Below are 219,824 nucleotides of genomic sequence, written 5' to 3'. Positions count from 1 at the left end.
AAGCATGTAGAAGAAAGAGCTCACAATTCTAAAGCTACTTCATTATCATACGGGGGACATTAACAACAACAACAATAAAAAACCCAATAAGGTTAAAAACTGAGAGTGTAATGCCAGCCTAATTCTAACCGGTACACTTGGAAGCATACCCTAAGCTAACGTTACTAAAACCAGTGAGCTGAGATGAGCAATTTCATGAGGCACAGCCCACCGTTAATTAGCAACTACTACTGGGAATAGACTCTATGCATGACCCATGTCTGTCTGTCCTACACAGATATCCTGCAAAGACTGACTCAAATAATGAAACTTGCGGATTCAAAGACCCTCACAGAGGAAGGATCAGGTGTCAAAGTCTAACATTAAAATAAAAAAAAAACATTAAAAACCCACTAAACATACACCTCCCCATATTATCACCACACAGTATTGTATTCGGCTAACACATTAAATCAGTCTAACTCTTGAACTAAATGTATACTGTCATATGGTCAAAATTTAGCGGTGATGAAATAGACATTTTTTAATGACTAACTTGTGAAAGTTAAAACGTGCCTACCTTTGTCATATACTATTTTGAAGCTTCAAGAGGCTTTTATGTTTATGATAAATAACATTGAACATTTATTTATAGGTGTCTCTAGAGCACCCACACACACATTAATCTCATTTAAGACAACAAACACAACAATAAAATGAAGCACAACGTTAGTAAGAACTAGATGTAGTATTTTTGTGTGTGCCATTTCAAAACATGTCGAACATTAAAATCCCATGTCACCAAATCTCTGTTCTAACACAGAAAAAGGAACCCACGGTAGGCGACGGTTAGGCATCGCCACCCACAGCGGGTGGACCAAAGGCTTCTCTAGTGCGCATGAGCTGGACATCCTTGTCAGCCATGCACGTATCGCAGCCCCACACTGCCGAGGCCTCAGCCGTCAGGAGCCCGTAGGCTGTCTCCGTCATTCCAGTGCAGATGCGATGAAACCATTTCTGACAAGAGGCCTCACACAGGATGGCGTCCTGATCGTCATTCACTTCATTAGTACAAATCCCACACGGGTACACCGGTCGGAAGAACGAATGGCCATGGCGGCTTGGTGGTGCAGCGAGAACTTGCGGCTTTTGTCGGTTGGTGCACAGGTCGCCTGAGCCCCTGGGCTTGCCGAGGCTTGTCTGGTCCCATTTGGCGTGCTGTTGTTGCCCTCTGCACTACCCGAACGGCTGTTCTCTTGCACGGCATTGTTTCTCTGTTGACATTTTTTAATTATCAGCGTTACTCTGATTGACTGTATCCCTCCATATTTAAGTGAGGTGGGTGAGCGGAGGAATTTTGATTCGTGGTTTTAGTCCGCCCCTTGGGGAAAGGTCTTGTTTGGGAGGTGGCGCTTTCGCTTGACCAAACGCGTTTGGGGGTGGAATAAAAGAATGATTAGGTTCTAACGGAGAGGTAAAATTTGAATTATTTCCAGGGACAAAATTAGATGCCAGGTCAGGGTTAGATACTTGGCCAGGATTCTGGGGGGGAATCTGACTGAAGTTCTCGGCAGAGCTCTGTCTAAAATGCTGACCAGGCATGTTCATGTCCTGAGTCAGCACAGTTATTGTAAGGTGGGTTTCCGAAACTCCGGATTATCATGTGGCCCGAAGTTAAAGCATGCGGCCGTTAAAGCCCATGCCAAGGGATTCTGAGGAAATGGATGTGGTTGATTCCTGAGTGAGTAAGGACCACAGGTAGGGGGAAGACATTCTTGGGGGGACCGTGGGGAGGCATTCTGAATGTGCTGTAGCCTCCAAAGCCGGGATAACCAGGGGTTAAGGTAGGGATTGGACGAAGGCAGTGGTTTATAGGAAATGGTGTTATAGTTGTCATCGAAGGGGTTGGCGGCCACTAGATGGTCGGAGTTTGGATTGGGTGGTGGTGCATACTCAGACAATGGAGGAAAGGAAGGTCCCTGGAAAGAGAAGGCAAAGGAAAATAGTCTTGATGCAAGAGGTCAGGTTAACAGGTTGCTCTCAGCACCCAGAACCTGGCTAAGAAAATTTAGTATTTTTCAAATGCCCTTCCAATGTTTATACTTAATTACATGTGAATACACACACACACACACACACACACACACACACACACACACACGTGGTGCACATATACATATATGGGGCTGGAGAGATGAGTGAGTGGTTAAAAGCAACCGACTGCTCTTCTAAGAGGACCCAAAGTTGGTTGCCCAGCATGTGACTCACAACTATCACACACAAAGTCCAGCTTCAGGGGATCTGACGGGCCCTCTTCAGGCCTCTACCAGCAACTGCATACCCACAATATCACACACAGATCGAAAATCAAGTTAAATCAGTTAAAAAATACATGTTAGGAATGGAATGATGCATGCGTCTCTACCACTCAAACCCACTATTTCAAATTCCTTTAACTCTCAAAAAAAAAAAAAAAGCCTATCATTGGCTGGAGAGAGTGCTCATCTGTTAAGAGCACTGGCTGCTCTTCCAGAAGACTGCGGTTCCATTCCCAGCACTCAGGTGGTGGCTCACAACTGCCTGCAACTCCAGATCCAGGGGATCTGATGTCTCTTCTGGTCTCACAGGCACCCAGACATGCATGTGGTACACAGACATATATGTAAACCATCACTCATACACATGAAATAAAAACATCATTTTAAAAATTTTTTATTTTATGTGCATCGATGTAAAGGTGGTCAGATCCTGAGTTACAGACAGTTTGTGGGCTGCCATGTGGGTTGCTGGGAAGTGAACCTGTATCCAAAAACCATCATTTTAAAAAAGCCTACCACAGCTTTCATGTATCGCTTGTCTAAAGCTAAATTCTCTCTTAAAACACAAGTGTTCTAATCACAAACTCTTCTTACCCCCAGCCAGAAAGCTGGATAATAGTAAACAGAGTCCAAGGGGCCCCTTTTTTTTTTTTTAAATGTCAAGGGAGCCATAATTAAAGCATTCTCAAAGCCCTAATCTCTACCTCTCTTAATAGAAAAATCTAATTGTTACGGCTTTCAGATTATACAGACAGTGGTCAAAGGGAAACAAAATATAATAGATTCAAAGTAACTCCTACTCATTATCCACCAGAAGAGTACTTCAGTTGATAGCAACTGAAAACCATAAGGCAGGGCCGTAGAGAGGGCTCCTGTGCTCCGTGCTGCTAGGCGAGGACTGGGGTTTAGCTCCAACCACCCACACGGCACGGCACTCACAAACATGTGTAATCAGTTCCAGGTGATTCAGGTGCCCTCTGCTGGCTTTCCAAGGGCACTGCACACACATGGTACACGACCATGTACATGTTGCATGGTACATGCAAACACTCATACACATATAAATAAAACCATGAACAGTCAAATAAATAAATTGAAAAGCATAAAGGGCTACATGTAAATTTTTTATACAACCACAAGTTACAACAAAGGAGACTTTCTCTATGATTAATTACTTCATGATAGCCACACAATATTGATTACTACACATAGCAGAGAGCCAGTACTACTTCAAGTTAAAAATTATTTAAAGATCTTTACATAGAAGTACAAAGGTTAGACTGACAAGCAGCACATGGAGTGCAGAACCCTTCATTAGGGCTCTGAAGTAGACAGGAAGCAAAGGACCTGGCCAAATGGTAAAATTTGCTTATCCGTCTGACCAGACCAACAAGAGAACTGTCACTAAGGAGAACATTGGGCCTGCAGAGACGGCTCGGGTTAAGAGCATTCACTCTCTTCCAGAGGACCCAAGTTCAGTTCCCCACACACATTTGGGTGGCTCCCTCCTGCCTGTGACTTAGATAGGGCGCCCTCTTCTGGTCTCCCTTGGGGTACCTGCCCTCACAATGCACACAGACACAAACAAACAGACCTTAGACATAAATAAACAAATATTTTAAAAGAAAAAAGAAAAAATCAATTTAACCTGTGCACTGCCCTTGCGTTTTTTTCTTATCTGGGCTTCCTAGTTGTATATTTGGGTCCTCCTAACCCAGTCCATGTCCACTGTCACCACCGTACAAAATTGAAAAGAAAAGAAAAAAAAATACTGATAATATTCCCACTTGGAAGTGAACTGTTTCATATATCTCATGGCAATTTCTTTTTCAAGATAGGGTTCTTCTCTGTGTCACAGCCCTGACTCTCCCCGGAACTTGCTTTGTAGATTAGGCTAGCTTCAGACTCACAGATCTCTGCCTGCCTCTGCCCCCCCCAAGTGGTGGATTAAAGGCGTGGCACCACCACTGCCCGGCACATCTCATAGTAATATTATTAAGGGCTGGATACAAAGACGGAAAATTAGGGACAGGAAACTGGGAAGGAGCCCCGCACGTCATCAGCGGCTGCAGGCAGTCTTCCCTTCCAAGCTCTCAAGCCCTTTGCTGCTCTATTGGCTCCTGGTTTTCCCGTCATCAGAGTATAATTTCACATAAGGCATCTCTGGAGCAGCCTACAGTATTCACTTACAAAAGACAGAGGCAAAAGGATGAACAAAAGGACCGTAGTCAACCTTGTGAGACAGAACGAGGGCCACTAATGGCTTACGTAACTAAGGCAAAGATAATTGATTGTACTCTTCCCCCCGAGGAGCCCATGCCCACCCTTGGGTGAGCCAGCAATTTTTTATGAGCTCCTCTTTTCTCTAACTTTTACACTTCATGTCTACTTTAAAATAGCTTTAATAAAAATCTCCAACTTTAGCCAAGCCATGGTAGTGCATGCCTTAGTCCCAGACTTCCTGAAGCAGAGGCAGGTTTGAGGCAGCCTGGTCTAGAGAACAAGTTCCAGGATAGTCATGTCTACACAGAGAAACCCTGTCTCAAAAAACAAACAAACAACAAAAAACGAAAAAGGAAAAAAAGGTTCCACTACTTCATGCTGGCTAACCCTGAAATCCTTTCAGCACCAAAGCCCCCATCCCAGTTTGGCCAAAGTTGAGCTCCCTAAGAGATTAAAGAAAGGAAAAATCCCTAGACTATTTTATTTATGTATCTATTTTGTTTATCATTTTTTTGTTTGTTCTATTACTGATGGGAAACCCTTGTTATCCAATCATCTTTAAGAGGGGGGTCTTAGTTAAGGCGTGGCTTCGCTGGGACCCAGGGTTAAACCGTGTGCACCTCTCTCTGCGGCCTTTTCCAGCCAAACACTGCAGTGCTTGGGTTCTTGTTTCCTGTTTCGTTGAGTGTTTCCCCCTTACAATAAATAAAATTGTTTTATTCCTTAGCTAGCCTGATTATGTCAACACTTGGCACCCCAATGATAGGCTATAGAATTCCTGGCTGGACCCTGCGTGCCTGCGCACGTTCCATCGCATTCGGCCACACACCGCCTCTCTCCGCCCACTTTAGCCGCAGCTTGTGCACACAGCCAGTAGTTCATTTGGGCATAGAATTCTCATGCAGCAGCACTAGGGAATGGCGGTTCTTTACATTTCCTCTTTAAACGCCTCAGAGCCGTACAGCCACAGAAGGCCAGGGTGCCTGAGGGCTTGGAGCCAGTTCTGGCTCCAGTTTTTCTGCGTTATGGAAAACTTAGGCAAATCGCAGGCTTCTCGGGTCCGAGCCAGCTGTTTCGCAGCTTCTAACAATTTGTCTGCATTTGCTATTTCTACTGCTCGGTCGACTGCTGACCAATCAGGGACCACCGCGGCGCACACAGTCTGTGATTAATACTAATAACTGTTTTTAATCTGAGCATATCTTTCAGCATTTAACTGTAAAATCAGATTCAGTCTAGTCACGTGGCTCCAACTGCACTGCGACACCTACTGGCAGGTAACGGTTATTGCATCTACTCCAGCTAACTAAGGTAAGATTTAATATCAAAAATATTAATTACAAATTTATAATTTAGAAGGGCAATATTGCAGACAATCTAACTGTCCAGGGTTTTTGACAGCCTTTTCATCACTCATACCATGCACGAGACTTATATGATTTCCCGCCTACATCATCAATATTTGATTTTGGGGGTTAGTTTTGCCCTTCATATTTTTCTCCTTAAAACATAGTTTGATAATAGGGGCCAAGAATGAGGCACTTTTAGAAATAACTCAGTCTTTACAGACGGGCATTGCTCAATTAAAAAGAAAAATTCAAACACTCTGGAGAAGGATACAAATGATTTGACTAACAAGACCCAGTCAAATGAGGTACTTTTAGAAATGGTACAATTTAATAGTAATTTATTAAAAGGAAATTCAACATTCTAGAGAAGGATACAGCCAATTTGTCAAACAAAGCTCAGTCTATGACAGAGAGTGCTGAGACATTGTCTGAGAGAATTCGTACTGTTGGATGTATTAATTGGACTCTGTCAAAAGATTATGATAGATTGACTGATAGAATGTCTCTCCAGGAAGGTAATATTCATGCTATAAAGATTATGTCCAGGATGAGACATTATCTCTACTGGACAGACTTCACACCTTGCAATTCTCAATGAGGGCATTAGAACAGAACACTGGACAGGTGATCTAGACTTTAGAAAAGGCAGTGGGTAAATAAATTGAAAAAAAATTTAAAAAATTTATCAAATTTGATGACCAGGGACAGAAGGGTACAAAGACAAAATTTAGCCTCATCAGTATGTACCAATCTCTGGGATAGCTTACCCAGAGTTCTACCTGCCTTTCTGGTGGTATCATCAGAAAGAGTTTCTGGAACAAAATACCCTAAGGCAATTAAGGAATATATATGGGGAGCCCATACGTATGACTGATCTAAAAGGAAACTAAACAAGCAACTGTATCTTATGGAATATATTCATCCTTTGTCAGGGAAATGGTCAAAAAAAAAAGTGGGCTTCCAGTAACAAAGCAATGCCACAAGACTGACTCTGTTAATCTCAGCAGTCCCTAAGAAGTGGATTGCAGTTGCTTTGGCACTACTATTTGAGGGAAAGGCTAAAATTTTAGAGCAACAGGAAAAAACAAAAGGGACTTGAGATTTCCCTAGATCAAATTCTGGGTGAGAGTCTTTACTCTGACCCCCAGGATCAGGCTCTTTATGATGACACACCTGTCCCTATGTAGCACAAAGCAGCTTTAAATACTTGGGACAGGATTCAGAGACAGGAAAGAGAGTTGAACCGTAGCTTCGGGTTAAACAGGGTCAGAGAGAACCTTTTAAGTGTACTTTTTTACAAAGATTAACTAAGTCTTGTACAAATAGGGATAGCTGCCCCAGAAGCTAGACATATACTACAGACATATAATAGAATAATAATAAACATTAATAGAATCTTTAGTTTATGAGAATGCCAACTTAAAAATGCAAAAGGATTCTTGGGTCTTTAAAGATCAGATCAGCACTCATGAATAAATGGGGTCTTGCATACAATGAATGTTGAGACACTTGACTATGGTATTGAATCTGTGGTAGGAGGAAACAATTTCCAATGGTAAAAGGAGACAATCAAAATACCAAATGTTTTAATTGTGGTAGATGGGACATCATATAGAAGGGGATTGTAGACAAGGAAATTCCTAGGAATTAGTGTCCTCCTTCTGGGAATGGCAAGAATAGGAGGACTCAGCCTTCAGGTATATGTAGAAAGTGTGGCAAAGGCCAACATTGGAACAATGAATGTAGGTCAACTAAAGACAGTCAAGGCAACCCAATACCATCATGAGGGGCCTCTTGCAGGTCCCCATGACAAACATGGTCCAGTCATTCCCAGTTACTGTGGAGAATGTGTCTCACCAAAAAACATTTAAAAATCCACAGCCTACTGTAAAAAACAATACTGGTCTGGATGATGGAATAAATGTGGAGGATGAGTCAAAAACTTATAGGACATAAGAAACCTATATTCTGGCAGACTTCTATAAACGATCAAAGACCAAAGCTAAGAGTGTGTATAAATGGCATTTTTATTGAAAGCCTACTAGACATGGGTGAGGATGTAAGTATCATTACTCCAGAATCTTGGCATCCAAATTGGCCTCTTCAATAGGTAGATGTTCAGTTCCTAGGAATTGGAGCCCTATCTCAGGTGAAACAAAGCATGAGATGGCTAGACTGCATTTTGCGGACTCTTAATGACTTCCAAAGATTATTGGGAAACATTTCCAGTCTACAACCAGCTGTTGGGATAACAGCTGACATAATAGTTCATTTAAATAAAACCTTAGATGGGTGATACAGACTTAAAATAGTCCCAGAAAATTAACAGCTGAAGTGGAAAAGAATTGACAATTGTTGAGGAGAGGAGATTACAGGAGGCACATGTGGATAGGGTGAATCCAATCTTGTATTCTAGACATATTGCCTTTCAGAATTTCTCCTACAGGAATTCTAATTCAGAGGGACAATATTATCTTAGAATGGATCTTTTTACTACACAAACCAAGTAAAAAAACTAAAAAGTTATGTGGGAAAAGTCTCTGAATTAATTATAAAATGTAAATTGAGACTTCATCAATTAGCAGGTATAGACCCAGCAGAGATTATAGTGCATTTCACTACTGATGAAATAAAAAAAAAAAAAAAAAAGCTATGGGAAGAACAATGAACCATGGGCAAGGGAGCTTGTGCTAATTTTTTGGGAGAAATTAATAGCAATTATCCCAAAAGTGATAGACTTAACCTTATAACGAGAACTTCTTGGATTCTTCCCTAAATTGCACATGATGCACCAATAAATGGAGCCCGTACATTCTATACTGATGCAAGTAATCAGGGAAGGCAGGTTACAAATCAGAAAGAACTAAGTATGGTATGTCTATGTGTTGCTTTTATTGGTTATTGAATAAAGAACTGGCTTGGCCTATAGCATGGGAGGAGGAAGGCAGAGTCAGAGAGAAGCCATGGAGCTGCGGGAGACAGACACTGGGAACTTTACTCAGTAAGCCACATGCATGTGGCGATACACAGATAATAGAAATGGGTAAAATAAATATGTAAGAGTTTAGCCAATAAGAAGCTAGAGCTAATGGCCAAGCAGTTTCTGTGTGGTTATTTTGGGTCTAAGCTAAGCCAGGCAGCTGAAAACCTACAAGCAGTTCTCCTCCAACAAGTAAGGTGGAACCTTATAATTCTGTCCAGAAGGGCAGAATTTAATGCTTTTTTATGGCACTCAGGGATTTTAACTCAATATTGTTACTGATTCACAATATGCAGAAAGAGTTGTCTTGCATATTGAAACTAGCTAAATTTATACCAGATAATATAAAATTGACTTCCATTATTCATTCAGGGTGCAAAACATAATCAGGAATAGGCTTTATACTATTACATAATACACATCCGATTCCATAACAGGTCTGCCAGATCCTCTAGCACAAAGTAATGCAGAAATTGATCAATATTGATTTAAAGAATATTGCAGGCCTCAAAATTTCATTAAAAACATCATGTCAATAGCAAGGTTTAAAGGAAAGAGTTTCCTATTAGATGGCAACAAGCTAAGGAGATTATAAAGAGATGTCCTACCTGCTCTTTCTATACCAAACACTGTTGCTTGCAGGGAGTAACCCAAAGGGTACTCAAGGAATGAAATCTGGCTGATGGATGTGTTCCACTTTGCAGAATTTGGTAAATTAAACATGTGCACCACACCATAGACACGTATTCAGGTTTTCAATGGGCAAGTGCCTTGAGCTCGGAAAAGGCTGATTTAGTAATCACATATTTATAGAACCTATGGCCACCATGGGTATCCTGCACAAGTAAAGGACAGACAGTGGTCCAGTTTATGTATCTAAAAAAAATAAAATGTGTTTGCCTATTATAATATAAGCACATTACAGATACACCAATATCCTACAGGTCAGGCAATTATAAGAAAGATCAAATCAAACTATATAGGATATGCTAAACAAACAGAAAGGGATGGAAAATACCCCCAGAAATATATTGCATATGTTTTATAACCTTAAATTTCTTAACGCTAATGAGAAAGTAACAACACAGCAGAGAGGCATTGGATAAGGGAAAACTTCTAAATTAAATCAACCAGTGTATTTCAAGGATATGTTGACCCCAAAATGGAAACCAGGAGATATGCTACATTGTGGAAGGGGGTTTCACTCTTAGATATATTTGCTCAATATATATATTGAGCTGGTTTGGAGTTGAACACTGGCTCTGTACCTCTCTCCTAAATCCAAGCTTGTTGTTAAAGGAACATTCAGAGTTTTCTGTTTCATATCGGGAGCCATCTGGTACGGGGACAGAAGAAAGACTTTACGAAAATTTTACTTTCTCCATGTCTATTTTGTCTATATCGTATTCTTTATTGAATGTATGTCTCTAGAATAATGTTTTAAGTTTCCATGATGAACAAAGACTTTCCTACAGATCCTTTCCTGCAGTAATCTTTGAAGTTTTCAGGAAGAAGATGGGGCCCCATAGCAACCACTCCACCTGGTTGAGATGACATTGTGATGCTGATAGTGTAACTATAAGACCAGTTTTTGGGTACAGCTGCTAAAATGGTGCACCTCATGATGTTCTGGCCAGAACTCCAAATAAAACTTTGGAAAAAAAAAAAAAAAAAAAAAAACCCTACCGACTGCTTGGAAATTGTTTGCAATTATACTAGACAGTAATTTTAAAACTTAATCATCACTTTAACTTTTGCAGGATCCCATAAAGAAAACATCGCCCCCTGATAGTGGGAAGCCATTCTAGAGGACAATTGCCCCCTCCTCCCAAACCTCAGGGTTGGGAATATCGTTTAGGGGTTGTTGATTGTTACTTTTATCAGGTAGAGGGTTGGGGTGGAAACTATGTTTTATTTTAAAAAAAGGGGGGAAATAATAATAGTGGGTAATAGGGGTGAATACTTGTGAGGTATTATGGATAATTTACACTGGTATAAGCTTTTTGTATATTGATACAAGAAACTGTATTTGTTATTTCTGTTTACAATATTTGTACACCTATACAAAGTATTTGGTCAGATTGTATACATGCATGTTCTCTCCGACCTCTGTTTAGGACATTTTGTATATTGATACAACTTTAGGATATATTTTTGTATTGTATTATATATTATTCTTACCGTCCGAACAAGATACTTATACATTGTTTACATTTTGAGGTCATTGTCCTCATTTTCTGCACATTTGTTTCAAAAGATTATTTAATATTCTAACATGAAGCCTTAGTCTTTAAGTTTATACAGGTATTAAATATTTAGGTCATAGTTTTGTTCATGTTATACATACAGTCAGATTAATTAGGTTCTTTAGATACATAGAGATTGGTAGTCTGCCTAGATAGGTAATCTTCACCACTTCAAGGATCTGTAGAATATGGCATTTAAATAACTTAAGGTTCTGTTGACATGAGACATTATTGCTCCTGACAGCACCAATCTATTCCTGAGAGAATGTTGGAGGCACCAAAGACACCCCACTTGGAGCTTTTCTTCTTGGCACAATTGGCCTTTGAGCAGGAACTGCCCATGCCTCAACCACTGACAAAGTACTTGGTATCCGGAAATGGATACACAGACACAGGAAAAAAAGTGTCAAAATCTTGCCAAGACAGGGTAAGACAGTTGTGAAAATTTTCCTGCCTCTGAAAATGGTTTGTCAGTTAAGCTAGGCCTTAGCCAAAGTTTGTTGCTTCAATGTTGCAAATGAGACTTCAGGTGATTGCTCAGGTAGTCTAATTGTCTCTGTCATAGTCTGTTCACTTGGAAGCTGCTTGGATTGCACTTCCTGTCTACTCTAGTATATTAGTTTCCTCTCAGAGCTTCTGAGGGGGTTGAAGATTAGATAGTTATAGTTTACCTTCCTCTCATTATTTAGCCAGCTTATGTCTGATGCAAATTTAAACTCCTTAAAATAAATGGTTTATTAAAACATTTGTCATGTGTTTCCTTGCTTAATTTGCTTATGTTGTCCTATAATTTTATTACTGGATATCTGTTCCTAGTGTATATAATTTTGTATTGCTCTTGTTCAGACAAAAGAGGGAGATGATGGGGAACCTTGTTAGCCAACCATCTTTAAGAGGTGGTCTTAGTTATGAGTGGCTTCGATGGGACCAGGGTAAAATGTGTGCACCTCCAGGTGCTCTCTCTCTCTCTCTCCATCGAACTCATCCCCTCTCTCAATCTCTCTCTCTCTCTCTCTCTGTGCCTTTTCCCGTGGACATTGCTGTGCTTGGATTTCTCGCTCCTGTCTCATGAGTTTTCCCCTTATAATAAATAAAATTGTTTTATCCTTAGCTAGCCTGGTTATTTCAACATATTACTATTTTATGTGTACATTATATATTTATATTTGGGAGAGGTCTGAAGGCATACCACAGGGTGTGTGTGGAGGTCAAAGGACAACTTGGGAGTTGGTTCTCTCCACCGTGGAATCAGGGGCTCAAACTCAGGTTGCGAGGCTAGGCAGTGCCTTTTCACCAACGGCCAGGATCTATTACCTTTAACCTGCTGTGGTCATTCTCTCGCTGTGAGAAAGGGCTTGCTAGAACAGAGAGGGGCGAGGCTGACTATTCAGCTCAGTTCCAAGAGGCCTCAGTCACAGCTGCTTGGCCCACATACTCTGTCACCATAGTGGTGGATGGAGAAAAATGCTATACCTCCAGGTAAACGCGATGCCGAGAGCAATTAAGAAACAGAGGCTCGGATACTGCTCTCAAAGGCGTGGCCCCTCTAGGCCCCACCCCAAGCAGCACTCCCCCTGGTGACCAAGAGTTCAACACATGAGCCTAGCCGTGTAGCTTTAAACCTCATGGTGTCGGAGGGTTCAACTCTACAACGATGGCTCCTGCAATCCTCTAGGTTCCAGTGACCCTGGCTTCTCTTGATTTGTTCACTAAATCCTGAGTGTGGAAGTGTTTCCTGCAGGTGTCTCTATGTCTCCAGGTTTCCTTTTTGGTTAGCACCTCTTTCTGTCTTCCTTTAAAAAAATTTACCTATTTATTTTTCTCTTTTATTTTTTTATTACTTTATAAATAATATCAATCAAATTAATTTTATTTTAATGTCTCAGACCACCTTAAACTTACAATCCTAAACCTTCCATGTGCCATCACACCTGGAGCTTCAGATGAACATTCCTTTAGTCAGTTCCTTACACAAAATTATACTGTAATTTAAGTATAGTTCAGGAAGATGGTTCAACAGCTAAAGGATTCCCGGGACCTACATTATGAAACATATGAGAACCAGTTCTCTGTTAAGTTGTCCCCTGATCTCCACATAGGTGCCTTCATTCACACATACCATATACCACACACATCACACACATCTGATGGAGGAGAGTTATCTGTCTAGGTTTCCTTTCATTGGTTAATTAATAAAGAAAACTGCCCTGGCCCTTTAAGAACAGAAATTAGGTAGGTGGAGTAGACAGAACAGAATTGTGGGAACAAGGAAGTAGAGTTGGAGAGACACTTCAGGCAGTCGCCATAGGAGTCTCCATGCTGCTGCTCTCCGAGATGGATGCAGGTTAAGATCTCTCCTGGTAAGCCACAACTCGTGGTGCTACCCAAATTACTAAATATGGGTTAAAGGAAGATGTGAGAGTTAACCCAATAAGAGGGCTGAAACTATGGGCCAGGCAGTGTTTTAAAAAGATACAGTTTCCGTGTAATTATTTTCGGATAAGTTAGCCGGTTGCCTGGGAACTTGGGCGGCGGGAACGCAGCCCGCCGTTCAACACTACAGATTGGCGCTCCCAACGTGGTCACTAAATCCACTTAAAAACCTTGCCCGCTTGGTATCCGGAAAGAAAGTACTCTGATACCATGCCAATGGCTCACTGCTCTCCCCCCTGCACCTGGGCAGATGGCGGAATCAGGCTTAGGCGAGCGGGACAAGCGTTTGCGGATTACCTGCCGCCATAGAGAGAGGAGGTGTTTTCAAACTGCGCGTGCCTCTGCGCCTCAAATTCGGCTGTGACTTGATTAAAAGAGTTTCTGTGCTGCACGCTCAGTATCAAAATTAAACTGGCTGAGTGCAGCTCCAATGTGGACTACTGTGTACCTGTAGACTGTGTGCAGCTCAGGGACACCAAATGACTGAGGCAGTAGCGGCTTTGGCTCTGCTCCGCCATGTTGAATTGTGCTGACCTCAGGCAGGAACTATCGTAATTACCATGATAACAGCGCAGTTAAGTTTAGACTTGGCTATAACACAGGCAGTACCGTATTATTTTAAGAAGTGCTTACAATTTTTAAGAAATGCTCCTGATAGTAAAAAATTAACAGATTCACATAGGACAGATTCAGACATATAAGACCCCCATATGGTCACAATGTTGGATGACTGTACGTAGGCTTGAAGAGAGAGAAAAAATAAATATATAGAGAATAAAGTTAATGCCTTAAAAAAAAAAAAAGGTTAAAGTCTTTAAAGAGACAGAGTAAGATAGTTAGGATTAAAAGAAGTAAAGTGATAAAGTAAAAATAAGCCACGTAAATGGAAAATTCACAGAGAGTCTGGATTATGTATTTTGTTGTGTTTTCTTTGATTTTTTGACTGTAAAGGAGCTAAGTACAGAGAGACCATTTCATTATATGGGCTGCCAGGCTAGAACCAGAATGGACATCTTAATGGTATGACTTCAGGATTGTGGATCTAAGAACATGATGCTTTGTGGAAAAGAGGTTTCTTCTTTTGTTTTCACAGAGGACGAGACTCTGTGGATTGCTTCTATCCCAATATGGTATGATAGACCACGCCCTCCTGAAAGGTTGCTGTGAACAGTCTTCAAGAAATTACTTCACTCAACTGCCAACTGAGAGGAACCTAGCACACAGGTTATACCATAAAAGACCTAAATAACAGCGCCCCCATTCAGCAGGAAGCAGTTTGGAGAGAAATAAAACTGCGCCCATTTTCCCAAATATTGCTTATAAATGTTCTTTTACATTTAAAGGGGAGATGATATAGATATGAATTTGCATTGGTATAGATTTTAAGGTCAATTTTGTTATATGTATATGTATTTCTGATCTTGATTAAGCTATTGTGATTATAGTTCATTTAAAAACTGTAATGTATAATTAGGAAATATAGGTTGTTAATGGATAATCATTGATAATAGTTAAGCTTGTAGTCATGTTATTAGATTTTCTAGATATGTAGAGATATATTTCAGTTAGATAGACATTCTTCATATCTTTCAAAGACTGCAGAATATGGCATTTAATGTTTTAATAACTTAGGGTTTTTCATGACAATGAGACACGATCTGCTCCTGGCAGCACCAATCTACTTCAAGAGGAAGATGGGCATCGAAGAGGCTACTTATGGAGTTTGTTAGCCATTTGGGCAAGAAACTGCTCTTGGCTGGACTGTTCCATAAACTGGACACAAAGAACCCGCAGAGAGAGGACTGCTGAACTTGCCTAAAGGTGAGATGGTCTCTCAGGGTTCCTGATTCGTGAAGGAGTCTGCGAGACGTTCTGGCAGGACACAGCAGAAAGTGACTGAACTGTCTTTGGAATTTTCTGCTTCATGGAAATGTCTGCTGGATACTGTGGGCCTGAAGCCCAAGGATGGATGCCCAACGGTACAGGGGAACTTTGGGTGACTGTCCAGGCAGCGAGTTGTCTCTGTCATTTCTAGAGTTTTATAAGTTTACTTATTTCTTGTTTACTTAGGTAGTATTATATCCTTCTGGAGTCCTTTGATGGAGTTGAGAATAAATAGATAGTTATAGCTTTTCCTTAGTTATGATAAAGATAAAATATATTTAATATTGTAACTAATTCTTGCTTGATAACTGTTTTGTTACATGTAATTTTCACTATGTTAAGCCTTTCTTTTTGTTTAAACAGAAAAAGGGGGAAATGATGGAGGAGAGTTATCTGTCTATGTTTCTTTCATTGGTTAATTATAAAGAAAACTGCCCTGGCCCTTTAAGAACAAAAATTAGGTAGGTGGAGTAGACAGAACAGAATTGTGGGAACAAGGAAGTAGAGTTTGGAGAGACACTTCAGGCAGTCGCCATAGGAGTCTCCATGCTGCTGCTCTCCGAGATGGATGCAGGTTAAGATCTCTCCTGGTAGCCACAACTCGTGGTGCTACCCAAATTACTAAATATGGGTTAAAGGAGATGTGAGAGTTAACCAATAAGAGGGCTGAAACTATGGGCCAGGCAGTGTTTTAAAAGAATACAGTTTCCGTGTAATTATTTCGGATAAAGTTAGCCGGTTGCTGGGAACTGGGCGGCGGGAACGCAGCCCGCCGCTTCCCACTACACACATCACACACACACACACACACACACAAATGTAATGAATTGAAGTATATGTCTGACAAATGTTTCCCTGCCTGGAAGGTGTGAGGGTACCCCAGATTTCACAGGCTGTTTTTGTTTCCTGTAAACTGGAAGAAAAGGTGCTTGTTCATATTAAATTCCTGCTTTTACAAGTTTGTCAAACACAATGTGACTTATTCTTCCACCAGCAGGCAAGGTATTTCTTTTTTTTTTCTTTTTCTTTTTTTTGGCAGGGTAGTTCTGTTGGCTTTTTTAAACATGTGTGAGCACACGTACACATGTCACAGCTAATGTGTGGCGGTCAAAGTCGGGGTTCCCTACTGCTGCCTTAGGGGAGCTTGGGCCAAACTTGGGTCCTTAGCCCTGTTCATAAGCACCTGGACCTGCTGGCCACCTCGCTGGCCCTGGATGTTTTTCCTTTATGCTCGCTATAATTTTATACAGTGCAAATTATCAGGTTTGACTATTTAAAACAATGACCACTTAGCACATGCAAACACATTGACTTAGATCACGATGAATCTCTTTTAAATGGGGAGAATACGTCCTGATTCATTCCATTAGGGCTGAGATTGCCTTGATAACCAAAAACAGAAAAAGTACAAGATAAAGCAAAGCAACAAAATCTACATACCAACATCTATTAGAATTATTAACGCAAGCCAGGTGGTGGTGCTCAAGCCTTTAGTCTTAGCACTGGAGAAGCAGAGGCAGGAGGATCTCTGTGAATTCAAGGCCAGCATGGTCTACACAGTGAGTTTCAGGACAGCCAGGGGCTGTGGAGAGAAACTCATCTCAAAAAGAAAAAAAAGAAAAAGAGAAAGAAAGAAAGAAAGAAAGAAAAGAAAGAAGAAAGAAAGAAAGAAAGAAAGAAAGAGAGAAAGAGAGAGAGAGAAAGAAGCTACCACTTTCAATATACATAGTAATGAGGAGCAAAGTCAGGACTTAATGCTTTGCTATGCAAGCACTCTACTGAGTTACGCCCCCAACTCCATGGTATTTTGCTGTCCTTTTTAAAGAGATTTATTTGAATTTTACTGCTGTTGGGATGTCTTTCTGTACACTGTGGAATATTGTTACTCTCATTGGTTGACAAATAAATTGCTTTGGCCTATGGCAAGGCAGGATAGAGCCAGGTAGGAAATCCAAGAAGAGATATGGGAGAAGGGAGGAGTCTGGCTTGTGTGGTGGTGGCATAAGCCTTTAATCCCAGCACTCGGGAGGCAGAGGCAGGCGGGATCTCTGTGAGTTTGAGGCCAGCCTGATCTACAGAGTGAGTTTTAGGACAGGCTCCAAAGGTACACAGAGAAGTCTGGGACAGGTCAGCCAGCTGCTGAGGAAATAGACACGTAAAAAATGATGTAACAAACCATGAACCACGTGGCAAAGTATAGATAGAAAATATGGGTTAATTTAAATGTTTAATTTATTAGAGCTAGCTAACAATAAGCCTGAGCCATTGGTCAAGCATTTATAAGTAATATTAAGCCTCTGAGTGGTTATCAGGAACTGGCAGGTGGGATTAAAAAAAAGAAAACCCTGACTACATTTTATTTATTGTGGCATGAGTGTTTGCTTGTATATATGTCTATCAAACATATGTGTTGCCTACATGGCCAGAAGAGAGAATTGGATCTCCTAAAACTCAGTTACAGATGGTTTTTAGCCATGTTAAGAATTGACCCAGGTCTTCTGGCAGAGCAGCCAGTGCTTCTTACCCTTGACCCATCTCTCTAGCCTGCTGTTTTAAAAGTTGGAGTCTCACTCTGTAGCCCTGGCAGACCACCAACTCATGGCAACCATGAGCCCGCTTTAGTCCTCCAAAATGTCCTAAGGCCTGCACCACCACACAGGCTCTTATTACCAATCTGAGTTGTTCACCACTAATTTCCCTTCCTTGAAATGTGTGATAGTTTGAACGGCCCCTGAAGGCTCACAGGGAGTGGCACTACTAAGAGGTGTGGCCTTGGAGTGGGTGTGGCGTTGGAGGAAGTATGTCACTGGAGGTGAGCTTTGAGGTTTCAGATGCTCAAACCCAGTGGCAAACCCAGTGTTAATCTCTCTTACTGTTGCCTGTGGATCCAGACGTAGAACTCTCAGCTACCCTCTCCAGCACCTTGTCTGCCTGCCTGCCCTGTTGTCAAGCTTCTGGCCACGCTGATAATAGACTAAACCTCTGAACCTGTAACCCAGCCCCAATATATATTTTCTTTTGTAAGAGTTGCTGTGGTACCGGACAGTAGTGGCACACGCCTTTAATCCCAACACTTGGGAGGCAGAGGCTGGCGGGTCTCTGTAAATTTAAGGCCAGCCTAGCCTGGTCTTAGAGCGAGTTCCAGGACTGGCTTCAACAGCTTCTGGGAAACCCTGTCTCTTGTGTGGGGGAAGGATATGCTGTGGCCACGGTATTTCTTCACAATGATAAGATAAAAACAGGGTTGCTGTGGTCATGGTACCTCTTCACAGCCATAAGATTAAAATGCTTTCCTGTTTTATGACTCATTTAGTTCTATCTTCTGTCACATTAATTTTAGCAACATGATCTAATATTAAGAATTATTGGGGAGTGCTAGAGGGATGACTCAGTAATTAAGAGTGTTTGTTTACTCCTGTAGAGGACCTAAGTTTAGTTCCCAACACCTACACTGGGAAACTCACAGCCATGTGTTAACTCAGCTCCAGGAGATCCGAGGCCCAATATGGTCTCCTAAGACTCCTGTACATACACAGAAATAAAAATTAAAATCTGTAAAAAAAAATAATTATAGGGCCAGCAAGATGGCTCAATGGGCAAAGATGCTCTCTATCAAACCTGGTCATCTGAGCTCCATCCCCCAAACCTACATGGTAGATGAGGAGAACCAAATCCTGAAAGTTGTCCTCTGCCCTCTGCACGTGTCATGGCAAACCCTCCCCTCTGACCCCGTAAAGAAACATTTTTAAACAAATCTCAGAGAGTTTAGGCTACAGGAGGGCACTTGCCTAGCAGGTGCCCTGCACCCAGGGCCTTGCACCTGGATTTGACCCTCAGAATGTCAACCCTCTCCTCCAAGCAGAGACGTAAGTTTTCCCTACGCAGTAACCTTTTCTCAGAAACCTGTGACACTCCACATGCTTCCCGCTTGGAGTTCATGAAGTTTAGCAATTCCAGCTTCTTTTGTTTTGAAAGCCTCAGGGACGGTGGCTGTTTCCTATAGCTGCCACCTCCAAGAAAACTTGAATATCCTACTGTGGTCACTTCCATTTGCCATCTGCTAATGACTTGGTTTAATCGTGTGGTTTCTGTCTCCAGATCAGATACCAACTGAAAAGCCTCTCAAGTCCCACCAGGCAGACACAGCCATGACGTTCACTTGCCTCAGATGTCTGGCTCGCTGTCAGGGGATCAGATGAGCACACAGTGGCACTTACACAATCGAGACACTATTGTTTAACCTTTCTTTATTCTTTGTTTTTTTTTTTCCCCCTGAGACAGGGTTTCTCTGTGTAGTTTTGTAGCCTGTGCTGGCACTCACTCTGTAGACCAGGCTGGCCTCAAACTCACAGAGATCCTCCTGCCTCTGCTTCCCAAGTGCTGAGATTAAAGGCATACGACACCATGGCCCGGCCCAATGTACATAAAATAAAAAGAATGTTTTCTTGTGTACAGGTCTTTGCTCACATGAATACCTGCACCGCATGCATGCAGTGCACACGGAGGACAGAAGAGGCATCAGATCCAGTTGGAGCCCTCATGTGGTTGCTGGGAATCCAACCTGGTCCTCTAGAAGAGCAGCTAGTGCTCTGAACTCCCGAGCATCTCCCCAGCCTCACAAGGCACTATATTTGAAGCGACAGCATTAACATTTGAAACTCACTAGCATTCCACAGAACTAAAAGCAAACTGAAGAGTACTGTTTTCTTCATTAAGGGGGATTTTTTCTTTCTCTCTTTTATGTTTTACTTCCCTGTTCTTTTTTTTTTGAAACATGGTTTTGTGTAGCCCAGATCGGCTATCTAGATGAGGATGACCTTGAACTTCTGATCTTCCAGCCTTCTCCTCTCAGTGCTGGGATTATGGGCACATAACTGAAATTATACAACCCTGGGAACAGAATCCAGGACTTCCTCATGCTGAGCAAATACTCTGTTAACTAAGCCAGAGTCCAGCACAAGAGCGTTTCTAAAAGGTCCTCTAGGGCTTGAGAAAGACACCCTTAAAAACACTAAGTTGGAAAAGTTATATTTTGTTCTTATATTTTATTTATTTATATTTATTTAAGTGGCGCTGGGATTGAACTCAGGGCCTTTCACAGGTGAGGCAAATACTCTACTTCTGGGTTATTCCCAGTGTTTTCTTTCATTTTTAGATACATTCAGTGACTCTGTTTTGGAAGATGAGGATATTATTTCATAGCTCCTCCTACTTTTGTCTGTCTTTTTTTGTTTTCATTACATTTATTTATGTATTGTGTGTGTGTGTGTATGTGTGTGTGTGTGAGAGAGAGAGAGAGAGAGAGAGAGAGAGAGAGAGAGAGAAAGAGAGAGAGAACTCACACAAGAGCATATACTTATGCTCCATGGTGGAGGCAGGCAGACCTCTGTGAGTTCAAGATCAGCCTGGTCTACACATTGAGTTCCAGGCTAATCAGGACTACACAGTGAGAACCTTACTTATAAAAGGGTTGGAGAGTTGGCTAAGTGGTTTCGAACACTTGTTTTTGTAGCGAACACAGGTTCAATTACTAGCACCCACACTCTGGGTCACAAGCATTTGTAATCCAAGGGATTCGATGCCGCCTTCTGTTTCTGGGGACACTGGACATCCATGTAGCATACATACATCCAGGAAAAACATTCACGCACATACAATTTTTTAAAAAATCCAATCAGCAATCTGTATACTTTGCCCTGAGTATATTAAGAGACACTTGAGCCAGGTGCCATGCCAGGCACACAGGAGGAGCCCAAACAGTATTCCTTGAGACTGAACTACACCGGAAGCTCATCCCATTTTAGCTTGTATCTATGACACATACCTATAACCTCAACCAAGAAGTAAAGCACATAACTTCCATTCAACACGTTAAGGACACAGTTGTGGGCTGGAGAGATGGCTCCACAGTTGACAGCAGTATCTGCTGTAAGAGCACAGGAGGTGTGCCCAGTATTCACAGTAGGTGGCTAGAAATGCCGGTAACTCAACCTCCAAGGTAGACAATGTTCCCTTCTGGCCGTGTGGGCACCTGCGTGCATGCACACGCCACACACAGGGTTGGGGTGGATAAGGGTAGGGGGTGGGGACACACACACAGAGAGACAGAAAGAAAATAAATCTTTTTAAAAATTATGCCAGCTGGGCAAAATGGCACACACCTTGGATCGCAACACTTCAGAAGGTGGGAGGCAGATATCTGTGAGTTCTAAGGCAGTCTGATCTACATAGTGGATTCCAGGCTAGCCAAGGTTATATGGTAAGACTCTACGAGCTGGGTGGTCGCCGTGCTCACCTTTATCCCAGCAATCGGAAGGAAGAGCCAGGAGATCTGTGGGAGTTCAAGCTAGCCTGGTCTACAGAGCTAGTTTCAGGACAGCCAGGACTACACAGTGAAACCCTGTCTTGAAAAAACAACAACAAAACCACACAGGGGGCTGGAAAGATGGCTCAGCAGTTAAGAGCCATGGCTGCACTGTGTGGTGGTGGTGCATGCCTTTAATTCCAGCACTCAGGAGGCAAAGACAGATGGATCTCTGTGAGTTCGAGGTCAGCCTGGTCTACAGAGTGAGTTCCAGGACAGCCAGGACTTCAAAGAGAAACCCTGTCTCGAAAAACAAAACAAAACAAAGAGCACCGGCTGCTCTTCCAGAGCGCCGGGTTTCAGTTCTCAGCACCCACGGCTGCCTGTAACCCCAGTGCCAGGGGACCAATGCCTTTTTCTTGCCTCTGCAGCCTTCTACATACATGTGGTGCACATACATCCGTTCAGGTATGCACACTTGCACATAATAATGAACCAAATTAAAACACCCAAATTCGCCCATGAATCCCTTACAAATCCACCCTTCTTTTTACGCATGTGACATGCTCTCTTAGCGTTCCTCCTTCTCTGGCGGCCCTCTCCCTCTGCCTTTCTGAGCCTTCTCCATCTGTCTCCCAAATGTTAGTGTTTTCCACGCTTGTGACCTCAAGGCTCATCTCACTGTTCGTTCTCCCGGGGGAGCCTGCGTGTTCCCAAGACGTTAATTAGTAGTCACCTGTTTACCTCCGACTTCCAGATTTCTATTTCTGGCTTCAGTCACAAGCCATGACAGGCACATTCAGAGCACACGCTAGAATACCCTGGGGGTGGAGGGAGTGAGGTGGGGTTGGGGATAGAGTCAACAGACTTAGAGCCAAGCTCAGATCCCTGATGATTTACTGTGCTGTACACAGTCCAATGTTCTACACGGAAACCTTTACCTCCCCTGTTCTCCCACTAGCGCTTCTGGCACTTCTACCCCATTTCTCTATCCTCAACCCTAACCCTCCATGCCCTTCCTAGTGGGGCATTTCCTAGATACTGTCTATTAGTGATGTCAGCGGTTAGTATATTTATGGCATTTCTCTTTCTTTTATTCTCTTTAACATCACCCTTGCCCCTTATGTTACTGCTAAATGTGAAAGCTCGCAATTCCTTCTTCACTTCTGAATTTCTGTTTCTTTCCTTCTATTCTTAGGGTCTCCCCCCCTGCCCAGATGACTCCTCCATAGGAATTGGTTTTTTTATGTTCTTGTCTCTGCAGAGACAGTGTCTCAGGTACTACAGGTGGATACCTAACTCACTATGTAGCCACGAATGACTTTGAACTTGTCCCCTACCATGTTTTTTTTTTTTTTTTGCTGTTGTTTCGTTCTTTTATTTCTAGTTTGTTTTGTTGAGACAGGCTCTCTCTATTAATAGCCCTGGCTCCTGGAACTCACTCTGTAGACCAGGCTGTCATCAAACTCACAGAGATCCACCTGCCTCTGCCTCCCAAGTGCTGAAGTTAAAGACATGTGCCTTCTCATCCAGTTTATCTGGACCTGGGATCAAATCCAGGGCTTCCTAAATGCTAGGCAAGCATTCGTATCTCTGACTCCTCCATAAGCATTTTGTTGTTGTTGTTGTCGTTATTGTTTTAGGTAGAGTCGGTTTTGGAGATATTTGAGACAGGGTTTCTCTGGGTAATCCACCTGCCTCTGACTCTTGAGTTCAGGGATTAAAGGTGTGCGCCATCAGCACCCAGTGAGCTATGATACTTTGGATCTACAGAGCATGGTACAGTGAAGTCCTCAGTCAATGACATCTCATTTGTCACATCTAAGTTTTATCTCTATTAGTTTCTTATTCATTCATTCGTTCATTGTGTGTGGAGGAATATATGTGCCACAACACACAGGTGTCTGCCAGTCAAAGGATAAGTTTTTGAATCAGTTTTTTTTCCTTCTATCTACCTGTGGGTTCCATGAACCCAACTCAGGTCACCAGGCATTTACATAGCAAATGCCTTCACCTGCGACTCATTTTGAGTTTTTGTAAGATTTATTTTTATTATTATTTTAAATTGTGTGTGTTTGAGTGTGAGTGCAGGTGCCCTTGGAAAGAAAAAAGCATTGGTCCCCCGGAACTTAAATTTCAGGCCCTTGTAAGCTATCCTTGTAAGTGACTGTGTGCTGGGAATTCAGCTCGCGTCCTCTGCAAGAGCAGTGAGCACTTGTAACTGAGTCACCTCTCCAGTCCCCATATTCCCATATTCTATATTACTTTTTTTTTAAAGTCAGACTCATTTACAGATGAAGTTAATCTTTGTAAAATATAAAATAAAAAGGAACAGAGAAGGCTTCTTTCAAAACAAGGGTCTTTCTGCAGAGCCCTGGCTGTTCTGGAACTCACTATGTAGACCAGGCTGGCCTCAAACTCACAAGAGATCCACCGACTCTGCCTCCTGAGTGACGGGATTAAAGGTGTGCTCCACAATATCCAGTTTAATATTATTTTCCTAACAACTCATTTAAGGTTCTGGAGCGATAGCTCAGGGGTTTAAAGTACATGCTGCTCTCGCAGAGGACAGGAGTTCGGTTCCTGTCACCCATATAAGGTTGTTCACAAGTGTAATTCCAGCTCCAGGTCATCACATGCCCTCTGCTTTCAAGATCACTGGTGCTCATGTGCACATACACCTCCAACTATACATAAACTGAAATAAATCTCTTTAAAAAACAATTCATTTCAATTGAAATAAATGTACACATATGTGACAGCTACATACATATATGTATGTAAACCTTTTCCTAAACCAGGAATTTAATGAAATTTTTATGACATACATGAAGTAAACACATGACCATTACGAAGGTCTGTCCGTAAAGAGCAGGTAGTTGGGACACTCTGAAAAGCGCTACTCAAGAGTCTATGCCCTATCAAAACCACAGCTTGCAGTCTCAAAAAACTGTATAGTTACAACCACAACCCAGAGCAGCTAATTTCAAAAGAACTGTGCTTCATACAAGCTCAGATAGTAGCTGCATGTGCTCATGTATGCCTGCAGTCCTCACACTCAGGAGACTGAGGCAGGGGGATGCCTGAAGTTTGAACCAGGTTGGACCACATAACATGAACCTTTTTTTTAAAAAAAACAAACAAACAAAAAACAAGAACAACAAAGGAACACAAAACCTTTATAGACTATGAACCAGTCCCAAGATGTCTGTTAAAACTATGTATTTAGAAATAAGTTATTATAAAAACACTCATCATGAAGTAAAAATATTGGCTGTATGTTTTAAAAAGTGATTCTTGTAGTTTGGGATTCAACTCTTAGACTATTCTTGAGCTGAGAATCAAGCCCATTCCCTACTGCTGATGTGGGACTTAATGCTGCAAGAGCAAGAAATACCGCAACAATGCAAAGGATTACTGTGTTCTTGCCCACACGATGAGATACCGACGGATTCTACTTAGCCTTACATTTGGTTAGGACTGACAGCTAAGATCACAGGCATAAACCTGAGAGCTCTTTCCTTTCCTTTAATCCCATAGCAATTTATAATAATAGACGAGATTGTATTGCACAAAATCTCAGGGGAAAAGTACATCTCGGAAAGGCGTAAGCCTTAAAGGCTGTGGCACCTCATAATCACAAACAAAACAGGGGTATGGTATTTCTCCAACTGGGGTATTGGGGCACACAGAGCTCCCTGAAAAGGCAGGTGGATCTCTATGAGTTCCAATCACACAGATAGTCAGTTCCAGGAGAACCAGGGCTACACAGTAAGACACTGTCTCAAAAAACTAAACAAAACAAAACACAAACAAACAAACAAAAACCCCACCACCAACACCACAACAAAACTGACCAAATGGAAGGCTGTCTGGACACCAAGCCTTTAAAAGCAATGCCGTGCTGTAAGTTAAAACTTCTGCTTAGATGATTGAAAAGTCCATTTCTCGTTTTCTGCATGTCTCTGTGCACGTGGAGGTCAGGGGCTGATCCCTCCACCCCACCCGCTTTTTGAGACAGGGTTTTTCTGTGTAACAGCCCTGGCTGTCTTGGGACTGTTTTGTAGACCAGGCTGGCCTCGAACTCACTGAGATCTGCCTGCCTCTGCCTCCCAAGTGCTGCGATCAAGTGTGCGATACCACTTCTGGGCCAAGAACTGACTCTTGATTGTTTTCCAACTTACGTATCTTGGCAGGGTCTCTCACCTGAAACCCAAAGCTCACTGAGTCAGCTGGTCTACCCTGCTCTGGGGATTGCCTGTCTTCCCTTCCACCAGCTTGAATGACAGGAAAGTTGCCACACTCGCCTGGCTTTTACCTGGGTGCTGGGGACCTCACACTTGTTATGCAAGCGCTTTGTCCCCAAGCTCCAGAAAGAGGAATTCTACCTAAAAAGCTGAGAAAACATCTTTTGGATCCCACAGCGCTGGCATTGTGAAGCGGTTCAGTTATGTTTCCTCCAGTCACACTAACCAAAACATCAATGGATGCCTAAGTCAGTTAGGTCAAGCGGGAATTTATCTTACTAGTTACTGATGTATGGCACCTTTGTTTGAGTGAAAGGATTGCTGCAGTAGGCTCCACGCTCCAGTCCCTCCCCCCAGTCTTACTTTCTATATAACGCTCAGATAAACCCTATTAGAAACACGGCCACTTCTCTGTTCACAAAGCTGTTCAGTCCTTTCTCAGATACCTCAGAGAAAAAGCGTCTCTCTCTTGGACAGAATCTCAGTATGCAGCCCCAGTTGGCCTGGAACTCACTTTTGTAGACCAGGCTAGCTTCGAACTCACAGCAATCCACATGCCTCTGCCTCTGGAGAGCTGGAACTAAAGGCCTACCAACCTCTCTGGCAAAAGTCAAAGTCTTAATGACTCTCAAGGCACACTCCCCTAACCTTAGCCACCAGACCTGAAGTTCTGGCTGTCCTGGCTCACCTTGCCACAGTTACCACAGCTTCCTTTCCAGTGCCTTTGGTTCCTTTTGCCTGGAGTGCCCTTCCTTCCCCCAGGTCTGACTGGGATTGTGCGATCATCTTCCAGGTGAGCCTTTCATCACCCTGCCTCCCCTCCCACTGGTCTTTTCTACCCCCACTTCATGGTTTCATATTTTGCACAGCACCTGACCATGTATGTTGTTTACTGAGTGTGCACTCCTGCATGAAGAACATCTATCTACATTCTTTATTCAGTGTTTTAACCTGTGCCAAGGGCAGTACCTAGCACATAGTACATGTTCAACAAATATTTGCACAATGAACAAACTTGGAGACTCTCAGACTTAGAAACCCATCCGGAGCTGGGAATAAGAGCTGGCGGGCAGCCACACATTCCCAGATGGTATTTGGTGGTGTGTGTGTGTGTGTTTTAAACTTACATGCAGTACCTTTTGTTCAGTACATCTTTCTTTCTGATTTTTTCGAGACAGTAAGACACATTCAAATTCCTTACTAGTTTGCAAGGAAGAAAACCAATGGTGCAGAAAGCTGATTTCTGGATGATTCGATTCTTAATCTTATTGGTTAATAAAGAAAACGCCTTCTGAATGTATCTAGTTTCTCTCCCTAAACTAAAGAAAAATATAGCGAATATGTGTTGCCTTTTGGAGGGAGGTGCTTCCTCAAAGCGCCTCAACTCTCTAGCAGTACAACTTAGTTTTCTGGGGGGGTGGGTATTGTTCGCGGGTGTCTCTTTTTAGCCCGGAGGTGTCTATTGTGCTGTGTGGTGGGAAGCAGGAGAAGAGTCTGGTAGGAAGGGATGCTGAGCGCCGCACGTCTGCACACAAAGTGGGGACCCCGCGCGCCTGGGGCCGCGCACTTAGGCCCGGGCCGCCCCGGTGGCCTCCCCGTGGCCCCGCACTCCCCCGGTCCTCCCGACCCTGCTCCGTTACCTCGAACTCTCTTTAGCGCGATGGGCTCCTTGTCCTGTTCCGCTGACATTACCGACCGCCGTGCATGGCTCGCCCCCGGGCCGCGGGAAGCCGGCGTCTTTGATGCGGTGGCCCCTCCTCCTCCGGGTCCTCCTTCTGGTCCTCCGGGTCCTCCTCCTGGTCCCCGGGGTCCTCCCGGCCGAGCTCGGAGCCCAGGCCGGCCGGGCCGCGGACCGACTTTGAAAAGTTTGGGAGGCGGCCGAGGCCTCGGGGCTCCGCACACACGCGGGGCTCAGCCGGGCTCAGGGCCGCGGCCTGGGGGCGGCGCCCGCGCCCGGCCCGCAGAATACGCGCGCCCTGGGCCGCGTTGCGCTGCGCTCCGCCCGCGCGCGGGGGAGACGCGGCCTCCGCGGACACAAAAGCCCCCGGCTTGCAGTGGCCGCTCGGGGGACGTGGCGCGGTCCCGCGGCCTCCCCGCCCCGCCTGTGCTCCACAACCCAGCACGGGGCCGGCCTCGGGGGCGGGGACCCAGGGCGCGTGGAGCCCCGCACCCTCACCCGCACGGAGCTCCGGGGCCGCGGCCTCGCTTGCGGGCTGCGCTGCGCTCCGGGGCCGTGCGCGCCAGGCCCTGTGTTAACCCCGCACCTCTATGCGCCGGGGTCCCTGCGCCCTCCAAGGCCCAGTACCCCCAGCTCTGCGTCTCCCGTCTGCGCCCCGCAGCACGGGCTCCACGCTCTCCGCTGCCCTCCAAGGCCCAAGACTCCCTGGTTCCGCGCACCCCGTGCAGGGCGCAAGGGCGCAACGTCCTGCTCTGCGCTCCCCGTCGCCCTCCAAGGCCCCAAACCCTCCAATTCTGCGCCCAGCTCCTCAGCGCCCCGGGCTGCTCTCTGCCCTCCAGTCCCCAAGATCCCAGGCTCCACGCCTCTCTGCACGCCCAGCCCCAGCCTCCCCAAGGAAACAGCAGCTCCCAACTTCATCCTAGCCCCAGCAGGCATCTTGGCCTCGCAGTCGGATTTCAGGAAAACTTTGTCAGAGAAAGTGGCATAGTTCTTAGGTGGGTGTGTGGACGCCCCACATTCCCCGTGCCCGTGGTTCGAACTCGTGTTTCTGCAACGCCCCCTGCCTTGGATATGTAGTAACTGGGCTCTTCAAAACAGGGTATTAACAGTAGAAGAGCACTGGGAAAAGGGACCTTACATGGGCAAGTTGTAGGGAGATTCCCCCCATGCCAAACCAAGGAGACTGTAAATTAGATTTGACTGGGAGTTCACATTTTTTCCCTTGGGCTATGTGACCTGGGACAAATGAGGCACGCACTCTTGACGTTCAGTTTCTGATTTATCAAGTGAGTGGTACTTCATCTCTAAGATGTCTTCTAACTCTGACATTCTTTGATGAACTTTTATGAGGTTTCCTGGTTTGTTGTTAGGTTTTCTAGTTACTGTACTAAGAGCAACCAGGTGCGGACTACTCTTCTGTTAGGTAAAACGCGGTTTGTTTCTATATCTAACGGTAGACAAGTACTCCTTAAGCCCAAGAGGACCTATAACTAACCAAATGGGAGTCTCATCTTTCTATAGACAAGACTTACAGACCTTACAGACAAGGCATTCAAGTGCCCAGGCAATGCCTGAGGTAAAACCCTACATTAGTGGAAGCTACTTTAGGAAAAGAATAGCCTAGCTGTAGCCCGTGGTGGTGCACGCCATTAATCCTAGCACTCTGGAGACAGAGGCAGGTGGATATCTGTGCTCCAAGCCAGCCAAAGCTCCATACTGAAACCTTGTTTCAAAAAGCAGAATACTGAAGATGGCCTGCCAGATAAGCACGAGGACCTGAGTTAGGACATGGTGCTTTTACACAGATATACGCATGCTCTCCACACTTCCGTGTCATGGTCTTCCACTCCTGTCGCCCCTGGGAGATGCGAGTGCTTATGACAAGTTGTCACTTGGCCTCAGCACACTGATCAAGCATCATGGATACAAACCTTTAAGTGTCAAAGGAAAGCTGACCTAGCATCATATTGACACAGTCATGCAGACATGGAGAAAACCGTCAGTTTGTTAGGATCTAGGATCAGTTAGGCGACCAGCATCAGGGCACGCTTATGAGGAATGAGTTAGATTATGTTAACTAAGGTGGAAGACCTTAGCCATGGGCACCATCCTACTTTCTGGGGTCTTGGATTGAATAAAAAGAAAGGAAGCCGATCTTTCTGCTTCCTGACTGGGGATGTGATGTGATTGCTCCAGCCTCGTGACACCCATCATGATAGATGGTGCGCTCAGCCTGTGAGCCACAAGCCCCGCCTTTCTTACACCGCTTTGGTTAAGCATTTTGCTACAGCATAGACAAGTCACTACTAATACACACTTTTTGCACCCAACTCTTATCTCCCCAGTGTAATTTCTCTCAAAAACGTTCCTTCACTTTGCTGTAGTCAAATCCATGAGACCTGAGTTCCAGAGCTGATCTTCACTGTACCTCTCAACCAGGCTCCACTATTCAGAGTGACGGTCTCAGTGCTCGGCCAGACCCAGGCTTCAGACACAAAGAGGAGTCATTCAGAACCAATGGGGACAGCCAAGAACAGAATTCAGACCAACATGCATTTCCAAGGTTAGATGGAGCTAGAGAAACCTCTGGCAGTGAAGGGGAAATGGAAGATGGCAAAGCAAATGGTTCAGGGCATCCAGAAAAGGAGACGTCTGTATGACCACACTCCAGGGCAGGCCCATGCTCAGCGTCACTGGCAACACGGACGCCATGTTTTTTTTTTGTGTGTGTGTGCTTTTTTGTTGTTACTGTCATCATTATAGTTTGATGTTTTGTCTTCCTTCCTTTCTCTATTTCATTCTTTTGGAGAGAGAGAGACAGAGAGAGAGAGATAGAGAGAGACAGAAAGAGAGAAAACATGAAGTTGGGTGGCTGAGCTGGGGCGATTGTGAGGTCCTGAGAGGACTTGGGGGAGGAGAAAGAATATAATCAAAATATAATACATGAAACAATGTAAAAAATTAAAAAGAAAAAGAAAACACATCCCCTATATGTGACCACCGAGGACGTCAATGTGGCAGTGAAGTAGGGTTCTTGCTTTGCTCTGCTCTGAGATTTACAGCAACAGGAAGACAGTGTTCTTGTTTATTTGTTTGTTTGTTTTCAGGGCACAAATACTGCCAGCATTGCAGCTTGAGAAAATGTTTTAAGAACAAGTCAGCAAGATGTATGAGTATTTTTGTGAATAAGCACAGCAAGGTGGAACTAGGTAAGAAACTCGGTAAGGTCAAGGCTTAATGTAAAAAGGAAATACTCTAAATATGGAGGGGTAGGCATTTCATGAAATCTTTTTGTTTGAGAAAGGGTTTCTCTGTGTAGCCCTGGTTGTCCTGGAACTCGCTCTGCAGACCAGGCTGTCCTTGAACACATAAAGATCCTCCTGTCTCTGCCTCCCAACTGCTGGGATTAAAGGTGTACGCCACCATCACCAGCTTATGAAATCTCTTTTTAAAAAAGATTTATTTATTAATTATGTATACAGTGTTTTCCATGTATCCCTGCAGGCTAAAAGAGGGCACCAATAGCTCATTACAGTGGCTCCTGGGAATTGAATGCAGGTCCTTTGGGAGAGCAGCTAGAGCCCTTAACCGCCAAGCCACCTCTCCAGCCCATGAAATTTCTTTTAAGAGACAGGAAATATGCCAAGTTTAACCCTTGAAAAGCCTGTTTTCATGGTTCATCAATGTTGTATTCTTATGGGGCCCTCTTGGAGCCAACACAATTTATACATGTCAATGCAGAAAAGAAAAATGTATCGAAATCAAGCCACTCCTGATGATCAGGGCCACAGAACAGACCCGGGAGCGCAACTGTGACCTGGGCCAGAATGTCACAGAGCCTTTAAGCTTGAAAATCACAAACATGTGTGTCAAGTGACAGTCCCACTTTTCACCAATCAGGATTCAAAGATTAGGGACTTTCCAAGGAACGTCTTCTGTTCTTTTTGGTTGGGTTACTCAAGTGTGGAGAGGTGGCTTGCCCACTGTTCTTGTTTCATCTTGCCAACCAGATGTCAGTGATGTCAGCTACCTGAAACTTTATTTGACTCTTATTCAAAATCGAAGTTGTATCCAAAATGGCTATTTTGTTCCTTCTTACAGTACATGTATCAACATTTCATTTCTTTGGAAGCTGAGTAATATCTCATTTTATATACAGACCAATACATTTCACTTTTTTATTTATTTAGAGACAGATTTTCATGTAGTCCAGATTGTCCTTGAACTTGCTATGTAGCCCAGGATGACCCTGAATTCCTGAACCTCCACCTCCTTAGTGCTGGGATTATAGGTGTCGGAGTGTCAATTGGTTCTCCAACCTTTTTTCTTTGATGCTTACTTCATTGATTTTTCTAGGTTCTTTCTAAAACATTTTTTGTATATTTATTTATTTCGTGTATGTGTGGGCACAAAGTACACATATGTGGAGACCAGAGGACAAATTTTAGAAGTCAGTTCTCTCCCTTCCACTGTGTGGTTCTGGGGATTGAACTCAGGTCGTTAGGATGGCAGCAATCGCCTTTACCCGCTAAGCCATCTCTCCAGGCCCTGTATGTCTTCCTAATGTAAGTGTTTAAGTTCTATGCCCAGGCACTATTGTGCTGTACCCATGAGTGCTTGTTCCTTCTTTTTGTTTTTGCACATGCTCAGTCACTGCTCTGCTGACGTAGCCCCTGGTGCTTCAGTTTCATCGAATTCTATTTTATTTTCATCGCGATGTTGAAGTTCATACATTATTTAGAAGTGCTTAAAAATTTCAAAATGTCCAGCATTTTTCTTTTCATAATTAACTTTTCATCTCATTACCTTGGGGTTGAAGAACATGGCCTGTAGGATTTTCACTCGGTAACGATCAGGCTTCCAGCAAGGGCAATCCTGTGTACTCAAAAGTATTCGGACTAGAGAGATGACTCCATGGTTAAGGGTGTATACTATCCTTACAGAAGACCCAGCTTTCTTTCCCAGCACCTACACTGTGCAGCCCACAGCTACTTATAACTTTAACTCTAGGGGATCCAACGTCTCTGAGCTACATCGGCACCTGCACGTAAGAGCATGTGCATGTACACACACACACACACACACACACACACACACACACACACACACACACTGAAAAATAATAAAACAGGGGCTGGTGTGATTGCTCAGTAGTTAAGAGCACTTGCTGCTCTTGCAGAGGACCCAGGTTCAGTTCCCAGCACCCACATGGTAGCTAACAACTAACCGTAACTCGTTACAGTGGATCCGACTCTCTCTTCTTATCTCAGAGGATACTAGGCACATACATGCAGCAAAATACTCATACATATAAAATAAAAAACATGTATCCTTAAAAAATAAAATAAAGGATATACTTTCTCTTTGCTTCAGGGTTTTATGTTTATTAATTCAAGCTTGTTAAAATTTCTATATACTTAAATTTTAGAAGAAATCAAAGTTTTGGTGGGAAGTCGGTGGCACACGCCTTTAAATCCCAGTGGTTGGGAGGTAAAGGCAGGTGGATCTCTGAGTTCAAGGCCAGCCTGGTCTACAGAGTGAGTTCCAGGACAGTCAGGGCTACAAAGAGAAACCCTGTCTTGAAAAACAAAAACTTATTGTTACTATTGTGTGTTTAAGGTGTGTGTGAATGCAGTGCCAGCACACACTGACAGTCAGAGCACAATCTCATCCAGTCACCTCTCCTTTTTCACCAACTCTGGTCATCTGACTCGCCCACTTCTAACCACTGAGTCACCTCTCCAGTTCCAACTCTAGATGTTCTGAAAGAGAGGGTTTCCAGGCTCCTCTTGTCATCCCAAACCCTCATTCTAGCATCTTCTTCATGGATTCGATGCCTTGTGGACCTGAACGTGCCCACAGCCTTTGGGTCACCTCATGTTTGCTTCCTGAACGTACACCAATCAACAGGAATGGGAAAGGCGTGTGTTCTTGCCATATACAGTACACGCCACGTGGCTACAATTCTTAAAGGGAGGCTGGACACAGGAATACACACCTAATAAGTCATCCCCTCCAACTGTTCTGATGTTCACTCTCTAGTCTCCAAAGAAGGAAAACGCATGCCATTTGCTTTTTAACTAAGGAAAAGTTTTATTTAAACTGTGCAATCAATCAGTATGTAGACAGCAGTTTTCATAAACATTTTGGCATTTAAACTTTTATTCACTTTTTGGCATGACCTGTAGGGTAGAATACAAACTACCCGGGATAGTGATCGGATACTAGGAAATATTTGCTATCATGCTAGGAACAGAAAACAAACCCACATCGTTAAACAACATATGTTTTAAGAAGACATTTAAAAAATACATTCAAAAATCAAGACAAACATTCACCCTCTTCATGCGATGGAGTCTGCAGAGCTGGTCCCCTGAGTCAAGTAGAAATCGAATGTAGCTCAACTCCACAGTCCACGCTGAAGCTGGCAAATGCTGCCCTTACAAGGAAGCAGAGAGTGGCAGGACCCAGAACACCCACTACAGAAAATAACTTAACTGGTTCCCACACTTCATTAAATTCACATCTTTGAAATAGAAAAAAAAAATCCTACACGTACAGACATCAACTTTTGTTCAATGACAGTAACAGACAGACAGATTTTCTTAACACCTGTCCCACACGGGCTAAGGCAACGTCTGTGTCCAGGCTTACCACCAGGAAAGGGTTTTAGTTCAGGAAAGGAACAGATAACACAGAATGTGGCAAATAAGAAATTCTATGACAGCAGGAAGAGTAGCTTTGTTTTTGTTTTGTTTTGAAGAGAGTTCAATAGGAAAAGTAACATTCTTTCTAAAGTTTAAGTCAAGAATGTATTTATCAGAAACTTTAGGAAACCTGTAAAACTCTGCAGGTCATCGAAGGAGCGAAGCCTGCTGATGCAAACAAGGAAAGAGTGCATTTGTTAAAAATGGAAGATGAGGTTGGGGGGGTACACCTTTAATCTCGGCTCAGAAGTTATGTTTAAGACACCTAGCTTTTCTGTATTGAACATCTCCTCCTGGCTAGCATCCTGTGAATGGAAACAGCTTTGTCTGCTAAAGAAATCCTGAATATCAGTCAGGGTAGAATTCGAAGTCATCCTTCAAAACTGAAAGGAGGCCAGCTTAAGATAATCAGAAATTAGAACGAACTAGAGCTTTGGGGTCTAAAACATCCAGGAAAAGAACAACTAGAAGACGAAGCAGGTGGGAAAGTTCAGCACATCCTAGGAGCTACACGTGCTGACGGAGCGAGGCGAGGCAAGGACCACGGGAAGCTTCAGAGCTGACCAATTAGAAGGTGGAATATCCGTCACTGTTTAAGTGAAGGCAGAAACCAGGCTGCAAGGCAGTACATACCAGTGTGTTTTGGAAAGAAAGCAAAGGATGACTCTGCCCTGTCTTGCTCATCTCTCCAGGATCCCTTATGTGTTGAGTCCTTTCCTCCGCCCTGCTCCAGTATTATCATTTGAAGAGAGAAAAAAAGGTTTCCAAACTTTCTGATGAATCCAACATAGTTGGAGGCAAATATTTAAGAGATTTTTTTCCCTCTGAAAACATAGATAAGATCTGGAGTGGAGTTAGGAGCCAGGCGATGGTAGCACACGCCTTTAATCCCAGCATTTGGGAGGTAGAGGCAGGTGAATCTCTGAGTTCAAGGCCAGCCTGGTCTACAGAGCGAGTACCAGGACAACCAGGGCTACACAAAGAAATCCTGCCTCAAATCCCCCACTTCAAAAAAAAACAGTAAAAGAAAAAAAAGTTGAATTGGCTTTGAAGGGGTTTTAGAGACAGATTTTAATGCACTTTGAACAAACTAGAGGGCCTATTTTTTCCAGTCTTTGACATTTTAAAGGTGCTTCCAGGGGAAAGGGAACATCAGATTTGCTATATCTTGATAACCTAGTTCCATGCTACGGAGAGGAATTCCGCAGAGTGGACAGATCTGTAGTAGGAGAACAATGACCACCCAGAAGTCTACAGAGGAACCCTCAGAACCTGTGAGAATCCTACAATACACGACAGAAGAAACTAAGGACATCATCTTGGACGAAGAAGGCCAGAATAATCTAACCAAATGAATACTCAGAACCAAAGAACCTTTCTTTCTTGGGGTCAGAAAAAGAGAAGGAGAGGGGCTATGCTGCTGGTTTTGAAGAAAAATGAGTTCACAGTCTTTAAAAGCTGAAGAAGACAAGGGACCGGCTTCTTCTCTCGGCTCCCAGGGGGAGTGCAGCCCCCTTGGCACCTTCATCTTCTCCTATAGCTGGGGTGATGGATGGCACACACCTGTCATCTCGGGAGTATGAGGCAGGAGGAGCACCACCAGTTCAATGCCAGTCTGGTTTCCATAGCAAGTTCCAGGATGGCAGAATTCCAAAGCAAAAACACTTCCTCAAAAAGAAAAAGTTCTGACCTGCAGAGTTGTAAGACAATTAGGTGCCGCTGCTTACAGACACTAAACTAGTGATGGTTTGCCGGGAAAGCAGCACAGAACCCACCTGGTAGAAAAGCCTGTAACACACACTGTATTAGCCTGGGAACTCACATCCTGAGCATAAGCAACCCAGCACAGAACCTACGGCTGCCTTCTAAACATCAATAAAATCCACAATTAGATGAACGGCTGTGCATGGCGGTCTCCAGAACCCGCCGCTCTGCGCTCACAGATCGCAGGGGTGACTTCTGACTTCAACCCAAGCAGTTTTATCAGAGACGCACGTAGTAAATGTTCAGGCAGGAATTATGCAAAACATATTTTCTGGTTGGCCTCAGAAAAATGACAGCTTTTGACAATACAGTTCAAACTTTTGTCCCCCCACATCTGGTATTCCAAATGGACATCTGCTATGCAAGTGTACAGAAGCGAATCGATCACAACAGCCACTGACCGACCCATGGGCGGTAACGTTTCCTGAAATGACACCCCTCGCCTTGTTTGGGTATGCACAGCAGGCAGGACTGGACCTCAGATATCTGCCTACTGCGATTAATCAAAGGAGTGCACCATGCTACCATGATCGCTTTTGAGGACACAAAGAACTCTTTCCAATGGTGTCTTCCTAAGGTCGTCAACAGTGCTCCTGAGTCGTCGGCCATGAGCCTTTTCAAAAATTATTTTTAAAAATTTTTTTTCCAGAAGCCCTCCAGAAAGCACAGACATGATGCACACACAGTCACTGCCACATGGCTTGCGTGGCTTGAGTTTGAGGTAATGGCAAAAAAGCCTGAAACATGTCACCGGCATCTAAACTCTTGGTACTTTTCAAAACATCATTTAATAGATAAATATGTCCTTTATAAATATCTAGATTCTACATAAAAAAAAGTCATTCTCTTCACCCAGGTTTCCATTTGAGATTAAAGCTCAGCTCCTTTGGTGCAATGAAAACCTTACAATTTAGGAACCCCATTTTAACTCAAAGCGCCGCCCACCCAAACAGTGGCTCATTTCATTTGCCTTCCTCCAGCTGCCTGAATAACCAGAGAATGACTTTATGTAGGAATGCAGACTATACAGGCAGATTTAGGGGCTCCCACGTACCCAGGGACAGAGGAGCCTGATGTTCTATCTGGTGACCGTCACACTCATGGGGCCTTATGGAAGAAGCACAGCATCATTTAGCAAAAATATCCCTGTGGCTGAACCAGTGGATTTCACTGAAAACCTGGACACAGAGGAGAGGGTCTGGAGAGATGTTTCATTAACATAAAAAACAACAAATAACAGTTCAATGTACAGCTAAATTTCCATATATTCAGAGGTAACCTTAAATATCTTTGGTTTTAAATTTCTTTTTAATTTGCTGATATAAAGTACTCGAATAAAAACACTGATAAATACCAATATAACTGTATTGCCTTTAACTATGTAAACTTAGCTTTTCGTCTTTTCTTTTTGCCACTAAAGCTAGATTCCCTATCTGCTTCTAAATAAATTTATTTTAAATCTGCTCATCTTTACTTACAGGCTAAATTATATATTTTAATGGTCTTTGGTATGAAAATACTGATGAGCAGTATACTGTAATATCTGACATTAAAAATGACAGGCAGGTTATCAGTACTTCTAGCAAATATGTCTTTAGGAAATGAAAGTTACCAATTTGCATACCAGCTTATCTGGAGTTGAAATATGATGAAGTAATGGTACCATAAGAAAGAAATGATAACCTTAATATTTTAGTTAGAATTTCGTACTTCAGACTTCAAAGAAGCTTGCTTTCGCCAAGCCAAAAGCCTCTGTTGAACATTAAATACCTTATTCCATGAGATCAAAATATTTATTCTTAGTGATAAGATTTGTTTTTTTCCCCTCCAACAAGCAATTTCAAAAATTTGAAAAAACATTAATACTATAAGAGTTAAAGATTTCTTCACTTGCTGAAGGGGAAAAAAGCTACAGTGGAAATACTTTGTAACCATCTGTTGGCAAGGAAACTACAACTTATTTTAAACACTCTGGAGACAGTAAGGTAGTTAATATCATTAGTCTAATTATCTGTAACTATCAATATAAACCCTATAGTTTAGGGTTAGAAATTACTTGAAATTGAGGCTATTTATAGCTGCGTCTAGTGAACTTGATTATAATAGAAATTTCATTTTTCTACTGGAAATTCTTTGGTAACAGGATTGTGACAGAAATGTCTGCATAACAATAGAATGAAAAGGCTAAAAAATGAACTAGCAAATAGCTATAAGCTAAAAGTCTACTGTAACTAAGGGCCGATTCATCAAAACACAGGGCACGTTCTTCTGGGACAGCATCCCCTCAGACCCTTTCAGAGGACCCAGGCAGAGAACACAGTTCAAATGCGCATGGCCCTAAACCTGAAGTGTCACCTTTACATTTTGTTTGCTTTTGAAGATTGAAAACAACCGATCCCATTATACCTCTTCATTTTAGATACTGATAGACATTGGCCCACATACGTAACTACGAACCAAACAACACCATACCCTGTCAGTGCGCCCGCCCATGCGTCATGAGCTCAAGAGAAACAAAAACAAAACAAAACAAAATTCCCTGAGTACAGGAAAGAACAATAACACTAGAATAACTTTAAAGAGAGGTAGTATAAACAGGAGTGCGAAGGCAGGGGAAGCCCTTTTTCTAGACTCCCATCATTTACCTAAAGCTCTGCTTTTTCTTTTCTTTCTCTTTTTTTTTTCTTTTCCCCCCATTTTGCTGAAAAGCCCACAGTGAAAGGAACAGAACTGCGCTCAGAAGTGGCAGCCGTGGGTCAGGTTCTAAGCATGCCCGAGTTGGTACAAACCTTAGAATCACACAGTAGGGCCATCAAGGGAGACGAGAGCATGGTGATTATCCAGCAGGTCCCTTGATTTTAGGGCTCCATTTGGCAGGACCTGTCCCATCTGTGCAGGGAGGGTTTCAAGGGGAAAACCCACAGAGGGGCCTTCTTTTAAAATGCAACTCAAAATCCGTTTCCAAAAACTTGGGGGAGGGTAAACCCCATGATTCTAAAAGGCTATGGACACGCCTCTCTTTCAGGCATCTTTTTTTTTTTTTTGTCCCTCCCATGTAGCTCAGCACAGGACTTGTTGCCTCATGGCTGAGAAGGCCTGCTCTAAGGGCTTGCTGACTTTAAACCAGGCAGAGGATGAACTCACTCCTGGAGTTAGTGGGACAGTAAGCCAAGAGGTTAGCCACCGGGTTGGTGGGGTACAACATCCCCGGGGCCAACCAGCGCTTCCAAAGGAGAACAACGCTAACAAGGTGCCAGACAACGTTAGAGCTATTGGTGAGAGCCAAACTTTGTTAAGGCAAATTTTTGGTACCCTTTTTCCTAAACATCTTCATGAATATTAAAAAGGTATAAGGCAAAATTTTTCATAAAATATCCTGGAAGGCACTGCTATTACAAAAACCTCAAGTTCGTCTTACTTTCTATTGCTTTGTGTATCTTCATTCTCAATACTTCATGACATTTCTTCGTCCCATTTGAAGCCAAACTGGGACTTTTTTTTTTTCGAGACTGGGTTTCTCTGTAGCTTTTGGAGCCTGTCCTGGAACTAGCCCTTGTAGACCAGGCTGGCCTCGAACTTACAGAGATCCGCCTACCTCTGCCTCCCGAGTGCTGGGATTAAAGGCATGCGCCACCGCCCGGCTGAACCATTCAAAAAAAAAAAAAAAATCCACTTTTCTATATTGTGTTTTGCAGCTAGCTCGGAAACTCTGAAGTTGTTCTGCAAAAGAGACAGCGCAGCCCTTGACCGACTGTGGGGCCAAAGAGAAGGTGGCTGAAGGCAGGCTGGTGTGGGCTGGAGCAAAGGATTCCTGCTCTGGCGCTCCAATCCCAACAGCCTGGCAAGGATATGATCTCTATGTGCTACGGAATAGTTTGCTTCTCCAAAGAGAAATCTTTGTTTCATTCATTCAAATAAATATAGTCCCGCATTTTCTCCTCACAGCCAGAGGTCACAACATTATTCAAATCATGCAGGTGTTACAGCTCTAAAGAAAAAAAAAAAGAAAAAAAAAAAAAACAGAGCTTCAGATCAACATTCTTCCTCGTCTTGCCATCGGACTCCTCAGTCACACACGTCACACACACAACGGACACACGGCGGCGTCACTAGGAAGTCCTGCTGGCTACGCCGCCGCCGCGAGAAGCCAGCACAAAAGGAGGCAGCACAGTTCTTCCGAGTCCGCCAAAGCAAACTGAGGTAGCTATTCAGCAGAGGGCTCGGGCAGTCTTCCCTCCGCTCCAGTGATGCATCTTAGAGCCCAGTCAAGCATCTTGACTGCCCTTTTTCACATTGTTGACAATTGAAACATTCAAAATTCGTGCGCTTAAAAATAATTAAAAAAATGTTTTTAAAAGATGAAAAAAAAAATAAACGGTAAGACATCACGATTTTAACAAAAGGCTTTGGCTCCCTGTTCATTGTCCTTCGAACAGATGCTTGTTGTGAATCCCTGAGCATGGCTGTCTAGATGGGAAACCCCTCGGCTGCAAAGCACGGCCCCGCGGATTCTGGTGGCTGTGGGGCCAAGGTGGAGGTCTGCTCCGCTGGCAAGGGCTCTGCAGGGTCTCCGTGCTTCTTCATGGCACCATCTCCATCAGAATCGCCACCGGCGAGAGAATTCGAGGTGGGGGGTGTGCCACTGATGACCGAGGACAGGTGGATCTCATCATTGGACTCGTGGGAGAACCTTCCAGAATCCCCCGTCTCGTGGCTGCCCACACTGTTGGCCGAATGCTCAGCATCAAGGGCAGCACCAAAGGGTCTTGGGAAGCTGGTGGTCTGGCCTGGGGAGCTGGGGGAGTCTTCCTCGCTGATCAGCACAGTGGTGCCTGGCTGGTAAAAGCACACGGGCTGAGTGAATCTTCTTGGAGTCTGGGCAAAAACAGATGAGGGAGCAATGAGGCCGCAGCTAGTTCACGTGAGGGCACGGATAAAGAGGTTGCCATTGTGAACAACTGTTTGCGTCCCTGGTTCCCACCGACAGCGGGGAGGATTTCTGAACTACTATACCAACTGAAAAGCTACAACCTTCCTCGGTGGGGCTGGAGAGACGGCTCAGTGGTCAAGACCACATCCTGCTCCGGCAGAGGACCCGAGTGTAGTGCCTAGCACCCAACATCAGGTAATTGACATGTCTGTAACTCGAGCTCCAGGTGATCCAACACCCTCTTCTGGCCTATGTACGCATGTGCATATCTCTACTTAGGTATACACACGCATAATTAAAAATAAAAATCTAAAACAAACAAACAAACAACCAAAAAACCTTGGTTATTTTGATATAAGCTCATGTCCCTCTCTTTTCTTATGGTCCTCACACTCTACTGAAAACCACATCTCTGATGACTGTCTCAACTGTCCTTTTGGCTGTCACTCAACATGGCTCTTCACTGTCAGAATTGAACCACGTCGGTCAAAGATTATTGACTTTCATGTTCTCATTTTGCTCTTACTTCTAATTATAATTTTTATGTCATAGACAGCAAATGATTCTCACATGGGTGAATTACCTGCTCAACTTTCATTTTCTTAGTGTCTTGGAAAAAAAGCCACTTTTTCTTGGTGTTGTTTTTAACTATAGGACCATAGCTATTGATGATCAGGTCAGTTCCTCCCTGAAGAAACAAAGAGAAAATATCTCAGAATTAGAGATTTGATTTCATTGCAGGAAGCACACAGAGATTTTAAATGTCTAAAGGAAACAAAGGTCACGTACGGCACCTCTTGTACACAGGAGCAAACACATTCAGGACATTTGTTTGCCATCAAAATCACATCAGGGCTGGAGAGACGGTTCAATGTCTAAGAGAACTGGCTGTTCTTCCAGAGGACCCAGGTTTAATTCCCAGCACCCACATGGTGGCTCACAACCATCCGTAACTCCAGCTTCAGGAGGTCCTATGCCCTCTTCTGGCTTACACACATACCGGGCACATACATGGTGCTCAGACATATGTGAAGAAAAAATAGCCATACACATCACAAGAAAAACATACATCAGGCTTATTTATTCTTTGTAAGACCAGGTCTCACTGTGAAGCTCGTGCTAGCCTGAAGCTCACTGGCTTCCTCTCCAGACTCCTGTGTACTAAGGCATGACAGGAATGCACTCCAACGCCTAGCCTGGTTCACTCTGTACCTACCTCCTAACCCTCTCTCTGACATGTTTTTGTTATAGCAAGCAAAAGTATGGAATTATGACAAGATATCAATGATCATTTGTGCATTTGTTCATTATATTCTCCATTCAACTTTCTTTGCATGACTGAAATAGTTTAAAAGCAGTCGAGAGGAACAATATCCTGGACTCAACATTCACCCAAAAGTAAGGTGTCATTTGCAGGCCAACCAAGGGGACCGGCCAGGCCTCCAGCTGTTCTCCGCTTCTTTGACTTTAGATTCTGCCTCTTTCTCCCCATCTTCTCCTTCATTTTGTTTCTCCCCTACCTTTTCTTGTATCTGCTGCCAAACTGGTAATAACAGAACCACAATATATACTAGTATTTGCCAATTTTGGACTCTAGGGCCAAGGACAAAGTCCACTTGTATGAGGGCTGGTATGAAGGAAGCCCTGGCTTTGATCCCCAAGAGACAGAAGCTGATGAATTAGTTCAAGGCTAGCTTTGTCTGAGTAGTAAGTTGCAGTCAGTATGGATTACATGCCTTCAGGAAACACATGCATGTGCATGCGCACACACAACCTTTTAGATTTTATGTCCTATATTAATTGAAATAAGTTGAATAGGGCTTGGTTTTTTACTTATAAATTAAGAGCTAAAAGAGGCTGCAAACAACACAAATGCAACAGCAAAAATCAAATACCTTTTAAATGACTATGTAAAATTAACAGAAACTTGCGGGCAGGAGAAATGACTCAGCAGGAGAAAGGCACCTGCCACAGGTCTGATGACCTGAATTCAAGTCCCAAACCCCACCCAGCAGGAGAGAACTTACTCCCACAATCCTCTGGCCTCCACGTGATCACCATGACATACAAACACCCACATACATCAGAAACACAAAATAAAGAAATGCAAGAATTAATATCCATGCTCCTAAAACTTGAAAATGTTTTCGTCATTGTTGACTTCAGGAAAGGGTCTGTGAAGGAAGGCTGATCACAGGGAGAAACCTCTTCCACATGGGGTTGGCTCTGCAGGATACGTGTGTGTGTGTGTGTGTGTGTGTGTGTGTGTGTGTGTGTGTGCTATGTCATCGTCTTTTCTAAGAATCCTTTAACAATCTACAAAGCCTTCTTTGCTGAGGCAGTGGACACACACTCCTAGCTGTGGGTGTCTGCAGTTAATGGTTCGGAGAAGCTATAGGAAGAATGTGACGAAGCAAGACAGAGCCACAGTGTGGTGTGCACCTTTTACCCTAGCACTAAGGAGACAGAGGCAGGTGGATCTCTGTGAGTTTGAGGCAATTTGGTCTACAGGGAGAGTTCTAGGACAGCTAGAGCTATATAAAGAAACCCTGTCACCGAAAAAACAAAGCAAAGGAATGTGACCAGACACAGTTCTAGCTGGTGTCCATAGTGATTTAACAAGCCTTGACAAAGACATGAAGTAGCGCCCTCTATTGACACTTCATTGTAATATCTACTTCCTCAGACCATCTAGAAAAGGCTCTTTGGTGTCTATGCAGATCTTTTTGCTTGTTTGTTTGCTTGCTACTTATTATTTTTTAAATTTTATGTGTACAAGTGTTTTGCCTGTGTGTATGTATGTGCACCATGTACCTGAGGGGGTCAGAAGAGGGAGTCAGATCCTTTGGAAGTAGAGTTACACAGGAGGTTGTGAGCCACCATGTGGGTGCCGGGAATGGAACCTGGGTCCTCTAGAAGAGCAAAAAATGCTCCTAACTTCTGAGTCATCTCTCCAGCCCATGTCTTTCTTATTTATTAAAAAAAAATATTCTTTTGAGGTGACACAGATGGTTCAATGGTTAAGCACACAGACTGCTTTTTCAGAGAACCAGGGACAAATTCCCTAGACCCATATGTTAGCTCATAACTATCTGTGACTCCAGTTCCAGAGGATTTGATGCTCTCTTCTGCCATCCTTGGCACTGAGCACACACATGATGCAAAGACAGACATGCAGGCAAAACACTCACACACATAAAAGATTTATATAAAAGTAGATTCTAAAACCTTCTTTATAACTGGTGTGCGCTAAGGATCAATACAGGCAACCATCAAACTCAAGGTAAAATCATTTAATAAAAGTGCTGGTGCTGGGCTGGAGAGATGGCTCAGTGGTTAAGAGCACCGCCTGCTCTTCCAAAGGTCCTGAGTTCAATTCCCAGCAACCACATGGTGGTTCACAACCACCTGTAATGAGATCTGATGCCCTCTTCTGGCCTGCAGGGATACACGCAGACAGAACACTATACATAATAAATAAGTAAATCTTAAAAGAAAAAGTAGAGGTGTGTGCAAGGAAGCCCGAATTATGACAATAACTAATGATGGGGATCCCAGCTCCCCCAAGCCCTGTCTAGTGTGTGTCTGTCCCCACTCCTCCTGTATAGTCCATCCTGTTCTTTCATGTGTCAACTTCTCCCCCAAACCATGGGTGGATTATATAATTATGATCAACAGGATCATAGGTTCCTATGATTTGATTGATCGTATGATACGATCAACAACACACCCAACACACATTCCTGGTAAGTTAACTTCACACGAGGAGAGAAGCATTATGCAGTGTACCTTCGCATCAATGAAGCTGCTCGGCATCATGGGTACCAGGGACTCTTCATTCTCTGACACTCTCTCCAGGTTCTTCCCCACGTCACTCCCCACGGCTACAGAGGCGCTGGCTCGGGTTAAGGGCTGGGTTCCATTCTGTGTTGTCTTGGAGGCAGATGACTTCCTGAAATATTAGTAAGGAAAGAAAGCCTTCTCATCTCATGGAAGATATGGGCAAGTGTACCAAATGTGGCATTTAATCATAACCTTACTTTATTTTCTTTTATTTGAGACAGTAACTTGTGTATCCCAGACTGGCCTCAAACTTGTAGAAGAGAATGACTTTGAATTTACTTTTTTTTGTTTTTTAAAGATTTTACATTTATTGCCAGGCGGTAGTGGAGCATGCCTTTAATCCCAGCATTTGGGAGGTAGAGGCAGATGAACCTCTGGGGGTTCAAGGCCAGCCTTGAACAAATTCCAAGACAGGCTCCAAAGCTACACAGAAAAACCCTGTCTTGGAAAAAAATTTACATTTATTTATTTACTCTCTGTGTGTGTGTGTGTGTTTGTGTGCATACGTGCATATGGACATGCACATGGTCACGTGAAGGTAAGGGAACGACTTTCAAGACTCAGTTCACTCCTACCATGTGGGACTGAACTCTGGTAGTCAGGTTGTGGACAAGCACCTGTATTCACCGAGCCATCCTGAACCATCCACTGACCCTCTTGACCTTGATCTTTGTGCATCCGCCTCCTGCGCACTACCAGTACTACCGCGAGAGCCACTGCTGACTATCTGCAGTGCTGGGAATGAGCCCAGAGCTGCACGATCCGAGCTGAGCCCTCTGATAACTAGAGCTGGCTCCTCAGCCCACAGGTTTGGAAGCAAGGGGCTTCTTCAATGCCTATGTCTCAGATATCCTTGGAATACACATCCTAGATCTTTAGCATTGCTCACTGCTGTAGTGTTTGTGACTCGCCTGACAGCTGATGGCTAACATGTCTCTATTTACTGCATTAGCCTGTGATTCCGGGCGCTTGTTCCGTGCCTCCTTGGTGACTAACGCATGTCTGCTGCCACTTGAACATGAGATCATGAGGAATCCTCTGGGGAAGGCATGTGCCGGATCAAGTGTGCCATTAAAATAGACACAAAAGCAAAAACCAACGGCTTAAGGAGACTTCTCATTTTCTCAAAATGACTCAGAAACGCAGAAACCAAGTTCTCATTTAGGGATTTTTATTGGCACAGCAGTTTTTTGTCCAAATGGCAGGAAAATGATGTCAGTGTAAATTCAGCACATTCTGAGCTATAAAAACCCCATAACATTACACTCCTTTTAAGGAGGAAAATAACCCAGTTGATTCTACAAGGCCTTGATTTCAATGCGTTTCCTGCAGCTGCTGTCATTTAAATGTCTTTAACCATTATAGCATCTCTTTCTTTGCATACACACGTGTGTGCGTGTGGCATGCATGTGTGTTCACATATGTATGCATGTGGAGAGCTGAGGTTGACCCAGGTGTCAATCACTTCCCACCTTACATTTGCGGCTGAACCTGGAGCTCACCATTTCCACCAGACTGGCTGTTGAGCTGCAGCCGTTTTCCTGTCTTTGCCTCTTGAAAGCTGAGATGATAGGAAGGCACCACTCCAGGATGGCATTTGTGGGTTCTGGGATCTTTGGTTCTCACACTTGGCACTTTACCTGTGAGCCTACATCAGCAGGGTTTCTCTGTGTTGCTTTGGAGCCTGTCCTGGAACTAGCTCTTGTAGACCAGGCTGGCCTCGAACTCACAGACATTAGCCTGCCTCTGCCTTCCAAGTGCTGGGAGGCCTGCGCCACCACCACCCCGCTTACATCAGCATCTTTACAAGGGAAACATACCTGGCTTTGCTTCGGTATATCAAGATGAGAACGCAGATGAGGATGCAGGTCAAGGCTATGCCAACGCCCACTGCGATACCCGTCATTGACTTCTGGTCCAGATGGTAATAACCTGCATAAACTAGAAACATGGCACGTTTACTCAATCAGAAGATGTTGTAGGAGGCCACTTGTTTGCTCCTGGCTACTCAGTCCCAAAATAACCACAAAGAAACTGTATTAATTAAATCACGGCTTGGTCTATTAGCTCTAGTTTCTTATTGGCTAGCTCTTACATCTTAATTTAACCCATTTCTATTAATCTGTGTATTGCCATGTGGCTGTGGCTTACTGGCAAGGTTCTGTCCAGCATCTGTCCCTGGCAGGGCTACATGGCTTCTCCCTGACTCTGCCTTCTTGCTCCCAGCATTCAGTTTAGTTTTCCCTGCCTAGCTCTGTTCTGCCCTGCTATAGGCTCAAAGCAGTTTATTCATTATTCATTCGTTAATGAACCAATAAAAATGACACCTATACAGAAGGACTTCCCACATCAGGAAGAAACAACCACATTTCACATATATGGTTGCTTTTCTGTGATTTGTCTTTATCTCACAGGGAAAGTTTTGGCTCTCCTTCTAAACAGAAAAGTCATGAACTGATTTTTGTCAGTGATTACAGAAGTCAATTTATTTTCTAGTACTGAAGATCGAGACCATATTTAGACAGCATACTATTATATCAAACAATGAACACCAATCTAGAATTTTATTTATTTGGTTTTTCTTGAGATAGGGTTTCTCTGTGTAGCAGCCCTGGCTGTTCAGGAACTAGATTTGTAGACCAGGCTGGCCTCAAATTCACAGAGATTTGCCTGTCTCTGCCTTTTGAGTGCTGGATTAAAGGTGTGTATCACCACCACATGGCAAACTTATTTATTTTTAAATATTATTTTTATTTTTTTAATTTACGTATGTGTCTGTATGTATGTACACACATGGGCAGTGCTCACAGAGACCAGAATACAATCTCAGATCTCCCAGAAGCTGGGACCCAAACTCTGATTTGGTTTTACTAAATTGACTACCTCCTTCCTGTTCTTTTTTAAATTTCTGTATTGTATTGTTTCTCAAGACAGGGTTTCTCTGTGTAGCCCTAGCTGTCCTAGAACTCACTGTGTAGATCAGCTTACATACATCTGCCTGCCTCTGCCTCTGGAGTGCTGGGACTAAAGATGTGTGTCACCACACCTGACCCCTTTCTCTTCTTAATTCTGCTCTTCTTGCTTTCTTCACACCAGCCACCGAGCGAGTGCTCCGTGGTTCCAGAGTCCCTAACCTGTGTTCAGCTGGTGGCTTCTCTCCTGAAAGCTGCCCTCTATTTCTCCATAGGAAAGCAGAGGGATGCATTCAGTCTGGACCCCAGGGGGCACTGGCTCCCTTTAGACTGAGTAGACATTAAGAGTCCTGAGTGAGGGTGGCTGCTTAGCCACATTTCCCTCCTCCCAACTGTTTTTCTGGGTAAAAACAACCTTCTGTCCGGGAGAGTTGTTTTTCTTAATAAAAGCCAGGCTCCTCCCAGCCTTGGAACCACAACCACCTCTGCTGTGGTTTCCTCAGAAACTCCCAGGATGCTCACGCCCACCAGTGGGCAGCTCATCCAGCTGGGAGCACAGAGGTCTGGGAGCACAGTGGTCTGGGAGCACAGAGGTCTGGGAGCACAGTGGTCTGGGAGCACAGAGGTCTGGGAGCACAGTGGTCTGGGAGCACAGAGGTCTGGGAGCACAGTGGTCTGGGAGCACAGAGGTCTGGGAGCACAGAGGTCTGGGAGCACAGAGGTCTGGGAGCACAGTGGTCTGGAAGCACAGTGGTCTGGGAGCACAGAGGTCTGGGAGCAGAGGTCTGGGAGCACAGTGGTCTGGGAGCAGAGGTCTGGGAGCACAGTGGTCTGGGAGGACAGTGGTCTGGGAGCACAGAGGTCTGGGAGCACAGTGGTCTGGGAGCACAGAGGTCTGGGAGCACAGAGGTCTGGGAGCACAGAGGTCTGGGAGCACAGTGGTCTGGGAGCATAGAGGTCTGGGAGCACAGAGGTCTGGGAGCACAGAGGTCTGGGAGCTCAGTGATCTGGGACCTGAAAGTTCATTCGGAGGTGATTTCCCCTCTGCCTTCCAGGACCACAGAAGAGAGCCACGCAACCCAGAATCCCCAGAACCCCACCAGCAACAATCAGCAAACCAAGTGCAGCTAAGGGGTGCGGCCACCGTGGGAGCTGACATCAAGGATTAGGGAATGGAAACAAAGTGACAGTGGCAGCATCCAGACCTTTGGCATCAGAAGAATCCAAACGCTTGGGCCTCTGGTTCGACGCTGAAGTGTCCTTGGGAAGGACAACCAGCTCCACAGAATTCGAGAAGGGCCCTTCTCCCACCTCATTGGATGCAGATATCTTGACAATGTACACGTTCCCTGCCACCAGGTTTTCCAGGAGAGCCATGGTTATTGCCCCTAGAAACATACAAGTTAAGTAAACATTTAAAGTTACACAAACATGGACCAACATTCAAGAAGTATTTTTCTGAGGATACATTTAAAAAACATATTTTTTTTTTCTCCTGGGGGTCTGGAGAGATGACAGCTCAGCCATGAAGAATCTTCACTGATCTTTCAGAAGACCTGAGTTCAATTCCCTGCACCCACATCGTGCAGCTGGCAACAACCTGTAACTCCAGCTCCAAGGGATGTGATGCCCTCTTCTGAACTTCACAGACACCACACACATGTGGCATGCACACAAACATAAATAAAAATAGAAATAAATCTTTTTAAAAAAATCTTTTTCCGGACTGGAGAGATGGCTCAGTGGTTAAGAGCACTGACTGCTCTTCCAGAGGTTCTGAGTTCAATTCCCAGCAACCATGTGGTGGCTCACAGCCATCTGTAATGAGATCTAGTACCCTCTTCTGGCATGCAAGCATACATGGAAGGAATGTTGTATATATAATAAATAAATAAATCTTTAAAAAAATCTTTTTCCTACTGGGCAGTGGTGGCACACGCCTTTAATCCCAGCACTCGGGAGGCAGAGGCAGGCGGATCTCTGTAAATTTGAGACCAACCTGGTCTACAAAGAGCTAGTTCCAGGACAGGCGCCAAAGCTACAGAGAAACCCAGTCTCGAAAAAACAAACAAAAACCAAAAAACAAAGAAAAAAAATATTTTCCCTGATTATGAGTGACTTTCTATTATGGGTCATTTGGAAAACACATTCAAATACAGATACACTGATAATTCCATTTGTTGACATTTTAATTATTTGCATGTGTGTACAAATGTATGAACACACAGTTTTTCTCTGTTTGCTTTTTCATAAGCAATTTGTTTGGTTTGGTAAGGGGCTAGGATTGAACCCAGGTTCCTGTGCATGTAAGCAAGCACTCCACTATGGAGCTACATCCACACCATATTCACCTGTGCACTTGCTTAATGTCTCCACTTAACACTGTGCTGTGCACATATAGACATCCCATAAAGACCTCTAAACGGTGTTTTAGGTGAAGGTTTTTGTTTGTTTGTTTTTTTAAGATTTGTTTTAGTTTTAATGATTGTATAAGTGTATGGGGGTGGGGTAAGCACATGTGAGCGCAGTGCCCACAGATGCCACAAGGGGCATCAGAACACGCCTCCCCCCCCCCCCCCCCCGTCCTCGCCTCCCCCCCACCCCACCTTCCCAGAGCTGGCGTTATAGGCAGTTACCAGCAGCCCTGATGCAGGTTCAGGACACTGACCTTGGGCTGTCTGAAGATCAGTTTATTTTCATAGCCACTGAGCCATCTCTCTAATCCCTTAGAAGGAATTCTTTAAACACCACACATAGTTTCGTTTCACTTGAATGAGTACTTAAAATGTAAGTAAGTTTATTTTATACTGTTTGTTTATATTGTGTATGCCTATATAACGTTTTACTCCTTATATACACATGACATGTAGAACATTTAATTATGGCCATTTCAACACATAAAGAAAGAAAAGCACATGTAATGAGCCTGGATCAACAGTTATAATTAGACTTGAGAAACCCAGTGTAAGAAAAATGTTCCAGTGTAAGACCAATCTTTCTTTCCTAATTATAATTGTTTAAACTACTTAGGGAAACAGCTGTTTTAGATGATCCTATTCTTCCTTCTTAAACAGGAGCAGGGGCTGGAGAAATGGTTCAGCAGTTAAGATTAGGTTTTGCTCAAGCAGAACACTTAAATCGCCAGCACCCACAGGAAGAGGCTCACGACTGCTTACAACACCAGTTCCAGGGGATCAGAGCCTCTGGTCTCTGCAGGCACCTGCACTCACAAGCGCATATCCCACAAAGGCACACATACATGCACATAAATAAAATAATTTTAGCTGGGCATAGTGGTGCAGGCCTTTAGTTCCAGAACCCTGGAGGCAGAGGCGGAGGCAGGCAGATTTATGTGAGTTTGGGGCCAGCCTGGTCTACATAATGCCAGTTCCAGGACAGTCAGGGGTACACAGAGAAACCTTGTCTCAAAAAAAAAACCCAAAAAACAAAAACAAAAAACAAACAAACATTTTTTAAAAATGTGGCTGGAGAGATAGCTCAGTGGTTAAGAGCACTGGCTGCTCTGCCAGAGGATCTGGGCTCAATTCCCAGCACCCACATGGCGGCTCACAACTCTGTGTAAGTCCAGTTCCAGGGGCTCCAATGACCTCTTCGGCTTCTGCAGACAGGCACCAGGCATGCAAATAATATACAGATATATGTACAGGCAAAACATCCACACACATCTAAATAAAAGTAAAAAAACATTAAATAATAAAAAATATTTAAGTGCGAAAGAACACAAATGTTTTCCAAATGTTGAATGACCATGTTTCTAAAACAAAACACAGGTTTCCATGGGAACCACAGAGGCTGACGACCCCTCACAGGTTAACCCTTCTTAAAACATTTTGTCACAGGCCGGGCGGTGGTGGCGCACGCCTTTAATCCCAGCACTCGGGAGGCAGAGGCAGGCGGATTTCTGAGCCTGAGGCCAGCCTGGGCTACAAGAGCTAGTTCCAGGACAGGCCCTAGAAACTACAGGGAAACCCTGTCTCGAAAAACCAAAACCAAAACAAACAAACAAACAAAAACCATTTTGTCGCATTTCTGTTGCCTATGTGTGTGATGGCATGTATGTGGAGCCCAGCAGGCAGCATACAGCAGTCAGTTCTCCCACCAGGTGGGTCCCAGGGACTGAACTCGGGGCTTGGAATTGCCTACAGGGGCTTTACCCACTGAGCCATGCTGATCTGCCTGAGAGCTGCTTCTCTCCAAAGGTCTTCATTGTCGGAATTCACAGAAGATGCTAAACTTTTCCCCTGTGAGGGCCACTAAGGGTTTCTATTTGAACCCTGTGATTTATCTCTGCATTTAAAGTATTTCTCTTTAAGAAAGCCAACCATAAAGCTGTCCCAACACCGCCCAGTACACAGAGACACCTGGCTTTCCTGGAGTGGGGAGGGAGTGTTCTCCTCTTCCCCTGATGCAGAGGGACCTACAACAGCCTCATAAGGCTTACAAGGGCTCACTTCAGTCAACTGCAAAGCCAGGGCTGGCTTTTCTGGAACTCTTACAAGGGTGTACCTCGGAAGCAAGGGAAGTGAGGGCGTTCCTATAGCTGAAGCCCTGATCTGCGGCCACTCTGCAGGTCACACACAGTGAGGAGCCCAGCCACTAGTGGCAGTGCCAGGAGCCCAGCGGTGCTTGTTTTTATGGTCTCTGGTTTCAACTTGGCCTGAAAAGAGTGTGAGTTACTTGAATAACCCAATTGCTAAATAAACACACAAAGCCCTGTTTAGAAGCAGGAAGACACTGTACTGTGTACCTTGGATGCAGGCAGAGAGGCATTACAAAACAAAGATGGACCATGACAAGTTAAAACTTGCTGGAGGGCCATTCCAATTTCTTCCCAAGAAGAAATGAAAATCATGCTCCCATCCTATCATTAAATATATTTAATTTTGCAAAATGCTTGGCAAAAACCTAACATTATCAAAAGCAAATTTTTCATTTAATTAAAAAAAAAAGTTTGTCCGGGAGTGGTGTCACACGCCTTTAATCCCAGCACCTAGTAGGCAGAGGCAGATGAATTTCTGTGAGTTCTAGGACAGCCAGGGATACACACAGAGAAATCCTGTCTCAGAAAAAAAGATTTTTTTTTTGTTGTTCTATAATAAAAACTCTCATGTACCCCAGGTTAGCCTCAAACTCCCTATGTAGGCAAGGATGACCCTGAGCTCCTGACCCCCTTGCCTCCACATCCCAAGGCATGCACTACCATGACCAGTTTTAGCCAGTGCTGGGGATTGAACTCAGGACTTCATGTAAGCTAGGCAAGCATCCTACCAGCTGAGCTACAACCCCAGCCCAAGTAATTTAAATTTTGTAAGTGAATCAGTAGTATATGTAAACACATTCTTTCCACCCATCGAAAATGATTTCAGTTACCAAAAAGAAAGAAAGAAAGGAAGGAAGAAAGAAAGAGAAAGAAAATGTTATAAAATTCTGTTTCCTCATGAGCATATGAAGCTTGTGTGTGGAGGTCAGAGGTCAACTTGTAGATGTCTGTTTTCTCCTTCCACCATGTGGGTTCCAGGCATCAAACCCAGGAAATCAAGCCTTAAAGGCAAGCATCTTCATCTTGCCAGCCCATTACCACAATTATTTTGATTCGGGGAAAAAAATTAAATTCTTGGTCTATTTGGTATACGAATATACATTATGTGTAAATTTACACATATTAAAGATTGTCAGCCAGGCAGTGGTGATGCACACCAATCTCAGCTCTGGGGGTGAGGGGGTGGGGAGGGGTAGAGACAGGCAGATCTGCAATTTCAGGGCCAGTCTTGTCTACAGAGTGACTTCCAGGACAGCCAGGGCTACATAGAGAAACCCTGTTTCAAAAAATGGAAAAAAAAAATACCAGATATGACAAAAATCCTTATTTCCCCATTGTTTCCTATGCTCTTTTCTTTCTAAGACTGCTGTGTTCAGACACAAAAGACAGTTTTCCATTTTAAGGCTTTCTTTATTCCAAGCTGTGTCCCTTGCTTTTTAAGTAATTGTAGGTTGACTCCTTTGTATTTTCTCTTTCAAAACCAGGCCTCAATTGCTTTTTTCTTATATTATTTACTTGTTCTTTCTGAGCCGCAGCATTAACGCTAAAGAAAAAGAAAGCTCTCCACATGTAATGAACGACAAAAGCTTTTCACAAGAACGTTCCTGGAAATCTCACCAAGCGGCGAGCGGATCATGTTTTCCTGCACACAATTATGTAGTTAGAAAGGTTTGTAGAGATGCAAAAGCCTGCAATTACTGTCCGCGTCTCCATGGAGCCAGAAATGAGGTAGGATATTCATTTCTGAGCTCTTTCTCAAACTCTCGAATGGGTCAATTTGAAAACAGGCAGAGGAAATTATTGTCTCCTTTTAGAAAGGTGAGAACGAAGAATTCAAAGCTACGTGCTCAAGCGGCTCCTTATTAATATTTATGTCACCTCATTAAATCAGGTCTGTCATTTGGTCAAGTGTTGTGTCAATAAACCATCTTGGAAACGACAGACAGAAACTGAACTGCTGTGGTGGGGGGAGGCGGAGTGATGGCGTGGTAGGGGGAGGAGCAAAGGTGCACTGAGGGGTGGAGCAATGGCGTTGTAGGGGGAGGAGCGATGATGCAGTGGGGGTGGAGCAAGGGCTCATAGGTTAAAAATGTTGCTCTTCTAGAGGACCCAAGTTCAGCTTCCAGCACGCATGTCTGGTAGCTGTGTCAGTCCAGCTCCAGAGGACTCAACACTGTCCTCTGGCACTGCACACATGTGACAGGCAAACCTAAAACAAGACACATGGTAGGCCCCAAAAGAGGCAAAGAGGTTAAAGGGGCTTGCCACCAAGTATGACAAACCAAGTCTGATTCCCAAGGCTCCACCTAGCGGAGAGAAGCAACCCCTCCATGCTGTCCTCTGACCTCTCTACCCCTGCTGCCACCCCCAATGTTTATTTTTATTTTTTAAAGAACATAAGCTTGACTGATATTAAAGAGCCCCCAGCGGGTTTCCACCTTTCGCATCCCTGAGCAGCCCGAACTGTCACGCTCACGCGCGTGGCCATGTAATTTACTGTATCTAATGGGACAGCAGTAAATGTGACACTGCCAAGGTTGGTGACACTTTGTTTCCAAAGGTTTATCTTTCCTTCCAGACTCCAAACCCCCCTCCTCACTGCTCCTAGACTCCTTACCCCTATCAGAATCGAGATTCATGGAATCAATAAGACAATGTAACAATTGCTTGAAGCTCTAGAGGGGTCTGTGAAGTCGCAAGAGACACTGATAACATAATGACACCTAACTGTCCCATCTTTAGTACCTTCAAGTCTCCTCAGAAGCCAGTTACTACCTAGTGGGCCTGTGAGAACAGAAAATATGGACCTGAAATCACTGAGACTTCAGCATACAGGGCTGGAGAGAAGGCTCCACAGTTAAGGGCACTAGCTGCCCTGGCAGGGAACCCATGTTTACATCCCTGCACCCACACGGTGGCTCCAAGTGCCTAGTCTAAGAAATCTGATGCCCTCTTTTGACCAAATGAGGAACTGCATTCATATGAACAAACCCGCAGTCACACCTAATTAAAAATAAATTTTAAATGTTTTTTAAAAAGAAAATTTGCCAGCTGGTGGCAGTGCACACCATTAATTCCAAGACTCAGGAGGCAGAGGCAGGTGGATCCTGTTTTTTGTTTGTTTGCTTTTGTTTTCTTGGTTTTTCGAGACAGGGTTTCTCTGTGTAGCTTTGGAGCCTGTCCTGGAACTTGCTCTTATAGACCAGGCTGGCCTCGAACTCACAGAGATTCACCTGCCTCTGCCTCCCAAGTGCTGGGATTAAAGGCATGTGCTACCACCACCCAGCTGATCTCTGTGAATTCGAAGCCAGAGCGAGTTCCTGAACAGCAGGACTGTCTTGAAAAAAAAATATTAGTTTTGTTTGTTTGTTTTTCTTCCATGAGATAGGCTTGGGCTTGGGCTGGCCTAAGATTAGAATTTTTTTCCATCTCAAAAGTACCAGGATTACAGATCACCACTTCCTTCTTAAACTTTTAATTGCTTGGCAAACCCTCCTTTTTTCTGCATGTGTGAATAGAGGGCATGCCAGAATAACACTTAGATTCCTTACTAAACTCTGCCATATGGAACCTGTCCAAATGGAAGACTGAAGATTTTAAAAAGAACACAATGTTAAAAGCATGCAGTGAGAATATTAAGGATTTGGCAATTTATCATTTCTTAGCTAAAAACAGACTAATGTTTAAAAAATCTTAAGCAGTGCTCTTAAGTCCTAATCAGGTTTTCTCTGAAGAAGAAAAAAAAGGGGGGCCAGTAAAATGGCCCAGAAGGCAACGGGCTTGCTGAGCAACCCTGCCAAGCCAAGCTTGATTCCTGGAGCCTATGCCAAAGGCTGGATGTTGCGGCGTGTCTGTAATCCCAGCACTCCTACGGGGAGGTGGGAGGTGGAAAGAGGACCGACCGGAAGCTCTTGGGTCAGCTGTCCTGAAGCTAACAAGACCCTGCCTAAACGAGGTGGAAGGCAAGAACTAAGCCTGAAAGCCATCCTCTGACGACCATACATATGTGCAGAGACACATGCATGCCTGTTCTCACACACAAATGATTGATGGATCGATCGATCAACTTAATTGACAGATGGCTTGCCAATGTTCTTTGAACAAAACCAAAAACCTTTAGTAATCGGTTTCTTTCTAGAGAAGAATGTGAATCCAACGCGGGCGCCGCATCACCTCCCTCGGTCTGCCTGTGACATTGATAACTCGCTGTCATTGCCCTTGATAATCTGGTCACACTCACCTTCTCGGTGCAGGACCTGCCACTCGCCCGCAACCCAGGCCTTCCTGGAAGCGTACAAGATGGTGTAGCGGGTCACAACGGTCTCTGGGCCAGCTGGGGGTTTCCAGGAAACAAGGGCAGTGTCACCTTCTATTAGTGTCACCTTCACCCCCACCGGGGGGCCCGCGGGTGCTGTGGGGACATGAGAACGACAGCAGCATTAGAAGGGTTACAAGCACTCCAATGCTGGTTGACAAACGGAGAACCAGGGACGAGCCAGCACAACCGGAAACTATTGTAAACCAGGCAGCGGTAGTGCACACCTTTAATCCCAGCACTGGAAAGGCAGAGACAGGCAGATCTCTGTGAGTTTGAGGCCAGCCTGGTCTACAGAGGGAGTTCTGGAACAGGCTCCAAAGCTACAGAGAAATCCTGTTTTTAAAAAAACCAAACAGAAAAGGAAAAAAAAAAGGCAAAAAAAACATCATAGCTTTTGAGGTTTGTTGTAGTAACAGGAAATAGATGAGCCTGGCCTTTTAACACCTGACCCTTCCGCTTCCACCTCCCAAAAGCCAGGAACAGGCAGACATCACCATATCTGGTGTATGTGGTACCGGGTAAAACCAAGGGCTTCACACATGCTAGGCAATCACCCAGCACTCTATCTACTGAGTTATGTCCCCAATCTTAATTTTACTCTCAGGTTGAAACACTTTTTAAAAACTATAAAGAATAGGGTAGGGCTGGAGAGATGGCTCAGCAGTTAAGAGTACCAGCTGCTCTTCCAGAGGTCCTGAGTTCAATTCCTAGCAACCACACGGTGGCTCACAGTCATCTATAATGAGATCTGGTGCCCTCTTCTGGTGTGCAGGCATGTATATGTATATATGTGTGTGTATGTATGTGTGTATGTATGTATGTATGTATGTATGTATGTATGTATGTATGTATATGGGGTGTAGACTCTAGATGGAAATGTCCTAGGTCTAAGGGACAGAATTTTTCAGGACTTTCGAAACATGGTTGTTAAACTACTAATTGTAATGGCTTATGGCAGTAGGGACTTGCTGAGCATGAGGTCATAGGAACGCTTCCTAGCACAGGGAGGGAAGGGGGCATACAGTTATACAGTTTATTTTTTCGTCTGTTCACCAGAGAAAGTTCCCACTGGTACCGACGCTAAGTTGTAGCTCCTACTAAAATGTTTAGAACAATAGCCTGATCCAAAAGGCTTGAAGCAGGGGCTGGAGAGATGGCTCAGAGGTTAAGAGCATTGCCTGCTCTTCCAAAGGTCCTGAGTTCAATTCCCAGCAACCACATGGTGGCTCACAACCATCTGTAATGGGGTCTGGTGCCCTCTTCTGGCCTGCAGGCATACACACAGACAGAATATTGTATACATAATAAATAAATAAATAAATAAATAAATAAATAAATAGATAGATATTTTAAAAAAAAAAAAAAAGGCTTGAAGCAAATGCTCCTGAGACCAAAGCGTTTAGCTATTTCCCAAGTCAGTCAGGGAATCAGTGTGTTTACAGAGCAGACTCAAATAATGACTTCTGTGTGAACAGCAGTGACGTCCTGGAGCATCAGCTGACTCCATGTAACGACAGCTCCCAGTATGAAGAGAGGGGCTTTGGTGCTGTGTTCTTATGGGATATCATCAAAACCGCAGCAGCGTTAGGGGCACGAAACACTATAACCACAGCCACAGACACCATAGCTGCCCACAGCCAGGTATTCACCCGGCTCTGGACGCAGCACAGGCTGCCACTCACAGGAAAATGGGGTCTGAGCTGGGCTCCTAAGAGCATTAATAAGCTGTTTTCAGTGAGCTGAGAACTAAGGTCTGAACATCATGACTGACTGGGAAAAAAGATTAAAAGGGATAGAAATTAAGGCTCATTGGCCTGTGATTTTTTTTTTTCCTAGAAGGTAAAAAAACCACTTAAATATAATAGAAAAGATTCAAAAGGTAAGAAAATGAAGAAGCACCTATCAGCTGGTAGGAGTCAGGGGCAGGGCTCTCTCAAAGTGGCATAGATATTTCCACTTTTCTTCTTCTGATCTCGGCTTGCCCTTGAACTCACGACGTACCTAAGGTTAGCCATCAATGTCTAAGCCTTCTGACTACCCCACAAGTGGTGGTGCTCATCTTTAATCCCAGCACATAAACCCCAGGGGAAGCAGAGCCAGGTAGACCTCTTTAACTTTGAGGCCAGCCTGTGCTACAGAGTGAGTCCCAGGACAGCCAAGACTACACAGAGCAGCCCTATTTAAAAATAAAATTTAAAAAAAGGTCCTCAAAATTTTTTTGGGTTTGTTTTGTTTTAAAGAGAGGTGTGGTGGCCACACCTTTAATCCTAGCACTCAGGAGGCAGAGGCAGGAGGATCTCTGTGAGTTTGAGGTCATTCTGGTTTACCAACTGAGTTCTATAATAGCCAGGGCTAGACAGCGAGACCCTGTCTCAAAACAAACAAACAAACAACAACAAAAACCAGCTTAAAAAAATATAGTCAGAGGCAGGCAGATTTCTGTGACTTCGGCCTACACAGCAAATTTCAGGACAGCCAGGACTGTTACACAGAGAAACCTTTTCTTGAAAAACAAAACAAACAAACTAAACCTACATGAAGCCCATCATGGAACAGGGGAGATTGCTCAGTGGTTAGAGCACCAGCCGCTATTCTAGAGGACCAGAGTTCAAGTCCCAGCACATCGATGGTAGCTCACAGCCATCTGTAACTCCATCTTCGCCCTCTTCTAGCTTCTGTAGACACTAAGCATGTGCTACGCAGACATAATGCAGCCAAAACACCCATTCACATAATAAAAGAATGAACGCCTGAATAAATAAAGTTTAAGAGACGAACTCCACTGGGAAGCTGTGGCTCCTACCTTCTGGAAGTGTGGAATGGTAGACCACGGGGCTCCAGGGGCTGGAGCTCTGGTCCACATGCAGCCGGACAGCAAATTCATACTTGGTGTTTGGTTCCAGTCCCTGAACCAGCATGTGGGTCTCTGATCTGTTAAAGAGTAAAGGGGGTCGTTAGCGCCAGCGACAGTTTCCGAGAGTCAGCGTATCAATTCATGCCAAAGAAGCATAGTTTCCAGAACTGAGTGAACAATGGGAACCGAAACTTTCAGATGTCTGAGATCATCGGCTCTGAAACGAGCGCTCCCAGATGAAGCCCAAGCCGAGCCCGAGTCAGTAAGAAGCGTGAGCAGCCAGGCGCGCCAAGGAGACAACTGGGAAGACAAGCTACATACGTTTGCAGGTAGAGAACCAGAGAGGCGTTCTGCAGGCCGACAGGGTTACAGCGGATGGTGTAGTTAATGACTTGGGCCGTGGTGAAGGCAGGCCTCCTCCAGTGCAGGAAGATGGAAGAAGAGGTGTTAGCCTTTGCGTAGAGATGGTGGGGTGGCGGCGGCGGAGGGACCATGCGGTCGCGAACAGCTATTGGGAAAGGCAACACGAATTTACGGCAAGGGCTGGCGTTGTAGAGCAGTATAAGGGGAAAGGAGAAGACCCCACTGTAGGCGGATCTGAGGCCTTTCTCCCACCAGTCTCCTAGTGTTCCATCCCTGACTCGCTCAGGCTAACAGACTTTTCTGTGAGTTAGACACGCAGTCAATTGCTTAACTAACGGAAAAACCATAGCTCCAGACAGTCTTAGTGTGCATGTCTTTAACCCCAGCATTCAGAGGACTGCAGATCTGAGATCGAGGCCAGTCTGGTCTGCATAGTGGGGAAAAAAAGCCAGAGCTACACTGTGAGATCCTGTCTTGGAAAAAAAACAAACAAACAATGCTCCCCCACCCCACCCCCCAAAAAACTCCAATGTGGTAGCAGATGTCTTTTATCTTTGGAGACAGAGACAGATCTCTGAATTCAAGCCAGCCTGGTCTATATAGCAAGTTCCAAGACACTTAGGGCTATACAGTGAGACCCTGTCTCAAAAAAGCCCCCCTCCCCCGCGAACAAAATTCCCAATAACAACAAAAACCAAATGGAAAATTGAGGTACTGGTCAAAGGCAGAGAAAGCCAGAGCTAGAAGAACACACAGAAGCCATCAGAGAAACAACTGGCCTCCAGGCAAAAGCAGACAAAAGGGATTCAGTTTGCAGGTAACCAATGCCCTCTCCCCAGTTAATTCCTAGCAGTCTTCTGCTTGCAAAATTAAAACAGGCACTTAGAATTTAAACACCCCACTTTTGCAGAGTACCCACTCATTCAAGATGTGCCCAGCAGCTGGAGGATGTAAAGAAATTACCCCCCACCCTCACCCAGTTCCCAAGTAGTAGCGGAAACTGAATTTCCAACAAGGGTGGGGCCAGGGGTGTGTCTGAGACACAGCGACACGCAGTGTGGCGGTCACTCACACACGCATCCGGGAGTGCTGACAGTCTGGTCAGCCTGGTAGCCATCTTCCATGTTGTTGTAAGCCAGCAGCCTCACGTGGTATTTTCTTCTGGGATCTAGAAAGGAAATGAGCGGCACTCATTCAGCCCAGCCCGGCTTTGGCCAAAAGCCCCCACGGAGGTGCAGGTTTGGCATGAGCACATTCCAAACAGAACCGTTCTAAGACAATGACCCTTCCCCCTCTCCCCATCCAGACTCCCTTCCTGTCACAATCAGCTGTGACACCACCACAAGGACTAGTTATTCTTAAAGTTAATGTGTTTAACCCAATTTCAAACCACCATAAACACTCCTCTTCAAATGGCCAAATTTTCCCTGAAATTTTTTGTATTTTATTCCTTTATTTTGCACGTCCGTGTGTGCATGCCACCATACACAGGCGGAGGTAAGAGGACAACTTTGAGTAAGTTTTTCTCTTTCCCTTCTGGGAGTTCTGGAAATCAGTTTCATGAGGTTTGGTGGGAAGCAACTTCACCAGCCTTAGTTATTCATGTTTTTAAGGAAAGGGTCTTACTCAGGCTGTTTTCAAATTCACTATGTACCCCAGGCTAGGCTTACATCTCCCACACAGTCCAGGCTGGCTTGGAATTCTACCCCCTCCTAACTCAGCCTCCACTCCATGATAGGTCCCCAAATTTATTTTATACAGATGTGTTCTGCTGTGGCAATTACATTCAAGAGTAGTGTTTCCTCCCTCAGAGTTAGGGAAAATTAGGACAAGCACCCTTCAGTAGAACCTCTGAATATTTCTAAGTGGGTCTTTTTCAAGAAACCTCCATTTTCAAGCTCATACATAATTCAAGACAGGTGCGCTGGGGCGCCCTCTACTGGAAAGGCGCACTGGAGCACCCTCTACTGGTGCCTGTTAACAATCACATTAAAATGGAACCCATTTCATAATGTACATGAATATTTATTTAAAATATTTTTCCTTAAGCAAATAAAACACATTGTCATTCACAACACAGTTGAGGAATTCATAGTTGTCTTAAGGGTATACACACACACACACACATAAAAAAACTCTTAAAAATAAACTCCACAGTGAATTTAAATATATAAATCTTGAAAAATAAACACATTTATGAAATTATCCAAAGTAATTTTTAAGATTTTACATATTTACTTTAGAAATTGATATTGGTACTTTATTTAATATTTTATTTATTTAATAATTATCAAATATATTATTAAAATATATTTAAGATATCCTGGGCAGGCAAGAAGGCCTAGTGGGTAAAAGTGACCATTGCAAAACCTGACCACCTGACTTCAATCCCCAGGATCCACACAGTAGGACAGAAAACACTGTCTCAAAAAACAAAACATCCCTGTGAGTTCGAGGCTAGCCTGGTCCACACAGGGAGTTCCAGGGCAGCCAGAACTACATTGGCTGTATCTCAAGAAACTAAAAAATAACAACAAAAACAAAACCACAACAGAAAAATACCCAACCAACCCAAAAATGCAGAAAGATTTTCCCCACTAAAAACCCTCTTGAAAACATAAGCATACATCGTTCCCCTTTTATAAGCTATGCACAAGGTGGTAAGAAGGCAGCCCAGTGCCACACAGAGCTGAACCGAGAACTGGGAACTTATGAATAGATACGTATGTTCTCCTCTGTCCCCGTTGGAGGCGGCCACATTAAGAAGCTCAGGCTGGCCTTGATCTCACAATTCTCCTGCTCAGCCCCCACATGCAGTGTTTAAAGGCATGTGCTACCATTCTCAGTCTGGACTATGAATATGACAAAGCACAGGGCCTCTAAATTTGCACAAATACATACTTCTACATCAGAAAAGTAATGTCTGGGGCTGGAGAGATGTCTCAGAGGTTAAGTGTATTGTCTGCTCTTCCAGAGGTCCTGAGTTCATTTCCCAGCAATCACATGGTGACTCACAACCATCTAAAATGAGATCTGGTGCCCTCTTCTGGCGTGCAGGCATACATGCAGGCAGAACACTGTATACATAATTAATAAATAAATTTTTAAAAAGTAATGTCTGTTATAGACAATTTCAAAATAGAACACACAGAGAACTGAGAGCTATCAGACAACTTTTTTTTGGTTTTCCGAGACAGAGTTTCTCTGCAGCTTTTAGAGCCTGTCCTGGAGCTAGCTCTTGTAGACCAGGCTGGTCTCGAACTCATAGAGATCTGCCTGCCTCTGCCTCCCGAGTGCTGGGATTAAAGGTCAGACAATGTTTTTAAAAATTTATTTTTATTTCATGTGTATTCATGTTTTGCCTGCTTGCATGTCTGTGTGAAAGTGTTAGATCCCCTGAAATTGGAATTACAGGTAGTTATGAGCTGCCACGTGGGTTCTGGGAATTGAACCTGGGTCCTTTAGGAAGAGCAGCCAGTGCTCTCTCAACCACTGAGCCATCTTTCCAGCACCAGACAAAACAAAGAACAGCTGGATTTCACGACCCAAATAATTTCCAGCATTCAACACCAAAATTCCAAAGGTTGGTTCAGATTAACGACAATTCAAATCTGAATCTATTTTCTTTTGCCTTTCTTTCCAACCCATCTACTAAATCTGTCAATCAGCCAAACCCCAGGTTCCATCCTGCAGATATTCTGTGTTATTACTAGAGGAACGCTGTGCTAGATCCCCGTGAATTCAGAGTGCAGCCTTGGCAAATCTTTCTGTACTCAGAAAGAGGTTGGGTCTTTGAGAATGTCTGCTGTTGGGAGAAAGCCATGCCAGGGATGGGCAGACCCAGGAAAGGGAAGACGAGAATGGCTTGCCTCAAAGCCCAACATGGTACAGCCATTCTCACAGAACACTCACGGAAGGAAGAGGGCTGTTCAAATGAGTGGAGAGCTCATTTCTGTGCTCTCTCTCTCTCTCTCTCTCTCTCTCTCTCTCTCTCTCTCTCTCTCTCTCTCTCTCTCTGTGTGTGTGTGTGTGTACATACATTCAAGTGTGCAGGCGATGTGCACAAATACGCGTCCTCATGTGGCCAGAGGTTGACACTGGCTGGCTAGCTGTCTTCCTGAGTTACCTCTCCATGTTATTTTTTGAGGCAGGGTCTCTCACAGAACCTAGAGCTTACTGATTCAGCTAGGATAGCTGGTCAGTCAGCTCAGGGATCCACCTGAATTGGTCCACTCCTGGCTTCTACGTGGGTGCTGGGGTCCCCACTCAGGTCATCATGCTTGCACAGTAAACATTTTACCGACTGAGCCTAGTAACACATTCCTGTAATCCCAGCACCGGGAAGGCAGAGACAGGATTCCTGAACTTGCCGGGCGGCCAGTCTACCCATTCAGTGAATTCCAGGTTCAGCAAGAGACCTTGTTTCCAAAGACAAAGTGGAAAGCAATCGAGAAAGACAGCCTTTGGCTCCACATACATATGACACACACACACAGACACGCACGCACGCACGCACGCACGCACACCCCTGAGAGTTACCAGGCAATAAGATCTATCAGCTAAAGTAGAAAGCTACCTCATTAATGGAAGGAAGGGTACAGACTAAGCTAAGCATGGAGGACTAACATTTAAAACAAGAGGCAAAAATAGAGACTTAAAACAGTGCAAGTTCTAAACCCGAGTTCTGCAGACTTCCTCCTGTGGGTCCCCAGGCTGTCACAGCCCTGCTGGAGTTAAATATTGCCATACACACAGTGCTTGGTCTCACTACACTGGGCAAGCTTAGGCGGAGTGAGGAGAGCAGCCACAAAGGATACTGGAGGCTTTCCCAGGAAGGGAGAGGAAGCAGGACAGAAAGAGCTAATGCCAGTTCCAGGGACTCAGAGCAAGGGGCAGAAATTCACCACTCAGGTCTATTTTTTAAATTTTATTTTGAGATGGGGTCTCCCTACGTGGCTCAGGCTGGCCTTGAACTCGCCATCTTTATACCTCAGTCTCCTAAGCAGTTGGAATCACAGCCACGAGTCACCATATTGGTACAAAGAGGTAGCATTTGATCTGTGGGTCAAATTTGTCTGGAGAGATGGCTCAGTGGTTAAGCATGCTTCCTGCTCTTGCAGAGAAGTTCAGGTCCTCATACCCACATTAGGTGGCTCACACCGACTTTTATATAACTTCAGCTCTACTGGGCATGATGGTGCCCGCCTTTAATCCCGGCACTCAGGAGGCTGAAGCAGGTGGATCTCTGTGAGTTCGAGGACAGTTTGGTCTACATAGTGAGTTTCCAGGACAGGCTCCAAAGCTACACAGAGAAACCCTGTCTCGAAAACCCAAAACCAAAACAAAACAAACAAGAGTATCTGACACCCTCTTCTGGCCTCTATTGGTAATTGCACACATACACATAATATTGTGCCCAGACTCTTGCCTCCCCAAAGAGAGACCACCAGGGAATGGGGACTTAAATGCAAAAGCAAGGTTTATTCCAAAGCGCAGTGCAACGGAACTCATCTGTCCAGCACGCTCAACACAGTGAGGGTGGGAGGAACTCCCTTCCAGAGATTACAGGACTTTTTATAGACAATCTTGCAGAACCACCAGCTCTCACCTAATTTGCATACCCAGACCCAATTGAGGACAGCAAACGATTACAAAAGGGCGGGAATTTCAATAAGCATGGTATCATTATGCAAATGAAGTATGGACATAAGTATGTTCTCAGTTGACCCATTCCTATGTCCTTCGGGTATGTAGGTAAAGCATACTATGGACATATTTTTAATTGGTCAGTTCTTGGCTATCCTTGAGGCAATGCTCTCCCAGGTGTTACCAGCTCCTGGCCCTTGTCACGTATGAAATGTTTTAGCCTAGCCTAAACAGCGTGGTTCAGGCGGAAAGCAATTAGGTCACTCTGACCGGTTTCATTTCTTTCATTAGCACACATTCAGACACACACAAGTAAAAGTAAAATTAAACACCCTTTAAAAAATGCTTTAAAAGTTGGAAGTGTATAAAAATATTGGATCAAAGGAGAAAAGCTCAAATCATTCAATTTAATAGAAACTTAATCCTAAACATTTTTAATTAAAAAAAATAGTGTGTGTACCCCAGCATTCTCACGTATGCACATGCACATGTGTGCCACAAAATACATGTGGAGGCCAGAGGGCAACTTTGTGGGTTTAGTGCTGTCCACTTCTGTAGGGATGCTGGAGTTCAAACTCTCCTCTCCAGATTAGGACGGTGGGCACCTTTATGCTTTGAGCCAGGTTACTGCCCCCCTAAATGTTTCAGTTAATAACAATTCCTCACGGGTACACAGCTTGCATGAAGGTCTCCAGCCAAATGAATGTGCCTCATCTTCTCTACAGAGTCAACTTCTAGTCAAAAGGGTCCTGACACGCTGCTGAGGTAGAGCTGGTGTCTTTCCTCCGCTGGCTGGGGGCTGGCTGATCAAGAAAAGGCTCCTGGTGGCAGGTGAACATTTACCGAGTATCTACCAAAAGTCAGGGGTTGTCTGAGACTCAAGGACTAAAAAAGGCACAACTCTTGCTTTTACTTTAATTTTTTTAAGATTTATTTTTTTATCATGTGTACATGTGCATCTCTCTGTGTGTATGCCAGGTGCCCTTGGAGGCCCAAAGGGGGCATCAGTTCCCCCAGACCTGGAGTTACAGGCATTTGTGAGCCTCCTGATGTGGGTGTTCAGAACCAAACTTGAGTTCTCTGAAAGAACAGTGAGCACTTTTTAAACTCTAAGCCATGTTTCCAGCTTTTCTTTTCCTTAGAGCATTTGCATTACGTTTTACTTTTTATTTTGTGTGCACGTGATGGGGGAACCTCCTTCAGCCAATGACCTTTGGGAGGCTGGACCATGTGGTGTCGCGTTCCCCTCCGTCTGACTCATGTACATCTGTGCGGGGACACACGTGCCATGGTGAACACGTGGAGATCAGGGAACAGAGAGCACCTATTCTCTTCTCCCACGTGTGTTCCAGGGACCTAACTCGGGTTGTCAGTTTTCACACCAGGTGCCTTTAGCCACTGAGCCATCTTGCCAGCCTCTGCTTTTTACTCTGATACACCAAAGGAGACACTAATAAAAACACTCTGCTGGGTGTGGTGGCGCACACCTTCAACACCAGCAAGATCTCTGTGAGCTCGAGAGCCTGGTCTACACAGCACATTCCAGGCCAGCCAGGGCCATATAGTGAGAATTGTCTCCAAACAAAACATCCACAAACAAACACTCTCTATGTGTCACTTCCTAACTGTCTAGATCCAAGCAAGTCCCTCTTCTTCTAAGCCTTGCTTGCACTTGGAAGGTGGAGACATAAGGGGACCTCGTCGGTAGAGATTTTGAGTGTTAAGTGAAATTAGCTAATTGAGCACTTTGTACTGTCCCAGGATTGGTAAAAACACAAAAGCCTGCTGTTGCTGCCAGGCGAGTGAAGCTGCCTGAATGGGAAAAGGTGGTCCCTGAACTCTTAAACTGGACACAGAGGGCAAAAACCTTGACTCGGTTTAATAAATTCGCACATCATCTTGTGAGATGTTTGTCACGAAAGGCATCTCTACTTACACAAAGCAGGTCCTGCGACCAGGATGCCAGGAAATTAGCAACCAGCAAATACTCAAGCTGGGCTCAATTCATTGTTCTCATTAATATGTCCTGGCATGCAGGGCAGGTGAGAGTTCCCAGGCGGATGTCTGACATGCATATAAGATTGAAAGCTCAACAGGGAAGCTGGTCGCCATCCCAACTGTGGCATTTAATCCTCTCAGGAGCAAATCCACCATCACCCGTGCCTCCCATATGAATCTCGGAAGCTCTCATCCAACAGCCCTAAAGACAATAAGTGTTTTGGAAAACAAGTCAATAACTGCCTTCCTAAGACTAAAAAGCAGCAAAGTGTTTATTGAATGAAATATGGAAGCATTTGAGGGCTAGCACTAGAAACAGCAAGCAGACGGACCCCAAGATTAATCCAATCTGCTAGCTGTATCCGGTTTTGAGAATTAGTTACAACCCTCAATAGCTTCAAGCCAGTACAAGAAAAGCAGAGGCCAAGAAAGTGAGTCTGCAATGCCAAAATCTGCATAAGACAAACTCAGCGGAAATCATCCCCATTCCGCCGTGACGGTACATGGCTTAACAATAACAATGTGCCAACGACATCTCTTTTCCTTTAATTTTTATTTTACTTTTATTAGTGTGTCTAAATATAAATAAAACAAATATAGCTAAAATCCTGGCCTATCCCCAGTTTTATGAGAAAAACCTGCGTTTTCTCTTTTCACCACTAGATGGCATCTGTGTGTGAGTCAGCAAGAAGGATGATGCTCCCATACTAGGACGGGAGGGGCTTAGACATCAACTGATGAACAAGTGAAGGAAGGTCCAAACAGAACTCAGCTACTGAGTAAGGTCCATCAAACCACAGTCAGGATTAACTCTCAAGCAGTTCAATAAAAAAGAGGGCCAGAGAGATAGCTCAGTGTTTAAGAGTGCTTGCTGCTCTTTCAGAGGACCTGAGCTTTGTACCCAACACACACATTGATGCTCACAATCACCGGTAATTCCAGCTCCAGGGGATTCAATCCTTTGTTGTTGTTGTTTTTCTGTAGGCAACTGTGCATTCCCACACACGAGAGTACAGTAAACTCACAGATACACCTATTTAAGTTTGTATTATGGTTCCTCACCTATAAGTAAGGTAGGGATTAAAGGAGTTTATATTTGTAAACTGTTCAGAAAAACACTTGGTTCTTGTGTTTACTGCTGAATAACAAACACACAGTTTGGACCCTGGGAGATTCAGGTTTCAGGCTTAACGGCTCTGTGGCTGTGAAAGTCAGGGTTTCCTCATCCGAACTGTCCGTGAGATTAGGAAGCTAACGGGGTAACAGTCTCAAACTGGTTTAGATACCAGATATTAAGGAACTGTGAGGACAGTATAAATAGGTACGCAAGATAGGAGTAACTGATGCAAAGTAATTCATTAAAGCCCTAACAGTATTCACAAGTGGGAACAATTAGCTCTAACTCAGCGTGCAGCGGCATCAGAGAGGCAGCATTTGAGAAGCTGCCCCTTAGGAAGCCAGGGGAAGCTGAGGTGCAGGCCAGCAGATGAGTGCAGGCAGGAGCCCCGGTGTGAGCAGTGAAGTTACATAAGGGTGGTCACAGGCAACAGTCGGGCTAGGGGCAGGTTTGGGAGAGCAGCCAGGCTCGGCTCTGCAAACCGTACTGGAAATACAGAAAGACGGCTGGCTAAGTGGGGTTGAGAAGAGGCATTGAGTGAGAAGCAGCAAGGACACCCCGTTTCACCCTGGGGTAACCAGCACAAACCGAAGAGGACCCACGTGGCAAAGGGCTGCTGACCTTCAACTTTTATGCTTTGGCCCATTTTACAAACCCAGTGATGAATGGCCTGATGCTCATGTCTGAAAAGTCGGATAGGAAGGTGACTGAGAGAGTGCGCGGTATGGAGAACACAGGAGTCCCAGGAGCGCTTTCTTACAGCCCAAGTGGCTGCGGCTGGAACCCCTTCTCTTTTTCCTCATTTCAGATGAGGTTATCTCTAATAAGAGTCATCGGCTCTGCATAAGTGAGATTAGTGTGCTCCTTTAGGACAATCAAATATGTATCCGAAAAGCAACACAAGTCAGAAATGGAATTAAGAGTCCAAGCTTGCTTTCTGCTGTGACGAGACACTAACAGAAAGCCGCTTGGGAAGGAAAGGGTTTATTCCAGCTAACAGTTTATAGTCTGTCATGAAGAGACGTCGAGGCAGGAGCTGAAGCAGAGACCAAGGATGGGTGCTGCTTACTGGCTTGCTCCCCAGGACTTGCTGGGTTTGCTTCTTTATACCATCTAGGACCAGTGCCCACAGTGTGCTGTGCCCTCCCGTATCTGAAAGGCTTTTGCACCCCATAAGACTCTCCACCGACGCAATAATCCAAATCAGACCAAATCAAACCGAATTAGGAAAAGCCCAATGCTCCCAGATGGCTTTCCAACCCCCAGAGAGGAGCCGGGAAGGAGGACCAGAAAACCACGTGCTTGTTCTCCAGGATGCTGTTTAAATACCCTGTGGGAGTGGTCTTGAGCATCTCTGGGGAGGGGTCATCGTTTGTAGGCTTTCTTGGGGGTGGAGTCCAGACTGAAGCAACTCCCAGGGGAGGGGGCTTGGGATGGAACTTCCACCCGAACATTCCATACTCTTTGGATATATGGATGCCAGGGACTGTGGTGTGGCCTTAACCCAAACATTCCAGACTCTTTGGGTATATGGATGCCAGGGGTTGGAGTGACACTTCCAACCAAACAATATCAATCAGAAAGAAAGAAAAGAAAGAAAGAAAGAAAGAAAGAAAGAAAGAAAGAAAGAAAGAAAGAAAGAAAGAAGAGAAAGAAAAGTGCCCCATAGCCTTGCTTATATACAGGCCAAGCTGATGGGGCACTTTCTTAATTGAGGTTTTTTCTTCCCAGATGAGTCTGGCTTGTGTCAAGTTAAAAAACAAACAAACCAACCCAAAAAAACTAACTAGCACAAATAGTAAGGCATAAATTACTTTAAGGAGAAAACATCTGAGCCAGGCATGCACGAGCCTGTATTTCCAGCACTTAGGAGGTAGAGGCAAGAGATGGTGGTTGCAGCCCACTCTGGATATACAACTGATACTTTATCTCAAGAGTCAAAAAAAAAAATGAAAACAAAACAAAAAAAAACCCAAAAAAACAAATAAACAGTTTTTTTTTAAAAAAAAAAAAATCCAGCTCTACAGCATTCTGATCGTTGTTCTATTTTTGCACTTTATTTAAACCTACAAAACACAAAGTGTAAAAGGCTCACTTAGTAGGAAGTTTCATACTTTACTCCCAAATACCATCAACTGCTCCTTAGGGATGGACTAAGGCCGGAACACGGATGGGCACTGAGCTCAAACCATATGAACAGTGTATGACAGCATCCCTTTGGCTCGAGTCCTGGAAATCCCACACCAGAACACAATTATTTACAAAGCATGGGCTGTGGACCAAAGGTACAGATAAGGCAGGGTTATGAAGACCAGTCTTTGTTTCTCACAGTTGCTGCTCGTTCATGGGGCCCTGGGATCATGCAGAAGAGCCCGGCCAGAGCCAGAGGTCAGGATTTGATAAAATTAGGAGAAAACCTCAGGTCAAGACCATGAGAAAACTTCACAGGAACAGAGTAATCCACCCTTCCAGCCATTTCTCAAATTCAAATCTAAAGTGCAGAGAGCTTTAATTGCCTATTTTTCTATGGAAAGCTCCCAGGTGGTGGGGAAAGTAATCCTCTCGCATCAAAGGAACAGGAAGTAATCCACTGGATGGCAGCCTCTGCCTCCACTCCAACTACCAAACCGGAGCACACTGGAGTGGCCTGGTGAAACACCCTCAAGAAAACACTGTTGAGCGGTATTTAAAAAAAAAAAAATCACTAGGTACTGCTGTAAGTTACTTAGCTCTAGCTCTGTCGTGGAGCTTTTGTTTCTGGCGGTGGACAAATGCACACAAAGGTATTTGATAGTGAGCGTGTAAAATCCAGTGTGAAGCTCCACAGCTTTAGAATGGTTGTTTTTAACCAAACAGAAGTCCACTGAAGTAAATATAGTTTTAGGGTCTGATCAATTCAGTGTGTGACTTTTTTTTTTTTAAAGGGTTGGGTTTTTTAAATTATTTAAATAGTGTGTGTGTGTGTGTGTGTGTAAAGACTTTTAAAAAGAAAATAGTGTTGTCCTAAAAATCACTATGTATTGCTTTACATTATTTACTCAAAAGGCCGCCAGAGAAAGCTTTGCTGATAGCAACCACAATATGCCTCAATTAAGACAGCTTCAAAGCCTAAGCGAGTCAAGCCGGAATATGTTTTCAAAGGTAAAGGGCACTCTCAAACTTTGCTGGCCCGAGGTCAGCGCGTGTGAAGATACTAAAGGAGGACACGGGAATGAGTCAGGAAGGTGAGAGGCGCCGCGGGGTGAGCCCAGCACCCTACCGAATGTCTACTTTTAATTTAATCTTTTGTGTGGCCAGGTTTTGTGCTAGCCTGGTCAGGCCCATTGTTCCCCCGGAACCCCGACCAGAGCTCTCCGTGGTCTGCCTAGCCAGGGTGACTGCACTGCCCTGGAGCCTGTCCCTTCCGAACAATACCACCCATATAATTATTCAGAGAGAAGGCCGGCAGTAGGGGCTGCTGTGACACCTGGGTCGCGGCCTCTGACACCGAATCTGGGGCCAGCCCAAGTCTGGTCCAGCCGGCAGGGAGACGGGAAAACTGGTAAGGGGGATGGGTGGGAAAGGCAGGCAGAGCAGCGCTGGGCTTTAAGACACCACACTTCAGCGCAGCACAGAAAGCCCAAATCGCATTTCAACAGTGGGTTGGCATCAAGTTTCCCAAATGACTGCAGTTTCCCCAATATTGAGACATTATTGGAGGATTGGGTCCTTTTTTTAAAAAATAAATCTTTCTAGTGGGCATGCAAATATAATGGGTTTCATTATTTTTACACACACCTATGTCACGGGTCTAAGTTTCCACCCACATCAGCACATAGCAGCTCTTTTCAGGACCCGTTCTTATACGATCAACACACTTATTATTAGAATGGGGTAGAGAAAACTCAGTCTCAAATGTTTTCCTCAAACGTGTTAGTGTGCTGAATTAAAGTCAGGTTTTAGCTAAAGATGTCAGTTTTGCTTTAAGCTGAGGTTAAAAATTCATCCCCTCTTATTTACAAGTTGACCTTCTCCATGCCTGTTTCTCACGCTGTTTATTATAAACTAACTTCACATTTATTCCAACAACTGCACCAAAAGGTTACAAAGTTGTTCTGTAGGTGAAGTGCGTGAGTTGCCCACCCAGCTCTCCTGCAAGCCAAAGGGAGGGTATGCGTCCAAGCCTGGAAAGACTGGGGTTCTTTCCTTCCCTGCCAGCGACAGCATCCCCTTTCTACGTGACATTTTAGAATCAATTTCCTATCAAAATAAGGATACACTACTGGCAGTCTCTATCAGAAAATCCTCTCTATTACAGTTGGAACTGTTCCAGACCCTGACAGAGGCAAAAGGCTTTCCCCAACTGGGCTGCGTATGCAATAGTTTGATCATATTCTTTCTATTAGGATCGTGTATTTTTTGTTTTATACGTCATATGCCAAGACATCTTCTTTTTTAAATAGTTATTTTCAGAAGGCACGGTTTCCCGCAGCATGATAAATCAAACCCTGCCCCCACTGCTGCCACTGAAGGGGTCAGGTCTTACTCTCTTGTCTAGGGGAGACGCCTTTCCCTGTGGGCCAGCACGGAAGAAAGGTAGCCCAGCAGCCCTGTTTTCTAAGTTTAGTCTCCCACAACACTGTGTCAAACAGAGAAACGCTGAAGACAGTTATTTCCTGTGGGTAAGGAGGGGGAAAAGAAGGTTCCAAAAGGACAGCAGTTGAGGAGCTGGCGAGATGGCTGAGCAGCTAAGAGACCTGGCTGTTCTCCCAGTGGACCTGGGTTTGATTCCCAGCACAAACAGGGCAGCTCGACTCCACTGTCTGGCCTCCAGGTACCAGGCCCACACATGGTCACAGACATACATTCAGGCAAAGCACTCATACGCAGAAGACAAAATAAAATGACAATTCAAAAACAGAACAGTTTAGCTGTCCCCAAATTCACGACAGGAGCGCAGGAGTAGTGTTAAGGAGGCTGTGTTCATGGGCAAGCTCCCACATAACTTAAGAGGAAAATGGACCAGTCCTTCAATCAGAGCTGGGCCGAGCTCCCTGAGTCTGAGGTCAGCCTGTTTTCCACAATGGGTTCTAGATAAGTCAGCATTGCATAGTGAGACCCTGCCTAAAAAACCAAACAAGTAAAATGAATGGACGGCTTATTATAAATAAACTTCAGTTCTAACAAGATAAAGAGCATTGGCATATCTCATAAGACAATTGGAGGCTATCAAATTTACAAGTGAGGTTTACTTAAAATTGTTACATAAGGAATGAGGTCTTTTCTTTAGTCATGTTGGTATTTTCACCATGGGCAGAGCTTGCCTGGAAGCCCCCGGAGGAGGCCGGGAGCCGCACACACTACAGTACCTACCTCACGTTTGTTTAAGTAGCTCCTCTGTCCGCCCCACATACATCAGTGCCTTACAAACAATATTTTTATAGACTGGCAAGGGAAGCCTATTCATGACAGCTCAACTTCCCCTGAAGCCATGAAATAAATTTCCTGCCAGGACCAACACTTCTCCACCTCCCAGTCACGGACTTGCCATGGCAGTTTGACCCTTTGGTGAAGCAACGTGAAAATATCATCCATCATTCTTGGAGCCACAGGGACTTGGGCAGAGGGGCACAGATGCACTGCGAAAACATCTGCAGTGTGGTAACCATCCTGGAACAAGCAACCCTTGGTAGTTCAAAGCATGCTTACAGGATGGGAGAGATGTCAGAAGACGGCCTGAGACCACTCTGGAATTGCTTCCCAAGCAGGAAGCACGCTGGAGAAAGAGCAGCCTCATCAATCACGGCGTAAACCCCTCACTGCTTATTTATGCCCCCTCAGAAGTTACAAGGCTCGCCGCCATTACAACTTACTTAACCGCGCTGAGCACAGCACCGGGAAATCTGTTTTAATGTTAGCATCCAACAAGAGAATTCTTTGAGGCAAGCAAACATTTTAATTGGTTATTAAGTAGCACATGCAAATCCTAATCAAATCATCAATCTGTAAGATACCTAAAGACAACAAAGCTCTCTGGGATAGCAGAAGGTTTTGTGTGTGTGTGTGTGTGTGTGTGTGTGTGTGTGTGTGTGTGTGTGCACGTGTACTTTAATTTTCAATTTTATTTCTTCATTTTGTGAGTACATGTATCGGGCGAACATGCCATCATGTGTGTGGAGAACAGAACAGCTCTTAGGAGTTAGTTCTTTTACCACACGGGTCCCAGGGATCATACTCAGGCCTTCAGGTTGGGATGACAGGGACCTTTACACTCCAAGCCATCTCCACGGTCTTGGGTCATCTTTTATTTAAAATGAAAATGCAGGGGCCTGGGCTGGAGAGATGGCTCAGTGGTTAAGAGCATTGCCTGCTCTTCCAAAGGTACTGAGTTCAATTCCCGGCAACCACACGGTGGCTCACAACCATCTGTAATGAGGTCTGGTGCCCTCTTCTGGCCTGCAGACATACACACAGACAGAATATTGTATGCCTAATAAATAAATAAATATTTTTTAAAAAAAGAAAGAAAAAAAGAAAATGCAGGAGCCTAAGAAATGGCTTAGTGTGTGTAAGGCACCTGTCTGAGGACCTGAATTTGGATCCCACATAGAAAGCATGGCCATGTGCTCCTGTGACCCCAGAGCTGTGGGAAGTGGAGACAGGAGGGTCATTGGGGTACTAGCTCCGGGTTCAGAGAGAGATCCTGTCTCAGGTCTCAAAGGAGTACGGTGGAGAGTGACTGACACGTGTGTGGACATGCACACATACCCCACCTGAACCACACTCACCTGACATCCTCTGGCACATGTGTATACACGCACATATAAACTACATCCACCTGACATCCTGACATGTGCGCACAGATGCACACACACCCCACATGAATTACACTCACACAGTCTCACACACCCACACACATTTATACTATACACATCCTCATTCATGCACACTAATTCTCACTGAGTCTCACTGAAGACCAGTGTGTTAAATGCACACAGAAACCAAGTACAGAGCCAAACAGGTGAGTGAGAGAGTCAATCCACGGCAGAGAGAGAACGAGGCGAAGGCACGCCACAACCATCCAGAGTCTCTCTTCATCCTGGCAGCTCTCAAGTCTGAATGCGATCTCTGCAGTTGTCTCCGGTCAGTCTGGAAGCCCACATGCCATGATTTTTCTTCTTAGACAAAAGGGCACTTTCTGAAGCAGGAGGACATAACTATTTGACATAAAGAGCCAAGCTAAAGCTCACCCTGCCTGCCCATGGAGAATGTGAACATCAAAAACAATTATTTGAGAGCTGGAGAGGTGGCTCGGTGGGTAAGTGCACTGGCTGCTCTTCCAGGGGACTTGGGTTCTATTGCCAGCACCCACATGGAGGCTCACAGCCGTCTGTAACTTCAGCCCTGCGGGATCTGATGCCCTCTTCTGGCCTCTGGAGGCACCAGGCACACACATGCTACACATACATACAGACAGACAAAACATCCACACACATAAAATAATCTTTAAAAAAAGAAAAGTGGTTCTGATCATTTCATCTGTGATTATCTCCGGATAATCACAGTAGGATAACCCTGGAGACCACGGGAGTCTCCGTCCTCAGCACTGTCGGCCATTATCAAGTATCAGGTAGAGACGCCCCAGATGGGAGAGATCTCCAACAATCTCCCAGTGTGTTCTAGGACACTGCATTTTAATAACTTAATTAATCTATCGTGGCCTTTTCCTAATAATTAAGATATCCCACATCTCCTGGCTAACACTGCTAACTGCTTGTAGATCCGGCTACGGAGAAACCTGAAACTTGCTTTCTGACAACTGCATAGCACCTTTCAGTAGCAACAAAAACGCCAAATCCAGGCTTCAGTAGCTTTCCAACCTTTGTTTATCTTTTCCTCAATTTATTCATCTAGAGATAGTCAACTAAAAAGTAATTTATAGGCTAGTGAGATGTCTCAGTGGGTAAAGACACTTCCACCAGGGCTGATGACCTACCTGGGTCTGACCTCTGGGATCCACCTGGTAGAAAAGGAGAACCAATCTACTAAAGTTGTACACATACACGCACACAAACACACACACACACACTGTAGCAATCTCTCCCCACCCCAATACAAACTCTCACACACATACACACACAAATAAATTTCATAAATTTGAAATGTAACTGAAAGATTTGTTTTTCTGTTTATTTCTGTGTATGAGTGTATCCATGCGTGTGCATGTACACAGGTGCCCTGGGAGGTCAGAAGGGAGGGTTGGGTCCCTCGGAGCTGGAGTTACAGGTGGATATGAGATGCCTGCTATGACGCTAGGAACCGAGCCCAGGCCTCTAGAAGAATAGAAAGCACTCTTAACCATTCAACCATCTCCTCCGGCTCCAATATTTATAATTTAAGAACTTGAAACATTTTAATTATTATTTTCTTTTGGTTTTTATGAGTGTGTGCTTGTGTGTTTGTGTGCACCACGTGCGGACATATGGAGACAAGAAGCAGGCATCAGATCCCCTGCAACTGAAGTTACAGACACCTTAAAAAATAAGGTGGAAAAGTGAGAAAGAGTCAACTTCTGGGCCGCGTGTACACACGCGCACACGCATGCACAATGACACAGGTTGAGGGTGGCAGTGTGATAGATAACTGTGAATAATGATCACGGTAAGGCGGATTACACACCCTCCCTACGAGGCTGTACAGCCCATGATAACTGGGTCGGGTACGCTGCCTACATTTTGCACAGCTACAAACGTTCTCACCATCCAAGCTTGCTGAGAAAGCAACATTCACCACCAAGTTCAGCCAAGGGACCTCCCCACCCCCACAGCACAGGGACCAACTACTATGGTTAATTCAAAAGGCTCCAGCCAAGCACCTCCTGTACCCTCGGCCTCTGCAAAGTCTTTGAAGACACTACACCTCTGAAATGAAACTGAAAAGCGTATTTCAGCAAGTCACGACGGAAGGACAGTGGAGAATCCTTATGAAAATTACAGGTGTTTGCTCAAGTCAACTGATAGGGTTAAGCTGCCCAGGCAAGGTGGCACGGGCCAGTGATCCCAGCACTCAGGAGGCTGAGGGAGGAGGATGGGAGGTTGAGTGGGCCTGGGCCCCACAGTGAGATCTCATCTCAAACTTGCCTTCTCCTCACCCCCAAATCTCATGTCTTTTAGACAGGAGCCTACACCGGGGTTAGCCAGGGTCCATGATTGCTGTGACCATGGCCTGCATCTCGCCTTATTTAATTCCTCCACTGCTCCATCAGGGCCCCTCACCGACTTAACTACTTCTTCAGGTCCATTCAGGGTCACCCTCTCGGAGAAAAGTACGCGACCCATCCTCAGACTGTCCACTGCCCATTATTACACAAGTCCTCGTCTCTTTGCTCCCTCCCAATACAATACTCACTATAGCGTGCAATTACAACTTATGGGGCAACAACTTGAATTAGTGTGTGTGTGTACAGGTATGTGTGCATATACATGCACGCATGCCCGCTGGTCCTCAGGTGTCATCCACATTGTTTTCTGAGACAGGGTTTCTTGTTGGCCTCAGGTTCACACATCAGACTAAACTAGATGATCCTCAAGCCCCAGAGAACCTTAGGCCTTGGCTTCCAGCACGGGGAGCCCGAGTGCACACCAGCACGGAGAGCACACCAGCGCAGAGAGCACACCAGCACGTGGAGCCCGAGGAACCCGAGTGCACACCAGCTTGAGGAGCCCGAGTGTACACCAGCCTGAGGAGCCCGAGTGTACACCAGCCTGAGGAGCCCGAGCACACACCACCAAGGGGAACCGGAGTGCATGCCGGCCCAAGGAGTTCGAGTGCACACCACCACGGGGAGCCCGAGTGTACACCAGCCCAAGTGCACACCAGCGCGGAGAGCACGGGGAGCCTGAGTGTACACCAGCATGGGCAGCCTTTTACATGGGCCCTGGATACAAAACTTGGTCTTCATGTTTCCACAGCAAACCTTGTACAGATGAACTATCTATCTTCCCAGTTGCAATAATTTTATTTTTATTTTTTCCTAACATTTTTTTCTTCTGTAGTCCTGAGCAGAGAACCAGACCCACGCTCTAAGTATCTACCACTTGGCTGCACGCTAGCCCCAGTAATATTTTTATTACCTTTTGTGTTTATTATATAGGCTTTCATTATGTGTATGTGTGACACACATTTTATTTCATTAAAAAATAAACACACATAACTATCTTTAAAGGCTAAGACAAAAACATTTCGCCTATTAAGGGCCTCACAGTGTTTCTCCTAATTCACAGCATCCCCCTCTTCTCAATGTTCCCGTCCCACTTACAGAGTTCTCCCCCACAGTGCTCCCCCTACAGTGTCCCCAACGGTGTTCCCCTGTCCCACTTATAGCTTCCCCCCACAGTACAGTGTTCCCCCTCCTCACTCAGTGTTTCCCCCCTCACTTATAGAAAGGATAATTAAAACAAAGCTTACAATTCATTTGCATTAAGTTTTTTTGAGTGTGGAGTTTGAGATAAAGGGAATGGAAAGGGAAGAGAATGGGAGAGAGAGAGAGAAAGAGAGAGAGAGAGAGACAGAGAGAGACAGAGAGAGAGAGAGACAGAGAGAGAGACAGAGAGAGAGAGAGAGAGAGAGAGAGAGAGAGAGAGAGAGAAGAAGAAGAAGAAGAAGAAGAAGAAGAAGAAGAAGAAGAAGAAGAAGAAGAAGAAGAAGAAGAAGCAGAAGCAGCAGAAGCAGAAGCAGAAGCAGGAAAAGTCCTACCTGCCCCTTCAGTGGAACAGTGGGAAAGAGAGGACATTAAGTTTTTAAAGGACGAAGTTAAAGACAAAACCAAAATAAAACCCACAAGGGTGATTACTGCTCTACAGCAGACTTCTTTTTCCCTATCCACCCAGAAGTTCCTTTCATGTGTTAATGGTGGCATTAAAAAAAAATCTCTTCTTTAACTTAGCTCTTTAAGGACCTCACACATCTAAGAATTCCTTACATTCACCAGAACCTTCCAGAGTGGTCTGCAGGTCAACACTGGGACAGCATTGATTTAATTTCCTACAAGGCCTCTTCCTTCTTTAAGAGATGGCAAGCACTCGACGTGACTACAGACTTAAAACATGGGAGACAGTGAAGTTTAGCAAAGACCTTCACTCCTAAGAATAACAACTGGAAACTGGGGTCCATGAAACAGTGAGGAGCCTTCAGTCCCACCCAGCAGCCTGTGGAAGGAGCCTTGCATTTGGATACACGGAGAAGGGGAGCAGGAAGTAAAATTATAAATTCAGTTTTAATGCACTTCAAAACACAAGCACTGTAGACAATTGTGGGGTATTTGAGAAGAGGGATTAAGGAATTAGAGAGTCTATGAAGTTATTCGTTGAGTAATTATTAAACAGATCGAATATCATCAGATGAAAAACATGGCAGTTTTTAAAAAGTATCTTGACTTGAAGTGTCCCATGCAATAAAACTGGGAAGCAGCAGGGGAACTCATGTATTTTGTTTCTTCTGTGACTTCCAGTCTCCTTTATCTTTCTTTCAATTATGCCCATTTTCTGAAAACGTTTCCTGTTGCTTTGTTTTCTCTTAAACAAATAAGCAAAGAAAACAAAATCAAGCGAACTAAGGATATATTTCAGTGGCAGGTTTTTGCCAAGCATAGGCAAGGGCCTGGCTGAGATAGACAATGAAACTATCCAGGTATTGCAAACAGGAATTTTACTTGATAAAGTGTCGGCAAGGTGAGGGGGGATGTGTTGGGAGCCAGGCAGATGACCTAACCATGGTCCCCACCCCAGGACATCAGACCCTAAAGTTAGCTGGCACTAGAGTCGATTTAGAAGCCCCTCACAACTGGTATCCACTCTGCAGACCAGAGGAAAACCAAACAAAACATCACAGCTATTTAAAAGAATGGGACTTCCTTACCCAGCCTATGTTCTCCACAGGGGCCTGGCTTTCCTCAGGGTTCCTTTCAGACCAGTGTGTGAGGTGACTACTGTAAATCTCTGCCCAGAGCCAAAGGTCAAAAGGTTATCCATCTGCAGTTACCTGTGCTGTGGGCTGTTCAGGGCGGACTGGGTTCTTCATTCTTCCCTTCCTTTTTTTCCTAAGCGCCAATGCAAGCTTGTGAATCGCACCAAGCTAATTTAGATCCCCAAAAGAGCTTTGAGCCTATGGGTGGACAGACTGCTTTCCTGAGAAAAAGGAAGCATCAACTTCTCAGTCCTCCACAAAGAGCCCAGATGCAGCCGGGCACCTCCCACCACACAGCTGCTAAAACAGTAAAACTTCAAAACCACAAAAGGGAGGGCCACTTAAGCAAACGCACCAATTTCGTTTCAGGGAGGGGGGAGCCTTTGCTTTACTGTTTTTTGCTTTTTTGTTTTAAGTAGCTAAGACACCGGGCTTCTGCTTATACGGGGGCAGCTCATTTAATTAACTAGACAGATGTTTTTCAGGGAGCACTGCGCCTACTCCAGAATTTCAAAGGGAGGGGACTGTTCAAGGCAAGACTTCAAAGTTGGGGGAGGGGGCGGACACCAGCAAATTCTATTCTCAAAGATTTTTGTTGGGTTTGACAATTTTGGAAAAATTAACTTTATTTTTAAAACTGGGGTAACAACTCACTCTAAGAAATATCAAGAGTATGCTATTTCTTTTCTCTCTCCAAAATAGTTTTTTTAAGATGAAATAAAGCCATGTACGCCATCCCAGTCATCCCAGTGCCATGAACTCAGTCATACCATGGGACATGTCCTCCCACAGTGCTGCGGTTGCTCACTTTGCACCCCCGTGCCTGTAAGAGGAGTGTAGCCGAGACAGTCAATGCTACATTGCAAGAGAAGTTACAGGACCGCTTCCCAACTTGCAGCCATCTTCTGCGACTAGCTGGGGAATCTAATTTCAAACAGTCTGGCATTTCTGCCAGAATAGGGCTGAGTCCAAACACCTTTATTCTTACTTTTTTCTTCCCAATAAATTAAAAATGTTCATAGATATAAACAATATGTCTCAATCATATCAACCCTTCGCTCTTACCTCCAACCCCCTCCGGGACCCTCTCCCTCCAACTTCATGTCCTTCATATGTACACATGTATATGTACATATGTAAGTATGCATGTATCTTTAACTCACTCCAGTTATTGCTGCCCAGAGGTGCTTAGGAGGAGTCTTCCACTGGGGTGTGGGGAATCTACCAGTAATCATAACCTCAGAGAAAAGTGCTTTTCCCTCCCCCTAGCAGCCACAAATGGATACCCTGGACTTCCTATGTAAAGTTCCTGTATCTTTAGAGGCAACAGAGATTCAGTGTTTAGGATCACATCACACAACTGCCTCATCTACACAGAATTTCCAGTTCACAGGACTCACCCGCAAGGTGCTTAAGTCAGAAAAGGACAACACCTGAAGGGTCACCTATCAATCACAAAGGAAGGAAAACTTCATTAAGGTTGGTCCAAAGTGTCCTCCCACCCCATGACTGAACTTTCTTTTTTAAAAAGCATACTGATAGGTCTCTTCTACTCAAGCCTTTGTTATTTTCTCTCAAGACAGTCCAGCCAGAAATACTGGGTCCCAGGTGTGGCTGTGTGCGACTTTAATCCCAGTACTCAGGAAGCAGAGGCAAGCGGATTTCTGAGTTTGAGGTCAACCTGGTCCATAGAGTGAGTTCCAGGACAGCCAGGGCTACACAGAGAAATGGTGCAAGCCAGAATAAACCAGTCTTCCGGTAAATATCTTCTGGTCGGGTATTTGTAGCAATCAGAGAAATAACTAATCTAGCCACAGAATACTAAAACCATGGGGTCACTTCCACTGAGGTGCCACAGTTACAAACAAACTCAATATTTTTTCCTCTGGAACCTGGCTGTTCTTCTGGAAGACCTCAAAACACAATGGTACCCTCAGAGCTTGTGAGCATTGCTCTGCTGCCTTCCTGGAGCCCCACGTGTGGTACACTCCCTTTTCCTCCCCACATTTAAGCTCTGCCCCATGTTTTCAGTCCTCCTCCGTCCAGTCTCAAACACAATACACAAAGAGACAACAATCAGACAACAAATGAAAGCTACAGGAAGGAAACAGTGAGGCCTCAAAACCTCAGTTAGAGGTCCCACCTATAACCCCAGCACTCGGGAGGCAGAGGCAGGCTCATCTGTGAGTTCGTAGGCTATTAGATTGTATTGTTGGGCAGCCTCTACCCACTGAGCCATTTCACCAGCCCCTGTTTATATTTTTTTTAAAATTGCTATAAGCTTGTCTCCCAAGGCCTCTCCCAGGCTGTGCCTCTGGGCTTCTTACGGGTAAAGTCCTAGAACTCATCTCCCAGTGAGTTACTGTCTCGGCTCGCATGCTGCTTCAGCTTAGGCTATTATACCAAGACCTTATTAGGGTTCATCTCCAGAAGCCCTCTTCTCATTCATCCTAAAGCTACACCATTACCGGTTATCTCTTTAGAACAAGCCATAGCAGTTTCCCCACCGAAGACCACGGCAGGGGAATGGCGATGCTTGCGGGCACAGAATCCATGCAACGTGGGTCCAGGTTGATGCTAAAGCCACTGCCCTCTGCAGTTTGTTCCCACACAACCACGTTTCAGCCACAGCATACCAAAGAGGCTGTCTGTTGAGTCTTTTTGGGGTTGTACCTTTTAAGCACCTCTGATCAGAGTGAATTTTCTCCATACCACCAGGCAAAAGAGTCTTTCTTTATGAGGTAAAAATCAGTCATTTGTTCTCTAAGCATCTAGAACACTTGGCCTATGTGGCAATTTTATCTATTGGCAGCACATCTTCTGAGAAACACTGCTAAGTCCTCCACGCTTAACTGGAAGTGTTTGGAAGTTGGCAAGCCATCTTATGTCCATGCTCAGCGTGCCAACAAACACATTCCTCCTGGTACGCAGTACGCATGCTCAATAAATATGCGAGATTGAAACAAAAAAATGAAGTAACTGCAAACAAATGAAAGTTAAAATACATGATTTGGGTTAATAAAAAACTTGACTAGAATTTGATAAAAGGAAATATGACAAATTTGCATAGAACACAATCATAAATATACCTAAGTGCTCAGAAAAAAATATGTTTTGCATCCATCTTAAAATTAGAAATTTTGCTTTTTTGGAATCTAAAGAGATGGTTCAGGGATTGAGCGTACTGACCTGGCAGAGAACTGGAGTTTGGCTTCCAGCACTCTCATCAGAAGGCCTGGAACCTGCCTGTACCTCCAGGTTTAGGGGAGCCAGGGCCTCTTCTGACCTCCTCAACACTGTACTCACACATGCACATACATACACACACACATATATATATACATGCACATACATGTACACACATACATACACATGCACATACATGCACACATACACATGCACATACATGCACACATACACATGCACATACATACACACACATACATACACACACATACACATACACTTTTTAAAAATCCTTTAAAAAGAACAGAAATTTTAGTTATCTAGTGATCTCTGTCTCCAAGGCAGTGTCTTCACAAAGGGGCCAAGCAAAGAACCACAGGGGCCAAAATTTCATTTTGTGGGATCAGTTTTGATTCTAGGGTTCAATGTCAGTGGTTACCGAAGGTCATTATCAGAAATTTCTAGATTTACGTCATTTTCTGATTTGCAAGACCAAGAAGCGTCTATGACATAATTCCAGCAGCAGCCAATAAGAACTGAGAGCCACCGGCCCCTGCCATCCAGACTCACTGCGCTTCACTGTGCTCCACAGAGCTATGGAGGGCTTTGAAAACAGGACCGACCACCAAAAAAAAAAAAAAAAAAAAAAAAAAAAAAAAAGCCGGGCGGTGGTGGCTCACGCCTTTAATCCCAGCACTCGGGAGGCAGAGGCAGGCGGATCTCTGTGAGTTCGAGACCAGCCTGGTCTATAAGAGCTAGCTCCAGGACAGGCTCTAAAGCTGCAGAGAAACCCTGTCTCGAAAAACCAAAAAAAAAAAAAAAAAAAAAAAAAAAAACAGGACCGTAGTGCCAAGAGCCCATCACATGGCTCAGCGGGCTGAAAAATATTCTCTTTTCGAAGGACTACTAAAGGCTCCCGGAGTTCACCTAGGAGATAAGGAACACATCGTTTACGTCATGAATTAATTAAACCTGTGGCTATTTGTTTATTCCCTTGTTCATATTCTACAACACAAAATAAAACTAATCTGACAGTGTCCTAACTTCCCAATATGAGTCGCACCAAGCCTAGGGTAACTAATCTTTCTCAGGGGCCAGAATGTGCTTTTAGACTTGGCATTGGGAACCTCCTGGAGCTCATTCAAGGGAGTGATAAATTAAAATGCCTGGGCACAGTCAGAGATTTGGCTGAAAAGCTGGTACCCCAAAGTGTCAATGCTTTACGCTCATACATGAAAGTCACAGGTTTGGGGGAGCCCGAAGCGTGGCATTTCAGTAAACTTCCAGGCATACTGTCGGTCTATGGTGGGAACTTTGAAAAGGAACTATATATAAAGTCTGCACTTGACACTGACAAAGTATAACAACACGGCCAGATGCCCGTGACCCTGCCTAGGAACTAAAATGGTTCATCAGGTGGTCCCATCTTTCAGCATTGTGATGTGAGGTTTTCCTTTGCAAATGGTCAGGCTTCACTCATAGCCGTGCTGGGACGCATCAGGCCTTTGAGTCATGGCTTGAACATGTCTGGATACAACTGGCTGGAAAATAATTTTAGAGAGAACACTATTTGGGGCTGGGTGTGGTCGTGCACACCTATAATCTTAGCATTTGGGAGACTAAGCCAGGAAGACCATGAGTTCAAGTCCAGTCTGGGCTACACAGTGAGGTCATAGCCAGCCTGAGCTACAAAGTAAGAGATTAAAAAATAGTAATAATAGGAAGTGGGGACCTGGGGGTGTAGCTTTCGGCAGAGCACTTCCCTAGCACGTGCAAACCCCAGACTCGATTCCTACGGCAAAAAAACAAAAAAACAAAACAAAACAAAAACAAAAACAAAAGTGGCGTGTCAAAATTACATCATTCCTCATTCGGGATCCGCAAATAAAGTGGTATTGGAAGACAGTCACAAATGGATTTGTGGGGTTGGTTCTTGGTTTGGTTTCCCGGGGCACTGTCTTGTTCTGTGCCTTCATCCAGCTTCAACCTGGTGTGGTGATGCTCCACCTCAGCCTCCTGAGTGCTGGGAAGAAGATTCGTGTTTTCTTCCTTCCTTCCATCCTTCCATCCTTCCTTCCTTCCTTCCTTCCTTCCTTCCTTCCTTCCTTCCTTTCCTCCTCCTCCCCCTCCCCCCCTTTTTTTTTTTGTTTTCGAGACATGGTTTCTCTGTATAGCCCTGGCTGTCCTGGAGCTCACTCTGTAGACCAGGCTGGCCTCAAACTCACTGAGATCCAACTGCCTCTGCCTCCCGAGTGCTAGGATTAAAGGCATGCACCAGAGGATCTGAGTTCGGTTCTCAGCACCCACACAGGACAGCTCCTAACTGCCGATACCTCTTCTAGGGAATCTAACACCTCTGGCTTCTGCCGATCCTTGCACTCAACTGGGCAGATCCCCTCACCATCTACATACAAGCAACGAAAATAAAATCTTTAAAAAATGAAAAACCTAGACGGCTTCCACAGTGGGGTCTACAGCCCAGACTGACCTCAAACTCTCCACTACCCTGCCTTCACCCCATGGGGCTCGGATTACAGGTGTGTGCCAGCTCTGTCAGAAAGTCCTGTTAATTGATTGTTTTTTCTTTTTCTGAGTCAGATTTTCCTTGGGGTCCCCCAGCTCACAAAGAACAACACAGAGACTTATCAATTATGAAAGCTTAGGCTTATTTTTAACTAGGTCTTCTATTTTAAGTTAACCCATTTCTATTAATCTATGTTCTGTCACACATCTCCCATCCTGCTTCCTTTGTGTCTGCCTGCGTCTCTCTCAAACGCCTAGATTCCTCCTTCTACTTCCCCTGATTCCTCCTCCTACTTCCCCTCTCGGCCTGCAAGTCCCACCCATACCCCCCTGCCCAGCTATTGGCTGTTGGGCTTTCTATTACACCATCATAGCAGCATATCCTTCACACAATGTACACACATCCCACAACATCTTTCCTTAAAATTTTAATTGTTCTCGGGAGGCAGAGGCAGGAAGATCTCTGTGAGTTTGAGGCCAGCCTGGTCTACAAGAGCTAGTTCCAGGATAGGCTCCAACGCTATAGAAAAACCCTGTCTCGAAAAAACAAAAACAAACAAACGAAAAATACAAGAAAGATTTCAATTGTTTTTATTTTATGTGTATGGGTGTTTTGTCTGCCTGATGTGCATGTCTGGTATCCAAAGGGTCCAGAAGAAAGTATCAGGTCCTCTGGATTTAAAAGTTACATACGGTTTTGAGTTGCTATTCGGGTGCTAGTAACTGATACCAGGTCTCCAGAAAGAACATCCAGTCCTCATAACCACTGAGCAACTTTTCCAGCCCCAAGACAATTTCTTGATGAGATCCATGCCAAGTATAACACTGTTGTTTGAATGTCAAGTCTATTTCATTGTGATCCTTGAGAAGAACAAAGCCAACTGTGTAATAAGTCAGCCCTATAATGAGGAAAGGGAGTATGGGAATCCAAGAGACGCAGAGACTCTTATACAGCTGCAAGAAATGTAAGTCAAAATATAACGCTGCTCACTGAGAGAAACCAAAGACTATGAGAAATCTGGAATGTATGGGGTGGGGGAGCAGGGAAGGGAGAATGGGAAAGTCCCAGTCTGTCTGTCCTCCCCCATCCCCCACCCCACTCCCTCTCTTTTGAGAGCTGCATGAGACGAAACCACCTTAGGCTCTGGTGGCTCCATATCTGGGCTCTTTAGTTCATGACTGAATCTTTTCTTTCTAGATACTTAACGAGCCTTCCTATTTTCTAATTATTTTATAATACATGCCTTCCCTTCTTTCTTGGGGAAAATAAAAAGCAGATTAGGACCCCATCCTCAGGACCTCACTGAACCCTCACGGGGCTCTCACAGGTCCTGTTTCTAAACACAGCACATTAGGGCTTAGGGCTTCAACACAGGGGTTCTGTGAAGACAAAAGACTTCAGACCACAGCACACACAAAATCAAGAGCATTTGCTTTCCACCTTATTAGGAGAAAATTTCGCTGACCCTCGGCTTAGACTCTATTCTCAAAAGTAGGAAGAAATGAAAAAACTTTAGGCTGCATCTAAATTCACTAAGTAAAATTTGTGGCTTAACAAGATCTATGGTTAATTTACACACACATACACACACACACACACATATACACACCACATCCGCACATGTGTGCAAACACATTATGTCTCAAGAAACATTTGTGCCCAAATTTAAAAATCATGATAGACTTTGACTTGAGGAAAGCTGGTTTGAGGTGGCACATACCTGTAACTCTAGCATATATGAGGCGGAAGCAGGAGGACCAGGAGTTAAAGGACAGCCTTGGACAAATTCCAGATCAACCCTGTCTCAAAAAACCCAAGTCTACATCATTACTACCAACAACAAAACTCAGGAAAAACCTTTTTGAATACAGGCTCCACCCTGGGAAATCGATTCTTTTTCTCAGGGCTGGAATCCAACCCAAGGCTTGATTTGTGCTATGTAAGCGCTCTGCCGCTAAGCTGCGCTCGGCTCTGGGGGGAAGAGTTTTACAAACAGGAACAGCTGGCATCTCTTGTGGGGTTTGGACGCCGTTTGTGGGGTGTGGCACCAACCTCCATAAGCATCATTTCACGCCACTCTCCTGTGTCCTTAAACAGACACTGTTCACACTGTCTCCAGCTAAAAGATTAAGCAGAGAGCCAGGATTTGCCATCAAGCTGCAGAATTTGAAGTCAATCCTAGGCAAGAGAGACAATGCTTACAGCTGGTACTTTGGTCTGATCTGCAAGAATGCTGGAAATGACAGACTGTGAGGGAGTGGTGACGGGCACCTTTGGATTCCCAAGCCAACCACAGGAAGACCTGACAGGGCAGGACTGTTTCCAAACTGAAAGAATAAAGATAGGCCTCTAGCTGCAATGGCTTGAGGAAACAGTCCTACTGTGGTCAGACACTAATGTCAGAATATTTATTTATTTATTTATCTATCTATTTATTTATTTATTTTTGGTTTGGGACAGGGTTTCTCTGTGTAACTGCCTGGCTGCCCCGGAACTCACTTTGTAGATCAGGCTGGCCTCAAACACACAGCGATCCAACTGTCTCTGCCTCCTGAGTGCTGGGATTAAACACCACCTAGGCACTAGAATCAGGATTTAAAGTCTCTCTCTCTCTGTCCGTCTGTCTCTTTCTCTCTCTGTCTCTGTCTCTGTCTCTCTCTGGGCTTATGAGATGGCTTAGCAGATAAAGGCATTTGCCGCCAAGACTGACAAGCAAAGTTGATCCCCAGAGCCCACACGGTGCAAGAAAAAGCTGACTCTGTCCTCAGGTCTCCACATCCACTCTGTGACACGCGCATGCCCACACACACATGCAAAATAAAAACAAATAACAGCAAAATTTATTTTTTAAATAAATAAGAGGAATTTTTTTCAATCTACTATATCAGGGGACATAGATGTCTTATTATTTTTTTGTCTATTGTGTGATAAATGCTGTAAACATTTATCTTGTAACTCAGATGAACACACAAAGAGGCAAGGAAAATCTTATGAGTAAATTCTGAAGGGTCGCAAGCACAACACTCAGAACAGGTCCCAAAAGTGACCCAGTCACAAGCCTGATGCTTCCTTCTGCCTCTCCCAACAAAGCAAGCCAGATCCCAGGAAAGCAAACTGCATTTCAGAGTCAAACCAGAACAAGCTAGAAACACTCAAATATTTCCTCTGCTCTATTAAAATTCATATCACACTTTATTACTAAATGCTGGGGACTGGACACCAGGCCTTGTACATATAAAGCTATTACATATGATATTAAACTATCATATAGTATGTCATTATATATTATGTTTTATATATTATATTACTCTAACATATATGCACTATTATATAATTTACTATATTATATAATAATTTAAGACATGAGATTCTTCATCCCACAAAGGAGTCCACATCTAAAGGACCCCAGCTTTGAAGCATTAGAGTAAAATGATGTAAAATGCTTCCCACTAATAACACCAATTAAATTTAGTTAACCGGGTACGTGCAAGAAGACTGGGCAAGCCAGCCAATTAAATATCATTTGGCCTCATCCTCCCTGTTTTAAGCGGAAACTGGACCCTCACAGCTTTTCATCATCTTTTTTAAAAATTTTAAACACTTAAATTAGCTTAAAGATATAAATGCATTCACTTTCTGTCTTCTAGAACAAAGAATTGTGCATATTTCCAGGGAGATCATGTCCTAATAACATACTTTCTAAAGAGAAAACTTAATTACCAGCAATGAAAGCAGCGACGATTGGGGGGGGGGCGCTCAGAGGAGGTTGGTGTGAAAATGAAATTCTGAGAAAGCAGTTTGTTATACAAAACTGACACTCGATCAGTAAGCAGAAGCGTGTGAATTCATTTCCAAGCCCACTTAGGAGAGCCGGCTCCACTCTGAGCACCCTTCCCTAGCAAGGGCTCTGTGAAAGCCTGCATTCACCAGGCCAGGCACAAACAGGGTTCCCTTAACCTACTGCCCTCTGGACACATCACTCTCTGTTAAACAGGCAGCCACTGCCAGATGCTCTGGCTAAAAACGGTCCCAGATGGTCAGCTGTCCCCTTCATGGAGCACCCTGCCCTCCCCACATCTTAACACTTGCCTGCCAAAAGCTCCGCCAGGCTTTGATGGGAACTTAATAAAGCAGATTAGAATCAGGGCTCTCTAACAGGTTAGAAGGCATCTTGAAGAAAGTCTCTGCTCTACAGCTGAACAGTACCTGAACCCACACAGCCACATCCCTGCCGGCCACTCGGGGTGCTACTAGCAGATGCAGGGGCCCTGAACCTGCTGCCTGGTTAGGAAGCACCTACAACCACAGAGGCCTTGTTACCTTGAACTCAAGCAATCCAGCCACTCGGGCTAATTCTACAGTCAGGAAACACGGAGCTACTTAAATTGACGCGGCATGTCCGCCATCCCAAAATAATGTTCTGGTCGACGCATTTAAAGTGACTTTACAGGCCTGGAGAGATGGCGAGAAACATACTTGCCTCCCAAGCATGACGGTCTCTGTTTGGATCCGGTAGCACATACATAAAAACACAACCTATGGAATCCCAGCACTGGGAAGGCAGAGACAGGAGGCCCCTGGGGCTTGCTGCACAGTTTATCTAACCGATCAGAGCTCCAAGTTCCTTGAGGGGGAACTTGTCTCCAAAAGGACCGACTTCAACCTCCCTCTTTGCGCGCGCGCGCGCGCGCGTGCGTGTGTGTGTGTGTGTGTGTGTGTGTGTGCGCGCGTGCATGTGTGTGTGTGTTTATACACGTACATAAGTACATAAGTAAATACGTGTGCTTCCCCACACAAAAGTGATTTTAGATGAAGCTACTTCAAATGGCACACATAGCAGATGTTACAGCAAAACCAGTACGTATGTATTATGAGCATTTTAAACCGGTGTCTGCGCACTTACACATCTGTGTGTGTGGATGCAGATGCACACACGCCATGGCGTACGTGTGAGGGTCAGAGGATAGCCTCAGGTGTCAGTACTCCCTACTCTCACCTTGTTTGGGACAGGATCTATTATCCCACCTTCCTATCCCCCACCCCACGGCCTGGCACACCAGGCTGGCTGTCCCTGAGCTTCCCAGAGTCTCCATCTCCCATCCCCTCTCCATGTCCCCGTAGGCACACTAGGATCACAGTCACGTGACACCACGCCCAGCTTTACATGGGTTCTGGGCATTCAAACTCAGGTTCTCATGAGCTTTCCCATCAAGCCGCCTTCCCAGCCCCATATAACTGATTTTTAAAACATAAGAGGAAGCAAGAGTTTATAGTTTTAAAAGCTATTATTTGGAGAGCATAAGAGTTTAAAAAAAAATCAGTGGGCCTATCTCCCTTCCTCTACCTCTCTCCAAATGAATAAATTAAGGAACACTTCTGTATATATGCGTCTTTTCCTTATTTATTCCATTCACAGCTGCTCTAGAAAACTTTTAAATGTTAGCTAATTGGGGCTGGAGAGGTGGCTCAGCAGTTAAGAGCACATGATCTGACTCTCCCTACCCACCTCCAGGAGGTAAGACACTCCCTCCCTTCAAGCCTCTGAGGGCACCTGCAGCCCCATTCACACACCCCACACAAATACACATGGTAAAAAATAATAATAAAAATAAATTTTAACAAGACGTTAAAGAATTGCTTTTAACTTCTGGTGAGTTTTGTTTTGTTTTCTGAGACAGTGCTCTTGAATTTGATACACAGCTGGAGATGATCTCCAAGTCCACACCCCCCACCACCACCCTCTCCAGAGCGCTGGGATTACAGCTGTGCACCACCCCGCTCACTGGCAAAGTCTCAGGGCAACATTTCTGAGCTTCTTGCAAGAGCAGAACTTATTTTATTTTCTAACCAACTATCCAACTTTTTAAGATAAACTAGCTGGGAATGCATGCCCAAGAATCATGTTGAGGAATATGTTTCTGTTTCTCCTACATATTTCAACTTCCTTAACAATGAGAAAAATAGAAGTACTGAGTTTGATCTGTACACTTTTTTCTTGTATATTTTCTTAAACGTTTATTCATTTTATACACACAAGTGTTTTGCCTGCGTATGTATCTGTGTGCTTATGTGTGTACCTGGTACTTGGAGGCCAGAGAAGGTTGTCAGATCCCCTGGGACTGGCATTACAGGTGGCTATGAGGTGCCACGTGAATGCTTGTGTCCTCAGGAGCAGCAGCAAGTGCTCTAATCGCTGAGCCATCCCTCTAGCCCCCAGAAGTTATTTTGATTCATGTGTCTGCAGGAGCATCTATGTGTGAGTGCAGATGGTCTCCTGCAGCGGTAGTTACAGGTGGGTGTGAGCTGCCATCCGGATGCAGGGAACCAGATTCTGGTCCTCTGCAGTAGTAGTACATGCTCATAACCACTGGACCGTCCCCATCTGGTCCTTTGCAATAGTAGTACATGCTCATAACCACTGGACCGTCCCCATCTAGTCCTTTGCAATAGTAGTACATGCTCATAACCACTGGACCCTCCCCAGCCTTGATCTACAGCTCCTCACCAACTGTCTCACAGCCTGTTTTCCTACTGGATACAAGCAACAAGTCCCCTCTCAGCAACCACGAGCTCACGGAAAGAGAGAGCACTGAGAAGCCACAGGGAGACACAAGCGTGGAAGGCTCGGGCCCTAGAGGCTGGGCTAACATCGTCGTAAACCAGTGGATTAAAGACGCTCGACCTGGACCATATGTCACGGCTCATCATTTATAAGCTTCATGACAGAGATCGACAGTAAATTTATTTACCCGAATGCAGATTAAATTAAAAACCAAATAATAAGATTACAAGCAAAACACCATCTGGAAAACCATGGCAAGGAACCATGGGATGGATTTCTGTGCTCCTGCATCCGGGGACAGGTTCACAGCCTGTCCTATTGACCCAGGGATGGAAATGGTGATGCCCCACACTAGAGCCTCTCCCCTGACATCATCTCCAAAGGGTAATCTGAAAGGAAAAGCCACAGGTGTTCATAAACGCCTACTGTGCGCTTTAGATGCCACAACAGTCCAGGGGGTCTCTTTGGTCTCCCACTGTGTCTTTGTCTCAGTGCTCCCGTCCCCCTCCTTCCCTCTCTTTCCCTCTCACTACAGAGCTGGGGATTAAACCTTCATGTGCATTAGGCAAGCTCTCCACCACCGAGTCATCTCCCCAGCCCCAATCTCGTAATTTGTTAAACATCACGGAGTTCTTTTCCCCTATAAAGAAAATAAAATAAGGACAAGGCAGTGTCTCTGAGAACACAGATGACGCCAAGGGGTGTGTGTTTTATCTCCAGTGCGTCTGAGAGCATGGAGTAAATATTTACAGCCATGCGGGGCTGAGGTAGGGGCATTATTACACGCTGTTTATGTAAATTGTTTTATACCAATATAGCAATCAAGCAAATTCTAAGTTAAACATACTTACAATCACTTTGCAAAATCTTCACTCTACAATCTTATTCTTCGTTTTATATGTGTGTGTGAACAGACATGTATACCGTAGGCGCAGGCATCCACAAGTCCACAAGTCAGCATGCATGTGGAGGACAAAGGGTAATTCTCAGGGGTCAGTTCCCCCTTCCATACTGACATCGGGGGACTGAGCTCTGGTCACCAGGCTTACACAGCATGTGTTTGTGCCCACTGCACCATCTTGCTGGCCCTTACAATCCTCTTCTACCTCCATCGGATACCCATAATAACAGATCAAGATCTCGCTGTATCAAAAGCGATCATTCAAAAAAGAAACAGACCCCCAGAGTGGGAGGAAAGGAGACCCGTGTAAGGTCACAGAGACATGGGTTCTTTGTAATCAGTCAGCCTCTTCCATCCAATCACCTTTCCCCCATGGGTCGCAGCAGGAGGATAAAGGATCTGCACCATGCAGGTGCACTCACCCAAGCCGCTGAGCGTATAGAGCAGGTCACTGGTGTCTAGGAAAATAGGTCCGTTCTCCTGCTGCCCTTCCTCTTTATAAAAGAGCTTGTAGCCCTGAATGGCAGCTGGGTCCTCGGTGTCTCGCAGCCACCTCACGGAGATGGTAGTGCAGTTCAGGGGTTCCAAGTGCAGCTCAGGAGACTTAGGGGCTAGAAGAGACAGTGCCGGGTCAACAACCCAGTCCTCGGGAAGCCAGAGCAGAGCACACAACTCTCAGCTTCGAGCCAGCGCTACAGAGTCCAACATCACACTCTGACCTAATGTTCAAAATTGCACAGTGACAACCAAGCAGGATGGCTCGGAGGGGAAAGAAGCTTGTTGCCAAATCTGATGAACTGAGTTCGATTCCCAGGTCCACCAAAGTGAAAAAAGAGACCAACTCCCACAAGTTCTCTGCTTCCCACACATGTGACTTCACATATCTTACACACACACAGACAGACACACACACACACACACACACACACATACACACGCACACTATGTTTACAAATTTCACAATAATGCTTAGTTTAGAACTAGGACTTAAAATATACTACCTAAAAGACTAAAACACATAAGTAACAAGTTAGTATCTATATATTTGTATATGCAACTTTTTTTTAAAAAAAGAGTGAACTGTGTATTCTATTTTTTTCTGAAGAATATTTCCAGTCAGTTGAAAACAAGCCAGTCATGTGAGACTCCACATGAGTAGCCTACATTTCGACCTGTCTTCTGAACTCATGACTTAAGAGCACATGGCATCAATGAGTAGGGCTCAGTTACTACGCTCCCTCTGGTATCCAGTCTGACCAGGACTCATCAGCTCTACCCTCAAATGGACAAACAGAAAAGTTTAATCAAAGCCTTAGTTTATTTATGAACCCAGGACCTTGTACACGGCAAGTGCCCTGATAACCATACAGCAGCACACTCCTCATTCTGCACGTTCTTTGATAGGTTTTCATATCCAATGCTGACTCAAACTGAGTAACCACAGTCAGCAATGACCGTCCCGCCCCTCGCCTCTACTTCTCTCTAGAGCTGGGATGATGGGACAGCAGATTTGAAGGACTAGACCTGGTTGAGGTGATCCTAGGTGCTGACCTCAGGGCTTTGAGCATATTAGCCACACATTAGGAAAATATCCTGCCAAATGAGCTATGGCACCAGTCCCAAGAAAAGGTTTAGGTTTTTCAATTAAGTTAAATCTGTGTAATATTTGCAAACATGAAACAAAAACATAAAATATGGGATGGAAAAAAATGGGATGGAGAGATGACTCAACAGTTAAGAGCATGGGCTGTCCTTCTAGTGGACCAGGGTTTAATTTCCAGCATCCACATGGCAGCTCACAACCACCTGTTACCCAGTCCCAGGGATTTGACACCTTCTTTTGGCCTCTGCACACAAGTGGTGGGCAGACATGCATGCAGGCAAAACACCTATACACACAAAATAGAAAATAAGAATTTAAAAAATAAGATACAGATTTGTTACATGTAACTAAGAGTGGAAAATTCTAATTCCAAAGTAAAACATGTTCTCTTCCTGAAAGGTCCTTGGGAGGTGTTACCTTTTACACTCGTGGCTTTGGGCGTCCTGTGTGAGGTCCACACAGATGACTCTCCCAGCCCTACGCGGGTGGCAGCAGTAATCCGGACCAGATAGATGCTATCAGGCTTCAGGCCTTCCAGGAGGTACTCATACACAGTCCCCGGGAGTTCCACAACTTGGATGGTATTCTCAGTGCTCAGGCGGAAGGACAGCCGATACAGCACCACTTGGCCACGCCGGTACTTGGCAGGGATTGGCAGCCAGGAGATGAGAATGTCGGTGGGACTTCGGCTCGTCAAGCTAATTTCGGGAGGTCTTAGGGGCACTAGTGAAGTGAGAAAATACATTGTTCATACAGATTTACAATCAAGCTGCTACTAAGCACAGTCATATTTATGGAATCCTCTCGATGGCAACACATAACATGGTTACTATGGAGATGCTCCGGGCTGGAGAAGAGGTTCCCAGTGAAGCTGACTTCAAGAGAAAAAAAAGGAAACACAATGAGGGGGCCATCCAAGTATGGCTGTCAGTTTGCTGTGTTTATTAGGGCTACCTGAGGTGAATATGGGCTAATTATATAAGACAAATTCACACATAAGTCTACCCAAATACCTTTGAAGCAAGGGAGAGTGTGTCACGTGAGAGGACAGAAGCCCAGGAGCCAGAATTGCAACTGAGAAATTTTTGATGCGTAAGAGTCTCATAAACACTTTCAGCAATGTAGCAGGATACAAGATTAACTCAAAAAAATCAGTAGCCCTCCTATACACAGATGAAAAACGGGTTGAGAAAGAAATCAGAGAAACATTACCCTTCACAATAGTCACAAATAGCATAAAATACCTTGGCGTAACTAACCAAACAAGTAGAAGACTTGTATGACAAGAACTTTAAATCTTTGAAGAAAGAAACTGAAGAGGACATCAGAAAATGGAAAGATCTCCCATGCTCTTGGGTAGGTAGAATTAACATAGTAAACATGGCAGTCTTACCAAAAGCAATCTACAGATTCAATGCAATGCTCATCAAAATCCCAGCAAAATTCTTCACAGACCTCAAAAGAACAGTACTCAACTTCATATGGAAGGGCAAAAAATCCAGGATAGCCAAAACAATTCTGTACAATAAAGGAACTTCTGGAGGCATCACAATCCCTGACTTCAAACTCAACTACAGAGCTACAGTACTGAAAACAGCCTGTTATTGGCATAAGAACAGACAAGAGGAAAAATGGAACTGAATCGAAGACCCAGATATTAATCCACATACTTACAAACACCTGATTTTTGACAAAGAGGCAAAAAAAATATATAAAATGGAAAAAAGAAAGCACATTCAACAAATGGTGCCAGCATAACTGGATATCAACATGTAGAAGAATAAAAATATACCCATATCTATCACCGTGCACAAAACTCAAGTCCAAATGGATCAAAGACCTCAACATAAAGCCAGCCACACTGAACCTCATAGACGAGAAAGTGGGAATACACATGAACGCATTGGCACAGGAAACCACTTCCTAAATACAACCCCAGCAGCACAGACACTGAGAGAAACAATTAATAAATGGGGCCCCCTGAAACTGAAAAGCTTCTGTAAAGCAAAGGACTCAGTCAACAAGACAAAACGGCAGCCTACAGAATGGGAAAAGATCTTCACCAACCCCACATAAGACTGAGGGCTGATCTCTAATATATACAAAAAACTAAAGAAATTGGTCATCAAAAAACAAATAATCCAATAAAAAAAATTGAGTACAAACCTAAACAGAGAACTCTAAACAGAGGAATCTAAAATGGCTGAAAGACATTTAAGGAAATAGTCAACATCCTTAGCCATCAGAGAAATGCAAATCAAAACAACTCTGAGATTCCATCTTACACCTGTCAGAATGGTCAAGATCAAAAGCACTGATGACAACTTATGCTGGAAAGGTTGTGGGGAAAAGGGAACACTTCTGCATTGCTGGTGGGAGTGCAAGCTGGTACAACCTCTTTGGATGTCAGTGTCAGGATTTCTCAGAAAATTAACTCAAGACCCAGCAATACCACTTTTAGGTATACACCAAAGGATGTTCAATCGTATCACAAGGACATGTGCTCAAATATGTTCATAGCAGCTTGGTTGTCATAGCCAGAACCTGGAAACAACCTAAATGCTCCTCGATCAAAGAATGGATAAGGAAAATGTGGTACATTTACCCAATGGAATACTACACAGCAGAAAAAAAATGACATCTTGAGATTTGCAGGCAAATGGATGGATCTAGAAAACATCATTTTGAGTGAGTTAATCCAAACCCAGAAAGACAATTATCATATGTACTTACTCATAAGTAGCTTTTAGACATAAAGCAAAGAAAACCAGCCTACACTTCATGATCCCAGAGAAGCTAGACAACAATGAGGACCCTAAGAGAGACATACATAGATCTAATCTACATGGGAAGTAGAAAAAGACAAGATCTGAGTAAATTAGGAGTATGGGGACCATGGGAGAGGGTAGGAGGGGAGGGGAGAGGAAGGAAGGGGAGCAGAGAAAAATGTAGAGCTCAATAAAAGAAAATGTCTCATATTAAAAATGAACATGAATTTTATTATCTTCGAATTATTAATTTATTTGTTTGTGTGTGAGCCTGAGCATGCCCTGATGTTGAATGGCATAGTCCTCTGAACTGAAGTGCTCCCTACAGGAGCTCATGAGACTTAAGGGGTCTGCCAAGTGTCAAGTGTAGAAAACCTAAGCTTGGCAGAATCTCGAAGGCCACTTTACAAAAGAAGCAAACTGCTGGGGAAGGAGACATTGGCCAGCCTTAGCAGAGGGGGATTCTTGCCTAAAAATACTCATCTCATTTTTAAAAAACCATCTACTACCTTCTTAAATGCGTTATTATATGAATGTTTGCCGGTGAGTAAACTTGTGCACTATGCGCATGCAGTGCCCACAGAGTCAGAAGACAGCTTCAGATCCCCTGGAACTGAAGTTACAGCCAATTTTGAAAAATAAAATCTTATTTTTTTAAGTGTCCTTTATCATGTTATGACCAAAAGCAAGGGTAAGATACGAGATAGCACTTGGCCTGTGGCTTTAATGTAACCATTTCGATTTAACCAAACAGACTTCCTCACCGAGAGTGACCAAATCTACAAACGTTCACACTTGATAACCCAGAGCTGTGTTTTCTTACCATCTTCTAGAGTGTTCTGGGTCACATGGTCCGACATCTGGCTGGCTCCCATTGGCATGTACGCCACGATGTAGAAAGTGTAGTTGCTGGCAGGTTCTAAGTCATCGATGATGTAATGAGTTGTGTCATTCCCAAGGACCACCTGATACTCCTCGTTATTTAAACCTAGACCAAAGTATCCATGTTTTAAAATGACAAATATTCAGCCAGGCAGTAGTGGCACAGACCGTTAGTCCCAACACATGGGAGGCAGGCAGGTGGATCTCTGTGAGTAAGAGAGCAGGCTGGTCTATAAAGTAAGTTCCAGGACAACCAGGGCCACAGAAAATCCCTGTTTCAAAAAACCAAACTAACAAAACAAACAAAAAAGACAAATATTGAAAATAAATCTAGCATGGCCATTTCCCCTCATGGTTACCTCTGTTACTTTTCTATGAGCCTGCACACCAAACCCTTCAGGACACAGAAAGGTCTTTACTGCCTCAAAGTAACCAAGTTCTTTGTCTAAAGATTACTGGTTGGAACATTTGCCGAAAAGAACCCACCTTCTCTAAGGTCGTTTACCATCTAGTCAAACACAGGAGGACTGTAGGGGAGGAGGGAGGAAGGAGAGCACAGCACAACAGAATACTGGACCACAGCAAGCAAATGGCCTGGCTTCAAGTCAGGCTTTCTGTTGAGCAAAAACAGAGGGGGGATGGGGAATGCACAGGGTCTGCCTTTTACAAATACAAACCCAAGGCAAGGCTGGCCTGCAAGAATCTCACTCTACCCTAGAGATACATGGGTCAACACAGAGAACATACTACATCAGTCAACACAGGTCTTTCCTTTTTATCACTAAAAGTGAAAAGGAAGAGTGTCCCATGGTGAGCATTTGGTTTTTTTTAAAAAGTAAAACAAATTCTCAGGGATTCTTAGTAAGATAGGCAAGGTGAGGGACAGAAGGGATCTGTCTGTGTGGGCTTAATTCCTGCGGAGCAGACCCAGAGAACGGAGGCGCCGCACCGCCAGCCACCGTGCGCACAACAGTCCGCAGGCAGCGCTTGTCAACTCGATCAAACCGTTCCCAGCACCGGCCCCTTCTCCCTGCCCTGGATTTATAAACAAAACAGAAGGCACATTCCAGCACCGAGTTTTCCCACATTTCTGAATTAACTTCATAGCATTTTAATTAGACAAGATTAGAGGCGTTTCACAACACACTGGCTAATGGCTGGTTAATTAGGAGCTGCATAATACAATTTCTGACCTACTAAACAAAGTCCTTGAGTTCAGATTAAAAAGCCTTGTTCTGCCCCTGAATGGAATGCTGAGCCGCATGCAGGGGCTCTAATGAAGCCCGCACAATAGTGCGCTAGAGTGGGCTCCGCCAAAGCCAGCATTCCTTTCACCTTCCCAAGTCAGCGGAGAGAATGAACACACTCCAGCATGCTCGTACCAGAACATTCTTCTTGCTACCAGGGCCCTTGATTTACATTCAAAATATCCCTTTTCAAAACACTGTTTCGAAGTGTAAAACCCAAACAGCAAGCCACCTGTCTCAGCAGACAGCATTAGCCCAGCACGGTTCTTTCAGTGCTCATGCTGGTCTGTAGGGCACGCAGCTTAAAAGCCAGACTGTTCCTGTATACAGCTAGCAGGTGTAAGCCTGAGTCAATGGATTTGTAAACAGCCTTTCCGCTTCTGCAACTATTTTGTCTAAGAGTAAGATAAAAAGGATTTTATTTTTAACCCCCCCCCCCAACCAGTAATTCTAAACAAGAATTATAAGAGATTTGATATTTAACTTTTTCAGAATAAAGTGTACACGAGTGTACATGTGTATTTGTGTATATGACTGCCTACATTTTTGTATGTGTACCACATATGTGCCTATGCCAAAGGATGCCATAAGAAGGGTTGGATCCGGTTCTGAGAACCGAACCTAGGTCCTTGGCATAAGCAGCAAGTGCTTGAACCACTGAACTGTTTCTCGAGCTCCTGGTATTCAATTTGATATAGTAAATGAGACACCACAAAAATGTCTTGTTTAATTTTTTTCCTAACATTTTTTTTTCTTTTGGATTAAACCCAGGGCCTCTTACACAAGCTATTTGGGGATTCTACCATTGAGCTGTATCACAGCCTATCATGTTTAATTTGCTTTCAAAATGAAAATATTCAACATACATGGAATTGAAAATTTCCACAATTTCTGGGTGGTAGAGTATCCCTTTAATCCAAGCAATCAGGAAGCAGAGGCAGGCAGATGGATCCCAGTGAGTTCAAGGCCAGCCTAGTCTATAGAGTGAGTTCCAGGACAGCCAGGGCTATGCAGAGGAAACCCTAGGGGTCTCAGGAGAAAAAAAGGAGGAGGAGGAGGAGGAGAAGGAGGAGGAGAAGGAAGAGGAGGAGGAGGAAGAGGAGGGAAGAGGGAAGAGGAGGAGGAAGAGGAGGAGGAGGAAGTGGAGAGAAGAGGGAATAGGAGGAGGAGGAAGAGGAGGAGGAGGAGGAGGAAGAGGAAGAGGAGGAGGAAGAGGAAGAAGAGGAAGAGGAGAAGGAAGAGGAAGAGGAAGAGGAGGAGGAGGAAGAAGAGGAAGAGGAGGAGGAAGAGGAAGAGGAGGAGGAGGAAGAAGAGGAGGAGGTATCTTTTCTGCATGGTTGCTTTGGGGATTATTCATGCTTCTATCAGTAACTCTCTAAGTCATCCCAATAACCTCACTGGTGGGACAGATCTTTGGTTTGCCATTGGGACCTTAGAAGGAGACAGGAGTTGATGTTATATAGTCCCCTTGGTGAAAATCCCCTCAACAACTGTGTAAGCTGTTACTCATTCTGAAGACAAATACTTTGTTTTGGTTTGGCTAAGATACAAGTTCATATAGCCCAAGCTGGCCTCAAATTTGCTATGAGTTGAGGATGACCTTGAACTTCTGATTTGCCTGCCTCTACCTCCCAAGTGTTTGGATCACAGGCTTGAGCCACCACATTGGGTTTCTGTAGTTCTGGGGTCAAAGCCAGGGCCATGTCATACATGCGAGGCAAGCGCTTTACCAGCTGAGCAATGTCTCTAGCTACTGAAAATACTCATGCTAGCAAACTGTGCCGAGAAAAGGCTCCCGCGCCACCTACCTTCGGCCTTCATGTAGTGCACAGAGTAGGCAATGACCTTGTCTGAGTTGTATAGCGGCCTCTCCCAAGCTAGAAGGATGGCGGAACTTGACATGGTTTCAGCATGGACATTGTATGGAGCACTGGGTCTATCTTCCGACATGACCACGGTCAGTCTGGCTCGAGACAGAGCAGATCCTTGGCTGTTTTCGGCCATGCACTGATAAAAAGCATCATCTTCTGGGATAATCTGGTTAATTACCAATTTGCTGAGGAAAGAAAAAAATATTTATATCCATAAAAAATTCTAAGAATGACATTGAAGGCTATTGTTAAATGTACTCTCATCTTACATGAAAACACACTGAGAACAACCAGTTCTAATTAAAAATAATTTATATTAATTATTCAAAATATTCTGATTTGTATTCTCAGTCTTCATCAGTATTTATGGCAGCCAATTCTCTTTGCTTTAATCACTTTTTTTGTTAAATGGTGTTTAGTAAGAAAGCATATTACTCTATTCTATTGTCTATACTCAACTCATATTACAATGCACACATAAAGTTCAGGCCAACAAAAAAATTAAAGTTTTGTTCAACTAGATGAGGATATTATAAGAATAAAAATCATATATGTGTGTGTGTGTTTGTGTGTGTGTGTGTGTTGTGAGATATTTGTGTACTGTGTGAAGATGCATTGCTGTGATTGTTGTAATAAAAATCTGACCAATCAATAGCCAGGCAGGACTTCCAGACAGAGAGAGAACTCTGGAAAGAAGAAAGGTAGAGTTGTCAGCCAGATGCAGAGGAAGCAGGATAGGCAGTATGGAGAAGAGATAACAAGCCACGTGAAAGAATGTAGATTAAAAACTATATGTAAATTTAAGGTATACGAACTAGCTAGGAACAAGCCTAAGCTAAGGCCGAGCTTTCATACTTAATAAGTCTCCATGTCATTATTTGCAGCTGGAGTCCCGATGAAAAAGTACTACTACACATGAATTGTTTTATAACTGATTCTCACTATGCAGCCCTGGCTGTCCTGTAACTCTCTATGTAGACCAGGCTGACCTCAAATTCACAGAGCTCTGCTTGCCTCTGTCTCCGAAGTGCTGGGACTAAAGACCTGCACCACCATGACCAGCCAACTTTCAGTCTTCAAGTCATTAGGTTTGAACTCTAGAGGGATTATTAGGAAGTAACTTACTTCATTCTTACTTTTTGCACTTGATAGGAGAAGAACTAAGACACTAGAGTCCGTCTTTGCTGTGGTCACTTAGCTGGTGACCTACCAGGACTAGAGCTGCCGTCTGGGGGACTGCTTGGCATATGCTCCCTTATAACACATCACTTTGGATCAGGCATAAAATAAAAATGATAGATGGCACACTAATGCTATAAACTTTAATTCCATGCACTTGGTGTTAGCTGACAAGATTATGTGGTGATCAGATGTTATGATAGCCATTTCATGTAAAAAACTAACAAAGGCACTATTTTATTTAAAAGTAGCATAGCTTACCTGTTGTACATTTTAATTCTGCCGTTAGAATGTATCCGTCTCCCATTTTTCAACCAGGACATTTTGGGTGAGGGAGTTCCCTCTGCCTGACACACAAACCGTGCAGTGCCGGCTCGCGGTCTTGTTAAACTTTCAGGCCATTCAACAAATGAAGGAGGCGCTATTTTAAAAGGAAAACATAGACATATATTCCATAGCTTTCATAGGAACGACAAGAAAGAACAAAAGAAGACTACAAAAACGAGACGCGCCCCATGTGGGAACATGTCCAAGAGTCTGAAGCTGCTACATCTAGCGAGGTATCTATGATGGTAGCTTTCCCGGTCAACTTGGCACAACCCAGAATCACCCTGGAACTGAGTCTCAGGAAAGGACTGTTTACATTGGGTTGGCCTGTGGATGTGTCTGTAGAGGGCTGTCTTACTGGTATGGCAAGACACAGTCCACTGCAGGCCGCACCATTCCCTAGGCAGGGAAATCAGGCTGAAGACAAGCGAGAGAGCATGAACCCATTTCACTCTCCTCCTGGCTGTGGATGTGACGTGAATAGCCAAGTGCCTTTGACTTACTTCCCCACAGGGACAGACTGTAATCCGGAAGGAACTGCAAACTACAATGTACCCTTTCTCCTCTAAATGGTCATGTAGGAGTGAGGCATTTTGAAACATTACTATTGTCCCAGCAATAGAAACATTACTAGGACAGTTCTGCTCTCTAATGTTCAACACCTACTTTCCTCCACGGAGACCACCTGTGAACACACGGACACCACCTACAACCCATCTTAACTGAGCCCAATGAGGGGACACCTGTGAACACAGGCACCAGGAGCTTGAGTTTAGAGGGTTAAGTGTGTGCAGATGTGGATGGATGAGAAGGAGGAGGGAGGCCTAAATAAGGAGCGTGAAGCTATGCACATAAACATGGTGGCTTCACAACATGATTCTAGAGTTGTATTTTAACACAGGAATTTAATTTCTCCCCCTAAAATTCACCGCTGGCTTTTACAATACTTATTATCAACCTTCCTACCACTGCTGCCAAACTCAGATTAAAAGAAAGCCATGTAGGGTAGGAGGATGCCTCAGTGGAAACGAGCACTTGCTGCTCTTACAGAGAACCCAAGTTCAGTCCCAAGCACCCACAGTGGGCAGCTCACAACCGCCTGTAACTCTAGCTCCAGGGAATATGATGCCCTCTTCTGGCATTTTTGGGCACTACACACTTATGTATATACCTATACACAGATATCCACATAATTAAAAACAAAACCTTAAAAAAGACCATAAAAGAAATTAAAATGGCAAATATTGAAACATAAGCTTCTCCTGATTACAGAAAGAATGTATACCTAATACGGTTAAAGTTGCCATAGCAACTGTGAAGTTGCGCGTGCCAGGGGTGGTGGCCCGGCAAACATACACTCCAGTGTGCTGCTGCTTGACATCGGATATTATGAGGTTGCCATTTCCAAGGACCCGAGTGTTAAAGACATCAATGGACTTGTGATCTGTTTCAAAGAGAACACGGAATAAAGTTCAAGAGAAGAACTCCCTTGCCTCCCGCCTCCTCCCCTCCCCCCATGAAGAGGACAACTTACCGAGCCGGCTCCAGGAAATGATGGGTTTGGGATATCCCGTGGCCATACACTCTAGAACGGCTGTCTGATGTAACGACACAGTCACATTCTGCGGCCCGGCTACAATGGTCGGCATGTAGAAGGCTCTCGATTCATTAGCTTTGGGCAGGAAAATACAGAATACATAAATGGTTAAAAAACATTAAAAAGCCCATTCTTACTCATTTTTTTTTCTTTCTTTTTTTTGGGGGGGGGACAGCCTCCAATTCCCTACGCATTGAAGGGTGACCTTTGACTCCTGCTCTCTACCCTGTGAGTACTGAGATTACAGGTGGGTGCCGCCCAGCCCAGCATACCTTTGCCTCCCATTCATTTCCTCCATCTCTCAGTGCCTTCCTGTCTTCCTGTGTGTGTTATACGGTGTGTTTGTGCGTGGTGTGTGTGTGTGTGTGTGTGTGTGTGTGTGTGTGTGTGTTTGTGCGTGGTGTGTGTGTATACGGGTACAGAGGCCAGAGGAGAATGCTGGATGCCCTGTCTGGTCAACTCTCACCTTTATTTCTGTGCAACAGGGTCTTTCACTGAACCTGTTGTTAGGCTGGCAACCAGCAGGCTACCATAATCTTCCTCTCTCTAGGCTGGCAGCACTTGGGTTATGGGCACACAACTTTTGTGTGGGTGCTGGGACAGGAACTCAGGGTCTCACAGTTGTAGAACAAATGTTCTTAAGAACCCATCTCCCCAGCCCCTCACTTTTTCTTCCTTTCTTTTTCTTAAATATGATTTTTTTTAAAAGTGCTATTGAGGCCTAACTCTTACGGTACACCATTCACCCATCTGATGTCTAACTCAATGGTTGTCAGACTTTTCAGCTAAGTAACTATTACAATTAATTCTAGAATATGTTTATTATCTCCCCTGCCCCTGTTGTGTGGTAATTTCCTCACAGATTGAAACATTCCACCCTGCAGGGAAGTTCATTACCACAGAAAGTAAAGAAGTCCCTGAAACTGAGCAGAATCACTACATCCTCTCAGTCCCCAAGAGTACAGTGAAGGCTGCTGAGAGTCACTCTCAGAGGAACCAAGATACAAAGCAGACAAGTCCAGTACACGGTAGAAGCAGAGATCAGCGGGCTGCCTGGAAGACACACAAACCAATGAGGCGATTGGAAAGGCCACTCTCCAACTGCTGATCTTTCTGCAGGCTCAGTGTGCTCCAGGTTCCCAGTTTTATGAGCTGTCACCCATGCTGGGGAGGCTTTGGTGATGCAGCTGTCTTCGAATCATTTCTGCTCCTGTAAGTAACCCCTCACCCATATTCCTGTAAGTAATCCCAATAAAACTCATTGATTTACTAAGTGGGACTTTGGTGATATCTGTACTTTGGTCTGTAGTGGGATCCCTAACTAGGGTGCATGTGTCTCCCCAGGAAAAGTCTGTCACACGACACCTCAAAATAAATATCCATTAGCAGTTACTGCTTAAGATGAAGAATATCAATATTAGAAACAAACGTCTTTGTTGGCAATGGACATTCTCTTTTTGCCCCATCTGTATTTTATGCTTTTAAAAACAAAAGTGAAAAATGTATAAAATAACCATTCATTGTGTCTCAAGGAGGTTGACACAGAAGACACATACACCTGGGAAAGATGTACTTAGTAAAAGACTGTGTTCTAAACAGATTACAATCCAGGCATGGTGCCACACACCTGTAATCCCAGCCCTGGAGGAGGCAGAAGTAGAAGGGTTTACAAGTTCAAGCCTGGGATGGGGCACAAAGAATGTCTCTATCTGAAAACATCAAACCCAGACCAACTCTATTACAAGCATTTAAACGCCATCAAAATTCTGATGGACAGAATGTCATTACAGCCAAGAGGAAAACAGACGGGACAAACAAAAATCCCAAGAGATGGGAGAAAACAAACAAAAACCACTTTAGCACGGTACCTGGAATTACGGTTAGAGAGGCCTCCATGCTTTTACGTTTATGAGCTACAGTTGTGGCAACACAGCGGTAATTCCCAGCATCCTCCGGGCCAGCGTCATAGATCTGCAACACTCCTGACGGCAGGGCAGTCACCCTGTTGAGACAAGAAGTGGAACTGAACTTTCTGTAGATCTTCATTTTTACTAAACATATCTGCTGACAGAATTAACACTTTAAACCTTTTAATCATGGTAGAAACCATACTGCAAATACCTTTTCACATATTAGCCTCGGATGGTGTGTGGCAGAGAATCAGTCTGGCACCCAGGAGGCCCTAGATATGACTCCCAAGGTAAAAACCAACACCAGTAAAGAACATTAGCTTGACTCTATTATTTCCATCTGGGTCATGACAGGTCTCTGAGATGTAACTAATTCTTCAGGACAGTCTGTAAAATCCAGAACTCTCGTTTATACAAAGAGGGTCTGTTAACATTCTTACGTTGATTTAGCTGATAATGGCTCAGATCTTAGTATGATTTATTTTCAAAATCCTGATCTTTAAAAAACAAAAAACAAAACAAAACAAAAACAACAACAGCAAAAACAAAAACAACAAGAGCTATTTATTCTGCACAACCCAGTTTCTAAAACAGGGTCACAACCCCATATAAAAAAAATCACAAAATTTGAATGTGGGTCAGTCATAAAAAAAAATTGGCAATGGTAAAAGATACTGATATGCGCAACAATAAAAATCAATTCAATATAAAATATGCAAAGAATCTGAGCTGTTTCTGGTGAGCTGGCCCGTGCTGCAGCATGTGACCTCACTTCTGAACACAGTCCATTGGCACTGCACATGGTGAAGGCTGTGGCATCACACAGCACCAATGAATGCCATCTGAAACAGCCAGGCTCAGACTGAAGGCTGCCATGTGCCAGGAAAAGCAGTGCTCTTACTGAATATATAAAGTTTTCTGCCCTTAATAAAACATAATGGCCTAATTATGGAAAACTAATACTTTTGGTAATTTCACAGCATGTAAGCATCAAATTAGTATATCTGGATTGCATAGGGTTAGGGTGCTTAATCTTAATATTAGTGCTATTTGACTTAATGACTTAAGTTCAATATGACATACTCAATGTTTTTCAATCCATTAGTTTTTTTTTAATTTTTTATGTGTATTAGTGTTTTGCCTGCCTGTATATCTGTGCACCACTTGTGTGCAGTACCAGCAGAAGCCAGGGGGGGCGTCATATTCCCCCAGAACTGAAGCTACAGACAGTCGTGGGTCACCATGTGGGTGTCGGAAATTGACCCATGACCCTCTAAAAAAGAGCCAGTGCTCTTAACCACAGACCCATCTCTCAATATTAAGAACACTGCCTCAAACAAATAGACTGCAAAATAGCAAAAGTATGTTCAGGGCCAACTCAAAATTGTTAGAATTCTATCTTAATCCAAAGCCAAAATTCATTTAACGTTTGTTGTTGTTTGTTTGTTTGAGACAGAGTTTCTTTATGTAACAGTCCTGGCTGTCCTGGAACTCACTCTGTAGACCAGGCTGGCCTTGAACTCAAAGCAATTCACCTGCTTCTGCCTCCTAAATGCTGGGATTAAAGGAGTGCAGGCCAGCTTGGGCTAACAAAGAAACCCTGTCTCAAAAAAATCTCTAAAAACAAAAACAAACAAACAAGGTTTAAAATAGTCTTTTGTTTGTTGGTTGGTTTGGGTTTGTATGTTTGTTTTTTGAGACAGGGTTTCCCTGTGTAGCCTTGGCTGTCCTAGAACTCAATCTGTAGAACAGACTGGCCTTAAACTCAGAGATCCGTCTCCCTCTGTCTGAGAGGTGGGGTAAAGGCATGTGCCGCTGCCACCAACACCCGGACTAAGATATTCTTGAATCAGAGTTTTTCTCTTCCTTCAATAAAACACCTCACAAACTTTTCCCCATTCCAGTATTCTATCATTTTAGCAAATGATTTTTGTATAGTTTGGAGCAGAGCAGGAATCAAACTTTTTTTTTTTTTTAAATGTTTATTTGGTGTGTATGTGTCTGACATATGTGCCTACACCACATGCCTGCGCCGCTGGGAAGAGAGCAGAAGTACCGACTCTCCTGGAGCTAGAGTCACACTCCAGTGTGGGTGCTGGGAACCGAACCTCTGCAAGAGCAGTGTGCGCTTTCAGCCACTGACCCAGCTCTCCAGGCCCCATGATGGGATTCTTAATCTGGGTTTGAGAATGTCTGAGGAAATCCATTATTCCCACCCCAAAATGAAAAGGAACTCCACCACGTTTCCCCCTCGGAAGCTTCGTGTGAAGTCTTCATCATGTGTGTGCACATCCAGATCAACACACTATATTTACCTGTCCATGGTTATAGGCAGGGCTGTCCTATTAAACTCCCACGTAATGACTGCAGGGGGGTTTGATGAAATCTTGCAAGAAAATCTAGCAACTCCCCCTTCGTGGACTTCTGTAGAAACTGGATGGACTTCAAACGCAGAAATAGCTGTGACAAAATTGGACAAATTTAGAATAAGCACACAGCGGCACATTCAGAAATAGCATTATGCAGCGTAGTTGACCAGATCTGGACTCCTGCTTGGGTCAGTGTAATTTACATAGTACAAAGATGATTTCAGAAATCATTTGAAAAGGAAGGGGGGGGGCACAACTTGGGGAGCATGTCTTTCCTAGAGTTTAAAACTCTAAACATCATCTATTAAAGAGAAGGAAAAATAATTATTCAAAATAGTTATGGAATTAATTATACACCCAACAGTAGAGTACAAGCCGAATCCCACTGGAGAGCAGAGGAAAGGAGAAACATGAACAAACTGAGGCTGGAGAGATGGCTCAGAAGTTAAGAGCAAGTATTACTCTTGCAGAGGACCTGAGTTCGATTCCCAGGACCCACTCCAGAAAACTTACAATTGCTGTGACTCTAGCTAGCATGAGTGCATGTGTGCATGCGCGTGCACAGACACACAGACTTAAAAATAAGACAGTCTTTCAACTGTAATAAAGAAAAAATATGCAGGTAAAAAAACAACCTCTATGAATTGACTTTTGAAGAATCCATTGGATCCCAAAGAGAGCGAAGAATATATCATCTGAGGCAAGAGAGGCAACATAACACAAGCACAGAGGGAAAGAATGGTAGCCTGTGTTCACCGGATGTGAGGAGACAGGGAGATTATAGGACATTTCAGGCTAAGCTGCAATGCCTCGGGATGAACCGAAAAGAGGAGTCTCGACGGAGGACCCTCCACTGGGCTTTAAAGAGGAAAGGAGGACCAAGAGACTCCAGGGTCCCACACAACAGACCCGCTCCTTGGGTTTGCTCAGGTGAAGGCGGGGCAGATATCTTTTTGTAGGGAACACAAGGCCTCAGAGAAGCACAAAGGCTGTTTACAGGCTCATGCATTTCCAAAGGGGAGATAAATCTTGAAGTGTTGATGTTCCAGAGTCGATTCTTCTTCCCTATACTAAGCAGGCTGCCATGGAGCCATCCCCAGGGTCTACAGTCCTGCATGTTGAAGGAGTCCAGACATCAGGGAGAACGAAGTGCCCCTTCCCTCAGCTAAGCCTTCCAAGACACAAAGACAGGGACCCGAGGAGATGGTCTAACTCCTTTCCTGCGACTCCAGTTTAAAATGCCCTCACAGAGACAGAAGTTAGAAAGAAAATTATGAAAAAGCGGGGTCCAGATTGATTCTCCATTAGATCAGAAAGGGCAAAAGGTCACAGAAGGCTGCCAGCTTTGGTTTTCTGCAGACAGTTTACTGGCCTTTAGAGGTTCAGGGCTCTAGAAATACTCTCAAAAGGATTTACTTTCAGAACACGGGAAGAGGCGAAGTCACATTGGTTGTGTCTGTCACAAGGATTTCCACTTCAGTGGACAGCAGCACCCAGACTGCGGATGGCAGTAGATCCTCAAGAGTAGAAGCCATTTTCAAAATAATCATTATTTGTGCCATTTTAATTTTCTCTTCTCTTGAGTGTATAGTTTTCTGAAAGCTACAAACTGGTAAGTATTGCCAATCACTGCAGAAGCAAAGAACCCCTATGCATGCTCCTGCTAAGCAAAGTAAAGGGATTTATACAACTATAAAATAATACCAGGGCTGGAAAGATGGCTCAGCAGTTAAGAGCACTGGTTGCTCTTGCAGAGGACCTGGGCTGAGCTCCCAGTATCCACACTGGGCTGCTCATGACTGTCTGCAACACCAGTTCAAGGCAACATGACACTTCTGGAGATTTCAGGTCTCCAAAGGGCACTGCATACATATGGAGCACAGACATACATGTGGGCAAACACACACATACACAGAAATAAAAGTTTTGCAAAAACAAAACTAATAACAATATTCACTTAACTAACTTCTACCTTTAGAAAATAATTATAGTAATGTATTATTTACATGAATAAGCAATGGACCAATGTTTTTATTTTTTATTATTTTATGCGCATTGGTGTTTTGCCTGTATATACGTCAGTGTGAGGGTGCCAGACCCCTGGAACTAGAATCACAGACAGGTGTGAGCTGCCATGTAGGTGCTGAGAACCAAACCAGGGTCCTCTGGAAGAACAGTCAGAGCTCTTAATTGCTGAGCCATCTTGTCAGGCCCCCAATATTTTCAGTTTTAAAGTAAATGAAGGTCTAGTAGTAATTAAACTAATAAGCTTCCTTATTAATAGCAATTAGCAACAGATTTAAGTACTGGGCATGGTTTCACATGCCTTTAATCCCAGCACTCAGGAGGCAGAAGCAGGTGGATCTTTGTGAGTTCAAGGCTAGCCTGGTCTACACAGTGAGTTCTAGGCCCACCAGGGCTATAAATGCAAGATAGATAAAACAATAAAACTTAAAACAAAACAAACAAATAAAAAATGTGATTTGAAATTTTTCTCTATAACTAAGGAAATAGGTCAGGTATGTGTCAGAGGTGTCCCTGAATGGAAGACTAGAGAGGCCATTTGTGAAGCTGTGAAGTTGAAGGCTGGAGATGCCAGAGTTGTAGGATACCTGCTGAGGAAAGTTGCTAACAGGGAATGGAACCAGCCAAAGAGAAAGTGTGGGGCCCAGGGTGGCTTGGCTATACTGCTGCCATGACAGGCTCAATAAAAGCCAGTCAAAGAGTAGTCTAAGTTTCAGCTTACCCTAAGGCAATACCTAGTTCCAGGAAAGACCACAAACTGAGACCACCCAGGTACGATACAGGAATAGACCAATCAGTATTCAAGGGGAAAAATACTCAACGTTCCAAAGGAAATACCTACTGTTCTAACCTTTGTAGATAGGACCACCAGATGTCCCTTGGCCCAGTAACACCCATCATCTTTTACCGAAACAGCCCTAGACAAATGTCAGCAATCAAGGGTCCTGAACCTTAGAAATCCTCTCACCCCAACCTCTGATATGATATAAAAAAAAAAAAACCCTTCCCCAACCTTTCCCCAATTGAGCTCAGAGCTTTCAAATCATATCACTGTGTCGGACACATGGAGGGTCCAAGCTCAAGCTTGAATAAAGGCTCTTGCTTTTGCCTAGAAGTTCAGACTCTGTGGTGGGTTTTGGGGAACCCTGCAATCTAGGCATAAGAAAAGAAGTGTGTTGCAGTCAACAAAGCTGAAAGGAGTTGGATATCTGAAGAGCGCTTTAAAAAAAATTATTTCTCAGAGCAATACCAGTTCCAAGAACATCAACATTTTCCTGAAGAGAATGTTGACATCAGTCATAGAGGTGCAGAGTTTGGAGTTTGCATGGCTGGTTTTTGGCCGTGCTTTGGTCCAGGATTTCCTCACTACTGTCTCTTTCCTATATTTTGGAACAGTAATGTATATCCTGTGTCATTATCTATTGGAAGTATGTAATCTGGCTTTTTAAATTTTGATTTTACAGGGGATTACAATTAAGAGATTGCATGAATCTCAAGAGACTTTGAACTTGGGCTTTAAGTTTGAGACTGTGATAGACTATGGGGACTTTTGAAGTTGGACTGAATACATTTTTGCATTATGATGTGTCTACAAGCCTCTGGGGGTCAGCGAGCAGGATATGGCGGTTTGAGGAAAAATGGTCCCCAAAGGGAGTACATTATTAAGAGGTATGGCCTTATTGGAGTGGTTTTGATGTAGTATGCCACTGTGGAGGTGGGCTTTGAGGTCTCATATATGCTCAAGCCACACCCAGTGTCTCTGACCACTTCTTGTTGCCTGTTTGGTGGGAAGCATCACCCCAGCTCCCTAACAACCCTTTATACAAAAAGTGTGGATTGTTTGCCTGTGGGCTTCACCCCAGTTCCTGGCATAAGATCCCTCCCCAGGGAGAGTCAAGAAAGCCCACCAAATGGTGATCCCCCTCACGAAGGAGGGTCAAGAAAGCCCACCAAACGGTAATCCCTCCCCTGAGAAGGTCAAGACCGCTCCCACAGGCTATTTAAACTGCACCCCAGAGAATGAACACATGGTTTCCAGGATTCGCATAATCTCCCTATTCCTCTCTTCCCCTCTCCATGCTTTCCTGGAGCCACCCGGGAGCATTGCATTAAATATGGGCATCTTTTATTCGGTCTGATATGGTACGATTGGAATTATTTGCGTTGGCAGAGAGGCTTGTCTAAAAGAAATGCCTAATATTGCCTGCAAGTCAAGAGGTAGGACACTCCACTACTTCTCCAGAACTATGCAAGCCACCATGTCACACCACAATGATAATGGACTAAACCTCTGAAAATACAACCCACCCCAATTAAATGTTTTCCCTTATAAGAGTTGCCGTGGTCATGGTGTCTCAACACAGCAATAGAAACCCTAAAACAGGAGCCATGTGATATAAAAGCTTTTGGGGATTTTAAGAGTATAAGGAGTAAAGATAAAAACCCTAGAGTATCCAAGAACATCAAACTCTAAATATCAATACAAATATTTTCTTAAAAAAAAAAAAAAAAACAACTCATTTCATTTATTTTGTGTGTACCGGCTGAGGGCGCGCACACACGTGGTACAGCACGAATATGATGATCACAGGGAAACTAGTGGGAGTTGGTTTTCTCCTTCCACTGTGTGGGTCCCAGGGATCAAACTGAGGTCCTAAGGCTTGACAGCAGGCGCCTTTGTCCCCAAACTATCCCACTGGCCCCAACTAATTCTAGGCTGACCTTAGACCAGCAGTGCTATTTACCTACAAGGTTAGGTCTTTTGGGGAAAGAAGGCTGGGAGACGGTTGGCAAAGTGTTTGCTGCAAACTTAAGGCGTTGAACCCTAGAAAGCACACTAAAAGCCAGGTTCAGCAGCTCATGCCTACAATCCCAGCCTGGGCAGGTGGGAACAGGATCATCCCTGGGGTACCAACACAGCAAGAGAGGTGAGCCCCAGCACCGACCACTCGCTATTTCTCCTCGACTGCAGAAGCCATGTGACCAGCTGTCTCACATTCCTGCACCCCTGATTTCCAGCATCACGGACTGTACCCACAACCTTAAATCAAGGGTTTAAACCTTAAAGAAAGGGTTTATTGCGGCGGTGGCGCACGCCTTTAATCCCAGCACTCGGGAGGCAGAGGCAGGCGGATCTCTGTGAGTTCGAGACCAGCCTGGTCTACAAGAGCTAGTTCCAGGACAGGCTCCAAAGCTACAGAGAAACCCTGTCTCAAAAAAAACCAAAAAAAAAAAAAATATATCCTATACTCTTCTGCCAATGTTTGATGCACACAGCAGCACCTCACTGACTTTCATCTGTTAACTTATGGGCCTCCAGTTTTTAAACTATGGGCTGGAGAGACGACTCAGTGGTTTCTGCATGCACACATCTGCACACACACACACACACACACCTGTGAGGACACACACCCACACGCACACATCTGTGTGTATGCACACACTCACACACACACTTAAAAAATAAATTCTGCCTTTAATTCTAGTACTGGGGAGGCAGAAGCAGGCACAGGCAGATCTCTGTGAGTTCAAGGTTACCCTGGTCTATATAGTGAGTTCCAGGCCAGCCAGGGTTACACACTGAGACCCTGTCTCGGAGCAAAATAAATAAATGAGTATAGGCCTGGAGAGATAGCTCAGCTGTTAAATGTGGTAGCTGCCCTTCTGGAGGACCTGAATTCAATTCCCAGCATCATGGCAGCTCACTGCTGTAAGTAACTCCTGTTTCAGGGGATCCAACACCCTCACATATAGATGCAAAACACCAATGCACATAAAATAACAATTAAAAATTATTTTAAAAATAAATAAGTAAGGATAAATTTTTAAGTCAAATCTTTAAATTGGTTAGCTTAATTACTGGACAGATGGAATGCATGTATCCTTGGTATGGTAGAAGGAAAGGAAGTAATGGCTAATGCCAAAGATCTATATTTACGTCTGTTTGACTGGATACCGTCAACAGGTTAGCTCTGGGGAGGTAGGAAAAGCAATTTGGCATCAACTACTTCAAAACCAAACCCTATTTAAGCAGTCACTTTTAAACTATATAAAGGTATGTGTAACAGCTCTGAGCACTGAAGTCCGGGTCTCACGCACTGAGAATGTCACCACTGAGTCGTGACCCAGCCTATAAAGCCTTCCATAAATTGCTATGGTTTTGGACAAAAAATGTCCCCTTCCCCCCACCAGTAAAAAAAATGTATCTCTGCTCTTAAAAGCTATTCTGTGAAATTAGGATGCGAAGGAGCCAATTTCCATGAATCACGCATTCACATCAACCCTGCTTTCACACGCATCACGACTCATCTACCCGGTGCCGAGACATGTGGACCGGCTCTGAACTATGCAACAGCAGGCTGGATTAACCGACTCCTAACTGAAAAAATATTTTAATCCTATTCATTTCAGAACATTTTTAGACAAAAGTGATCCCTCCTAAATTTACCGATTCATTCAATAAATATTTATCTGGTGTGTGGGGCACTCTAGGTGGCCGTAACCCAGTGAAGGACAAAGTCAGGAGGGTTACCCTCAGGAATCGAAGAGTAGAAAGAGATATTTAACTAACTGCTGTGTGTGTTGGTAGCTCAAACCGCAATAAACGCTGGAAAGGTAAAGTTTTGAACATTGCAACACAGGTTTCGAGCCATTTATGACATAATAGCTTAGCATACATTTTGTTGCTAGGTCCCGTGTTGTGAGTGGTATATATTCTAGTTTATGTAATTCTCGAGGCTGTCATGGAAATATTCAACTGGAGAAACTGAGGCACAGGAAATGAAGCATCTTACGCACAGGTTTACAGCTCGTTGAGCGGTCGGTCGGCACTGAGATGTGAAGTCTGGCAGGAACCAAGACTCTGAATTCTCTCGTAAGACTGAGACACAAGAGCTTTAGAGAAGATGAGAACAGGAGAATCTCCACACCGCAGACTAGCTCAGAACAAGCCAAACTGCACTGGCTTTCTAGCCGGCTGAGAATGATGTCAAATCCCCAAGTTTCTGACCTGAGAGATTCCTTTAATAGTTTGCTCACAGCTGATGATGTAGCTCAGTGGTAGAGCGCTTACCCAGCATGCACAAGGCTTACAGTCCCCACCCCATGGCAAAAACTAAACAAATAAAACCGTGTGCTTACTGACATTTACTGAGGCTATTATTTCATCTTTGCATAGGAAAGTATGTAAATCATCTCAGTTTAAAGTTTATTTAATGAGCCATATATCTTAAAAAAAAAAATCTAGGCCAGGCGGTGGTGGTGCATGCTTTTAATCCAAGCACTTGGGAGGCAGAGGCAGGCAGATCTCTGTGAGTTCGAGGCCAGCCTGGTCTACAAGAGCTAGTTCCAGGACAGGCTCCATCCAAAGCTACAAAGAAACCCTGTCTCGAAAAACCAAACCAACCAAACAAACAAACAAAAAATCTAGTCAGGTACCATAGCACACACTCTGGACTGTGGATGGAGGATTATAAACTTGAAGCCAGCCTGATTCCAGGTCATGGCTTCTATATTGATTATTCTTTTTTCCATTTTTCTTGTGTGTAGGGTGTATACATGGGTGCGTGCATATTTCAAGTGTATGTGGACGCACACATAGGCACAAACAGGCTGGAGCCTGATGCTTAGGGTCATTCTCATGCTCCCCCCCCCCTTAGTCCCTGAGGCAGGATCTCTCAAAGAGAACCTGAGTTTGAAAATTTGGCTAGTCTCTCTAGCCACTTCTGGGAATCCCATTTCCTCCTCTGAGGGTTGGAATTCCAGGAAGGTTGCTGCGCCTACCCTGCAATGACTTGGGTTTCTGAGAATCTGAACTCTGGTCCTCATGTCTACACGGTAAGCACTTTAACCATGACATGGCTGAGCCTTCCCCCAAGTCCTGATCTTTATTTATCTAACAGGGTATTAAGCTGAGAAAGTGAACACTGCAGTGAATTCTGGGGCCTCCTAAGACTCGGTTGTTCAATCTTTTCATTAGCCACATTCTCTGCTCTTTCTTTAAGTGACAAATTTAAGTATCCCCTCAAAAATCTCAGCTCACTTCTTGAGGTGGACTTTGTTTCTTCAAGGAAGGTACGCCTTTACAAGCCTACAGCCTCCTCGTGAAACCTGACCTCCCTCCACAGTCGGAGCTAAACAAGCCAAGAGCGGCAGAAGGAGCCCTTCAAGTAGTGTTGTTAAGAGGCCAGAGCTCTATAAAACAGCCCGGACACAAGGTCTCCCCAAAACATGCGATGTCCTCAAAACCAACCTTGCAAACACAATAAATGTAAGTGCCTATTTGATTTGTGATTTCCTCTTCTTCCTCTACCCACTTAGTCATTTTCTATGATTTACAGCCGGGGCCGTAAATGCCCACTGTTCAGACAAAAATGGTCAGAAAGCAACATATAAGTGATTCTATAGCAGAAACGATGTACTACTAATTAAATGGATATACCAATATTAGCTTGCATATTAAGTCAGTAGAACATTTATGTATCTTAAAAGCTAGGCATTGTGGTACGTTCCTGTAATCCCAGCTCTCAGGAGGCAGAGGCAGGTGGGTGGATTCTCTGTGAATTAGAGGCCAGTCAAGGATACAGAAGGAGACTCTGTCTCAAAAAACAAATAAACAAGCCAGAATAAATGAAATACTTAATAAATATGGCTTTTTTAGCCGGGCCATGGTGGCGCATGCCTTTAATCCCAGCACTCGGGAGGCAGAGGAAGGCGGATCTCTGTGAGTTCGAGACCTGGAACCAGCTCTGTAGAAACCCGGTCTCAAAAAACCTAAACAAACAAATAAAAACAAAAACCCAAGCTGGAGAAATGGCTCCCTGGACAAAGGTGCTTGTTACCAAACCTGATGCCCTGCGCTGGATCTCTGGAGCGAACACAGCTGAAGGAGAGTATCCCCACAAGCTATCCTACAACCTCCACACACACACCAGGTCACACACGTGCTTCCCCAACACACAAAAGAAATGTTAAAAGAAATGTAAACGGTCTCTTAATCCTCCAACATATCCTAAATAGGGAAGGGTGCGGAAGGAATGAATGCGGCAGGCTCCCTGAGGCCTCTGCTGGCATGTCCCCTGCCTTCCCACCTCCTGGCACCCTTCCAACGCATACGCCACAAAAGAACAAGTGTCATTGTTCCAACATCTGTCTCCTAAGGTTGCAAAGAGCCTAAGAACAAGGCACCGGGAGTGATTTCCATGGGCCTAGAGTCAGAGTGCTTTACATACGACAACTGTCCACCGCCCGTCCAAAGTCTGCTTAGAGGAGCCAGCACACAATTCACGATGACAGCCGGGATGCTTGGCGGGCATGAGAAGAGATGGCTTAGCGTCAATGCAAACTTTTACACACCGAGCACACTTTCAGCACCATACCGTCGCACGCGCAAGCTCTGGCACAGGCAGAGGCAGAGAAATAAACTCAAGTACAGCAGGATACACCGGAACGTCAGACGGAACACCTGAGAGAAAGCATGCAGACTGTGGCGTGGTCACCAGTCTGAAGGACTTTGGACCAACACGGAGCAAAGGACTCTCTCTCAGGTGACCAGCATGAAGAAAGTACACAGTGTGGAGAAGACTCACCGGGCCCCGCCCCTCCCTGCTGGACTGAAGGATTCCGGGGAGGGGCAGTCATTGTCTTAAATTGTGAGCCCTGTAGGCGCCAAGGTTAGCTCCAAACCCATTAAACTCAATGGATCACAGAACAAAACAAAATGAGACGGATGTGGGAAGACTTCTGGGGAAGGGTGGACAGGAGTGGGGAGGGAGGAGGAGGAGTCAGGACAGGGTGAGCACGAGACTAACCAACTGTAGTACATACATACAAAACTGACCAAAGAAAAAACAACACATTTAATGAAAGGTATAAAAAATATTTGGTACCATAAAAAAAAAAACTGGGGAAAGGGTGTTAAGAAAAGGATTCAGTGGGTAAAGTGTTTGCTGTACAAGTATTCAGACCTGAGTTGGGATCCCCAGCACCTCAGTTAAAAAAAAAACTAGGCAAGGTTACCTGCACAGACCTGTAACCCTAACACTGGGAGGTGAGGCAGAAGGTTCTGGAGGCCTGCTGGACGGCCAGTCTACACAAAATAGGCAGTTCTAGGTTCAGTGTGCGACCCTGTCTCAACAAATAGAGATTCATAAGGAAGACATTTGAAGTCAATCTCTGGCCTCTAAACACACTGGCATCTGCACGCGCACACACGCATGCACACACAAAGCAAAGAAGGGTCGAGAGCAATAGAGGAAGCCACTCAATATTGCCCTCTGGCATCCATACACATGTACACACACATACATTCCACACACACACAATCAACATGTACTTATACCACATACACCAAATATTGTATATTAACTGAAAGTAAATCTCAAAAAGGTTCACATCCTTTTTATGAAAAAGATTTTTGTTTAATTTTTTAAGACACTTTAACATTTTTTGAGGTTTTACCTATTTTGATATGTATGAGTGTTTGCCTGAATGCGTGTCTGTGCATCGTGTGTGTATAGTACCTGCTGAGGCCGAGAGGACACTGGATCCCCTGGGACCGGAGTTAACAGACAGCCGTAAACTGCCCTGTGGAACCGAACCCAGGTCGTCCGGAAGAGCAGCCAGTGCTCTTTCTTAACCACTGCAACACCCTCCAATCCCTCAACACAGTTTCTAAGGACAAAAGACACGTAGTTGGCGGGACAACAGCACACAGGTTTTATTCTGTTTTCATTTGTTTTGAGACAAGGTCTCTCTGTAGCCCTGGTTGGCCTGAGATTTGCTCTGTAAACCAGGATGGTCTTGAACTCAGAGGTTCACCTGCACCTTCCCTGCAAATTCTAGAATCAAAGGTGTGTACCACCACACCCAGCACACATAGCTTTTGAAAGCTGACTCATGGGCCAGCAAGGTAATTCAGTGGGTAAAGGTGCTTGTTTCAAGACTAATAATAACACAGCCACTAACAGCACTCTAAAGACACGCGACAAACACACAAAACACAGCTGTGTTCACCCCTATATACTCATCTACTGAACGGTCAATAGATCTATTCATCCATCTAGCCTGTATCTTTAGGTATGTAGATACAGAAAGAATCCACATAAGGATCTGTCTACAGATTACATACAAGTAGCATAATGCACACAAAATAATTATCTCGAGGAGTAGAAGAGGCTTAAATGAAAATTGTCTCTGTAATAATACACACAAATACACTCATTACACAAAATTTATCTTGCCTGCTAGAAATGAATTCATGCTCCTGAGGAAGGAAGTCCAAATTTCAGTCCCTACTTGTGAAGGAGCAGCCACCATTGCTGAGAAGCCAGGAGTCTCGTCACATACGGTTTGTCGGTACACCCGAAGACTCGACCCTCCAGAGCCACCCACAAGGACACACTGCGGTGCGGGAAGGGGGCGCAGTTCTGGTGAAGCCATCTATAGAGGCTGCCAACCCAGAGCTTCTTGCAGACTGAAGTCAGCCGCTGAAATTCTAAGCCAACCTCCGGTCTCCCATACTCACTCTGACTCTGGTTCCACCAGGCCAGGCTTAACATTGTTGAAAATCTGGCTCACCAAAGAGGCTGCCTGGCCACCAGCAAGCCCCAGAGAGTGACTTTCCCTTCTTCCTGGCACTGGAATTGCAAGTGCATGCCGCGACACCCAGCTTTGTATATGGGTTCTGGGGTTCAAACTCAAGTCTTCTTCACAGATGGAAGAGCCACTGCCCCATCCTAAGACATGGACCTGAACAACTCAGCTACAGGCTTGTGGAACTCGTGTTTGACCAAGACTGCTGAGCATTCCCAGCCGCCCCTCCTCAGCAGAAGTACAGGCTCCTTAGCTGGCACTTGCTGCCTTCACCCTAAAGAGATCACTAGAAATTAGGGAGCAGTGGAAAGCAGGGCACCTTCTCAAACCATGAGGAGGCAGAGTTGAATATCTGACTCTCCATGAGAAAGTTTGTCTTAATTAAAATTTAAAGAATGATTTGAGGACAAGCCAAGCCACACAACTCAGTAAAACCAGAAAAAAAGACAGAAGCGCATAGGGCGGGGCCACAGGATGATGCAGTGTGCAGAAATCACTTGCTCAAGACACAGATGGCCTCATTTCCATCCCTGGAACTCATGTAAAGGGGGGAGGAGAAAACTCCACAAAGCTGTCCTCTGATCATCATGAACATGCCCTAGCATATGCGTGTCACACACGCACACACATGCATATACACTCACACCATACACGTACAATATTTTTAAGGAAAGTACAGAAGTATGGGCCGAGGTAATAGTTCAGTAGATAAAGTGCTCTGATCAGTTCTGAGGAGCAAAGATCCAATGTCTACAATCCACATCAATGCCAGGTAGGCAAAGGGGTCCACCTGTTAGGCACACAGGAGTAGTTCCGTGCTCGGAGGCAGACAGGGAATCCCCAGAGCAGACTGGGTCTTATCAGTGAGCTCCAGGTTTAATTCAGAGCCTGCCTCAATGAGTAAGGAGGACCAAAGACCCTGACACCAGCCTTGGGCTTCTAGACTCACCCACACACGTGCTCACACACGTGCTCACACACAAGTGCCATGTGAACAAACATGCACACCTGCACACACACCACACACACAAGCATTTTCAATGAAAATGACAGGCAAATACGTCTTCTATAATCATGAAACTGTCATAACATGACCATTGGTGTGGCAGTTTCCTTCCCTAGAGCTGGTAACATAGTAACTGTTCACTTTGCCTTCCATTTTTCCCAACCACTCTTTATTCCTGAGTTAAAAAAAAAACCCACCTCACATAATCAGTCTCCATATGGCACTCCCATAATCCAGACAGAATCCTGTTAGTTTGGCAGTAAAATCTGATCTCTCTTTGAAAGGCAGCCCCAAGTGGGATTTTCTTCTTCTCAGATTATCTGTCTCCCAGGAGGAGTGTGTAGCCACAGAGCGGAGGGCACATGCTAATGCATTTATCAAGTGATTATTCCTGGCCCCTCTGTTGGCAAAAACAAGCAGGAAACCGTACAGAAAAAAATATGCACAGTAAGTCACAGTAACCGGCTTCAAAGCTGTTCGACTTGTGTGGCTCCCGTGAATTCCAGGGGAAGAGAAAAAGTCCCCTCTCTTTGTCTTTCCCAGACCACTGCCCTTCAGCAGTCTGCCAAGCGACTGCCTTCTACCGCCCGATCGGAGAGATGCCTTTCTTAGGTCTTGTTGTTATTCCATAAGGAATTAGTTCTGCTTAATAGCTCAACTGTGCAGAAAGAGCATTCCACACAGTTTTACACAGTGCACTAGTCACAGACGGAAGACTCAAGAATGCATTAGAGCGCGCACTAGTCACAGACGGAAGACTCAAGAATGCATTAGAGCGCGCACTAGTCACAGACGGAAGACTCAAGAATGCATTAGAGCGCGCACGGCCTTTGTAACCAAACCTGTGTCACACTTAGCCACTTTGTCCATGTAGAAATTCTAAATGAGAAAAATCACAAACTCACCACAGAAGTATTTCTGGTTCAGACTGTTTTTGCTTTCAGAGATGGTTATTCTCGATGACTTTAAATACCTACTCAGGAGCTGCAGCCCATTAAACCCTTTCTTGATGGATTTCAGTGTTGTTCTCTATTGTTTAGATAGATAGATAGATAGATAGATAGATAGATAGATAGATAGATAGATAGACAGACAGACAGATAGAGGAAAGATGGATGACTGGTGGGTGGATGGGTGAGTAGATGGATGGAAAAAATTAATGGATAGATAATGGGTAGGTAGGAACAGTTGATGGACTGACAGATGAATGGGTGGAGGATGAATGGGTAGATAAATAGTAAATGGCTGGGTAGGTAGTTGATAACTAATAATGAATAGATGGTTGGATAGATGGGTAGACGGATGGATGGGTAGATGGATAATGGATAGATGATGGATGGATGGATGGATGGATGGATGAACAGGTGGATATATGATAGATGAACAGAATCCTGCCGTTTCACATATAATACAATTTCCTCAGAGTATAAAAGACCTGGTTTTATTTTCTCTTCCATATAACTAGATACCTGTTCTACAATATAACTTTAAAGTGTATTATATAAATTAAAAAGTTGAGACCAGACATGATGGTGCACACCTTTAATTCCAGTGTGCTGAAGGCAGAAGCATATTTCTGTGAGTTACAGGTCAGGTAGGGCTACTTAATGAGACCCTGTCTCATTATATATGTGTGTATATATATGTACACACACACATATATATACATATATATATATATATGACAAATACACAAATGATTAAAAACCAGGTCTAGCTCTTTGAAATGGGTGAACACAAACCCCACACTTTCCACGAGAAACACATGGCCACAGAAGTAGCTGCTGATACTCTGAGTGGAGAGGTGTGGTCCGAATCCACAGTGAGAACAAAACAAGGTTTTCTCATAAAGTAAACCATCTTGAGACACACACAGCAGACTATGCCTGCTGTGGAGAAGGGGCATTCCTGCTATAGGCCAAGGTGAGCGAGAGAGAACAAGCCAAATCTGTTTAGGCTGCATCTTAGATGCCAATCTGAAGCTCTCAACTTGGGGTTTGTTAAAAAACAAAACAACAGAGAGAAAGAGAGAGAGAGAGAGAAGGATATCCCCGACTGGCAGATACTACTGTGGGAAACAAAAGAGCCATCAGAATCTGCAGACTTTTCAGTCTCTCTAAAGATGATGTCCACCAATATGTAGTAGAGCATTGGCTGCTCTTCCAGAGGACCTGGGTTCAATTCCCAGAACCCCACGGCAGCTCACAACTGACCATAACTCCAGTTCCAGGGGATCTGACACCATCACAGACATCCATGCAGGCAAAACACCAATGCACAAAAAGTAAAAATAAATAGATTACTAAAGAAAGAAAACTCTGAAACAAGATGATAAGAACCGGGACCAAAGCACCCGAGATCAAGGGAATTGTCACTCCATATGTCCTGCAACACAGAAGTCAGCGCACTGTTCTCAAGAAACAGCACAGTAAGAAATACAAGAAGAAAACTGCAAAACATGCCAAACTGTTGGCCAAGGAAGGAAGCCAAAGACAAACCCAAGAGCGGCCACTCGGCCATAGGCTGGCCTTGGTTCAGCACCTGCACCCTGTCCGTCCCCAGGGCCAATGTGGTCTTCGTGGACCACTCTGGCCAGTGGATCCCCATGAGGGGCAGAGTTGGGGACAATGTTCTTCACCTGGCCCAGTGCCAGGGGTGGACCTGGAAGGGGCCTGTGAAGGCTCCCTGGCATGTTCCACCTGCCATGTGTATGTGAGACACACCTGGATCTCCTGCCTCCTCCCGAGGAGAGAGAGGACGATATGCCGGGCATGGCCCCGCTGCTCCAGGAGTACTCAAGACTGGGCTGCCAGACTGTGCTAACCCCTCAGCTGGAAGGAGTCGAGTTTGCTCTTCCCAAGGCCACCAGGAACTTCTACGTGGATGGCCACATCCCCAAGCCCCACTGAGAGAAGGCCACTGGACCAACCAGGGTCACTGAACTAAAAAGAAAAGCCATGCTTCTGGCCCCAGTGCAAGGACTGGCCGGGAAAGAGAAACCAAAAGCACAGTGTGAGACCAGAGCCATTGCTGGGGACAGCCCGTGTCTGGGCCCTGAAGAGGATGGATCTCCATCTTGGGTGTGTTAGTCCACCAGGGAGAATCGAACTCTGAATTAGGGATGGACTCAAACCAGAGCTGCAATTTAAAAAAGAAAGAAAAAGAAGAAGAAAAACAGAAAAACAAAAACCTGATAGCAAATTGCCAAACTCTCAGTGAGACATCGGCTGCCCTGAGAGCTTGCCTTCATCAGGGTTCCTATTGCATTGCTCTGATAAAACACCACGGAGGAGGGGTCTGCGTCAGCTTACACTTTCAGGTATCTGTCCATCACTGTGGGAAATCAGGGCAGGAACCCAGAGGCAGCAACCTGGAGGCAGGAACTGAAACAGAAGCCATGGAGGACTGCTGCTTACTGGACTATCCCGGCTTGCTCAGCCTGTTCTCTTACAGCACCCAGGACCACGAGCCCAGGGGTGGCAGCACCCACAGTTAACCCACGAATAACATCAACCGTTATTCGTCAAGAAAATGTCCCACAGTCTAGTTTTGTAGTCCAGTCCCATGGAGGCATTTTCCTGATTAAGATTCTTTCTTTCCAGATGATCCTGGCTTGTGTCAAGTTGACATAAAAACTAGTCAACGAGGAGCTTCTACTGCTGAGTCCAATCAAAAATAAGTCTTTAAGAGTAACAAATAAGTTATCAGAACTTGAAAAAATAGTAACCAGGTTTATATATCTAGTCTCTCTTAAAAAAAAACCTATAAACAGTTGTTGAGGAAAGAGTCAGTGTATTTGTGCTACTAGGACCACTTAAGCTGTACTCTTACTCTGAAACAGGGTCTTGATAAATTATCTAGTCTGTGACCTTCTTCCTTCTACTCCTGTAGCTGGGATTATTGACATGAGCTATCATGCCCATCTAGAAGCAAGACAATTTAATTTGAACAGAAAAAAAGTTAAACACATATAAATATACAAAGAGACAGACATATATATGTATATATACATATATATATCTATCTGTGTGTGTGTGTATGCCAGACGACCTGTTAAAAGTTAAAAAAAATTAATTGACATTGACTTCTGAACAACTTGTCACAACAGGACAAATTCATTTAATAATATCATAGCTCCCTTTGTGAAAACGTGTGTGTGTGTGTGTGTGTGTGTGTGTGTGTGTGTGTTATTTGAATATGTGCAGGTGCACCTGCTCATATATGCACATATGTGGAGGTTCAAGGTTCACACCAGGTGTATCCTGTGTGGCTTTCCACCTGCTGAACCTGGAGCTTACTGTTTCTGCAAGCTTGCTAGTCAGGCTGCTCAAAAGACCCCATCTGCATCTCCTGCATGCTTGCACCACAGGCAGGCCTCTGTGCTTACCCAGCACTTTACCTGGGTCCTGGGGATTGAACTCGGCCCCTCAGGCTTGCACAGTGAGCTGTTTATCAGCCGGGTCGTTGCTCCAGCCTCCTTTTAGAGTTTTCTTTGCTAAAGTTATGCAGTCTTTTGCTCAGAAACATGAAAGCAGAGGACCGTGGGCCACAGGCACACAGAAAATGCCAAGATGTGTTTAATAAGCCAAATCCAACAGCGTATAGTTTACCGGAGGGGAGTTAAAGAAATGCGAAGCTCCTATTTCACCTGTCACCGAGGGTCACATTCACCTGTGCAGCGGAAGGGTAACTGGTTGGATTTTCATGGTGTCGCTAGCTTGGCTGCTTCTTTGATGGCTTACAATTAACACCATACCAAAGATTTCGTATTCAACGAAAGATGGAGTCTAAAGAGACCATAAAACCAACTTCCCTGATCACTAGCAAAACTGTCACACTGTACACAGATACATGTATCTTTATCAATATCATTCAAAGCATGATCATTATACCCAGGTTCAGTCCTTACAGCCCAGAGCCCCAGGACTGGTGTCCAAATGATTACGATTCTGATACAGATGAAATGGTATTCGGGACCAGCTGTGTATATAGCTGGGCTACCCAGCTTGGTGCCAAGCACTTTTCATAGCTTCATGCAAATTGTCCGTATGGCTTAATGAGACCTCATCTTCCGCCAAGCAAATGATCAACAATGGACCTGGCCATTTAGAGACATCTGGAAATACACCAACACTTTGGAGTCGGATATAACAGCAGTTTCTCAACCGTTCTGTGATGGGCACTAAGTTAGAGGGCAGAGGACTGGGAAGCAGAATTTCCCATGGCCGCATGCCAGTGGTAGCCAGTTTACACTCTTGGGAGAGCATGGAGAGTGTTGCTCACGAGAACAGAAGTGGAAGAATCATAAGAACAGGTGATGGCGACATGCTCCGTGGGCGAAGTGCTCACCGCACAAACATGAGGACCTAAGTTCCAATCCCCAGCACCCAAGGAAAACTCAGGCAAGGTGATGTGCCAGAGCAGAGAAAGTGGAAACAGGAAGGCCCCCAGGGCTCACTAGCCAGCCCATCTAGCTGAGTTAGGGAACTCTAGGGTCAGTAAGAGACCTTGTCTCAAAATATAATGCAGACCTCCGGCTTTTTCTCTCTGGCCTCCACACACAGACACGTGCACAACCCCACACCCATGCACACAAAACCCTCCCCTGAAATAAAAATACAAAGTGTTAAGAACAGATGAAAATTCTCCGTGAATGGTATCCAGAAGTGAGTCCAAAGAAAGAAGAGAGTACAATGTAGTGATATGGTTTCTGAAGGCCACAAAGACAGGCGACACGCAGAATCAAATTTTCACCTAGAGATCTCAGCGTTGACCCTTAGTTTGCATTCTGCTTGATGAATTAGTGCCTTACCATGACTGGTGTAAACCCCAAAGAAAGGCAATCTGAGTTTCCAGGTTAATCGGGTTATTTTGCATTTGCCTTCAAAGACAAGAACATTTCCCTGAGATAATCCCTCTGTGAGTTGATTGATTCACTGACTTTATAAACAGAGGCATTAAACTCTCAGGAACTCTGTTCATGGAAAGTTGCGAGCCCCCTTTCCTAAAAGCAAGAGCTCTGAGTTGACAGGGAACCGGAGGGCATCTCAAGGCTTTATAAGTGACCTCAGGCCCACAGCAGGCCCCACACAGGCCCTTCAGTGTTTGAAAAGGGCAACAGGAAGTTCTTAATCCCCCTTCCCTTAGGAGGAGATAAAGGCCTTTGATTTGGGATCACAATATCCAGGGTCCAAAGGAGGATGGAGGATCCATCGTACAGCCCTGAGCATGGAAGGTCAGTGGGGAACAAACAGAACATCAGCTCCAGCATGCAAGGGCTAACCCTTAAGCCAAAGATCAGGGAGAGGTTCGGCCAGGAATGCAGAGGGCTCCTCCCTGCTCTGCTGCTAATCGCTAATTCCCAGTGCAGGAGAGCTAAAAGGGAGCCTTTGTGATGAGACAGGCAGAAAAACACACACACACACACACACACACACACACACACACACACACACACACGCCGCCAGATAAAGATACAAAAGCTATCATGTAGATAGACTATGCTGTAGCATTTTCTTTGGAACTCAGTTACCATACATAACTCAGTACTGAAAAATCAACAGAGTCTCCAGATAAAATTGTATATTAATTAGGACTGGAAACATGGCTCAGTAATGAAAAGATTGTATTGTTTTTGTAGAGGACCCGAGTTCAGTTCACAGCATTTAATATTGAGTACTTCACATCTGCTTGTAACTCCAGCTCCAAGAGATCTGACGCCCTCTTCTGGATTCTGTGAGGACCTGCACTCCCACATGCACATACCCATACATATAGAGATACACATAATTAAAAAATAAAAGTCCAGGCAGTGGTGATGCACACCTTTAATCCCAGCCCTTGGGAGGTAGAGGCAGGCAGATCTCTGTGAGTCGAACGCAGTCTGGACTACAGAGTGAATTCCAGACAGCCAGGGTGGTTACACAAAGAAAAGCTGGACTGTGGAATAATCCTTTTGTACAATGTAAGGATTTGTCACTCAAATTAGTTTAATAAAAAGCTGACTGGCTGAGAGCTAGGATTTTCAAGGCAGAGAGAGGATGATGGAAAGAAGAAGGGCAGAGTCAGGGGATGCCAGCCAGATGCCCAGGAAGCAGGTTGTGTAGAAAACAAGGTAACAAGCCATGAGCAACATGGCAGAGGGTAGATAAGAAATATGGGTTAATTTAAATGTAAGAGTTAGCTAGTAACAAGGCTGAGCTATCAGCTGAGCATCTACAATTAATATTAAGTCTCTGTGTTGGTTATTTGGAAAGCAGCTTGTTGGACAGAAACTTCTGCCTACAAACCCTGTCTAAAATACAAAACAAAAACAAACAAATAAATAAATCTAAAAATTTTTAATTAATCATAATATCCCAATTTTTTTGCTAATCAAAACTAGCTTTTCTGCAACACACCATTTAAGTATTTAAGAACAGCAGAGCAGTTCCTCTACCAGGTATAGAACTATTTCCTTACCTACCTAACCCCTAAGACTCAAAAGGAAGTTCGCCTTTAGCTGGCTGTGGGGAGGAGAAGGAGGTAACTGCAGAGCTTTTGAAACCAAAGAGGACTTTAACAGGATTTTGTAGTAACTTCACAGCATGGAAGCTATCTTGGTGTTAGGTCTGAGAAGCTCTGACCTCCAATAATACAATTCAATCTTTTTTTCTCTCTCTAAATAATCTACATGGGGTGTGGGCAGGTGGTAAGCACTGTTAAAATCTGTTTAAAAAAAAATTCACTGCTAGTGTCAGCCACGACTGCTTCAAACAGTTCATATAAGATTTTTGTTATCATAAGCACTAGTGAATTCTAGATGACCTTGAAAATATTTCTGCCTAGGTCAGAGAGAAAACTCAACCCCTAGTGACTGGCCCAACAGAGAGACTGCAGTGACTGGTACACAGGGGACAATGCTGTCATTGGTGTAAACACAAACCCTCATTTGCATAAGAGGTTTGCTATGACTGGCACAAACCCCCTCCATTTGGCTGCACAAGCAGGATAGTTGGCTCTCTTGGTAAGATAGCTGCCTCTCTGGTGTTGCGACTCTAGGCTCAGTAAAAGGTCTCTCTCAGCTGGTCTCCTCTCGCATACTTTGGGAGAGTGGGCTGGGCTAGAAGTGTGAAGGAAACAGTAGTAGTGGCAGAGACCATGAGCAGCTAGAAGCGGCTGCTGCAGGTGGCTGCCACACAGGCAGAGCTGCGGAGTGCTGCCAGGGTTCAGTCACCAAAGCCTTGACAAGTGGCAGAGTCGGGACTTGGTGGTAGAAGATGGAGGGAGAGAGCCACAAACAACCAGCCAGTAGCAACGGAAGGGGAATTCTGATTCCTAGGCCTACACAAGAGTGAAACACTTGCAGAATTAAGTGCCTTGGGAGGAAGGAAAGACCATGAAGGAATGAGGAAGGAAGAAGAGGATAGAAAGAGGAAGGAACGGGAAAGAAAAGAGAAGAAGGGGAAACAGGATGAAGGAGGAAGAGAAAGGGAGGAAGAAGGAAGGTAGAAGAACAAAGGAGGAGGAGAAAGCAGAAAAGTCGAATGAGCTTTGGGTCAGAGGACGACGACGGCAACGATGGCTACAGGCCTTCGCCTTTCTTTTCTATGTATATCAGGTTTTGAGACAGCTCTCATCATGCTGACCACTGTGGTCCTGAATTCACAACCTCCTCAGTGCTTGGATTCCAGGTGCTCACACTAAACCAGCTAGCAGTCACATCTTAGTTATGAAAAATTCTTACAAGTCACCACGGAGTACAGAAGCATCATTTTACAGAAAGATACGTAACAGAAGTATACACACATATGTACAAATGAGGGCCATGGACACAGACCTATTGCCACAACACTCAAAGGCAACTAAAACTCAGGTGCCATCAGGACATTTAAAGGTTTGTTCACATATGTGCACACACACACACACACAGCAAACACAACTGCTCAGTCTCTGATGGACTTTCCTGCCTGACATCGTTAGCTACAAACTGGTATAGTGGCTGTGGTAAAAACTCAACCAAACTAAAACCAATGGCTGTAGCTATTGGATAGCCAATATTTTGAAGAGCAGAAACTTAGGATGGTGGGGGGTACAGGAGGTGGTGTTGGCAAGTAAGGGGAGTTGCCACCACATCGAATGACCTCAGGTCTCCAGAACTCACATAGGGGAAGCAGAGACCTGAGTCCTCAAAGGTGTCCCGTCTTCCACAAACCCACTGTGACACAAACACACACACACACACACACACACACACACACACGATTTTTAAATCCTTTTTTAAAAGTAGAAAACCCAGCCACTGAAACAACATAAATTACATAAACAACATATGTACTCGGGTGGGAGGTGAGTACTCCGGGCGGAAGAGGTTGTGGTTGGGACCAGGGAGACTCAGTGTCCGCAGGCGTGGGGGAGCCACATCTGGGCTACATAAACAACATAAACAACATCCAGCTTCCTACTCCTTTCCCATTCTGGCCCATGTCTCAGATATTTGGCTTTTATAGAAAAATAGAAAAATGAACATGTATGTCTAACATAGGTTGCACGTTCTAATTTATTCTAAGCAGACTGCTTTAAATAAAATATGACAATACAGATAAAAATCCCATTTGACACAGGCTAGTGCATTCTAATGGACCATTTCCCATTCAAAGTTTTTTGTTGTTGTTTTTTCAAAATCCAAGAAAGCATAGCATTATCTCTTCCTGGGTTCTGCTGGTCCTCAACCATTCTGAGACTCCTTAGAAGAAAAAGGCTCTCTCCTGCTGATTTATGAGATGTTTCTTTCAACCCTCACTCCTCAGCAATTCTATGCAAAAAGAAGAGGCAAAAGGTCCAGGGCGCAGTTGCCGGGATCAGCAACTGAAAGCTCTCATTCTCCCAAAGAAAGTTACGACCTTTGACATCCTGCTAAGGTGCCAAAGCAACTGCTCATAAAAGTGCGTCAAGAACGGAGAAGAAATCAATCATTCCATTTAATCTCATCAATTACTACAGAGTGAGACACAATGCGCCTCCACAGCCACACACGGTTCAGTCGCTTCGCAGCACCCATGAAGTTTTGTTAAGTTTGTTTTCCTTGTGTTACTCCCCCACCCACCCCAACCAAGACAGGGTTTCTCTGTATAACAGCCCTGGCTGTCCTGCAACTTATTTTGTAGACCAGGCTGGCCTCGAACTCACCAAGATCCGCCTGCCTCTGCCTCCCAAGTGCTGGGATTAAAGGCATATGCCACCATCCCTCAACTGTATTATATATTTTTTTAAAAGGCAAAATTCCACCATCACCGATGAAAAGCATCCAACCACTTAAAGTTAAAGTATTTCCCATTATCTTCTCTCTGAAATAAATCTTGGAAAAATTATGCAAATTTTTAATAAACTGTTTTCACTGGATCTTCTTACGTGTAACGGGACAACTATAACAATACGTCTCTCATGACAAAACTTCTCATAAACAATTTCACAAACAGGAAACTGGATTTATAAACAAACACCTTCACACTGAAATCTTTGGGGTAGATACTTTTTTTCAAAATTTTATTATTTTATGTATTATGTGCACTTTGTGGGCATGGAAGTCCGTACCCACAGAAGCCAGAAAGGGGCATTGGATAGACTGGAACTGGATTTACAGATTGGTATGAATTGCCATGTTGATGCTAGGAACCAACCAGATCTTTGGAAAGAGTAGCCAGTGCTCTTCACATAGCCATCTCTCCAGGCCTGGGGTAGAGTCTGCATCAATGGTCTCTTGAATACAAACAAATGCCCTCCCACGGCGAGAGCTTGGCTCGGCCTCTACTGCTTATTGAAACAAAGTAACTGAATGGCTCAAAAAAATTCACAGTACCCAAACCAGGAGTTAAGAGATCCTTTCACCGTGCACTTTGATTTTACTGAACTATTTCAAATGTTTCGGTGTAAAAGAGAAAGTGTTATAGTTGCTGTACAGAAACACCCTTTGGAGGGCGTTACCAGTACACAAAGGGAAGGCTGGGCTTGAAACTCAAAGGTCCAGTATTTGCCTAGCATGCATGCCACCCTGGGTCTCCCGACACACACATAAGAAAAGTAAGCAGTGGCTGAGTGGTGGTGGCAGTGGCGCACGCTTTAAATCCCAGCACTTGGGAGGCAGAGGCATTAATTTTAAGAACCATGTTCCTCCAGGTAGAACTGTATAGCATTCATGCATATAAAATATAATGGCAGTCTAACCATGTACATGGCATTAACTAAGTTTCTGATAATTATTTTGACACTGTTGGAATGGTCAAGAAGCATCCAAAGTGGGGCAATACTGCGGTTACTGCCCAGCCCGCAGCTCCCATTATGGATAGCCCATAAAGTATTTGTCTAAAAAAACTCATTAGATACTATTTTACTAAATCATAGCTTACTGATTTTGTCTTTTAAAACAGTACCAAGACATGGCTGGGGCATTGCTTGTCACACCAGCAAAGAGACTGGAGCTCAAATCCTCAGGACCTATGAAGAAGCCTGCTGTGGCCATAAGCACCTGTAATTTCAGGACCCAAGTGCACACATCTCGTTTGATTCCCAGACGCTTTCAGGACAACCCACGCCAGACACCTAAAACTAACATTTCACGACCATTTCACGACCTTGCCGCTGTATTCTCTCTCAGCTGATGGCAACAGCACTTAAGCCAGGTCATGCAGATCAGAAACAGCAGCATTGGGGCCAGGTCCTAGTTTGCTTTCGGTTACTCTGATAAAGCACTGACAAAAACCAACTTGAGCCAGGCAGGGGTAGCGCGCTCATGAGGCAGGGGCAGGAGGAGCTCTGAGTTCTAGGCCAGCCTGGTCTACAGAGTGAGTTTCAGGACAGCCAGTGCTACACAGAGAAACCCTGTCTCAAAAGAAAGGGAGGGAGGGAGGGAGGGAGGAAGGAAGGAAAGAAGGAAGAAAGGAAGGAAGGAAGGAAGGAAGGAAGGAAGGATAAATACACACATACATACACATAAATTAAATAAATAAATATACAAATAAGTTTGAGGAGGAAAAGGTTTATTTCATCTTCCAACTCTCAGGGCTCTATCACGGAGGGCAGTCAGAGAAGAAACTCAAGGGAGGAGTGAAAGCAGAGGCCATGAAGGAGTACTGCTGATTTGCTTGCTCCTCCTGGTTTGCTCAGCAGGATTTCTTACTAAACTCAGGACCACATGCCTAGGGATGGCAGCACCCTGAGTGGACAGGGTCCTCCCACATCAAACATGAATCAATCCCTCTACTGAGGTTCCCTCTTGCCTGGTAACTCTAAATCAACGGAAACGCGTCATCTGCACACTGCAGGAGCGAGATCTTGAGTTCAGATCCTCAGCACTGCAAAAATGTTGGGGAAGCGTGGCAGTCTACCTAGAGCCCCGGTGCTTGGGAGGCAGAGTCAGGGGATCCCCCGTGCAAACTGGCTAGCTACAGCACCTGAACCACAAGCTCTGGCTTCAGGGAGAGACCCTGCCTCAAATAAAATGAAGATCAGTGAAGAACTCAAGGCCTTTTTGTTGCTGTTACTCATTTCGGTTTGTTTTTTCCAGACAGACAAACTAAAGCTGAGGAAGCCTGTCACCGGTGTTCTACAGGAAGAGCTACAGGGTGTCTGTCACTCGTGTTCTACAGGAAGAGCTACAGGGTGTCTGTCACTCGTGTTCTACAGGAAGAGCTACAGGGTGTCTGTCACTGGTGTTCTACAGGAAGAGCTACAGGGTGTCTGACAGGTGACCGAAAAGGAAGGACAAGGAACAGCTCTCAAACACGTAAGCGCCACCTACTTTTCACTGAAGGTTTATTTTGTTCTTATTTGTGTGAACATATGTGTCTGTGTACATGTATGTACAGCTGTGTGGGATCTGGCGGAGGCCAGATGAGGGTGCCAAAGCACTCTGGGGCTGGAGTTACAGGTCTTTGTGAACCACATGCTGCCAGGGCTGGGAACAAAACTGGGGTCCTCTGGGAGAGCAGGAGGGACTAACCACTGTGCCATCTCTCCAACCCTGCAGTTTTCATCTAAACCTCTGGGTTTAACCCTACTTACTGTAAATAATTATTTTATTACTTGATTTAGGATGTGTGTGCGAGCTCAGATGGGAGACCCTGCCTCGATTTATAAGTTGGAGAATGATCAAAAGTACCTGATACAAACTCTGGCCTCCATATACGCGCACACACCACAAATACATACAAAATAAAAGAGAGATCTTTAATTTCAGGGTCAATTTTGTTACATTCACTTTTCTATAGTGCTGATTGAATAACAGCTACCTGAATATGAAAAGACCTATTTCCACACAAGGAGACAAAACATTTGTACATATAAAATAAAAATTAAAAATCAAAATCAGGCAGTGGTGGGACACACCTTTAATTCCAGTACTTGGGAGACAAAAGCAAGCAGATCTCTGTGAGTTTGAGGCCAGCCTGGTCTACAAAGCAAGTTTCAGGTCAGGCAGAGATAAACAGCGAAACCCTGTCTCAAAAAAACAAACAAACAATATCTGCATTGCCAGGCCAGTAGGAGCTACATAGTGAGATTCTGTCTCAACAGTAATACCAAAAGATGTTGTTTAGTGAGCAGAATAAATGGTTTCTATTCTCCAGTCAAAAACAAACAAACAAACAAACAAAAATATTTAAGAAATCATACCCTGTCACTGACGCTATTCAGATAGCTTCAAAAACACCTTTGGTAATCAATCACACAGCTTTAGTCAAAGCAGTCCCTGAACCGAAATTCTGTTAAAGACATCATGACTAACGGGGTTGATGAGATGGTACAGTGGTAAAGACACTTGCTACCACACCCGAAGACCCGAGTTCAACCCCAGGGCCCACAGGGTGAAATGAGAGGACCAACTCCTGCAAGTCATCACGTGACCTCCACCATGATATATACATGCCTTCACACACAGACACAAGCAATAATGAATAAATGTCAGCAAAAGCTGTTTTTTTTTTTTTTTAATTGCTAAGTTAGAAGATGAATGTGAATTTCTGGGAACATAGGAAACTCAGTGAGTAAATGCACCTGCTGCCCAGCCCAGCAACCTGAGCTGTAGCTGGCGCTCACATGGCAGAAGGAGAGAACTGATTCCTACAACTTGTCCTCTGCTCTGACCTCCACAGGTGCACTGTGGGACACCCACCCACACACGGACGCAAACACGCACACAACACACACACACACAATTTTGTTTGTTGGTTTGTTTGAGTTTTTGGAGACAGGGTTTCTCTGTAGTCCTAGCTGTCATGGAACTCGCTCTGTAGACCAGGCTGGCCTCGAACTCAGAGATCTGCCTGTCTCTGCCTCCCTAGAGCTGGGATGATAGGCGTGGGTTAACCAATTTTTACTATTCTATTTATTCAGAAAACAGAAACTGGTAAAAATCTCTTAAGAAAAGCTGTGGAGGGGGGGGCTGGAGAGATGGCTCAGTGGTTAAGAGCATTGCCTGTTCTTCCAAAGGTCCTGAGTTCAATTCCCAGCAACCACATGGTGGCTCACAACCTCCTGTAATGAGGTCTGGTGCCCTCTTCTGGCCTGTAGGCATACATATAGACAGAACACTGTATACATAATAAATAAATAAATAAATATATAAAAAAAAGAAAAGCTGTGTGCCCACCTCCCTGTTCGGTTTTTCTGAGATAAGCTTTCTCTGCATTACAGCCCCAGCTGTTGCTTTGTAGACCAGGCTGGCCAGGACTCAGAGATCCAGCTGCCTCTGCCTCCTCAGTGCTGGGATTGAATGCATGCACCACCATACCCGGCATTTTTTTTTAATGCTGACATCAAAGCATTTTTTTCCTATTCCAAATCCACTTAGAGGTCAGTATTTTAATCTGAATTACTTAAAACCCAATCAAAGAGACTCACACTAATTCAGACTGAAAGCTGGGGGAAATTAAACCTTACCATATTAATAGACGCTGAGGGCAGTGGGTCATCTGTTCTACACAAGGGTGTTAGTAAAGCTCTCAAGAGAAAAATCTCAACTATATTTTTAAAATGCTGAATTGATATACATCAGAATTTACCATTAATATTTATAAAACTGTATCTCACATGTGCAAACTTTCAAAGAAACATAGCCGTATAGAACTGGACAGTTCTAGAATCTTAAAAATAGGGGTGGAGAGATAACTGACTCATGGTTGAGAACACTTGAGGACCTGGGCATTTTCACAACTGCCTACGACTACAGTTCCAGAGGCTCTAACACCCCCATCTGGCCACTAAGGGAACTGCATGCACACGGGACACATACACACACACACACACACACACACACACACACACACACACACACGCAAACAACCATGCACATAAAATAAAAATAAATCATAAAAATCATAAAAAAATACTTAGTCCTAGCCCAGCTGGGACTAACAGATGTTGACAAAGTGAATTCTTGCTTTGGAGAAGGTCCAGGATTTAATCCCTAGTACCACAAAAATAAACACAAATAAATAAAGCACAAGTATCTAAATTATCTCTATTTGGCTTTAAGCCTCCCATAAACAAAGTACAAAATGGTGCATTAAATACTATCCAATACTACCAAGTAATTTTAATATTCTTCTCAGGGACTTAAATGGTTCTAGTATAATGGGGTTGAACAAAATCTTACTGAGAAGAGAGGAGAGGGAGAGGAGACCAGGCACAGGGAATAAAGTGTGTGTTGCACAAGTATGAGGACCCAAGTTCAGATCTCTCACCCTCACATAAAAGCCAGGTACAAGAGCATACAGTGTAACCTCAGAACCAGGGAGACACAGGCAGAGGGATTCTGGGGCTCACTGACTAACTCACTACTGAGTTAATGAGCTTCAGGTTCAAGGAGTTTTCCTGTCTCTAAAAACAGATAGGAAGAGGCTAAAGAACACACTAGATAATTGACCTCTGGCCTCTACAAGTACACACAAACACGTGTATCCACAGGCATACCCATGAACATGTACACACACACACACACACATACATTCACACTCTCACAAACAACATCTTGAGAAAGATGAAGACAGAAATCTACCAGATTCCTTTCCTGTCACTAATAAGTAATCTAAAACAAATATTTTAAAAACAACCACTTGACATTTTGTCTGCAAACTTCCTTGTGGGCTGGTACACACCAGTCAAGCCCAGTGCCTTCCCCTTTACTTGACCCTGGGACCTGGGGTCCTCTCAAGATGCTACCATCCACACCAGACAGTGATGGTGCATGCCTTCAACCTCAAAACTCGGGAGACAGAGGCAGGTGTATCTTTGAGTTTCAGGCCAGCCTATTCTACAAAGCAAGTTTCAGGACAGACAGAGCTACACAGAGAACCCTATCTTGGGGAGGCGGGGGGGGGGTGATACTTTCCTGGCATCATAATGAGCAGAAGTTTAAAGGCTTCTGCTCAAAACCAAAGGAGGGGACTGCAGATTTACATAAGAGATTTGTGTTCACCTTTCGCCCACATGCTACCACACAGCCAGTGTTCTGTAGCCTGTCGATGCCACACAGTGTGCAGAACACCCCCAAGACACTCTCTAGGGTAGAAGTTTCCTGCCATCCACAGAAATATCAGTGGTCCTCAAACAGGAGTGTCTGGGTTTTTCTGGTTGTCAGAGGGCCTGGGAGGGCCAAAAAAGGCCAAGGATGCTGGAACACAGCATGGGCGGCATCAGATGACACCACAGGGAGGCATTTTCTGGCCCCATTTTCGAACTATTCCATAGCTTAGGAACTCTGAGAATGTCACCCACAACCAGAAATACCTTTATAAACAGTTTACTGAGGTTTTTTTTTTTGGGGGGGGGGGGGTGCTGGTAGCACAGATGAAATGTCCCTGAGTTTTATTATGGCCAACAAGATAATTCAGCAAACTAAAAGGACTTCCACCAAGCTTGAGGACCTGAGTCCAATCCCAGGCCCCACAGAGTAAAGGAGACAACTGAGGCACGCTGTCCTCTGACCCCCACCTCCACACTCATCATGTATCATATATGTGCACACGTACAAGTACGCGCGTGCGTGCGTGCACACACACACATCTAATTGAAGCTACAACAATTTTTAATTAAAAATTATAAAACAGTAAGAAGGTTTATCCTTAGGAGGATTTTTGCAAAAGAATGACTTAACTCCTGCAGTCCTTATGGGGCTGGGAAGAGAGCACAACCAGTCAACTGTGCAATGATCAAGTATGAGATCATGAGTTTGATCCCCAAACTTACAAAGAAAGCCTGGTAGAGAGTCATGCACTTGTAGTCCCAACACCAAAGAGGCAGAGAGACAGATCCCTGGGTCTCACTGACCAGCCAGCCCAGCCTTGTCCCAGCAAACTCCAGGACGATGAGAGACTCTGTACTTAAAGGGGCAGACAACACCTGAGAAAGACACTTCTAGCCTATACAGGAATGCTAATCCACATATATGTACACACACACACACACACACACACACACACACACACACACACACACACCATATAAAGCAGAACCACAAGAGAAAATGTTTAAATAACTACAACAGGGGCTGGAGAGATGACTCAGTGGTTAAGAGATCTAGCTGCTCTTACAGAGAACCTAGGTTCAATTCCCACACCCACAAAGCAGCTCACAACTGCTGGTAACACCAATCCCAGAAGATCCAATGCTTTCTTCTAGACTTACAGATACCAGGCACACACATGGTACATAGAAATACATGAAGACAAAAACACTCATACACATGAAATAAATCTTTAAAAAAATTGTCATACAGCCAGCAAACGCCTTTAATCCCAACACTCAGAAGCAGCAGGTAGATCTCTGAGTTTGAGACCAGCCAGGTCTACAGAGGGAGTACCAGGACAGCCAGAGCTACACAGAGTAACCCCATTTTGAAAAATAAAATAAGTGCCACTATAGTCTCCTAAATAAAGCATTGAAAAGATTATCTTTTCTACGTGCCAGGTACTAACCCAGTGTGAAACAGTGCCCACATTCCCCCAGTCTCTTCATTAATCCAACTGCTGCCAACATCAAAACTGCCAAACACGTATCTACAAACACTCTGGAAAGGGCAGGGCCTCCAAGGAAACAAACATTTTAAATTCACACCTTCTGCTTAGTTTGTAAGAATTTGGCTTTTTAAGCCTCATCAAAGCAGTTTTTAAGAATCAGAGGTTTTTGGTTTTTCTTTAAAAAAAAAAAAAAAAGGAATGTAAAAGTAACGAATTTGTAAGGTTAGTGTGAGAGATCTTTGTCAGGATGTTGTCTCCGCCCTCTGCAAGCCCAGCCGGCATCACAGCACTGGAGAGGCTGTGGTCCATGTTTGAGCTGCTCTACACGTCATCTCCATCAACTATGTCTGTGCATGCTGCCAGGCTAGGGAACTGCAAGCATCATACCAATGACATCACCAGCAGCTTCCTTTCTTATGGACCAAGGTGTAAGCAATAAATTTAAAGACACTTTATAGCAAAGGGGACAGGCAATATAAAATAGACTTACTTGAGATGTTTTTAGAATTTGTTTGTTTGTTTTTGGAGACAGGGTTTCTCTGTGTAACAGTCCTTGCTGTCCTGGAACTTGCTTTGTGACCAGGCTGGCCTTGAACTCACTGAAATCTAGTCATCAAAGTTGCTTTAACATATTCCAGCAGAGGGGCTGGTTCAGCAGTTGAGCGGTTGTTTCTTGTTTTGTTTTGGGTTTGGGTTTTTCAAGACAAGAGTTTCTCTGTGTAGCCCTGGCTGTTCTGGAACTCGCTCTGATGACCAGGCTGGCCTCGAACTCACAGAGACCTGTCTGCCTCTGCCTCCCGAGTGCTGGGATTACAGGCATGTGCCACCACACATGGCTTTTTGCCCCCCAAGTTTTCCTTTTTTTTAATGTTATAATGTTTTGCCTGTATGTCTGTGTGAAGCTGTCAGAAGCCCTGGAACTGATGCTATGTGTGAGCTGCACTGTGGGAGCTGGGAATTGAACCTAGGTCCTCTGGAAGGGCAGACAGATATTTAACCTCTGAGCCATCTCTCCAGCCCCGCTTGCTGCTCTTATAGAGGACCAGAGTTGAGTTTTCAATGCCCACATCAAGATGTTCACAACTACCTAGAACACCCTCCAGTTCCAGGGGATCTGACAGCATCCATGGGTACCAGGCATGTATGTAGTGTATATACTTACAGGCACGCATTCACACATAGGCACAAAATAAAAATAAATATATCTTCTTCCCAAAGAGATCAAGAATGACTCTCAACATGGCTGATTTTTTGCAAGTAGTTACTAAAGGAATCCCAGCTAATTTCCTAGCAATGAGCCTAGCTGAACAACTCTGGCTATAAGATAAAATCCTGTCTTCTAACTGAGGTTAAAAATACGGCTTTCACAGAGGTATCCTCAAACGCATTTGTTTTATTAGTTGAAATATGCATTAAGCCTAAAGTCTGGCTTAAAAGATTAGTTTTCGGCTAGTCTCTTAAATTGCTTTGATTTTTCTCAACAGACTCAGCTGTTAGATTTGGGAACACAGATCCCCGGGGGCTGTACAAACAACCCCTGGCTATGAGGACCTTTGGAATCAGAGATGGTTGACCAAAAAGGTATATAGACCCAGGACCCTCTTGAGACGTCACTTAAAAAATGGGCAGAAAGAAAACAAACACATTTGTGTGTGTATGTGTGTGTGTGTGTGTGTGTGTGTGTGTGTGTGTGTGTTCAAGAAACATAGAACTCTACCCCCTTGCTGGATCCTGCTTTGTTTCCAATAAAGGAAAGAAGAAAAAAAAAACCCACAAACTTTGAAAAGAGCTCGGAGATAGTGTTACAAGTGGCAGAAAATGAGCCGAAAATCGGAAAAACTGGTTCCCTGACCCAGAGATTATCAGGCCCCTGATATACGGACCTTAAGCTGAGAGATCTCAGAGACCAGCCTGCCTGGGGAGAAGCCTGTGATGTTACGTATCCAGGACAACTGACAGTAAATTAAACAGATCAGCCAAACCACACACCCTCTAAGAGATCAGGAAGCAGGAACTGCGTTTTATTTCTACAGGATTGGCCGACCAGTCTCTCAAAATGTCTGTTTCCTTGTCTTTATTTTTCCGAAATCCAGCGGCTTTGAGTTCCATGTTAGAACTGCTGAATTCGGGCAGGTGACGGCTAAGAGCTCCTGTCTCATAGATAAGACACTGCCCCTCAAAGTCTACAAACCCCACTGGGACAAGAACACTGAAGAAAAATTTTGCTAGTTTGGGGTTCAGGATCCCTAATAAAATCCAAATAACTAAGCTATATTTTCATATTGCCACATCACCCCCTTTTCCTGAACATAATGTTTTTTTAAAAACGCTCTTTACATTTCTAATTAAACTTTGGGTGATGATTAATAAATTATTCTTTAAGGCAGAAAACCACACCTACAAAATAAAAATCCTTGAAACTTCATCTTAAACTGAAGTAGTAGCACTTTACTCATGAAAAGCATATCTTACTAAAGGCAATGATTCTTGCCAATTAAAAGTTATAGAAATGACTTGCCTGGCTGGGCAGTGGTGGCACACACCCTTCATCCCAGCACTTGGGAGGCGGAGACAAGAGGATCTTTATGAGTTCGAGGCCAGCCTGGTCTACAAGAGCTAGTTCCAGGACAGAAATGACTTGCTTGAACAACTTCACTGGGGCTAAAATTAACCTCAAATGTTTAAAAAAGTATTATGAAGTTAAGAGAATACTTATGTTCTTCCAGCTACAATTTCTTTTTTATCTTTGCCCAAGATTTAAAGGAAAAAAAAAAGAAAGAAAAGAAAAAGAAAACCCTAAGAAATACAGGCCAGGTTTGTGCTCTCATCCTATCTGGAGGCTTCAATTTCCACCTTTTAGGGAAAGGAAACAAACAACGAGCTTCCTGTCCAATCCTCACTGATGGCCAGACTTTTACACATCACAGAATGCGCCCGCCCCCTCCTTTACTTCCCTTATCTTAATTTAAACTTGTTGAAATATGAGACTGCTTTAAGCACACTAATGCTTTCCTATGAGACTTATCTTACACCAGCATTAAGAACGCAAGGAAGAGCAAGACAGCTCTCTGGTCACTGGGCATTCCTAAAACATTTTAATTGCGGTGTTTATACAAGGAAGACTTAGCACTCAAGTAGGTGAAATTTTGATGTACTAAAACTCAATATATTTACATTTATAGGCCCTATTTTAATTTTCTGATCACATGAAAATGTCAAAAAGGGAGGATAAAATGGCCATCAATACAAAGGATCACTTTAAAAAAAATTATATATTGCTTTAACCCTATGTTTTCCTTTTCAAAAACGGGATGCCTTAGCAAAACTAAACTAGACGCATTCTTTTGTGCTTGGGTGAACAACCGGAAAGCCAAGCCTCCAGGCCCTGGGGAAGAAGCCTGCTCCGATGTGCAGGGAGATAAGGCCCCACAGTGACACTTAAGGAAGGGCCTGCTCGCTAGTTTCTGCATTCCTCAAGAACAATTCATGGCAATAAGCAACTTTGCAGAAGAGCCACATGAAAGCTGGGGCCAATGAATGAGGGTCATCTGCTCTTTATCACAGGGTAAACCTCACCCCGGCCAGTGTCTAACCTTTTAACCTTGCCGATTCCTAATTTACACATGAATAATGGAATTCTGGCCCAGAGTGCAACTTTCCGCTTCTAGCCGCTAAATTCAGAAACTAAGACTCAGGCTGTGTGTTAAAAAGCCCGAGAGGCGCAGATTAAAGTTTTAGATTACAGGTAGCTACTACCACCAGTAAAGCAAAAGCTGCATTCGCTCATAAAATCCCTAAGAAAACAAAAGGAACACACTTGTACCCTGCTGTTATCAGCAAGTGGAAGAACGAGCTTTAAAAACACACACACAAACAACAGAATGCCCACTTAATGCTCCCCTCTTCCTGCTCACTTTGGATAACATCTGCACAGGAAGAGTGATTAAAGCCCCTGTCACAAGACACGGCCTCTGAACCAACAAAACCGGATGAATCCAGGATCGCGGAGAGCCTTCTTATTTTTAAAGAAAAACTTAAATTAATCCGCTGTGTATTTTGCCTTTTAAAATTTGTAATAGTGACTGGCTGAAAGCCCAGCCCCCAAAAGCAGGAGGTGGTCTAGGCATTAATCTGGGAAGTTTTGTTTGTTTCTGAAGGGCTGTGAAATGGTTCGGTGAGTAAATAAACATTTCTAAGACAGGGTCTTGATGTACACAGTTCTAACTGGCCTAGAACTCCATCCCCCTGCCTCAACCCTCCACATGATGGAGTCACAGGTATGTGCCACACCTGACTTTTCAATCCAAAGTTTATACTATGAAGATTAGGTCATCTACTTATCTACTTCCCCACAATATTTTGTAAAGTGATCAATATGTAATTTGGTATTATTAATAAAAAAATTAAAGATACAAAAAATGTGAAGGTACTCAAAATGTTGAAAGTTTTTTGAATGATTGGCTGGGTTTTTTTATTTGAGTTTGGTTTAGGAGGTGAGAACTGAACCCTGACACTCATGGATGCCAAACACATGCTCTAACACTGCGTTACTAACCCAGCCCCGTTCCTAATATTTACTTCATTTCAGATTTTATTTATGGAGTCAGAAAGCTGGGTGAGCTGTGGGATTCTGTCAGGCTTCTCAGGAGGTCCTGGAAACCAGTGTGGTCCTGATAAATGTTTCTTTTAAGCCCTGTCCACTCCCCTCCACCACCCACATCCCCACAAAGGCAACACAAACTACAGTTCCTCGGCATGAAAAAATTTTTTAAAAAAATTCCACAAATCTGAAAAGATGGGAATAGACGAATCCCAGAGTGACTGCCCATTACACAAGACTCAAACGCTGAACAGAGCATAAGGCTAAAATAAAATGCACATTCTCCTCAAAGTGATACTGTACAGGGAAGCCAAGAGTCAATGAAAAAAAAAAGATTTCAATGGTCAATGATCAAAGCCAAAGGAAGACGGTAGGGGGTATTGGGGTAGAGTTTATCAGAAATCTTTCAGGGGTATGTTCTTCTTTCGCAGGGGTGGGGGCGGGGTGGGGCTTGGCAGCATCTCTAATTTGCCAACATAGCTCAACATAAATATATCCCTGCTTGTAGTTATTCTCCACAATTCATCATCGCCACACAATTACATCAATTACCTTTCCAAGCGAGGCAGAAACATGCCCTGAGCCATGCCCCTGAGCCGTAGTTAAGTCACCTGGGAAACTCAAAGCTTCAAGCCTCCATTGTGGAGATCTTGGATAACCCACTCCCTAAAAGTTATGTGGTTATCTCAAGAACACACTCGTCCTGTTGTTGTATGCGTTATGAACGGGGGTCAGCGTGTGTACAGTGCAAAAGCCTGCCCTTTGGGGGTTAACAGCACGGCCAGCGCTGTAAAACTCTTCCCAACACCCCACTTTGTTGAGTGTGTCACCTAGTCACCTGAAGAGGTGGTGACCTTGTTCCCTTACCTGTCCCAGGCTCCTGCCGACGCCCAGCAGCTACCAGATCAACCACCGCCCAATGGACCATAAGGCTGACAGTTATGTTAACACAGAGGAAATCCTGAGACAGCAGATTCTAGGATAACTAGTGAAAACCCAGCAGATCTGGTTTGATTCCGTTAGGTCCAAGAGAGAAACAGCCTTGATCTCCTTCCCTCCCAGCTGGAAATGTCCTCGAAATACTTCAAAGGCCTGAGAGTCACTGACCAAGGCCTCCCCTACAATCAAAACGCAACCTGGGTGATCTAAGGACAACCTGAGAGATGGGAGGCTGCACTGTAGGAAAGACTTAGCACTCAAGGGCCAGTCCCACAGCAGAAAGATTTACTCGGGATTGCTTCCATTCTGCGATTTCCAAAAGACTGAAATCTTACAACAGCTTTGTTGGCACCGGCCAAACATCTTCGTGTAATCCTTACAGTGTGCAATGTCTGAAATTTAGAGTCACCTGACGTTTTCAAGGCCTAAATTTGGATTTAGGTCCCCACAACTCAAGTTGATGAAGTCTTTGCAGATTTCTCTGCAAGCCTCCGTTAGCTCCGGTTATTAACATCTCTGGTGAAATTCTTAACATATGTATGCTTTTAATGCTACTCATAAGCCAATTAAAAAAAACAACCTTCTAGTAGTAAAAACTGTTACCAACAAGAAGACCTTAAAGACTTACTTGACAATGTCAGATGAGCTTTCTGACTGAGAATGGCCCCGTATTTGTTCACTGCCAAGCACTGATAAAATCCTTCATCCGAATGCTCTCCTCGCCTGCCTTCCACCTCACGGATGTATAAAGAGCCGTTGGATAGAACCTGAATCCGTTTATTTTCAGACAGTTTTGCTCCATTTTTCAACCACGTGACCTTCACAGGACCCTCTCCATGAGCCTGGCAATCTAAAAAGACCGGGTCTTTCCTCGTGACAGTTACATCCTGTGGTTCTTTCATGAAAAACAGTTCGCTGAAGCCCCACACTCCTGCAAAGAGAAAGGGAGAGAAGGCCGTTTCCAGAATTACAGGTATAAAGTCATTTAGCAAGCAACTGTAAAACACATATTTGTGGTATAAGGTAGGTTCTCCAGCCATACCTTCCAAGGACCCTAATAACTGCAAACCCTTTCAACAAATCAGAGAAGTCATCCTTCACAATGTCTACATTCAAAACACGGGAAGGTGCTGATACCGTCTATGAAGCCTAAGAATTTGGTTCTCAGGTTTCTGGCCAGAGACCCAGAATCATCAAAACTCACTAGCACAAAGTCATTGGCTACTTTTACAAGCTTGTCAAAAAGATCTTGAACAGGGTAAGTCATAAAAGTCTAATTTTACAAGAAATCATTAGCAAAACTCCAACTCTGAACAGGCGAGTTGATTTCCTTGTCTCTGGAAGTGTTCTTGGAAACAACCCCCCCCACCCACACCTACTCCTTTGGGAAGTGCCTTTATCTTTGGTGACAAATCACAAGTTTGCATTTTTCCCCCTATCTGCCCTTTTACAGCAGGGATGCTATCTCCGCTCCTTAAGAGAAATCCATTTACTTCATTTCTGCCGAGCCAGCTAGGTATTTAAAGGACACACAATAGACTTTGAAAAGTTGGTAACTCTGGCTGCTTGTGCACAGTGGGTGATCGGATTAGGAAACCTTTATTTCACTTTTTTCGAGCTACCAACTGTTGAAAAAAAATGCGTGACTAATTGGTCCTTACTGTCTAATAGGGATAGGAGATTGCTTAATCAACCAATACACATTTTTATCAGAGCAGAGGAAATGCTTTATCCAAGTATACACAAGTCGCTGGACTCTCAGAATAAAGCATTTGTTGCATCTTGCATTTAGAGCAAAAGCATGTCGATCCGGGCCAACACAAAGTTAGAGAGGTCTTGGTGGGAGATTTTTTTTTTTTTTTTTTGGAACACTTCTGGTCAGTGGGAAGCCCTGATTACAAATGCCCAGCAATAATTTATCTGTTTGTGATCAACAAAGATGCTGGAACTTCAGAGTCTGGAACTCCGAACTTCCACTAAGGTCTGCCCAACTACCCCAACAACCATGCAGCGTGCAACCACTCCGGAAAGACGCCCATTGTGTTTCTGAGCCGCATCCTACTTTGATCCTTTCTCTTGCTAACTGAAACTAACTCTTCCAGGAAAAAGAAAAAAGGAAAAAGAAAAGAAAGAAAAAGCAGTGCTTGTAACTTATAAACAAATAACTGAGGCCCCTGAACACCTTTTCGAATCTCCTCCTTTCCCTAACATTCACTGTACACGTTTCCGTCTTTGAAGAAACCAAGGTTGAATTAATGGAGATAAATAAATTTATGCAAGTTTGTGCAAGGCTAATCTGGCGGTTTCAGGGACCTCCAGCCGGGACTCCAAAGACCAACGTGCAGAAAGTAAGTTCTATCCAGACACCTTCCTCCTCCCTCTCTGGGGGCACAAATGGGCCACATAACTTTCAAGCTCCTTCTCGTTGCAATTCCACCCTCCCATCTCCTTGCCCAGTTTCGAGCTGCGGAAACTGGGGACGCCCGGCTCCGCCACCCCGAGACTTGGGGCACCCATTGCAAACCCTGGAAAGGGCAGACAACCGCGGCGCCCCCTGCGCGGCGAGGCTGCCACTCAGGAAACAATATAAATAAAACCACGTGCGGCCGCGGCCCGGGACGCAGCGCGGAACCCCCGGGCTGGCCGCAGCGCGGACAATGGCGTGAGCAGGGTGAGTGGACAGCGGCCCCGGGGAGACTCGGCCTTGGCCGAGGAGCAGCGCTCGGAAAGCGCATCCCGAGGGAACCCCGGCCCGGCCGCACCACCCGGGGCATCCCTGCCCGTCCCCCTCCCCGCGCACGGTCGCGCACACTTGCTCGGGGAGCGCGCCCACCTGGAACCCAGCCGAGCGGCGGCAGCAGCAGCAGCAGCAACAGCAGCAGGGGCGGCATCCCCGGGCGCACGGGAGGCGCCATTCAGCGGGGCTGCGCGGGCATACTCTGGGCCGTGCGCCCGCGCCCGCTGCTCCCGCTGCTCTTCTGGACCCGCAGCTCCTGCTGCACCCGCTGCTCCGGCGTAGCGAGGCGGCGCGCCGCTTGCAGGCGCACGGACCCCCGCGCGCGCGCGCCAGGCCGCGGAGACCACGCGCGTCGAGTCCAGCCCGGGGCGGAGGGAGGCTGCAGAGGGCGGCGTAGTGGACAGCCTGGCCGGCCGGGGACTACTTTCTACATCTGGCCCCTGGGCCCCGCACGGCGAGGTCGGCGCTGCTGGCGGAGGGACACGCTGCGATCGCTTGGGCGACCCCGGGGACAGGGGGGAGGGCCCCGCTGGACAATGCACCTGGGGGTCAGGCCCCCGCCCCTCAGCCTGCGCGCCACGGCTGGCCACCGGGCCACAAAGGCCAATCCTCCTGGCCGCGGCCAGCCCCCGGGGCCGTTCTCCCTCCTGCGGGCCAGTTGAGGATTCTGCACGGAGGAGGGGGGGTGGGGTGGAAGGATGGTGTTGAGAGACGTGGAAAGGCCGGAGACTTCTCCCCTGATGGCCCCCTGCCCATCCCCCTGCTCTGCTCACCCGCCCAGGCCCTGTTCAGGGAAGTCCAGTCCCCACTTCTGAGGCTTGTCAGCGCCCCTGGAGGCATTCAATGGCGACACCTTCCCCCCCCAAACTACCACCCACATTTGGAGACTTCTTATCATCTCCCGTCCTATCAGATACGGCCGTGGCTTGAAAATCATCTAAGAGAGACCTAAAATTAGCAGTTACCTTTGGGGGAGAACTTTTAACTCTGCTTCAAGTTAATTAAGTTTTTAATGTGCAAGAACTAAGTACATAAAGGCCCTTGTCCTGGGAGTAGAGGCGAGATCAAGGGGTTTCCAGAGTTTGATATGCGAGGCCAGACTTTGATAGGTTTTACCTGCTTAAAAGTTAGGCTGATGAAAGGAGACACCAACGATGGGAATTTGTTCACAGCTCTTGGAATTAATTAAGGATAACCAGAGGAGTCGAAACGTACATTTAAAGAGGGCGTACAGGGGGCTGCCGGGACGGAGCCTACAGAGTCTTTACACGTGGATTAGCGTTTGCTAATCCCGATCTAAATCTTTGGCACATGACGAGGGCACAGGCTAAAAGCTAACTTTAATTAAAGTCGCTGACGGAAATCTAGCCTTTGTCACTAACTGCCTTTAGCAAGTTTAAGGAATCCTTCTGATTGTGCGGGAGAGGGTGGAAATGGGGGGTGGGGCTGGAAATCCATTAGGACACCCCCCCACTACTTATCCTCAAACTTACTTTAAAAAAGTCGATCTACTTTGCAATTTTATTTTAACCCCCATATATAACAACAGTACCCTTGCTACTCTGTTGCTCCCAAATGTGTCTTATAATATAGATGAGTTTGAACAATTTCTAATCCCCAGAAAAAAAAATCGTAGAAAAGGAAAAGTTGTTTGGGGTACTAAAATGCAATACTGCAGAAATCTTTGAAATATCAGTCATTGAAATTTACAGAAAACGAGGCTCTTGGCCTTTAAACTGCCTTCTTGTTTGTGTTGTTTTGAGGCAGGGTTTCACTCTGTAGTCCAGACTAACCTGGAAGTCACTTGTATGTGGCAGGAACAGGCTTGAGTCAGCATTCCCAGTCTGGATAGGTTTTTCTTTATTATGTGATTATTCCTTCTCCCTTTTGACATCGTATTCTTGGGCCCAACGCCCCCAAGTGCTCCTGTTTCCTGGATAAGAACTGCTAATAAGATGTTTACATTCAGTTACACCAGGAACTTCATGACTTGGAACCTGGTGTTGCCCTGAGAAGGAGGACGATGTAACACATTCAACAGCCTGCTGAATCAAGTCTAGCATTCACCCCACCACACTGGACAGGAAGAGTTCCTCTGAGCGTGTGTGTGTGTGTGTGTGTGTGTGTGTGTGCGTGTGTGTGTGTGTGTGTGTGTGTGTGTGTGTGTCATGTTGTAAGATTTGTGGTCTGTTCAAAAGGTTTCATATACACTCATTGGCCTCTCATGGTAAAACCTAGGGCGTAAATATAGAGATGTTGGAAGGAAAGGGTTTATTTCACCTCACAGATAACTGTCAGTCACTGAGGCAAGTCCGGGAAGGTACCTGGAGGCAGGATGCAGAGATTGTTGAAGGGTACTTACTACTTCCTGACTTGTGCAGGTGTGTGTGTGTGTGTGTGTGTGTGTGTGTGTGTGCGCGCGTGCGTGCGTGCGTGCGTGCAATCATCCCAGACCACCAACCTAGGGGTGTCACCACCCACAGTGAGCTGGGCCCGACCACATCAATCCTCAGTTAAGTAAACGCACCAAAGGTTTGCCCACAACCCAATATGATGTGGGCTTTTTCTCAACTGAGTTTTCCTCCCCCGGAGGACTCTGGCTTGTGCCAAATGGACATAAACTAGTCATCACAGATGTGCTTATTAGTAATATTTAATTTGAAGAAATAGATTTAGCCAAGGTCACCCACTGAGAAGTGATGACTAGGGGCCAGGATTCATGTTTTCTAATTTCCAAGTTTTACCTGCTTTTTGAATAGAATCCTTTCTGCCTTTAAACTTTTCTTTTTAAGCAGTTTTTCTAGTACTAGAGTTTGAAACTCGGGCCCCATATTTACTAGCAAGCGCCCTACCATCGAGTCACACACTCCCCGCAGCCCCTTGTCTTTTCTATTTTGTACCATTTTTAAGGCTTACTTTTTATTTTTAGGTATGCATGGGTGTCTTTGTGTGGTTATATACTCAAGAGTCCAGGTACCCTGGAGGCCAGAAGGGAGTATCCCATCCTCTAGAGCTGGATTTGCCTGTGGTTGTGAGCCTCCCCTCATGGGTGCTGTAAGCAAACTCAGGTCCTCCGGGAAAGCTGCATGTGTTCTCAACGGCTGAGTTAGCTCTCGTTTTGTTGAGAGAGGGTCCTATGTAACAGAGACTCATCTTGAATGCCAGAACTTCGTGCGTTCCCCTCTCAAGGGCTGTGATTACAGGTATGTATCAGTTTATGGTCTTATGTAACAGAGACTCGTCTTGAATGCCAGAACTTCGTGCGTTCCCCTCTCAAGGGCTGTGATTACAGTTTATTCTGTGCTTGGGAATGAACCCCAGAGCCTCGCGTGTGCTAGGCAAGTCTCTACTAACTGACCTCTATCCCCAGCCTCCCTTGTCTGCTTCTTAAAAACAAAACAAACCAGCCGGGAGGTGGTGTCACACACACTTAATCCCAGCACTCAGGAGGCAGAGTGAGGCAGATCTCTGTCAGTTCAAAGCCAGCCTGATCTAAGGAGCTAGTTCCAGGACAGCCAGGGCTACAGAGAGAAACTCTGTCTCCAAAAACCAAAAACCAGACAGCAAACAAAAATAAACCTATTCCAATGAGAATTAGCAGCGTATTTCTTTGAATAACACATTACATATCTCCTCAGGAATTGCTCTCACATATTGTTACTCTGGCATCATGTATTGGTTCTATGGCTTCTTAAGAGCTTACAATCCAGCTCTTACAATGACCCAGAATTTCCATCTGGAAGCATATGTTACATACATCTGACATCTGCGTGGTAAAGCCTGGTTTGGGGTTTCTGAGCCTCAGCTTCAGACTTCAATATTGTGTAAACAAGTTAACTGAAGGTCTCCAACCTAATCTAGTTAATGGAAGGAGGATAATAGTAGTGATCTACAGGGACATACTAGTATGTATGGAAAGCCTCTGCACCTACCTCGCCCTCTAAGTAATTGCCATCGTTACTATTTGATAAGAAGATAGTCCCAATAATGACAAATCTTCATCTTTTCAGGCAGGCTGGATTTTAAAAAGTTCATTTCTGAGAATCAAATCTGACTGACTTGGAGATGACTTTAAAAACTCCTTCCATGGTGCCTGTGTGGTTCTGAAGGGGTTAAGACATACCTGGGTCTCCAGCCTCCTGAGGTTTTAAAAACTCCTTCCATGGTGCCTGTGTGGTTCTAAAGGGGTTAAGGCATACCTGGGCCTCCAGCCTCCTGAGGTTCCCATTAGATGATGACATTTATTGAGGCGACTACTTACACCTTGTTTGACTTTCCTATTCTGAAACAGGGCCATTGATTTTCAGACTGAAAGAGCAGATCATTCGCCAGGTGTGGTGGCACACGCATTTAATCCCTGTACTTAGGAGGCAGAGGCAGGATCTCTGTGAGTTCAAGGCCGGCCTTGGTCTACAGAGATAGTTCCAGGACAGCCAAGGCTACACAGAGAAACCCTGTTTTGGGAAGGGGGAAAAGAAAAAATAAAAAAGTAGGTCATATGTACTGAACGTAAAGAACTGGGGGGGCGGGGGGGGCTGGAGAAATGGCTCAGTGGTTAAGAGCACTGGCTGCACTTCCAGAGGTCCTGAGTTCAATTCCCAGCAACCACATGATGGCTCACAACCATCTATAATGAGATCTGGTGCCCTCTTCTGGGTGCAGGTATGCAGGCAGGCAGAACACTGTATACATAATAAGTAAATCTTTAAAAAAAGAAAAGAAAGAAAGGAACTGAAGGCCATGGAAATGGCTCAGTTGGTAAAGTACACAACCATGACCGCCTGAGTTCAGATCCCCAACATCCATGTAAGCCAGGCACAGCAGTGCACACCTATGGTCCAGACAACCAGGAGAGCAGACAGGTGGGTCCTGGGGGTTCACTGGTGAACCAGCCTAGCCAATCGGTGAACTCCAGATTCTGCAAGAGACCCTGTCTCCCACAAGTAAGGGAAAGGGGCTGGAGAGATGACTCAGTGGTTAAGAGCACTTGCTTCTTCTTACAGAGGGCCTTGTTCAGTTCCCAGCAGCAGCACAGGCTCTTCACCCTCCATAACTTCAGCTCTAGGGATACAGTTACCTTTCCTGGCCTCCAGAGACACCAGGCACACACACGGTGCGTCCACATGCATGCAGGCAAAACATTGTCAGGCATAAAATAAAAATAAACAAATCTTTAGAAAATTGAGGAAGATGTCCAACATCAGTCACTGACCTTCACTTGTGTGTGTGCATGCACACATACACATACACACATGTATAAACCCATATACATACTTGCACATACATGCACACACATATACACACACAAACTAAAATCTGAAGAAAAGTTGTGGGTTTTTTTAATTTTTTAAATTTTTTTTAATTTTTATTTATTTTTCTACAAAAACCAGAAACTAGTTTCATACGTTCAAGTGGCCTGATAGCATCAAGAGAACGTACTTGCAGCATCAGGCTGTGGGGTGCTCTTTAAGGCCACTGACCCCTGAGAATTACCTGATGTGTGGATTCACGGTCTCTGGAGAGGATCACATCTCACAGACAGTTAGAAAGCAGCCAACCATGGACTTCTCAAATAGCGACTGAGCTTCCCTATATAGTTAGAAGAGCAGGCCCAATGAGCATCCTGAGCCATGATCCTCACTTCAGAAGTCCCTCCCAGGCAAGGCCTAGCTGCTTATTTAATTTATTTATTCTCTGTGTGTGCACATGTGTGCACGCCACTGCACACAGGTAGAAGTCAGTGAACAGACAACTTTCAGGAATTGATTCTCCCTTGCCACCATGTGGGTCTCTGGGACTGAACCGAGGGTGATCAGCTTAGTGGCAGGGTGCTTTTACCCACTTGTTGTAGGACAATGGTCTTTTATACTGTCTCTTGTATTGTTTTTAATAAAATGCTGGTTGGCCAGTAGCCAGGCAGAAAGTATGGGCAGGGCAGCCAGGCAAGAAGTAGAGGCAGGGCAACGAGAATAGAATTCTGGGGAGAGGAAAGAGTCGGTGTGCAGTCATCTTTCAGACACAGAAGAAGCAAGATGAGACTGCCTTGCCGAAAAAGGTGCCATGTCACATGGCTAACACAGACAAGAATTATGAACTAATATAAGTTATAAGAGTTAATAAAGCCTGAGCTAATAGGCCAACCAGTTTATGATCAATGTAGATGTCTGTGTGTTTATTTGGGACTAAACGGCTGTGGGACCTGGTAGGACAGAAACCTCTGCCAACAAACACCCATTGAGCCATTTTGTCAGCCCCAAGCAATAATTTTGTTTGTTTGGTTGGTTGGTTTGGCTTGTTGTTTTTAGAGATAGGGTTTCTCTGTGTAACAGCCCTGGCTGTCTTGGAACTAGCTCTTGTAGACCAGGCTGACCTCAAACTCACAGAGACCCACCTGCCTCTGCCTCCTGAGTGCTGGAATTAAAAGCCTGCATGACCACGGGCCAGGCCTTTCTAAAATCTTTTGGACACCAACAACAGCACATCTATTCTTGGGCTGAGGAGCCCCAGCACCTAAGTAAAAAGCCATGCGCATTAGCATGCGCCTGTAATTCCAGCCCTGGGGAGGCAGAGACGGGCAGAGCCCTGCAAGCCCACTGACCAGCTTCATCAGGCCTACTTGGTGAAATTCCTGGCCAGTGAAAGATTTGTCTCAAAAAGAAGGAGGAAGGAGCCTGAAGAATGATACCCAAAGTTGTCCTCGGACCTCCACACCTCACCCACACAAAGATGCGCACACTCACATACCCCACCCCACATGACACACGCATCTCTTCTCACCCACCCTTGCCTCCTGTAGCAGCGGGTGCCCCGGCTTTTGGTGCCTCTCCTCTGAGTCATTACAGATTTCCCCCAAAGCCTTCTGATCTTCTGTCCCAATTCATTTTAAAGTTACTACCAGGTAAACTTTTTTCTGTAATCAGCTTTTGCTTGTCATAGAAACCTTTCACTGCCCCCTTATTGCCTGTAAAATGCCGCAGAATTCCTTACAAGCTCCTTGATTCTAAGGGTCCCAGCTACGGCTCCGAACTGCCTCCACAACTTTAGGGTCAGTATTTCTCTTTTTCTCATGTTTGCCTGATGATACCTAAATTATCCACTGACCTTTGTAGTGAATAATTTTTCCCTAAAGCCTAAATATTCTTCCCCTTATTTACATCCACACTCTAAGACCTTTCCTAATTTTCTTCTTCTTATTTTCTTTCTTCCTTTTTCTTTTTTTCTTTTTCTTTTTTCTTTTTTTGTTGTTGTTCTTCAAGACAGGGTTTCTCTGTAGCTTTGGAACTCGCTCTGTAGATCAGGCTGGCCTCAAACTGAACTTAAAGAGATCTGCCTGCCTCTGCCTCCCAACTGCCGGGTGCTGGGACTAAAGGTGTGCACCGCACCACCCTGCTCCTGATCTTAACTATACTTATGGAGAAGGCACAGAGATTTTTGTCTAAAACTTTATGACATTTTTATGCCACATGGCTGGCTGTTTGTAGTCAATCACTTAGCAGCTGGCACCTTGAGGGCACAAACCAAGCTCTGATCTACCATGTCCTCCTCACAGCATGAAGGGGAAATGCCTTGCAGTCAAGAACTAAACAGATACATTTTTTGGGGGGGTTTTCGAGACAGGGTTTCTCTGCAGCTTTAGAGCCTGTCCTGGAGCTAGCTCTTGTAGACCAGGCTGGTCTCGAACTCATAGAGCAGATACATTTTTAAAGATATGTTTGTGTTTGCCTGCATGTATGTGTGTGCACCATGTGCATGCCTGGTGTGCAAGGAGACCAGGAAGAGGGCATTGGATACTCTGGAACTGGAGTTAAGGGTGGTTGTAAACCATCATATGGAAACTGAACCAGGTTCTCTAGAAGAGCAATACATGCTTTTAACTGTTCAGCCACCTGAATAGATATTTCTTTTTTTTAAAATAATTTGTTGAGGCTGGAGAGATGGTTCAAAGGCTAAGAGCACTGGCTGTTCTTCCAAAAGTCCTGAATTCAATTCCCAGCAACCACATGGTGGCTCACAACCATCTGTAATGAGATCTGGTGCCCTCTTCTGCATACATGCAGACAGAACACTGTGTACATAATAATAAATATTTAAAAATAAAAAAATAGAATAATTTTTAACGTTATTTTATGTGCATTGGCGTGAAGGTATCAGATTCCCTGGAACTAGAGTTACAGATAGTTGTGAGCTGCCATCTGGGTGCTGGGAATTGAACCCAGGTCCTCTGGAAAAGCAGCCAGTGCTCTTAATGGCTGAGCCATCTCTCCAGCCACCTAGATATTTTTTCCATGAAAGGATAATGAGGTACTATAGCATAATGCTGATTAAAGAAATGGATGTGGGACTGAGGATGTAGTTCACTTGGTAGAAACTGACCCAGCACACACAAAGCTCAAGGTTCATCCACCAAGCAAGGTGACTCGTGCCTGTAACCCGAGCACCAGGAGGGGGAGGATCAGAAATACAAGGTTATCCTCTACCAATAGCAAGTTCCAGGACAGCCTGCAATGCAGGAGGCCCTGTCTTAAAACAAACAAATGGAAAGCAATTTCCAGAAAGGTCTTTGAGAGATTTTGAAGTTCCTTACTTGAATTGTCACTGTCTAGAGTACAGTGATTATTTCTACCTTTAGGACGGGTTATCTGAACTTAAATTTAGCATAATGAAAAATGATACAGTGTATAACAGAAAGAATTTTTCCCACTGGGCCTATCGGAACAGGCTTGTGATTCCAGTTACCCTAGAAGCCGAGGCAGGGGAATTGCACATTCGGAGCCTGCTTGGGCTGCAGAGTGAGCTCAAGACCAGCTTGGGGAACTTAGGGAACTCTGCCTTGAGATTAAAAAGTAAGAAGAAAGCTGGAGTTGTTCTTCGGTGGAGCCCTTGTTTAGCTCACATGAGGCCCTACATGCAATCCCCAGTACTAAAAAAGAAAGATGTATTTCCCACTTCTGGTAGCTGACGAAGGAGGAAGATAGAACCTAAGGGTTTGTAATGCGAGCATTTGTTACAGAATGACTTCTGAGAGAAGGGGTTTAGGAAACCAGAGCTAGAAGCAATTTGCCAGTCACCAGAACTGAAGAGGCCCCCTCCACAGATACTGCCGTTCCTCCTCTGCTTTGCATGGGCCAGTAAACCACCGAGACTGGCAACACTGGAATGTCCAGTAGGTGGAAGAGGTAGACACTGTGATGGGCCGCCAGAGCTCAGTACGACATTCCGTGAGAGACACTGAGGCACTGTTCTGATCCGCGAGTCCAGCATGAGGATCTGAACACCTATCACAACGAGAACAAAGACCCAATCCATCAAAGTCCGTGGTTCTGGGAAAGTCTCCGAAAGTTTTAACCTTGCCTTTTGGCTGCTGTAGTTCTGCTTCTGGTTAACTGCTCTTGTTGACTGAGGTGTGTCAACCCAATCTCACCCCGAGAAAGACTCAGGGCTACAGTTGGGTCCCGAGCACATAGTGTACTTGCCAGCTCCCAATAAAGACTTTCTATTGACTTAAGCCCATGTCCAGGATATCTTCTCTGGTGGATACCTCACAACAGCATAATGTCTATTTTCTGGATAATTCAGTTGCATTTGATGGATGGAAGTAAGATTTACATGCAGGAAAATTAATGTCAGCACTTAGGAGGCAGAAGCAGGTGGACCTCTGAGTTCGAGGTCAGCCTGGTCTACAAAGGGAGTTCTAGGACATCTAGGGCCACACAGAGAAACCCTGTCTCAAAAAACAAACAAACAAACAAACAAAACAGAAAAATCTGACTTATTTACAGTTTATATGAAGAGACCCTAGCTCCCTGGCTGCCATTGCAAACTCAGGCTGATTCATTGTTGCACACTGTCCAGGACAAGGACAGGGTGAGCTCACATGCCTCACCTGATCATAGGTTGAGCTTCTGTGCTTATCCTAGAACCTCACACTGTAGAAGCAAGGACGGGCCATAATATGTGTAAAATGTTTGCAAACCAAAATAGCAGTAACAGCAACACTAGCAATAGCCCATCAGAGAGATCCCAGGCTAGGAAAGGTCAGAAAACTTCTGGAAGGTCATACACAAGCAAATGAAATGTGCAATTGAAACGAGAGCTTGCCCTTTCGACGGCTCATTGATTGGGGTGTCATTGGCTCCCCACTCACGCCGAGTCTGCTGCCAGGCACCTGCTTATCTTAGACTGTGTTCATTGATCGATGGTAGGCAGGATGTGCTGCTGATTGAACTTTTTTTTTTGAGACGGGCCTCCTGTATTTCAGACTAGTCTCTAACCTGTTACATAGCTGAGGATGACCTTGAACTCCTGATTCTCCTGAGTGCTGGGAATTCAGGGGCTCACCACCACAGCTCACTTAGGAGGTGCTAAGGTTTGAAGCAAGGGCCTTGTGCATGTTAAGTAGTCATTCCAAAAACTACGCTCTATCTGTAGCCCTTAATTAAGCTCCTTCCTTTCTCTTCTTTTCTTTTCTTTTCTTTTCTTCCTTCCTTACTTCTCTTTAAAATTACATTTAGGGGCCACGTGGTGGTGGATCTCTGAGTTCAAGGCCAGCCTAGTCTACAGAGAGAATGCCAGGACAGCTAGGACTACATGAAGAAACCCTGTCTTGGAAAACTAAAATTACATTCTGTGGCTAGGCTCAGCATTTGAGAGCACTTGCTTTTGTAAAGGACCCAGGGTTGGTTCCTAGCACCCACATGGTGGCTCACAAGCATCCATAATTACAGTTCAAGGGACCCCAATGTCTTCTTCTGACCTCTTCAGAAATCAGGTATGCACATGGTGCACATACATACATGCAGACAAAATACTCAGACATGAAAAATAAATCTAAAACAATTTTAATTACCATTTATTCATTCATCTGTCTGTCTGTCTGCCTGCCTGCCTCTCTCTTTCTCTCTGTGCATGTGTGTCACTATAGATGTGTTGGAGGTAGGTCAGAGGACAGTTTTGGGGAGCTGGTTCTCTCCTATCATGTGGGTCCCAGGGATAAATAAAAACATGTAGATTTTGTTTGTCATCTCTTAAGGGCTTTGCTAGAACCCCCAAATAAAAGATCACTTGGGTCATAAAGATGGCTCAGAAGGTGCAGGTACTTACTGCTAAACCTGAAGACCTGAGTTCAAATCCTGGGATTTATAAAATTTATCATTTATTTGTCTTCAGCAAAGATCTTCTATTTCTATTAGAGTTCTATTCCCAGCTTTGTTTGATATAATACAAGAGGTGGAGGAGGGGAGGAAGGGAAATGGGAAACCTGAAGATACTGATGGAGGGGTCATAAAGGTCTCTAAAGTCGGACCGATGGGAAGAAGGGTCACAACGCTAACCCTGAGATGTAGAAGTAGTAGAAGAAAATTACACAGCAGAGCAGCTGTGGTCTTGAGAAAGTTTCCGTGCCCCTACCTGTTCTACTGTGAGTCTCCTGCCAAGGAGAAGACTGTGCCATCTGTTGAGCTGCTGGGCGGATGAGAAAAGAGCAAGTGATGAGGAGGGAGGGAGTGCCCCGTACAGAGACACTGGCTGTGACACCTTCATGCTCCATTAAAGGCTCTCCAGGGGACTAAAGGACTCCAGCATGCTGCTCCTTTTACGACTGAACTTCGAGAGTGCCCCGGGCCCCAACACCTTTGTGTGGCACTTAGCTAAGTGCTCTGCCCACAGTGACGGAGGGGGGTCCCGGATTTTATAGAGGAGGGGTGCCATGCCTTTAAATTCCTTCTTGTCAAGTAGGAGGGTTGCTTGAGGGTTGGGATGGATCCCTGGGCACCAAGTGGAGAACAAAAGAGAAGCTGCTTCCCAGACAGAGGCCTTTAAACTGTGCCCACGCCCTCACCTGGGCAGTGTTTAAGCTCAGGCTTCAAGGAACAGAAGTATTTCTGAGCTCCCTGCCTTACCGAACCCCAATGTGGGAGAGAGATTTGTGGTGACTTCCAGCTGGGATTTGCTGAAGTGGGTTTCCTGAAACAATCATTTCCTGATCAACTCATCAAAGATTTGTCCAGGGATCTGGGCGGTGGTGGCGCACGCCTTTAATTCCAGCACTGGGGAGGCAAAGGCAGGTGGATCTCTGTGAGTTCGAGGCCAGCCTGGTCTACAAGAATTAGTTCCAGGACAGGCTCCAAAGCTACAGAGAACCCTGTTTTTGGGAAACAAACAAACAAACTAACTAACTAACTAAATAAATAAATAAATAAGAAAAATAAAAATAAAAAGATTTGTCCAGGGCTGGGGGTGTAGCTCAGCTGGTGGCCTGGTCTGTGGCTGCAGAGGTGGAAGGTCCACGAGGAGAACCCTTGTTTTACCCTCATGAGGACCTGGCTCTTGTAATCCTAGCACTGAGGAGGCCAAACAGGAGGGGAAGGCCCTGAGGTTTGCTGGCCAGTCAGCATGTCATTTTTATCCAGCTCCAAACCAGTGAGAAAAACTGCAGAGATAAGAGGAGAAGGAAGAGGAAGAAGAGGAGGAGGAAGATCAGGAGGAAGAGGTGGGAAGGGACTGGGCTGATATCTCAGAAGTAGCTACCCAAGTGTGAGGCTGGAGTTCAGATCCCAGAAACTGCATAAAATGGTCTAGCAGGTGGGACAGTCACCTGTCATTCCGGTGCATGGGAGGCCGAGAAAGGGATTCTTGGGAGCAAGTTGGCTAGTCCAGCTAGGCAAAATGGCGAGCTCTTCATTTAGGGTCCTCAGAGCCTCCACATGCACATGCAAACATGCCATCCCCAGAGACTCCACATGCACATGTAAACATGCAGTCCCCAGAGACTCCACATGCACATGCAAACATGCAGTCCCCAGAGACTCCACATGCTAACGTGCAGTCCCCAGAGCCTCCACATGCACAGGTGAACATGCGGTCCCCAGAGCCTCCACATGCACATGCAAACATGCAGTTCCCAGAACCTCCACATGCGAACATTCAGTCCCCAAATACTCCACATGCAAACATACAGTCCCCAGAGACTCCACATGCACATGAGAACATGCAGTCTCCAGAGACTCCACATGCACATGTAAACATGCGGTCCCCAGAGACTCCACATGCACATGCAAACATGCATACTCATGTGTGTCACATAAAAGGAGTTGGAAACAAAAGTAAACTTCAAGTCATTCTTAATTGAGTCTGAGGGTAGTCAACACAATCCCCTTGGACTGTGTCTCAAAGAGAAAAGGAAGATGTCTATAACTGATATTTACCTCCATTAGGGGCTAGAGAGATGGCTCAGCAGTTAAGGGATGGAACACAGGTTGTCAAGCTTGACACTAGGACCCTTACCTGGAGAACCATCTCACCAGTCCTAGTTTTATGATTTTTAAAAATAAATACTTAACATTTTCTTTTTGCTATCTCTGAAACAATTGTTGCTTTCTTTGTGGTTTTCTTGTACGGAAGATTAGCTCGTCAATGTCTTTCCTGTAGACAAATCTAAAAAGCATGGCAGTCAAAGGGGCTGTCTAGTGAAGAATGTGGAGGGAGAACTGGGAAAGATGGAGGTGGGGATGGAAAATCCAAGGAAGAAAATTAAGGCTGTGGCTGAGATGCTGGGTGCTCCTCAGGCACACATGAAGCCTGGTCTATAAGAGCTAGTTCCAGGACAGGCTCCAAAACTATGTAAGTGGAGACGGCTCGTTTGTTTCCCAGCCGCTCAGACCCAAAAGATCACACACAAACTATATTAATTATAACATTGTTTGGCCTATTAGTTCAGGCTTTTTATTAACTAACTCTTACATCTTAAATTAACCCATTTCTATTAATCTGTGTATCACCATAAGGCTGTGGTCTACTGGTAAATGTTCCGGAATGTCTGTCTCCCTTGGCAGCTACATGGTGTCTCCTTGACTCTGCCTGCTCTCTCTATATCTCTGTTCAGATTTCCTGCCTGGCTTTATTTTGTCCTGCCATTGGCCAAAGCAGCTTTATTTATCAACCAATAAAGCAACCCATATACAGAGGGACATCCCACATCAAAGCTACAGAGAAACCCTGCCTCATTAAAAAAACAAAAAACAAAAAACAAAAAACAAAAAAAAAATAGGTGTGGTATTGAAGACATATAATCCCAGCACTTTGGAGGTTAAGGCAGGAAAATCAAAAAAAGTTCACAGCAGACCCTACAATAGAATTCAAGGTCAGCCTGAGCTATGCAAGGTTCTGTATTTTTCTTGATAAATAATGATAAGAACTATAAAATTCAGTAAGTTTATTTCTTGCTTATGTTAGACCAAGTGTTAATAGTCATGGTTAATGAAGGAAGACCCACGTGGTCATTCAGGAATCCAGAAAGGTTTCCATGGACACATCAGCCCATTTTCTAGTGGCCCAAATGTGACCTAATCTCACTTCCTGTTGCTGGGACATGTGGTCTAGAGGGGTTCCAGGTATGAGGGAAACGGGCTATAGTATCCATCACAGACTAGCTCAGAGAGAAATACTGCAAACACTTTGGAAGCTGTCAGAGGGCATGAAGCCACGTAGGCTGTCTGTTTTGCTATCTGTGGTCAAAACAACACACGAGTCATCACGGCTGTGTGTCTTCCGCTGCACAGCCTTTCTGAAGCAACAGAGAAAACCATGGTATTTTATTTTTTGTGTGTGTATGGGTATTTGCCTGTATATATGTCTGTGCACTACACGTGTGCCTAATGCCCACAGCATCCAGAAGAGGGCATTGGACCCCCTAGAATTGGAGTGATAGACCATTGTGAGATGTCATCTGGATGTTGGGAATAGAACCTGGGTCCTTGGAAAAGCAGTCAGTGCTTTTAGCTGCTGAGCCATCTCTCCAGACCAATTTCTTACAGTTATTTCTTACGGTTAGAAAGATTAAGTCATCTGAATCACTCTGACTGGGATAAAAATGAAATCTCAAAGTAGTTTTAATCTGCATTTCCCTGATAGCTCAGGATGGTGGACAGTTTAAAAAAGTGTCCTTAGCCATTTGTATTTCATCTTTTGAGAACAAAGTTTACTGTCACGTCTCAGTTTTTGTTTTCTTGATGTGTAATTTTTTTTAATTCTTTGTATATTATAGATCCTAGCCCTCTGTCAGATATATAGCTGGTAAAGACGTTTCTCCCATTTTGTAGGCTGCCTCTTCATTTAAAGGTTGATGAAATGTAGTGGCATTTCATTTGTATTTTAATAAATAAAGCTTGCCTGAAGATCAGAGAGTAAAAGAGCCCCACTGGTCAGCCTTACAGAACAGGCAGTGGTAACACACACCTTTAATCCCAGCAGCCATAGAAACAAACCAGGTGGTACATGCCTTTAATCCCAGCCCTAGAAAGGATTATAAGAGGAGATGAAGTAGCTCTCAGTCTCAGTTTCATTTTGAGTTTCCTGGAGGCAGGATCGCCATTTTTGGACTGAGACCGAGGTAAGAGCCAGTGGCTGGCTGCTTTACTCTTCTTGTCTTTAGGCTGAACCCCAATATCTGTCTCTGAATTTTTATTAATCATACTACATTGGTGTCATTTGTTCTACACAAACCTTTTAGTTTTATGATATCTCATTTATTCATTGTTGATTTCAATGCCTGCACTATTGTGATCCAGTTCAGAAAGTCCTTTCCTGTGCCCAGCAGTTCAAGTACCTTCCCTACTTACTACCAGATCCAGCTTTATCAGGCTTTCTATTGAGGTCTTCGATCTAGCTGGAGTTGAGTTTTGTGTAGTGAGAGCTATTTCATGGATTAATGGGCTTGTTTTTACGCCAGTCCCATGCTGTTTTAGTATGGTAGCTCTGTAGTATGACTTGAAATCTGAGATATGATTGTCTCCAATAGCTTTTTTATTGTTCAGAATTATTATGGCCCTCCTGGGTTCTTTGCACACCATATGAATATTTTTTAAATGTTTATTTTAGTTTTTATGTATGGGTATTTTGTGTTAATACCACATGTGTGCCTTCCAGAAGAGGGTGTCAAAGTCCCTGGAACTAGATGATTGTGGGCCATGCTGCGAATTGAACCTGGATCCTTTGCAAGATCAGCAAATATTCTTAACCCCTGAGTCATCTCTCCAGTCACTCACTCCACATAAATTTTAAAATATTTTTTTTCAATTTCTACAAATAATTTTATTGGCATTTTGTTAGGGATTGTGTTGAATCTGTAAACTGCTTTTGGTAGGCTGGCCATTTCCACAATATTAATCTTACCAGTCTATTAACATGGGAGGTCTTTCTATTCTGGCTTCTTCTTCAGTGTCTTTCTTTCTGTCTTCCTTTCTCTCTCTCTCTCTCTCTCTCTCTCTCTCTCTCTCTCTCTCTCTCTCTCTCTTTCTTTCTTTCCTTCTGTGTCTTAAAGTTTTCATTGTAGGACTGGAGAGATGGCTCAGTGATTAAGAGTACTGACTGCTCTTCCAGAGGACCAGGTTCAATTCCCAGCACCCACAGCTATTTGTAACTCCAAGATCTGACACCCTCACACAGACATACATGCAGGTAAAACACCAATGCACAGAAAATAAAAATAAATTATTTTTAAAAGTTTTCACTGTATAAGTCTTTGACTTTCTTGGATAGATTTATTCCAAAAAAAAATTTTTTTAAAGATTCGTTTATTTTAGGCTGGGAAAATTACTTTTAACTTCTTGCCATCTTGCCAGCTCTGATAAATATACATGAGACTGTTTGTTGTAAATGGTTTTGTTTTCCTGAGTTTTTCTTGATGTATTATCATTTGTATATACAAAGGCTGCTGTTTTGTGGGTTAATTTTGTATCCTGATATTTTGCTAACTGTGTTTATCTGTTGTAGGAGTTTTCTGGTAGAGTCTTTAGGGTATTTTATATATAGAATCATATCATCTACAAATAAAGATACTTTGACGTCTTCCTTTCTTATCTGTATTTCCTTGGTCTCCTTAAGTTGTCTATTGCTTCAGCAGATTGTTCTAGCTAAGACTTCAAATTCTATATTGAACGGGATCAGACAAGTAGGCTTGTCTTGTTCTAGATTGCAGTGGAAATGCTTTTCGTTTTTCTCCGTTTAGCAAGATGCTGTTTGGGAACTTATTATGTGTTGCCTTTGTTGTGTTAAGAGATGTCTTCCATATCTCTAGTATCTCCAATACTTCTATTATGAAGGGATGTTGGAGTTTGTCAATGGCCTTTGCTGTATCTAATAATATCATGTGGTTTCTGACTTTGAGCTTGTGTGGGGGATTACCTTAAGTGATTTATATGTACTGAACCATTCCTGCATCTCTAGAAGGAAGCCTACTAGATCATGGTGGATAATCTTTTTGATGTGTTCTAAATTCATTTTGCAATTATTTTATCGAGAATTTTTGTGGCTATGTTCATCAGAGATATTGGCCTGTATTTTTCTTTTTGGTTATTGGGTTCTTTGTCTGGTTTTGCTATCAGGATTTGTAAACAGAACTTGGAAATTATCCTTCATTTTCTATTTTATGTAATAATTTGAGAAGTATTTCTGCTAGTTCTTCGAAAGCCTGATGGAATTCTGTGCCAAATTTATCTAGCCCTGGACTTTTTAGCTGGGAGGCTTTAAATTCATGCTTCTATCTCATTGGATAGAAGATCTCTTTAATTTACTTATTTCATCTTAACTTAGCTCTAGTCAGCCATACCTAGCTAGAAATTTGTCCATTTTTTTTAGATTTTCTAGTTTGTTGAAATACGGGTTTTTAAATATGTGCTTAAGATTCTCTGAATTTATCCAATGTCAGTTACAATATCTTCTATGGTAGTTTGAATAAGAACAACCCCCATAGGCTCATAGATTTGAATGCTTGGTCACCAGGCAGTAGCACTATTTGAAAGGATTAGAAGGATCTGGAGGTGTGGCCTTGTTGAAGGAAGTATGTCACTGGGGTGGGCTTTGAGTCTCTTCCTGCTGCCTGCAGACCAGGATGTAGAACTCTCAGCTCCTTCTCCAGCACCTTGTCTGTCTGCATGCCACTAAACTCCCCACCATGGCACTAAAGGACTAAACCTCTGATACTGTAAGCAAGCTCCAGATAAATACTTTCTTTTGTAAGAGTTGCCGTGGTCATGGTGTCTCTTCAAAGCAACAGAACACTAAGACACTCCCTTTCCATATCTAATTTTATAAATTTAAATTCTTTTTCTTTTGGTAAATTTGGCTAAGGGTTTGTCACTTTTATTAGTCTTTTTAAGGGCCAACCCTTTGTTTCATTGATTCTTTTCCCCCTTGCTATTTTATTGATTTTCACCCTGACTTTGATTGTCTTTTCCCACCTGCTGTTTTTGGGTGTTACTTGTTTTTGTTTTTTCTAATGATTTCAGGTGCATCATTAAATTATTAATTTGAGATATCTCAGTGTTTCTGATGTAGGCACACACTTTCCTCTTAGGACTGCTTTTATTGTTTTTCATACATTTCAGTATGTTACGTTTTCAATTTCCTTCAGTTGTAGAAATTTTTGAAATTTCTTTCTTGATTTCTTCCTTGACTCAATTATCATTTATAGTGTATTGCTTAGTGGTAAGAAGTTTGGGAACTTCCTATTGTTGTTAATATCCAGCTTTATTATATTTATTACATTATGGTCAGGTAGAGTGTAAGACACTACTTCAGTTTTCCTATATTTGTTGTGACTTTTATTCTATTATGTGGTTTATCCTAGAGAAGGTTCCATGGGATACTGTTAAGAATGTGTATTCCTGGAGCTGGAGAGATGGCTCAGAGGTTAAGAGCATTGCCTGTTCTTCCAAAGGTCCTGAGTTCAATTCCCAACAACCACATGGTGGCTCACAACCATCTGTAATGGGGTCTGGTGCCCTCTTCTGGCCTGTAGGCAGACACACAGACAGAATATTGTATATATTATAAATAAATAAATATTTTAAAAAATGTAGATGTCACAAAAAAAAAGAATGTGTATTCCTTGGTGCTTGAGTGGAATGCTCTGTTTAGTCCGTTTGATTTATGATATCTGTTTCTTTGCTTAGTTTTTCCAGCTCACCTGTCTATTGGTGAGAATGGAATAAGGAAAACTGCTCACTACCACTATGTAGGGGTCAACTACAGTAAAGTGTTTTGTTTTTTTATGTAATTGGGTGCCCATGTTTGGTGTATATATTCTTAGATTGTATTATTCTGTGGTGGAATTTCTTTTGAAGACCTTCTCATCTCTCCTGATTAGTTTTGGTTTGAAGTCTACTTTGTCGGAGACTAGGATAACTATGCCTGCTTGTTTCTTCATTCTATCTGCTTGGACTACTTTTATACATCTTTTTACCCAGGGTGGTCTATCGTTGATGGTGAGGCATGTTTCTCAAAAACAGAGAAAAGATAGATGCCATTTTCTAACTCAATCTGTTGGTCTGTGGTTATTACTGTTTACTTATTTATTGTTTTTTGTTTTGTTTTGTTTTGTTTTGTTGAGACAGGGTCTGGCTGTCTTGGAACTCACTAAGTAGATCAGACTGGCCTTGAGCCTTCTGAGTTCTGGGATTAAAGGCGTGTGTACAATACCTGGCAGTCTGTGTCTTTTTAGTTCTACTTTTTTTTTAAAGACTTATTTATTATGTATACAACATTCTGCCTCCAAGTATGCTTGGCATGCCAGAAGAGGGCGCCAGATCTCATTACAGATGGTTGTGAGTCACCATGTGGTTGACTGGGAATTGAACTCAGGACCTCTGGAAGAACAGCCAGTGCTCTTAACCCATGAGCCATCCATCCAGCCCCAGTCTGTGTCTTTTTATTGTGGAATGGCAACCATTAATATTATGAGGTATTATTAAAATATGTGAATCAATTCCTGTCATTTAGTGACTCTATGATATTTTCTTCACTCTCTTTTAACGTTTCCTCTGTGGCCTGGATGTGTTTACCCTTTAGATTAAACTAGTCCTCCTAATATCCTCTGTAAGTTAGAAACACCTTTTAAGATTTACTTATTTTATTTATATGAGTGCTCTATCTGCAGTATACCTTGATTCCAGAAGAGAGCATCAGGTTCCACTACAGATGGTTGTGAGCCACCATGTGGTTGCTGGGAATTGAACTCAGGATATCTGGAAGAACAGTCAGTGCTCTTAACCATTGAGCCATCTCCCCAGCCCCTATACACACCTTTTAAATCTGTTTTTAATCACAGAAAGTTTTTATTTCTCCTTCAATTATCATACCCAGAAAAACTACCTAGTAAAACTGTGGCCTTTCCAGGTAGTTGTGGCGCAGGCCTTTAGCACTCAGGAGGCAGAGGCAGGGGGATCTCTGTGAGTTTGAGACCAGCCTGGTCTACAGAGCGAGTTCTAGGACAGCCAAAGCTACACAGAGAAACCCTGTGTCAAAAAGCAAAATAAAATAAAATTTGTAGCCTTTCAGGACTTGGAGTCTATGGTGCGGGAGAATTGTCTGTATTCTGTCAGTCATGTTTTAAATAAAACGCTGATTGGCCAGGCAGAAAGTATAGGCGGGAAAACCAGACAGGAAGTAGAAATAATGTAATGAGAACAGGAGAACTCTGGGAAGGAGGAAGTTGATTCCTCCCACTCCTGCCCAGATCACCGAAGCAGCAGGATGTGATCTGCCCCACTGAAAAAGGTACTGGACCACATGGCTAACATAGATCAGAAAAATGGGTTAATCAAGATGTGAGAGTTAGCCAGTGAGAGGCTAGAGCTAATGGGCCAATCAGCTTTATAACTTATAGAGATCTCTGTGTTATTTCTTTGGGGTTTGCCGGCTGTGGGGTACCGGGTGGGACAGAAACCCTAACAAGCAGGCCTGGCCTCCTTCATGTTACAAGTCCAGGCTCCCTGAACTTCCTCTCTGCCCTCCTGTGACTCACGCTACCCTCTGCTTCATCCTCCTGTATATAGTTTCCCTTTCCCTCATTCTGAAATCATTGAGGTTCAGAGTTTATTTAGTTCTGATTTGCTAACATCCAATCCACATTGTGTGCACTGAATTTAATTAAGGAAAGAAATCTGAGGACCAGAATTGGGAGATAAACCCTACTCTTATATGGATGGTTCTCCATTTGAATTTTAAAATAAGCCAGAGAGAATATTGGTTTGGTAAATACCTTAAGAAATAAGATATTTTTTTAGTAGCATAAGGAGATTGAGGACTGGGGCATGTGTATTACTTCTTTTTGTGTGTGGGGTGCATGTATGTATACATGGGTGGGGCATATGCATTCATCTGTGTACACATGTCTATTAAGACCAGGGTTGGGAGACATTGAGTGTCTTCCTCAGGCACTCCCCACCTTATTTTCTGAAGCAAGGTCTCTCACTGAACCTAAAGCTCACTTGTTTACTAAGTGACTGGGCACAAGCTCCGGGGATCCTCCTGACTCTACACCTGGGATTAGCATTATGTTCACACCTGGGATATTTTGCATGGGTCCTGGGGAGCTGAACTCAGGTACTTGTGCTTGCATGGCAGGTCCTTTACCACTGAGCAGTCACCCTGGCCCGCACTTCTTTTAGTTGCTTTCTTACTTTGGATGAAGTCAGAATTTTGCTCATCATGCTGAATGCCTGCAAAACTTTTTTTTTTCAAAACAGAGTGTTGTGGGTTCAGGTTGGTTCTGGACTTGCTATATAGTAGGTGATGACCTTGAATCTCAGCTCCTCCAACCTGTGTCTCCCAAGTGATGTTCCAGAATACAGTTCTGTGCCCTCATGCCAGGGTTTGTGCAGGACTGGGGTGGTCATTCTCGACCCAACACTTGACTGACTACTGATAGATGCTGTTTCCCTTGTTAGGTCTTCTTCTCGCTCTCTGTACCTTCCTGTACCCCGGAGAAATGGCGGATGATTACTCCCAAGACAAGATTATTGGACCCCTGGAACTTGAGTTTCTACCTCTTCCATGTCCTCTTTTTTTGTGTAGCAACAGGAAGGACACCTGGGGCAAATGTGTTTGTTGTGCAGGTAACCGTATAAAATATTCTCAGTTTCCCAAGCTTAGATTTTCTTTTCTCCTCCTCCTCCACCTCTTCCTCCTCCTTCTTTTATCTTTTTTCTTTCCTTCTCTTTTCCTTTTTCTCTTCTTTTTCTCTTTTGGTGGTGGTACTAGGGATTAAACCCAGTGGGGCAAACTCTATGACTGTGCCACACCCCAGGATTTGCTTAGTCTCTCTACACTCTGTATGAGTGAAAATATCAAAAATATCGTGGCTCCTTGTCTTTGTGAAGATGGTTTCAAATTAGGCAGCTCGAATTTCTTCATTGAAACTGAAGAGACTTTCAGGTAAGATGCGAATTGAAAGGAAAGAAACTGCCAGTTTCTGTCCCAAAGGTGACCCTTTTAAAGACATATTTGTTAGTTGTGAGTGACAGAGGTTACAGAGCCAACTGAGACATTTCTAAAGTGTTAAACTGACCTTTGGTAACAAGGTCACGAGGTCAGTGGGGGTCAGGATTGGTGCAGGAGAACCCTCTGCCTTTTATGGAGAGCTTTTTAAAAGACTTCAGCTTTCTGCTCCTCCCTCTCTTCTTGCTGGTCTTGCCCTGCCTGGCTGTTTTAAAAAACCACCACGATTTGAAATCTGACTCACAGGCTGACCTTCCTAGCCTAAGGGCACAAGGATAGCCAGATGCTGTGGCCAGAGTCTCTCTGTTTGGCAGGATGGCAGGAGCCAGGCGCCTGGCAGGAAGGACTCCCTCACCCGTCTCCTCTTACCCCCCCCCACTCCTGCCAAGTGTCTTTAACGCTATCCCCGGATCTCCCTTTTTTGCCCTTCTTCTGCTTCAGTGTTCTGTGTCTCTGATGACCTCGGGTCAGTCATTCACATTTCCTGAGACTCTTCTATTTTTTTCTCAGTGGCAAAATAAGAAATTTGGACGACATGACGCACTCTTGGTTCTTATCTTGCGTGTTTGGCTCGATAAAACACCTGAACCTTTTGGTTTTTGTTGTTCCTGGTTAATAAAATGAGGGTTGGAGAGATGGCTCAGCAATTAAGAGCATTGCCTGCTCTTCCAAAGGTCCTGAGTTCAATTCCCAGCAACCACATGATGGCTCACAACCATCTGTAATGAGGTCTGGTGCCCCCTTCTGGCCTGCAGGCAGAATATTGCATAATAAATAAATAAATAAGCAAACAAACAAATAAACAAATAAATAAATGAAAAACAGGTCACATTTTGTTTTCTGTAATACCTGGATCGCTTTAGGAATGAAGTTGCTGGGTTAGCTTTGCTCTGTATAGAACTAAGGGCACTGTACATGGGGTGGTAAGGCTCGGGGCCCCGACGTACAACACAAGTCCTTTACGTTCAGTGTGAGTGGGGCCAGTGGGATGTCTCAGTGGGTAAAGGCACTGGCTGCCGAGCCTGACAACTTGAGTTTGAGCCTAGGGCCTACACAGTGGGAGGAAAGGACTGACTCCCACATGTGGTCCTTTTGCTTTCACACGTGCACCATGGCTGTGCTTGCGAACACACAAGCACACATGCACAAAAAAATAAAATGTGGACTGGAGAGACGGCTCAGCGTTTAAGAGTACTGACTGCTCTTCCAGAGGACCAGGGTTCAATTCCCAGCATCCACAAGGCAGCTAACAACTGTCTCTAACTCTAAGGTCTGACACCTTCACACAGACATACATGCAAGCAAAATACCAATGCAAATAAAATAAATGAGTAATTTTAAAAAAATAAAAATAAAATGCTATTTTTTAAAAGCTAAAGAGAGCATTTGGTATGAGCGTCTAAGTTCTCACACACCATGAATGCTCACTGCATGGTTCTGTTTTCTGGGGCATAGATGACGTGGTGCTCAGATGAACCTGGCACCTCACCACAGTGCTGTGCTCTAGGGTTTTTTACATGAACAAGCTACGCTAACCATTCTCTTCTGAGGACGTAAGGCGCATCCTGACACATACCCTTTGAGCAGAGAGGTCCAGCACCCTGCCCTCCAATCTCTGAACTGACTCAGGGACATTCCTTCCTCATAAATCCCCCTCCATCCCTTTGAAAAAGAAGTCTCAGCAAGATGACACCATGAATTCCGTCTGCTTCTCTCTCCGCGGTGGAAAGACTGCTGGAATTTCCACTGGAATGTTTTTCAGGCTCCCAGCTAAGCCATCTCAGTCCCCTAAAACCACAGCTGTTTCCATGTCTGCTGCCATACAGAGGCTACGATGGTGAAGCCCCGTGCGGAGTAGCCTCCATCCCCTCAGCCTTTGCCGGCTGACTCTGAAGACTGACGAAGGGCAGTTCTCCAAGCCAGATGCTTGGCTGGCTTTTTTCCCTCCATTTGAACAATCGCAAGGAGAGAAGAGGAATCGAGTATGTTGATGATCCCGCCCCCACAGACATCTAGTAGGTATGCTGGACAAACGGAATGAAGTAGAAACCAAGGACCCTGAGTAGGAATTTTAGAATTGTTTCCATATGACTCGATTCAACAAATACGTCCACGAGTAAAACTCTTTATTTATGTGTTGTTTGTTTGTTTTTAGCTCTTGCTGACCTGAAACTCAATATATAAACCAGGCTGGTCTCGAGCTCACAGAGATCCACCTGCCTCTGCATTCCCAGTGCTGGAATTAAAAGTGTGCACCACAACACTCAGGCTTCCACAGTAAAATTTTGTCCCATGAGCAACAGAGATGCAAAAAACACCCAAGAGGTGTAAGCAACAGGTTCATCTTCAAACAGAAGAGGAAGAAAACTCATCTAGATCTTATACTAGATACAAAAGTAAGAGTGGGAGCCGGGCGGTGGTGGCGCACGCCTTTAATCCCAGCACTCGGGAGGCAGAGGCAGGCGGATCTCTGTGAGTTCAAGGCCAGCCTGGTCTACAAGAGCTAGTTCCAGGACAGGCTCTAAAAAAGCTGCAGAGAAACCCTGTCTCGAAAAACCAAAAAAAGAAAAAAGAAAAAAAAAGTAAGAGTGGGTGACGATGGAGGGGAGATCATTGGAAAGAGAGCTCCCCGTGGCCTTCTGGTGGGAGGTAGCATTTTAACTCAGTCTTGAAAATGGGTACGGTTTAGTGGACAGATCTTATTGGGGGCAGCAGCCATGGGGGATGATCCAGAAGAGGGGGAAAAAAGCAGTTTGAATAAAATTCTAAAGGAGGGGGAAAATGGCTGAGGAGGGAAGCTAAGACTCAATAAGATCCTGAGCTATTAGCGTTGCCTTGAAAAATCAAGGAAGGTAGGTAAGCCAGGTGATGCTTTAATCCCAGCACTCAGGGGGCAGAGGCAGGCAGAAGGCGGCCTAAACTACAGAGCGAGTTCCAGGACAGCCAGGGCTACACAGTGAAACCCTGTCCCCCCCTAAAAAACCAAACAAATAAACAAATCAAGGAAGGGAAGTGTGACACTGAGAAGAAAATAGCTGAAGGCAAGACTGGGAACTTAGTGTACAGTGTTTTGTTAAGGGCTAAGGTAGTGTGTGCTTCTAGCATGTGTAAGGCTGATGTGGGAAGGTCTTCTGTTTTAATAAAGAAACTGCCTTGGCCAGTCCTTAGGTGGGTGGAGTAGACAGAATAGGAAAAAGGAAGTGAGGTAGAGGGCTCAGTCAGATGCCACACCTCTCCTAAGTTAGACAGACTGCCATGCCTCTCCTCAGAGAGAGATGCAATGAAGCTCCAGCCCAAGATGGACGTATGCTAGAATCTTCCTCGGTAAGACACCACTCGTGGTGTTACAAAGATTATTAGATATGGGTTAGTCAAGATGTGAGTAACAGGCCAGGCAGTGTTTAAAAGAATACAATTTGTGTGTTGTTATTTTGTGTGTAAAGCTAGCCAAGTGGGATCCGGGCAGGATGAAAAGCAGGCCTGCCCACAGCCCCATTACTACATAAGGCCTTGGTTCAAACCCTAGTACAGACATAGACAGATGCTAGATAGATAGATAGATAGATAGATAGATAGATAGATAGATAGATGATAGATAGATAGATAGATAGATAGACAGATGATAGACAGATGATAGATAGATAGATAGATAGATAGATAGATAGATAGATAGATAGATGATAGATAGATACATAGATAGATACATAGATACATAGATAAGTAGGTAGGTAGATAGATAGATAGATAGATAGATAGATAGATAGATAGATAGATGATGGATAGAGAGCTTGATGATGGATGGATGGATGGTGCATAGATAGATGAATAGGTAGATAGGTGATAGATTGATAGAGAAAGGGAGAAAAAGAGAGGGGATGGGAAAAGGAAGAAAGGTGAGGTGGGGAGAGATTGTTAGAGTAAAAAAACCTGTCATTATATGCAGCACAAAATATCTTGGAAAATCTTGGTAATTACTTAGTCATTGTTCAGATGAGGATAAAATGTTGAAAAAATGAAAAAAATCTGAATGTTTATATGTGTAAGAAAGTAGGTATGTGTCAGAGAGGCCAGAGAACAATCTCAGTTGTCACCAGGAAATTCTAGGAACTCATCCACCTCATCTATCTATCTATCTATCTATCTATCTATCTATCTATCTATCTATCATCAATCTATCTATCATCTATCTATTTATCTATCTATCTATCTATCAATCATCTATCTATCTGTCTATCTATCTATCATCTATTGCTAGTGGAGAATAATTTTTTTTTTTTTTTTTGGTTTTTTTTTTTTTTGTTTGTTTTTCGAGACAGGGTTTCCCTGTAGTTTCTAGAGCCTGTCCTGGAGCTAGCTCTTGTAGACCAGGCTGGCCTCGAACTCAGAGATCCGCCTGCCTCTGCCTCCCGAGTGCTGGGATTAAAGGCGTGCGCCACCACCGCCCGGCTTTATTTTATTTTTTTATCGATTTTATTGAGCTCTACATTTTTCTCTGCTCCCTAATTCCCTCTCTCGCCTCTCCTCTAGCCATCTCCCATGGGTCCCCATGCTCCCAATTTACTCAGGGGATTTTGTCTTTTTCTACTTCCCATGTAGATTAGATCCAGGTATGTCTCTCTTAGGGTCCACATTGTTATCTAGCTTCTCTGGGATTGTGGATTGTAGGCTGGTTTTCTTTGCTTTATGTCTAAAAGCCACTTATAAGTACATATATTTGTCTTTATGGGTCTAGTTTACCTCAATCAATATGTTGTTTTTTAGATCCATTCATTTGCCTGCAAATCTCAAGATGTGTAAATATTTCACATTTTCCTTATCCATTCTTTGGTTGAGGGGCATTTAGGTTGTGTCCAGGTTCTGGCTATGACAAACAATGCTGCTATGAATATAGTTGAGTACATATCCTTGTGGTACAATTGAGCATCCTTTGGATATATACCCAAAAATAATATTGCTGGGTCTTGAGGAGTTGTTTCCTAATTTTCTGAGAAATTGCCACACTGACATCCAAAGGGGTTGTACCAGTTTGCACTCCCACCAGCAACGCAGAAGTGTTCCCTTTTCCCCACAACCTCTCCAGCATAAGTTGTCATCAGTGTTTTTGATCTTGATCATTCTTACAGGTGTAAGATGGAATCTCAGAGTTGTTTTGATGTGTATTTCTCTGATGTCTAAGGATGTTGAGCATTTCCTTAAGTGTCTTTCAGCCATTTTATGTAGTGAGGAGCTGTGGGCCGGCTTCCCGCTGCCCTATGCCCCAAAATAATTACATGGAAACTGTATTCTTTTAAACACTGCCTGGCCCATTATTTTCAGCCTCTTACTCACATCTTCTCTAACTCATATCTAATAATCTGTGTAGCACCACAAAGTGGTGTCTTACCGGGAAAGATTCTAGCATTCGTCCATCTTGGGCTGGAGCTTCGTTGCATCTGGCATCTCTCTGAGGAGAGGCAAGGCGGTCTGCCTCACCTAGGAGAGGCGGGGCAATTGTCTGAGCCATCTACCTCACTTCCTTCTTCCTGTTCTGTCTACTCCACCCACCTATGTTCTAACCTATTAGGCCAAGCAGTTTTCTTTATTAATTAACCAATGCAATCAACAGATTGATAGAAGACCCGCCTCCATCAATTTTAGATTCCTCTGTTGAGAGTTCTCTGTTTAGGTCTATACTTGATTTTTTTTAATTGGGTTATTTGTTCTTTTGATGCCCAATTTCTTGAGTTCTTTGTATATTTTGGAGATCAGCCCTCTGTCTAATGTGGGGTTGGTGAAGATCTTTTCCCATTCTTTTTTTTTTTTTTTTTTTTTTTTTTGGTTTTTCGAGACAGGGTTTCTCTGTGGCTTTAGAGCCTGTCCTGGAACTAGCTCTTGTAGACCAGGCTGGTCTCGAACTCACAGAGATCCGCCTGCCTCTGCCTCCCGAGTGCTGGGATTAAAGGCGTGCGCCACCACCGCCCGGCTCTTTTCCCATTCTTTAGGCTGCCGTTTTGTCTTGTTGACTGTGTCCTTTGCTTTACAGAAGCAGGAGGTCCCATTTATTAATTGTTTCTCTCAGTGTCTGTGCTACTGGGGTTATATTTAGGAAGTGGTCTCCTGTGCCAATGCATTCAGGTGTACTTCACACTTTCTCTTCTATGAGGTTCATTGTGGTTGGCTTTATGTTGAGGTCTTTGATCCATTTGGCTTTGAGTTTTGTGCATGGTGATAGACATGGTTCTATTTTCATTCTTCTCCATGTTGATATCCAATTATGCCAGCACCATTTGTTAAATATGCTTTCTTTTTCCATTTCATATATATATATATATATATATATATATATATATTCCTTCTTTGTCAAAAATCAGGCATTTGTAGGTGTGTGAATATCTGGATCTTTGATTTGGTTCCATTGGTCCTCCTGTTTATTTTTATGCCAATACCAGGTTGTTTTTTAGTACTGTATCTCTGTAGTAGAGTTTGAAGTCAGGGATTGTGATGCCTCCAGAAGTTCCTTTATTGTACAGGACTGTTTTGGCTATCCTGGGTTTTTTTGCTTTTTCATATGAAGTTGAGTACTGTTCTTTTAAGGTCTGTGAAGAATTTTGCTGAGATTTTGATGGGCATTGCATTGAATCTGTAGATTGCTTTTGATAAGATTGCCATTTTTACTATATTAATTCTGCCTACCCAAGAGCTTGGGAGATCTTTCCATTTTCTGGTGTCCTCTTCATTTTCTTCTTTGAAGATTTAAAGTTCTTGTCATACAGGTCTTCCACTTGTTTGGTTAGAGTTACTCAGAGATATTTTATGCTATTTGTGGCTATTGTGAAGGATGATGTTTCTCTGATTTTATTCCAAGAGAAAAGAAACTATTATCTGTATAAAGGAGGGCTACTGATTTTTTTTCTTGAGTTAATCTTGTACCCTGCTATATTTCTGAAAGTGTTTATGAGCTGTAGAAGTTCCTTGGTAAAAATTTTGGGGTCGCTTTTGTAAACTATCATATCATCAGCAAACAGTGAGAGTTTGACTTCTTCTTTTCTGATTTATATCCCATTGAAACCCTTTTGTTGTCTTATTGCTCTAGCGAGGACCTCAAGAACTATATTGAATAGATATGGAGAGAGTGGACAACCTTGTCTTGTTCCTGATTTCAGTGGAATCGCTGGGAGTTTCTCTCCATTAAGTTTGATGTTGGCTGTTGGCTTGCTGTATATTGCCTTAATTATTTTTAGGTATGTTCCTTTTGTCCCTGCTCTCTCTAAGACCTTTACCATGAAGGGATGTTGTATTTTGTCAAATGCTTTTTTGGCATCTAATGAGATGATCGTGTGGGTTTTTTTCCAGTTTGTTTATATGGTGTATTACATTTATGGATTTTCATGTGTTTAACCATCCCTGTATCTCTGGGATGAAGCTGACTTCATTATGGTGGATTATGGTTCTGATGTGTTCTTGGATTTGATTTACCAGTATTTTATTGAGCATTTTTTGCATCAATGTTCATGAGTGAGACTGGTCTGTAATTCTCTTTCTTAGTAATGTCTTTTGGGTATCAGGGTAATAGTAGCCTCATCAAAAGAGTTTGGCAGTATCCCTTCTGTTTCTATTATTCATCCACCTCCTTTAAGTCAAGGTCCCTCATTGGTCTAGAGCTCACCAATTAGGCCAGACAGACTGACTAGCAAGCCCTAGGGATATCTCTGTTTTGGTCCTCCTAACACTGGGATTGTAAATGCACCCACCATGCCTGGCATTTTAATGGGTTCATCGGAAGCAGATCTGCATGTTTCTGAGGTAAGCCCTCTCCTGAGTCATTCTCCAGCCCGTATATAACAGTTCTGTGTGCTGGATCACTAAGGATAAAAGAACTCTTGAGCTGAAAGGCTTAAGAGTCTGCCAGCTCTTTGCTGGTTGCTGTTAGTATTATTTTAAAACTTACAAAGATATTTATTGCAATTTTTCTAGTTATATGAAATTAAAGTCCAAAAAAAAAAGCAAGAATTGCAAAGTGCTTGGCTATGAAATGAGGTGGCAGGAACCTATTAGGTTTCAATCCTGGGACAAATGGCTGAGGTGCCTACTTAACATATCAAGCGAACCCTGGCCACAAGGTTCTCCCTGCACCCCTCAGTCCCTACCAGTTACAGGGCCTCCTGACTAGGAGTGAATAAAATTCATATTCTTACCTTAGCAACTTAAAGAACAACTGTGACTTGGAAAAGTGTCTTGATTCCTAGAGTCAAGGCTCATGCCCTGCCCCCTACCATGAACTCTCCAGTCTAGGGGGCTGGGCTGCCCTTCCCTATATAATCCAACCATTTTGGTTACTGACTCTCTTTGTCCCTTTGGGTCTCCTGGCTGCCTCACCTGCTTTCCCTCTCTCTCCTCTCTCTTCCCTCCCCCCTCTCCTCACATGGCACAGCTCAGTCTGGTCATGTCCCTTCTGGACTCTGCCAGATGTCCCCCACCTATGGCTATGTTCTCCCACACGTCTACAATAAACCTTCTTTCCACCGTACCTAGGAGCAGCCACGTTTCCTTTTCCTTTTTGTTTCCTTTCGCATCCAGAACCAACAAAGTTTGAGTCCTGGACTGGAGATTGGAGGCACTAGAACATAAAGTCAGACTGTGATGTGGGATCCTCTGGCCCCATCAGACCTCACCCTCCAGCCTTATATTCTAAACCCAGCCAACTTCCTTAATAGCTAGAAGCCACATCTTACTGTGGGATAATGCTCTTGTACCCTGTAAAGATTTGTCACTCATATCGGTTTAATAAAATGTTGATTGGCCAGTAGCCAGGCAGGAAGTATAGGTGGGGTGACCAGACTAGGAGAGTTCTGGGGAGAGGAAAGTCAGAGATGCAGTCACCAGCCAGATGCAGAGGAAGAAAGATGAGAATGCCTTACTGAGAAAAGGTACCAAGCCACGTGGCTAAACATAGATAGGGAGGCAGAGGCAGGTGGATCTCTGTGAGTTCGAGGCCAGCCTGGTCTACAAGAGCTAGTTCCAGGACAGGCTCTAAAAAAGTTGCAGAGAAACCCTGTCTCGAAAAACCAAAAAAAAAAAAAAAAAAGAATTATGGGGTAATTTAAGTTGTAAGAGTTAGTTATTAATAAGCCTGAGCAATAGGCCAAATAATTTATAATTAATATAAGCCTCTGTGTGTTTATTTGGGACTGAATGACTGCTAAGCCAGGCAGGACAGAAACTTCTGTCTTCAACTTCTATTCCCTAGTAAACTCCTACCCATCTTTCCAAGCCCAGGCCAGATGCCACCTTCCTAAGACATGTTCTTCCCATTGTCAGAATGAACAAGTGTTCTGTGTGTTCAGAATTCTGAGCATGTATGTATCTGTGGGTCTGTCTCACCCACTGCACTCTTCTGGGTGTCTTGCATTTATAGGCTTCCAAGAAATAATAATGGGATAACAGCAATATTGAGTTTCAAAGGTTGCTATACTTACATCTGTAAAAAAATTGTTAATTTATATATTTGGATGTATCTGCATGTATGTGTGCATACCATGTGTATCGGTGCCTAGGGAGCCCCAAAGAGGCCATAGAATCCCCTGGAAGTGTAGTTATAGATGATCATGAGCCACAATGCAGATGCTGGGAATTGAACCCAAGTCCTCTGCAAGAGCAGTCAATGCACTTAACTGTTGAGCCATCTCTACACCTCCCCCGCCCTCTACTGCTTTTTGTTTTGTTTTGTTGTATGTATTTTTGTTTTTGTTTTTTTGAGACAAAGTCTCACTCTATAGCTCTGGCCTGTCTGGAACTTGATATTTAGAGCAGGTTGACCTTGAACTTGTAGAGCTCTATCCATTTTTGCCTTTGGAGTGCTGTGATTAAAGGTGTACACTACCACTTACATTATAAATGTAGGTGTTGAAGGAGTAGCCCCCAAACCTAAATACTTAAAAAACAATCTCTTTCTCCCTTTTTCTTTTGTCCTTCCTTTTCTTTCTTTTTTTGAGAGAGGGCTTTGTCTTGTAGCCCAGGTGGCTTCAGTCCTACTACCCTTACCACTGAAATTAGGGGCATGTGACATAATTTAAACTGTATTCTTTTCTGTGAAGGTGAGAGAAAATGGTTTCTAGTGTTTTTTTTTTTTTCTTTCCCCTGTGACATGCAAGGACCAGAGGCTCTTCTGTCAATGCCTGGTACTCTGGCCTCAATCCACCCAGCTGAACTGTTTCTTGTTCCTTGTGGGGTCTCTGAGCTCCTCAGATTGAAGTCTCATTCCAGTACCCTGGTGCTATGTGTGCCCTGCTGCTCAAATGTTTATATAGTTGTCCCCACGCTGCACTGTGTTGTCTTTGGGGTCCTCTGTTTCCTATCATTTCCCACCTGTCAGGGACCAGCCTTGACAAAAACACCTCTTCCCAGGGTAGAGGTGTAGGGATTTAGAAATATTAGTAAAGAATACAAAGACATAAAAAGTAATAAAACAGAAAAACATAGACTAGTACCAGGAGGGCATTCCAATGAATACTGAAATCGCCCGCGTTTGATTTCCAGTTCCTTAAAATACACCAGCCCTAAGAGGTAGGAGTAAGATAAAAATCTGCATTAACATAATACAAAGAAATGAAAAGACAAGCTGAATGTCGCAGGCTACATCCATAGTTAAACATTTTGTTTCTAGGACAAAACAAGTCATGCTCATACCTTAAACCAAAACATTCTGTAGACAAACCACTCCCTGGGTGGAATCCAATGTTATCTCCTTAAGGGAACTGGAACCTTAGTTGGATCCTTAGACTTTTCTTTGAGGTAGAAACACACCTACTTCTCTATTCCTGAATTACAAGGTATTAGCCTTACTTGTTGAAATAACCTCGCGAGAGCAGAACTCTGATCTGAGTCTAGGTGGGACCTTTGTTTGAGGTAGAAACAAAGTAGCCTTGCAGGAATAGAGGTAAGTTCCAACTCTCTGACTCTTGGTCAAGGTGGAAACAGGCTCACATATTTGGGCCTCCACACCCACTTCTACCCTAGATTCAAGACCCAGAGCACAGCCTTGGCCAGCAACCTGCCTGCTAATGGTTCCTATCACTGCACTTTCTCTAGCCCAGGGTTTCCCCTAAAGCCTTCATCTTGGCCCAGGAGTTGGCACCTGTCCTGAGGCACTCATCAGGTCTCTTTCTGTGTCCCAAGGAGCCCACCAAAGCCTGCAGGTGATCATTACTTTTATCGTCAATTTGGCAGTCTAAAATCACCTGTGAGGCAGGTCTCTGATCACATCCTGACTGCATTAACTGAAGCGGGAGGACTGCTCACTATGGGCGGCACCATTCCCTGAGCAGGGGATTCTGGGAGAAAAAGAGCTAAGCACTAGCACATGAGCATCATTCCCTGAGCACTAGCATGTGCACATCGGTTCCCTGAGCACTAGCATGTGTGCGTCAATTCCCTGAGCACTAGCATGTGTGCGTCGATTCCCTGAACACTAGCACGTGCACATTGGTTCCCTGAGCACTAGCACGTGTGCATCGATTCCCTGGGCACTAGCACATGCACATTGGTTCCCTGAGCATGAGCGTGTGTACATTGGTTCCCTGCTCTGCTCTCTACTGTAGTAGATATGATGGGATTGCTCTTTCAAGTTCCTGCCACCTGGCTTTCTCACAATAATGAACTCTACTGGAGAGCCAAGTAAACCCTTTCCCCCTAAGTTCTGTCAGGGTATTTTACCCCAGCAACAGGAATTAAGACACTGTGCTTCCCCCATTTGAAGACGAATGTCCTTTGTCTCTCAGAGGAAGAGTGGACAGGGAAAAGGAGACTCTGGGGTGAGCAGAGTCTTCATTATTTCAGTTGTGATAGGCACTTGGTGAAGTGGACCTTTTGATACAAAAAAGAGAACTGGAATATAAATTCGGGCATCAAATATATGTGGGGTTTAAGCCACGAGAATATTCTTTGTCTCCACACATGTCAAAGGGGAGGGGGGGAATCAATCCAGTAAAACTTTTTAATTAAGCATTGTGCTAATTACCCCTAGGGAATAGACAGGAAGTTTGCAATTAGGTTTAAGAGCCTTTTGCAGGCGGCTCCCAGGCTCCCTCTGCAGCCCTGCCCTCACCACAGCCTTCCTAGACTACATACATGCTCCTTAATGCCAAGCCTTTGCTGGCTTCTTCCCTCAGGCAACATGCCTGCAAGGCTCTCCCCCTTCTTTAACCTCAGCTGACAAAGTCATCCTTAAAGAAGATCAAATGTCTGTGGAAAGCTTCCTGCCGGCTGCAACACGGTGATGGCTCCTTCTCCCAGCCTTTTCTATGGCAGCCACTGCTGATGTGAACCACTGAGGGCAGGAGCTGAACCCACCCCACAACACATCTTGGGCTTAGGTGCATGGGAGACACTCAGTGCGTGTCTGTAGACTGAATGAAGCGTGTGTGTGTGTGTGTGTGTGTGTGTGTGTGTGTGTCTGTGTGTGTGTAGGCTTCCTTTCCTGCCTTAGCAACAATTAAATAACAACTGCGCCTTCGGAAGGTGTCTCGATTCCTAGGGTCAAGACTCATGATTCTCCCCTTGGAAAACTGACAAGATGGGGTGTTGCTAAAACATCCCGTGTACAGATGGAGGAGGGAGCATGGGGCTCAGAGGGGGGACAGGTGTTTGGAGTGTTTGGAGGCAGAAACTGAAGTAAAAGCATCGTGACCAAAAAAAAAAAAAAAAAAGCCGGGCGTTGGTGGCACACGCCTTTAATCCCAGCACTCGGGAGGCAGAGGCAGGTGGATCTCTGTGAGTTGGAGGCCAGCCTGGTCTACAAGAGCTAGCTCCAGGACAGGCTCTAAAGCTGCAGAGAAACCCTGTCTCGAAAAACAAAACAAAAAAAAAAGCATCGTGACCACAGTTCAAATCCTGGGCTAGAATGATGACTCAATTGGGAAAACACTTTGGAAGCACAAGGATTTGAGGTTGATCCTCAGCAACCACCTACAAAGGACTGAGTGCTGTGTCACGTGCTTGCTAATATTCCAGCGAAGGACCATCAGAAACTCAGAAACAGGTGGATCCAGCCAGTCTCGTATAGTTGCTGAGGGGCAAAGATGAAAACCAGTGAGACACCTTGTCTAAAAAGAAAAAAAAAAGATAAAGAAAAACAGATCACATTTAAAGAACATCACAGGGGTGTTCTCCCTCCCTCCCTCCTCCTCTCTCTCTCTCTCTCCTCTCTCTCTCTCTCTCTCTCTCTCTCTCTCTCTCTCTCTCTCTCTCTCTCTCTCTCTGTAGGTGATGGGTCAAAATTCCAGTGCCAGGGTGAGCTACCTGTGAGTTGTTGGTCAGGGAATCTCCTCCCCCTCCCCATACAGGCTGCCAATTGCATGCTACAGCGGGGTGGTTAAATCCCTGTTGCTGAAGGCACTGTATCCTTTGGTTGTAGGATGATGAGAAATTAGGCTGGGTTGAGTTAGAAGCCCCTACCCACTGGCTGTCATTCATAGTGCTAGAGGGCACGATACAGCCGCTGGAGAATTGCTTTCATTGGTCCTACCAAGCTGTGAGCCTGTGTATTGAGACTAGCGGCGTGCAGGTGAGCTATGAACACTGATGCAATAGGGCTCAGTTATTATGGGTACAGGTAACTCCTTAATGCCTGATCCACAGGAGAGTACCTGTGTTTTCTATGTAAGTGGAAGCAAAAACCCGTGGCCAGAGGTTCTGGTGGGGAATGGATTTATGTGCCTGGAAAAAAAAAAAACCCTCCCCAAAAATCAAAAACAAAACAAAAAAGCCATTATATTACTGCCACTGTCAGCCTTGGTCAGGGAAACTTTTTGCGGTGACTGGTGGTTGCTATGGAGACTCATCACCAGTCCTGGGAATAAATGCTGTGGCACATGGCACAGCACTCAGCCCTAAACTGAAGAAATATCGTACACCTATGTCACCCACTCTAAGCTTAGAGAGCATGGGGACAGGAAGAATGTAAAAGCCTAAAGAAGGAAGAGTGTTATGTGGTATTTCCTTTGGATAGGACATGATTTTTATCCCTCTGTTTTTGTTGTTGATATTTGGTTTTTTAAATAATACAATTCATGTGATATGCATTATATTAAATTTTTTAAGATTTATTTTTAATTAGGTGTCTGTATGTGGGTATGTGCACATATGCGCAGGAGCTCATGGATGCCAGAAGAGAGTAGAAGATCCCTGGGGACCGAAGTCACAGGTGATTGAGAGGCAGCCTTATATGGGTACTGGGAACCGAACTCAGAGCCTCTGAAACAGCGGCAAGCACTCTGAACTGCTGAGCTATCGCTCTAGTCCTGATTAAGGTCCTCTTAAGTTGAGTACCTGTGATCATTAGCATGAGGGCTCTCATGAAATGGGGCCTACTGACATTCCCTCTTGGGGTTGTTGGAGACTCATGAGCCCCCTCTTTCCTCAAGGACATGTAAACAGTTAGGGTTGGGAGGAGAACTTTAGGGGTTATAGCTGCTCATAGATTGCCTAACCCCTTTCTTGTGCTCATATATAACCCCAAATAAACTAATTGGTTCTCTAAGCCAGGCTTGAGTGGAATCCTTTGTGTTGTCTGTGATTGCCCCCTCTCGCTGGTGTGGCTAGAAACAGACCCTCCAGGGGAAATCACACATGAGCAGTTGGCCTTGTAAGCTTGTTCTCTGATGGCTCCACATGGAGTTACTGACTTTTGGTTTGTTCAATGGTTTTTTTGTTTGTTTGATTTTGTTTATGTGTTTGTTTATTTGGTTAGTTGGTTAGTTAGCTGGTTGTTTTTTGTTGTTGTTGCTGTTTATTTGTTTGTTTGGTTTGTTGGTTAGTTAGCTGGCTGGTTTTTTATTTCGTTTATTTTGATTTGGTTTGGTTAGGTTTTAGTCTTTTGAGACAGGGTTTCTCTGTAGCTTAGGAGCCTGTCCTGGAACTTGCTCTGTAGACCATGCTGGCCTCGAACTCATAGAGATCTGCCTGCCTCTGCCTCCCAAATGCTGAGATTAAAGGCATGCATCACCACTGCCTGGCTTTTTAAAAAAATATTTTATGGCTTATTTAACTTTTTATTTTATGTGCATTGGTATGAAGGTGTCAGATCCCCTAGAACTGGATCTTCAGACAGTTGTGAGCTGCCATGTGGGTGCTGGGAATTGAACCCAGGTCCTCTGGAAGAACAGTCAGTACTCTTAACCACTGAGCCATCTCTCCAGCTCCCCCCCCTTTTTTTTTCTTATTGAGATGGATGTGAAGGCCTCCAAAGCAAAAGCGTAAGTCTCTAGATAGTCGTTTTGGAATCAGAAAAAAGTAGATTAAACAGAGGAAGGAAGTAAAGAAGCAAGCAGTCATAGGTCTTGTGATCCTCCTTCCCAGTGCTGCAGTTATAGGTACGTACCACTGGAGGTGGTTCCTGCCATGCTAGGGAACTGAACTTAAGGCTTCATGGACGCTAGGTGAGACGTCTACCAAATATCTCATTTATATTTGTGGTACTGGAGCCCAAAATCAACATCTTACACCTGCTGGGCAAGGGCTCCATCACTGAGCAACATACACAGCCTCAAATACATTCACTCACTAAAGACTGAAGGGAGAGCAGCTGGGAGAAGCCAAAAAGAAAAGAAAACTTTATGGAATAAGGATGCTGGAGAGATGGCTCTGTAGTTTTTCCCAAGGACCAGATTTGGGTTAGACCCTCAGCTCCAAAGAACCTAATGCCCTTTTCTGGATTCCATGAACACTATATGCATGTGCATACATATACACCATTAAAAATAAAATCATTTTTGAAAGGATATGGAAAGGGGGATGGGTAGAGAGATAGTTCAATGGTTAAGAACACTTGTTGCGGCCGGGTGGTGGTGGCGCACGCCTTTAATCCCAGCACTCGGGAGGCAGAGGCAGGCGGATCTCTGAGTTCGAGGCCAGCCTGGTCTACAAGAGCTAGCTCCAGGACAGGCTCTAGAAACTACAGGGAAACCCTGTCTCGAAAAACCAAAAAAAAAAAAAAAAAAAAAAAGAACACTTGTTGCTCTTGTAGAGGATCTAGGCCCGTCTCCCGGACCTACGAGGTGACTGATAACTATCCATAGCTCCAGTTCTGGGGGGTTCTGATGCCCTCTTCTGAATGCTACAGACGTTACACATGTGTATGGTATACACACATACATGCAGGCAAAATACTCATGCACATAAAATAAAATAAACCAAAAAATAAGCATATGGAGCAAAAGAAAATCTTAAATTCTTGGCTAATTTGGATCACCCATTGAAGATGTCAGTGGAGAGAGAAAACTGGACTATTGTTGGAAGGGATTCAGAGGTGGCTTTCTGGATCTAGGGACGAAAACGAGGGTGTGACTGAGGCTGGATCAGTAGGGGGCAGGGTGGGAGGAAGGGAGGAGAGTGGACTCCACTGGAGACTGGGGGCATTGTTTTGGCAGCTGAGGTACCTTCGGCAAACAGACTGGCAACTGACAGGTTATGAATGGGTCAGGAGATCAGAGACCAGGGACAGAGTTTGGGATACTGTTTCTCTGTTTGTTTTGTAGTGCTTCCCGGCAGCTTGAACCGCAGGAATCCACTGTCTTCATCCTGGAAACTGGGATTAAGGTGTCACTTGGTGTCTGAGTTAAGGGATCCAATGTTTCTATTGCTGTGTTAAAATGACATGCCCGAAATCAACTTGGGGAGAAAGGGGCTTATTTCATATTATATCACTGAGGGAAGTCAGGGTAGGAGCCTGAAGGCAGGAGCTGATACAGAGGCCATGAAGGGGTGCTGCTCACTGGCTTGCTCCCCATGGTTTGCTCAGACTGCTTTCTTATAGACCCAGGACCGCTTGTTCAGGAGTGGCACCACCCATAGTGAACTGGATCCATCACATCAGTTACTAATTAAGAAAATGGCCCAAGAACTTGTCCCCAGGTCAGTTTGGTGGGGGCGATTTCTCAGTTGAGGTTTCCTTCTCCCAGATGACTCTAGTTTGTGTCCAAATGACCTAAAGCTAAGCAACGCACCTGGCTTTTGAACTACCTGGAGTGACTCCATCTTGTCTTAGCTTTGGCTAGCCAGCTCCTACTTCACCCCAGCTGCTCCCCAGCTTCAGCTAACCACATCCTGCTGAGCAGAGCCTTCTCACGCAGCTTACTTTGGGAGGTCCATTGTTTTACAACATAAAACAAACTGTTTTAATCAACCTAATTGAAACTTTCGAAACTTCTGCCCCTGGCCTGCCTCTGGTATGATGTAATTGTGGGTTTTGGCTTCATAAACCCTGCCCTTCCTTTCTCTGGGGTCAAGAGTTCTTTCTGGCATGAGACTGCTCTGGACCACTGGCAAATAAAGGACTTTTAACCTGACTTTTGTTGCATGGCATTTTCCTGCATCTCAAGTGGGTACATCAGGTTGGTTCCTTCTGAGGTTGTGGAAGAGGACCTGCCCGTCTTTGCCTTCATCTGTACAGAGTGCTTCTCTTATGTCTTCACCTGGCCTTCTCATGAAGACTATAAGGAGTCATGATACTTGAGTACAACCTCATGTTTGTGAATTACACCACAGCGATCCCATTTCCAAAGAGGGTCACATCTGAGTTCCTGGGGTCTGTGCTTTCATGATATCTTCTGTTAGTGTAGTGAACCAGCAAGGTCATTGGGTCACAGGACATAGGTGCATCCTCTGTGTTCCCTATGCTCCCTGCTGTCAATGCATTTCCTATTGAGAGGACACAAATCAAGATACAGCAGCTTCCACTGTATACATGAGCAGACCAAGAATCAGAGAGGACAGATGAATTGCCTGATGTCATTCTGTTTGAATCTGGGTCTCTCTGACCTCAAGACCAAGAAGCTTTCTTCTCTGTGATCTGAAGGCTGGTGCAGAGCAAATGGGGAGGAGGGAGCGCTCAGTAGAGGTCACCAGCAGAGACCAAATTAACAGGTCTCTGGAGCAAGTGGCCACACTCAAAACCCTTCTGCTAAGGCCAGAGAGGAATCCTAAGGGTTAAGAGCTCATGTTTCTCTTGTAGAGTGCTCCACCTCTCCTCCCTTCCTTCTTCCTGTCAGCTTCAGCCACACCCCCAGATTGCCATCTCTGTAATCAGAAAGTCAGCAGGTCATGCTAGCACCCATGTGGAAGCCAGGGATAGTGGTGTGTGCCTGTCATGCTAGCATTGGAGAAGTAGCAGCAGGAGGATTCCCCCGAGCTCACTGGCCAGGCAGTCTGAATCATTGAGTTCCAGGTTCAGTGAGAGAAACTGTCTCAAACAATAAGGTAGTGAGCTGGGCATGGTGGTGTGTGTGGTGGTGGTTTGTGTAAGGTGGCATATACCTTTAATCCCAGTATGTGGAGACAAAGACTGTGAGTTTGAGGTCAGCCTGATGTAGACCTAGACCTAGGATCTAAACCATCCAGGGTTACATAGTAAAACCCTGTTGTAAACAGAGACTACTCATTCATTTCCTGGCTGCCCAGACCCAAATAATGACACAGAGACTATATTAATTACAACACTGTTTGACCTATTAGCTCAGGCTTCTTATTAGCTAACTCTTACATCTTAAATTAGCCTATTTCTATTAATCTATGTATCACCCTGAGGCTGTGGCCTACTGGTAAAGTTCCAGTGGTTACATAGTGTCTCCTTGACTCTGCCTACTCTATCTATATATCTCTTCCAGCCTGGCTATACTCTGCCTTGCCATAGGTCAAAGCAGCTTTTTTATTAACCAATGGTAATAAAATATAGTCATAGCATACAGAGGAGAATCCAACATCACCCAGTCAAAGAAAGAAAGAAGAAAAGAAAAGAAAAAAATTGGAGTGACAGAAGAAACACCTGGCATTGACCTCTGACCTCCACATACATGTGGGCACACACAGACACATGCACATACACCCATACATGAACACACACACACACACACCACACATGAATTAAAATTTTTAAAATTAGCCAGGCAATGGTGGCACATGCCTTTAGTTCCAGCACTTGGGAGGCAGAGGCAGACAGATCTCTATGAGTTTGAGGCCAGCCTGGTCTACAGAGTTTCAGTACATCCAGGGCTATGCAGAGAAACCCTGTCTCAATAAAAACAATTTAAATTAAGTAAACAATGGTGGTAACAATAAGAACAGTTTCATAGTATACTTTCATTCCTGCAGGATGCTTAAGTGTTTTATGCTGCTTGAGGGTGAGCTTAGCCCTGTTCAGTATCTACTGCCATTCTTAGATTACTGACAATGAAAGCGAGGCTTAGAAAACCCAGTGAATCCTCTAGAACCTTCAGCTGGCAAAGGGAGCAATGCCTAATACGCTGGTCCATTCTCCACCCTCTGAACACCGCACTCAGGTGTTTATCAAGGATCAGCTGGAGCAGCGAGAAATCGATGAGAGTCCAAGAGCGTCCAAGAGAAACCAAGAGAGTCCAGGGAGGGAAGGAAGCGGCTAATGTCCTTCAGGGAGAAGAGTCACAGTGGAAACATTTAAGTCCACACTGGGCAGGATCATGGAATCAGAGGGATGGAGAGGGCCATCGGCGGGCCAAACGCTTCAGTAATGTCAAGAAGAATGAAGATGGAGAAATAATGCCACTGCTTGGAAATGAGTGGTCTAGTCTGTCTGCGACCTCTTAAAGGTTTCGAGAGAGCAGAGGAGGAAACAGGCGTTGGGGGCAGGGGAGGGAGGGCGGGGGCGGGGCTGAGGAAATGGGAGAGTGAGTGGCTCCATTTTTCATTCAGAAAGTTTGGCAGGGCAAAGGAAGAGAGCACAGGATGGTAGCTGGAGGGCACAGCAGGACCCAGCAAAGGTTTTTCCAAGGGAGGGGGAGGGAGGAGAGCGGTGCGAGTCTGGAATACATCGGATTTCAAGGCTAGCCTCTGTTTCCAGATGTGCAGTGGTCAGTGATGAATACAATGTCTCCATCTGTCAGTACAGCCAGAATCTCTCTGGCAAGACCTCCGAGTTTATCAACATATGTTACTAATTCTGTTTGCATTGTCTTGGACAGTGTATTGCCGGACACTTGTCAGAGAAGCCCCTAGCTACATTTAAATGCATCCTACCACATGGCAACATTGATTTCCCAGGGACTAAGCTCAGATTTGAAGGCAGAAGGACCAAGTGGAAATCTCTGACTAGTTAAGATGCTGTAACTTTACTTTCCTCATCAGAATTCAGGATGGGAGGGGCAATGCCTACTACAGCCTATTGCCAATGGGGGAAAACTAACCCAGCCCAATGCCTGGCACACTCAAATGCTCAGTACACTACCTCAGGAGCTGCTGTGGTCAAGGGTGCGGCTGTGGGAATGATGCATCTACTGTTCTATCCTTAACGTAGACCTGGACCTTGTCTGATTTCTCAGGCTTCCTCTCCGCGTGGGGAGTGTGCAGTCTCTCCCTATTAGAATTTTCTTTAGACCAGAGACCCCTGGTGCAGAAAGCATTGCATCTCATCCCAGAGTGGACCCCTCCCCCACTCATTCCTCCACTATCAGGTCAGTCTGTGTGTGGGAAAAAAAGATCTGAGCTCTTTGCAAACAGATCTGGGATGGGGGTTGGGGGGAAGAGGAGGGAAGGACAGACACCAAATGAAACTCTTTGATCTAAAAAAAAAATGCTCCTCAACCCACACACACACACACACACACACACACACACACACACACACACACACATTTGGTTTCTCCCTAGTATGAGCCTTCCTTTTTGAGGCCTAAGAGACAAAGAAAAGAACACTGTTAAGAAGTTCTGCTTTTATAGATAATCAAAATGGTGAAATCGTATAGAATCATCTCAGCTCTTTCCTCGGTTCACAAAAGCATACTGGATAAGTTCCTGAATCATAATCCATATATATACACATATATATACATATATACACATATATATACACATATATACACATATATATACACATATATACACACATATATATACATATATACACACATATATATACATATATACACATATATACACATATATACACACATATATATACATATACACATATATATACACATATACACATATATATACACATATACACATATATATACATATATACACATATATACACATATACACACATATATACACATATATACATATATACACATATATACACATATATATACATATACACATATATACATATATGCACATATATATACATATATACACACACATATATACATATATACACATATATATACATATATACACATATATATACACATATACACACACATATATACACATATACACATATATATATACATATATACACATATATATACATATACACACATATATATACATATATACACATATATATACATATATACACATATATACACATATACACATATATACATATATACACATATATATACATATATACACATATATATACACATATACACATATATATACACATATACACATATATATGTCATCATCCTAAAACAGCATCAATTCTGTCCACCTCACAACTGCGTCTGCGTTGAACTGTAATGACAGCGCAGTTAGGATCCTTTAAGCCCCCAGGTCATCACATATATACATATATACACACATATATGTAGATCCCTTACATATATATTCTCCGCACGCACATGCACACATGCACACACAGGCATGCGTACTTGAGCACACACGCATAGTCCTTAGGATTTAGAGAAGCCACACACTCGGGAGGTGGGCGTGGGACTGGAGAAAAGGCAGACTGCCTCAGGAACCTGACAAATATAAACAAATAACCAGGCCCACTGTGATTTTCTCTCAGGTTTTCTCAGCTCTTCACAAATACCCGTTCCCCTTTGATCAGCTTCTTCTGAAGACTGGGGGGACTGATGGAAGCGGCTTCCCGCCGCTCTCTCTCCCACTTTATCTCATTAGACCCTCTGCTCATCAGGAGAAGGCCACTTGGCCAGGGGAACCCGTATCTCCCTCCTGGAATGTGCTCCCTACAGTACAGCTGTCAAGGAAGACTGATGGCCTCTCTGGAGTGTGAAGATAAACAGGTTTCTCCTGTCTACCGGGCTTGTTCCCAGTGCCACCCATCACTCCTGCTCTGGAAGGACCCTCTCTGCATTAAAAATATCCCCCCCCCCGAATATGATAATCCTGCAGAGGGATTTCCTCTAGGGCGCCATATAATCGGCATTCCAGCACTCCTGAAGCAATGAATACAAAGGAGCATCTTAAGAGGACACACCAAGACAAGATAAGATGGCTTCACAATCGGGGAGCAAACACAGAGAGCACACGGCCATTCTCTGAGGATCCAATGGCCACAGAAGTCTGGATCTGCCACCACATCTGCAGGCACACACACACACACACACACACACACACATAAAAACATAGACACACACACACATGCATACAAACACACACATGCACTCACACACAGACACAAACCTACGCACACTCAGAGACACAGACAGAAATACACAGACACACACATACATCTCCCTTGAAAAACACTCAGGCACACAAACACAGACACACACTCTTCTTGCCAAACATCCTTGGGAATATCTGATTCCAGGCTCTTGCACTGGGCCCTCCATCCTCATCCTCGCTCACGGAGGGGCGTCTTCTGGATTTATTTGCTCCTGTGATCCAGAAGTGGTTCTGGTGCCGGTAGAGAGTAATGACCTGGGGGCTTAAAGGATCCTAACTGCGCTGTCATTACAGTTCAACGCAGACGCAGTTGTGAGGTGGGCAGAGTTGACGCTGTTTTAGGATGATGACAGTTTCCCGCTAGTGGGACGTGAGGCCTCGATTTGGCTTTGCAAAATGAGGGTCCCCTAAACAAATCTTAAGCCTGGAGGGGCTGATGCAGGGCAGAGCTCAGCCTTCAGGCCAGGTAGGAATTCTAAACTGATTTTAAATTTTAAACCTCAAAATAGCCAGTTGGGTTGATAATCCCCCTGGCGGCAGGTGACAAAGGCCGCTTGATGCCTTTCAGACCGGGCTCCCTTGCCAGGGCCCCTGATGGATTCCCTGGTGTCTCCACGCTCCTGCTCTAGAAAAACCTCCTAGGCTCTGTGGGTTCTCTTCTGGCGCCAACAATCTCAGGCCAGCATGGGGAGGGGGGTGGAGGTGGGGGTAAGGGGTGGGAGGGCCTAGGAGGTCAAGGAAGGGCTTGCTTCTTCCCTAGCACAGGAAAGCACTCTGTAGGCAGAAGGAAGGAGAGGCCAGGGAGAGGGTAGCTTCTGATTCCATCCCTGGTTTCAGAGCAAACTCGATAATACTAAAGAAGGCAAAGAAGCGTTGGTCCTCCCAGCTCACTCAGGAGAGAGCTCAGGAGGGCTGGCATCCACTTTCTTGAGCCCTCTAGAAAGGGACTGATTTCCAAGTGAGCCCCAGCAAGGGAGGAGAGGTGTGAACTTTACCCCTCTTCAAAAGTCAGAGGAGGGAGAAGTGCTCTCACACCCCTTGCTGCCTTTCTCCAGTGCTTTGACTCCCGTGGTCCTCATTCCCCAGCTTCAGCTGGGATTCCTCAGGCTCCCCCCACCCCCACCCCATGATTCCCGACTAACTAAGCTTTGCGATTTGTCTGTATCCTTGTCTCCCTCTGACCTTAGGACTCTTGAGGTTCAGGTGATGTGGTGTCTGGACTGTTTGGTACCTACCAGGGATGCAGAGTGAATAATCATGATAAATAAATAATATAATGGATAGTAATGCTGAATGGATGGACCACTCCCTGGATCTCTCTCCAGAGCATCCTGCATTATTCTGTATTTTAGAATGCTTCCATCCTCTTCAGTTAACATTAGATGGGAGATACTGAGAGGTCTTTTAAAAAAGAGCCTTTTGTGTGTGCGCATGCGTGTAGACAGACATATGTGCACACAAGTGAGTGTCATGGTGCATATATGGAGGTCAGAGGACAACCTCCTCAACTTCATCTTGTTTCAGACAGGTTCTCGTTTGCTGCTGCACACAGCAGTCTAGCTGTCCGGCGAACCTCCATGGATTCTCCCGTCTCTGCCTCCGTGCTGGGATTACAGCTATGTCCTGCTGGATCTGGCTTTACTCCATTTCTGGGAATCTGAACTCGGGTCTTCACACTTGCAGGGCTAGCACCTTACACACTGAGCCATCACCCCAGCCCCAACATGGGACGGTCGTAAGGTACTGGTCTGATAGAGAACAGGAGAATGAAAGCAACACTCAGCATGCTGGTTGTACGCCAGAACCATCCTCAGCACCGCCCACATCTCGTTTTGGTCTTTGGGTTTGAATCAGGGTCGCCTGTGAGCCCAGACTGGCCTAGAACTTACTATGTAGCCCAAAAGAAGGCATAAAGCCCTCTGGGGCTTGAGTAACAGGTGGCTGTGAGTTACCCAAGATGGGTTCTGAGAACTGAACTCAGGTCCTCTTCAAGAGCAGTACTTAGAGCCTTCTCTCCAGCCCCATGAGAGAAGCTGGGGGAATTGAGTCCTTGCTTTGTAGACACCTGGTATTTGGGTTTATAGAAATGAATCTCAGTGTCTAATTGTGCCAGGGCCCCCTTGCTAAATGCCAGGAGTAAGCACCCTGCTCCCTGGCCACCCACAGGCCCAGTCAAGTTAGGCGTGACAAAACCACACAGTGGCTGGTTCGGGCATCCACTGTGGCTGCAGAGAAGAGATGTCTCACATGTGGAGACACATGTCACTGAGGTGACAGACTGGATCAGCACAGATAGAAAGTGGACTGGGCCGGAACAAGACCGCAGTGGCGTCAGCTTCTTGGGCCGAGCGCTGGATTTCTCATTTTCCTTCGGGCTGCAGGCGGGTGATGAGCGCCACTGCTTACGTCTGCTGCGTGTCCCTCACCCATAACAGGCTCCTGCAGACAGATGCTGCATAGTGGCCAAGAAATTGATTCATGATTTCTCTTCAGTAGTGCTGAGATTTAGGTTTAGAGGAACTTGTCACAGTTGACGTGGCGAGCATCTACTCTTAGTCACTCCTGCTTGGCCCCCACCTAGATTTTAAAGAGGGCAGCATCCACAGTTTGCAATGTGTAGACTAGATGCTAGGCTGAGTCTGCAGGTAATGCCACAAACTAGAGAAACACATCCAAACAACCCAGAAGGTCTTCTTCCCTTCCCCCGTCTCCTGTCCTCCCTCCTGCCCTTCTTACCTTCCTTTTTGTGCTAACAAGGTCTGACTGTATAACCCAGACTGGCCTCAGACAGTCCTGCCTCGGCCTCCAACATGCTGAGATTACAGGTGTACACAATCATGCCCTGCTAGTAACTATTTCTTTTTTTAAAAAAAAAATCTTTATTTTATATGAATGGGTGTTTTGCCTGCATGCATAGTTGTGCACCACATGCATGCAGTGCACACACAGGCCAGAAGAGGGCATTGTATCCCCTAGGACTGGAGTTACAAATGGTTGCAAGCGGCCATGTAGGTTCTGGGGTTTAAACTCGGGTCCCATAAATAAGGGGCTATTGCTCTTACCTGCAAAGCCATCCTTCCAGCCCCCCCCCCACATGCTTCCTGAAGCCACTCCTCACCACTGCAAGCTTGGGATTTGTCCTTGGTCCTCACAGTTCTAGAACACACAGCTGCTATTCAATGGGTACTGTTTCACTCGGTATTTGTTCTTTGTATGTTGCATGTGGTGGTTTTATTTCTGAATTGTTTTTTTTCCTTCTGTCTTGGAATGATGAATGCTTCTGCATGTGTATCTGACTGTCCCAGAAAGACTGTAAGCAAGGTCTCTGTAATCAGCGTTACCCACTGTCCTAACCTCCCTGCAATACCCAGGCTGGTACACTGTAGGGCTCCTCTAAGCATACCGGGAATGAAAGAGCCTGTCCTAAAACTCTCAATAGCAGGGTCTCCATGGTTCCCCAGGCCACCCCTTCTTCCAGCATTAGTTCTTGCAGCTGGTCCACTATGTGCTAGAGCCTGAGGGCTGACAGGCGGATGAGCAAAGAAAGCCCGGCTTTTGCCCTCAGAGGGTGGTCAGTAGCACAGACACGGGTATAAATTATCCTAACTCAAAATAGGAAGAAGTCGCTCCCTTGGAGAATCAGAGACAAGACTAGCAAACACATCAGAGGAGGAGGATTACTTCCAGCTGCTGAGACTAGGCAGGCCTCCGGGACACTCGCTGTCTTCTGCTACTCACCCCCATCGAGGAGGAGTGACCTCCCAACACTTCAAAGGACCCTGGAACTAAGCAGATAACAGAAACTGGAGAGTCCCTCCCTGTCTGTGTTCCTTGGAATACTTCAGCACTGACTGTGTGTAGGGAATAGGGTCTCATTCTCTCCTTCTCTCTCTCTCTCTCTCTCTCTCTCTCTCTCTCTCTCTCTCTCTCTCTCTGTGTGTGTGTGTGTCTGTCTGTCTGTCTCTCAGTGTGACTCTCTCTGTCTGCCTGTCGCTCTGTCTCTCTCGGTCTCTGTGTGTGTGCGCGCAGACACACATACTGCTGATAAGGTGGTCACTTTGACACTATGAATTCTGCCAACCCCTGAGCATGGGAGGTCTTTTTATCTTGGGTCTCTTCAATTCCTTTCTTCATTGTTTTCAAATTTTTGTTGTAGGGGTCTTTCAGCTCCTTGGTTAGTTTTCTTTCTTCCTGTTTGTTTTTGTTCTTGTTTTTCAAGGCAGGGTTTCTCTATGTAACAGCCCTGGCTGTCCTGGAACTCAGTCTTCAGAGCAGGCTGGCCTGGAATTCCCAAAGATCCACCAGCCTCCGCCTTCCAAGGCCTGGGATCAAAGGTGTGAGCCCCTACCAACCAGCTGTTTTATTTCTTATGTATTCATTTTTTTTTTGTTTGTTTGAGGTATTGTGAATGGTTTATTTTGTTTGTCTGAGGCATGGTCTCACTATGCACCCATGAGTGGCCTGGAACTCACTATAGAGACCAGGCTGGCCAATTGCCTCTGCCTCCTGAATGTTGAGATTAAAAGTGTGCACCTGGCTTCCTGATTTTTTTTCTCAGCAAGTTTGCTACTGACACACAGGAAATCTACCTGTTTTTGTATGTGGGTTTTGTACCCACTGCTTTGCTGAATGTATTGATCAGGGTTGTGAGATTTCTGATGGAGTTTAAGAATCGTGTCACCTATACATCTGGATCACTGGATCTTTTCCTTTCCTGTTTGCATCCCCTTTGTTGCTTCAAACACTATAGTAAGTGTGGATAAGGATAACAAAATGAGGGGCTGGAGAGATGGCTCAGTGGTTAAGAGTGTTGCCTGCTCTTCCAAAGGTCCTGAGTTCAATTCCGGCAACCACATGGTGGCTCACAACCATCTGTAATGAGGTCTGGTGCCCTCTTCTGGCCTGCAGACATACACACAGACAGAATATTGTATACATAATAAATAAATAAATAAATAAATAAATAAATAAATAAATATTTTTTTAAAAAAAAGAATAACAAAATGAATAAGAATGGAGTGGGCATCCTTGTCTTGATCCTGATTTTAGAGAAGATGCTTTCAAAGTTTCATCATTTTCTACAAAAATATTGGCTATAAGTTTGTCATATATAATTATTAGTATGTTGAGATATGTTCCTCTGTTTTAAAAATATTTTTATTCTTTGAAAACTTCATACATCTATATATGTTTTGATCATATCCATCTGCCACCTTCATACCCTAGAGCCCCAACCCTTTCCCGCTCCCAGCTTCCTGTCCTCTTGTGTCATTAATGCCCCAGAGTCCAGTGCTGCCGTTTGCACAAAGGTGTGGAGCCATTCACTGGGGCGCAGGCACCCAGCAGGGGCTCCATCTCCAGAGAGTGAGTCTCCCTCCCTAAGCAGCCATTAACTGCCAGTAGTTACTCAGCTAGGGTCAGGGTTTCAGGAATCCCTCCCTATTCCATGTTGGAAGATTTTGTTTGTTTGTTTTGTTTTTTTGTCTTTTGAGACAGGGTTTCTCTGTGAAACAGTCCTGGCCATCCTGGAACTCCCTTTAGGCCAGCCTCGAACACACAGAGATCCGCCTGCCTCTGCCTCCTGAGTGCTGGGATTAAAGGCGTGTGCCACCATGTCTGGCTTCCATGCTGGCATTTCTAACCGGCTCGATCTCGTGCAGGTAACCGCAGCTGCTATGAGTTCATGTGTGCGACAGCTACACCACATACAGAAATCAGCGGTTCACAGCACGCCCTCCCCCACCTGCCAGCTCTTACATTCTCTCCGCCTCTTTTCCCACAGTGTTCCCTGAGCCACGCGTGGGTGGGGGCAGGTTGACTCAAGTGGTCCACAGTTGAGCACTAGAGTTTGCTCCTCCTAGTCCTACTTTCTTCAAAGTTTTTATCATGAAGGGATACTTCACTTTGTAGCTGCTAAGATGATCACATGATTTCACTGTTTTTTTTTTAATACGATATGCCTTAGTGACCTGCGTTGCTATGACAACTGAAGGAGCATCTTGAGGGAGGGAAGGCTTACTTTGGCTCATGGTTTCAGAGGGAGTGGTCCATCCTGGGGGGAAACGAGCATGTGCTAGACTCCCGACTTCATGGCTGACCAGTATGGGAAGGGAGAGGAAGGTATGTATAATCGACGAAAGTCCATCTATAATGCCCCACCCCATCACTGAGACCCATCTTCTAAAGGGGCCCCTGGTTTCCCGGCAGCACCACCAGCTAAGCAGTCAGCGCGATCCCCTTTAGGGCATTTCAGATTCAACATGAACGCAAGATAAAGGGGACTGGGGAGTGGGGTGGGGCTTAAAAATGGCAGGGGACTGGGGCTGGGGAGTAGGCTCAGCAGTTAAGAGCATTTTCCAGGTGTGGTGGTACACACGCTTAATCCCAGCGCTCAGGAGGCAGAGGCAGGAGGATCTCTGTGAGTTCAAGGCCAGCCTGGTCTACAGAGAGAGAGTTCTAAGACAGCCAAAGCTACACAGAGAAATCCTGATCAACAACTACTACAACAACAAAGATCACTTGCTGTTCTTGCAGATGACCTAGCTCCCTCAACTGGCAGCTCACAACCAAACGTACCTCTATCTCCAAAGGACCCAATGCCCTCTTCTGACTTCTGTGGGTACCTGGATATACATGTACGTAACACACAAACTCATGCAGATACACACACACATACACACCACACACAAAATAATAAGTAGATCTTTTAAAATGTCAGGGAGAAAGGGGTCAATCCAGGGGCAGGAGAGACGGCTCAGTGTTAAGAGCCCTGGCTGCTCTTCCAGTGGTCTTAAGTTCAATTCCCTGCAACCACATAGTGCACAACCATCTATAATGAGATCCGATGCCTTCTTCTGGCATCATGAAGACAGAACTCTGTGTGCATAATCAACAAGATAAATATTTTTAAAAAGGTGTAAAATCCAAACGTGTAGCCCGCTCAAGCCACACCAGCCGTGGGCTAGACACACCTTTTCAACAACCTCACGCCCTCTTTACAAAACGTGGATACAACAGTTCTTGTTAGTGATGAGGACACACCGAGAAACAAGGTCCCACGGCAACTAGGAAAGAACAGATGTGACGCGTGGACCTGAAATGGAAGCTACACTCTTGAGCACGACACTGTGTGAAGGGAACGTGGCCAGAGGACATCCACAGCCTCTCAGAGTTGGTATCGGGTAGTGGTGTACAGTTCAGGAGGGCACCCGTCTTCCCAGAGATGCCCTGAGACCATCGGCAGCAATGTTCTGGTGCAGATCTGAGGGACCAACCCTGCTAGCTGCTTCCTCACCATGGACCCAAGGCAGTTCACCTGTGATAGCTCGGTTGCTTCCCTGGCCCACTTCCAACGCCTGTCCTCCCAGCTCCATCTAGATGTAGCAGTGCTCTCTCTTCACCACCCGAGACGGGGCCTTCTGGGCTTAGCACAGTACACAGCAGGAAGCCAGCGTTTTTTTTTTTTTATTTTTATCTGTGCATATGACACATGTGTGCAGCTGCTTGGAACTACAGATGGTTGTGAGCCACCAGAGCTGGGCGCTAAGAATTGAATTCTGGGCACTGTCCAACTCCCTCAGATATATCTCAATAAAACAATTCTAGTTCCCCCGTCTCAGGACTAGCCTCTTGGCTCCTCCTCCAACTCTGTTGGGAAGTCTTAAACAACCCCTTCCACTTGTTCAGAGATCCAACAAGTAAGAATCACTTTACATCATTTTACTGACAGCTACATGATCATTGACACAACTGTACAGCATCAGATGGGGTTTCTCCAGCAACCTGGAATAACAGGGTCAGCTCTGACCCATGGGACCAGGGAGGAACCTCTCTGCTTACTCTACTTCCTTCCCCAACAAGCCTTTCTCTGACTTTTTTTCAGGTGATTAAAAAAAAACTTGCAACGAGCTGGAGAGATGACTCAGTCATTAAGAGCACTGACTGCTCTTCCAGAGGTCCTGAGTTCAAGTCCCAGCAACCACATGTTGGCTTACAACTATCTAGACTGGGATCTGATGCCCCCTTCTGGCATAAAGTCTTAAATGCAGATAGAGCACTCATATACATAAAATAAATAAATAAATCTTTAAAAAGAAACCTTTTCTCTTTCAAAAACTAATATAGTGTGTGTGTGTATATACAAGTGCACTGGCACAAACACATAAAGAGGCTGGTGTCTTTCTCTATTGCTCTTTCCCTTATTTTTTGAGACAGGGTCTCTCACTGAACCTGGAGGTAGCTCCTTGGACTACACTAAGTGGCCACTAAACCCCACACTAACCCATCAGGAAGCCCCCAGGATCTTCTTGTCTCCACCTCCCAGCCCAGTTTAGCCATGGGTGCTCGGGAGCTTTGAACACAGGTCCTCCTGGCCACCAGGAGGCACTCTATCCGCTGAGTCATACCAGTCCCCAAACAGATACACCGTAAAGGTTTTGCTGAGGCCGCTCCCAGAGAACAAAGTTTTGAGAAAACATTCACAAGGTCACAATCTGTCCACAGGATAATCTGATTTCCCAGCCTGACAACCAGGAAGTGCCCGCACTTGCACATGCCACGGCAGTACTCTTGAAGCAAAGGTCAAATGACACCCTTGTACTTTCTATTTGAATCTTAAAATTATTTGCTTTTTATGAAAGAAAAGCTAGATGATGTATCTGAATCGGAATGATTTCACGAATCCACATTTCATGCCTTGATCTCGTTCTTTCTTCTTTTCTGTCTCGGCCTTCTCCCCTCCCACTCTCCTCCCCTTCTCTTTCCTGTGCTTAGGAGATGAGTCACTTGGGTAGGCTTGTCTATAGAAAAGGAAGACAGCCTTAGGATTGTTTCTAAGGAGCCGCCCACCTTGTGTTGGAGACAGGGTCTCTCACCCACCGAGCTGGAACTCACCACATTGGCTGTTTGGATGGCTAGTGAGCCTCAGGGATCCCCCTGTCCCTACCTCCCCAGCAGTATGATTAGGAGAACCACCATGACTGGCTGGGGATTGAACTCAGGTCCCTTCCTCAGCTGTCCTTCAGCTGTTACCCATCCCACCCCTGCCACACACTTCTCCTTCCATGCTTTCTTCCTTCTCGTCTCCCTCCCCACTCTTCTGTTTCTTTAACATGTGAGAAAAGAAAAAAAAAAAAAAAAAAAAAAAAAAGCTTAGGATACTATTGGGGAATTTTTTACTTTAAATTCACTTTATATTTTCTGGTAGCAGCAAGGACGTAGCCCTGCTGGCCTAACGCCTTTTTATTTTACTGTCCTATTCCCTCCTCACAATACTGACCCAGCTCACAGTAACCTGAGCCGAGGAGAAAACCACATTTTCTGGGCCTCTCTGGCTTAGCTGCTGTCAGAGATCTGAAGTTGCAAAATTGTATCTGTGCTCCCCCGGCAGCAATTAGGCAATTGCCAAGCTCAGGGGCCATTTGTACCTTCTGAACAGCATGCAAATGGCTGAGAGCGGGTGCAATCAATAGCACATGCATAAGCCCCAGCTCCTCCTTAGCGCTTTCCAGAAGCCAGATGACGGTCCAAAGGAAGACCACGTTGATGTGCTTGAAGTAAGCAAGGGAACAGACAGTGCGGTCGCACCCTGGAAGCATGAGCACCATTGTTTTGAAGATTAATCTGTTGGCAGCTGGTGAGTAGGTGAGACTCCTGTGGCCTTTGAAAGCAGAGGGGCTTCAGGAACAGGCTGCCCACAGTTCTGCTGGAAACGTGGGTCAGTGGCGCCACCTTCTGGCAGAAATGACCTCAAGCGGAACTGAGGAAGACAGACATTTTGTTGGGGGCTCTAGAAGATTCTGAGCTGGGAGAAATCACAGGACTGGTTTTTGATCTGCTCCACTCTTCTCATTTCGCGGGAACGCGAACGGGAGCCTGGAGCAGGAGGTTGACAGGAATCACGGTAGAGCGGAGATGAGGAACTCCATGAGTGTATTCCTACCTGTTGACTCTTTCCTTAGGGCTGAGCAAGGCCAAGCACAAGTATATCCTCACACCCTCCATGTGAAAAGTGAGATCAGAGTGGCTTAGTGATGGCTAATTGCATGTCCCAGTGGCTTTTCATACACACAATGTCATGTGCAACAGAAACTCAGCCTAGGCTCCAGAGTGTCTGGGAAAATGTTGCTGCTCTACTCTGCTAGTCTCCAGAGCTCCTGAGAGGACACAGGCCCTGGTCTTTGGCTAGAGGAGTGGAGGGGGCTTCCGGAAAGTGGTGGTGTGGTGTCTTTAGAAGGCAAGGAGCTCCTGAGAAGTCAGTCAGTAAATGACACTCACCAGACACCTTGTTCTCTGTGAGACTTCACAAATGCCCTATGTGTCTTTTTATTGTTTATTTTTTGGTTTTTCAAGACAGGGTTTCTCTGTGTAGCCCTAGCTGTCCTGAAACTTGCTCTGTAGACCAGGCTGGCCTTGAACTCACAGAGATCCACCTGCTTCTGCTTCTGCCTTCCATGTGTTGGAATTAAAGGCGTGTGCCACCATCGCCCAGCCAGACCAGTGTCTTGTTAGGAAAAATTAGTTCCTATGTTGTATGCACAGTGGGAACTCAGGAGACACGTTAGCTATAATAGATTAGGCTAGCGAGACAGCTCAGTGGGTAAGGGTGCTTGGCTCCAAGAATGGTGCCTGAAGTTGATCCCTGTGAACTGCATGGGAGAACAGACTCCTGAAAGCTGTCCTCCAACTCCTACATACATGCATGGTACACACTTGCATGTGTGCACACACAGAGAGAAATGAATAAAACACATACACGCATACATATCAAATTATCCACAAAAGGGGATGTGGGCATCATTTCTACACTCATTTCCCTCTTGCTTACACATACACACGCCTGCATACATTATCTCCCCAATTCCTAATTCAGTTGGACTAGCTCTAGAAATCTCGCTTGTCTCCAAGACTGCCTATCTTTAAAATGTTCCTATAATTAAAGTTATACCTTTGTTGGCTCAGTTGTTCAGACAACTGTAGTCCCTGGTCCTAATGGTTACTTCTTTTTTGTTTTTAAATATTATTTATTTATTTATTTATTATGTATACAATATTCTGTCTGTGTGTATGTCTGCAGGTCAGAAGAGGGCACCAGACCCCATTACAGATGGTTGTGAGCCACCATGTGGTTGCTGGGAATTGAACTCAGGACCTTTGGAAGAGCAGGCAATGCTCTTAACCTCTGAGCCATCTCTCCAGCCCCCCTAATGGTTACTTCTGAAGGTCTGTTTTCTACAGTGAGGTGGCCATGTGTTCCTATGCTCTTCCCCTTAACTTGCCTTGGTTTCTTCCACAGTCCTTCCTGGGGCTTCTTTTCCCACGGTGCAGCTCCCGTCCCTGGTCTCAGGTGCACCCTGCTGAGCAGGTCCGCTAGGGAGGGTGTTCTCTTTCACGGCCAGGCCCTGCCAGGCTCAGTCCTGCCTCCACCAGACAGCAGACCTGCAAAGAGGTCTTGTACCTGACTGGGGCTTATATAGACAGCTCCTGATGGGCCCAGGGGCCCGGTTTTATCTATTCTTCTGGGAATACTGTAATGTCTGCCATTCTTGGGTAACTCTTTGTTGGCTGTGCCCAGCTACCCAACATTCATAAAACGAGGGATTACTTTACTTCAGTGGCCCTTTGAGTCTCTGATGCAAGCCCTCTTGGCCACACCACAGTGGTTCTGAGCACCTACGCTGCCCTCTCTGGGGAGAACAGAAGCATTTTTCGGGCACATCTGTGCCTCATCTGCATGCTAATCTTTTCCTTCCTAGAAATTTCATAATGGCTACAGATTACTACTTGGCAGAATCTTTTCTGCCAGAGTTGAAGAATCATTTATATATCTCCCCCCCCCCCTCCCCGGCTGCAGCCTGAGGACTTCTTTAGGCTCTGTGTGGTCATTTGTGGTAGTGATATACTTGCCTGGCCTGCAAATGACAGCTCTGACACGTCACAACAGGGGTTTTACTTACATGTGTGTGCAGGTGTGCTTTTGAGTGTTGAGGATGGCATGGGAGCATGGGAACCTCGGTTGCTGTTTCTCAGGCAACGGCCATCTTTGAGATAAGGCTTCTGGAACAGGCAAACAGGCTGGACTGTGTGGCGGGCAAGGCCCCAGTATCCATCCATCTCTGGTTTGCAAGTGCGAGTCATCACACATGGTGCGCTTTTCTTGTGGGTTCTGGGGATTGCACTCGGGTCCTTGTAAGACCCCAGTCAGTGAGGGTCTTACACTGAAGAGGATGCTGTGCACATCCGGACCAATGTCAAGATGACGACAGCCCCTCTTCCCGTATCATGATTACTTTTGCGGCCACAGCGTTAACGTATTATTGCTCAGTACAATCCAGAGCTAGACTGTGGGAGACACTGCTTTTCTCTGAACACCCCCAGGAGGCCAGAACACACATTATTTGGGCAAACACTTCCTTTATCACCAGGTGGGATGCACAGAATTTTCGAGCATAAAATTCTTTCCCTACAAGAAGCATTTATCTTCCTGACGGGAAGATATTCCCCAGCGAAGTCAGTAACCGGCCACCTGCTGTGAGCTCAGATCACACTTTTCCTGACCTTTCTTCTCAGCTGGTAAAGAAGGACAAGCTGTGACTCCAACTCAGTCTAGGCTGCTGTGGCCGGACGCTGTCCCTGGAGTCCTCGGTCCCTGCTAGGTAGTAGGGACAGCAAGGGCTTTGCTGTGGCCACCACAGGGGAATAATCATCATAAGAGAGAAGAGACAAAAATATTTTAATTGCCTCGTAACTCTCCTTAGCTGTGAAGCGAGGTGGCCTTTACAGCTGCCCCCCAAGAGAGACTAAACACTGGCCAGGCCTATTTTGAATGGAGAGCCATAAAGTGCCAGCAGTTAACAAGAGGCAAATCTGTAATCAGGGCTATTTATAGCGCTGGCCCCACAGGCGCAAGGCCCAGAGCTGCAGCTGGCTGTACCCTAGCTGAAGGCCAGTAACCAGCAGAAGCTCGGGTTGGAGGAGGCCTCAGTTGTGGGGCTACAGTCACAGACACAGGTGTCCCCGAGGCTGAGGCTGGAGGACAGGCCAGAGTCTCCCCTCAACTAGGCTGTGAGGAAGGAAGCTGGGCAGATCTGCTGATCCGCCATCCTTTCTCCTTTCTTACCCACAAATGCTTGGAAGCTGGAAAAATTTAAGCACTTAATTTTTTTTTTTTTTTTTTTTTTTTTTTTTTTTTTTTAGCTTTTCCTCACCAAAATTAAGCCTCTGTAGAACTAGTATTGCCTGGGATGACTGTGCCTAGCAGACCTACAGGCCTCTCTCCCCACCACTCCCTGCTTCTCTCCCTCTCTCTTTCCCTCTCCATCCTTCCCCTTCTTCCCCTTTCCTTCTGCTGTTCTGAGACAGGGTCTCACCCTGCAGCCCTGGCTAGCCTGGGACTCACTATGGAGAGCAGGCCGGTCTCAAACCCTTGCCTGTCTTCTGATTCGGTGCTCGGGTTACAAGTGTGCACCACCTCGCTATAGCTCATCCTAAAAACACAGACAGTAATCTAAGCAGCACCCACAGAATAGCTTGAGTGAATGAACTCATCCCAGGGGGAAATAAAATTAAATCAGGGAACAGGAGACTTAAAATGAGAGTCCATAAATATTGTCAGAAGGTATCGTGACCATAAAACAAGACAGGATACTATAAAATAGAGCTGTCCGAATGGCTCAGTTAGGTAAAGGAGCCTGTCACCACCCCTGACAACCTGGGTTTAATCCCTGGGATCCACAAAGCGGAGAGAGAAAACTCCCACAGGTTTTCCTCTGATCTCCACAGGGATGCCTTGGGCTGTACATGTGAGCACACGTATGTGCCCGCAAACATACACACAACACGAATAAATCTTTGTGAGAACATAAAAATAAAAATAAGAACAAAAAAAGCTGAGTGGTAGTGGCACACACCTTCAATTCCAGCCCTCAGGAGGCAGAGGCAGGCAGATCTCTCTGAGTTTGAGGCCAACCTGGTCTACAGAGAGAGTTCCAGGACAGCCAGGACTACACGGAGAATCCCTATCTGGAAAAAACAAAAACAAAACACAAAACAGCAATAAAGATTGCTGAAAGGGAAATTCAATCAAAGAAGAAAGAAAACTCCCAGATGGTAAAATTAAGACCCATGAAAACTGGGCATGGTGGTGCACACCTTTAATCTCAGCATTCTTTGGGGCAGGCAGAGGATCTTTGTGAGTTTGAAGCCAATTCAGTCTATATAACAAGTTCCAATGGGCTGGAGAGATGGCTCAGTGGTTAAGAGCTTTGCCTGAGTTCAATTCCCAGCAATCACATGGTGGCTCACAGCCATCTGTAATGAGACTTGGTGCCCTCTTCTGGCCTGCACTTTATACATAATAAATGAATAAATCTAAAAAAAAAAACAAGTTCCAAGACAGCCAGGACGAAAACCCTGTCTCAAAAATTCCAAAGTAAAATACATAAACAAAACACAATAATGGAGAGATAGGGGACCAATTAAGCCCAAGGTTAGAATATCAAGTTCCAGATAGAGCCACAAATAGGCAGGAGAGAAAGCTATGAAAGGAACAACAGTTCTAAAGCTGAATGGCATTATCATAACAAATGGCATACAGTTCCCAGGACCCACTAGTGCTAAGGGCGTCATTTCCTTTCCCCGGCAATTCACACGTGCACACAGAATGTCTTGAACAACAAATCTAGAAGATGGGCCAGGTGGGGTGGCCATGCCTTCAATTGCAGCACTCAGGAGGCAAAGCAGGCAGATCTCTGCGAGTTTGAAGCCAGCCAGTCTCTACATAGAGAGTTCCAGGTCAGCCAGGGTCAGCCAGGGCTACATAGTAAGAAACTACCTCTAAATGAGTAGATGCATACATACATATATAATGAACCCTCCCAAAACTAAATGTGAAGGTTGTAAGTGGTTAAAGGGAGAATAAAGCTGATGTACTTTCGGGTGCTGGTTGCAACCATTAATGGCAGAATACAATGGGACAGATGCCAAAGACTATGACAATAAATGATTGTTAACTAGAAATCTGTACTCAACGCAACAATCACCTGAACATGAGGACAAAGCTAAGATTCTCTCAAGACTTAATAAACTATATGCAATCTGTGTTTTAGGAATTTACCTTGAGACGTGTCGGAAACAGACTGGAGTGATGGCTCAGTGGTTAAGAGCACTGGCTATTCATCCAGAGGACCTGAGCTCAATTCCCAGCAACCACATAGCAGCTCACAACCAATCTACAAGGGGATCGGATTCCCTCTTCTGTCAAGCTGGCACACATGCAAATACAGCACTTATATACATAAGCAAATAAATCTTTTTTAAAAAAGGAAAAGAAAAAGAATGAAAACCAAGGAAGCAAATTGCAAAAGGAGCCATGACTGAGCCCAGTGTAAAGGATTCTCAGGACGCAGCGGGGCTGGGAGACAGATCTACAGGGAACATAACCACTTCAATGGACATGTAGTTACAAAGAGTTTGAAAATAAGTGGAAACGTGGTAAAGACAATTGTGGATTAAATACACAAGAAAGCTATGAAGGATTCCAGGAGAGGGCTTAGAGAGAGATTCTCAGCAGTGAACATGCAGGTCGCCCAAGCCTGGCGACTGAGTTTGATTTTTGGGTCCTGTGGTGGAAGGAGAGACTGACTCCGGGAAGCTGTCCTCTGACTTCCACATGATTTGAGGCGGAAGTAAATCATGCATTTTTCAAATGTATTTATTTTGGCTTATATCTGATGTCCTGGATCTGGCGTTACCGATGGCCCTGAGCCACCAGAGGGTGTGAGCGCTGGGAGTGTGAGCTCTCTGCAGAAGCAGGTGTGAGCATGCGCTGGTGTGAGCGTGGAGGTCAGGGAACAATCCTCAGGTATTCAGTTCTCTCCTGCTGTGGGTGTTCCAAGGGTTGAATTCATCCATGGGACTGGGTGGCAGGGGGGCTTTACCCACTGAACCATCTGGCTGGCCATCATAATGCTGATGTTCAGGCACTGGATTTAGTCAGCAAGCAGCGTAAGAAAAACCACATTCCGTTTTGGAACCCACATGTTAGCACCTTAAATCTTGAAAATATAGAAGGAAAAGTTAGATGAACAGTTAGGAAGAGAAGCAGGGACCAGCTGGAAAATAAGACATGAGGGTTGCTAAAAATTTAATCAAAGGAATGCCACCCACAGCACACGAAGGGGGAGAGATGAAAGTATTATTTAAACATTTTCGACTTGTGTGTGTGTGTGTGTGTGTGTGTTAGCCTGCTTGTCTGTAGTGTACCATGTGCATGCAGTACCTGTTAGGGTCAGAAGAGGGCCTCAGACCCCGGAACTGTAGTTCTAGATGCCTGTGGGCCCCCTGAGGCTGCGGTGCTGGGATGGGGACGTCAGTCCTCTGCAGAAACCGTACATGCTCTCATTTTGTTTTCTGTGACAGGGTTTCTCTGTGTAGCCCTAGCTGTCATGGATTTGCTCTGTAGACCAGGCTGGCCTCGAACTTAGAGATCCGCCTGCCTCTGCCTCCTGAGTGCTGGGATTAAAGACGTGCGCCACCACCGCCCGGCGACAGTATACACTCCTATCCATTTCTTCAGTCAATAGTGGCATTCCTTAAAGGGCCAGTCTTTGCTCTATGATTTGAGATATCACTTTTAAAAATCGATGAATTTTTTTTTCCTATGTATTCAGTCATTTCCTGACTTTGCTTTTCACTCGTGTTTGGGTGTTACACCATCGTGCCTTTAATACTAGACTAGCACTGCATTTTGATGTGGGATTGGCCTAATCACATCTAGTAGGTTTTTTTTTCATCGTTTTCCTAGCTTTCTCCAAATTTCTGCTTCTTGTATGTGACCGTTAATATCGATTTGTCTTTTTAAAGGTTTCTAGTATCACACTAGATTTTTGAAAATATTTATTAATTTTTAAATTTGTGTTGTGCGTCTGCACAAGTGAGTGCAGGTGTGCGTGGAGGCCAGAAGAGGGCGTCAGATTCCCTGGATCTGAAGCTACAGTGATTTTTGTAATGTTGAATCATTCCCTGCAAGAATAGGGCTATCTTCCATTTCTTCCAGTACTCCTGAGTTCTCCAGGAGCGTCAAATTACATTTCAAAATACACTTGTTTTCAACTCATTTCGAGGCTGTGTTGAGTGAGGTTTTGGGAATGTGATAGCCAACAAGATGGAGACAACATACATTGTATTCTCTGCAGAAAAAAGATCTGCATCTCAAATAGGATTCTGCCCCACACACTAAGTGATGTTTTCAAAGCCCACAGTGAGGCTGGCCGATTCCTTTGATGAGCTTTTTATCAATGGCAGCTGCAGAGGGAGGCCGTGGGCAACCAGGAAATGCCAGGGACACAGGATTGCTTTCTTTCTTGGGTCTGCCTTTCAGTGCTCTGCAGGAAGCCAGATCTTACCACCTACACCATAAAATTTCTTGAGAAACATAAACAGCGTCTCTCTTCTTGAGGAGAGAAGGCTGATGTAACCCACAGCCAATAATCTGAGACAGACCCTTTCAGAATGGAGTGCAGGGGGAAAGAGTGTAGGGACGAGTGGCCTGGCCATGATTTGTAATAACCAGACACCAGCTGTGCTGCAGAAAACTGTGGATAGATGTGCACATATGGGCGTGAACATACAGAACACATGCACACATGTGTATACACACACGTATATATATGTGTACAGATACAATATATGGACCTAGGCATACACATAGTGCACACACACATATATGCAAACATGCACATACATGTGTACTATACAAAGTGCATGGACAAACGTGCTCACACATGAATGCATGTGTGCATGCATGCACATACACACAAGGACTGAAGGAGAGATATGGCAGAAAAAAATTGATCTGTGCACAGAGAATAAAGAATCAAGGGGACAGAGTGAGGTCCCTCCCTCAGCAGCCTGCATTAGAGAATCATTAGCAAATTTTGAATCACATTTGGGGATCCAAGGCCACAGCACCCCAACACACTAGGTTTCTAATGAGTCATGTTTACTTATGACGTATGTCATAGTTTTAGGACTCACTAAGACTATATAAAAATGCAAATCCAGTAAGGTCTGGCTGTCCTTAGTTTATCTGTGCCCTTCCCATGTGGAGCAGAGGAAGGGGATCTGACTGAGACTCCAGACTGAAGGGTGGTCTCCGGCCTCACCTACAGGTCAAGCAAGGGAGATTAAGGTGCACGCATTAGGACTCCACAGAGGTGGGATCTGTCTAAAGCCTGAGTCCGGAGACCACCCAAAGAGACTGACCTCACTTCTAGACCTGCTTCTCATTACTCAGTGGGTGAGCAACGGCGAGCCCTGACTGCGCCTAGCTTACCTTTCTAACTCCCAGATGAGAATGAGGGTGTGCGCTTTTACCAACTTCCTTGGCATTCAGTGGAATGAGACAATAAAAGGCAAAATGTGTTAAAGAGAATTAAAAGCACCATCTAAATGGCTGCGCTGCATGCTAGCGCTCTTCGGTGCCTCTCTCCAGGAAGAATGGCCTATAGTTGGTGCTCTCACAAATGATTGTCCCAGGGTTTGAAGCTATCCACTCCCTTGGGGGCCGAGTCACCCTTTCTATCCAAGCACATAGACGGGTCATTGTGTGCACGCACGCGGCCAGTTTAAAGTGCGAACAGACCTGGATTCCACCAGTTGAAAACACTTCCAAGCCCCATAACTTGGCAAACAGGCTTCCGAATGAGGCTGCCCCACACAGCTGGCAGGGCACACTGAAGCTGAGTCAAAGGAAAATGGTTATTGTCACCCTGGCAGGGATTCTATAGCCTCCAAGAGACAACATTTCTTATATTCAATTAGGTAACCAACTTCGTTTCGAACCTCACATTTGCGGCTGCCCGTTACGGTGCCAGCGCATTTGCTCTTTGCACCGGTGCCTGCGAACACTAAGCATCTTTGGGGTAATTCAATATTCAGGAGCGTTTTGTGGTGTTGAATTGTGAAATACTTCTCCCACTCAGAAGCCCTAGGGGAGAGCTCAGGCAGATGGCACAGTCGGCTGGCCTGTGCTGTGTGGAGAACACACTGCTCACCCGGACCTCTGTCCTGGCTGTCCCTCCCAGCCCAAGGTCGGCTTCAGGAGCCAAGAAAGGATGGCTGGGGTAGAGAATGGCTCCCACAGGCCGTGGGAGCTCTTTTCCAACTTAGGGGAAGTGTCTCTCTTCTAAGTAACCAACTCTGGAACAATAGTTGACTATTGGGGCCAAGAAATCTGTTTTCCTTTGGCTTCTAATTTCTTTCCTTTTGCTCTCTGACAGGGTCTCAGATAGTCTAAACGGATATGAATTCAACAGGCAGTCAAAGACGACCTGACCCCCCCCCCACCAGAGTGCCATAGTAAGAGGTGCATATTGCCACACCCAGTTTACAGTAGTGCTGGGGATGGAAGCCAGGGAGGACCTGGTGCATTCTAGGTGGGCTCCCTACCAGCTGAGCCGCATCCTCAGTCAGCCCTGGCGGGTAATTTCAGTGTGGAATTGAAAGACCCTTTCTATTCAGGTCAGCTAGCAGTAAATAGGTGGGAGTGTATACCCTAGCTCTCAGATCTCACCCTTCGGAGGCCTTTGCGTTTGTGCGGTTACCATAACTCATTTCCGGGCTCGACTTCTCTTCTGCAAGACTTCCTAAGGGCTCTGAGAGCATCTCATTGTTCTTCCTGCGTGGGCCACCTGGCCCTGGTTGATTTCTCTATCTGCCCAATCACCTCATGGAGGTAATATGGCTGTGTCTGTGTGCCCTCTCCAAGTCCTCGGCAGGTGTCATGTCCACGGACCCTCCCCAAGTCCTCGGCAGGTGTTGTATCCATGTCCACGGATCCTCCCTAAGTCCTGTGCAGGTACGGACTGGGCTCTCCACAGCAGCAACCTCCTAGCCTTAGACGCTAAACAAGACTGTCTTTATCTGGGATGCTCAGGCCCAGAAGTTGGGGGATGATGGGGTGGGTGTGGGGATGCTCGGGTCTGGGTAGGGGGCTCAGACACCCTTAGAGGGGGGGGTGAAGGAGCATAGGAGACTATGAACACTGGCAGTCAGTGGACATCAGGCTGCCCAGGTGTTAACGTGTGTGCACAGAGGACGTCTTACCAGCCTAGCGGGAAATTCTGACTTTGTACCTGCTGCCCTTAGGTAACGGCAGAGTCACCTAAGAGGTGAACAAATTGCCCACAGACTTGCTCTCACCCGGGGCTGTCGCCCATGGGACACAGATCGGTTGTTTCCATAATCGTCTGTTTCTATTTTTCCTCCCCAAGACAATCTCTGCTCTTCCCCCGCTGGGAGGAGCTCATAATTATCTGTGAGGAGCCCCTTGTCTTACTTCACAGGCCACACGCGCCGCTGAAAATGACTGAGCTGTTCCAGTTCAAAGCCTCCAGCTGGACCCAGCTCTCAGCCAGCGCTCCATCTGCACCCCATTAGCCCTCCTGGGCTGGTCGCATCTTGTTATTATCCTCAGACCCAAAAAAACAAACAGATGTCTCTCCCACAGTCTCTGCCTTCCCCTGCATGTCAGAGGTTTGCTCCCGGGTGACCCCTGCCACCCCAGTCCCCAGGAGCTCAGGCCTCAAACAGTTGCTTTCACCAGGCATTCTGTCACTGCCCTCTGTCTCTTGCTCCTACAGACAAACCATCTCATTCCTGGACACCTCTTTCCCTGAGGCTTGTTTCTACCCACCATGCCCACTGCCCTAAGCATGGCTACTGAGGACAACCGCAGCTCAGCATCTCTCTCTGAATCGCGTGTATCTCAGAACACACTTGCTATATAGCCAGGGATGATCTTCAACCTTGGATACTCCTGTGTCTGCCTCTCCAGTGTCAGGATGGCGGCAGAGGTGCCCACCACACCCAGTTGGCACTGAGAAGCAAACCCAAGGTACCCTGCATGATAGGTAAGCACCCCATCAACTGAGCCGCACCCTCAGCCCTAGAAGGGTTTCTCTCCACGCCCCTATTCCTCTCCAGCATGTGCTCCAGCAGATGTTGGCGTGGGCTGAGGGTTCAAACTCTTCCCTACTGTGGTGGTTTGAGTAAGAATGGCCCCTACAGGCTCATATATTTGGAGGCTTAGATACGGGGGATTGGAATCATTTGGAAAGAATAGAAAGACTAGGAGGTGTGGCCCTGTTGGAGGAAGTGTGACACTGGGGTGGGGGGGGGGCTTTGAGATTTCAAAATCCCACGCCAGGCCCACTTTTAGTCTCTCCCTCTCAGCCTCCCTCTCGGCTCACAGGTCAGGTTGTAGCTCTCAGCTACTTCTCTAGCGCCACCAGCTGATGCCCTGCTCTCTGCTGTGCTCTCTGCCATGCTGATAATGGACTAAGCCCCTGAAACTGTAAGCAAGCCCCCAGTTAAATGCTTTTGGTCATGTTGTCTCTTCACAGCCATGGGACAGTGACCCAGATACCCTCACACCCCGATTAGCCTCTCGCCAAGTTGCCATTTGTAAACACACAGATCAGTGAAGTGGAACCTGCTTCTGGGGCAACACAAGCCGCTTCTAACCAGATAGCCATTCTGAGCCTTCTAAGGTTCTTTTTTTTTTTTTTTTGATTTATTTATTTATTATGTATACAACAACATTCCTTCCATGTATGCTTGCATGCCAGAAGAGGGCACCAGATCTCATTATAGGTGGCTGTGAGCCACCATGTGGTTGCTGGGAATTGAACTCAGGACCTCTGGAAGAGCAGTCAGTGCTCTTAACCTCTGAGCCATCTCTCCAGCCCCCGCCTTCTAAGGTTCTAAGGTTGGAACTGCAGAAAGTGACAGTCGGTTGAGCTTGCCTTAGTTCTCAGCATTTGGTTTTCCTGGAGCCTAAGGGAGAAAGTGGGTCCAGTATATCAGCTTCTTGTTGTCTCTCCCTTACACAGTTCTACCTTCTTCATCAGCGCCATGGCTGTTTGAGCCACAGCACCGAGCACACGTGGTGGCTATTTGGAACGTGGCCAGACTGAACTGAGATGTGGTGTGGTGTGAGGCAATACTGAATTTTTGAAGACCTAGTACCTCAAGATGAAAAACCAGCTAGCTCATTACGGATTACATATTGAAATGGTGTATTGTACACAGTGGGTTCAATAAACATTGCAAATGACTTCCCATTCTATTTTTCACTTGCTTGAATGTGGCTATTAGGAAATTTAAAATTACACTTCGCATATACGCCCATCGGTTAGGGCGGCAGTTTGGGACCCTCACACAGGTCTCAGGAAAGCTTCCTAAGTCTGTGTTATTTCTCCTTTCTCCCTAAGGTCCCCTACCTTGGCAATGCCTACATGACTAATCACAAGTCTTTTTCTATTGGTTTTGAGACAGGGTCTTATGTAGTTCAGGCTGCCCTAGAACTCCCTATTAGTTAAAGGTGAGCTTGAACTCCTGATCTTCCAGCATCCACCTCCCCAGTGCTGGATTACATACGTGCACCCTCATGCCTGCTTTCTGACTAGAGGTTTTGACACTAACCCCCACATTCCTTTCCACACTGTCCCCAGAGAGCAATGCAACAAGCAGGCAAACAGAACTCTTGGGTAACAATAGACATCCTAGAATCCTGGTAGTGACTCTCTTCCTAGAATTTTCTTTTTTCTCTTCTCATGATTCTTTTGAAGAGGGAGATGAGGTGACAATCTCTCTGAATCCTCCTGACTCTAAAAACCACATATCAGCAACACCAAATCGTAAGCACTTTCAAGCAGCAGCAATGCTAAGGAAGCAAACGCAGCCGGTGGTTAGCCATTCATCACCAAGAATGTGGTTATCCCATCAGAGGCTAAACATAAGATATCACACTGTCGTCAGCCAGGAAGAATATTTATGCTGCTCTTGGACTGGTTCCCAGGGACAGAGTATTAACAAAGTCCTTCATCTGGGCTGTGCTTTTAAGTCTAGCATCAGTGAAAACCCTGTTTGTTTAAACGGAGATTAGCTGTGGTTTGCTGTGCTTACTGCCCTTAGCAGTTTGAGTGACTATTCTTGACTTTCTCCTGTGTAAAATGTACTTGTTTGGGGACTGGAGGGATGACTTAGCAGTTAAGAGCACTGACTGCTCTTGCAGAGGACCCAGGTTTGGCTCTCAGAAGCCAAACCTGTATGCAGCTCATAGCCACCTGTAACTTCAGTTCCAGATATGATGCCCTCTTCTGGCCTCTGTGGGCACTGCACACAGGTGGTGCACATAGACTCTAGACACACACACGTTTAAAAATATTCTTGTTAAAAATAAACTATGTTCAGGAACACAGATGACTTACCTTGATAATTATTTTCCACTGAACTTAAATTAAGGGACTGGATGGTGCTGCTGTACCTACAGCCATGTATTTAGCCTCTGGCCAACTGGACTAGGAGGAAGATGTCTGCTCCAGAGCCACATGGCTGCATGGATGGTCCAGCCGTGCCAGGGTTGGAAGCCCACCACTGCCCTTCTCCCTCACGCTTTCCTCCCTTCTGGACTCTTTGTTTTGACTGGGACCCACCAACCAATCCTGCACAGAATACCAATCTCCAAATTAAAAAGGGGCATCTCCAGCCTTTCCTTTCTCTACACAACAAGGAAACACACGAGTTAGTTAAATTGAACCTCAGGTCAACTTGCCCTCCGTGGTACTGAGAGCAAGCGTCAGGGGCTTCCTTGGGAGGAGTGAGTTGAGCATGCAGTGTTGAGTCCCACTTGTTGCTGTTCGAGTCAGTTTACGTGGCCTTGAATTAACAGCGGATGGGATGCCCTGGTTAGGGTTTCTTTTGCTGGGACAAAACACTATAATCAAAGGTTATGGGGAGAAAGGGTTGATCTGGCTCACTTTTTCTCATTACTGTTCATCATCAAAGGAAGTCAGGGCAGGACCTGAGGCAGGGCAGGGACCTGGGGGTGGGGCTGATGGGCGAGTGCTGCTTACTGGTTTGCTCAGTTTACTTTCTTATAGACCCTAGGACCACAAGTCAAGGGTTTTCCCACCTATAATGGACAGGGCCTGCACCTATAACTCACTAAGAAAATGCTCTATCGACTTGTCTACAGCCTGATTTTTTTTTTGTTTATTTGTTTGGTTTGGTTTTGTTTTTTTCAAGACAGGGTTTCTCTGTAGCTTTAGAGCCTGTCTTGGAACTCACCCTGTAGATCAGGCTGTTCTTGAATTCACAGAGATCCACCTGCCTCTGCTCCCGAGTGCTGGGATTAAAGGCGTGCGCCACCACCGCCCAGCTACAGCTGGATCTTATAAGGGCATTTTCTCAGCTGAGGCTCCTCCTCTCCAATGACTCTAGCTTGTATCAAGTTGACATAAAACTAGCCAGCACACTGTGTATTACAGAATTAGACACCTTAGCATTTTTATATTTTGGATTGTGAGCCTAGCTAATGGCTGAACTATCATCTTTCCAGTCTGATTTCTGTATTTCTAAAGGAAAATCTTCAATCCTTCCCTTCCTTTTTTTTTTTTTAATTGTAGGGAGGCAGATTTTCCTAAGAACAGTCTAGAAAAGTGTCGCAGTCAGGCATACCCATGGTTTGCGATGAAGGGTCTTACTTCCGACCATGCTATGCAGATGGCTTGGCTAATCCGCAAATGGAGAGTGCCCAGCCAGGTGCATCCTCTTCTCTAACAGAGATGGACCAGTGAGGAGCGGTGCAGGTGAAGAGTCCCTCCCCCAGCTAACTGCGACCACAAAAGAAGGAATCCAGAACCAAGTCTTTAAGAACTGGACTCTGGCAGCCCCTAGAGGGATCCTAGAGAAGGAAAAAGCCTGGCTACCTGACGCCTGGGTTTTGATGCCAGCAGAATCCATGGAGATGTCTGAACGACAGAGCTGTGATCAGGGCGGGTCTGGTTTTTGATGCAAAGTTTGCAGCGGCTCATGTAAAAGAAGCGCAGCACCCCTGGGTAATCCGTCCAGTTGTTTCTGTTTTTAGTTGTTTCTTTGAGGAGTATTTGTGTTAGGGTTTCCTCACAAATGCAGTTATTTAATTACCAATGGTAACGTGTTATTTAATCATCAACGCCAGGTTCTTCACCAGGTACAGCTGACAGGAAAAAATTCCTGCCTGCTTCTTGGGAAAACCAAAATGCAACAGGTTGTGAAAACAGATTTCAACTATCACTGATCAATACATCTGAAAGAATTAGGGAATGGAAAGACGGCTCAGTGCTTAAGAGCACTGCCTGCTTTTCCAGAGGACCTGAGTTTGCTTCCCAGCTCCTAAACGGTAACTCACAACCATCTCTAACTCCATTTCGGAACAGCTGACCCAAGCTTGTGGGAGCTCATGGATTCTAGACCAACGGTTAGGGATCCTTCCTGGTACCAACCTAGGCCCTTTGCATGTGTGAGGCAGTTGTGTAGCTTGGTCTGTTAAGGCTCCTAGCAGTGAGGTCAGGACCTGTCCCAGGTGTTTAGTTGGATTTTGAGAATCTGTTCCCCATGCTGGATTACCTTGCCCAGACAAGGGGAGGAGCTCGGTTCAGCCTAAACTTGATGCCCCATGCTTTGCTCAAGCCCACGGGAGTCCTGCCCCTTTCTGAGCGGAGACAGAGGAAGAGTGGAAGGAGAGGAGGGAGGGGAAACTGCGGCTTTATGTAAAATAAATAAAAAAAAAGGTGTTATTTAAATAAAATTAAAAACTAGTACAACCAAAATAATATAGACTAAGACCTAGCTGTGGTTTTCCTTTTTAAAATAAAATTTACATTTAAATTTTTTTAAAAAAACTATTGACTTCAACAGAGTAGCTCTTTTTTTGGAGATGGGAGGTTATTCCCTGGAGCGTGGTCAACAGGTCCGTGCCTACACCACCTCCTCCCCAGCAGGAACTCTCAGGAACACTCATTTTTACAGAGGACCTGGATTCAGTTCTCAGCACTCACACCTGGCAGTTCCCAACTGTCTGTCACTCCGGGGCCAGAGGACTGGATGGCACCTTCTGGTCTCTGAGGGCACTTGCACTCAGGTGTCATAGACAAATAAAAACAAATCTTTTTTTTTTTTTTAAAGAAAAAAGAGGCATAAAAGCCTTCTTAGTCCCTAACCGGCCCAAATGTTAGAAAAATTATGTAAATAAATGTTAATTGGATTATTGGTACCAGTGTATACCAATGCCAAGCTCACTGAGTCCAAAGAAGTGATGGAAAAAAATAGAAGGTGGGTGTTCCAGGAAATCCAAGCACTGAGGAGCTTCTGTGATTGGGTTGGAGCGTGCCCAAGTGAGGTCTGATATAATTTTCAGTGATTTTTTTTTATGAGCAAAGACAGTACTGTGAAGATTGACAGGGGGCCATATGAGCTAGAGCATTCAAGGGCCCAGGCTTCAGTCTGAGGTCTTTTTTTAAAAATTGGATCTAAAGGAAGGAGGGGCTGGCTACTAAAAGCTGCAGTTTGGGTGGGTCCCTATTTTGATTGACAGATTAGATCATATATTCATTTTCTCACTGTGGTATCCCATCCCATAATGCATCTGACTTTAGTCATATCATATGCACACCCAATATATATGGGCATAGGAGGTAAATAGGACATTCTCCCCAAAGTTTACTAGAAGACAGCTTTGCCTTCCTTACTGTATGTGCACCCCCAGACCAGTCCAAGCTGGGCCAGCCCTTCTAATGCATGTGCACCCCCCCACCAGTCCAAGCTGGGCCAGCCCTTCTAATGCGTGTGCACCCCCAAACCAGTCCAAGCTGGGCCAGCTCTTCTAATGCATGTGCACCCCCAAACCAGTCCAAGCTGGGCCAGCCCTAATGCGTGTGCACCCCAGACC

The 219,824-nt window shown here is 44.7% G+C and overlaps 3 protein-coding genes across 3 annotated transcripts; 1 reads left to right on the top strand and 2 right to left on the bottom strand.

The window, feature by feature from the left end:
* Positions 1–828: 828 nt before the first annotated feature.
* Pygo1 (pygopus family PHD finger 1) lies at positions 829–27,652 on the bottom strand. The gene is given in 11 exon segments (XM_038321093.1): positions 829–1,104; positions 1,107–1,253; positions 1,256–1,369; positions 1,372–1,602; positions 1,604–1,633; positions 1,635–1,736; positions 1,738–1,764; positions 1,766–1,822; positions 1,824–1,986; positions 3,954–4,025; positions 27,591–27,652. Coding segments are annotated over 11 exon segments (1,281 nt in total).
* A 12,927-nt stretch (positions 27,653–40,579) lies between these two features.
* Positions 40,580–148,589, bottom strand: Prtg (protogenin). Its single transcript, XM_038323834.1, has 20 exons — positions 148,508–148,589; positions 146,303–146,605; positions 109,470–109,614; positions 107,113–107,246; positions 105,182–105,319; positions 104,933–105,091; positions 103,582–103,741; positions 102,079–102,326; positions 98,965–99,129; positions 95,791–96,096; positions 94,193–94,381; positions 60,966–61,061; positions 59,852–60,038; positions 59,480–59,607; positions 56,599–56,769; positions 49,003–49,185; positions 46,706–46,826; positions 44,832–44,994; positions 41,626–41,730; positions 40,580–40,987 (listed from the first exon to the last, which is right to left on the bottom strand). The coding sequence occupies exons 1-20, from the start codon at positions 148,587–148,589 to the stop codon at positions 40,580–40,582; spliced, it is 3,591 nt and encodes a 1,196-aa protein (XP_038179762.1).
* On the top strand, positions 124,604–125,054 carry LOC119808839 (ferredoxin-2, mitochondrial-like). Its single transcript, XM_038321315.2, is given in 3 exon segments — positions 124,604–124,790; positions 124,793–124,855; positions 124,858–125,054. Coding segments are annotated over 3 exon segments (447 nt in total).
* Positions 148,590–219,824: the final 71,235 nt, after the last annotated feature.

This window comes from Arvicola amphibius, chromosome 3 (genome assembly GCF_903992535.2).
Source record: "Arvicola amphibius chromosome 3, mArvAmp1.2, whole genome shotgun sequence".
NCBI lineage: Eukaryota > Metazoa > Chordata > Mammalia > Rodentia > Cricetidae > Arvicola > Arvicola amphibius.
This window is presented reverse-complemented; position numbering and strand designations above follow the sequence as displayed.

What these genes read in the sequence shown, in the direction of transcription:
- Prtg (XM_038323834.1), bottom strand. Translation starts at nt 148,589, where the DNA reads ATGGCGCCTCCCGTGCGCCCGGGGATGCCGCCCCTGCTGCTGTTGCTG. An exon ending in AGAATTAAAATGTACAACAG is followed by an intron (nt 102,327 to 103,581) that starts GTAAGCTATGCT and finishes TTCTTTCCTCAG; the next exon opens with CAAATTGGTAATTAACCAGA. An exon ending in CAGCACTCCCGGATGCGTGT is followed by an intron (nt 60,039 to 60,965) that starts GTGAGTGACCGC and finishes CTTTCCCAATAG; the next exon opens with CTGTTCGCGACCGCATGGTC.